This window comes from Varanus komodoensis, unplaced genomic scaffold, assembly GCF_004798865.1.
Source record: "Varanus komodoensis strain SLA01 unplaced genomic scaffold, ASM479886v1 scaffold27, whole genome shotgun sequence".
Classification (NCBI taxonomy): domain Eukaryota; kingdom Metazoa; phylum Chordata; class Lepidosauria; order Squamata; family Varanidae; genus Varanus; species Varanus komodoensis.
In genome coordinates, this window is record NW_025335701.1 from 4,142,101 (window position 1) to 4,430,458 (window position 288,358).

Genomic DNA, 288,358 nt, shown 5'->3' on the forward strand with positions numbered 1-288,358 from the left:
CTCATGTAATCTCTACTATTTTCCTTTCCCTCATATTTGATTTTACAAAACCAATAATAATGAAATGCCTTCTGAAAAGCAGCCTTGAATTATCCTTTTTTATTATTTTATTTTGTTAAAGGTTTCATTTTCCTTTGCCATGTCCAAAATCAAGAGAGAGCAAAAATGCAGCAAGGTTGAAACATGTGGAAACTTGCAAAGTCAAAAGCCATGTGCTTGATGCTTTTCAGTTTACCAAAGAATTGTTATCTGTGGGGAGAGGAAACATATTGGACAAGTATGGATCCCATTGAGAAGGTAGATAGAAAAGTTTTTCTCCCTCTCACATTACAATAGAAAGCAGAGAGATGAACAGCGGCTACTAGTCCCTGCGGCTGGATTACCACCTCCAGTGGGAGAGGCCATAGGACCATCAATTCCACAACAGCCCCTATGTCCTTTTTGCAGGCCTTGGTCTTCTTAAAGCTTTATGAAATTCAGTGGCAGGGCAGACAAAAGGAAGGATGCTTTCTCTACATGCATGCACTTTAAATTAAGTGTTATCATATGTGGAAATATTGAACAGCAGGTAATGGTCAAAACACTAAAATAAAGATCAACCCATAAATAGGCAAAAATCTGTCAAAATCATATAAGGAACATCCATATTGCAGTGCATTGAATGTTTTGGTTTCTATTCACAAGATCTAGCAAAACCTACTAGTTTAGAAACATGAAAGGGGGAATAGAAATATGACTCAAAATAGCTTTCCTCAGGGCTGTTTTTAGCCCTGATGTGTGTAGAGAGCTTCCACACAGGTCACCGAGTGCCAGTCGCTGAGGAATGGCAGTGAAGCAGAGTTGGCAGCTCCGGTTTTCCAAAAGCATCTGGTTAGCCATTGCAGGATCTCAGACAGATTGCCTCTTTGTTCTCTCTGTGAGGACTCTTCTGTTCTCAACTGACCCCCTTTCTTTATTGTGCTCCTCTGCCAGATAAAGCAAGCAACTGGTTCTTCATTATTTCATCTCATACATACATATTAATAAGCTGAAACAATGGTACACTATTATAACACAGCTTAATAGATCTCATCTTTTATTGGCCTCTAGTGCAACCTGAAAATATATGAGAAAGATGGTCTTTAAAAAGGTACCTAGCAAAAGAAGGTTGTAAAGGACCAAGTCTTTATAATGCCAAGTGGAGGGAGTTGTAATCCGCATCTTTTGCTGTTCAGCAGATCACGTTTATTGTAAGTTATGCATACTTTAATTTAAACTGAGATCAGGTGCAAGATCATTGAAGTAGTAGAGATTGCACAGAATCTTAGAATAGCAGAGTTGGAAGGGGCCAAGTTCTGTAGGACACCAATTTACCCCATTCCACCATCCTAGCCAGATAGTTGTCCAGATGCTTTCTGAAGGTCTCCAGTGTGAGTGAGCCCACCACCTCTTAGGCAGCTGGTTTCACTGTCGTATTGTTCTGATAAAGAGAACTTTTCCTGATAGCTAGCCTGAATCTGGGTTGTCACAACTTGAGCTGATTATTCCATGTCCTATGGAATATAAAGCATATGGAGAACTGAGCCCCAGGTTTGTAACGTGAGGAGACATTCTCAGGTCAAGCTTGGATTTGACCAGATGTTTATTTTTAAGAAGTCGTGGAAATGTGTAAAGAAAAATCTTTCTCTCTTCTCATAATTGAACTCTGGGTAACAAAATTGAGGCTGTAGTCCTGTGCACATTGAGATTTAAGTAAACATGCATCAGCTTTCATTGAAAGTTAACTGGAAGTAGATTCAGAACAGGCAAAAGGAGGGGCCTTTTTAAATCCATACAAAACCCAGTTAAGTTGTAGAAATACTCTCCAAAAATGTGGTGATCCTGGGAGGTCCTGGGGAGAAGAGGACAGAGAACAGTCACAGAGCTACCTGCTCAAGAGCTGGAGATGTATCTGCATCTCCACCTTCATATACATCTCTAGCGAGGTAGATTCTTAACCAACTGCCTGGCTTGAAGCCCTGGAGAGATGCTGCCAGTTGGTGATGACAATATTCAGGTGGATGTAGGGATGTCTGGAATCTGGAAGAAATTCAATTGAGTTCTTATTATATAAATCTGACCTGTGCATTCCAGAACAGACCAGATTTTTCTGAGTCATGCATCTTCTGCAGACTAGGGAACCGGTTCATCACTGCTAGATGGGACTTGTACAAATCTGCACCTTCACTAAGGCACTTTAATGCAAAAGGGAATCAGCATTAACTGGCATTAGCACAGGTGGAATGAAATCCTCTTCTATCCCTAAAAAATCCAATTCAATCAATGAATGGGACAATGGAACAAAAGATGCTTGGCCATCTGCAAAACACAGATGAAACGTATGTCTGTGAAATTCATACATCCCTAGCTACAGTATAAATGGTTTGGCTTCATTCAAGGCAGCTCACCATGTTCTTGTTTTATTTCTCTCCATGGAAATGTTCAGAGCAATGTGAACAAAATAGTAAACACTTCCCGTAAGGCTCATCCTTTGAGCTGGTGAGTATATGCATAGCAAGGGAGAAGGATAGTATAACAAGGACACCCAGTGCCTTCTGAAGGTAAGTCACAGTGTCTTATTGAATTTCTGCCCACACATTTTTAAAAATAAATTTGAAGCAAGGAAAGTTTCTCCTTTTCGCATTGGTTGAATCGATGTTCCACACAGTAGTGCTGGTCTTAGATGCTTTATTCTGCATTTGTAAGCTTCAGGTTCAAGAGCAGAAGACTTTGCTAGCCAACGGCTTATGGAAAAGAAGACTCCCAGCAGTAGTGTCAATTCACAAAGGGTTTGGGCAAACCCTGTGGAATATCTTCATCTAGTATTTTCTCAGTCTGGCCTTGCAGAGTGAGCTGAGCCCAAAGAAAGTCTCTGGCTGTTCACAGAAAGAAGGCTGTGCAACTGGCAACCACATTCTGCATCAGCTGGAGCAGCCCGCATCTGCTGCAGGAAGAGTGGGAGAGGGATGCCCAGAGATCATACCGGGTCCGTTCCTAGCGAGCCCCATGTCACCAACCTTCTGGGTCAGGTGCAGCAGCCCAAAAGCTGCTGCACCTGGTGCAGAAGAGGGATACTAGTGTGGGGCTTGATGGCTGGTGAGCTACCTGAGAATGTGTATGTCCAGCTCGAGAAATGAGTGGAGTGGTCCATGGCGCATGAAGGAAAAATGGCAGAGAATTTCTTTCCTCCTTCACCCAGAGCTCTGGAACTGGGGCTCACTTAATGATACGGATGGGCAGTACATTTGAAACAAGCAGAAGAAACTGCCTCACTCAAGGGAGATGCCTTCATGCATAGCAGGCTGTTCAGATGGCCACTTCCTTTGATGACTTTAGGGGTAAAAAAAGCCGGATTCATGAGCAGTGGGTCTCCTGGCAGTTCTTGTTAGCCATCATGGGCATATGGAATCCTGGTGTTTCTGCAAACAACTTCTGGACACTTTGTGCAACAGGATTCTGCACTGGATGACCATTTGTTTGATTTTGTTTCTATATTATCCAGTAAGCAAAGCTTTCCTGGCAGTTCACAAACATTACTATCCAAAAACACAGCATCATGCAAAAGAAATGAAAATTTTAAGAGGCTAACAAACAGTTACATTAAGACAATGGAACCTGTGGACTGACTTTAAGAGTCACATCATAGGTTGTCAATTGGCCCAGATCCAAGCAGGGTGAGGGGACTGTTCCCCCATCAACCATTTTTTTGGGTTTTTTACAGCTGTAAATTGTCAACTGGGGTGGGGGGGGCTACCCCCACCCCCACTCACCCCCTGTGAAGCTGGGTTGGTTGTCAAGCGCCTGGAAGTAAAGAAAAGTCTTAAAGTGGTCCTGAAGAAGTGACGGGCGAGTGCCAAGCAGAACTCCATGGGGCATAATCAGGGGGCTACCACTGAGAAGACCCCTTCCTTTGCTGCCATTCTCTGAGCCTCTCTCAGGTGAGAGCCAGAAGGGCCCTTCTTAAGTTCTTAATTTTTTGTTTTTTATAATACTTAGCATATAAAAGTTGGGATGCTACAACCACTAGGAATCTATTTTCCCCACCCCTTCCTGGGATCCCATTTCTGCTCTGTAGAAGATACCTGTTCTACAGCAGGAGCCAGCCTGATGGCTCATCATCTCAGATCCATTCATCCTGCAGATGACAGGCCTGATGTGTAAGCAAAATGCTGGGACTATGCATAATAGGCTCTTGATGCCTATCTGTAATAGCAGCACCAATAGTTTCCCCAACTGTCCACTACAGCAGTAAAGGGACACAGGCAAGCAGGTGTGTTACAAACGTCTTCATCTGGGATTTGTGTTCTTTATACTCAAAATTGCACTGAGAGCCCCCTGGGTAATCTGTTATTATTGAATCCAAAGTCAGCTTTGCTCTGGACTTTCCACTGCTCTTAAATTACGAAAGAAAGGAACAAGAGCGACACACACCAAGCTTTCCCCACAGCATGAGCTCAAACTATTTTGCTGCCCTAAAGCCAATCTCGAGGGCTAGGTTAGCCCCAAAATCTCTTTGAAGACCCTTGCTGCTCTCTTTAGACATCAGCTTCTGCCTCGCTGGTCCACTCCCCACTGGCAGTTTTGCCCAGGCAGCACCTGCTGGGGCCCACTCCCTTGGATCTGCTAGGAGCGCTCTGCGGGGCCTCCCCCTTGCTGTGGCCACCGCCTAGCCTCCTGCTGTCCTTGAGCACGCCAGCAATAACAAGGAGGAGGAGAGCTCCCAGCTGCAGCTCCCTCCAGGCAGTGGCACTGCTCTGGGCAGAAGACGAGGGCAACAGAATGAGACTAGTGGGGAAGGCGCCCCAGAGAGTCTCTTGCCCACAGTCCCGAGCCAGACACACTATTCTTAGCCCTCAGAACTGTACTGTGACTCTTGTAAGGAGAAGCGGCACACTCTGCAACAATGTGCTGGCTGTGTCGTGTCGTACTCATCCATCTGTTCAGTCCCAGTGTATCATGCAAGCAGAACCCTAAACTGCTTTGTTTTCATTGAGTCAGAAATCACTGCATCAGTCATTGTAATGCAGATTTGGAGAAAGCTCCTGAAGAAGTCAGAGGACAAATAGGATCTGCACTTCACAAATGTAAAAATGGGCTTCCTTCCCACTAGGTCAGCTTGTACAAAAGGGCCTTTTGTTACTGTTAAACAAAACCTGAAGGGTATAAAGCAGCATCATATCACGTGGTTTACATCAACAGTGTCTTAAAACTATGATGGGATTTACCAAATCGCTGGATTTGCAACTGCGTAACATCATATTTGGTTGGCTTGCATCAAGGCAGGGCATCAGTCATCTGACTCAGTGCTGCCTATTCTGACTGGGAGCAACTCTCACGTTTTCTCTTCTCCTGCTTACCTGGTCCTTCTGACAGATGCACTGGCTGCTGCCAGGTGACAGTTCATGGCAGGGAGAAATCCAATGAAATTTTGTTCGACTGTTTGCAACTTTATGTCAAGTGCTACAAGTGACACATCCACAACAAGTACAGCCCCAAAATGCTGGCTCTTTGGTCCAGCTGTCATCTTCAGAGTGGTCTCGCTGTGCTTTTCTGTCTCACGCACAGGAAGCCCCCGCTTCAGGCAGCCCATGGAGAAAAGCTATGGAAGACAGAACTGTCTGTGCCACTCGACCTTCCTGTGTCCCTGCCCTCAAGCACAACCGAGGAGTTCAAAGATGCTCAGATGACTGTTGAACATCCCACTGCCGGCCCAGTCAGCCTCTGTACTGGAATGCGGATGCCACCTGGCACTTCATATCAGGCAACAAAATACCTTGGGCCAGTTCTCGCTCCCCCTCCCACACACACACACACACACGCATTAGCTCCAGGTGTAAAATTAAAGCTGTGGATCAAGATATACAGGAGAAGGAAAATACTTCCAGGAAGATTAAGAAAATCCACTCCAGCTTTTAATCAGAACTTTAAAGGAGCTCTCCTTGGTGCAGAACACAATCCCCCAAACAGGTTTAGTACCATAAAAGTCAATAAGTATCTGCATGGTTAAAGAACCCTTAGAAGGGCTGTCCATAGAAACACCGTCCCATCGCTTGCTACAGAGTAGGTAAGCTTTAGGCTGCAGCAGAAGGGTAAAAGCATTCAGATTTTATTCCTGTGTTGTCCCTCTTAAAACCCTGTGGAACTGGTTTAAATGCAAATATGAGCCAACACTCCAGCGTTCTGGCAGCCTGTTTTTGTCAAGACCGGGACTGCTCTGGCACCTAGAAGCAGAGCACCCACTGCCATGTCTGCAGGATTGGTCCCAGGCTCTGCTGGAGCACTCAGCCTACTGACAAGCGGCAGCTAGGACTCCTGGGGCACAGCTGACCAGAGCAGCAGGTCCTCCTGCGCCTGCTTGGCCTTTCCTGCACACTGCCTTGCTGTGTCGCTGCCTTTTTCCTGACCTGCGTCCTGCCTCGCTGTTTGCATCTTGCCCTCCTCAGCAATGCAGGGCTGCCTGCTCACTGTGGTTCAGCTTGGGCACTGTGCTGCTGTCCACCGCACCTTGCTGTGTGTCTACTCGTGCCGTGGACCCTGCCGGGCCATGTACCCTGCCCTGTTATCCTGCTCAAGGTGCCTGCTCTCCCGATTGTCTTCCTGGTCCCTGACCATGACCATGAGCTGCACTTGCATTGAAGCTCCTGCCCGGATGCTGCCTCACCTCACGCTCTGTCACCACGGTCCTGGCGCCCCTGTCTTGCCTCTGGCCACCCACAGGTCAGGCCTGGGACCTGACAATTTGAGCCACTTTGCGGAATATACATTTCACGGCTAAATCAGTGTAACAGTTATTATCGATTACTGTATTACACTCCCTGTGTACCTCCCCCTTCTTCCTTTTGTAAGAAACCCAGGTTGTCCTCTTTGCTGTTTTATCCTCACAACAGCAACCCCAGGAGGTAGGTGAGGCTGACAGTCTGTGACTGGCCCAAGCTCACCCAGCAGACTTCATGCCTGGATAGGGATTAGAACTCAGAGCTTCCAAGCCTCAGTCCGGTACTCTCCCCATTGTGCCATGCGGGCTCACATGATGTGAAGCATTTCATTTCCACACCACCAACTTTGGTATTTCAGGTACTGTGGGTCAGCTGGTGCTGACAGGCTCTTTGCCTGGTTTGCATTGAACCATTGCACTGGGGCTTTGAGGGTGAGCCCAAGACATTTGGTGGCCTGGGGCAAAGGGCAGAGTCTCCTTCCCCTCTGTTATAGGTGCATGGCCTCATTTCGGCCGTGGCAATGGCCCACCATCACGCCCAAGAACAGCAGAAGCACACTGAGCTGCTGACAAGATGGATCTGCTCCCCAAGCCCACTCCCTGAGCATTGGTAGCTGCCTCACTTGCCTCGATGGCATGCCCACCCCTGGGGGGCTCTAAGCTGATACATGCCTGAATGCCAGGAAATGTGGGTGGGGCCATCACAAGCACTGCAAAAAAAAGAGGGGGGGGCTCCAGTTGCTCCAACTCAGCAAAATCCCCCACTTCAGTTCAAAGGTCAGTTCAGCAAATCTGGGATGGGGGATGCTGCATTTTCAAATGTGAGCTTTTTACTAACTCACAAGAATTCAGCTTATAAAGGAATTCATTTTCCTCCATCCACTAACCCTTAATTTCAAAAGTGTGCATTTTGTAAACACAAATTTGGGAATTTCTGCGCATTTTCGGGTTGCATGTGCTTGCATTCAGATTTAGGTTTGTCAGACAGGTTATTTTCAAGTGATTCATGAAGTGAAACAAAATGCTCTTCCAGCCCCACAGGGGTCCCTGCTACCGAAGCTTCAGAAGGAGAGACAATGACTGGGTGGGGAGGGATGCAGGCACATGGCTTGGCACCCAACCATTGGCCGGAAGTCTGCTTAAGGGCTCGAAGTACACCTGGGGGAGTCCCCCTGCCCCTCGCCAGTCCAGATCTAGAGAGCACGTGCGGATGGGATGCTACTGTGGCAGTGTGTTGTCAGGGGGAAATGAAGGCTTGCCTGGAACTGTCTAGGGTGAACGACGTGGGAAGGGGGTCTCTCGTCAGGGGCTGCTGCTGACTGGCTAGCAGACCTCAGCATGGATAGAGCCCGGCGACATTCAGCCGCTGAGATGAACCCTGCTTTGTCCACCTCAGGGAGCCTCATGGCTGATGCAGCATGGAGATTATCCAGTCCCCCCAACAGGATCCTTTGCCCCTTCTCCATGCTTGAGGACCATGAGTTTTGAAAGGAGATTGAGGAGCCTCACCTAGGCCCTTCCTTCCCTGAGTGGGATACTGGTGAGTTGGCTGTGGATGCTGCAAGGTGTGGAAGGACTGGCGAGAGACTGTGCACTCAGTGCCAGGTGAGCCTCCTGAGATACCTTGGACTCCAGGGGCCAATAGAAGCACTCCAATCCAATCAGGAATGTGTGTGCTTTCTCTGTGTGTGTGGTAAAGCAAGCAATCATGCATAGTTCAGCTGTGCACAATGACAATAATGATTAGCTTTGCCCTAGGCTCATAAGCTTTTAGAGCAGTATTAATTTCAGCCAAGCAGTTAAGAAATGCCTTAGTAATCCATGGTTCTGCTGCATTTTCAGTTACATTTCATTTCACTTTAATAAAATATTTCATTTATTAAGTTCTTTGCCTGGAGGAGATCAGGTGTGCACCATGTCTCATCCAACAGACTTTCAGAATTGGTTGGTGACAGACCTTCTTAGAAAGACCTGGACCTTCTTAGATCCAGAAGAGCAAGTGGCCCCAGGACTCTTGGCTGGACAGCCAGGCCAATCCCAGTTGAAGGGTCAGACAAAATGGCTACCTCCAGTTCATTGCTCCACTTGAAGGTGGCCACCTGGGTTGCCTGGTGTGGTTCTGTTCTAAGAGAACAATCGCAATCTGATCCCTGAAGCAATGTTCCAAATGGTGAGGGAGGGAGGGAGGGAGGGGGCCCACCTTGCCGGCAGGTGGCTTTTTACCCTTTTCTTCATAAAAATGCTCTTTCTTCTAAAACCTCCAGCTTCACTGGCACAGTGTGTTATTCCTTCCTAAAGTGCCTTTGGGAGTACACTAATCAGGAGAGGCACCCTGCAGTGGAGAAATGACAGCAGCCAGAGTAGCAGTGCTGCCGCAATCCATTGGCAGCCAGCCGCTTTTGCTGGGAAGGGAAGGGAAGGGAAGGGAAGGGAAGGGAAGGGAAGGGAAGGGAAGAGCACCAGCATCAAAATAAATAAATGAATAAAAGTGGTGTATTTTCAAAGGGAGGAAAGTTTGCTGAAAAACCAGAAAGAAGAGGGAAGTGAAGAATCCCCCCACCCCATCCCCAGTCCACACGCCCAGACAATTAAGCAGCAGAGGAAGTCAGACCAGCTCACAGCTGTGTTTGTTTCAGGGTAGCTCTCCGGTGTGTCTACATAACTCTGGTGGTGGCAGCACTTGAAGAAATGCTCCAAACTTTTTAACATATTATATGGCTGAACAGGCTTGGCAAGCATTTATTTAAAGGCAGATGCATAAGATAGAGGGATGTAAAAATCATTGAAGTTCACTGAAGTTCTCCAAATTCCATCTCAAAGCTCTTTCTAGCTTGAGTCTGTTTCAGATGGAGAGCTGAGTTTTGTTTTTCTTCTTTTCTTGAAAATCTGTACGTACTTGAGGGCATATTTTCCCCAAATGTATGCATCAGTTGGGCACATCTTTGCAATGCATGCCTTCTTCTCCACTGATTAAAGTATATTTATGCAGTTTTCAAAAGTATGCATTTAATGCACATTTTTCAAATGCACACCTGCTGTTAAATGCATTATTTTTGGTCTGCAGATGTACACCTTTCACCCACAAACTTTGTGCTCAATCCAGAGAGTGCAGACTGGGGGAATTCTGATCAAAAGCAAATGAAAACAAATTTCACAGGCATCCTATGATGTTGGAGGACAGGGAGCTGCAGCAGTTCTGGAAAACAGGAGGGTGTGTCACACAGCTGGCCCAGCAGCCCCCTTTGCCAAGCTGCTACCCTCAGATCCTGTGGAGGATGCTGTTCCATCGCCAGGGCTGACTGTGATTGACCTGCCGGTTGCATTGGCTCCATCCATGCGGTGAGGAAATGCCATCTTTCCCTTTTCCCTGGCAGCAGAAGAGTGGCTCTGGCTTTCTTTCTGAACAAGGGGAAAGCTGCTGGGATGGGGAGGGATTGTCTTTCACTCCTCTGTCAAGCGCATTGCAAGGACATTGCAGGTAAATTTATGAAATGCCCTTATTATTTTGCCTCCACCGAGTAGGAGGTTGTTCACCTTGCCTGGCGCTTTTCTGGTAACTGAGCACTGAGGACAGTGCTGATTAAGTTACAATTTGGCATCGAGGCATTGCAGCAGATGGGCACAGGTAGCCAGAGGGGGACAATCAGGAATATGCACGATCATTGCGCTGCTTTGGAGGCTGCATTTCCCATATGAGAAAAGGGAAGCAGCTGTCTGGCTCCTGTGGGCCCTAAGAGGAAATGCCACCTCTAATCCTGATCTGCTTCACGTTCGCTTGTCTCAGAAAAATGGAAAATAGCATCTGCCACAACTTAAGACAGGTTATTTGCCCCTGCTGAGCCAAAGAGTGAATGGAATAAATAAAGAGAATAGACATTCTGGTGGAGTTTAGCACTCTGGGCTTGATGGATTGCACGCGAAAAGGAAGGCTGGGGCTGATAAACAACACTCTACAGCTTTTTGGCAAGAAAACAGCAAATATTTATTAAAAATGAAGGCACAAGGCAGCGATAATCTTTTTACAGCCTGATTGTGACAGACTTTCTTTTCTTCCGCGAGAGCTGGTTATTAATGCCTCAAACACTTTCCACAAAGCTCAGAGGTATGTGCTAAGTTGTGATAACAGGCCCAGACTGACCATTTTCAAGGACCAAAAATCAGCCTCGGTCACGAGAATGTAGGGGCCATGGCCAGGACAGGGCCTGGTTCCACAGAGCCTGGTTCTTGCCTCATCCTGTTTATCTCCAAGACCTTTTCTAGGCCTTTGTGGTGCCAAACCAGGCAATGACAAGAGCAAGAAGAAGGCGCTCATGCCCTGCTCATCCTGCCCTTTGCTCTGGGCAGTGGTGCAGATGGCGTGCAGAGAAGCGCCAACAAAGAAGCGGCGGTGGGCCATGAGGGCCCTGTGGAGAGCCCATGGAGGGAGGGGAGCCATGGCTCCTCCCTGCAGCCACAAGCCCTGCCATGGCCCCAGGAGGTGACCTGCCCCTCCTGGAAGGGAGATTCACCCTAGCACCGCACTGTTGTGGTGCGACACGGCAGGTCAGAGCAGCCTCTTCCACTCGGTGCCTTCAAACTCCCGTCATGGCCAGCCTGGAGAATCGCACGGCTGACAAAGGTTGGAGCTGCAGTCCAACGCAGCTAGATCACATTAGACAGGACTGGTTAGATGGTGAGGAGGAGCAAGAGCGGCTTATGCCAATGGCGGTGGGAAGGAAGAGTCGCTGAGGAAAGGGCCCATTTAGGTTGCCTTGCCAAGGGTCCTCAGAATCCTGGGGCCAGGAGCGAATGAGGGGAGGCCCTGCTTGAGCACCTCACAGATCGGGCTGCTTGTAACTACTTCTTAGCAAAATTAGTATCAGTGATTAACATTTATGGACACAGCTTTCTGCACTGCTTGCCTAGTCCTTTAAGCCCAGCAGGAGGCTTCTATAATAGAGCACTTTCCTTCAGGAATAAAAGCTGCTCAACAAGATCAATGGAGAGAGTTGTCCCACATGAAGAATCTAAAATATGAAAGGTAATAAGCAAAGTGCCCTTTTATGTTCTGGAAGCACTGTGGGGTGTTTTCACCCGCTCTGAAGTTTCAAAAGCTATGCAATTTAAATCACCTAAATTGATAAGGTGGTGCTTGCTTTCTGTTTTACCACCAATGTTCTCCTTTCCCTGGTTGAGGGGCTTAAAGATATGCAGCAATGATAACGAAGGACACGGATACACTCCAAGTGCCCCCATATAACTATAGTTCAGACTGCAGCCCACTCAGACCTTCAGAACATGTTCACTGAGCAACTGGGGGAGGGAGCATCACCCCCCCCCCCCCGCCCTGTCTCTATAGAAGCTGGGAGAGGAATATGGTCAAGGATCTCAATTTATGTCATTTTAGTTAAGGCTTTTCTATACCTTCAATTTTTCAAAAAATGTTGAGACAGTTTACAAAAATTCTAAATTCAAAGGATTTCCCAGGCTCCCAATCAGGGGAAAGAGCTGGTATTTTATAGGTTCTGTACAGACAGTTCTTCTCCCTCTCACTTCTTCAGTGAACTTTAAGAGCTAAGCAGAAGATCTCTCTCCACATTTTTTGTGCCTCAGTCCATCCATCCATGGATCTATTATAGGTGTGCATCTAATTCCTAGGAAGCTCAGGTTCTGAACAACTATGGAATACTTGGATCAACTTGAAGCAAAGTGGCTCTGGCTTTAGGAAGTCCAAGGTCATGCAAGCAGGTCCTGCATCTTTGGACATCTTTGGTATGCTTTAGTTTCAGTTTTAATTTCAGTTTTGCAAGCCCCAAATCAATACAGTTCTGAGCAAGCTCTCTATGAACAGAAAGGGTAGGAGAGCAATGTAGTTTTGTAACACACAGCTAGAACGTTCAGTTCAAGAATTTAACAGGCTAACTTTGTTACTTCCCATCACACTGGTCTGGGAGTAAGGTTGTTGAGAAAATTTATCACAAGCTGTGCTAGTGTTTTCACTGCTTTTTCAGATTCTTTTCTGGAGCAGTACCTGCTTCCAAAGTCCATCTTTCCAAGTTATCAGCTTTCTTTGTACTGAATCTTAGTGAAAATATAGGACTATTCTGAGCCACATCCTTATCATATCTCCTCGGTATAGGAGCTCCAGAGAGAACAAGAAAGAGAGAGAATTCTGTAAGGGAAGGGTAGAACACACTGGAGATATACGGTTGTTGTATAATCCATTTTCTCAATATGTCATGTATCAGCAGGGGACTTTGGTTCCACATACAGACCAATCAGATTTTGTGCAAGTGCACTCACACAAATTCATGCTCCTGAAAGTGCACAGATCCTCCCAAAATAGGCCACCCCTGAAAATGCATGTTTTCACACTTCCACCGGGGGGTTGGGGGGAATAAGCAGTTTGGGCTGAACCCATGTGACTTAGAAAAAGAGAGACTACTGCAGATTCAGTGGGTCAGATTCCCAGAAATCCAAGTCATCTGGGTCTGTTGCATATTTCTCTGACATTCCAGCATAACAAGCATGTGAGGCAGCTTAGACTGAAAGGTCGTAAGCTGCCTGGCCAGCCTTCTGTTCTGTAGAGTTTCCAGCCCTTTTCTGGCCCCTGACCAGATGGTGTTGCTAGAGAATTGTCTAGTTTGACTTCCTGACCATTGGCCTGGGAAAGTTCTGTCTCATGTCCCTACCCATGTTATTTAATGTTTACATGACACCTCTGGAAGAGGTTATCCAAAGCTTTGAAATCAGATGCTACCAATAGGCCGATAATGATTGCCAAGGAATGTTGCAGCTGCAACATTTGAATGTTGTCTGGATTTGATGTTGGGCAGGTGAACATGTGCAAACTGAGGTGGGACCAAAGTGAGAGAGAGTCAATAAAACTCTGGGACTGCAGCTGAATCTGTTCTAGAAGTGGTTGTGCTCTCCTTGGAGGATAAACTGCTATAGCTTGGAAGTTCACCCTAACCTGTTCCAGGATTTACTTTCTGGATCAGGGATCCTCACACTTTTTAAACAGGGACCAGTTCACTGTCCCTCAGACTGTTGAGGGGCTGGACTATAGTTTGAAAAATTACAATAAAATTAATTTAAAAATTAATTACAGTTAAAATAAATTTTAAAATTAAGTAAAATTAATCAAAATTAAGACATTAATAAAAAATTAAAAAAGTTTGCTCCACTTGCTCGGGCTGCAGCAGAAGCCCAAGATGATGCCGTGCTACCCACCAAAAGGGAGAGCACAACACAAGGGGGAGCCATGAGGGTGCACTGGCCTCGGTCGAGGCCTTTCCAGCTCCTCACCACCACCCACTTCTGAGCCAGAGGAAGGTCCTGTCGCAGGCACTCGCCTGGCTCCGGGAAGGGGAGTGGGAGGCTGGAGAGGCGTGTGTGGGGCGGCTCCCCCAGCCAGGAGAGGGCTGCAAGGAGGGAGGTAAGGGCTGCTTTTGGTACAGGGATGTGGCTAGCTGAACAGGGCACCTCCCACCTCTCCCCACCACGGTGTGAAGAAGCATGGCGGCCGCTCAACAGTGGCAGCAGCTTGCCCATTGAAGGCCGCAGCACCCGCGCCTCCACTGCAAGCTACAGCTGCCTTTTCGAGCCCGCAGCCCAGAGACATGGCTCACATAATTAAAATAGATTTAAAAAAATATTTGTCTTACTTTCAATCCTTTTTTAGTGTCTTCATCTCTCTCTCTCTTCCACCCTCTTCTCTTCTGTTTCCCGCTTCATATTCCCACTCTGTATATGCATGCAATGGGGGGGGGGGGGAGCTGGTGCATGCGCAATTGAGCTGTTACAATTTGGCACATGTGCTGGCTCTCTGCTCAGTTTCAAAGAATGCCTGCACCAGCTCAGAGCTTTCGGACCCGCTCATTTAAATGAGAGAGTTAAGATAAATGAGCATGGTGGGCTGGGTCCAGCCCACGGGCCATAGTTTGAGGACCCATGGATCATTAGAAATATGTGAAGATGACTCTTTCCATTTAGCCTTTTAAAGTATGGCATTTTAACATCATAACATTTTACTGTTTTCACTGTTCATCTCATTGGCCTAAGGTTTCACTGTGCTGAACTGTAGTTTACCGTCTCATAAATAGTGATGCATTTGCCCTTCACATGAATCTTGATAATTAGTGCGTACTTCCTTCCTTGTGGGAAGAGAGAATGGGGTTAAACTTGAATCACTAATTTCATTTTAGCCTTTCCCCTTTTCCTTCTTCTGTACATGGAGACTCAGCAGTTGCCCAGGGGGATAGTTTGCCAGCAGGGGAGGCTGGTGACTCCTATGTTACTGGGTTTTCTTAGCCATTGCAACTTTTATTCTAAGCTTCATAGGTGCTATGCATGGTTCCCCATCATGGTAAGCAAGAATATACTCTGTGCTGAGTCCCAAAAAGATTAATTGTAATCCTTCTTCAACCAAAAGGTATACCTGAGTCCCAAGTTTAAAAGATAAGGATGTTGCCTCAAGCCCTCTACATTCTCCCCTAATCAGGTGCAAGCTTGCAGTAACCAATTTGCTATCTGGGAACTATGGACTATGGTACGTCCATGTTAATTACTCGTTCTAAGTTTGTTAGGACTAGGGCCTGGTCAATTTGATACTAAACTGTAAGGAGGAATTTATGCAAAATAGAACTACAATTTCAAGATTCTTAGAAAATAACACACTCCCACTAGTTATAGTAAGCCAGGCATCAAAATATTCAGGATATTGTGAGTGCAACAGTGCTTATAGGTCATATTATCTGATTAATTTAATGGAAAAGAGAGGTTCATGAAATAGCTAGCACTGATTTGATACATACATCAACATCAACATCAAAATTCACCCTGCTCAAAAGTCATTTGGGAATGAAACAAATGAGATACAAGACCAGTAATAAGGAGAAAGCCTTTTCATGTATTATCTTTACTGCCATAAACTGATATTCTGATGCAATTGCATCCTCAGTTGAGCATCTGACAGACAGGTAGAGCAGGGTTTAAAAGGATGTTGCTAGGATAAAAAATGAAGGTGATGAAATATAACAGAAATATGCTTCAACAGGTGGATGTTGGTGAGGCTCATATTGAAAATGAGGAGGAGCTATTGCAAGTACCAGTAACAACAGAGATCCTGCCACCAAACAACAATGAGCTTCATGATTGCTTAGATTTTCCAAATCCAATCCCAAACATAACTAAAACCCCCTTACCTGGAACAACATGTAATAGTTGGAGGAAGATCTAATGTCTGCAGGATCAGCCCACAGATGAAGCAGACTGAAGAGCTGTGGTCCAGGGAAACACAAAAAAACAGCATCTACTTCTAGAAAGAGGGACTGCTATTACTTCTCCCAAAAGGAATACACAAAGTGAAAGCATACTACAAGAAAGCTCTCTAGAGATCTGACATGATAATAATACTCAGTAAATAAATCCATTACTAACATGTTTGATAGCTTAGTTTTCCAAGAGACTTTGGCTAGGGAAGATGCTGCTAATGATGGATATGCATCACATTGTCTGGAAACAACTCCAAGCAGGTTGGGTGGGTAGCCCAAAGGCAGTTTGAGTATTTGGCGGAATACAAGTGTTAGGACTGTTTTTGTCAGACTGAACCTCTTGATCCCTCTAGCTGCCACCTTGACCATTGAAAGTAACCTGTTTCACCTCACGTTAATTAAGGTTTATATGTCTCCACAAAGACATAAACACATGATAATGGAAAATTATATGGTAGACACATGTCTGGAAACCATGGTGATCTTGGTTGATGATCAATGCTCAAAATGGAAAGGGCAATGGAACCTTATATGACCACTTCCATGCTCAATCATCCTTTGCCCAAAAGGTTCTTGAAGGATGAGAGTTGGAATCTACAGGGCTATATCTTATGAAAATGATGAATAGCTTGGATATAGCTGGAGAACCAGTGTGGTGTAGTGGTGAAGAGCATGGGACTGGGACTCAGACGATCTGGGTTCTAGTCCCCACTCAGCCATGGAGCCAACTGGGTGACTTTGGGCCAGTCACAGACTCAGCCCAGCCTACCTCATAGAGTTGTTGTGGGGATAAGATGGAGGAGAAGGAAGAGGAGGATGTAAGCTGCCTTGACCCATTGGTAGGAAAAAGGCAGGATATAAATCGAAAGATAGATAGATAGATAGATAGATAGATAGATAGATAGATAGATAGATAGAGCAATTTGAATGGGATGGTTGAGGGTAATATGATGGTTGAGGGCCAGGGGAATTCCCTCATATATTTGTCTCAGGTGCATCAACAATAGATTTGTTGAGCAGGATCATTGGTGATAAGGTAGGTAATTGAGATGTACATGATCATCTTCCCTTATTCTTATTTTTGAATTTGGAAAACATTGTGCAAGCTGACCATGGTCCCAAGTTAAACATTAGTGTAGAAATGCACACCCAGTTCATCAGGTGATTGGCTAAATTAGACAAAATATTATCAGAGCTTTCATATTTGGAGCAAAGTCTCTTTTTTCTGAGATGCTTTGCTAAATGCAAATTCTGCTGGGCTTTATTTCAACCTGGACTCTCACCTTTCAAAAGAGCCTGAAGCCCCCAAAAGAGTAGCACACAATTCCCTCTATCTAATAGGTCTAATACTTGGTATTAGAGTATATGAGTATAGATTCTCTTTGGCAGAAAAAAATGGCCTTTATATATATATAAAGATTGGATATATCAAATAGATCACATTATAGGGCTATTAAGTCTAATTAGTAAACTGCACACCTCCCACCTCCATAAAAAGCTAATTTGTTGGATGGAACAAGAAAATATTATAGCTGATGAAAATATTGTAGCTGCTGAGGGTTGAGAGACTATCTATAGATCAGAGCTTGGTCCTCCACCATCTTGTTGAAAAATAAGCATCTGGAGGGGCTCTCCTTGCAGCCTCTATGGACTTGATTTCAAGATTAATCTGACATGATTTCAAGATTTAGTTTATGGGTCAATTCGAAGGAACACACATTGATAGATGCCTTCTAACTCTGATATGCAGCTTCAGCAGTGGTTTGCAGATAAGATGTAACAGAATCTAACTGATCAGATCCTGACTTAAAGAAAGACTGCATACTTGTTCCCATGCTATTTACCTTTTACGTTAGTTAATTAACTATGCTCCCACACCCCCAAATTAGCAAATAATAATGATGAAAACAACAACCCTTTGCCTATGCTTCCATATGCAGATGATACAGTGCTGCTTTACCGACAAGGGCAGGTTTACAACATATCCTAAGATATCCTGTGGAGGCCTGAGTATGGATCCTTAAGACCCATTACTGGTTAATTCTTGGGGTCCTCACAAGTGGAAGAAAGGGAGGATATAAATGAAATGCCATGCTGCTGATGCTGATGCTGTTTTCCCAGTGGACTTAAATGAAAAATATGCTTTGTACGAAATGAAAAAATCTTGAATTTACACTCAGCAGCTAAATAGCATTAGGGCATGACTGAGGTGAAATAATAATTGAACAATGTGTGCAGGATGTTGTACTGCAACTTGAGGTATGTAGGGCCTTAATGCATCCCAAATAGAGTGATCATGGGCCACCATTTTTATGTGCAAAGTACATGCAAATGGTTTGCATTTCCCTAAATTTAGAAAAGCTATTGCCAAGGCAAGATGTAATGTATTTCCTTCAGCCTGACTTGGATGGAATACTTAGAAGGGGCATGGACTAGAAACAGGCGTGCCTTTGAAGCAGGGGGGAAGTAGAAACAATGGGGAGTGTTTTAGTATACTGCCCTTTTCGTAAGGACCTGTGGCATCCAGTTATAATGCCCATTATGCCGCCATTCCCACGGAGGGCAGATGGACAACACCCAATGTGTTTACTGTCGGATCATGACCTAAAGTGGCAAGTTTTTGTGCATCTGCCCTAAATCACTGTCCATTGAGAGTGGCAGGGAACCAGTGAATTACAATCACGTAATTATAAGTTAGACTTTTCAGTACACTTAGTATATATTAAGACCCTGAGTGTTTTAATGACTTGTTTGTATTGGTTTTGTACTTTTACATAATTAGTTTTGTTATACTTGTGCTGTATTTTACTAGCCTATGACCAAAATAAATCATCCATCCATCCATTCATGGTGCAGTTCAGCACTATGGATAGCTTCTGGAAAGCTGAGAATAAAAGCTGCAATGGATAAGGAGCCCTAATGATACAGCATTCAGAGGTGCCCCCGTTTACTGGGCAGCATGGCTGGCCTCCCCTGCAGAGGGCTCCAGCTGAAGAAGCAAGTTCGTCCTTTGCAAATCAGGCCAAGGGGCAGCACTGAGGACAGAGATCACCTTGGAGAGCCATGTGCATGGTCCCTGTACGGCTAGCAGTCCTGATGCTAGGACCAGCCCATGGAAATTGCTCTGCTCACTTAGCACCAAAGTCCTAAGAAGTGTCATAGGACAGGAGTACATGAAGGAGGGTGAGCAGACTGTGGCAAAGTCAGAAGGGCTTGAACATCCAGCACCATCCAAGAGAAGCCCCAACTTTATACCCACCCCATTAGCACAGCCCCTACCAAGATCCTGTGATTTTCCTGCTCCTGCAACAGGGAACTTGCAAAGCACTTTGGACACTGGATCAGTCCTGTGATATATTACCCCAGTGTTATTTTCCCAAAAGCACTAGGGTTGGAAAGCCCTGCAGAAACCGCTCCCTCTGATCAAAGCTGCCATTCAGAGCCCTCCCTCCACTCCTTCCTCACTCGGGTGCTCTCTTGGAATGGCTTTCTTGGAAGAAACTTCCAGAGTGTCATTGCACCTCTTTCTCAACCCTGAATCTTCAGGATAGTCCTCATTTGAATTTCCTGCTCTTCAGGGGAGTCCAGTCTCTCTGAATCAGGCCAATTAGGTCCAGGGGTTGGCAAACTTCGAAGAAGAGCCTAACTTCCAAAATAGAATAAAATACCAGCCTGCCATGTAGGTCTTAAGGATCAGGAGCCTTAATAAGGTTGGGGGAACCATGGTAAAACCTACAGCATCACCAGCATGGCTGAATTCATATCTAGACTCTTAAGAGCCAAGCAGTCTGAGTCCTCTGCCTAGATTCACAAATCAGTCAGCTTCAGCTTCTTCCACATCCCTTTTATCTAAATACGGGAGACAGAGTCAGTGACAAAGCCCCTGTCTGGCAAGCAGAAGGTCCCAGTGCCAGGGTCAGTCCCACCATCCCCAGGGTTGGAACAGAGGTCTATCTGAAACCCCAGAGAGCCCCTGCAGCTTGTCACTGCCATGGCTGCCAGGATCTACTGAGCTAGATGGACCCAACAAGTATTTTGGTCTTCTTCTATCCTGGATGCTTTCCATCCTGTTTGTGCAACTATTGCTGAATTTAGGTGAGGTCCTTTCCAAAAGTGAAAGAAGCAAAATTCTCAGGAGGGTTCCCTGCAGGACTAGATGGCCAGAGAGAAGACGATCATTGTGGTGGCTGAGATGTGGGACACCCAGACCACAAACCATAGACATAGTAAAGGTGTGCAAAGAAAGAACTAGACCGTTGTGATGTTGCAGGTGACTGCTTTTTTCTGTAGGGAAGCACCTCAGATGAAGGCAAAGCTTCATGCTTGGTCAACTGGATAATTGTGAAAATGATGATGAGACTGTTAATGAATGATGAAGTTGTCAATGGATACAGAGAGTAATGGAGGACAAAACAGATTTGGAGAGAAGATGATCCATTCAGTTTATGAGCATTACATGGCTGAGGAAGAGAAGTCACCATTGTGTCTGTGCATGAGCGAGAGATGCAAAGAGAATATGACATTCTGGGTTGAGTTTTCTTTATCTTTTATTTATTCTCCTTGTAGCCCACCTTCTTCCTTCAAGGAACCCAGTGTGTCTTATATTGTTTTCCCTTTCTCCTCATAAAACCCTGTGAGTTACCGTAGGCTGAGAGTCAGTGATTTGCCCAAAGTCACCTGAGGAACTTCATGAAGGCCTAGTAAGGACTAGAACTTAGTTCTCTCAAGTCCCAGTGCAACACTCTAACCACTTCACCAAACTATGCCAATCCTGTGACTCCTGGGCATTGCTACATGCTCAGTCTTCCTTATTCTCCAATGCATTTGCTCATGAAAGATGCTTGTCTTGTAATTATGGAATACGGCCACATGGCAGCACTACAGGAACAGTTATGTACATCTTGGGCTGGAAATAAAAACTCAAAATGTTCACCCATGTTGTTTTCCGAGCATGCAGTAGGGGTCAGCAAAACATGGTGTGGGTATTATGAATAACAACAGTGAGATTAAATGCACTGGGGAAAATAATTTGCATAAATAATAACCATGCTTTCAGCTGTACACACAGGAATAGTTTAGGGCTGGTTCTGAAACAAATTTGTTCCCAGTATATTTTGCTCAAAGACTCAGCATAGATTTTAATGCCTAGTCTCTGGTGGCTATTCGGCATCCATTTAACTGACACTTGTGTCACAAGGTGAATCTGTCTCAAATAAACATAACAGTATCAAATCGTTTTTGCCCTTGTTCCTTCTATCAGGCTACCCCAGCTACAGTACAGAAATATTAATGTTATGTTACGTTAGTCGTGAAGTTGTGTCTGACCAATTACGACCCCATGGACACCATTCCTCCAGGCCCTCCTGTCCTCCACCATCCCCCAGAGTCCACTTAAGCTCACACCGACTGCTCCAGTGACTCCATCTAGCCACTTCATCCTCTGCCGTCCCCTTCTCCTTTTGCCATCAATTGTTTCCAGCATTAGGCTCTTCTCCAGGGAGTCCTTCCTTCTCATTAGGTGGCCAAAGTATTTGAGTTTCATCTTCAGTATGTAGCCTTCTAAAGAGCAGTCAGGCTTGATCTCCTCTAAGACCGACTGGTTTGATCTTCTTGCGGTCCAAGGGACTTGCAGGAGTCTTCTCCAGCACTACAATTCAAAGGCCTCAATTCTTTGGCACTCAGCCTTCCTTATGGTCCATCTTTCACAGCCATACATTGCAACCGGGAAAACCATAGCCTTGAATATACGCACTTTTGTTGGCAGGATGATGTCTCTTCTTTTTAGTATGCTGTCTAGATTTGCCATAGCTTTTCTCCCAAGGAGCAAGTGTCTTTTAATTTCTTGGCTGCAGTCACTGTCTGCAGTGATCTTGGAGCCCAGGAAAATAAAATCTGTCACTACCTCCATTTCTTCCCCATGTATTTGCCAGGAAGTGAGAGGACCGGATGTCATGATCTTAGTTTTCTTAATGTTGAGTATCAAGCCAACTTTTGCACTCTCCTCCTTCACCCGCATCAAGAGGCTCTTTAGTTCCTCTTCACTTTCTGCCATGAGAGTTGCATCGTCTGCATATCTGAGGTTGTTGATCTTTCTCCCAGGGATTTTAATTCCACTTGGTGATTCATCCAGCCCTGCCTTTCTCATGATGTGCTCTGCATATAAGTTAAATCGGCAGGGCAACAATATACAGCTTTGCTGTACTCCTTTCCCAATTTTGAACCAATCAGTGGTTCCATGTCATTACAAGGATATTGCAACAATATTTGAGATAATGTATATGGAGTTCTGTGAATACAGGAAATGCGCAATATGAATACAATACTCTGTTGTTTTGAAAAGTACTGTCTGGTGTCCAATGGCATCCCACATTCACTATCAGACTATGTTATTGTAGACATTCCTGTGCAGATCCTGAGGTGACAAATTATGGAGCCAGGTATGGCAGAGAAGGGTACATTTGGTGAAGGAATAGTTTCCCCTCCCACTGAAACAGCCTGAAGGAGCAACTGTGCAAACCTAGGCATGTGCATACTAGCAAAGCACGAGATTGTCAAAATTCTCTAAATTCTACTTCGAAGCTTATTGTGGGCTTCCAAATACACACACCTCTAAAATGTGCACAATCTTCGCCCATTGTCTCAAAAGGAGCTTGTGCATATTTTTCAAAAATATGCATTCTCCATGTGCATTTCCCAGGCAGTGGTAGGGTCAGGGGGTGGTTTCCAAGAATTACATTGGCAGCTTGGAAGTATACAGAGCTTGGTTGCAGATTATGTTTGAGTCCTGAAGGGGCAAACTGGGTAAATCCTCACCAAAACAAGGGGAGTGCGTCCAGGGGGAGTGCATCCCTGTTGGTTCTCCTGGACCTCTCAGCGGCTTTCGATACCATCAACAATGGTATCCTTCTGAACAGGCTTGCGGGATTGGGGGTTGGAGGCACTGCTTTGCAGTGGTTCCGCTCCTATCTCGATGGCCGGTTCCAGAAGGTGGTGCTGGGGGACTATGGCTCTGCGCCATGGCAGTTATGCCATGGAGTGCCGCAGGGGTCCATTTTGTCCCCATTGCTGTTCAACATTTACATGAAACCGCTGGGAGAGGTCATCAGGAGGTGTGGGCTGCGGAACCATCAGTACGCTGATGATACCCAGCTCTACCTCTCGTTTTCCACCAATCCAGGTGAGGCAGTGGCTGTACTGAACCGGTGCCTGGCCGAGGTAATGGGCTGAATGAGGGCCAATAAACTGAAGCTCAAGCCAGACAAGACGGAGGTCCTGTTGGTTGGTGGTTCTGGCTTTGGAGAGGGTGAACTGAACCTTGTTCTGAATGGGGTTGCACTCCCTCTTAGGGACAAGGTTCGCAGCTTGGGAGTGCTCATCGACCCGGAGCTTTCACTAGAAGCTCAGGTGACAGCAGTGGCGAGGAGCGCTTTCCTCCAGCTTCGGCTGATCCACCAGCTGCGCCCCTATCTGGAGTATGACTGCCTCGTGACAGTGACACATGCATTGGTGACTTCCCGTCTCGACTTCTGTAACGCGCTCTACGTGGGGCTACCCTTGAAGACGGTCCGGATACTTCAACTGGTTCAAAATAGAGCTGCCAGGCTGCTGACGGGGACTGGGCGTTGTGTTCACATGACTCCAGTTCTCCGTCAGCTTCACTGGCTTCCCATTGAAGTCCGGGCCCAATTCAAGGTGTTGGTGATGACCTATAAAGCCCTAAACGGCTTGGGTCCTGGTTACCTGAAGGAGCGCTTGCATCCATATATGCCCAGCCGCCCCTTGAGATCGGCGGGGGAGGCCCTTCTCCGGGAACCCTCCATGAAAGAAATTAGGAGGGTGGGTACTCGGAGGAGGGCTTTCTCTGCGGTGGCGCCTAAGTTATGGAATGCGCTCCCCAGAGAGGTCCGCCTGGCGCCGTCGTTATTTGTTTTTCGACGCCAGGCGAAGACCTTTTAATTCAAGTGGCATTTTAACTGTTAATATTATTGGTTTTATCTGGCCAGGGCGGCTTATTTTATACTGTATTGTGGTATTTTAATTTAATATTTATATTTTTAATTTATATTATAATTATTGTGAGCCGCCCCGAGGCTTCGGCGAATGGGGCGGCATAAAAATGTTTTAATAAATAAATAAATAATAAAACAAGATGAAATGAATTTCTCATACATCCCAACCTGCCTGGATTTGGAGGATATTCAGGGTGGCTCTTATTCCTGTGCTCTCAGGATGACATGCACATCTGGGACGTCTTTCAGAGGCAGTGTCCTCAGTAGCCATGCCAGGTTCCCATGAAGTGCCCATCCAGAGGAAGCCATTGACCCCATTCAGTCATGTCCATTTGTCCATCCATCCATCCTCCCTCCCTCCCTCCCTCCCTCCCTCCCTCCCTCCCTCCCTTCCTTTTCATTCAAACAGGTTTTGGGCCTCCCAGGCTAACTGGCTTTCTTTCTGCTGCTCTTTAGAAACAGAGAAACAGAGCGAGTCAGAGGGGTCTCTTGGGCCATCTAGTCTGACCCCCGGCTCCAGCTGGCTCCGCTCACCACATGCCCACTATGTGCATGTCCAGCCTATCCTTGAACACCCACACTGATGGGGCCTCAACCACCTCCCGTGGAAGCCCATTCCATACCCTCAGGGTCCTAACTGTCAGGAAGTACTTCCTGGCATCTAACTGGAACCTTGGTTCCCTGAGCTTTGCTCCATTGGAGCACGTCCTGCTCTCCTCTGCAGGTCTCACAATATATTTTGAAGAGGGTGTTTGCTTTATTTTATTTTTAATCTGCTCTGATTTGATGGCAATGCCTTATATCATTCTAATGACTCTCTCTTTTTATTATCATTGTCCTTACCTACCTTGGGCATTCTTCATGGAAAATAGTGGTATACATTTAACAAGCAAAGACAAAATTAATCAATGGCCGGTATGCCTTTTCTCAGACTTCCAAGGCTGGGGGTGGGGGGCAGCAACTAGCTCCTAACTTCTATCCTGGGTGTAGGAAACCCTTTTTCCTTTCCCTTTCCCATTTTTCTTTCCCTTCTCCTTCTCCTTCTCCTTTTTCTTGAGCACTATATTCTTTTAGGGATTCTGTCTTTGAAGGCACATGTGGGGCTGAAGCCAGTGATAGCAGAACCAGATCCAAACGTGAACAGGGCCAGCCCTTTCCTATCATTGTATTGTTGCCCCCTTCTTGAGGATGGAATGAACTTGTGCATGCATGTATGCAAATAACCCAGCCATACACTGAACTTGGTGTCTACTATCAAGGGCGTCTACTACCCACGGACCTTCAGAAGTTTGGAGCTGACATGAAAAGGCAAGAAGATTCCTGGTATGCCTTCATGCAGACAGCATACTTAGAGCACATTCTCTAAAAAGAAATGCCCCCCCCCCCACCAGGAAGCTGGAGAACTACAAGAATTGCAGCACACAATGGAAGACCACCACTGAAGCAAAGAGACCCAGCTTTTGAGATGGCTGCAACCTTCTGCTCCTTCTCGAGACAAATAGACCACTAGGCCCAGAATGCAGACATGAGACTCATATGGAGCTGAAAGAGCAACATCTTTATTAAAATTTATGTGATTCTGCAATGGGCACAGCATTTTTCTATCATGTAATGAAATATGATGATACAGTTTCCTGTACTTTAAGAAACACTGGGGCTTCCTGGGCATCAGGTGAGAATGGGTGAGGCGCTCTCCTACAGTCTACCTTAATGAGGAGTGAGAGCATCTTGTTTCTGAGTGTCACATCTATCTGATAGCTACTATGATCTTTTATTTCCCATGTTCACCTATAAGGTATGTGCTCAGGAGACACCTAATGCCTTCTCTCTATCCTGACAACCTATGAAGGCCAACAATGGTGGTCCAGGGTGCTTGGGCAAGACTCCCTCACAGAGACCCCCTCCTTGCATGATTCCACTTTCTCACTACTATTATCACCAGGTGCTATTTCTCTTCTTTCCACCATGACCAAGTAGGTAGTGGCATCTATTGCTGCTGCTTCTCCCAGCGGTATGATCAGGGCCAGAATGAAGGCCAGTGCCTATCATTATGTTTGCCCTGGATAGAATGAAGCTGTCAAAGCACCAAGGTAACTCCCTTCCCCAGTTTCATTTTATGGAATAGCTGTGAGAAGTGACCATCTAAGGAAGGGAACTTGTACTGGCCAAGCTTCCTTGGGGTACTCACCAGCCTAATGGGCACTTAATTCCTTGCTGACTGGCACTGAATCAGCCTCCTGCAGTCAATGTTCTAAACCAAAGCAGCCCAGTTGCACATCCATTGTGCTCCCTGCAATACAGAGTAGGAAAATAAATGAAGGTTTCCTTCTACCGCTGGGGCAAGTGCTCCCCAAGGTCTGCTCAGCCCCTGCTGGTGAGTCTGCTCAGCCCCTGCTGGAGAAAAGTGGGCAGGGCGGCCAGTGGCCAACGCTGAACTGAGGGGCTGGAGTTGACCTTTCAAGGAGGATGCCAGCTCCTTCCTGATGAGTACCCTGACCATGAAGTGCTACAGACCTGCTAGAACTGGCCCTTCCACCCAGAAGGGCTGGGGAGTGACTGTTCCACATTGGATGTCACAAATATTTGGTGCAGATCTAATAAAAACCATGATTCTTGGCTTGAAAGCCTCCTGGATTAATATGAAAATTAAACAATGATACTGGAGTTGATTAAACCAGTCTAGAGTCCTCACCTGAGGGGAATTTTTTTCTCAAAGGAATCTCCAAGCGTGCGCTCCATCTCGCTTCTCCTCCTCCTTCTTCATTAGAGATAAACTGGAAGGATGTCGGTGCCGAGCAGTTCAGAAGGCAGTGGCAGAGCCATTGTTTGGAAGCTATACATTTTAATCAGTGGAGTTTGCATGTCAGAGTGGATTACTGCAGGATTGTTTGGTTAAAAAAAAAGTCTCCCCAAGCAGAATGTCCAAGAATGGGTGGGGGGCAGGGGAACTAAAGGAAGAAAGAAAAGAAGAGCACAAGAAATGGGTCAAAGGATCTTCCCCCATCACTTAATGTACAAAGAAATCCTCCATTCATCATCAGTCAGAGCTTATTATAGCACAGAGCCCCAGCTCAAAGGAGTGCTATGAAAGTTGTGTGTTTTATCAGGAAAAATTCTCACTTGAGAGAGATTTTTTTTTTCTGGTTGTCAGAGAAAGCTGGCAAGGGTCCAACTGACAATTGGATCAAATCATTTTATGACAAATTCAAGAAGAGACACGCATAAAAGCCAGCCCCTAAGAATAACAAACTCCCTGCGCTGCTCCCAACCAGCCCCGCGAAAGAGAAGCCGCGTGGTCTCAAAGGTATATATTGTTCTGGTGCAAATTGCCTTACTTAGACAACTGCAGGCAAAATTTTATCTGTATCAGCCACAGACAGGAAATACACCTATGTTTTCGCCCAGTTGTTTTATGGAAATTGCACAGCAAGCCAGTGCGGTGTAGTGGTTAAAGTGCTGCATCGGGACTGGAGATACCCGGGTTCTGTTCCCCACTCAACCATCAAGCACTTTGGGTGACTCTGAGGCAGTCAGTTTAGCCCTCATCTCACATCATTGCCATGAGAATAAAATGGAGAAAGGGGGACCCATGAACCATCTTGTTTCCCTTACAAGAAGGGAAAAGGCAGGAAACCAATGCAGCAGCAACATCATTTTATTTCAAAATATGCTTTTTTAAGTGTAATTTGATATGGGCAGGGCTTTTGATGTGGGTTGAATATATTGGAGTCATTGTTGTTGTTCCTGTGAGGATTAGGTGGGAAGGGTCTGTGTTGAGGAACCACCACAGCTGAGCCCTGTGGAATTTTGTTCCCGCAAGGCAGGGGATTGGAGTGGGTTTTTTCACCTTCAGCACCAGAAGTAAAATAGTTGCCAGTTTCGTGGTGCACCCAGGAAACAAGGCATTTGCATCACATGTGAGTCCAAGGCCTCCTCCTCTGGCACTTCTCTAGCATGCCACTTTTCTCTCTGCAGAGGGCAATGGCAACTGCACCAAGGATACCTGGCCAGGTAGACTTCCTCTTCCCTCTCCTCCTTGGACTGCAGGCCGCCCTGATCCTCCCAGGAATGATGGAATGCTGACCTAAGTGCTCCATTGCATTCCAAAGTAAACAAAAAGAAGCATCAGAAATACTTGTAGTTTTTTGCTCCACTTTTCTTTTTTGAAGCACCAGGTGCTGACCATGATTTTGTTCTCACAACCCAGTTCGGCTGTGAGGAGATGACTGTAGCAAGGTCACCTAGTGGACTTCATCACTATGTGAGAACTGGAGCTTTCTGATCCTTGTGCAACATTCTACCACTACACTTCTCCAAGAGCTGGGAGAGCGCTAGACTCCTGGGAGGAAGATTGTTCTGCTAATTAGACATGCGGCTCATCCTACTTCCTAGTGAGTAGAAATGCAGTAGGATTGTGAAAGGGGATAGGATTGTCCTCCTTACTTCTGAGCAGACGTGAAGTGATTCATTCTGAGTACTGGAGAACAGGCTTACACTGAGCAAGAATAATATTTTGGTGCTGCCCACCCCTACTTTGTCACCCCCTCCCTCATACACACACATGCAATACAATCCCTGAGACATGCCCTAGCTGAATTCAGCCCCGGGACTGAAAGGGGCTCCTTGGCCATGCTGTAAAGTAACGAGGAAGACTCACATGACATTATCACTGCATAAGGCCATGGCCAAGAATCCACTGGGAACCAACTTCAAAGACAGAGCCTCTTGCACCCCAAGATCCAAAACCCATTTTGAGGAAGCTTTCAGGAACCAGTACACCAGTGAGTTCTGGGGAAGGCTCAAATGCCAATGAAATGTAGGTGAACTCTCTTCCTACCAGTAACTAAACCGTAGGAAAAGCATGTTGACCTTTTAGAATGGGGAGGATGAACAAAGCTGGAAAGGCTCCAAACAACAGGTGGGCAGAGGAAGGGGCAGAGTCACTGGGAAAACTGCAGAGCGGGACCCTTGGCAACCTGTATTTGCAGGCTCCACACCCCTGGGCTAGAGGGTCCAATGACAGGGGCTGGGGAGCTTTGGAGAGAAGACTGACATCCCAGATCAGGACACAGGAGCCTAGGACAGGAGAATGCAACTGGCACAAGCAAGGAAGCTGCCTCCAGCTTTTATACCAGATGGATATTGGGCTCTTCAAATTGTCACCATCACCATCATCTCTATACTACCCAAAGCTCTCTGGGCAATTTATAACAGCACCTTTACATTTCACCCTTGGACAGGCAGGGCGACAGCCGCCAGGATCCAAGGTTATGTTGGGTAGCCTCCATATGGTGAGAGGCCACCTGGGCTGACTAATTATTTCTACCTAAAACTCAGGATGTGATTGCTGCATTTACCCAGTGCAGAAGATGGAGATAGAAGTCATCAGGCTGATCTTTACACCTCTCAGGCAGAACCAGTTGGGCAGAAAGTGCTTTATTGAAGCCGGAGAGCTTGGAAACTTTAAAAATAGCTCACCACATTGGCAGATATGTAATTTTGGTCTGATTGCCTTTTTAAAAAAGTAGCTTTTTCAGAATGGACAGAAAAAAGCCAACTACAACAAAGTGGTGAAAGAAGCTTTTTGAGCATGCCTATATTTAAGAAATCTGAGTTTCTGGCATGGTTTTATATATATCAGTGGCACTTCCACTAAACACTGGTGGATTTCTATAATAATACCAGTTGGGCTTGGAGAAAAGCAATGTGACAATTTGTTTTTAAAAATACCAGTCACTGTCTCTCTGTGTGTTTGCAGTGTCAGCTGCTGAAAATAAGGACACAGCGTAATCCTTTGCAACTGAAGGAGAGACACTCCCTTTTGAGGGATGCCTGACCACTGTGCGGCTCCTGTGCGGCCTTGAACATTAAATGCCAACAAACAAATGGCAAACCTGAAGGGCTGTCAAAGGGGTGATGGAGCAAACTTGTTTTCTCTTTCTTCAGAGGATGCGGCACGACCAAGGGATCAAACTAGAGGTGTGTACTGACCCCAAACTCCATTCTTTAGAAAATGGCCCGATTCAGTGCTAACCAATTCACTGTCCACTTTAGGTGAAAAGATAGTCTTCAGATCTGGGGGGCGGGGGGCATCGTAATTGGCTTAAGCTTCCATTTACTCCCAGTGGAACACCGAAACCTCATTCTGACAGACTTTTTACACAAATCGGGCAGTGGAGGAGATGGCTGTGAAATTGCTTAAATGTCTGCATAAATTTGGGGCCAAAAACTGTATCAGTAGGCAAGCCAACTCATCCGATTCAAGTCATGCCTGTTGTTGTTGTAGTGCTTTCCATGAGAATTTTGGAGGCATCCTTTTTTTTTAAGTGCAAATGCACCTTGGCTACCTCAAATGTTTCAACAATTGAAAATTTGTTCAACATTCAGGCCTCCATTCCACAATTTGAACAACTCTTGGCTTAAACATGATAGATTGTGGTCCATACATTTGTGACCTATGCAGTCTGCATGAAGACTTGTGTGAGACTGAGTCTGCACAAGCACAGGGCTGATAGATCGGAATCTGTGGGGTCAAGTTGGCAAAATCCACCAGATTTTCACCTTTCAATCAGATTCCTTGCACATCCCTAGCTGGGCCCGACAATAGTTGGAGTGCAATACCTGGAGAGTCACCTCTGGAGCATAAGCTTCTGGCATATGTTATGGTGGTAAGAAGTGGGGAACTTTAAATAGTGACAACTGGTTTGAGTGAGCATCAAGGTATCAAAATCATGCTTCCATTATTACCTATAAATATTGGTGGCTATGCATACACCTCTTCCATTGTTTTAGTTATGTGCTGTCAAGTTGCTCCTGACTCATGACAATGGTATGAGTGAATGGTCTCCAAAGTTCTCATCCCGACAGCCCTGCTCTTCTAGGCATTTTCTGCATTCACCATACTTTTAGATATAAGTTGCCAAGAGCACTCCTCCTATGAAGTCCCTCCTTTCATTGTTTATATATTCCGACAAGTCTTCTGGTTGTATTTTCCCCCTAGTGTCACAGAGTTAAGTTCCTTAGTGATTGTTGTGAGCTGTTATCTCCGTCCCACAATCGCCTCCTCTTCCCTTCCCAGCAGATCCCAACAGGAGGCTTCCAACTGCAGTCTTTTATTGTGACAAGGCAGGCCAGTCAGAGCTGACTTTGTGATACTGAGTAATAGAAAGGTTATTAACAAGAGGCAACCACCAAGTTAATGATCCACATAATTGAATATTTCATTTACCTCATTCCAGAGAGTTGGTTCCAAACCAAATTCCTCTCCTTCCTTCCTCACCAAATGAAGCTGGCTCCACCCTGAGGGAGGTTCATGCTGCTTGTCCTCTCATTTGACCTGGCATCAGCCACTGGGCTAGTTGAGTGTAACTCCTCTCCCGGTCTGAGCCCCAAGCCATTCCACAGTATCTCCCCACAAGCAAGAGACTGTCTGGTTCTCACCAGCTGCTTGACTTACCTTCCAGCTCATTGGCCTTGGAAATTCAGCCAAGCAATCCATCCCTGCCTCTTTTTCCAGTTCAGATTCAGAGTCTTGGAATGTTGCATTTTGGGAAGTGGGGGGAGTACCTATTTTAACTACTTAATATATTGTACCGTTCACCTGCTGGTGTATTAAAAACAAAAGCAAAACAGAACTGTCCAGAGTGGCTTTTTTATTATCCTGAAAATGTAATTTGATCTTTGGTCTCTTTCATGCAAGTTATTCATCTATCCTTTGACATTTAACTCTTCCATCAAGGGAAGGGAAAGGAGAGGAGGGGAGGGGATTATGCATCTTTAGAATTCATCCTAAATTACTAACAATTTACTGCAAGATACTTTCTTATTTTTACTGATGGTTGAGCACTGATGGCTATTCTCTCTCTCTCTGAAATAAAAATGAAATACATAAATTATTAACTAGAAATGTGCAACCTTTGTGCTTTAGTGAAGTCAGTATATTGCATTCAGGAAATTCAATCCACCATAAAGAAATGTGCATTTAGGACAATTGTGATTCTTTTCTTCAATATTTCTAGTGTTCCAGGAAAGAAATAGGATTCCTACAAGAGTGGCAAAGATTAGCTTCAGCACTATTAAGAACAGCAAATAAACTTTTCTTTCATTTTGTGATGAACTTAAATACTTATAAAAGGTATTCTGAAAATGAAACTTTTCCAGCAGAACTTTTTAGTGTTGGGAAAATCACTGGTCATGGTGAGTAAAACTAAAAACAAATTATTGTGTGTTTTTCATTACATCACATAACCCCCAAGACTTTGTTGTCTTATGAATTCTTTTCATTTTTTTTCACAAACTAGTGTAACAACAGATACCTACATGGAAAAATGTGGAACTCTCGAAAAATACACAGGGAAGAATAAACTTAGTGTCTCCTGGCAAGATCACAATTTTTGATGTCTGGCTAGTTGGGAGAAAAAAATTCCACTGAAATCCATGTGAAATGGAATTGAATGCTTCTGTTCAGAAAAAACAGAAAGGCAGAGTTCATGTTTTATCAATATGATGAAGGATGAAGTAATGTTGATGAAGTGAAATGAGTTTTCTGTAAGCAAGAACAATTTCTTAAGGAGACTGGCTCTAGACGTTGCCACTGCATTCTACCTAAGGTGAAATTAAATATTCATTTCTGACAAACACCAAAGAGGTTTTGAGAGAAGCTGAGCATGTTTCAGTCAGATGAACGTGATTTCTCAGATGCATCACACAACCCAAAGTCATGAATGACCTTGACACCATAGGCTCAGTTCAATTAAGCTCAAACATCTGCTTCCTCATAATTAGAGAGAACAAGGGAGCAAACTGCTTTGGAAGGTAGTGGGTCTCTCCACTAATAGTCTTTAAATGGAGGGCAGGGGTGGTAATTGCCAGGCTATTCTGTAGCAACATGACTTATGGATCCTGCTTTCAACCAGGGATTGGAGTGGAAGCTCTCCTACATCCATTCCAATACTTGTGTGAAAGAAGAGGGGGAGATGCCATGCACATAATTTCAACACAATTTGCAGAGAGAGATCCACATGTATATGATATGCTGATCACATACATTATGTATGGTCTGTGAATGAAAGAGAAACTCACACATACAAGAATTCTCCACCGCACTCTGGAGTGGTCTCCTGATCATAAAAGAGAATGGAACACTTTTTGGTTGTGTAGCAGCTGCTGGAGGAATAGCTAGATCATGGCAGATGCATTGAATTGGTAGACACGAGTGATGCTCAAATGCTAAAGCAAGAATTCACAGAAGCATGACGCTAGTCCTGTGAGTGTCAGGCAAGTTAAACTAGTATTTCCCAAAGTGGGCCCCTTTCCATACCTTGCAAATTGCTTCCACAACTGAGCAGTCTTTCAAAAGTAGTTTGCAATACCACTTTGAGGCCAGCTGTCCAAAAGAAAGATAATCACCCTGCAAGATTCTTGGCAGCTCTCTATTTTATTACATTTTATCTCACTGTACTCCAAGGACCTCAGGGCAGATTGTGGCTCTCCCCGTTTTATCATCACAACAACCTTGTGTTGTAGGGGAGGTTGCTTGGATGAGCTTCATGGCTAAATGCGTTTCTTAACCAGAGCTTCTTGTACATTGAACTCAGTTTTATTCAGTATTTTGTGTGCTTTTTATAACCATGTATCATTCGCGTTGCAAGGCCTTCAGTGCAGACTCGGTTATATAGCCACTTGTATGGACAAGGAGACATAGTCCAAGTCCAGCAGAGGACTGGAGTCCAGAGATCAGCAGGAGGAAGCCAAGGCATGGGAGTTGATGTGGCTACCTGAACAGGGGGGTGCTCAGCCATGGGAGTCAAACCTGGGACAGCTCTCGCGCATGGTCTACAGGGCTCTTGGGGGCTCCCATAAATCACTTGCAGGAGGCTGGCCATGACTCCATGGAGGAAAGCAGGCTTGGCTGTGCCTTCCATGCAGCAAGGCCCAGAGGACCTCCTGCCTGAAGCCCTGAAAAGCCATAGCCGGCCACTGTCAGCAATCGTGAGGCAGGACTGAGCAGCTGCTTACGTTCCCACCCAGTTTCTCTTTAGCCTCTGACTGGCTACAGCCCCTCTTCCTGCTTCTAGCAGTGTGATGCTGTCGGGCAGAAAAGCCCAGGACATCAGCTCTTTCTCTCTGAAGTGCATCCTGGTGGCTCAGAGCATAAGATGCCACCTGAAAGTGCCAGGCACTACCTGCCAGGTAACATACAAAGACATGACCTCATGAGGATGCAGGTGACATTACTCTGAAATATTTATTCAAGATTTGTATGAGTACCAAACATAATGAAAACAGAATATTTTATTATAAAACGTATAAAATAATTAAATAGTACACTTTATATTTTGCAGGATGCAGAAGGTCCTTTTACACCTGAATTCATACTTTTTTGCAAAACTTATTTGCTCTGTTGCTTACCTGGGAAGCAAGTGATGAAATAAAAAGAAGGGAAGGTACATGTTAATAAATTAATATTTTTTACATCAAACAATAAAAACACAATTCTAGGACAAATGTTGGCAAATACCAACTGGGGAGGAAAATAGCCCCAGTTCACTGTTCAAGAAATTGAGTACTTAAAAGCTGAGATATGATTCTCACAACAATTTCTTAAAGCAATCAGAGTTTATTACTATTTCAGTGGCTGCAGAGGCAACCGCTAAACTGCCCACTGTCTCCTATTAGTGCCTGTGTGGCTACTTTTAGTTTAGAAATTTTACTTCAGCAAACAGCAGAGAGGAACTACATTGATCAAATGAAGCTGTGGTACTAGACAGATTTTTTTAAAATGTCCTTTTCAGTCATTCCCCAGAAAATTACATTACAAAGACATACTTGAGGGTTCTTTCCTCTCACCTAACTTAACAGTTTTAGCTTTCAGGATATTGTGTCCTGATTCCACTGCACTCAGAATTGCAAAACTCAACAGCACTGCAAAAATGATTAGTTGCAGCATGTACATGCTAATGAAGCCTATTCAATTGGATCAGGGGTTTTCATGCACGCACGCACAGCACACGCATGCATGCACAAACATGCACACAAAACAGTCAGCCTGGTATTGCTTGTAGTGCGCTGGAACATTGTTGCCTGGTTCTGAACTGAATCTGGACACTCTCACAAACAGCACGGATCCTAACCCTGGATCCAAAGCTCTGACCGCAGCAAGCAAAAGCTCTTCCATGTCGGCACAGAATATTACTGGTTTCCCCATTTGCAGCCCTCTGCAATCTGTCTCCAGGTGGGCAGCAGACCTTTCAGAGTAGCCTTTTTAGGCAAGGGAAGGCAACTGGGATGGTTGGGGAGAAACTGGGAACCATTCCTACATTACAAGAAGTACTCTCTGTTTCCCCAGTGGAATTACTGGATCCAAAGGACTGAATATACTGGAGCAGCAATCACCAAACTAAATCATATTATTTAAAATATTGATAATATAGGTGTGTGCAATTTCTCCTTTGGGGAAACAGCTGAGTTTTGTATTTTTTAAAAAAGAAATCATGAGTATTCGCAAACAACATACACATTTTGCAAGAACTGTGAGTTTTCAAAACCAGACATAGCATTAAAATATGGGGTGTTCATGGCAATTTGGAATACTGTCACTCCTTCGTTTCAGCATTAGTGACAAGGAGGCATGATGGCCAGTGGGTGAGTGCTATAAATTATCCCAAGTATGAAATTCTAGTTTGTTCGTGCTACACAGCAAGGCTACAAAGAAAGACCCCACAGAGTTCTGCTGGATGGGCAGCTTGAGTACTGCCTGCCTGTCATGTGGCTAGTGAGCCATGCCTGAGTTTCTGTTCAACAGAATAAAATCCCATGTGTTACAACTCTTGCTTTCCCAAGAGTGAAGCAGAGAATCACCTTCTATCTCAGCCATGCACCACAGATAGCACCATGCACCATGGACAGCATGGCCACACATCATCCCAAAAGTACTTCGTCCTTGTGTCAAGGGAATGTGCTTAACAGCCACTGAAACAGCCAAGAGACCTCTTCGCGGTTGTCATGTTCTGTGCACATGGCTGAGAAGAGCACCACGCAAAATGAGCCCTGCAATTTAAGGAACTAGCTTCTGACACCAGCAGAGGGGTTTTCCCCTCTGCCTTCAATAGCAGACACCAGACAAGGCAATTCAAAAGAAGGCTAAACATCTTCTAGTGTTCAATAATACCCTGCATGTTTGGTAAAGATCCAGACTTGTATATTCACTGTTCATCGAAAGTTGTACCTAGCAAATGTTGTTCTGCAATGTCCAGCCTTCTTCCATTGGCACATCATGAGATGCTTTGTTTTGAAAGGCCTTACAGTAAAGTTCACTGGAAGTGAGGGACACACCACTCGAGTGTCAGAAATGAAACAAAACCATTGGCATCAATTCTTCCATGTGCATGACTTGCAGCATTGCTTGCCATAAAACTTGTGGTTGCAGACACCATGCTGGGGAACCAGGTGGCACCAGCTGAAGAAGTCCACACAGGAAGGATCATCTGCAGTGGCAAGATTCCAGACAAACATATTTATTGCACAATATATCTCAAGAACATTGAAGCTGGTTGATGATGTGCATGTTTAATCATGGTTGCTCATTTGTGTACTTCTGCCAGGCTTTTCCCTCCAGAATTTCCCTCAGAACTTATGCAGTTATTCGCAAGATCCACTAATCACTCATATTCACTGATCAGTTTAATGCAGGAGTGACAAAACTTATTTTCTTTGAGTCTGCTTTACCACAGCCAAAACCAGTTGAGGTCCATATTTGAACAGTGGGTGTGGCCAGAGCCAAAACTGAGTAGATCCAAATTGCAGAGAAGCAGAAATAAAATGAATGATTTTTTGGAAAGGGCTCACCAAGGTCTACATGTGGTCCTCAGGCTAAAAGATCCTTACCCCTGGTGGGATGGTATGAACCAGCTCTCTGAATTTAATGTTTTATGTTGTGTTGTGTTTTGTCAAGTGCCACTATACTGCTGCAACTCAAAGAGCCGTAGGATGGGCCCAGGGCAGTGAGGGGACAAGGAAAGTTTATTTATGTGAAGGTCTGGAAAAAGTCTACAAAAAGAATATAAGAAATCAGGTAATGCATTTATCCCCCTGAGATTTCTGTTTGCTAACTCTGAAATATTGAACAATTTTGGATTATGGAATGAAATGATGACTAACATGTTTAAGGCAACGTGTTCATATACTGTTACCTGGTCTTTATATCCCCAAAATGATTCAAAAAATGTAGGGTCTAAAGATTCTTATAGACTAAAGATTTAAAAATGTCTCTAAATGTAGAAGCCATGAAGGAGTTTTTTAATCCTCTCTGTAAAGATTCCCAGCACAGCTCTTTCTTCCATTACTTATTAGAACTATTGACCAAATGTAACTTTTACTAGCAGATATTTAGGGATGTCCCAGTCATGCTTAGAGGCAGCCATCACAACACGTGTGGAGCAAGCCTGTGTTTGCTTTGCCAAGGCCATAACAGCAACCTCAGAGAAGAGGTGCAGCACTGCCCCCGGGAGCAGGTGGCCCAGGGCGGCACCTATCCTGCTGGTGCTCCAGCCTGCTTCCCTTCGCAACCAGGGGGCTGCAGGCAGGGGGCCAAGCCTGGCCACTGAGCTGACTGCAGGGCTGGAGGAGCACTGCCACACTCCTGTCTTGCATGGGATGCCAGGAATCCTCTCACTTTGAGGCTTGCCCATTAGATTGCCAAGTTTACTTTTATATTTTTAGTTTAATTTATGTTATGTTATGTCGCGAAGTTGTGCCTAACCCATCGCGACCCCATGGATAACATTCCTCCAGGCTCTCCTGTCCTCCACCATCCCCCGGAGTCCACCTAAGCTCACACAAACTGCTTCACTGATTCCATCTAGCCACCTAATCCTCTGCCTTCCCCTTCTCCTTTTGCCATCAATTGTTCCCAGCATTAGGCTCTTCTCCAGGGAGTCCTTCCTTCTCATTAGGTGGCCAAAGTATTTGAGTTTCATCTTCAGGATCTGGCCTTCTAAAGAGCAGTCAGGCTTGATCTCCTCTAGGACTGACCGGTTTGATTGCCTTGTGGTCCAAGGGACTCGCAGGAGTCTCCTCCAGCACCACAATTCAAAGGCCTCAATCCTTTGGCACTCAGCCTTCCTTATGGTCCAACTTGCACAGCCATACATTGCAACTGGGAAAACCATAGCCTTGACTATACGCACTTTTTTTGACAGTGTGATGCCTCTGCTTTTTAGTATGCTGTCTACATTTGCCATAGCTTTCCTCCCAAGGAGCAAGAGTCTTTGAATTTCTTGGCTGCAGTGCTACTTGTCCACTTTTCCCCAGTAGCACACTGGACAACCGACCTGAGGGGCTCATCTTCTGGTGTCATATCTTTTTGCCTTTTGGTACTATTCATGGGGTTTTCATGGCAAGGATACTGGAGTGGGTTGCATTTCCTTCTCCAGTGGATCACCTTTTGTCAGAGCTCTCTGCCATGATCTGACTGTCTTGGTTGCCCTTGCACAGCATAACTCATAGCGTCATCGTGCCACACAAGTCCCTTCACCACAGCAAGGCATGAAGGGGTTAATTTAATTACAATTCTGTATAATTTTATAAGGAAACCCAGTTATGCATGATCTATTCTATGTTTCTAGAATAATCAATGACTTAAATCTGGAAATGCATTACTGTAAGTATTATAAATTTCCCAATTTTCCCAAATTCTCCAATTTTCCTTGGGAAAAAAAGCAAGAAAGAAATGCTTTTTTCATGACTTGAATGTTTCTGGAAATTTCACATGTTGAGTATTAATGAATATTATCTCTTACACAGAAGTGTGAAAATGCAGTTTCATGAAAGCCCCCTTAAGGACTCCCCTGTTCAGCTATATCATGTACCTATAAAGAAACCTTTTCAGATCTGGTTGAATAACCAAACCTTTCGGTAATAACAGCTGTTTTTAACAATTACTTGAAAAATAAATGAACATTAAAAAAACCCCCAACAATATCATGATCCTCCTCCTTTTGGCCCATGTGGAAAGAAAGTCATGTTCTAGAGACCTCCTTCCACTTCTCCATGCTGGCTTTCCTTCTCAAATGCTGGACACAAGTTCACATCTGGTTATGTGGAACCTGCCTGCACATCCCAGCAAGCAATCCATGTTGGCTTGCTGTTCTCTCAGTGCAGAATACGCAGCATTTTCTGAGAAAGCAGCTAACATGTCCCAGGGAACAAGAAAGAACCTCCTGGGGAAATACTGTTGGAGAAGTAGAGCAGGAGACTATGTTACTGGGAATAGCTGGGTGCATGGAACAGCATACAGCAAAACTTTAGTGTGGCTGGGAAGAGGGCTGGTGAAAGGGAGGCCATCTATGTGCCTTCTATGATGAATGTTCTAAATTCTATTTATTTCTGTAGAATATCTGTTTTTGTGCAGATCTCATTTTGGTATAAAATATTCACATGACCAAATCATTCTAGTTTGGTCCGAACTGTTTTATGCTTTATAGTTTGTTCTTAGCCAAATAGTAATGAATAATGTGGATGTTTTATAAGTACACTGAGATCCTATAGGAGCATTTAAGCCCAGACATAAAGCTGGGAAAGATTTACAGTCAGGTACACCTCGTAGGCCAGGGGAAAGCCTTTTGCTTACCCTCAGAACTACTGCAGTAGTCCCTAGCAGAGGGAACGGACCTATATTTAAATATGCATTTATTCACATGCACGCACACATGGACTGCCATTCCCTTGTGCTTTCAGGTCCAGAGCTTGAAATTGATGGTACAGAAGAAACATTACTCATTTGTAAAACTCACATGTTGACATAGCGCAGTTTGCCAGCTTTTGGCCGAAGGCTGCATGATCTCTTGTGTCTTTAATAGCTCCCTGGCAAAAGGAAGCATGGCTGTTATGGCTTCCCCTTGACAGCTGTGCAGTGGCAAGAGAACTTACATGTTCTGAAGTTTTTCAAGCCATAGATCCACATAGGAACACCATACAAGGCAGAGTGCTGACGACTCAGACAATTCTCGGGCCCTCAAACTGTTTCTATCCAGTTGCAATGACAACTCTGAGATCTGTTGGTTGCTCTTCCATTTCTGGGTCAGCCACGGTATGCATGACCTTCCTTAAGTAATATTTGCTTTTCCCTTCCAAGGGAACCATGCTGACCTATAAGCTATGAGTAACAGTACCTAGTAGAGTGATGGAAAAGAGGAAAAACTGAGCAGAGGAGCAGGCCCAGCGTGTCTAGGGAAAAATATTAACTCTCCCTGAAAGGCCTGTTTCTTTCCCGCGATCTTTCCCCAGGGCCTAGCTGGGCTGGAGCTCTGCGGTGGGTAATTGAGAGTGATTGGCTTCCATACAGTTCAGCACAGCTGGCTGTGCTTGCTGGTGGAGACAGAGACTTCGAGCACAGTGAAGAGATAATTGATCTCTAGGGCCCAAAGACCCAGTTTCAATAAAATCAAAAGGACTTCCACAGCTGCAGGAGTGGGAGGGGACAAGGCTGAAGCAAAATGAAAAACAGACATTGGCTACGAAATCCAGTTAGAGGAAGAGAAGTAGAAAAATTACAGCATTGAGACAGAAGGTGCAATATTTTTTCAGGGAGAAAGATTAAGGATAGGTGAAACCAGTCCGAAGAATTCCTTAAAGCAACCCATTACTGGAGATTCAGAGGCAGTAGTATTTTGCATGGATTTTGCAGAAACAGTGAGTTCTTAGGCTCAAAACAATAATTTAGAGAGAACTAGGAAGTCAGGAACTAAAAGCCACCCTATCAGTTAATCCAGCCAGGATTCCACTGATTCTGGTAGCTTAGGACTAGGTTTTGACATTCTCCTCCATACCCCCAAATATATGGCTTTGGCAATGTTTTGTGTTCATTTGCCCACAGTTTTAGTAGAATTCCCTTGCCTGAGAATTCGAGCATTCCATTATCTTTTCTTTTTCTTTTCTGTATCAGCTCTGGGGAACAAGGGAAAATTCTGCTATACATTTGCTTTAAGAGACAGATGTTTTTACCTTTCTTCTCGGGAGCAAGGCAGAAGTTGGTATTGCAGGCTCTTGACATTGCAGGCTTCTGATGAGAGGGGCAGCCCACAGCTGGCTGACCCTGGCGAAGACACTGCACTGTCCGTGTTTGCACTCCACCACCACAGGTAACCGTACACTGACAATGGAGAGAAATAAGTGGTTTTAGGCCTATGGTCATTTCATGTTCTTTCAATGAGATCTTCTCCATGAAGGTCTCACAATGGATACTGCACACAGAGAGAGATGATGACAAGGACACTGATTCCTTTTTGTTTCATTGATTCTACCTGTGCTGTCAAACTATCTGTGAACTTCTAGAGGGTTGTGGCAGCTTATAAGGCTCAATCCCATACAGTGGACATCTACAGACACTTGTGCAATATCCAAATCAGACCCACGTTTGCCATGCATGAAGAAGTAATCTCTTTGTTTCCTGGGGGTCTGTAAGTGCTTAATGGTGCAACCATGGATGAGCCTCAAATGCCCTTTACTTCTCAACCGTAGCTACTGGGAAACGTGAGTGGGAGCATGTGATGGCCTCACAAACTTCCTGTGGGTTTTTCCTAGGCACCTGGTTGACCATTGTGAACACAGAATGCTGGACTCAGGAGACCCTTGGTGTGCTCCAGTATGGTTCTTTTTATCCCCTGCATTGAGATTGAACAAATGTCAGCATATGTGCAAAGAGGTATGTGTGGATATCTGTTTGCCAAGTTTTAATGATCCTCCCCTGCCTTTTTATGAATCACAACAAGTAAAGCATCTATCCTCATTAGCAGTAAATCCTGTAATACTTTATTTCTAAATAAATGCAGTTAGGATTGGGGAGTGAATCAAATTTTCCCCCTTGGCAGTCTTATTTCGGAGAAGATTCACTGATTCATTACTTTATACTACCTATTGTTATAGATCTCAATAAAGTTGAGGTTTTGAGGAATGGAGTGTGAAACATTCTTTCAAGTGCTCTACCATTCAGAGGTTTTCATGTGCAACCACTCAGAGCTAAACCTTAAAATCTGTTAACCCGCCCTATGCCGAGTATATATTTAAGTGCTGAAAGATAAGTGCTTAAGAATGTTGTTTGTTTATTTCTGGAGTTGTATTCCCCCAGAGTAGCTTGAACGTTTTAGGCACTGCTCGTATATTATATGCAGAGATGAGAGAGAACTGAGTTATTACAAGTGAGAGAAACTTCCTGACATTATTTTCAAGAGACTTCTGAAGCAGCAGCAATGTGCATGAATTTATCGGTGGCATCTGATTATGAAGCTTAAGCATTCAAAGTTGCATGTATGTACTACTGAATAAACACTTAGGGTGTGTGACTCACACAGTAAGCAAGGCCCAACTAGAGAGGCTTGTGTATAAGACTTTAGAGAAAAATGCAGACTTATCCAGTAATCAATCACACTATTTAAGGAATTCCAGACAGTCTCTGCAGTTCCCTAAGGACATTGTGCATAAAGATTTGTAATGGTTCAACCACAGTGCAAAGAATGACATAGAAAGGACCATGGAATGTAGCAGAACTACAAGAGCAGAAACACAGGGACTTCCATGAGTTTCCAAACAAATGAATAGGTCACAAAGATAATGCTGCTGATATTGTTCCTTCTCAATGCTTGCTCTTTCTGCAAGTGATAAACACGCCACGGCATTGGTTCAAGGAGCTTTCAGATGAAGCTTGTATTGTACAATCACCCTCCTTCAAAAACAATGTTCCATGAGGGCTCCAGACATATTTTTTTTTCACATTTGTAACCCTTCTGCATTTTCCTACTGCTTCAGTCATAATTATTTCTTATTCCCAAATATCCGTAAGTAAAATATTTGCACAATGCCCTTTGATTGGGAGCACTAGGAGTGGAACCCACTCTCAATGGACAGGAAAACAAGGAAGGAAATACCTGATGTGACTCCATAGGAAATGGAATATAGTTTCTTACTGAAATTGCCAATTTTGGAGGGGATAATAATCTGGGAGGGGGCATACAGCAAAACTGCAGCAGATGATCAGGGCTGATTTAACTCATGGTGAAAACCTTTCTGAACTCAATCATTTTAGAATGCAGGTGAGAGGAAATTGAACATCCGCACATTGGCCTGGTCATCTGCAGTGAAGATTCCCAGCTGCTTGTATGTAGGATTCCATATTCTCAGGACCTGTCTACAGTTACATTCCCCAATAATCATAAGAGCTACCATCACGGGAGTTATATGCTCATGAACAATGGCATTGGAAGAACATGAGTGCTGGGAAAGAAAATGTCTCCAAAATGGCTATTTTGGATTTCCATGTGAATGCCCTTCCTTACCTGCCCCCACGGTGAAGAATACCATCCTGACACCCTGTTGTACAAAGGCTGCAGAGGACATGCACCTATATTGCATACATCTTCTAGGTCAATGTTCGGTCTCTTAAGATTTCGACATCGTCGCTGTGGGAAAGTGATCAGTTTGCCACTGACACTCTTCTCACTGCATTGCATTTCTCTCTGCTTCACCCCTGGGCCACAGGTGGCAGAACACTGTGGACATCAGAGAATGGGAATGAAATTCACTTAAAGATATTGCATAACTGATCTCCAAATAGGAATTAAGAAGCAGGCATGGCGGCGGGGCAGGGAGGGTGGGCAGGCATGCAAATGCTCCAGTGGGTGAGAGAATGTATGTAGAATTGACTTAAGGATACTGAAAAAGTTTGATATGCTTGAACATATATTTTAAAAGTCAAATAGGGAAACAGTGACTGCCCTTTAACTTGTTAAAGAAGGGAAAATGTGCTGCTCACAAACTATTGTAATGATTTATGAATGATTTATCAACAGTAGTGAATGCAAAGATCACAACAAACAGAAGTAAAATGTGCTACATGCAAAGATTACAGTGAAAATACAGTCGTACCTATGAACTACAAAGCTGTGTGACAGTTACTTGCCAAAATTACACCATGTGAAGTAAACTGTTACTGAGCCCTATCAGAAACAGTATTATGAAAACTGTATTATACCATCAAGTGGAATACTTTTGACATACCAAAATTATAGTAGGTCCAAACTAACAGCAGTTTGAAGTGTTACTTAGCTCCATTTAAACTTTCTCCAGACCAAATCAGTTAAACATAATTATTTGAAGCTTTAAAGTATATAGCAGTACTAATATTTATAAAATATGAATATGTATTAGAAAAAATGTACTTGTCCCAAGAGAGTTCTGAAGAGCAGACCTTTGCGAACCAAGAACATAACTCAAAGTCCACATAGGAAATTTGATCCAAGGAAGAGAGAGAATATTTACAATGGAAAACGGTGAGCTTCACCATTGAGTAAAACAAAATACTGATGAAAAATTGACTCAAACTGTTTATGAGCTAGCCATATAGACCAAAAAAAACTAGTTCAGAAATGATGGCTAGCTACAGCTTTAAAAACAAAAGAGACATGGACAAAGGAAGATGTTCCCATATCTTCTCAAAAAGAAGACAAGTTATGACCCCATCAGCCTCAAAACTAGCAAAAATTGGTTAACCAAAACTAAAAAAGCCTGGCAATAGACTACAATTTTCTACATTGAAAATCTTGGTATACATTAGAAGGTCTGTATAGAGAAAACTGTATGAAAAGCACACAAGCTAAATCTGATGTTTTTGGCACTCCTGGCATGCCCTGGCCAGCTATTAACATGCATAGGATTGCACCCTTTGCCGTGCGATCCAGAAGAAACGGGAGAGGATTTGTCAGAGTTTTCTAAGTGTCCCCTGGCATGTCCTTGAGATTTTCAGTGAGCAGAACCTGCACCAGTGGCCCCAAGAGAGCTCCAAGTGAGAAAACGAACACCTGCTCAAAAATCCTGGCTGTAAAGCGGGGCAACATGATCACCAAACAAGTAACAGCAGATGCCGAATCCCCATGAAATCATGCCCCTCCTTTGAATCTATTATAAAATAATGCCGCTACCTCACCTCACTCCACGCAGAAATAACCCATTGGAGCCGGTCATTTTTCGGGCATCGTCCCAACACACAAGTCTGCTGCGTTTCTGGCTTTGCCTCACTGTTGCACATAACGTCCGGCAGGATTTTCAGGGAGGAAGGCCCCCCACTTTGGCAGGAAACATCACGTTTTGCAGTGCCTCTTCCACACGTCTTGGAACACTTTATAGGAATGGGGAAAAGGCTGAGGTTAGAGAATTCATGTTGACACTTAACGTCACGGAAGGACAATGAACTGGATAGGCCTCCATTCCCCCCTGGGTCATTCATACCCCCCTTCTCTGAATCGAACACGAAGCAATGCATAAGGGATTCCTGGGGACTTTGCTTCTGGTCTTGCTTAGCTTCAGCATGTTGGTTGCATCGTGTCCCACTGCACCATGCTCAGGCCATGTTTAGGTGTCATTTTCAGGATGCATGTGACCATCTTGCATCCTTGGCCATCAGCCGAGACTGGCAAATGCCTTAGGCTCAGTTGAAAACCTCTCTTCTTGACTATGCTAACTCCCTGGGTAGGTTATGACACTGTGTCATACTTTGGAAGATGGCTCAGCAAAGAGATTTGCTTGGTTCCTTTTCCATGTCCAAGGCTTCTGTCTCCAGGCACTTGCTGGAATACCTTCCCGAAAGAAGGGCATGTGCCCGTGTGCACTGAGATTTTTCCAAAGCCTTGGTGCTGCCAACTATACCTCTGACTGCAGTTTTTGGCTATACCATGACACTGGGGTGCCTGGAATTATCGAAAAAGAAGACGATGCCTGTCATTTGTCTCCATAAATGCTTGCTTTGGAAAATGAATTTAGGTGTACTGATGCTAATAATACCTTTCTTTGTCTATTGTAATCACACTTTCCTTCTTTAGTCCACTACTACTGAATAGTTTACTTCATAATCCGGTGTACCACCAGTTCCTTTCAGAAGTGTATTTCTATTTGTCTACCGAGTATATAAAATGGGCTATATGTAATGGCCCCATCTTCAACATTAATGTTCCTTCTGGGTCTTCCTCGCATGGGGAGCCAGGTTGCACACACTTCTACATTGGCGAGGCAGAACCAACAGGCAGGCAGACATTAGGCAAATTATCTGCAAGCTTGCCTACCTCCTTCCCATGTGGCCAGGCACTTCTAAATAGGCGCCCTTAAAGCCATCCCAGTAGTGGCTTCATTGTTCAACGGTGAAAACATGCATTATGCTGTCATTCAGGCGAGTTTGTATTCAGGCGAGTTTGCATTCTCTGAATGCAATCCCTATCATGCCCCTGCAGCTTAGCCAATATGATCCATTAGGGATCTTCATATGTCCCTCTCTGTGCAAGGCCGTGACAGCTGTTTCTGTTAATTACCTGAGACCATGGGCCAGGACTCCATTCGGGTGGGCAGTCTTGGCTATTGCATGCCTGTATTTGTGCCGGAGTAGTTACTGGGCAAAGAGCATGGGCTACAATCTCCTCCTCCCGAAAAGCCTTTTTCTGGACGCACTGGATCTGACGGCTTTGCTGTCCTCCACCACAGGGCTGGCTGCAAACACTCCATTCACCTGCTAACCAACTTCAAGAAAACCTGCACTTACTGGCTACAGCCACCCAAGAAGTAGACAATGAATTCCAAACAGGTGAAGTCTATACATCAACTATGGTTATAGTTAGTGAAATATTCCATTAAGTACTCATAAAGTGGGAGCAGTTTGCTAGACACAACTTGGTTTGAAGTACATATTCTCTCCTGGTTACTATAACCTAAAAGGATGTAAAGGATGTAGACATAAGCACTGAAAGAAAAGCTATCAGAACAGGACAGGCAAACCGACAGATGTTTGATTGTCATTCTCTAGCCATTCAGACCTATGCCCATGTAGTTTATACCAGCTTCCTCCAATCTGGTGCCCCTCATGTGTCATCAAACTGAGCCAACATAGCCAATAGTCAGGAATGACAGGAGGTGGGAGGCATTGAGATTGGAACAGCTGCTTTATCCAAAGCAGGTCAAGTATTTGTTGTTTCCAATTTAAATAGTTATGTATCCATCTATGCTGGGGATCATCTCTCTCGTGTGGCTTGATATTGGTGCTTTTCCCACAGCACAGATACACATACACCCCACACATGTGTACACACACACACATTTATTCTTTTCCCTAGTTTGTTCTGAATTGTGTAAAAATTGCAAGGCTTGAATACAACTTTGGGTTCTGTACATTGTTTGGGTTTCAGGCTCTGCAAATTAAGTTCAAAGGGCTGATTCTTAATACTGCTGCGAGGGTGTCTCCTACAGCAACACTCTGCCTACTAGAAATGATACTGCAGTCTACATGACTCAGTTTACCTGCCATGTGCTGCAGTCACATTTGCTGTGAATCCAAAAGACTAGCTGGATGTCTTTTGGTGACCTCCTTGGTTTACCTCTGGCAACCTGCCCTCTAATCCCCAGGCCCAGTGGCTACCAGCTGCCGTTGGTTTAGAGTGCCACCCAATGATGTTCCCAGACTTAACTATCTCTGGTTCTCAATCCAACACCACATCTCTCCACATCTTTGGCTCAAGTTTCAAACAGAGGAAGAAAAAATAGCTTGCTAAATTCAGCAACCCTGTTATTACTGTATGGAAAATGTAGGAGCTGCCCACTGGCAGATGATTAGAAAACATCTGCATGAAGAAGGGCAGTGAATTAATCAACTGACCGCTGGCAGACAAACATTACCCTCAGGACATGCCAGAGACTTCAGAGATTTGGCAGAACCCTTTGCCATCCCCCAAGCAAATGCGCTTGTTAACCTAAGAATGTCAGGCTGCACATCAAGCAGATTCCTTTGCCCAGGCCCTGTTGATTCTCGATGGGCAGTTATTTCTTGTACACATGAACTCACTAAACTGTGACTTGCACACTTACTGAAGAATCGCATTACTTAGTTATGCAGGCAGCTATAGGCACAAATCCCCCCCTAAATAGAGATATACAAAATCCCTCTTGAAACGTGTCCCCCTTTTCACACACATGCTAACTAAGGTGACTGCCAACATTTTGCCCACGAGAAAAGTTCACAGCTAATTTAGGGGATTCTACCTTGTTGAAACATCTGAGAGATTTCATGGAAGCTAAAAGAGTTTCACTAACTAGCACTGCTTCTATTCCCAGTGGGAGAAAAACTTCCATGTGTACCAATGGGGCCCTTCCTGCCATCATGAAGAGCAGAGACCCCACACTCAAATTCCAATAGGCACAATCACCACATGGCAGCAAACTATAGATTGGCCCGAATCTTGAAACTGTGGGGAACATGAGTTCCTCTTGTGCATTAATCGTGTGATTAATAGCACTCCTGCTTCAGTTCCCCATAAACTGCTGCACAGAGATACACTGCTTCTGATAACAGAGCTGGCATTTAGCCACCAGGACTAGAAGCCATTGATAGCCTTCTCCCCTATGCTTTCGTCCAATCTCCTTTTAATCTCCAAGCTGATAGCCATCACTATTTCACAGAACTCAAGTCCACAGTTTAACTATGAGCTGCATGAAGAAGTACCTCCTTTTATCTGTCCTGAATCTTCCTGCAATCAGCTTCATGAGACAATCGTGAGTTCTACTATTATGGGAGAGGAAGAAAAATGTCTCCTTCTCAACATTCTCCACACCATGAATGTCTCTCCTCATTTCCTTCTTTTCTCTTAAGCTCAACAGCCTCAGCTTTTATAGCCTTTCCCCAAATGAGTCGCTCCAACCCCTTTCAGTCACCTCTTTGTACTTCTTCCAACTCTACAATCATTTGGAGGAGGTGCCCCTGTCATCAGGCTCCACCAGGCAGGCAGCTGAAAATGCAGAGCCATCTTATTCCGTGTCGTCCTCACTGAATTTCCAGTGGAGTGGGCATGTTGAAGCAAAGCTACAGAACAAGTCCCCCAATGCTTATCGTGCCATAATAAAACTTTCCTGAAGATTGTAAAGCCTTTAAAGTGTCTCAGGATTTTTGCTGTTGTTGTTGTTCTTGCTTATTTGTTCTGTTTTTCATACTGAACAGGAAGTGAAGAAGAGACATTGGTACGCTTTTGTTCCTTGGTGCCAAAACTGATTGGCGTCGGGGACTAATGTAAACCTCATTTACTCAGGCTGTGGGAGAGGGTGGAGGGAAAAGGGTGTCACTTCGGACCTGGGTGCCTTGACTCTGCCCCTTGAGCATCTATGTGCTGAAGGGGGGAGCAGAACTTCCCAAAGAAAACCTTGGGCATGTACAGGGTCCTGATGCAAACAGGAGAGGGTTTCTGCTGGAGGGGGTCCTAGTAAAAGACTTCAGATGGAACCTTTCGCATCTACACACTCAGCATCAAAGTGCAGGCAGAGCTTCCACACCCCAGCAAACACGGCAACTTGTGTGGCTTTTCACCAATTAAAATAAATGCTATGTTTTAGAAGCTGCCAGCCACAATTAAAAGACAAATACAAATAACCTGCAGAAAGCTGAAAAAAACATAAAGGAAGGCTTTTCTGTCTGCAAGTACCAGAGCCCATGGGTACAGAAATAAATGTCTGGCAGAAGATTAATCACATGCAAATAGATTATTTGGCTAGGGAAATTACTTCAAATTAGTTAGCAGACAATGGCGTGGCTCAAGGCAATGCAATGAAATTGCCGAAACTGTCACATGATATGTTACCCCAATTAAACCTTATCTCTGCCTTCCTGTGGTTCCATTATGATTTCCTTCTGGATTTAGGCACTACGTGTGTGTGCATGTGGTGTGTTTGTACAAGTGATACTTGTATATACAGAGACAAGGAGATAAACGCAGGGAGCCAGACACTTTTGCATAAAACTCTGGGCTATTGGTGAAATCTACTCGGATACGTCAAGTGCGCTGCCTGCTGTGGACTGCGTGCCTGCACAGAGGGATCTGGGTCTTTCCCCTCCATTTAAGGCCGGCACTAACCATGGTTTGTGCATAAGTTTGCTCCCAGAACATGGCAGACTTGAAATGGTGGCACAAGTCTTTCTATCTCCTTTTTAATTTCTGGTCTTACAGCCTGGTCCTATTATTCAGCTGGGCTTATTCCCCGGACACATGAGCTTTTTCAGGAAGAAGCCATCAAAGCCCTTGGAGTGAAGAGCCATGTTTCAGAGGGCCCTTGTAAAACATCCTCAACAAGTTTCATGCCTTAGTGAGTCCACCTGCTTTCCACCATTCCCGCCAGTTGCTATTGTTCCTCCGGAGACCCCTGCTCAATGGCTTTTGCATGACTGCCAGTGTGGTGAAGTGCTTAAGAACACTGCACTGAGATTCAGGCAATCTGGTCCAGTCCCTGCTCAGCCATGGAGCTCACTGGGCGACTTTGGGCTGGTCACAGACTCTCAGCCCAACAGACCTTGCAGGGCTGTTGCTGTGGAGAGTTTGAGAGCAGGAGGAAGAGAACGATGTAAGCTGCTTTGAGTTCTTAAAAAAGAAAAAAAGATGGGATATAAATCTCATTAATAAAATATAATTAGAAGAAAAATGCTAAAAGAAAGCACCAACATCCTATCTCCAACCTTTAAGAAGGAGTAGCAGAGAAGGGGACCCACACTGTTATCTCTAGCCACAGATCCCGGCCCAGCCCCCTAGGAGAATCCAAAAATGCTTCGCAGTCCACAGCTGCAATAGTCCATGATTCCCTGTCCCTGAAAACCTATGGAAACATGGCCTCCCTCATTTTATCTGAATGGGCTTCACCCAGCTTAATGGTTCTGCTGCCCTTTGGCTCTGTTGCAAACACTTGAGCATGGAGACGCTCACTCTGTGCTTAGTCCATCCATATTTCACATTTGAGCTCTTCAGAGTTTCTTACTGGGTATCCAGAAACAGGAGTCCTAGCAGGGGAGGGGAAACTTCGTTCTCCATAGTTGTGCATGTAGAACACAACAGAACAGCGGCTCAGAAAGAGAGAGAGAGGCAGGACTAAATCTGCCACACTTACTAGGCTGGGCAAGGGCTCGTATTGCATATCTTTGTTTCTGTTAAGGGCTTTGTCCTTGGGCCACAGAAAGAGGAATTGACTTGGGTACGATGATCTTGTAAACATACAGCTTTTGCTATCAGGTGTCCTGCAAGAAATAAAATAAACAGCTCTTAAAAGGTGCTATTAGGGAAGTTCAATATCTATCACAGAACTGTAAAAAGTGACTGACATGGTCTTGCGGGGCATCATCCACCTTCGTCTGGCGGTCCTCCACCATCCCTGCCAAGACCATCTGGGAGAAGCAGAATGCTTCACCTCATGCTGAAACATAAAGGAAGGGGACATTGCCCAGCTAGACGCAGCTGGCTACTGTGCTCCAGGCCTGCGGATCTAATTTTGGCAGCAGCCAAAAGCAACCGCAGCAGTTCTCTGACATTTCCAGCCTTTTCCTACAGAATGAATGTGAATGGTTGGGGGCGTAGGGTGTTTGGTGAGCTGTCTCTAATATCACAAGTCTTTTATGATTCCAGTATATGCTGAGATCCTCTGATAGTTAGGTTGCATCTAAATTTAACAAACAAACAAACTATCCAGAAAATTCTGCCATGTTTTAGCAGCAATATATATTTGAGATATATTATAGAGGGGGAAAACTTGGCCGATAAAATCACTTTTTTTCAAAAGGAATTCAGAAACAGAGGACTGATATAAGCAAAATAAAAGATTGGGCTCTATTGTCCAGACCTTTGTACATTCTTAATGGAATGTTTGTGACAGACTTTGAATCTTAGGAGTTCTTCAGTGGGTTTTATATTGTAGCATAAGTTAGCAACTTATGGCCAGTTGTATGGCTGAATATTACTATATTCACTTTATTCTATCTCAGTTGTTTCTGTAACTATTGATGTTACATTCACATGCCTGCAATAAAAGTATGTTTTTTAGTATGTATGTCTTTTTTCAGTTTTGTAATCAATTTTGCAAATCCCCAATTTTAAAAAAAGAGAATGAATTAGTTCAAAATCTATACCAATGAGTTAATTGCTCATTAGTGGTTAACATGAGAAGGATAAAAATCAGTATGACAATATTGATAAAATATTAAATTGGAAAATACAAGTTCATTGCCAGAAATCTTCATGTCATTAATGGAAGATTTATAATTTTCAGGTTTCTCCAAAGTTCAACTTTACTATTAAGCAAATTGAGTTAGTTGCCTCCAACAGCTAATTTTTGGTATCATGAAAAGGCAGGAAATTTTTATTAATTATTTTATTGTTGTTGTATTTTTTCTGCCAAAGAAGGGGAGAATTAGTGCAAGGCTTTCTGCCAAAATGATTTTATCCAGCTACAAGTACCATGAATTATACCGTGACTTGAAGGCAGGCAGGGAAACAGTCCCTGCGAAACACCTTGGGCCACCCCGACTCCCTCTCAGGAATCAATTACTTATGGCCATTAATGATTGGCTGTAAATTTTCATTGCTTCTACAGCATGATTTACAGTAACTCTCACAAAAAAAATTTTTTTTGGCAATTCAGAGCAAATTTGTGCAGTCTGAACAATTCATATAGATATACACAATTTATATGAACCGGAAGCTAGAAACTTGTTATTTTTTGTTATGATTTGATTATGTAAACTGTCCAGAAAGCCATGAAGCTATTGCAAAGGTATGCAAGAGTGTTAAGTAAATAAATAAATTACATAGCTGTAGTGTAATTTATGCAATTTTTTCTTTATGCAATTTTTTGCAAATTATGCCGTTTTCAGCTTCCAGATAGCACAATTTTTGAAGCTGTCAAGAGACTTTTAGTATTGGGATGGCATATAAAAACTTTAAGTAAATAAATACAATTATTTCTGAACATTTTCTCAGTATTTGAAAAAGTATGCCAAGCACCTTCTGTCTTGCAGGAGTAACAGTCAGGGTTATGATTAGAGTGGATATCTATGATGATGTTGATGGGGCAGAGACACTCCTAAAGGTCAACTACTAGAAGCAGCAGCAGCTCAAGGTGACACTGGTGGAAGATCTTTCACAGACAACAGCAATGATGATGCTCAAGGGAACTCTTGCTAGTGTTCCATATAAAGCAGCAATGGTAAATTTGAATTTTCTTGTCTTGAAAATCCTATGATGGAACAATCCAAAAACAGGAGATAGTGCCAGATGATGAGACTCCCAGGTCAGAAGGCACTCAACTGGCTATTGCAAAAGACCAAAGGAAAAATACGAATAGCACAGTCGTTGATGGCATAGATCAAAGATCAATGTATAAAGGGAGTCTTATGGCCGACAAGCACAGTACTTGGTCTGAAAGAATCAAAGTGGACTGGAATGAGACATGTTTAGTCAGAAAAACACCAAGTGCTTATTCTAGAAATGACAGACGCAAAAGAAACGTGTGCAAGATGTAGCATGGGCAGGAAGGAACTATAATGCAAAGTCTGACTAAATTTTACCAATCAGAGTTCTTAGGAAACCTATCAATATGACCAACATTCAAGTCTGCACTTCAATAACTTATTCTGTATTTTTTCTGCTGTAACCTGGCCAGATAGCCTTATGGCTAATGGGACAGGCTAGAAATTTAATAAATGAATGCTGAAAAAGCAGTTTTATATGGGCATTCAAGAGAAAATTGATAACACATCAAAACAGAACATGCTGATAATCACAGGTGACTGGAACACAAAGCAGGAAACAAAGCAAAAACAAATGGTGTGGGAAAACCTAGGGGTCAGAACAATCTGTTTATCATAAATAAGCACTTCGGATGTCTTCAACTGATCAGATATCTCTACACATGGACATAAGAAATTTGTGCAGAATCTCCGTTGGGAGTGGAAGTGGGAATCTGTCAGATTCCCTGGGTTTGGCTTCCTGGTTTCTGGACTGCTTTTCTTGCAGCTGTGAGTCCAACTTCTTGACAAGCACACCAAGAGTTTGTATGGTGCTCACCAGAAATGAAGGCCCAAGTGAAAGTTGTACAAGCAGGATCCTTCTTCCATGTGCATGACTTTGTTTGTGTTGCACATAACACAGAGGAAGATTGCCAGTTGTAGAACCAGAGTTTTGCAAGCTTTTGCAGACTTCCTCAGATCAGCTCACCTTCTGAGACAGGGCTGTTCATGACAGGAAGTCTGTGAACTGAGGAGGGATGGATTCCAGGGAGCTTTGTCACAACACTAGTAGACATCACCAGGTGGCCAACACAAAAATCAAACAGATTGTGTAATTGGAAATAAGAGATGGAGAAGTCATATTCTCACAGCCAAAACAACACCAGAGACATATTGTGGTAGTTACCATGAACTCTTATATCAAAAATCAGAAAAGATCACTAGCAGAAATATAGTGCCAAAAGGAGGGGGAAAGAAAATGTTAGCATTCCTGAGGAATTTGAAATCCACATAAAGGACATATTTGTTTTATTTGTATATTTGTATTAATTAGCCATGACCCAGAAGTCTGGAAGCAGAGACATTATCAGGGAAGAATGCCAACAGACAAGTCATGCAATGAAAGACTTGGATGGAAGACAGAAGATGCACAATTGCTAAGGACAGGTGAGGAGCAAAAGCAAATGGTGAAGGGAAAAGGGTCTGAATCCTAAAAGCGACTTTTCAGCAGAGCAAAAAGAAATATTGCAATGGTCACTGCAAAGAGATAAAAGAAAACAAGAAAAGAGAAAAAAAGAAGAGGCCTGTTCCAGAAGACCAAGAAATTAAAGCGAGATTCAAACCTTGATTAGGAAGGCTGAAAGACCAACAGAAGGAAATACTAGACTAGATAAAATAGAGAAGGTGGAAAGAATTGTGGAAGAGATAAAAGGATGAAAAACTCCTTCAAAGAGGAATTGAATGAGGAAGAATCTGCAATATTAGAAAGCAAGTGAGAGCTGTTCTGAAAGCACTTGGAAGGCATAAATCATCCAGAGTAGATAAGGTAGCGATAAACCAATTCCAAGCAGCAGAGACTGAATCAGTAATAATCCTAACAAGAATATGCCAACAAATATGGAAAATATGGAAAACATAACAGTGACTCACAAATTAGAAACCATCAATATACATTCTAATAATCAAGAAAGGATTTACAAAGTGCAGCAACCGTAGGACCATTGCATCAATCTCCCATGCAAACAAAGTGAGGCTCAAGATATTGCAACAAAGAAATTTACCATATATGATATGAAGCAAGAAATGCCTGAAGGTCAAACTGGATTTAAAGAAGGAAGAAGTACTTGAGGTCATATTGCAAATATACACTAGTACCTAGAGTGCACTGAAGCATTTCAGTAAAAGATCGGTCTATGCTTTATAAGCTACAGCAAAACCTTTCACTGTGTGAATCATGAGAATTTATGGATGGATCTGAAAGAGACAGGAATCCCACAGGCATTTGATATAGCCTATATTGTGGTCAAGAACCTAGACATGAGGAAACAAAATGGTTTCTTACAGGCAAAGGTGTCAGACAAGGATCTATTTCCTCTAACTTCTGTTCAATCCATTTGCAGAACACATCATAAAGCAAGCTGGATCAGGATCAGAGAAAGAAAAGAAAGTGGAAGACACACCAGTAATATAAGAAATGCAGGGGATACCTTATTGTTTTTGTTATTATTAAATTGCATTTATTACTCACCTTTATTCTCTTTTGCAAGGAATCCAAGATAGCCTACTCTACCCTCTACTTGATGTTAATCTTCACAACAAGAACCCTGTGAGGTCTATTAAGCTGGGACTCTATGACTGGCCCAAAGTCACCAGAGATCTTCACTGCTGAATACAGACAAGAACCCAGATCTCCTATATTACTGGCAGAAAGCAGAAATGAATTGAAATGGTTCCTGATGAGAGAAGAAAGTAGAAAAGCAGGACTTCAGCTGAACATTAAGAAAACCAAAATCATGACTACAGAAGAATTACTGAACTTTAATACCAACAGGGAAGAAATTGAAATTGTGAAAGATTTTGCATCCCTTGGCTCAATTATCCCTTGGGAGATTTGAATAAAAAAGACAATTTGAAGATACATCAAAAGAATGGGGTAAAGAAAAAGATAGTAAAATAAATAAAATGATGGAAATTTTTTAACACTGTGAGGGAAAATATATTATACTGGGAAATTAAGCACTAACACTGAAGGGAAATGAAGGAAAATTCAAGGAAGATATCAAGAAAAGTCTACCCTAAAAATAGGGTAGAAAATAAAGCATTAATAATTGAGGAAAATGCTTGAGGAAGTGGGCTTCAAGTTTACATATAGTGTAAAACTGGGAGTAAGAGTACCAAAGGGGAGAAGAAAAGGAGTATTTATGTTATATCTGCAGCTGAAGGAAGTTTGTGGAGTTGGTACTGAATGTACACACAGGATAAATTCTAGTATTTCAAAGCGTGAAAATAATCTCAGGATTATTCCATGAGTTAGTGATGCCACAAAAAAAGGATTGAAAGTGATAAAAATAGAGAGGGAGGGTATTATTTCCAGCTGGATAAACTATCTGGATGAACTAATCCCAAACAAAACAAAATGTGAAATTCTCATTAATAATTTCTCATATATGCACTTATTTATTTCTATACTGCCATGCAGTAGAAGCTCTCTAGGCAGTTTACCCAGTCCATGAAACAGATGATAAAAGTACAATAATATCAGAAAAAATAAATGTTTAAAACAGCTAAAAACAGATTTAAAAACAGACAATAAAAAGGAATACTAAGAGACTTATACATTAACTACAAATATTTTAAGTTGAATATTTGTGTGAGCACTTATTGTAATGGGATATTATAAGGAGAGCAGTAGAAGCCCGACAATTCATGGGCTGCATGGTGAAAACACTATCAACGGTCATCAGCAAAGCCACCTTTGACAAATGCTTGCCACCAAGGACTTCCAAACATCATCTGTTCTACCATGTGGTGAAGTCTTTAAAAGACATTTCAGGACATTGATGTCTGGGCGAGTGATACATCCGCCTGTCTTCTTGGACCATCTGCTTTTTGCCGTGCCATCAGAGGCCTTTGTAAAAGTAAGCAGGAAAGTCTACATGGCTTATACAGATAAAAGGAAATGGATGTAACATTTCATTATATATTAGCAATATTGGTTAAATATTGTTGGAATATGATAAATAAACGAAGTGAGGTTTTTAGCTGAAACATGAATGAGGCTTAAACCAAAATATTGAAATTAAATATATAGGTGAAAATTGAAATAGTTAGAGTGGGACTTTTAATACTCCTTTTAATATTGAGGAATCAAACTCACTTGCAAGCATTCTAAAACAGTAGACCATGCCTATTTCAAACGTGAGCCATTATTTTTTTATGAGCAGGGTAATACTCAGCATGTAGAAATAATGGAGTTGGAGAGAAAGTTTCTTGTCTGCCTTGCACAACTCCACGCCCACTGCTGGAAATTGAGCATAGCCTCTCCAACAGAAGACCCCCACCCCTGTGAGAAAGGACATTCCATCATCCAACGGATCTTGTCCTCCAGAACTTGGAGGGACGGGTATGTCAGGATCCACAGTCCTCAGACAGCTCCAGCGGCTGGCATGATGCTGAAGACCACTGCAGCCCACCCACAAGGCCAGGAGCAACCTGAGGGGAACTTGCCAGGAACAGAGCAGGTGCAACCACGCCACACAGCTGAGAATCTTGGAAGGCTCTCTGAAAGGTTCTCCTGCAGCACCGGTCGCATTGGATATACGTACTGTGCTTTTGATCCTATTTCTAGCCTCCCCCTCAATCACATCTCTCTTCTACCGGCTCTTGCTTCCACCCTTGTCTTCAGCTTGACGGTGCATAGGCAGGTACCTGTCTCTTGCCCTCCCTGACCCCACCCTGCCCCTGTCCCTGCTTTGCCTTTCTGGCATCTGCCCCCAGTTTGCCCCTGGACCTCGCCTTGGCCTCTGGCTCTGCTCTGCCTTCTTGGTACCTGCTCCTGCCTGCTCCTGACCTTCTCTTCACTTCTGGTTCTGCCACACGTCATGAGTATCGGGTCTATCCTTGACTCTGCCTTTGCTTCCAGCCCTGCCATACCTTCTTGGTATTTGGCCTTGCTTGCTCCTGGTTCTGCCCGTGCCTTTGGACTTGCCTTGCTCAGTCTCTGACCTCACCCTGTGTTGGGACTTGACTTTGCCTCCCACCCATTAGCCCTTGCAAAGAACTGATGAAGCACCCTGGTTCTAGCCAGGGCTGCCTGGACCTGGCAGTGTGCGTGCAAATAAAAAATGGAACAGCACGTTTGTGAAAGACCAGCACTTCTGAGCAGGAGACTCACCCCCTCCACATGAGACGGAACAATCTGACTGGACTGTTACCCAGGAGTAGCTGTGTCTTTTTGTGAATATCTTGTTCTCATTGTTCATCTTAGAGAAGGTATACTGCCAGGCGATGCCCGGGTTTTTTCCTTGCAGCAGGATCTAAACGGCATGGAGAGGAAATAGTGTTATTAAGCCAGGGGCAAAACACTTATGTGATTAAAGGTCTCACAAAAGCCCTGAGTTGTTCCGGAAATCTAAACTGGAGCAGGTGATCCTGAAAAATAAGCAGTGTCATGACATGACAAAAAGAACATTTAATCAACACATTTAAGGGCAGAGATTTTCACGATTCAGGAAAAAGTACATATTGAGGGGCAAAAAGAAGAAAACAAGTCATGAAAATGCTTAACAGAAAATTGCATAAACTCCCCCCCCCCAAAAAAAAGAGTCATGGATCATTCCCTATTCACTATTGCATAGAAGAGTGTGTTGGTTGCAGTCTTAGGCTTGGAGGATTGGGAAGGATGATATATTGTCCGCTCCCATGAGCCAGATTCTATTTCAGTCCACAGATTCTGGTAAAGATCCAACCCGGAAATATATGACCTAGTCCAGCAATATATATCCCATCCAGCAGAATTAATAGCTTGGCTTTCTGTTTTATTGCAAGACCCAGGTCTGAGAAACACCTAATAGCAGGCAAATGTAAAATAATGTGTGGGATTTTATGGAGAACAGAGGTGTAATCAGCTCCTCTTTTGCACCCACACACAGACAGCAAGCACATGCATCCCGTGTGCATGCGAGAGACAGAAAAAATAAGAATATTTAATAATGCATTGTAAAGGAATTCAACGCTTATTTCATTACCATCCCTGCTTGAAGAATATTTATTGGATCCAGCAAGTGAAGTACCTGATTGCACACAACATGATCACGTCCTTGCTTCCGTTCCTTATTGGACTAAGTTTTGACAATAGTTTACCAGAGTGTTTATTTATTTATAAATAACAAGCACTGAAGCTCTCTGGACAGTGCACAAAAATTGCAGACTACAAATACAAGATAGTAAAGCCCACAGAACCTTCCTTACCTTGTTCAAATAAAAAAAGAAAGAAAGCAAAAGAAAAAGGTTCTGAAAAGTATCAACATGCTAAATATGTAAACCCAAAGAACTGTCCATGATGTGCTGGCAACTCCTGATCTACCCCTTTGAAACTGCAAAACTTGCTTAGCATTGGGTTTGCAACTGGCATGCATTCATGGTTACTGATGAATTTATGAAATGGAAAAATGTCTGCGGAATTAAGCAATGGAAAATTTTCTGCTTCACAATGCTATGAAGGAGAGGGGCATTTCTGGGGTGGCATTCAGTCTTTGGAAAACCCTCCCAAAATTAGGCAAGGCTAGAGTCAACATTGTTTTTCTTTTGACACCAGGTCAAATTGTTTTTATTTGCCAAGGCATTTAAATGTATCGCATTGTTTCAGCTGGTTAAACTTCTTTTGTATGTTACCTCTTGAGTTCTGTACTTTGCTTGGGTTTTAAATTCATCCTTTAATTTTTTTGATATGTGGAATACTTGCACATTCCACCCTGGACCAATATCTGCATCAGGCATTTTTAAATAAATGAATTGCCCTTCCTTCAGATTTTCCTTTCACATCCATTGTACTCTTCCTTCAACTTTCTAACTCTCAACACCCTTAGCTTTCCCACAGTCCAGTGTGACTTTCCATTTCCAGTCAAACTGACAATTTTCCCTTCTCTCACAGAAGCTGGATGGGAATCTGTGATGACCTCAAGACAGGCTAGAACCACAGGTGATGCATAAACCTGGTCACTGTGCAGATATAGAACTTAACTACAGAACTTAAACCATTATCTCTTCCTACAGTAGGAATTGTTTGGTTAAAAATAGTATCTAATATCTGATGGTGAATATTACTGTGTTATTAGAAGTATGCATTTGGAAGGACCTCCAGTGCATCAGTGTACTTAACTGGACATATTCCAGGGCCTTCCAATCCAATTGGCATTTGTTCCCAAATCTACAGCTGGCAAACAACCACTTTAAACATTTCCCGGTCTTCCACAGAACTGTTTAATGTCTACCTTTAACACACACAGCACCTGACTTCAGACACAACACTCAGCAGCTTTGACCACAGGCCGCAGAGTTATAAAATTTACAGCTTTGCGTCTTCAAAAACCACAGGCTAAATGGGTAAGTTTGGCCAGATCTATTTGAAATAATGAGACTTTTGCTTAGGGCAAAAGAAAGTTAAAACAATGGGAAAATTGATCTCTCTTGAGTAAATAGTTATTTTCTATTCCTTCAACTTTTGATTTAAAAGTTAAACCAATAAATATTCTTATCCAGCTATGCATCTATTCTGTTTTGATTCCCCCTCTTCCTTAGGTATTATAGATATGCGTGCAACTTTGTAGGTCGCTTAAGCAATTCCTTTTAAATGTACATCAACAGTTTCTTTAGACCCTCAACTTCCAATGAAGGCCTTAGGTAGTTATTACACATCTGACTATTAGTGGTAATTTGCGATTGATTGCATTGAATAATGATAAACAACTGATAGGTGTTATCCTTGCTACACTAGCAAATATGGAATTCTTCATACCAACGGATTGTGCCCATACTGAACAACATGGTTGTTCTTGCTACCTTTCTGAGGAATGAGATTCCAGCACAAGGTAAGGATGCTGCAGATCTCAGGAAGCCCCTAAAGGACAATTTACCACAAGGCCCTTCACACTTGGAGCAAACCCTACATAGAACAGTAGAAGCCTATAGACTGCATTTTCAACTATTAGATATGGAGCAATGGGGTGGGGGGAGATGCCCCTCCCTTCTTACCAGAAATGCTGATTTATTTCCAGGGGGTGCAGGTATTTATTCAGCAGACAAAAGAGCCAAGGGCAGAAGAATCTTTCACAATGATTATGGGCCATGCTCTGAAAACTAGGCTCAGATGCTTCACTTGACAGGAGAATACTAATCATTACTTGCACGTACAGAATGGTTTCTTGAACTTCAGGACAGGAAAGGCTTATATGCATTGCATTTTCTCAAAGGTATTTTAAAAGCAACCCTTTAAATTGAGATGAAAAACAGGGAGTTCACAGGACCCTTCTAAAAGCCTTGACAAGAAAAGGTAGCCCTTGAAAGGTCCTCCCATGATCTCATCCTTTCTTCAGAAGGCTTATATTTGTCATTAGATGTAGTTTTCACTGTCTCCTTTGTAAACAGCATATGCTAAATGCACCCATTTAAGGGTTCCAGCACATCTAATCTCTTTCACTTAAGCGAAACTCTTTTATCCCTTGCATTAAATTTACATCTGTATCCCATAAGCAAAGCTTTGCTCTGTCCAACACTCACTCCTTTCAGGGGAAATCAGAGCTAATTTATCATCTAGTAGCTAATAATAAAAATAAAGCTTTCGAACTCCATGCCGGCTGTTACTCAGTGGCTGCTAAATGATAGGTAAAGTCCTTCCACCTGGCTTCCTTCCTCTATTTTCCCCGTCAACAAAGAGTAGAGGAAATGATTTATCAATTTCAATTAACCACCTTTTTCTGCTTTGAAGAAAGGCACCTTTTTGTGAGTGACGGTGGGTGTTAAGCGTCTCATCAATCTCTTACTAGCTGTAGTGGCGCTTTAGGGGGATTTCATAATTCCCTTGTTCAGCATGTGTCAGTTTTGTGGAAGGCTGTAATATTTCCATTAATTTTGTCCTGGGACTCACAGAAGCATACAACCCAAGAGTGTCTAAAGATTTAAAGTCTTGGTATTTACAAGTCGGTGTTATTGCTGTGGATGATAATGATTCCTAGAGTCAAGCCATCAAGCCGATATAACAGGTTTAAAATACGTATTGGGTGGGTTCATACAACACTCAATGGCTGAGTGCAGGTTGAAAGTTGGTTAGTGTTGAACCATGGGTTGCTGTTGAAACATGAGTTACCATGTTTTCTGAAATGAGCTGTGCTTTCAAGCCATGCCTTGAACAACCCGTGAAAAGAACCCTGGTTTGTTGTTGAGATGTGAATTGTGGGTTGTTCACCATCATTCATCATCTCCTCGAATGTGGGTTATCATGCTGTCTGAACCCAGCCATTAAGATGACTACCAATATTCTTTCCTTTGCATTTGATTTTACCCATGTTGAACAGGCTGCATTTCTGCAAAGGAAGCAGACATGGGAAAGAGCTTGCTTAAACCTCTCCGCACTGTCATTTCTTGTGCCAAGCTTTTTGTTTAACCACAGGGGAATGATTCTGGGTCTTCACTTCCTCAGCTGAGTAGGCTCTCCCAGACCACACTTCTCCTTTTTGGATGCAGCCTCCCCAAGTTCAGGCAATGATGAACCCACAATAAGGTCTTCCTTGCCCAAACTGATCACCACTCCACAGATCATGGAACAAGTTCTGTAAATTAAGACCAGATGACCTTAAATCACCTATGCCAGAATCCCAACAAAATGTTAGTGTTAAGCATTTAACTGGATTACCTTTTTAAAAAGTTTCCTGCATGTCTCCACTTATGTCCACACAAATGCATTACCAAAACCATATGGTAAAAACTGATACTGATTTACAGTGGCAGATAATCATTGTCCTTTCACATAGCTGTTATTTTGGTCTATTTTCCCCTACAGACACAATCTTCCTTCCTTCCTTCCTTCCTTCCTTCCTTCCTTCCTTCCTTCCTTCCTTCTCAAACTTTGGATCCACTAGAGAAATGCTGTGTTTTGCTTACTTTAGCTTTCACAGACTTTTATAAACTCACAGCAAAGCTTACATAGTGTATGCTTTTGACCTCAGGAAGCATTCACAAACAAAAAGATCCCCATGATTATTGGCTACTTATATTGTTTGCTTATTTGTTTGTTTATATCTGTTCAGTCCCACAGTTGAAGCTCCCTAAACAGCCACTGACTAATTTGCAATTATGGTGGCAGTAATAAAGAAGAGAAATAAATAATCGAAGCCTAAAAGCAGTATCTTATGCATATCTGTTCAGACTTGGGCCTCACTGAAGTCAATGGGATTTGTGCCCAGGTAAGCATGCCTGGGCAGCCTGCATCACCATACCAGTGCTATTGCTGCTGTTGACGGAGCTGTGATTGCCATCATTACCATGGGAGTAAGCCACACTGAAAGCAGTTGAACTCACTCCAGTTAAACTTGTATCAGACTATTCCTTCTAGTGCTGAATTACAATACAGTAATATTTAAGGGAACCAAATAGTGTTATGTGCCTAGATAACAGAGATCATTGCGATAGCTGTTAGCTAAGACAGCACAGGGTTTGAAGAACTGAGAGTTCCAGTTCCTTCCCTTACTTCTCATGTTTTCTCCACCTACCAAGAACCAAACAAGCCTACACAATCCTACCTGGTTTTTGTTTCACGGCAACACTACAAGTGCAACTTAAAGTTGGGCACGTGGGACAGAATGCTGAGGAACGGCCATGCCAGAGAAGCTGAAAGGATACCAGCTGTGCAAGCATCAGCATCGCCATGCTATCAGAAACTCTGTGTGATCACAAGCTGCAGGCAACTGTGTGGAAGCATTTGTGTACAATTGGAGATGTGCACTCTAGCTAACATGTGGAGGTATGTAGTGGTCTACAGAAGCCAGTGATGTAAGACAGGCCTGGCAGATACAATATTACTTCTCTCTCCATGCATTTTCTCTACTGTCAGAACTGATCCACCTCCTGCTTCGCTGTTATAGTACACCTACTTCCTGTCCAGAGACTTGGTGAACCAAAGCAGCTCTGCATGGGGCTAAGATGCTGCTTCTCAGTTTCTCACTTTGTCCACTAGGCTTTTTCTGTTGGCTAGTATCGAGTCAAGGATAGTCATTCCTCTTGTTACTTCCTCTACTTTTGGTTGGAGGAAGTTACCAGCAACGTATGTTAGGAATCTCTTGGAGGGACTGTGTTTGGCAGAATTTCTCTCCAGACAAATATCGGGGAAATTGAAGTCCCCCACAATGATGACATCATGCTTCCCTGAAACACGGGCCATTTGCTTTTCAAAAGTTTCATCCTCATCTTTTCTTTGACTGGGTGGTCAGTAACACAGTCCATCCATTGTGTTGCTTTTACTCCTTCTGCCATTTATATTAATCAAGATGCTCACAACAGAACAGTTAAACTTGTCCTCCTGTATTTCTGTGCAAAGATATGTATCTTTAACATATAGTGCGGCTCCATCCCCCTTTCTGTTCTTCTTGAACAGGTAATAATCTTCAATTGTTGAATTCCTATCATGTGAATCATCCCACTTTGTTTCAGTTATACCTATCAAGTTGCATTTACCCTCCTGTATTAAGAATTCAGGTTCATGCTGTTTGTTTCTCATATTCCAGGCACTAGGATCAAGTTGAAGACTACATTGAAGACCACATGCTTTATACTCTAGTTTTCTTCCTGCATTTTTTGGAAGACCAGTGGGCACTGTTAGAGGTGTTTGCGCTGTTGTGGTGCATCGACCTTTGTTGTGATGCCCAGCTGTACTTCTCCCTCCCCTGCTGGATTCAGTTTAAAGTCCTCCTGATAAATTTCTTCATGCTGTGGCCAAACACATTCTTTCCAGTCCTTGTAAGGTGCAACCCATCCTTGCCAACAGACCATCTTCCAAGAAGTGTGGTCCAAGGTTCCAAAATCCAAATCTCTCATGTCAGCAGCACCTTCATAGCTAGGCATTCACTTGGAGTATTTTTCTTTCCCCGTCTATTCCTCTTCTATGAACTGGAAGGATCGACAATAAAGCTATCTGGGCCCCAAAGTTCTTGACTTTCCTCCATATAGCTTTGAAGTCTGACATGATTTCTTCAAAGATCCAGTTAGCAATGCCATTTGTTCCCACATGTGTAATAAGGAAGCCCACATGTCAGTGGTCTGCAAGAGCCTTGGCAATCTTTCAGTTTATATCTGTACTCCAGGGAAACATCATACCTGAGAAGTCCATGGGTCTTCCTGACATGCATGTGTTTCTACTCCAGGCAACACTAACTCTCTTCTCCGCTTGTTCTTGTTCTTGCATGCTTTGCTAGGATTGCGGGCACTTGGTTGACCTTTCGCCTCTTGTTCAGGGTTGCATGGGCTGACTTGCAGTCCTTCCACAGCAGGCTGCCCTCCAGTCTCCTCCTCAAGCGATGGAAAGCAGTCCAAGAGTTCCAGCGCTTCCACTGGTGCAGAATGTCTTCTGGTTCTTTCGTGCCTAACCGTCCCTCTTTTTCAGGGAGTTTCCTCCTCATTTTCCCTTTCTTCAGGATTGTCTTCTTCTGCCTTAGCTTGCTTTTGCACTTCTTTGCTTCTGTACTGCTCTTAGCTGCTGCAGTTCCACCATTCTGTCTAAAAACTCTTCATCTTCTTTTATTCCCTTGACGGTGGACACTTACTGCTCTGATACTCTCACCTTTTCCTCTAGCAGGACTACTAGCTTGCTCCATGTATAGGCCATGTTGCCTTCAGGCAAGAAAACAAACATTGCACAGATGCTGCAGGTCACCACCACTTTGGAGTCTCCTCGGTCCATTCTTTTTGCTCTTTCACACATGTTTAGAAGTTAAGAATTCAGCACGTGGAGGTTCACGACAAACTATACTTGTGGCTTTGCTTTAAATGGAGATGCTTCTAAGTAGTAAAAGCCTTTTCATGCAGGAGCTGCACATTCAATGCTCGATTCTCCAGTCCCTGCATCATTAATATAACTTAACAGTGCCCTGTGGACTTGAAACATAACTTGGAAGATGAGACTATAGTTCTACATCTTAAAATGCAAAACTTATGCTTTCCTTTCCCTATGTGGTTATCTCATTGTATCTTATGTCCCATGCATATTCCCCAGTAATTAGTACCCTACTCTGAAATCAGAGGTAGCATATAGCCATGAGGACCAGTAGAAATTGATAGCCTTCTTCTCCATGAATTTCTCTAATCCTTTTTTACAGCCTTCCAAATTGGTGACCACCACTTCTTGTGGTAGCAAATTCCATAGATAAACTATGCCCAGCTTTTAGTGAATGGTTGACAAGATGAATTTTTGGCAAGAATTTGGAGGAGTTCAGTATCTTGAGGTTGTGTGATTCTGGAGAATTAATGCTGAATAGTGGCTGAAGTGCCAAAAAGGTCCACGAACATTTTCCCGCCTTTGTCATAGTCAGGAAAGGGAGGCATATTTTTCAGTCTTACCTTGGAGAACAAGGATTGGTTGGAGATTGTGTTGATTATATTCCACAAGATGTGCTGTCTGGGTGGAGATGATAACGATTTTACTGATCCCCAAGGTGAAATAATGACAGACATGCAACAAGAACTCATCAAAAATAGCCTTGTGCTCTCTGTGGGATATCTCACTTAGGATATCAATGTGAAGGTAAAATGGTGCTCCCTGGGGATCATAATCCTAAAAAAAAAACATTATTGTATCCCTACCAGACCCTCGAGACCTTTGATGGATGCCCTTCTATGAGACCTTCCCATGAAGTAAAGGAAGAAACAAGAAGGAAAAGGGCTTTTTCTGTTATTGTGCCTTGCCTTTAGAATGCCCTTCCGAAGGTGGCATGACTGGAACCCTCGCTGTTTAGTTTTCATTCCCAGGTGAAGACATTTTAATTTCATACCTGTTCTTAATATAATTATGATTTAATTGTTCTTACTGCTTGTTTGTATTTGTTTTGTGCATCGTCTCCTGTTTCCACATTAATTATTGCTTTTAATGATGTTGGAGCATTACTTTTAAAATGGATTATTACTTTTAAAATACTTTTCTGTATGGCATTGTTTTTGTGAGCTGCCCTGAGATCCCTAGGGCTATGGGTTGGCATACAAACATCATAAGTAAATGAACTTAATGGCAACTAGATTCAGCTCAAAAGAATTGTGAATTGGGTGTATAGAGCACATCCCACTTATCAAGTCTTCATGATTACTAATCGCATTCAAGTCCTGGCTTTCTCTCAGTAAGTCAGAGTGATGCATCTAAAAAAGCCCTGACTGAAGCACACAGCCTTATAAAACAGTACTGCTAAGAGGTATTGACTTGTCCACAGCCATTCAGTGAGTTTCGTGGCTCTGAGCACCTATTTCAACTTGACTCCCTTTTCCAAGTCAAGCGTTTCATCCAAGTTCCACAGATGTTGAAGCTAGCACAGGTGGGGCAAGGCAGCGGGGCTCCTTGATAAGCTATCTTCCTCAGCCAGCCTTTCCCAACCTGGTGCATTCCAGATGTTTTGGATTTCAGTTCTCATCAGCCCCAGCCAGCATGGCTTCTGGTCATGGTTCGTCATTCAGTTCTGCCAATCCACTACACTGCACTGAGATGACAGAGATATGTATGTTCTGTATCTGAAATAAAATGCTGCAACATTCTCATTAGATTTATCTGAGATTGTTGAAAGCCATCCTGCATATGTCAGTGAAATAGAAGAAGGATGGATGGTTGGATGGAACAATGGAAAGCACACCTGACTGGAAATATGAAACACAACATGATCTCAGAAAATGCTGCAGGTCTGCAGAGGTAAGTAACCAAAAGTAAGCTAAGCCAGTCCATGAACATGAAAGGTAAGTATATGACTACAGAGCTGCTGCAACATCAGGCTGCATTTCTCTCTCTCTGCTCCACATCACTGGCTGTTGTTGGGAAAAGCACAGAAACACCTTGTGCTGCGTTCAGGGATGTGCCAATGAATGTAATTACACAATACAGATAGGGTGGGGGAAAGTATGGCATAGAATCACCAATTTTAGCACCTTGAAAATATCCCCTCTCCTCACCCCAAGTATATCTGAAAGGAAACCTTACAGATATTCTTTTCATCATGCCAAATCAGTTGTGACTAGGGACAGATAAACTCATGTTTGATACCATATAGTTTCTCTTTTCATGCATTTTAAGCTTGTTCTGTTCCATTTCCACTTCAGAGTGTGAATTTGCTTTTTAAAGTCTCCATGGAAATCAATACATTTTCCCATGTGTGTTTATCTAAAGGTGTGCAACTTTTTGCCAGTATATAATTTTTGCTTAATATAGTACAATTTTGTGCTCAATTTTCGTAGCCCATCATTTCTGAGTGCATGTTTGTACATATTTCCTCCAAATATTTACATTTTTGTGGATTCACAAATTCCATTGTAAAACTAGGGAAGGTGTCACTGCATTCTATTTCATACACAGATTTGGAAAGGGTGAAATTTACTGTAGAATGCAAACCTTAATCATTATGCATCCATACCGATTTGTACCTGGCTCCTTGAAGTGGCAAGACATGAAGATCTTGATCAGTGTTCATATCACTGACCTAGATATGTTTCACACACTCCACTTAAGTCTGTTTTCCAGACATGGTCCTCCTTTCGGGACACTGATAATGTGTAGCTCTGCCTTCTGAAGCTTACTTGATGCAATCGATATCTCTCTGCGAACCTGAGTTGAATTAATAGATCTCAAGCCACTGTAAGCTAGTATTAAAACTCCTCCAGGATTGCAAATAATCCTAAAGAGGACCACGACTCATTCTTCTTCCATACACAGCTTAGCCTATGGGACAGATGCTGCACTGGTAATGGGAAAATCTGCCATCAGTAAGTTTAAAGTAGTTATTAAGGACAGAACAAACAAAGTAAGCTTACTTCAAAGACAAGTGTCTCATTAGTCGGCCCAGCTGAAGAAAGCCTCTCTGGATGATTAAAAGAACGCTGATAGTCAAACATTGTCCCAGCAAAATAGAATTTTCCAGGCCAGTCAATCATCCAGTCTTTTGTTAGGTAATACTTCATGTTCAAGTTGCGCACTGCAAGGTAGCTGCTTGATGTTTGCAGTTCCTGGATTTCAATACTGTGAGTTCCTGCTGGAACTGTAACTATTGGGTAATAATCTAAATGGAGATAAAAGAGAATACGTTGCTCAGTTTTTAAAATGAATTTATATGGCTCTGCAATAGCCCATATCTGGGCTCTCTGAACAGCTCACAATATAAAGATAAGCATTCATTCAAAGTACCACAGGATCCTATTTGTTATAAATATTTATTCGCAACCCAAAATCTTGGGAGCAATTTAGTGAAGGATGCTGTTGGAAGCAGGTGTGCTTCAGACTACCTAGTAGGTTCATGGCAAAGGCAAGAGCAGAACCAAGGACCTCTCAAACCAGAGTTCCGTCTCCTGTGGGGATTCTGGCAACCTTCTGAACATGAAGGACCACAGGCATCCGATGGAGAGCAGCAGCAGGCAACGTCGTCTCCCTCTCCCTCTTGCAGATACTGTAGTGCAGTGCTTCAGGCTCCAACAGAGGCATCCTGGCTTGCCAGCATCAGTCTTCTCCTCTCCCTATCCCTGGAACTCTCCCACACAAGAAAGCCCTTCTCCAAAGGAGCTCTTAGGACATAAAGGAGCGGTTGGGCTGGGAGTGGGGAGAGACACCTGAATGCAAATCTCCACCTATAAGGTCACAGGCATTCTCCAGCCTCATGCCTGGGGATCCAAAAAGCCCTGTGGGCTCTAGATGCTGTCTAGTGGTCACGGGATCGTGCTGCCAACCTCTTTGCTATAGCTGTTGTCAAGTGTCACAGAATCTGTCATAGAAACATAGAAAACAGAGCGAGGCGGAAGGGGCTCCCAGGCCATCTAGTCTGACCTCCGGCACCTGCCGGCTCCACTCACAACATGCCCACCATGTGGACGTCCAGCCTATCCTTGAACACCCACACCAATGGGGCCTCAACCACCTCCCGGGGAAGCCCATTCCACACCCTCAGGGTCCTAACTGTCAGGAAGGACTTCCTGGCATCTAAATGGAACCAGATTGTAGGCAGTGACCTAAGCCAAATGCCAAACGGAACAATATCATCTTGGCTTTGTACCTAATAGAGCACTAGGTGAGCAGGCTGAAGCAGTGAGTTCCTAAGACAGGGCACTCCTACCAGTAAGTCCACTGCTGCGTCCTTGTCCAGTGCGCTACCAATGTGCCGGCACAAGAGGCAGGTCCACTTCCAACAGTCAGTTGCCGGGTAATTCATGAGAATGGAGGCAGTGGGCCTTTTCCTCAAACTGGTTTACACTGGAAATAGATCACTGAACACTGGAAGAGGGTCAGCAAGTGGGCGGGGGGGTGTTACCTTCCTGCCCCACTGGGCTTCCTATAAGCACCTGGCTGGCCACTCCGGGAAGCAGGATGCTGGAGCAGGTGGGTCTCTGAGGCCCCATCAGTGAGGGGGTTCAAGGATAGGCTGGACATGCACATAGCGGGCATGTTGTAAGCGGAGCTGGCTGGAGCTGGGGTCAGACTACATGGCCTGGGACACCCCTTCTGACTCGCTCTGTTTCTGTTTCTATGTTTCTGTATTTGGAACTATATTATAATATCAGCATCTATAAGTGATATAGCCTGTTTTGTTGCTGTCTTATTAATTTCTGCTAATTATTGACTTCCTTTTTTGTTGCTGTCGTTTTTATTGAGAGATTGCTTTGCATAATATTAATGTGCTGTATTACATATTTTGTATAAGATTCATGATGTACTGCATGATCATTGTGCTTCTTAGCCACCTTGGCAGGCCCATTGGGTCAAGGGAAAATGAGATAAAATTATCTTAATAAAGAAACAAATTAAATGCTGGATCTAATTCCTACATCAATCTCTACTCTTACCTTGGTTTTTTGCAGCTGAAACCTTGGACTGCTAGCAGCCATATAGGAAGAAAATACCAAGAATGCTGGGTTAATTGTCACGCAGAATGGATTTCTTACCATTAGCTTTATGCTGGGTCAAATAATGGCCCGAGAAGAACAAGCATGTAGAATTGTCGCCTTTGCAAACTCCACAAGCATCCAAAGCTGCTTTGGATCCAAGCCGATGGTCACAACCTACTCGCTGCAGCAAAGAAAGCACGAATGAAAGACTGAAAGGAGCACAGAGTAACTGCTGCCTATCGCTCCCCCCGCAAAAAAAGAAAAGAAAAAAAAAAAGACTCGAGTGATGTCAGAGGTCTGGTGGTCATTTTGCCCACCCTAATCTGCCCACGTGTGTACTCAGGCCACATACGGAATGAAAAAGAAAGCCAGCTGGTTTGCCAACTATTTTTGGCGGCAAGCTGCTAAGCGAGCCTAAAGTGGGCAAATTCCACATGTTTTAAGTGAAGTTTGGCCATTTAAGGCTTCCACAGCAATAGCAAACAGCTACAAAAGCCTAGTATGAAAATTTGGTTTGCCATTGAAATTGGTAGTAAATGGGCCCTGTTTCTCCTGCCACCACTGAGCAGTTAAGCAGTTTGGCACTATCCATGCCTGTCTTATCCTGGCAGTGCGGACTCCATTGAGCCCATCTTTGCTAACTCAGTCTAATGGTCTGCATAGGTCAGGCTGTACTTGCCAGCAGTTCTCCGAGACCAGACACCTGCCCCAGCTCTCCCTGAGCTAAGACTCAGTAACTAGGATTCTTTAGCAAGGATTGAGCCTTCGATGGTCTTCATGCAAAAGTGTGGGCTCTGCTGCTGAGCTGCTTCAGTGCTTTGCAATGGAGAGAACTGACAGTTTAATCTTACTTCACAGATCCCATCAATGCAGACATCATCTGTGTATGGGGAACATGGGGTTCCATCTTTCACTCGGTTGGACATTGCAAAGAAAAAGTCAAAATCTTCTGCTGTGCAATAGAGTTTGCAGCGATCTTCCTCTGAAAAGACATTTTTAAACAGTGTTGATGTTCCATTCGGAAGGATGCAACACAAGGAACAACATCAGAAGAAAATTCTTCGCATAACCATGCTGTGTGGAATAAGCTCCACAGTGGGCAACTTTGTCCCACAGGAATATTCCCAGTAGGACCCTCCTGTGTGTCAGTTCTGTCTCAGAAGGTTGGGGATATGCTAACCAGGAGGGGGCCTTTTCTGCAGTAGCATCTTAACTGTGAAACACTCTTTCTCAAACAATGCTGCTATTTAATATTTAGGGTTTGAATGATGGTTTCAAGTATTATGTGCACCTTTATGGCAATTCTGTATTATAGCCCATACTGCAGATCAGGTTACTGAGTGAGCAAGAGGCTCCCTTATGGCACCTAATGAGTTCATGACAGAGGTGAGATTCCAGTGGGGAAAGTCACGATTTGCGGTTCAGTTTCCCGGACACTCCACCACACCAGTTCTGCTTTAATATCTCCTTTTGGCCTTTAGATGGCCATTTAAAACACATCTGTTTGCATGAGCTTTTCATGAAAAACATTTCCCTTCACTGCTGTCAACTTTCTGTTTTTGCTTATTTCCATGTGGATTTTTTAAAATATTGCAGGACATACAAGAAATTAGCCTGAAGTTGTTACTGGGTTACCTTCTACTTTTGTGTAGGGTTTCCATTTGTAGTACCATCCGCGGAAAGGCTTGCTGTTGTACTCTGCACACTGCTGGGCCCGGAAGTCAGGGCTGTTAGATGCACAACGCTGAATATTGCAAAGCTGATAAATGCGACTTGAGCCCTGACAGAACTTGCCACCATACTGAGGCCTACAGGAAAGAATACACTTTTTTCCTTTCTACGTAATGGCAAATCATCCATGGAATGTGTAATCATCATTTCAGCTTCTAGAATTCAAAAAAAGCACTAAAAAAACTTCCTTAATGAAAAAACTTTGCATCAGAGCCTGATTTCATTTCATTCACCAAAACAAAGAATTAGTCGATACCAGTGGTGGCCAAACGGAGGCTTGGGAGCCACTCGCAACTTTTGCAGTTTATTTGGCAGCTGGCCACTGCGGTGCCCATGGGTGCCCACTTGCAGCTGGCCACCCCACCGCATCACCTGCCACCCACTCCTGCTCCCTGCAGGCACCCACTTACTGCTCACGGCCCGCTGCTCACGGCCACCCGTGGCACCCGCTGCAGCTCGCAGACATCTGACATTTACCATATGTAGCTCTTCTACTGAGCAGGCCTGGCCACCCCTGGTATATGCCATCCAGTAAAACCCTATGGAGAAGCTGAGGAGAACAGAATAGAACTGGGAAGTCTATCTGTTCCTGAACCTCATAGGGATTGCTTGTGGAATAAAACCCTTCATCATCCAGAAAATACTCCCTTACATTGCATGTGTGCTGAATTAGTTTGCCTTATCTTCCATGGATAGGATCCCAGGTGCCCTTGAATGCATGGGCAAACATACACACTTAGGAATTCAGTCATGATTCCATGATCCAGTCTCAAATATCTGAATATTTTACTTCAAAGCAGCCCAGAGAGAGATGGGCCTCAGTTTCTCAGTATGATAAGGTCAGTGATGCTGCAAAAGGAGAGGTACTCCCATTTCTTTGATCTAAATCACTTTTCAGTGCTGCTATTTGTCACACTAAGGAAAACATGTTTTCTGCAGCACAGCAAATCCAAGTTTCAATGGGGCACAATTTAGAACAGTGAGGGATCACACCTCCCCCAGTGCCTCTGCTCAATCAACTTCAGAGATCCCATTGCTCTTACTCTTAAAATGTCAGAAGAACCTATCATTGATTTCATATATCTCATAGATTTTGAATTTTAAAATGCAAAACATTTTAAAAATGGATGGGAATTATGCAATTGGAAGTGGCCAACTATAGTTTGCCCTGGACGGGGCATTGTTCTTCTGCATAGCATGTGACTGGTTTCCACTGTTTCATGTCTGCTAACATGCCCTTGTACAAATGCACATTTGTTCGTGTAATTCAATGTGAATGAACTCAAACCCCTGTCAAAGGTGAAAATGTGAATCACAAATCTGCAGAATCTGGATGAACCAGAAAAGCCAGTCCACTCCAAATTCCACAGGCTGGACTCATAAAAATCTAACTTACTTGAATCTGCGGCAGATTTCTCTGACATCCCTAATTACATGACGCACATAGTCAGCAAAGAAGATGGATCTTGTACCAGATTTCTGAGCACATGTCATCACTACCCAAGCATGTCTCCTAGGGACATAAGTCATAAGTCACCCCTTGGGAATGCTTTGTTGGGCTGATCCAGGACCACTAATCGGGCAAGAAATAACCCTGATGCATCACAGGGAAACTGTTTCCAGATTAGTGTTCCATGTTTACCTGACAATGATGTGCAAATCCCTGTATGGTTCATTATCTCTGGACGTGAAGTCCATTCCATGCAACTTCCTACCATCCTTTAATATTCTATTTAGCTGAATCCATAGAGGAAAGAGCTTGTTAACATATGGTCAGGAATCCGGGTGCAATTCACACAGACTTGGCATTTTAACATGTGTTTACAAAACAAGCTGGGATGTGTTTCTGTGGTTTGTATGCTTCTAAAAAGCTCATGTCAATACAAACCCCGCTGGATTTGTGACTGGTACCCACATGCACAGTTTTTTGTTCAGCTGCAAATGGTAGCACGGAAAACCCAAGGCTTTCTGAATCTGAGGGCTAAGATACAACTAGCAGCTACTTCTTTTTGTCTCTATTGACTCTAAGGTAAATCCAGTGGCCCCTGTCTGGATTCAGATCCTAGCATGAGGGACTTTAATGCTTTGGCAATGGAATTTAATCATGTGGGGCCTATTCTGGGTTTGGACGGAACAGGGCCCACTTTTCTGCTCCCATGCTAAGATCCCCATCTCTACTGGACCCCTATGTCAGGTCCAGGGCACAGGCAGCAGGTGCCTATGGCTGGAACAGTGGTGATGGCGGTGGATGGGGATCTCAGCATGATACAACAGAGCCAAAGGCAAGGGTCCGATGCTGACACGGCATGGCAAAACCAGAGGCAACCCAAGCTGCAGGTACCTGGCCAGGTGGGGTCAGGCCAGAGGCAATGGCAGAGTTGGGGGAGTCAGGAGTCAAGGCAAGATCCCATGTGTGCACAAACAGAAGACTTGCAAAGCTGACGGAGACTGGGAAGAGACAACCCAGCTGTCCTCTCTTCTTTGGGAGGAGAGCCAGGCTGGGCCCACTGCACATGTGGGAATGCCAGTTCCTAATCAAGAGACAGAGGAGGTGGGAGCGCACCGCACGAAAAAAGAGGACAATGCAGGGTCATGCAGTGCTCAGAGAAACTTTTATCCAAGGAAGCAACCCTCACTGGAGCCCAGGAAAAGGCACAGTAGACCTTGACATGGTGCTCCAGTACAGGGAACTAACAGAAGCGTACAAGGTACTGAGTTATATGTAGCTTGCCTGGAACATTTGTATCTTTAGGCTATGTGAGGATGCTGCTTGTAGCCTGAGAAAATGCTTGCTTCTTTCCATTTGCATAATGAAGCTTTGGACTGAAAATACAGTTCGACCATTTGATTACAAGAGAGCTGAGCCAGACACCCAACAGAAGTTACCTTGGACCACTGGTCTGAAATGGCAGAGTATTCTCCTTCCACGCTGCTTGCCCATGATGGGGATTGCTCTTTCCACTTGTTTTGTCTGCTCACCTTTTCCCTTGTGGGGAAAGTGTGGGGCAGGTGAAGTTGCCCCAACTGAGGAACTGCTGGTGGAGTGTTGGCTTCACTATGCATCAGTTTTTCCCAGCCAGGCAGAACCTCATGCAGCAAAGCTGGCTCCCCAGCCAAAAGGCTGCCGGTAGGACCTCCAGGCAGCACTTGAGCAGGGGACTGAAAGGCATCAGAGTGTCCCTCTGATGTCAAGGGCTGCAGCCCCACACTGGGTCTGGCCCTGTTCCCCTGTGTCACCTGGCCAAAAGCAGTTGCCCACCCCTGCTCTTCCCCAGCTCATGCCAGCAGGGAGGAAGTGAAGCCTCCCTCTTCTCCAGGCTGAAAAGGCCCAGTTCCCTCACTTTTGCCTCATATGGCTTTCCCTGCGCTAAACTGACTCTAACCTAGCTATATCCTTCCTGTAATAAGAGGCCCAAAACTGAACACAATACTGCAGTTGCGGGCGCACCAGAGTCATATAGAGTGGTAGTAATACCTCTCTCGAACTAGAAGCCACACATCTGGCTATGCAACCAAGGGTGGTGTTCGCCCTCTTGACCACCGCATCACACTGCTGGCTCATGTTCAGCCTGCAGTCAACCAGCACCCCGAGGTCCCTTTCACAAGTGCTGCTCTCCAGCCACTTGTCACCTAACCTGTACTTATGACAGCTATTCCTATGCCCCAAGTGCAAGACCTTGCACTTATCCACATTGAACGCCATCCTCTTGTCTCCTGCCCACTTCCATAGTCTGCCCTGATCCTTTTGGATCTGGAGTACCTGCTCCTCAGTTGTGGCCACTGCTCCAGTTTTACTGTCATCTGTGAATTTGATCAGCGGACTGTTCACCCCTTCTTCCATGTCATTGATGAAAAGATTAAACAGGATCGGCCCCAGAACAGAGTCCTGGGGGACGCTGCTTGTCACTGGCAGACCCCACTTGTCATAAGGAAAATTGGATTAGGCTTAGAGGAAGGGATGAAAGCTGGTGGAAGATGCATCTGCAATTTAAGATATGCAGGCAATACCATTTGATTACATTATTATTAAATGCCATTTATATCCATCCTTCTTTCCTTTTTCAAGGAATCCAAGGCAGCTTAGACACTTATCATCTACTTGATGTTTATCCTCACAATAACAACCCTGTGAGGTAGGCTAGGCTGGGATGCCTACACTGGCCCCAAGTCACCAGAGAGCTTCATTGCTGAATGCAGATCAGAACCCAGATCTCCCAGGAACTCAAGGTGGTTTACACAATTCTTTTCCACCTCTTAACCTTGTTCCCCCAACAACAACCCTGTGAGGTAGGTTGGGCTAAGAGTCTGTGGGGACTGTGGGAAGTCCCAGGCCTGTACTCTTAACCATAACACTACACTGGCTCTCATATTACTGGCAGAAAGCAGGAATGAACTGAAATGGCTCCTGATGAAAGAAGAAAATACAAAAGCAAGACTGCAGATGAATGTTAAGAGAATAAAAATCATGATTACAGAAAAATTACATAACCTCCCTGTCAACAGGGAAGAAATTGAAATTGTGAAGGATTTTGCAATCCTTGGCTCAGTTATCAATTGAGATGGAGACTGCTGCCAAGAAAATAGAAGACTGAGACTTGGAAGAGCAGCAATGAAGGAACTAGCAAAAGTCATTGAGTGTGAGGACAGATCACTGGAGGCCAGTCCAAGATCATCCACATTAGTGTACACCCAATCACTATGTATGGGAGTGAAAGAGCAGAGAGGAATGCTACACAGAGAAGAAAGCTGATGGGAAAAAACAATGCCTTTGATACATGGTGCTCCCTGGACTGACAGAAAGACCAACAAGTATGTCCTACATCAAATCAAGCCAGAACTCTCCCTGAAAGCAAAATGACAAAAGCTGTCAAACAGAGGCTGTTGTACTTCAGGCGCATTACAGAACAGTAGAGTTGGAAGGGGCCAATAAAGCCATTGGGTCCAAACCCTGCTGTTGCAGGTCAGCGGTTTACCCCACCAGCGTGAGAATGCAAGACTCACTGGGGAAGGCCATATTGCTAAGGGTGGCTGAAAGCAGCAGCAGAAGACCAAGTATGAGGTGGAGTGGTTCCAAAAGGAAGCCGCAGCTTTGCGTTTACAAAAACGGAGCAGGGCTGTCATGGCTAGGCCATTTTGGAGCACATTGGGCCCACGCGACCTTAAAGGACACCTTCTCTCACATGAACCCATCATATGGGAGAAGACCGTCAGGAGAGGCCCTTCTTGTCATGCATCCACACTCTGAGGCAGACCAGGTGGCAACCCAGGCAAGGGCCCTCTTGATGGCCAGTCCCCGACAGTGTTGCTCCTTGATGTGGGAGGTGAGATTTCTTCCCTTCCTGCTCTCCTTCTGCCCACTGACAAAAACATCATTTAATCCATGCCTGCATTTGACACGTGCATCTGTTGGTTTGGGTGATGTTTTAATTATATTCCTGTTGTGTTTTAATGTCTTTTTCTTACCATTTTAATCTAGTTCTATTTATGAGTGCAAGCTGCCTTGAGTGCCATTTTACCTGGCCAACAGTCAGAGGACAAATAATATTAAACAAAATAAGCAATTAAAAAGGGATCCTACATTGCAGCTTTGGACAGAATGCCCAGTGAAAACAGGACAAATGCATGAATGGCGGCCCCGGTGAACTCTGCTAGTGGCACTCGTTGAAGGATAGACTCTGTGTGCCACTGAAAAGCCGCTTCTGAGGGCCACCGTGGGTGAAAGCTCCTGCTCCCCTTGCAGCCTTCTCAGAAGCACTTCACTGACTGCTGTGTTAGTCTGGCGTTGGGCTAGAAGGACCACTGAGTGGATCCACCAGGGGCTTGCTTCCTTTCTCTCTTACGCAAGTCTATTAAATTCACATGACCTCGAAGTGAGCATAGCTGGCATCAGGCTATTAAAGATGTGCATATACACAAAGGTTTATAGTATTCCATGCTTGACCTCCAGTATTAAACTAATTACCATTTTATTTGTGCTCCCCCTTTTCATTTGAAGTCCACATGTTAATGTATCTAGAGGCAGCATGCAACAAATAAAGAGGTACATATGTTGAAGCCATTTTGTCGCTTTGGTGTTTTTTTAAAGCGCATGTACATCTAAAATTGCATTCTAATGTTCTAGTGAACAATGCACTATTATGAAGCAGGTAAGACTCAATCCCAGAGATATGAGTAACTATGAGCTATGTCTCCTGGGCACTCTTCATATTCTTTACAGCCAAGCTATTAAATTATGTAATCTGTTTCTTTCACGGGGAAAAAAATCTAGATTGTAAAATGTTGCGATGTATGGAGAACAGATCCGCAAATTTATGTTGCAGCAGCTTGAACAAACATAATGAATTTAACAAATCTACATCACTCTGCTGTACTGTGGATGACCTCAAAAGGTGTTTGGTGCTGTAAGAACATATCTAATGATGAGAAATATTCAGAATACCATAGCCAATTTTCTTACAACCTCAATACATTCCAGTTGTATTGTACATACTTATTATAAAAATATGCTTCATGCCCAGGAGAAAGTTGGAATCACAACTTGACATGAGAAGGTAATGAAAAATGGAGACTTCAGCTACACATTTTCCATCCATGAGAAGACATGCAGTGGCTATGCGGCAGAAGTCAAAAAGAACAGGGACTGTCTGAACTATCTAATATTTTACTTGACAAACTTCAGCAACAAATGATTATGACATCTATTAGTGATGAAAAACTCCCTACCAAAGTATTGAGACATCGTGATTTAAGTGACATCAGTTTCTATGACCAACGTAACTGGATAGAGCAATGACTCAGTCATATTGAATTGTTTTGGATTTCTGCAGCCTATCTATCTTGAACTCAAGTAGTATAATTTGAAGGATAAAATGCAACCATTCAAAATGTGAGTGGAGGTCATTCTCACAACCAATATTTCTACCATGCACTGACGTTTTACAACTATTTCATAAGAGGGATTCGTAAGAAACTTGATTTTGTAAAAAGGTCCACCACACATTTAACTGGCCAATTCAGATTCATGACACACACGTAGGTTAAGAGACAGACAAATTGTCGGGGGCATTCACAAGCTTGAGCTGCAAGTGGAGCTCACCTGACACTAACTGCCAAGAAAAATTATGATGTGGTAGGAAAACAGATTGCAGGAAAACCTCCCTGTCAGTGGATGGTCAACAGCACAGATGCAAAGGATAGTCGTGCCGTGAGCCATGGCAAGAGGAACACGTGTGCTCTCTCTGCCACTCTCTCATCTCCATGTTCTCTTTACCCAGGGGCAGGCCCTTCACGGACTTCTGAGTTCACCTAAAGTCTGTGGAGATCACATTGACACTCATTTCAGCTCACTTTCATTTTAGTTCCTCTCCTCTTTTCCAGCTGGCTTGAATGGGAAAAGCATTCCCTAAGAAAAGTTCGTTTCTATAAGTATTGCCCAAAACAGTGTGTGCTTCCCTCCGGCAGACTGACTAATGCATGAAATGGATTTCATTAAAAACCCATTCTATTTCCATGTTTTAAACTACACATTTTTCAAGTGCAATCACAAATTCTGGAATTAGATAAGATTTCTGGGGGGCAAGGAAAACCTTCCCCTTTTTTGTATCCAGGATGGTATGATTTGTGAAGAGGAATGTTTTTTCTCCCATTCATTGCCTTTATAGACAAAATGTACCATGCAGCAAGACATGCTGAGGAATAGTAAACAGTCCCAGCATATGCATAAATTTATCCCCATAGGTGTGCAAGAGGACAGGGTGTAATTTTGTGACCGGTAGTGCTAGGTTCTAAACACAATGGTTTTATCAGGACTCTCCAATCCTAATGCTTTGTGGGAATCATAGAACAGTAGAGTTGGAAGGGGCCAAGAGGACCACCAGTTCCAACCCCCTGCTCCATGCAAGATTCCAAATTAAACCATCCCTCTCCAGGGGACTGCCCAGCTGCACCTTGAATGCCTCCAGTGTGGGAGAGCCCTAGGCCATTGGTTCCACTGTGGTACTGCTCTAACAGTCAGGAATTTTTTCCTGATATCTTGTCAGAATCTGGCTTCCTTGTAACATGAGCCCATTATTCCATGTCCTGTACTCTGGGATGATCAAGAAAAGATCCTGGCCTTCCTCTTTGTGACAGCCTTTCAATTACTTTAGGAGTGCTCCTATGTCCCCTTTCACTCTTCTCTTCCTGAGACTAAACATGCCCAGTTCTTTTAATGTCTCCCCACATAACTCTTTTCCAGCCCCTGGATCATCTTGGTTGTCCTCTGAATGCTTTCCAGCTTATCTGCAACTTAAACCGTGGTGCCCAGATTCAAATGAGGCTTAACCAGTGCTGAGTAAAGGGGAACTAATATTTCACAGGATTTGGAATTGATTCTTCTATTAAGGCAGCCCAGAATAGCCTTTGCTCCTTTTTGCAGGCACATCACACTGTTCACTCATATTCAGCTTGTGATCTACAACAATTCCAAGATGCTTCTCACTGGCAGTGTTGCTCAGCCAAGCGCCTCCCATCTTGTTCTTGTGCATTTGGTTCCCGTTTCTTAGGTGTAGAACTTGGCATTTCTCCCTACTAAATTTAATTCTGTTGCTTTCAGCCCAGCACTCCAGCATATCAAGATCACTTTGAATTTTGTTTCTGTCTTACAGAGTAGCAGCTATCCCATTCAGTCTTGTGTCCTCGGCAAATCTGGAAAGCATTCCTGGCACTTCCTTATCTAAATCATTAATAAAAATGTTGAAAAGCACTGGGCCCAGGACCAAACCCTGCGGCACCCACATTTTACCTCTCCCATTTTACAGGACTGAGCCTATGAACTGGGCACTTTGTTAATTTTCCTTTGCAGAAGCAGGAATGTTAGAAGAGGCTTGGTAAATGAGGTCATTCATCACATTCTAAATAAATAAGCCATATCTTGTTCTAAATAAGCCTTATCTCACATTCTGTTTTAAAAATGACACAAACCATCCCCAAACTGAATTTTCCTGCACTGCCAACTTTCAGTGTCGACAATTCACTAGGACATTTTCTCAGTACAAGCCAAAGAACCTACTGCCCTTTCACTTCTGGTTATTCCTCAGCTCACGAACTTGATCAGTTCCACGACTCTGGTCGCAACCCAAATTGGTCGTGAGCCAAGTCAAATTTCCCCATAAGGGTCAATGTAAATAAGGTTAATCCATTCTGTAACCATCTTTTTATCACAAAAATTTGAAATAAAGTGACAAAGAACAGCAAAGATCACGGCCATCTCCCCCTCCCACCACCCTAGAACGATTGTGGCCATCTTCCTCCCACCAGCACGACCACGCTCACACCCGTCTTCCCTGCACGAGCGTGACTGTTGATCGCAGCCATAGACAGACGGGACAGTGGGCGTGCTGGGGGGTGAGATGGGGGCGATCACAGGGGTGCTTGGGGTAGGAGATGGTGTGATCACAGGCACCTCGGGGGGAGAGAAGGGGGCGCGAATGCGGGTGGCTCGGGGGGAGATGGGCGTGATCGTGGGTGCACTCGGGGGGAGAGACAATTGTGCCCATCTCCCCCCCCCCCCCGAGCACAACTGCGATGGTCACCTGATGTGGAGTTTGCAACCTGAGGCAATTTTTTTTGAAATTTCTGTTTGTGATTCGATTTGGTCGTGAACTGAAGCGTTCGTGAGCCAAGGTGCCACTGTAATTGCAGGGCGTGATTAATCTGTCTTACCTGTAACATAAGATCACAGCCTTGACTCTGCATGTCTGATATAACAAGCACAACTGCAGCATTAGAAAGATCAGCTGGGTTCTCCTTAACTGGTTAAGGAGAACTTAGAGTCCAAGATGACAGGGAGAGTGTTAAAAGGTTAGAGAGTTCCTAAGAAAACTTTTGGAGTGATTTGGCCTCAGGAATCTGGGTTCTAATTTCTACTAGGCTGTGAAGTTCCCTGGGTGTTTTGGGACCAGCCACTGACCTTCAGCCCAACCCACCCCACAGGCTTCTCCTGAAGATAAAATGGACAGGAGGAGGGGAATTCGGTAAGTTGCCTTGGATTCAGTGCAAGAACAATGTTGCATTTTAAATAAATAAATAAATAAATGCTTTTGTAAGTGTTTTTATTGAAACTATAGGAATGGTACAGCAACGATTATTTGGGCACAGCATCCTTCCCTCTGTCAGCAAACTCAGGCGGCAACATGGAGCCACTGTGAAACCAGGAGCAGGCATCTGTGTGGCCGAGAGGACCCCGTGTTTTGCAGAAGCATAACAAAACATTTCAAATGAGAACACGCACAGGAGGCAATCCCCTGCCCACCCACGTCACATCCTCCAACAAAAACTGAGCGTGCATGATGGTAGCAGAATGTTGCACTGGTTGGAAGAGAAACTGGAAAAGGAGGAAGAGGGGCGACAGGCAGAAAGACAGAATAAAATGCCTCACTCAAGCCCCTTTCAACTTAAAGTTTCCTGGAGACTGCCTAGCTAGGATCTTGAAGAAGATAAGAAGAAATGAGGATGCATTGCAACATTTCTGGCATGCTCCACTTCTATTATATGTTCTGCAATCCTCCTACGAAACATACACACACACAAGGCACAAACATACACTGCGCTGATGATCTTGTTAGGATAACAAATAATGAGAAAATAATATCTTTTCATAGCAATGCCTTACTTTGGATTATTGCAGTGCCTTTCCTGGTGCCTAACTCCAGCTCCGCAGGTTCTGGAGCAGTCAGACCACTCGGACCATATGGACCATTGGCCGTTAACCGGCTTGGGACCGTGGTCTCCGTATTGCACACACTGGCCTCTTCGACACCACTGTAGGAAAGAATGGAGAAAACCGGTGCTTTTGTCAGTGCTTGCCAGGATGGCTGGGCAAGATAAAAGAAGAACCAGATGTAAGCAATTAGGTACCATTCGAGTGGAATGGCAGATAAGAGCTGGAGGAGGTAGGAAGGCAAAGAAGCAATAAGCATGATTCAAATGAGAACCTAATGTTTGAGAAGGAAGAGATATGGAGCCAGAGAATGTGGGTCTTGCCGTGTGGATCACGAGACCCTGCTCATCCTTACAAAACAGGTAAGCAATGAGAAGTTCAGTCAGGCCAGTTCTGGCTTATTTCCCTCTCTCCTCTCTCAGTTGACGTTCTCAGCATCTTTTACATCCAAGTGGGCAGAAGGCCTTCTTGGGCCTCATCAGGCGTGGTTTTCTTGCAGGCAGAGCCTTTGCTTTTGAAAAAAATATAAATGGAAATGGAAATCACTCCACCTTTTGCCTGATTGTTCCGGATGATGCTTCAATGATAAAGTAATTTTTTATATTAAGGCAAGACAAGACCAAATGTTTGAAAATAAATTTACTGAGAGATGGAGTGTCCTTGCTGCATTTCGGAATAATAAATTGAGGGGAAGGAAACTTCCTTGTTCTTCGTTGTCACAAACTGAATCATTGTCAAGAGAAAATATGCATTTGATTATCTATATGTAATGCAAATAAATAAGGTGGGGGAGCAAGAGGGGAATAAAGGGCTGAACTTAAATGTCCCCCGGTTTCCCTGTCTCATGTGGGGGCAGCCAAAGTGCAGTGTCTTATATGCACATTTTTGTGCAATGAATTTAGTGGGCAGGCAAGGCAGACATGTACCCAGCTTCTCTGCCAGCCACTGCCTCCACTTCCTCATAAAGGAGCTGCATTGCATTGTATTGCATTCTGAAGGGGAGGTTTTTTTGGGGGGGTGGGGGGGAACTGATGTCAGTGCTAGCCAAGAATGGCAGGCACCAGAGTTGCACACCATTTTCCCCAGAACACCATCTTACACCATACAGGGAAATAAAGAAAGCGAGGAACAGCACTGCAAAGCTGGGAGAAGTGCCCGTAGGATTTCCCCCCTGCCCTTCTAACTTACCTTTCCCCCCAGTGCAAAAGAGAGCAAGGAGCTTCACCCCTCCCAGTTCAGACCAGCACTTCAGAAATTTGCCAGCCCAGGGCTTGGTTTCTGGCATTTGTGTTTTGCTCCCCTTGGGAACCTCCCGAGTGTGAGGAAGCTGCTGCACTGTCTGTGGCTGGCCCTGTTCAAGCACTCACAGAGAAAGCGGGCCAGGCACAGAGGTCTCCTGCGGAGGGAGAATTTTCCAGGCTCTGCCTTGACGCTCAATGCCTCCCTTTCCTTTCATTCCAAGAAGAAAAATACTGAATGTGAAAATTCCCCCATCGACTAACATATGAAAATGCGTAGTAATGGGCATTCTTCAAAGGCAGGTGTTTTAAAACTGCCAGTTTGTGACTACAATATTGAGTGGTGCCATGTTTAAGTGCGTGGGACTGGGACTCCGGTGACCTGGGTTCTAGGCCCACTCAGCCACAGAGCTCACTGGGAGACTTTGGGCCAGTCACAGGCTCCCTGCCCAAACTACCTCACAGGGTTGTTGTTGTGCAGATATGTTGGAGAGGAGCAGGGTGATTATGTAAGCCACCTTGAGTTCCCTGAAAAGAAAAATGGTAGGATATATATAAATATAATAATAAATAAGAGTGGGCATGTGAAAATCTCCCGAAGACTGCATTCCCATTTGCATTTGGAGTTGTGAATAGGGCAAATTCAAGCTGAAAATGATTCAAGCCACAATTTGTTTACATTCCTGAGTTGAGGTGGAGGACCAAGCATTGAAGTACTGCTAGAAGGCCATTGCCTTAAAAGCAGAAATACAGAATCAGAAAAAACAGGTGAATGTTGTCTCCCACTCAGAACTATTTCAGCCACAAGTGGGAGTGATCATGAACTGCTCCACATAAAAAGGAGAGGAGAGCAAGTTCGGGAGCAAGCAGGGCTGGGGTCTTTCTCCTTGGCATTCCAATGTAATGTTGGGGTGGGGGTGGCAGGGGGTACGCAGGGGATGCCTGCAGGCCAAGTCCATGAGGGTGTACAAGAGCCATGTTGTGCTGTTCTGCTCATCACATTTCCCTTCCAACAACAGGACAGCCTGCTTATCGGGAAGGGAGCCCCAGCTTGATCAGTGGAGCTTCACCCCAGGAACTTCTGCCATGGGTGCAGCCTTAGCAACTTACCATGCTTATTCCACAAGGGGTCCCTTCTGCCGCGGGCATAAACTTTGTCTCACATCGATGACCTACTTTATGGCACCACAGCGATTTGCATATATCCTGAATTTTTTGAAAGAGAAGAAGCTCCTATTAATCTTAGTCATTCATGTCTGGAACTACCTAATATTTTTATGGCCAGCATCTTGAACACAATGAATCCAGTGAAACAAAAATAATCCTGAGATTTGTGGTATACTGGTCATACTACCTTTGAAATCTTCCCCGTTCGCTTTTCAACATGTAGTATCCAAGGCAACACTCAAAATATTTTTTGAGAAAACACCAATCAGTGTTAAGTGTTTGGAAAACCACAGGATAAGTCTATGCACACTGGTACTCCTATCCTTCTTTCTCTCATTACTTGAGGACTTGCAGCCAGCAGTGTGGTCTGACTCTGCTGAAAGCGCTGTGCCGCATGGAAGTTGAGTCTCAGAACTATGGTAGCTCTTTTGCCTCATGTGACGTTGCTCCCAGTGAATGAGAATATACATGCACGCAAAACAACCCATGTTCCAAGTTAATCTAGTTAATCTATCTTTTCTAAACACATGTCTCTAACCCTTTCCTACGTACACGTCTTATATTTCAGGAAAAGCCTGATGGAATGGCCAAAGAGCTACAACTTTGAAAGTTTATAGGCCAAGCTCCAATGGTGCCACTAGTATGCCTCTGCAAAGGCATGATGGCAACTCACATAGTGGAAACCCACAGTGTTGTGCGGCTCTGTAACTACAAGGGCACTCACAACTGTGTGAACTTTTCCTGCCTATTTGCCACCACCCTTCTCTACTGGGAGATGACTGAGTAAATCATTCCTCCAGCCTTCAGCCAAAAAAGAAGTTGCCCTCGTTCCCAACACAGAGATTTGCAAGAATTTTGTTCCTGTTCACAAATTATACAATCATCTCCTGTTCACAACCACAATTACAAATCAAGCAATAACACCATTCTTGGGAACCTGGACTTGCATGTGGCATACTTTCACAAATTCCCCCAAATTTGCATTTTTATACTTTACCCTATTGAAGAAAATGCAAAAATATGCATTTTAAAATTATATATTTAATATAAAAACAAAATATAATATACATATAATATACATATAATAATATACATTTTTCAATTAGTAAAATGCATTTTTCATGATTAAAAAATAGACACATTCAAGTCAAAACGAGCTTTTTGCAAGAACTTGGGAAATCCACAATCACAGTTGTGGACATGTATGAAAATATATATACACGTAGAACAAGATCATTCTGCTATGTGCTTGGCTGCCAACTGGGCACTCTAGAGTCATTTACCAACCTAAATGGAATCCTCATATATGCCTATTCCAGCCTATTCATGCTGCTGGGAGATGAGCTTGAGCTGTCAGATACTCCGTCCTTCTGCTTGCCTTCATGGAAGGCGGGTGATGGAATGCCCAGACCAGCCTCTGGCTAATCTGGTGATTGAGCCAGGATGGGATCCTGCAGAGGGCATCTATGGGATTCAACTTGCATCCTCTGCGGTCCTGTCTTTATTTGTATGTTTACTTCCTAACATAGATCTTTGCTAACCCTAATTTATTAATTGTTAATAAATGTGTGGCTTTGTTACCCAAAGATAATGCTTAGTATCTTCATTCCTGGGTGTGTGTGTACACACAAACACATGCAAGAACCATAGGATCATACCACTCATGCCACTAAGGGTCCTTTTCTGAAGTTGTCCAGTCTTGCATTCATATCTGAACTTTCTGAAATCACCATCCCCAACGTTTCCACTTTGATGGGTCATGCTGATCTAGATCACCACATATCTTCATGTTGTAACCAGAGATATTGCTCTTCTTCCTTTTTTATCAACATCAGTGTTTGCTTCCCAGACAAGAAATTATATCTGATTCTTTTGTCCAGCCTGCTTCTTAGTAACTCAAGCTGCCAGTTTCTGCTTTCCTTTTTTAACATAAACAAAACCCATCCACTCCTCTCTACTACAGCTGCAAAATGTTGCTCATATTCTTGTTGGATCTTGCCACAAATTCAGTGACCCCTGTCTCCAGCCTTCTTCTATCATACTATTTCCTTTCATCTCTCTACTACAGTAGTGGTGAACTTGTGGCCCTCCAGAAGTGGTTGGACTCCAGCGTCCATTGTCTCCCATAGCCAGATATGATGGAAATTGTAGTCCAACAGCATCTAGAGCACCACAGGTTCCCCACCCCTGGTCTGAATTGTGGAACTGTAACCAATTCCCCCTTGATTTCTTGTGTTCTCTCCAGTCTCTTCCACAGATTTATCCACTCTTTCTTGTCAGTATATTTATATTCCTCTTGCAAAGAACACAAGGTGCTTTATATAGTCCTCTTCCATTCCATTTTATCCTCATAATCCTGGAAGAGGAGTTAAATCAAGAATAAGTGACATGCCCACAGTCACCCAATGAGTAGGGACTAGAACCCTGATCTTTCAGGTCCCCAGTTCAACAGTCTAACCACTAGCTCTCTTACTTTGCCATGAACATGGCCGGGTAATGTCAGTAAGAACACAACCAATTTTATCTTCCTCTCAACACACCAGGGCCACATTTCTCCAGAGAACTGCCAATGCCCAAAATCTTCAGCTATGAATTTTCAGGTTGTAGCCTTTTCTGATCTCCCCATATTGGCAAAACTGTGGAAGACTTTCTCATTAGTAGTACTATATTATTACTTAATTATTTAATTAAATATTATTAAATTAAAGAGATGGGGTAAGCCCATAATTTCTTCACTTATGTTCTGAAATATGGACTTTCAACAGACTAGCTCAGTGGTGGCGAACCTATGGCATGCGTGCCACAGCGGGCACGCAGAGCCCTCCCTGTCAGCACGTGAGCCAAATTGCCCAGCATCACCCCAGGAGCCAAGCATCGGATAACAGCTCACATAGGGGCTATGCGCATGCTTGGAAAGGAGTAGCGGCACCAGGTGATGACATCATGAGCTGCGACTCATTAGTCGAGACTCGTCCGAACTTTCACATGGCCGTTCAGTGTGCTGCCAAGGATAAATATATATTTTCTTGGACTGGCTGTGAGTTTTAATACATTCATTTTTATTAACACAAGATTTCAGCTCTGAGCTTTCTTATGAAAAACTGAAATTTAATATCTAAGATTTAGGAAAGAGAATAAAAAGCTGGTCGTGTCATTGAAAGCTCTGTTATTGTGTTCTTTTAAGACAAAAGATGTTAATGTATGAGTTGCTTTTTCTAAACTAAAACCTCAGTATTCAGGCTTTATTGCAGTGTTGGCACTTTGCAATACTTAAGTGGGTTCTGGGTGCCAACCAGGAGGGTGCGTCCACCACCAGGTATGGCTCAGAGCCTGGTTCAGCGCTTCAGTCCTACTTGATTCAGAGGGCCACCCACTTCAACCCTCCCCTGCATCCAAATGTAATTTCAGAAACCTAACTCTTCATGCCTTCCATTCACTGTCACTGGAAGCCAACAAAAGGCAGCAATGTCTGCATGTTTCTTTGGATGTCTGCTTGCTTTTTGCCAGAATTGCCAGCAGAGGTTTGGGATTCACAGGCTCCAAAGGCTTCCTAGACTAGGATCATTATTTAAACCAGTCCTGGAACTAGCATAAGAAATTTCCCTCCCATTGGTTGCAATGGGAAGCAAATCGTTCAAAACAACAACAACAAAATTGGAATGGAACCGGAGGAAGCTGTTCCTCCTTTACTTTGTTCCTGCTGGCATAAGACTGGCAGGAGTTTGGATGGGGTGAGCCATTCATCTTCAGATCTGCTATTCACTAAACAGTCACAGTGAAATCAGAAATTGGTTGTAGACATGCAGCTTGAAACCTTCTTAATGAGCACAGAATTGTGGGCACCCGCTACTCCTCCCTTATGCCAGCTCCCCATGCTCCCTGCAATTAGATTTTGCATCCTGTAAGCACACCGCTTTCCTGCAGCTATGCTTAGACCACCTTGACTTCCATCCAAGTTAACACCTTCAAAGCAAGCACTGGCTTTGCCAAACAATTTGAGGTTTAGAAATAGTGCAGACCCTGAAGCTCATTGGAACCCCTCCACTCATTCATGGGCTCTTTCTTCATAGCTCATTGTTACTGCAAGTTCTAACGTTGTCAGGAAGTTGCAAGAATAGAAGAAGAAGAAGAAGAAGAAGAAGAAGAAGAAGAAGAAGAAGAAGAAGAAAAGCACCTTCACGAAACTCAGGTTGCAGAGTTTTGCTTTTGCTCCAAATTGCCATTTGCACTGTGTGTCAGCATCATAGATCTGTCCTGGGAGTTTGTCAGGGTATTTGTACTGTCCAACTTGCTTGGGTTCATCTATCAGGCAAGCTGCTTGAGCAGTGCTGAAAGAAAGAAATGTGTCTGTTAATGTCCAATGTGATCATAGGGTGACATGCAGCTCAGACTGTATTAATCAAATGCCAGATAGGGATGTATCAGAATTCTGGTTCTGCTCATGAACATGTGTCAGCCAAAAATATTTGCAAATTGTTGAACCCATGCTCACGTTCATCACATTCCTGATTCCCAGTTTGATTTGTGCAGATTTCCTAATTTTTGCAATTTTGACCACAGAGAGAATCAGCCACATGACTCTGATGAAGGCTACATTTTGGATAATTTTGTATTCAAAATTTGTATAATTTTGGAAAATTGCATCAATTTCCACTACATTTGAGCAATTTTCAATGCACACGAGGTGAATGGGAACAGGGATCAGGCAAGATCTGAGCAGTGTGATGATGTTAGCAGAATCACGGTGGTCTCAAACATCACTTATTCCTCATCCCTATCGTCAGTTGACAGATGGGGTCAAACAGATGCAGGTTGTCCTGAAAAGATTCAGAACATTTTGTGGCTTTCTTTCACAACTCCATGCTCTTCAACTGTGACAAGGTATACATTTTTACAGGAGCAATTCAGAATGAGCTCTTAAATTTACTTTAAAAATCTGTCTGTTTTTCTTATAGCTTTAAAGGTTAATTGCACACTGATAGGAATGACCAGGATAACTTAAAAACTATGTAGTAGTGTGGGACAAAGACAGCCCATTAAATCCTGCTTGGAGTTTTGAAATAGTTGTCCTGTCTACAGATGTTTAACATTTCAAATTAGAAAGGTGTATATTTGATTTTTAAAAGCCATGATATTTTGTGTGTTTTCATAGTAGACAAATTAGGGAGTTTAAATTACCCCACAAGTTCAGGAAATCCCTGTACAAATCTGAATTTTAAAACAGTTATTTGCTAGAACCTTTCTTTGATCCAGCAAAGCTGCCAGACCCACTCCCATTTGGGCAAAAACGTCTGATTTAGCATTTATTTATTTATTTATTTATTTATTTATTTATTTATTTATTTATTTATTAATTAAAACATTTTTATGCCGCCCCATTCACCGAAGCCTCGGGGCGGCTTACAACAATTTTGGTAATTTTGGTCCCAGCTGTAAGATAATGTCTCAGTTAGGCTCAGAAGTATTTCCTCCTTGTCCTGTTGTCAAAACTCTGTTAACACTGTGGGCTCAAAGGCTCCAGGGTACCAGTTACCCCACTTTTCTGAAATCATGCACCAAAATCATGCACCGAAATCATGCACCGAAATCATGCAGGGCTTGCCCTCCTGACAAAATGGCAGAACACTGGTGCATGTAAACAAAAGTTTTGGGGTCACATCTTCTGAGATATGCATTTTTATTTGCACGTTGCCTTCTATACACATTTCAAGCAAATTTCCTAATATAATGCATTTTAGTATCCTATTTTCAATAATACAGGCATTCTTGCGCACTTTTCTGTTGGACGAGTCCAAAGAAGTGCCAACTTTGAAGGAAAGCAGAGCTTCAGTTCACACAGTAGTTTGAAAGTATGAAATCAGGTAACTGGGTGAATTTCTCACCTTTGCACCAATGTCTGTGACACACTCAGACAACATAACTTGGTGACACAAGCCCGGCCAGCCACAGCAAACACCACCAGGAAAGGTGGCGGGGGGGGGGGTGTTATGCCACCTGAAGCAGATGGCACACTCTGCCCAATGACTGGGCCTTTCAACTGAAAGCATATACAGAAACATGCCATTTTTAGTGGTGACACGTGGGCAGGTTTGTGTGCATGTGTAAGAGTGGGGAGGGCAGGTTGGAAGGTTCTGCTCCCACTCATAACCTTCACCCTTACGGATAAAGAGTCTCTATTTTTTCCCACTGAGTGGAAGAACAAAGGAAAAGGAAAAACTGCAGGGGGGGAAATGGTTAAGCAATGTTCACCAGCGCCCTTCACTTGTGATCACAGCCCTGATAGTATTTCCAATTTATAAAAGCGAGGAGGCCAACCAGGCATCTCCTGTGCATCAACTACATAGTTTCAGCCCAGAGAAACTGTGCCCTTTGAGGCTTGTTACGAGCCCAGCAATCTGACTCCTTCGGAAAAATGTAATGCGCTCCTAAAGGATAGTTACAGCTCCACAGTCTTAGTCCCATGTTTTTGAAGCCCTTGAGCAAGAAGGCCTCACTCTTGCAGCTGTTAATTTCCTTGCCATGTCCTTGCAGCCCACTTTGCACCACCAGCCAAAGGGGGGGGGGGGCAAGGCAACTGGAGGCTGCCATGCCCTCTTGTCCCTGTCGCTGCTCACCAGGCTGGGGAAGGGCAGTGGACAATGGGATCCGGAGTTTACTCAATTCACATCTTCCGGAATGTACATGGGCTCCAGTCGAAGTCTATATATCTCTGAGTTTGCAATGTGATAGTCAGACCCCACATACAGAAACAAACTATGCTTGACAGCATATGTATATTTCAAAATGTATATATTTCAAAAATGCACACAACAGATGCATACATTTTGGGAAGGTATGCATAAAATATATACAGATTTATGCAAAAATGAAAGAGGGGGAAGCTTGCAAGTCAGAACAAGCTTCAAGGTGAAATTCAAAGAACTCCAGGGAATTCAAGTCTGCTGATCTGCACATCCCAAGCCAGCTGCAAAAAAGAAGTATCAGTTCCTGGAGATCAGCAGTTGAATCCTTGCTTGGATATGGGCACTGAATGATGTCAGCCCCTGACACTCAACTAACAGGGTATACATAATAATAGGGAGGAGGAGGAGGAATAGTTTAATGATATTCTACAAAAATACATTAAGTCAACGTAAAGCATTACCATGATAAATTTCTCTTAATTTATGATGAACACACAGATTACCATTCTGCTTTCAAAATGGTCAATACACAGTGCAAGAAAACAGAAGCCTAGTAGCAGGCATGCAAGATGTGTTACTAACATAGTGTACTCATAAATCTTCAGTAGTAATCATTTTGTTATCTTCGTTGAAACACTTTAGTTATGGTAAGCCACCTAGGAAGGCCTCAGCAGTTATAGGCATCCTACAAACACATGTAAATACATAAATCCATCCATCCATTCACTGATTTTAGTTGCATATATTTTATGCAAATTCACCAAGCCAGTCCAACCTTTAGAAACCATGCATTGGGAGGAGGCAAACTCTTGGCGCTGCTGTTGCATCTAGCAATTTGACAGACTGTCCTGGGAGCCACCACAACATCACTGCCACGTGACGCAGGGAAAGCAACATGAAATGTGCCCAAAAGGCTGAACATAAGGCAGAGGCAGGACTGGAAACCCCAAATACTACGCAATCCGTTTGATCCCTATTTTACAGGAACCCCACCTCCGTTTGATCCCTATTTTACAGGAACCCCACCTGCCAGCAGGAGAGAGTTTGTGTGTGAGCAGGTGGGCATGTGCGTGTAATCAGGATGGTGGCCAATGACAAGTGGGGTCCCCCAGGGCTCTGTCCTGGGGCCGGTCCTGTTTAATCTTTTCATCAACAACATGGAAGAAGGGGTGAACAGGCTGCTGATCAAATTCGCAGACGACACTAAAACGGGGACAGTGGCCACAACTGAGGAGCAGGTACTCCAGGTCCAAAAGGATCTGGACAGACTATGGAAACGGGCAGGAGACAACAGGATGGCGTTCAATGTGGATAAGTGCAAGGTCCTGCACTTGGGGCATAGGAATAGCTGTCACAAGTACAGGTTAGGTGATAAGTGGCTGGAGAGCAGCACTTGTGAAAGGGACCTCAGGGTGCTGGTTGACTGCAGGCTGAACATGAACCAGCAGTGTGATGCGGTGGTCAAGAGGGCGAACGCCACCCTTGGTTGCATAGCCAGAAGTGTGGCTTCTAGATCGAGAGAGGTATTACTACCACTCTACACGACTCTGGTGCGCCCGCAATTGGAGTGTTGTGTTCAGTTTTGGGCCCCTCATTACAGAAAGGATATAGCCAGGTTGGAGTCAGTGCAGCATAGGGCCACAAGGCTGGTGGCCGGTTTGCAGGGGATGGGGTATGAGGTGAGACTGAGGGAACTGGGTCTCTTCAGCCTGGAGAAGAGGAGACTCAGAGGGGATATGTTGGCAACATACAGGTATGTGAGGGGATGTCACATGGAGATGGGTAGAGACCTGTTCTCCCCTGCAGAGGAAGGCAGGACACGCTCCAACGGAGCAAAGCTCAGGGAGCCAAGGTTCCATTTGGATGCCAGGAAGCACCTCCTGACAGTCAGGACCCCGAGGGTGTGGAATGGGCTTCCATGGGAGGTGGCTGAGGCCCCATCAGTGCGGGTGTTCAAGGAGAGGCTGGACGTGCACATGGTGGGCATGTCGTGAGCGGAGCCGGCTGTTGCCGGAGGTCAGACTAGATGGCCCGGGAGTCCCCTTCCGCCTCGCTCTGCTTCTGTGTCAGAGTGCATGGGCATCTGTGCATGTGCACATGCTTTAAAGCAGGAGGGCCAGATGAAATGATTTTTATTTCAGCACTTTTGTTGGAAGAAGAGCTTTCTATCCATCGTCACAAAACATGCTTCCTTCTGTTTCTCAATAAACGTAAGTCCTATTTGGGTGTTCAGAATCATGTGATTGGTTTCACAGGGCCAGGCCCACTAGCCCCAGAGCCCCGTGTTCCACTGCCCACGTGTTGGCAGGGAATGCCTGAAGAGCAGAGGTGGCTTCTGTGGTGGGAAACCCTGCAAGACCCGCATTCTGCATTGCAGAAGCTTCCCCACGCTGGACCTTCCCCCTCAAAATGTAGATGGGGCTGGAGCCATGCCTAGCCACACTGCAAAATGCAGGCCTTGTGATCTGGAAAATCCCAAGAATCCAAAGGAAAAACCTTCAATCTGAAACCTACCTGAGAAATTTGTTAAGATACTGACGGCTGCACACAGACCACGAAAACACTCCATTGTTCCCCGTGAGAGTGGGCGACATAATGTTGCCTTCAGCTTTTCTGCAGGGGTTCCCTTCTCCATCATGAATCATGCCAAAACTGGGGAAAAAAGAAAAAGGGAAAAGAAATTGAATACATCAAGTCAAAAAAGACAGGAGGAGAATCGTGCCAATAAATGATTGTAACTGGAACCTGCTGAACATGGAATGGTATTTGGAAATGACACGTGGTCCAGAACACAGCCGCAAGTGTGCTAACAGTGGGATCAGCTGAGGCAGGCGACACAGAGCATGCCTCTCCAGCTTTTACACACTACAGCTACTTTCCCAGCTCAATTCAAAGCACTGCTTTTTACTTGAAATGGGCTGGGCTGTCAGGAGCTGAGGTCCCCCCTTCAAACAATCACCAGCCACAGACCGTCTTCCTTGCAACTGTCTCTATTGCTCCCAAGTACAAATTACGCAGAACAGGTCTTTGAGCATGCACAGAGGGGTTTGTTGCACCCAATCTAGTGTTTATTTACAGGAATTCTCCTTTTGAACATGCTGGGGCCCCTTCTCTGTGCATGCTGTAAACAAACCTCCTCTCCACAAACAGCTCATTCAGTCAGGCCTCCCACCTCACCATGGAGTGGAACACAAGGGGGCGAGGGGCTGGTCCGCATGTGAGGATTCCTCCTTCTCAGGGACACCTCCACTGGTTGTTCATCTTGAAATGCTTGGCTCAGTGAAGCACCAGACACTGAGATAATCTCCTCCTCCTCCCTCTCAGAATCTTTAGCTAGCCTGAGCTTCCCAATCTCACTGAAATGTGCTTCACTTTCTAATTCTGAATCATTCTCTGGAATGCAGCCAGCGGTCCCTGGGAATGACTGCCCAAGCCCGCTATTCTTCTTACTCCCAACATGGGGCCAGAATGTTACAGGCAGGTTCTTCCATATGAATTAATTCACTCGCTGACATGGAGTGCCCACATCTATGGTGGCTTGCGTGTTGGACTACAACTAGGAATAACAAGATTCAAACCTCCACTCAGCCATGAAGCTTACTGGGTGACTTTGGGCCGGTCACTATCTTTCAAACAGGTCTGATAGGCAAATAGCATAGCAGGAAAGAACTGTGTATATTTTCCTGAACTCATTGAAAGAGAAACAAGGAATAAAGGTAACCAGTCAATCAATCTTCATTTTATTGATGGAAGATCAATCTTCAATTGATAGATTGAAGACTCTATTTTCCTCTACCGAGAGAATGCAGGTGGGCTTTTAACACAAAACAGGAATTTTTCAGAGGCGGTATCTGGAGTTCAGAACTTCCTTTTCAACGTAGACTTGTTTGCACATTACACTAAGATGGCCAGCTAAGACCTTGATGTTTTAGGGGTTGAAAATTTGTGACCGTCCAGATGTTTTGATCATCAGCCTCTCACCATTGGCTATACTGTCTTGAGATGGTGGGGGTCATAGGCCCAAACATTGGGAAGGCTATATATTACCCAGATCTCATTTATTCCTTTGCTTAGCTGCAGGGGGGAGGGGGGTTAATTGCCGCTCATGGTGTGTGTCTATTGTGTTTTTTTACATCTTTATTTTCCCCAACTTCCTTGCAGATACTTGGAGATGGGAAGATAGGAAATAAATACATTAGATAAATATAATTAAATAATGTATTAGTATAAACTTTGGGCCTAATATTTTAAAGTAATGACCTGGAATTCAGTCTTTCCTCTCCAAGACCTACTCTAACCCAAATGTATGAAATAGAAGCCAGTGTTAACATTTTCTTCAATCATACGTATTATTTTGCACTTTGCCTGATTATCTAGCACCCTCAAATCCATGCACTTCATGACTTCCTAAGGTAAGTTGCCTATTCTTCCATACTATCTTATATGTAATGTAAAGTGCAAGCTCCAGCTAACAGACAGAGGCACTCATGCCCCAATTGTAAATAGAAACATAGAAACAGAGTGAGTCAGAAGGAGCCTCCTGGGCCACCTAGTCTGACCTCTGGCACCAGCCGGCTCCGCTCACGACATGCCCACCATGTGCACGTCCAGCCTATCCTTGAACACCCACACCAATGGGGCCTCAACCACCTCCCGGGGAAGCCCATTCCACACCCTCGGGGTCTTGACTGTCAGGAAGTGCTTCCTGGTATCTAAATGGAACCTTGGTTCCCTGAAATACAATTTGAAGTACAATTTGTCTGCCCCAGGAAAAAAAAACAGGAAACTCACATCTCTCAAGACCACACAGGATGCAAATTAGGGTTATTTCTGGGAGAACTTTTGCATGGGTAATTAAGGGACCAAGCCCTGAGTCTGTAACTCTGTTCATCACTGTACCACAAAGGGGCAAACTAGGTGTTAAGTACCATGGATTTAATGCAAAGGTTCCCTTCTTCTGATAGGAATATTTGCCTAATGGAAGGACTCTGTGCAACAGAAGAGCTCCTTCCATGTGAAGAAGATTTCTTCTTTTAGAGGATGAGAACCTTGGAGCCAGCTCCATGTATGTAAGTATGAAACTGCTCGATTCATTCAAAAGAGAGCATGTGACCTGAACTGAGAAGCAAAATTGTTACTTAGACCACAACCACCTCATCTCTTTTCTATATGACTTGGGAAGTTCCATGCTTAAATAACAGCAGACTGAAATTTCTGAGATTTTTATTCTTGTATATAAAATGGTGCATATTTTCCACCATTATTTTGTGGGGGTTGCTTTACTTTTCCCCACAGTGTTCCTAAAAGCACAGTGTGAAAGATCATAAATACTGCCCAGGAAGGGGAAGAAAGACACTGCATCACTGCCATTGCTAATGGCGAGCCCCAGCCTGAAAGTATTATTAGGTAATTCCAAGTTCCCCAGAGAACATTCGGCAAGTGCCCCTCCCCATGTTGTCACCCACAAAAAGGGTGGAGAATCTGGGGAAATGATTTTCTTTCAGCTCCAGTATGAATGCATGAGATTGATGCTATTGAATTGTGCTTGCCCCCAAACCTCCAACCAGAAAGCCTCTCATGTTTCTCATGAAACTTGAGCTGATCAATGGAATGGAATGCGAATGTCCTGCATTTCATAGAGAAGGAAGTTCTATCAAAGCTTAAGAGATTTATTGGATTTTAAAAATCATATAATAATTGCAACGGTTCCCTCCCATCTATAATTATTATCTGACTGCTAATAGGCTCATTAGGCAACACTTCTAAGGAACACCTGCCTCCAGGCAACTCAAGGCCAAAGCTGCCAATTTCCCATATTATACAGCTGAAAAGGCACATACTTGGACAAATGACAGTGAGGGAAATTTCTAGTAATTGTTGCCAAATGAAAGAATTGCTGTCTTTCCAAGATACTTTTTTTGGAAGACATTTCGTAAATCCTTCCTGTCCGGATATCAGCATTTCTATGCCAAGCTGAAAAAAGGGAGATTATAACAGAAATAGAAGACAAAAACCCCAGGAAAGAACAACAATCATTGGATTATATTACTGAAAATAGGAAAACAGAAGAAGAAGAAGAATATAGGGCTGTGATGCAAAATAGTATGTTTTTTGCACAGCTCTACACATGTGCTTTCACAGGACACAAATCTGCTGGGAAACCTTTTGGTGTCATCCACTTGTTCGGCTCCCAGTAATTCCAGTGAGGTTTCTGCAGAACATACTTGCTTCCCTTTCTAATTAAACTCCCATTTTAGTTTCACTGTCCCTTGAGCAGGGCAGCTTCCCAGTCTTGCACTCTTGTTCGGCTGTCAAATGTGTGACTGGAGCTTTCACCAGCAGTTATGCTTACTGTAAAGACACTTCCAGAAATCCACGCAACTGAATTCTGTGGTAGCTTCCATGGGCCCTCTCCATCTTTTCTGTGACAGAGGGGCTTGAAGAGGTCTTAACCTTCCACCAAAATTGCCCAACAAAACATATCTATTAGGACTTTAAAAGCCAGACTGTTCTGAAAAGCAAATGTTAGGGTCAGACTGTTATTTTTAATGTCTGAATACATTTAACATATCTTTTAAAATAGCAGCTGCCTGTAGGGTGTTGTGCCTTCCCTCCTGATCCTATGCACTTCTGTAGTGCAGGATCTTATTATAAATCATGCTTCAAAAAGGAGCCTTGAATAAAGAAATGCAAGATAGAAATAATAAACCCCCTCCACCATAACTCTTTATGGCATTTCTGCATCAGTTTTCATATTAGACCCCAGATAGGAGGCATATTAAAATACACAGGCATGGCGGGGTGAGGATTTTGCTTTGATTCATTTTTATAAGTATTTGGCAAAATAAGCATTTTGGTCATATATGGGAAGGGAAAAAACATGAATGCAGGAACAAGTAAAACTAACAGAATCACCCATCCCCATGCTGTCCTATGTACCTGCCTCCAGTTTGAAAACTGCGTTCGCCTTCCCGTGTGCTTCGGGTGAGCAGTCCGCACTGGTTTGTCTTGTGTTTTCAACTCTACACAGTCATCTGCTCGAGATACTGTTTGGCATGTAGTTATTGCCATTTTAAGAAATTCCATCCCTGCTCCACATTCTTTTTTACACATTGAAATCTTCTGGGGAGCAAGAAATCTACTGGGGAGCAAGAAATCTACTGGGAAGAACCCATTCGTAACTGATGGAAAGGCCAGGCAACCAGGGATGTGCACTGCTCTGTTCTGAATGGATGTGCTTTCTGTCCGGAACTAAGGCAGTGCTGATGCCAGTTTTCTGGGGGTCTGTGAGCGAAATGCTCTGAATGATTCCCCTCCCTGATGAACCTGCCTTCCGCTGCCCATTTTCCTCCTTTGTCTCATCACTGGAATGGTGCGTGTCCTTGATCAGCAGACTGCTAGTGAACAGCTAATCGGCAGTGGCATCTGCTCAGAGCAAATGAGCAGGTTGCAATGGTGAAGAGGCAGAGAATCTCTGGGGAGTTTTTCTCAGTGGGACCCCTGCTGGGGTGGTGGCCTTCAGCAGGTGTCCAGCCATGCCTACCCTTGAGGCTGGTGCTGCATAACAGCCAAGCAATTGGTGCTGGACTAAACAAAATTATCCTCAAAGAAGACAATCTCACCCTGGAAAGAAGGATATACCCATGTCACAACTGTTGTGAGTGCGCACTCCATCACTGCAGTTATGTATGGCTATAAAAGGCCTAAGAGGTATATTTCTGAATTCCACTATTTCTTTGTATTTGCTTTGTTCCCCCTCTTCCCCACTGAAATCCCTGGCAATGTTGCCACTGAATTCAGAATTAATCTTTGTAATCCCTCATTTCCTTTCAGATGGACAGAAACCTGCAAAAGGACCACTCATGCAGACACGAGGTCACAGCCAATGCTCTACAGTGTCTTTACACAATGAGAATTAAATAGCTCCGAGCAGCCATGCAAAAGCTGGGATTTATGTAGCAAGTGACTGGGATGACAGCAGCATGGCCATTGACAAAAGGCGAAGAGCTGAATGGAGCTGTCAGCCAACAAAAGGGAGCTTCTGTGTGGGATATATTTTCATACAGTTTCCTGAACAAAGAAAATTCTGGATTTAATCTTGCCTTCATGCTCAGTGCCATGGTTAGTCTATGATGGATACCTTGGGAACGCAATGGCACAGCGGGGGTTAATTTATTCAAAGGCATCACTAGGAAGGAAATGATAAATGTAAAAGAGCATCACTATCAAAGAGTAAATGCAAACCCTAACAAAATAGCTAGACCATCCCACATGTACGATTCTCCAGCCTTCCAGTAGCAATCACAGTGGCCATTGGAAAGTTGTTCATTCCTGTGAAGACAGGAATATAAAAATGCAACAGAAGAACAGTTCCATTGGATCACATAAAAGATCCATCCAGCCCACTCTTCTCTTTCACATGGTGACCAGCCATAGGCTTCCAAAACGCCCACAAGTAAGAAATCTCCCTCTTGCTGCCTCCCAACAGCCTCTCATGGTGCCTCTGTAATCGGAGTGGCCTTTCACAACTAATTGCTGTTGACAGACCTACCCTCCATGCATCTTCCTATAGGCGCCCCTTGAAGATAAGTGCCCTAAGCACACACAGGGGAAAGGTGTAAAAGAGAGGAAATGGACTGGTGTTCTCCATGACCTTTACATCTTCTTGTCTAGTGGGCTCATGTATAGTAGCTCAAGGGGGTGCTCATTTTTAGCCTGCTCGAGGCCTCTATGGCCCACGGTATTACCCCAAATCCAGGACAAATTTACAGATGTATTTACAATGGTCCCCAAAATTACTCAGTTTCTGCTGTTTAGCAAGCCTCCAGGGGAAGGAGATGCTACAGGAAAGTGAGAAAGAGAGTGTCTGAGTGCTACAGAGATCAAATAATCCACATGGTAAGAATAATAAGAGGTCTCTCCAGTATGCGGTTCCCAAGTTTTCCTTGACTTTGGACATGCTCAAAAGGTCCCAAGCACTGCAATCAGGTGCCTTGTTTCAGCCCTTTGGGTCAATGATGTCCAGATGCAGCGTGACTTCGGTCATGATGGTCGGCCTGCAGTCCACACAACTGCCATAGATACACAGAGAACCAGTGGAGGCTCCAGTGGGCACTAACCAGCAAAAAGCCAATGGCTTTCCATATGTAGGGAATGGGGCCCAAACTCTGTTCAGTCCTGGATTTTGGGAGGTATAGAAAGTTTCTCTCTTTCTCTATAATATAGAGAATGCTGAGTGTAAAATCAGAGGGGAAGAGGTCTGCCCATTTTTTAAGAATTCAGAATTATACCATGCCACTATGTAGCATGATAAAGCATCATTTTGGGGTAGAAAGATTAATGTTACCACAAGCAGCACTATAGCCCACTTATACTATAATATATACTATAATTTTATACTATATATACAAACTTTATACTATAATACCCACTTTATACTATAATAAATGCATTGTTCTTTCAGATGCCACATAACCCTTTGTTCTTTGGCTGGAACGAACTGATTTCCCACCCCTCTATACATTGTTACAAGTAGCAAGGAGGCTATGCAGGAGTTGTGGTAAGTGTTCTTCTCACACACTGCGAAATCTGCCTGCCCCCAGTCCAGCCCATAAAAAGAGAAGACACTCTTTTGCTTCAAAGCTCGGGCCCCCAATTCAGGCAAAACATTTTGAATTTTGAAAATTTGGTCCAGCACTATTGCTAAGAGAAACTCAGAAAGGGCCCTAGGAAAACCAACCCAAGTATTGTATCTGGCAATACTGTATAGATAAAGCAGTACATAGATAAATTCAAATCCTATAAAACAAAACCCTATTTCTTTCAAAGTGGATTATCTCCTCTGCAATTCACCATCCCTTTCTAAGCAAATTATAGACAAAACTTAGCAGCACAAGCTTCAAATTATGCAGAGCTACAAAGTAGTCTGTACCTGACAACAGTTTACAGTGTGAAGGCCAACCCGGCACGCCTGTGAGAAATGTCTCCGGAAAAGACCTAGACAAAGCCAATAAGAGCCTTTACGTAACTGCAGATACCTTCCCATTGCCAGACCTGCATGGACAAGCCGTCATCAAACGAAGCATTAACATAACAGCCAAAGCACAGTATAAAAATGTGCCTATCACCATCACCATCATGGTCTTTTCATTAGCTTGTAGGGAGAAAGACTCACGAGAAATAGCTTACTTGTGTCCAGATTCATGAGCAATAGTAAATGCCAAACCGAGGCCAGTGTCTTCATTGATGGTACAACTACGGTATTTACTGCACATTCCACTGATTGGAGCAAAACCTGTCAGGAAAAATGGGTAATGATGAATTGATGGAAGAAAGGAATGACATTGTGTGTATATCTTTATTCTGCTGCATTAATTCAAAGAGATTCAGCACATATTTTGTGTGAAGACGATTCAGGGCACATTTAGTTTTGTCATGTAGAAGGAATACACAAGACAAACTCGTGTACACATGGCAAGGCTGGGCCCAACCCAAGAAAAATGCATTCTGTCTGCAGCAGCTGGCCCACAAAACTAACACAGGCTCATTTTCTCTGCTGACTCAACATCAGCTCAGTCAGCTGGGAAAGCTATTTTAAATGGGGGCGCCAACTCTATTATGAAGGTCAGCCAGAAAGAAGAAGGCTGCTGTTGGCCAGAGATATTTTCAAGATCTATAACAACATGACTGAATGGAAGATTCCCCAAGCAAGAGCGGCCAGCCAAAGTGAGGGCCCCAGAAGACCTCTCCTTTTGGCTCAGTCTTGCTGGGACCAAAATCCTGACTGGGTAACATTGAAGGGAACTGTGAGGCTGACACCTGACTGCTACCTTCTAATTCAATTTCTCCCCTTGGGCCGCCTTAGGGGGATAATTGACCATGACAGTAAGCATGCTGATGAATGGAGGCCCTGTCTAAAAGGAGCTACTCCTATGTAGTGCGGTAACTGGATGGCTTAGGCAAAATTCTGACCCTTCATAGCATGGTCACAGTAGACCTCATCTTCCCAGATATTCCTCTCATGCTGCCCTCATTGCTTCAGTGATTTTTTAAAAAGAGGTCCTATTTCAGAAACAGAACATTCATAGCAATCTAGTTCTCAGTGCTACAAAATGAGGCATAACTTTGCAGCTGGATTAGGTCCTTCACAAGCTGAGGCATATTCTGATCACAGCTGTGATATGCTGTATTACTTCCTAGCAAAGGGCAGCATATCCAGCAACTTCCAAAAGAGAGAGAGAGAGAGAGAGAGAGAGAGAGAGAGAGAGAGAGAGAGAGAGAGAGAGAGAGAATATAAATTTAGGCTGTAACCTTATCAATGGCATTCTCTGCACTTGTTTGCCTCCAAACATGGAGGCTTCTGAGCATCTGGTAGGAAAAGTGGTAGAGGTGATCTCTGCCCGGCCACCCTTCCCGCTCTGCAATTCAGCTAGATGGCTGGTGTCCAGCTACAGTGCTCTGGCAGTTGGAGCACTGTCAGGAGTTGGCCACAGTCTTCTCCATTCCCCTCCCACCCCAGTGTGGCTCTCCTGACCTCAGAGGAGCAGCCAGTGTAGCACTTTCTGCACTGGCTGCGAGGCAGGGGAGGAAGGCAGAGCATGGATCCCCAGCTCCAAGGCTGGGGCTCTGGGAATCCATGGACTCCTAGTCACTTTCCAGGGGCCATAGGATCACCCTTTTATTCATGTACTGCATCTGAACACAAACATGTGCACTAAAATGTAAATCTAAGCAAGAATACGTGCATTTTAAAAGTTCTTATAAAATGGCTTGTTTATACATACTGCCAAGCAGATTCAACAAATTCATGGAGAACAGAGCTATTAATGGCTCCTGGTCATGATTCACCCAGTATCTGAGGCAGGACCTCTGTGTGTCAGTTGCAGAGTAATATGCGCAGGGAGAAGCTACAGCTTTGTGCGCCAGTCATGGGCCTCCACAGGTCTTATTTGCTACTGTGCAAGCAGAATGCTGGGCTAACCAGGTCTCTGATCTGATCCAGCATAGTTCTTATTATAGTCAGTGATTTTCTTTCTCTCCAAGCCAATGTGCATGCCTGGACTCTACCTGCTAGCAATCATAATAAATACAAAATCAAGCAACCAGGTACATTGTAATGCTCCATAATACACTATTTAGGCTGATAAATCCCGATGGATTACACTGTTTACATTGCTGCATTGCCATCGCCTCCCCATGCAGTATTTCCTTTGCCTTACCCAAAGTGTCACATGGTTCATTCTTCCAGGAGCAGATATCAAAGCCAGTCAGCAAGATGGCATGGTCGTGCCTCTTCCCGTTCTTTCCGACCAGAGCAGATTGCCACTGACAGAAACTGTTTAATGACTGGTCTGCATGATGGTTGATCACAAGTCCACCCTATAGACAATGCACAGACAGGCACAGAAATTCTACCACCAGTATTTTAAAATGGAGCAAACCTTGGAAAGCAGCACGAAGCACTTGGGGACCAAACAGAGTACTTTGCTCATCTCTTTAGAGCAATGGGCTCTAGTGCATCTGCACTGGATGCAAGTAAGTCTGGATTTCTATGGCTCCAACCTGCAGATTGTTCAGTAAACTGGTTTTTTCTAAGTTATGCAGATTGCACAGTCCTGCAAACCAGTTTTTCCACATTGTTTTGGTTTAAGTTACATATGGGTACCCTAATGTACACTAAGTAGGGATGTATGGATTTCAAGGATATACAGATTAGAGCTAATAGGTATGAGTGCTCATCTGAATTAATAAGAGTAGAGTGAAATTTTGTTAAAAGAAAAAATGATCCCATCATGGGCAAAACAACAGAGTGAAAGCTGACTGCCAATCTACAAACACAGGCAAAATGGATTTCACAAAATCCAAGCATCCTCGATGGAGAGCCATTCCTTTGATTTGTTTCATTCTTGCAGACCCAAGTATCTTAACTGATAGGCACTGCATGCTAAACAATTATTGGAAGTTTTTCAAATTAAAACTCAATTGCTGTTTTTGCCATCTATGGCCACTCCCTCATAAAAGTTTGTGTGTTTGACTGATTATTTGACTTCTCTATTGCCCAATAGCCGAAGCTGCCTGGGTGCTTCACACCAAATGCATACATAAGGGATTCTCAAGCATACTGCTAGAGACATGTGCATTTTTAGGTATTAGCACTGTTGAAGATGTAGGGCAAGCCGGGGGAGAGGAGATTTTCCAGCTTTACTGGTAACTGTGAGAGGCAGTGGTGGAGACAGTGGGAAGCTCAGTTAACACCACAAAAGGCCACCTGGTTAGCTGACTTCACTGACATTAGCAGTTGCACAGGGCTGACAGACGTGCTCACTGCCTTCATCCCAGCATCCCTGTTTCTTCTGAGAAGGACAGGTCATCCCCTCCCAGCTCCTTTGCTCCTCAGGGGCAGCTGCTGACCTCCATTAGCAAACGGCTTCATCAGCCACCCCAGTCAAGTGATCTAGGATGATTCAAGCAGTTCATGCATCTTTTGTGAAATCGTATGTTCAAAGCAGGACTTTGAGTCTGTCTTTAATGGGCTCAAGTCCACCACAGAACTTCTCCAGGACAAAAATTGCTGAAACCAAGGAGCTGCATGAACAAACATGGATTCAAGTTTGCATTTGTGCTCCCATTCCAGGAAGAATTCTCAGAAAGTGCTTCCAAGAAGATATCTGTTTGGAGAACTATTGCGCATCATCACATTATGACCTTATAGTTCATCTTAGTGTACATTTTTTCAAAGTTGCATATTCTGTGAATGCAAGCTCAGGAACTTTGAGAGAACATGCATGCCCACTGGCATTTGAGTTTACATGTGTGCCCTGCAAATGTGAGGGAGAGGCTGGCAAAGTGATACAGAAATGTCATATAGCTCCAGCTAGAAGATCATAACCTGCAGCAATGAGATGACCAAAGTTTAAAAGGAGACTTCACATAGCAACATGACTGTACCGTTATGCAACCTCCTTCTGAACCCTGGTCGCCTCATCTCTGCAGGTACTGTTAATCCTCCATGACTCCACAGCCTCCGTCTGTGCTGCACAGACATGCTAAGCCCCCATGCACTTTAGATAAGATAGCAGGTCTTGCAGCACCGGATCCCCTACCCTCCCAGCCCAAGTGTGAGTAAAATCACAGTACTCAAAAGGTTAAAATATATAGTTTACGATGACATGAGAATCTTTTCTCTGGGATGGGGGGGTTATATTATCTGTCTCCGAATTCAGTGCAAAATATATTTGGACACATAAAGACGGCACAGCACTTACAGGTTCCTGCTCCAAAAGAAGAAGGCTCACAACTATGATATTGATGTCACTTCCAATTGTACCATCCTTGAAAAGACTGGATACCTTTGTGAAGGTTAATGTAGACAAGGGAGTAAAGAAAAGAACAGGTTGTAAGCATATCCAATAATAAAAACATAATCTGCTACTGCTGCAGCTCCACTCGATGTTGCATTCATTTCAAAGGTGCAATCCATCAAGTTTTCCTATGGAGCACTCCACTGAAATGGATGGAAGTACAAGTCTTACACCCACTCCCAGGGCTGAGCATTGCCCTCTCCTTCTCCCACACAGCTTCAAGGAGAAGCTGCTTCTTCTTCCTTTTTTTCTTCTTCCTTTGCTTGAGTTTGTACCTCAACAGGGAATTCTTCTCTAACACTATTTAGGTTTCATTTCAACAGGGCAGCTTCATATAACTTGGTCTGAAGTGGACTTATTTTGAAAGAAACCATAGTTCATGTTAAACCACGATCAGTAGTTCAGATGCGACAACTAGCCAAGTTTGAAGGAAATTAGAAATAAAAGTTTCCCAAATTATTCTCCTAACAGTTGGTGGAGAACAGGTACAGGAGTACAAAAGAGTCACTTAGTACAGCATCCAAAAACACACAGCTATTACACATCAGTCGTTCTCAAGTATGCAAATGTTGTGGCTATCACAGAAGCATCAGGGTTAACTACAGTATAAGCCGAGCACTACTGGAGTGCTAGCATTTGACCTAAGCCCCATACAAGCCCAAGATGGATGTGTTTCCTTGTTTGTTTATGGATATGACCCACTTTTGCACTTTCACAAATGTTCAAGGAACTGATGATAAAAATTAAAGATACACAATGAATAGAACCCAACAGTCACAGCTCTGTGCAGCATCTACTACTGAAAATATAAAATAAATTATACAAATGTGCTGTCGTTGTTGTTGTTAGTCACGAAGTCGTGTCCGACCCATCGTGACCCCATGGACAACATTCCTCCAGGCCTTCCTGTCCTCCACCATCCCCCAGAGTCCACTTCTAATGCAACACCAATAGTGCATTACAGCTTGTTTATATTCACAGAGCAAAATTTGTGTTCGCAGTGGTGTCAGACTGGATATTGTCCAATATTAAACAGACAAAACTTCAAATATTCGCAGTCAGAAAGCCAAATGCTACAAAGCAACTTGTTATAGCAGATAGAGTTCAAAGTGCTGTCTATAAACACCAACCTCCCTGACTGCTACTGTTTCCTTGGTAAAGAAGACATATTTTTCTGGCACCTAAAAGATGCTATGTTAGAAAAAAGCCCTGAACCATGGGAAACCCACTGAATTTCCAGAATAAGATGCAACAGCAGCAGGGCTTCGGAAGACAAGTTTACTAAACAGGCACAACCACAGAGAAGGCAGTCCTTCATAGAGACAGGTCCCAGGCCTAGAGGGTCTCGAAGACCACTTTGAACTGTGCCTGGAAGACAACTGGGGACCCAATTCCCTTTAGATCTCACGCTGCCTTCCCCCCTTCCCTTAGCTTCAGGTTCAGCTGCCTTCTTGTTAAGGATGGGTGACTGAACCCATTCCCAGAGAAGCAGGCATTCCAACTTCTGAGCAGCACTCTGGCCAGCAAAAGCGAGGAGAGAGGTCAGGAGGGGAAACAGGGAGCAAGTTCATAACCTCATTTCCTTCCTCACACTGGAGCAAGTCTTAATCACTTGAACAAGGCCTTGGGACTGATTGCATTGTGCTGCTTAATTTAGAATGACACAGCTTCTTGCAAGTACAAAAGCTACACACAAACCAGGCCAAGCACTGCTGAGAAAAGGAAATGGTTTATGAAAGAAAAACATGTCCTTGTACATAAATTTCATTCTATGTTCACTGTGCAAGACCATCAGGCAGCTTTTTAACAGGCCTCTGCCAAGGATTCTCTCATTTCCATCTTTACTTTGGAAGCTGCACATTCGGCAAAGCCAAACAAATTACTGGGGAAAAAGATATTCCCATTGTTGAAGTTTCAATCTGTTTCCAGCACTGTTCAGTACCCTCTTTCTTGGTTCCATCATGTTTCCTTTTCCCTCACTCTGTGCAGCCTCACTTGCCCACTCCACTATTGCATTTATGTATGAATGTGTATTTGTTATATTTTTAATTTAAAAGCTTTGTTCCCACTTTTTTAGCAACAACAAAAAGTGCCTGCCAAAGTGGCTTTCAGCTAAAAATGCAATGGACCCCACCGAATAGCCAGGAGAGAATTCTGCCTGTGAACACATTAGCCAAAACCCACCGAATGTCTGGGCAGCTCCACCAAGGGGACAGCCATCGGCAGACCATGGCCTGTCAGATGAGGCAGGGCTCCCACTGCGCTTCTCCTACTGGCCCCTCAACAGATTCTTGGAGGACATTTTCAGCGACGGTTGGATTCTGGGAGGCTTCCCCCTCCCACCAATGCCATCATCCTTTCAGCACCAGGTTTAGCTTTCCCTCTACTCCTGGGCAGGGGTGGCACACAATGATCATGTCAGTGTTTGAGCAGGTTCTGATATTTCCATGCTTATATATCTCGAAAGCAAGATTTCATGGCATGGGCTGTATTCTTCAGACATAAAGTATACACGTGAGATTGCAAAATGTAAGCTAAAGACAATTTCTGGGAAACTCATCTCAAAATGCACATTATGCGCTAGGGAAATGTGTACGTACAGTCTAGATGCCGCTGAACTTCACTGCCTCACTACAGTTAATGACAAATAACGTTAGCAGATGTGGAGCCTTACCCATCAGCCACACAAGGCTGTCTTACCATGTTCATCACTGTTAAGATATATGTGGTCACATTCTCCTTGCTGTGCTTCTCAAGCATTTTTTTGTCTGCCACAACCAGGGTTTCCACGTTCAGACTTCCACCCTTCTGACTTTTAATGGGGGATCTCCTGGACCTTGCAGAGCTCCCATACTCATCAGATAGGATGAGCAGATCTTCTGCGGGTGGCTTAGGTGCGTCTAGAGGAAACAGAGCAGAGATTTGGAAAAAGTTCGGGAGTTATTTTCTCTTCTTTTTTAATGAGCAGTCTGATTCTGCCCTAAAGTACTGAGGGACTAGAAGTTCGAATGAAAGTGCAATATTCTAAAGGATCCCGAATGCTGATTAAAATGGGCTGCTAAATGTAGAGTGCTCTTAAAGGCATTATTAAAGCTTGATTCACCTTCCTTCATGAAAAAATGAAAGAAAATATTCTTAATATACATTCTGTAGACAGAAAATATTCTGTAGACAGCATAATACTAAAAGAATTTTACATTCTTGGAGGAAAAACACTGCTATCTTCTGCTAAATACCTTTCTATCCACCTGTGGCACCAGCCCACCCACACATGTCCCCCACACAGACTTTTCTTTCTACCCCCTGCAATATCTGGGGACCCATTCAAGTGACTTCTCTGAGTGTGTGGCCTGACTTAATTGGACACCCATTTTCTGATGTGCAGCACTCCCAAAAGCACAAATGGAACAGTGTTCAGACTGTCAGGATGGCAAATAAAATACTGGGTTCTGTTCGGAAGAAAGATGCAGAATGATGCTTGGGCTAAGCAAAAAAAGATTTCCGTGGTTCATACAGATTGACTCCAACATTCCACAAACCAGTTGTCAATTCCTCCATCAGACAATGGGTTCCAAATTAGTGCTAAAAACCGCACACACTGTTGAAACTAAAAATCTCAATAACTCCCATTTTGCCAGTGATATATTTCCATGTCACACACACTAATTTCCTTGCCTCACCTACATCTCTGCATACAGGTTTACAAAAGGTTGCAAAACCTATTTAAGAGAATCCAAACACATGACATTTTAGGTGAATACCTGTTTCAACTGTCCCTCTAAAAATGTGAAGTGTGAATGTGATAAACATTCAAAGACACTCATTCAAAGCAATAGGTTGCTGCAGCTCCCACACCTCTGCATAATATGTCAAGAGTAGGACTTATGTACACACCAGAGAAAACAATGCCTTTTCTACATCATCTTGCCCCTTCAACTCTACTATTCTAAAGCCTATGATTCTACAAACTTATTTGCTCTCTCCAGACAATGTATATTCTGTGCAGATACTTCATGGAGACTATTCCTGTTTATTATGTAAGGATAGGTGGATAGCAACTTTTGTTGCTGAGTTAAGGAAAGTGTGCATATTATGCTACTTTGTTGTGTAAGTGGGAGCATGGTCTGTTTACTGTTTTCTTTCCCACCCTCCATCTGTCCTTTCAGCTTGGCTCTGTTTCTTGAGACATCAAATGCTACCTGCTCCAAAAGAACAGTAACTCTGCTCTCTCTTTATGATAACATCTTGCAGCAGATAGTTCAACTTTTGGTTCCTTCAGATGCTGAGATGTGAGCATCTTTCTTCCTGGGTCTGGCATCTTACGGAAGGAAATCAGTCTTGATTAGAAATGAAGACAGAATACAAATGAAGAAGTGCAGCAATGCATTTGCAGCTTATATAAATGGACTTCAACTTCTGTTCCAATTTATTCCACAGAGTCCCATAAAATTAGCTTCCAATGGGATTTCACAAAGCCAGATGTTGAAGTGAAATATTCTGATGTCTTCTACTTTGCTCACAGCCCTGAAGTGCATGCAAATCAAATAGCATTTATTCCATGGAAATGTTATAGAATTACAGCCAGCCATCCAAAACTTCTTGCCTTCTGTGGCATTAGGTAGATATGAAATATTTTCCAGAGTCTTAACCCTTTGGTCTGTTGAAGGAAGAATAATGAGGCACCTTATAGAATTAAATCAGTGCCTACTTCTTCCCAGAACATACACAACTAATTTTTGAATAAAAAGAATAGGAAACTGCCTTCTGCAGAGTCAGACTTTTAATCTGCTTAGTTCAATACACTGACTGATAGTGGTTCTCTAACTATCAGTTGGATGGTCGTCTCTTCCACCTTTACCTGCATATACTGGAGACTAAACTTGGGATCCTTTGTTTGCAAAGCATGTGCTCGACTGCTGAATTGCAGTCCCACATCAAGGAAATGTTGGATTTGTTTGTTTGTTTGTTTGTTTGTTTTTATAGTTCCACTTCCATGCTGCCAATTACTTAAAAAGTCCCTAGGTAAATTTGCATGTATAGAGTAATGCATCTGATTTCAGTGGTGGATCAGTTGACAATGTACTAATCTTTAAAATCACTGGAACTTAAATGTGCTTAGGATTTGCTCTACTGGACACAAGGTCTTCTATAGGGGGAAAATTCCAGGTCCTTCCTAGATATCTGTAGTCTCAAATCATGGCCAGCAGATGCTTGTGCCTTTTGAATTCAAAGCTCTTCTATCTATGGTGAGCTATATGATCAGCCAATCCAGGTGCATCAGTTCCTGCTGATCTATTTCGACCAAGTCAAAGATTCTCACTGTGATCCTTTTGCTGGACTACATTATTTCAGAGTGGAAACTGCTTAGGGATTTGCCAAATATGTAGTGATATATGAATGGTAAATAAATAAAAACTGCATGACTAAATGCCCACACACATATAAAACTTCAGCACATCACAGTGGGCAGCTACTGTTTAATGGAGCTTTGTCTGGCTAAATTAGCTCAAGAGCCCATTCATGAAACCCATGATTGGGCAAGATTAGAAAGGTGGGGGGAAGGGTCTTGTGGGTTTTATCAGGACCTGTAACCTTCCATCCCAAATTTCAGCACTGATCTTTGGCTTGGCCTCCTTGGAACATGCATTTCACCAGATGGTGCAAATTTCACCACCTACACTCTCCCACATGTGAAAGGAAATACAGGAAATGCTGTCTCAAGCACCATGGAGCACCCACAAAGTCACTTTTGGCATGCTTGCAAATTGGGTTCGGCTCTTTGAGGAGACTGGGGCTGCTATGGATGCCATTTTTGTGCAATTAAAAAAATATTTTTTCAGGTGTAGGAAACTGCCGTTTGAACAGAGGGTCTTCTTCACACACAGGGTCCCCTCTTGTAGTCTGAAGCATCATAGCCTAGGTGTTGCTCACCTCAAATGACTGATTTAGGAGCCTTTTCTAAAAGCTTATTTTGCATGTATGATAACTTTCTTTTTCTGACAGCCCAGATTGTGGATGTGGTATACCGAGAAGTTTGACTGCTGAGCCAAAATCCCAGTTTCCTGTGCATTGTACCACTGTAAATACATGTAAAATGTTTGCACTCTCTCCATATCGTAGGTCGCAGTGCTCCAACGGCTTAACATTATCTCAACATTGTCAGCCAGCCTTGAAATCTAGAAGGCACCATCTTGGGAAGGCTGCTCTAAAGACCTATGTGAGGTCTTCCTTCCCAATCATCCCACCAAGCTGAAAATGAGGGTCAAGATGAGTTAAGAAAGGCCCTGTAAGAGGCCTTCTGTGCATGGGTCCAGTATTCAAAATGATGCAGGAGCATGCCAGATGGAAAACACTGCTGTACCACTATGAAATGTACCATGTATATTTTAATTTCTCCATCCACCTTTTCCTCTGAAAAACATGGGGCATGTCTCTAAGGAAATACTGAATCCAAGTATGGTACAGCCCAGTTAATTTGTTATCTCCCTTCAATAAAGGGAACAGACAGGACTGTATGCACAGTACTCACACATGCAGAATGGGATTTTTCCAGCAACATAATATCCAAAAATAAGGCTTGAATATATTGCAAATTCACTGGAGAAGATCCTAATGCCGGGACGATTGAAGACAAAAGGAGAAGGGTATGGCAGAGGTTGAGATGGCTAGATGGGGTCACTGGGGTGATGGGTGTGGGCTTGGGTGGACTCTGGGGGATGGTGGAGGACAGGAGAGCCTGGAGGAATGTTGTCCATGGGGTCGCGATGAGTTGGGCATGACTTGGCAACTAAATTATATATGTATGCATGGAATTTAAATGCATTGAACAAGAGTCTTCTCTGACAGATCAATGCCTTCTGCTGATGGAGCGCCCCTTTCCATCAAAGGGCACCTCTCCCATTGCTGAAAGGGAAGCTCTGGATTCAAGCCAATGTGTTTAGGCTTGAGACACCATCCTACAACTGGGGCTCAGACCCTGAGAATCCCAGTGCATAGCTGGCTCATACTATTACGAAGGTAAGCAGCAGAGGCAAGTATTGCCAATTCACATGGGCACTTCTGTGCCTTTGGCTTGGCTCAACTCTGTTTCAGTGCATCAACAAGTATCTGTGGTTCTTGATATTCAGCAACAAGATCTGTGACCTGGAATGCACAGGGGTGGACCAAAAGGCTACAACCACTCACAGAGTTGCTCTGCCTGTTTTGAGTGATGCTGTCCTCACATTACAGCCACCACATTACATGGCCCATGGTGTTCACAGGCTTCCTGTCCTGTGAGAGAGGCTTTTGGGATCACACAGTGGACAAAGGTGAGGAGAAGGGAGGGGAAAGAGCTGTGCTTGGAGTAACCTTCTGCACCACAACCTTTAGATTGAACCCTTTGCTTGTTGAAGTCAAACCAGCAAAAACACAGCACACATTTCAGTGTGCTTAAAAATATGTTTTGCTAGGAATGTGTATTGTGCATGTGTCACAAAATATATAGCTTTACAGCATGCAGCAGATAGCTTTCCCAAGCCACCTGATTTCTGGGTTAGTCTGGTATTTGCTTTTGCTTTGAAAGAAGGAAAAGTTATTAAAAAGTGGCTGGGGGCACCAAATTACTAAACCGTGACTTGTTAAACATGAACTGCTTGCCCGGACTGTTCTGTAATGTATATACCGTGGGATGAGTAGCTTTATAAACTACTGATTAATGCAGAATTTCTAGAAACTCCAAGATGAGTGCAATTATTAAAGAATATTGGAAGCACCAAATGTTAGTTCTATGCCGTAATGTTAAATATTTTATTCTCATTTTAAAATATCTATTTGAAGATCAATCTTTTGCCTGCAACTAGAGCAAGGTCACCTTTCAGAACGAATCAGCCAAATAATAATCATTTTAAAACATTTAGCTGCACTTGCACTGAGGAACTCTAAGCATCCAGGTAGAAAAAAAACCCATGGCAACCTTTCACAGTTCCTTTTAGTAGTAAGCCAGCTCTCCTGAGCACATTCAACAAGCATTTGAGTTTGATATTCATAAAGGCCACCAGCAAGCAACTTAGCTACCCTAAAGGAAGCGCTGAAGTCCTGTTCCAATAGTCATTTGAAATAAACGTGTGATTGGCGTCATCCTGTTGATGCAGCCTTTACTGTGAGACACTGAGGGACCCATGAGCCCAGTGCCGGTGAGCATCCTCATGACTGATGCCTTCCGTTTATCAAGAGCTATGGCTTGTGTAGGAGGCTTTGATATCCAGAGGTTGGGGCAGGGCGAACCTGACCATGGATCTATTTCTGTTTCAATGAATACATAAACAGAGCTACAGGTATCAGAATTTTGTGAGATTTTTCTTAGAGCCAATGCATAGGAAGCAGCAATCATGTGAAGGTTACCATTTTGCATAGTGATTGCTATATAATGAACATGACGGCTTAATGTGCAGAGGAAGATTTTCTCCACACACTGCAAACCTCCTCCAGAAAAAGTTTCTGACAGCTCACAGAAAAACCTGCTGTAGATGGTAAGTGTCTACATTTTCAGTTTTTCCACCCAAAATAGTCATATTGCGAATATGTTGCAAATTGACCTTAGGAAAGCTGAGGCTATAGCAGCATTGCTTTCTGCTCACAAAACGTGAGCATGCCCCATGTGAAGGACCAAATGCAAGCATGTGTCTACCAAAGATATTTGTGATTTGTTTTAATTGAATCATAGAATCATACAACTGGAAGGGGCCCAGAGGGTCATCGGATCCAACCGTCTGCTCAGTGCTGGTCTCAAGTCTCCCATCCACATTCTAACCAGGCCTAACCCTGCTTAGTTTCCAAGCTTAGGCAGAATCAGGCACTGCAGGCTGTTGAAAACATGCTCATGATTGTCTCCTTCCCAGTTTCCTTATTTGTAGAAATTTCTTTAACAGCCTCACTTTAGTTTATGAAGAAAACTGTGCAAATTTGGAGAGATTTATTCAAATTTTCTGCTCCATTGCTATTTGATTTACACAGGTTTCTCATTTCCAGAAAGGGTGTAATTAATTGGATGTGAGAAAAGCAACAAGGTGATGTTCATAGAAGCCTTGCAATCACAAACATCACTCATTTACTCACCCCTAATTAAAAAAACTTCTGAATTTTGGCTGGGAGAACATGCATTTAGCACAATTGAAAATGCAAGCGTATGAAAATGGTGAATGTCACTGCAGCTCCCCCCACAATCTGGTTTCACATGTAGAGGCTCTACAGATGGGGCTGAGATAGAAACGAATAATTGAACTGGACCTCAGCTCCCTTATCACTAAAATGGGAAAGCAAAGGGCATGCAATGGCTCTAGAGAGTGTCTAGAGATCCACAGGAATTTTTGGAGTCCCAGCTCTGGCGTTAAAAAAAACAGCTGACTTGTAGAGCTGCCGCTCTGCATTTGGAGTGCCCTCCTCTCCCCTCATGTCCAGTGCAGAAAGAGCCAGGCAGACTGCTTCTCCGAGGCTGCAAAAGGGAAGGGGTATTGGAGACAGGGCTTAGGGGGCTTTCCGGAGGGCAAGGATTGGTCCTACATAGATACGACATAACCTGGTGGTGTCTCAGCCTTCCCCCACTCCCGCCCTGGCTGCTGTGCCACAGTTTGATAGCTACCGTCAGCCCTGCAGGACAACCTTCCCCTCTGCTCTCCTCCTGCCTCACATAGGGTGCCCATAATCTCCAAGTTCAGAGGGTTCCCAGCATCCCCATAGGATTGCACCCTGACCGTAGTGAAGCAGAATGAGATGATGCTCCCACCCAAAGTTCGGGAATGCTCTCGAGCCCATCCGTCTCTCCACATGAGCAGAGTCTTCCCTGCTTGCTCTGGGCTCCACAGTCTCTTTGCACGAGTGGCAGAAACAAAGAGCTATTGCTCCCTTTCAAGCGGACAGAAAAGTCCCTCTTCATATAGTTCTCCATGTACTTGTTCAATACCTGCGTGGATCTGCAGCACTACCAGACTGGGACTCACAGAAACAAATCCTGATCATTTAAAAATGCTCTTGCTATTTGGGCAATTTGTAACATGCAGCCACCATCACAGCCATGACTGCAAACCGGCTCAAAACTAAGCACCTAATAATCTAAGAACTACTATGTCAAAAAGAGAGAGAAAGTTTCCTTACATACATTTCTTGCGACGTCCACAAAAATGCTGCTTTTGAAACCTTCCGTGATGGTAACCATTAGCTTGAGCGTGATACTTGTGGGCAGTGTGAGCTCTGTGATGGCCAGGGGGAAAGTGATGGGGATTGGAATGTACTTTGTACCGGTGAACCTTCTCTTCGGCTGTCCGTTTGTACAATACGTGAGGGTGGTGTCCAGCAGGTGGCATGTAGTGGTGTTCCTGTGCTAGGTGTTGAGGTAATGGAGATATAAGGAAGTCATTCTCCTGTGTCCTTATCAAACCTGACTAAAAAGATAAATATAAAGAAAAATGAAGGTTATACATATGTTCACTAGGCAAATATTTCTCAAATGCAGCCTGCAAGAGATGGTACTGCAGGCCACCACGGTATCCCTTTGATCGTTTCCTTGTGTGGGATTTGACTGTACTATGGCCCACGGCTAGGTAGCAGCACCCTTGGGCCATCAAAGGGTCCCGTCAGTGCAGATGCTTGGCCTACCCTCCAGTTCCCTTGGCCATCCCGCCCCGCCCCGCCCCACCTCAGCACCAGCTTTAAATAAGAGGGACCCCTTGGCAAAGTGTTCCAGTGGGCCCCTCTCTGCTCATCCCCTTGGCCACATGCTTGCTCTTCTAGCAATGGGCTATTCTGGATGAGCCTGGAAGCTGCCTGCCATTTTAAATTCCCCACAAGGCCTGAGTGTGTCCATCACTGTGTGCCTGAGTGTGTCCACTCTGGAGGCATCACAGAAAATTAAAGTGGCAGTCAGCCTCCCCAGACTCAGTCACTGTTGCCAGGCAAGTGCGTGGGTGGGTGGGGGACCAAGCTGGCACCTAGCGGCATGAAATGTAAATGGGGGCACGCCAGAGAGACTTTGCCAGGACCCTCCAGCCTGGAGCTGAACCCATTCCATGGCTTCAGCTTCTAAGTCTACAGCTAATGCCAGTTTAAGAGATACCACGTTCTGTTGCCAGGTTCTCAAATGGCTTCCTCTGCAACACTTTTGCAGCTGAAAGCTTGATGAATACACCTGGGCATTGCTGAGAAGACATGAAGAAGAGCAGCAGCTGTGTCTCCTGTCTCACCAGGATCATCATCAAAACTAAATCTGATAAGCTGGTAACTGCAGGATGTTAACACTGAAGGACATCCAGATCAGAAGGTTCAAATACAGATGTGGATGTGTCATAGCTTAAGAGAATCCCAGACATAATTTAGTACACATGGCACTTTAACTGGCAGCTAAATTTAGATACGATCAAAAATCAATGAATAATCATAGATATTCCACAGAGGCAGGGCAGCCTGAAATAACTCAGTACATGCCAATATACATAAACAGAGAATTACTGATAAAGTATCTATTTAAGCATACTTAACCTTTCATTGAAATGAAGGGCATTTGACTATACTATTAAGCATGATGATTGCAATGAAACATGTGTACTGCTTATTTTCCTTGAGTCTGCATTTTTGAGGTATATACACACACTACTAGGCATTTCCTTGGATCTCATGGAAGCTCCCAGGGAGATGCATGTTCCCAGAATGAGCCTAGGCCTTTTTTGTATTCCTTGAAACTTTGCAAAAAAGACATACTGCATGTATTCAGAACAGCTTTGCTGGATAAATACCCTTTTTCAACCATAATTAACAGAGGGATGTATGGGCCAGTCAACTCATAACATTGTTCTTGCTCCTATGGAATTCAGTGCTGGCTCCTAGAGACATCAGGGCTGATGGCCTAAGAACCAGAGGTGTGTGCACTCTTCGGCTTCCTTCTGACACACGCAGAGAATTTCCTTCTGGTCTGATCAACAGCCCCCTGTGTAAGGTGGGAAAGACCCATAACTGGTCCTACACACATGGTGCTCGGCTCTACCAGGGAGAATCAGCTTCAGTGTGTGTGCAAAAGGTTTCTCATGCATCCTACCATTTTATACAGAACAGTCTTAAATCTGGAAAGCTTCAGGCTCCTGCTGGAAAGGCCTGCCAGTCTGTGGCTAAAAGTACACTGAGAAATGTCAATAGCAGGAGCCTGAAGCTGCCCACCAACATTCAGCATCTGCACAGCTGACTGAGCAGGCACTTGGGGTACCTGGTCACAGTCCTCTTATTTCTATTGAAATATTCGCCATCACTTCTAAATCTGCATCTGTGCCTATAAATTCGCACAAATTGCAAATCCTTGCCCTCTGCTATCCTTCTTTGGTGATGGCTTGCTTTTTTTTTTTTTTTTCTTTTCCTTTTATGATGGTCAAGAGATCACCTTACTTGTATGAGAGGGTGAGAAAGGGGAGACGGGGCAAAGCTTGCACTTGTCTTATTCTTGGGACATCCAGACCAAAAGGTTTAGCTGCCTTGAAAATAAATCCACAAAATACATTAGTCCACCTTCTTGTGTGTACCTATTTGTAGAGATTTATGGGACCCCCGTTCCCTCAGTTTGCACATACCCATGTGCAAATATTTGCTCCTGTAATGCAGAGGTGGGCAACTCATCGCCCTCCAGGCGATCTGGCCTACAGGTCTCTTAAGGCAAGCCAGCCCAGCCACTGATGAGCCCCAATGGGAGCTGCAGCCTTCCAGGTCTTTTGGCCAGCAAATTTTCCACGCTGAGGCCTAATAGGATCTCACACAGTAATCCTGAATGGTGTAGGGGGTGGAGTGGTAGATCTCCAAATTCTCTCCAATAGCAGAAGGGGATCTCTGACTCCTGGAAGGCAGTTCAGGGACGTTAAGGTTGCTCTGCTAACCCTCTTCAGCATGAAGGTATCTAGACAGCTTCTGATCCAAATCACAAGGTCAGAAACATTTGCACAGTTGTAAAGATTCTCTCTGTCTTTCTCTCTCTTGTACATACCCTCTCATCACCAGCCATAGCAATTAAAGGCGAATATTCTTGCTTTTACAGCATCCTTATTTCTGGACAATTTTTGTTTCAAGGGCTGACAAGCTTTATTGAGGTCACCACTCCTGTGAACCTTGTTAACCACTTGTCAGCTTCTGTTTATGCTCACCTGGTTCATCAAAACCAGATGTACCAAGAGCTTTGAGTATTCAACTGCTGTCTGCTCAGTGGAAGGGTACCACATTGTTAACCATATTGTGAACTTCCCTCTCCTGGAAAAAGCCTTTAAAATCTATTGAATGAATGGATGTGATTCTCTTAAATGGTGAGTTAGACATTCAGCAAACGCCAAGTGCGTTCTTTTCCATACCAGCTCAAAGGAAGCCCAATGTGTTAATTTCAATTCCCAGTACACTGTATATTGGATTCTACAGGATTTAGCTGAATAATGCATATGGGATTATGTCTAAAACTTGTAGCAGAGATTGATGTGCTATACCTTTCTCTCCCCACCACCATCCCCCAACCATACACTGCCATGTTGTGAGCTGAGAGTTGCTTTGGAGAATCACAGTACCATATATCGGGGATGGTGGAGTTGATGTGCCCACAGAAGATCCATTCACACCATGCATCTCCTGTTAAAGGGGTGCCAGATCTAGGAGCACTCCCCTCCCTCCCTCCCTCACCCTTGGCTATACGCACCCCCACACTGAATGGGCAAAGCTGGCTTTCTGCCCGTGGAGACACTTTGGCAGGGACCCAGCTGCACTGCACACAGGCATCCCCAGCCGAAGAAAACCCACCTGCAGCAAAGCACAGGAGGCAGGGAGGCAGGGAGGGAGGTGCTCATCCACCTGTTGTCCCAGCCAGGGTGGCTCCGCCTGTACTGCATCCTTCCACGTCAGGATAGCGAGCACCATGCTCAGGGAATTACCGCTGTTCTCTTCGAGCAGTGATCAGAGGCAGCAGCGGGCATTTCCCCTAACCCCCCACAGGCCCCTCCAATGGGGAGGGTGAGCACCAAGCAGGGAGAATGCCATGGACCATGAAGGGGCAGGGCTGGGGTGAAGAGGCGCCCTGTCAAGGCACTGAGGGCGGGGTGGGCCAGCCTAATGGCTCCAATTTAGCCCAGAGCCCAAAGCCCCCCACTCCATCTCTGGCCTACATCCAGGCACCCAGAATTAGTGAAGATAAAGCAGTCAAAATCCAAGCAGTCCAGAGAAGAGCTTCATCCTGTGGGAAAATGCAAGGCTGTGGTACCCCACTCTGTGCCTGAAAATGGAGGTTGTTGAGCACAACCTACAGGGCCCCATCCAGAGTACATCTGCAAATGCTGCTTGAGAATGGTTCACTCGGAGTAGCCCTTCTCCACTAGGTGCAGACATCATCTGGCCTTCAGCCACACCTGCACCTTTGGGGCTGGGATTCTGGGAGGTGCACAGCCCGAGGGGAAAGAGGCTGGTGCCCCCGCAAGGGCCCGGGAGCACCTCGTCTGCCTCAAAGTCCTTTGGCAGGTGGTGCTCCTGCACAGTGACTGGCTCAAGAGGCTGCTGGCCATCCTCTGAACAGAATCCCTCCAGGGGGCACAAGTTCAGGCAAATCAGCAACATTCAAGCTGTCTGAATCTTCCAAAGCCTTTTATGTGAAAAGCCATGTATATTTTAGTGTAAAATTTCCCAAGTGTACACTTTAACTGGGCACATCTCTGAAGTGTGCACATTCTTCTTCCATTGCTTAAAGCACATTTGTGTGCATTTTTCAACTTTTCATGCACATTTTTCAAATTTATGCACGCCGTCAAATGTGCTTTGGCTGTAAATTGCAGTGCAAGCTCAGACAATGGCCTGATTCAGCAAGAGGCTGTTTAATGTATTACAACTGTGGGTAGTTGGTTTCACACCCTACTTAGGTCTTCTCTGAACACTCCAGACAAAAGTTTCAGTTCACACTGGACAAGATGGTTTCTTAGGTGCATCCAGAAGGGGTCCTTTGCAAAAGACCTCTCGAAATTCTCTGCCCTACTGAGTTTCTCCAACTTCTTCCCATGAGAAAGTTTCCAACAGTTTCAGAGACCTGAAAGTTTCTTTCTTTCTTCCCTGCACCCCACCAGGCTTGTACATTTGTTTATTTCCACTGCCGGTATCAGGGGCAACAGCAACACACATGCTGGCAGCCTGGCCCCCATTTTTATAATTCATGTTCAATCATATGCCCAATATTCTGTGTATGTCCAAACTGATTCATATTTAATCATATGTCCAATATTGGAAGATACTAGTTTCATCTTAAGATAGTCGGGATAAACCTTTGAGTTCTTTCAAGCACCCCAGGAATTTGAAAGATATGCCAGTTAACCGTGATGGTGTGCAGTCTGGGTGTGTGAGAGAGGGCAGGGCAAGCAAATGGCTTTGGGTCATTCTTCTCTGAGCATTAGCACCCATGTGGGCTCGGTGTGTGCTACAAGCACACATGAAAGGCTGAACGGTTTTTGTTAATCACCAAAAACATGAAGAGAGTATATTTTACAGAAGGAAGAAAAGGAAAAATAATAAAAAGTTCCAAGTGCCAATGGAAAAAAAAGGTTGCCCTTTATGTTTTGGAAACATCCTTCTTCAGGAGCTAAAAATCCCTGAAGGGTATTATTTCCACAACACATGGGGAAACAATAACACCTTTTTTCAGTGGCATTTGGGACTTTTTATTATTTCGTTCCTCTTTGTTGCTTTTTTTTGACATTTGTGCCTCTCCTCATCTGATCCTGGGAGTGTATTTAAAACTATTTCACAACCTGCAATCAAATGAGTGTTTGTTATGCTCTTGAGAGACCATGGAAGAAAATGTATGGGGGCAGGGGAACCTCTCAGGCCCTTAAAGAAAGACTGGGTGAGCAAAATTCCTTGTTTCCTTATTCCTTACTAACATTTAAGACTGAAGGTGGTGTCTTGGAAGAGAAGCAAGAGCACTCTGGGTTTTGATTTTTCAAGATGAACCAAAATATTTGCATCTGTGTTGTTAAATGAACATATCTTGCAGCTACTGAGGATAGAACCAGAAACATTTAGCAGTCCTGCCAGCCTTGCAGTTCGAAAGCATGCAAATGCAAGTAGATATAAAGGTACCACTTTGGTGGGCCGGTAACAGCGTTCCGTGCACTTTGGTGTTTAGTCATGCTGGCCACATGACCACAGAGACTGTCTGCGGACAAACGCTGGCTCCCTCGGCTAGGAAACGGAGATGAGCACCGCCCCCTAGAGTCAGGCATGACTGGACGTAACGTCAAGGGGAAACCTTTACTTTACCTTTATATTTGAAAATACTCTGTCACTAGTCTACATACCTATCTTTCATACATACAGTAGTTCAAACAAATGTGTAGCAACAATGAGTTTTTATTTGGCACAGGTAAAGGAGCTTGTTTTAGTGAGTGGTTGAGTTTAATTTATTTGCCATATACATTTTAAGCAATTTACTTTTTAAATTGCCCATAGGATACTTTTCTAGAGAACATTAGCTTGTACTGAGAGCTTATATTGTATCTACAAATGCATATGGTTGATAAGTCCATGGCTCTTCTTAATATCTTACATTTACCAGTAAAAGTCAACTCGCCATGTGTGGAAAACCCTAACCCATCCCAAACCTGGAGCAGCCCTGGCTAAGAAGGGCTATCCTGCAAGTGCCCTGAAGTAGATTTCAAATCTCCCTCCCCCCTTCCCTCCCTCCCCTTCCCCTTCCCTTCCCTTCCCTTTTCTTCCAATGAAAATAGAGAGGATCCTATTTGCCAAGATTTTGCTCCTCCTCCTCCTCCTCCTCCTCCTCCAAACTAAGCCTACTTCTATTCGCTCTCTCTCCTCCTTCCTCTGTGTATGGGTGTATGTGCAGCACAAGACTGCCTTGTCCATGAAAGAATAAGTAGAGCTCATCTCTGGCAAGGGCTTAATTCACTTGCTCAACGAACTAGTAATCTTCAAACTGGCAAGTCACACTGGGGCATGGAGAAGTATATCCCTGCAGGAGACAGGACTGATATTTTAATCCTTACTATTTATGTCATCAGTTATTAAGAAATGACACCATTCATGTGCATTTCTGAGTAAGAGAGGGAAGGGAAACTAATAATCATGTGGTATCCTGGACCAGTAACACGGCATCTGTTAACTGATTTTTCTCTGGCCTATTGAGAGAGAGAGAGAGAGAGAGAGAATCTGTTTTTTATTTGGGCATTTTAAAGGTTTCCAACATCTGAAATTATTCCTAGGAGATTCATTTTATCAATGATTCAAACCATATGGAACAGAATTGTCTGTGTTTCTCTGTTAAGGACCTGCCCATGATGTGCACTGCATTGTAGTCTGAATTGGAATCGCACCATTTCAACCCTAACCCTAATCCCAAACTACCGAGGTAATCAGCTCATTCTGCCAGCGAGAGAGAAACCTGGGGGAAGAGCTTAGACCCAGCTCCCCACCACCCTGCCGTCCAAGAAAAGCCACGCTGGCCTAGCAGGGGTCCACACTGTTGCGTCACCGTGTGTCTGTGCCTTGAAGTCAAGACAATAGTGTGGGACACCCAGGATCAGATATATTCCCAGTTCCAGAGAGCCGGTCCTCCCTCCGCTCTCTACCCAAAACTCATGGAGTTGCCAAGGGGAATGCTGCAGACTCTGGTTGCCGCATCACAAAAAGCGTGGCGAAGGGATGTTCCCGTGGCCTGGCGTTTGGGGTGTGGGGCACAGGATGCTTAAGACCCCAGAACACAGAGCTCCAGCCTCAGCACTAAGAATCTGTGCTCTCCTGGATGCACCTGGCTGGGAAACTAGATGCTAGATGAGTGAGGCCCTCGCTCTGACCCAGCTTTGCTTCTGCCTTGAGCTCCTTGGAGGGCAGAATCTCAACAGATATAAAAAGAAGGCAAAGAATCACTAATGTGCTGAGTCACTAATGAGGTGAATGGGGAGTGGATTTGGGTTAAAGAGAAAATTAAAAGATAAGCGTGTGCTTATGGGCACAGTTCTTTAGCAAAACCAAATGAAACAACTTGGCAAACTATAAATGATAAGTGCTTTATAAATGGCTGGCTCTGGAGGTATAATGACATGGCCCTCTTGCACACTATATATTTTTAACCTTCAAATGTTCGGCTGTCTTACACAACATAACATTTTAGTTTCCCCACAAATTAAAGGATCTTCAGCAAGACTGACCTTCAAGCAGCCATTAGCTCCTCTGGCTACCAGGCTATTCAGTTCAATTTAGTGCCACAAGAATGAGCGCTATTTTTGAACATTCAGCTATGGTTAAAAAAAAGGTAACAAAAGTATCCTTCCTTCTAATTATTCAGATATGAACAGAGAGATGAGGTTGGGTTGAATGGTGTCTTTGTGCTTTGGCAGTTGACTGAATCTTTTAAAAACATCTCCGGAACATCCGTTTCAACATTGTGTGGCTAAAATGCAGTATTTTAATCCATTTCCTGGGTTAGGGTTGGGGTTTTGGTTTTTTGTAAAGCATGCATTGTTTCCATAGTTTTAAGATTATATGTAGAATATTTCACCCAAATGCTTTGGGTTTTCATGCAATGTGAAATACAGAGATACAAAATGCAGCTTCCCCATCTCCCATATTACAAGCTGCGAGAAATTCCCTTCCCCTTTGGGGGGTTTCAATAAATCCACTGAGAAGGCAGCCTGAAGGGAAGATCACTGAGAGCAGAAGGTGCTCCTTGTACCTTTTCTGCACTCTGTCCCTTGAAAAGCACCTTTCAGCTGCTTTTATACCCCACGGGGAGGAGCAGAACTGGACCCAGGCCATGATGAGCCCTGGATACAGTAGCCTGTAGTGGCCCATATATATGACTGATCTTGCACCCAATATCTGTGTGTGGACACAAACGGGCAGTCCGGGAAAGCTGGTTTATTTACAAAAACAACACAGCACCTTTTTTGCTGCTTATTGAGGAGGAAATCATCTTCCGTGGTTCCCTTGGAGCAGAAGCCTAATACCACGCAAGTACAAACATAAGCTTCCCCTGAAAAGCATATAGCACTTCAATGCAGAAAGTGGCAACACATGCAGGGTGGGCTCAGGGGACAAGGGAAGCCATGGTGGAATCCCACCCATACAGGTCTGCAGTGTCCTCCGGACCCAGTGCCAGAGTTCCTGCATAGGGTTAAGGTTTTGAAATGGCAGAGCGAAATCAATGGGCTTTCCTACAGTCTCCACACTTCAGTGCAGCTTCTCAGGTCATCAGGACCTGGAACCACCTTTGTCAATACCGACACGCCACAGGGTCCCCTGGCAACAGAGCCTTTGATCTCTGTTGCCCTCAGCTACTTAGCAACAGAGGCATCATCACTCCTATTGCTGTTGTCAGGCCTTCCTTCCTTCCAAGGAATTCGAGGTGATTTGCATAATCCTCCTCCTCTCTGTCTTATCCTCACAACAGCGACCCTGTGAGGTAGGTTGGGCAGTGAGTCTGTGCCTGGCCCAAAGTCAACCAGGCAGCTCCGTGGCTGAGCGGGGACCAGAACCCAGGTCACCGGAGTCCCAGACCTGTGCGCTCCATCACTCTGCCACACTGGCTTGCTTTATTCCCACTGGCCGAATGATGTGTCCATCTCCCCCTCTACCTTTGAAAAATACACAAAAGGAGAAGGGAGGAAACCCGGTGAAGCTACTAATTTCATATCAAAGAGTCTTTGTGGTGGCTGGAGCAACTGGGCAGCTCTGCAGGCAGGCAGGTCTCCGTGGGAGCAGGGAGGGGGAATCTCACCTCAGGACTGTCGTGAACCAGTCAGGAGGAGGCTGCTGCCGTCCACAGGCAGGAACGGGGCAAGGATGGGGATCTCACACAGGGGGCAGCTGGGAGGTGTGGCGAGGCTGGAGGGACAGAGTGGGGGTGCCGAGGGGCACTGCCTGGGCCTGATCCATGGTCTGTGGAAGCAGCCCAGGGCTGCTTGCTGTCTCACAGGAACCCAGTCATAGAAATGCTCTCAGAACATGAATGGCAAATCCCTGCCTTGTTCAGACCTGGCAGCCAAACACGCACCACACACGGCTTTTGAGGGCCTTGTCAAGACGGCCTCCTTGCAAGCAAGGGGTGGCTAAGTGGGGCCACAGCCAGGTTTCACAAGCCCCAGTCCAGCACCCCAGCAACTATGCCACACTGGGGGTTGTCAGTAATGGAAGGAGGCAGCAGATTATCCGGAGCGCGCTCTTACGGAGGGTCAATTAAAGGGGAGCTGCTGAACTGTGCTCAGGGGCAACAGACAGCAGCAAATTTCTGCGTGTCTGCTCAGAGCAGCCCTTGAGCTAAATTAGGCTTGCTCCCAGGAAAGAGGGTGCAGTATGTCATTTACCCAGTCTAACTGGATAAGCAGCCTATTCAGCTCACCGGGATTTAATTCTCTGAGTGGGTACCAGAAAGGCTGCACCGGTACAAAGCTTTATGTGACCGTTCTCCTAACCCACAACTTCACAGCCCACAAAACCCGGCAGAAGACTAGAGAACAACAGGCATGTCATTCAGACACGCCAACCCTCCCAGCAGTGTTCACTTAGCGGCAGTGGACCACCTTGCAGTGCTGACACAACATGCCCTCAGGCACAGTATGCCCCCTCACACTCACACACACGCACACACACAATATGGCAGACTTTATTCTGCTTCACAGGGTTGTTGTTTTTTAATGCCCAAACAAGTTTAAAATATCCTCTTCCACCCACCCCTATTTGGCTGAGTTGAGCTGCCAGTGTTTTTGGCTGTGTAGCCTGAGGCTGATAGGAGGTATAGTCCTCCGTTATAGTCAGGAAATGCCTCCCTAATGGATGTCAGACTTTATCTTCCTTCACGTGTACCCCCCAAGTCTCCACATGTTGACGCTCCAAACTTGACCCAGCCGAGGCCACCAACTTCATCAGTGCACTAATTTCTACTCTAGTTGTGAACCACGGAGCACATCAGAGAAAGGGATATGCACAATCCTCCTCTGCAGCTACACACACACATTAAAGGTGTGTGTGAATAGAGTTCCGGAACATGACCTGTGAAGGGAGCACTTCAAACTGAAATCTAGTTGCAAGTCCAGCTGAAACCTCGCTTCCCTACAGTCCGAACAGTTCCACTTAGCTCTACAAAAGTCTCAATGGTTATATGGAGAGGATTTGTTTAAGTATGGCTCCTGTGTGTGCAGGATAAAAGTCTAAGTTTTTTATTAGCAATGACAGTTCCAAAATGCATTGCAAAGCAAACAGGAAGCCATGAGATTATGATATGAATTCCCTAATGCTTCACCTGTTCATTGTAGAAGAGACAATGCAGTGCTTTTCATATGTCTGAACAGTTTCTCATGCACCAACAAGATCTGATGATGAAAAGTTAAAATGCAGGTGAGAGATACATAATAGGTTGTCATAAAGAGGACAGAGATAAACCCATCCTTAGAACCATAACCACCACTGCAAATCAAAAGAGAACTCACATGTGCAAAATAAATTTAAGGTAAGTGCAACTATCAGGAAATAGCTCTGAAACTTTAATCTAGGGTAATATTACTCCCTCTGATAATGAGCCCAAGAGGTTACTGCTAAAATGGGTCCACTAAGAAACAAAGGGCAACACCCTGGATCCCATCTGGAGAGAGGTATGTATGAAGGCTCTGTCAGCAGAAGAGGTTCACTGGGCAGAGCCATGAGCAGCCCTGCCTGGAGAGCCAAGGGGAAAGAAACGCCTGCCTAGCATCCGCTCACCTCCACTCCTTCCTACATTGCAAAATATGGGAACGTTCAGGGCATCCCAGGCATCATTTTTCCATTGAATCAAACCAGTTTGTTTGGCACATCTGTGAGTATCAACAGAGAAAGGACAGCAAATATCAACCTTTTCCAACAATTGCCTGTACAAATGAAAGACAGATTCTTGGCTCATCTGAATCCTGTTCTGGTATTAAACAGTGATAAAGCCATACATTTCATTTACATTTCACTGTATTTTAAGCTGTGTTAAATTTGAATTCCAGAACAGCAGCATTTCTGTTGAAGATCAACAGCTTTAAGAATTCCATCTCTTCCCTGAATTACTTTCCTTAAGTCTTTCCATAGCACTTAAAAGCCTGGACAACAACAACGGTATCTTTTAGCTATACAGTAAACCAGATAGACATTCCCTAACTTCCAGGTTTTAATAGCAAACAGATATGAGAGTGTAAAGCCCTGTTAAACTACAACTGAATCATCATCATGTTGTCTGTTAAAAATGACACATTCTTGAGCCAAAAGCTCGCAGAGATAAAATCAGCTTTATGGAGTTCTGCTCCACGGTCATCTGTTGCTGTACAGGGGAACAAATGGAGAGCAGAACAAATGTGATTAGCAACGCACAGAAGTGAACACACTGACAAATTCACATACCTCTCATGAAGTATTTATTGTGCCTGTGCAAGTGTAGTGTGGGTATTATAGCACTGGGACACAAATGAGCATGCATGACGCCTCAGGATAAATTCCTGGCATTGCCAGTTTAGAGGAAGGGGAAGGAGCAGGTGATAGGGAAAATAGACGTGCTGGTAGAAAGGTGCTTTTCAGGAACTAGAAATGTTGGCTGAGATGTACAAACAGTTTGACCCAGATGTTTCCTATGACTTCACAGGTGGCTCTGAATTTCTAGCAAATAAATTCTGAAGTGTAGAAATACTACCCTCAACTCTGCAAGCACCTTTAACCTTTCCCAAAAAATTGAGGGAGTTCCTGCAGCCAAGTCTCTCTCTAGAGAGGGAAATTCACTCTGCGCCAGCTCTGAGACACTCAGCTTCTTTAGGTCTGTACGGTTCGAGTGCTGAAGTAAATGAAGGGAATCACCAGTGAGCTGTAGGATCATTTCAGCACAGCTTGTTTGAGGACAACAGCCTGAGATGGCTTTTCAAAGATGTTCTGCTTAATATAGCACAGTGAGCACCTCTGGCCTCGCAGCCCCATTTAAATCATTACTTGCTATAACATGGCAAACACATGCAGGGTTTTCTTGTTCCCTAGGACAGTTGCCATGCAAAGTTGTGCCATCAGCTGCACCGTGACCATTTGTATATGAAGAAGATCAGGCACACAGTACTCTGCAGAAATTCACAGATGAGAGTGACAGGGGGACATGCATCCCCGTCCTTTGTTTTTCAGATGTGTGTAAACAAAGCTGGGAGGAAGGAGGGAGGGAGGGAGGGACTTGTTCACAGACCATGCTCTTCCCATATGGCAGGCATGTATTAGATTATTATTTGTTTCAAGCTTGTGAATACCATTTCTTGAGGAAAACCTTTGCAGAGTGGAGAGTTTCCAAAATTTACTGTCTGGAACAGCATGTTCTCAAATGATGATCTCTGAGACCACCAGTAAACTAGGGCAGTTCCTGGGTTAGCCAAGAAAGGACCATGAAGCAGGACCAAGAGGAGATGGTTCAGGTTGGGGTGCAGTGGGGTGGGGTGGTTTCACATGGGCATACAGTAATCCATCAGAGGGGGCTGTCCTGCTCTAAGCAGGGATGGATGCATGCAATACAATAGGTAAACGAGGACCAGCTTCACCAGGCACATCAGGGGTTTGGGTAAAAGCAGCCCCAAATAGAACTGGGCCCAAGTCCAGAGATCAGCGATGTGGAGGTCCAGCACGTGGCACACTGAGAGTGAAAGCAAGATACAAGGCTGCCACTTAAGTCCAGGCGGCGGCTGGGTTCACCCCTCCTGGCAAGTGGCCCTGTGTGGTCCTGAAGGTTGGTGGGGTTTCCGCCGGACAGGCAGTTTGGGGCACGGTGGTGAGTATCCTCTCTCGCACCACCTCCTTCCCTTTCAGTCCTCTGCGGTAGCACAGGAGACCCCAGAGGGAGGAGAGAGGTTTTTCTCTTCTGCAGCCACGTTCACAAGCCACCTTGAGCTTGCTGGCTGCCCAGAAGTCTCTGCTGCACAAACAGGGCTCAAGCCCTGAAGCTCGTCAGAAGGGACAACGCACCTAACCAGGCACTCTGCCCTCCTGGTCCAGAGGGCGCTGCTGCTGCAGCGGGGCTGCCTGAGCCACACGCGGGCAAGAGCCAGGGGGATCCCTTGGGCCATGCTTGGAAAGGTGCAGAGCCACTGAGCTGATTCCCCTACCACCCCCACCCCATGCAAGCACAGGAGGGGCTTCCCGCAAGGGCATGGGCAGAGGGGAGCAGGGGCATCAGCTGCACAGCGCGGCACCAACTGGGCACCACCCCACCAGCTGCGCCTTGGCCCCCCGGCGTGCTTGCAGGTGAGCCAGCAGGGGAGTCAGCTGAGTGGGGCTGCTCCTTTCCACTGTGCCGCCCAGTAGGACAATCTTTAGGGCGGGGGGCAGGCAGACAGGGATGCCTCTGACTGCCACGCCAGCTGGCAGCTGTTGGCAGCGCTTTCCGGCTGTCACTGCCCTTGCCAAGCACCTCTCCGTCTCTAGCTTTCGCACCACGATGCGTGGTGTGTTCTGGGTTCGGATGCCGTAACAACATTGGAAGGGTAAATAGTCATCTCCTACAAGACAATGAACCTGTAACATTTTCAGCAATGGAATAAGTAGTGTATAATGAATGGATGTACTGAAACTGATATGTTAAAATGTGTGTAGCCACATCTTTCTTTCATTGAATGTATTTTATGTATAAAAAATTGTATCTCTGGAGCCTCTAAAATTAGGTGCATCACCAAAACAAGATAATCTTTTGCATATGCATAGACGCACAATAGAAAATAATACTACAATAGTAGTAGTAGAAGAAGAACAAGAAATAGAAATATAGTACATCTTATCATAGCATGGAAGACCAGTTGATGGGCCCCTTTCCTGTTATATTTTTGTTATTACTTAGAAACACAGAAACGGAGCGAGTCAGAAGGGGCCTCCCAGGCCACCTAGTCTGACCCCTGGCTCTAGCCAGCTCCTAATGAAATACCTTTCTGAAATTTCTCTACTGTCTGATTGTGGCCGTTCTCTGGGCAGCTAGCAAGGGAACACTGGCTGTGCTGTCAGAGTGTAGTACTTGCAAATTAACAACAAATAACACACACACACCCATGCTTGACTGCTGGACTATTCATTACTCCAGTGCTGACTATGAGACCAGGGATGGCCCTAGATCAAACAAGAGCAGCATCTTTGGGATGTTTCCCCTCACTTCTTGTTGTCCTTTAACCTTAAACTGGATGGACTGGGCAGCCCTTTCAAGCAGAAGCATGTACTCTGCAAAGGAGAATGCTTGGTCCACCCAGGATAAATTCCTGGCATTGCCAGCTTAAAAGATGGGGAAGGAGCAGAGGTCCTAGTAGAAAAGTGTTCCATTTTCAGCAATGGCACAAGTGGTGCATAATGTACAGATGCACGGAAACTGATATGTTAAAATGTGTGTAGCCACATCTTTTTTCCCTACTTGCCCACCCCTACACCCAAACCTGTAGGTAGCACTCCACCACAAGACCCTAAAAGCTGATGGTTCTGCTAGCAATGGGTGAGTCTTACCATTCAGTTACCCACAGTTGCACATTACTCAAGATCAGTTCCTTCTTCAGGTAGTGACATAACTTTCTGCATCCCACATCCCCCAACCAGACCACCCCCCACATGCATACCTGCTTTATATATGAACGCGACTTCATACGTGAACGAACGAATAGCAGTGGCCATGGCTAACCCCAGTGAAATCTCATTTGGCTCTGAGTGGGTTCCTGCTCCCTGGACTGAGGGGCAGATGACCAGGGAAGCACTTGGCCAGGCAATGTACTTGGGATGCACCTAACTTTGGGCAATCTACTGGGCTCTCCGTTCAGCAGCTGAAACAGCTAATGCAAATAGCTCATCTTTGTCTACAGAGCCGGCAAGACTGACCCAGACCTATATCCAGCGCGGTTTTAATGTCAGTGTGGGCATCCAGGCCCATTCAACAAGCTGTGCCTGTGTGTAAACGCGTATTCGTAAGTGTCCCTGATCAGGTCCAGATGTCTGAATAGATTGTCTCATATGAAAGGAATAAATCACAGATGCAAATCACACAGCAAACAGGTTACAAATTAGGTGCTGAACAAATAGAGGGAATGCAGCAAAGCTGTCCCCCTTTGAGGAACTATTTAATCTACAGTCAAGCCTAGACTGATAGTCCAACAGTGGAGCCACTTGAGTTCACCTTATTTCTTTTCTTCATTTTATTCTCTGACAGCAGAACCAATGCACCCCAACAAGGGAGTTGATCTGGCAGCTGTTTGTGGCAGCATCCACACCTCGAAACACAGGACAGACAAGTGACTTCCCATTTACTTTCTCTGCTTAGTGAGAGCCCTTCATGAGAAGTTCTCTGCTTACTGCAGCATCTTCACACCGCTTTTCAGTGAATCACTGAGTTGACACATCAGTGCAGTTCACTATTGCAACACAAAAACAAGGCAGAAATGGGTGGATGGCGATAATAACCACAGCAAAGGACAAGATTATCCACTTCCCCTTGTGGTTAAAAAAAATCCTTTAAACTGCAGAAGTAGAACCTCATTCAATCAGATCTATTTAAATATTAATATTAAATTTAATTTGTTTAAATTAAAAATTAACACAATGCCCTGTTTCCCTACAGCGACCCACCAAATACATCTGGGAACCCTACTCCAATAAAGAGCACCATTGTCTCTATGAACTGCCACAGATGAGTTTTATCTTCTCACATCCGGAAAACTTAATAGCTGGACTTCAAACTGCCCTGAAATGTTCCAGTCCAGTAACTCTAATGAAAGTAAACATAAATCATCATCATAACAAAGAGGAATGGAGACCAGGTTCACACTGGGATGGAAGGAAAAACAGCATACCATTGCCTTCTCCATTCCCTGAAACATAACGATCGGGCAGTCATGAAAGCTTGGATTATCTACTAGGTGTGTGTGGCTGGTGCTTTCTAGAATGATTTAATTAACTTGGGATGGGCCATTTTCAGGGAGCCGAGAAATTAGTTCAAAGGCCCATACAGGCTTGTGATTTGAAAATGACGACATCAAAGCTGCCTCCAAAGTGGCCTCCATGCTTTGTCCACATGTCTGGGCAAAGAAGGACATTGTGTGTCGAGGGGGACAGAGAGAGAGAGAGGCCTTGGTGTGCAAAGTTTGCACTTGAGACAGGTGGTGGCTAGGACTTGTGGGGGTGATTTTGGTTTGGAAGAGCCCCTCCCACATTCTTTAGTTTGCTGTTTCCCTCTCTGCTCCCTTCTTGCATCCAGCGTGGGCTTGCCTGGTCACTTTCATGGGGCCCAGTTGGAATTTTTGGCAGGCTGGCGGACTGCCCAAGGGCTGTCTGTCTGTTGCAGTAAGAGGGGATGGGCAGCGGTAGGCTAACGGGTTGATATATGTTGATTTAGTCACATTTAGGCAGATAAAGCTAATTTAATTGGAGTTAGAGTTGTATGTATCCATAGACACCTTTACGACACCTTTAAACTTCCATGTAGCCTGAAGTGATTGCTCCTGCCCAACCTATGCAAGGACGAACGCCACCCTTGGTCGCATTGCCAGAAGCATGGTTTCTATATCGAGAGGTATTACTACCACTCTGTATGACTCTGGTGCACCCACAGCTGGAGTGTTGTGTTCAGTTTTGGGCCCCTCATTACAAGAAGGATAGAGCCAGGTAGAGTCAGTGCAGCTAGGGCCACAAGGATGGTGGCCGGTTTGCAGGGGATGCTGTATGAGGCGAGACTGAGGGAACTGGGTCTCTTCAGCCTAGAGGAGACTCAGGGGGGATCTGTTGGCGACATACAGGTATGTGAGGGGGTGTCACATGGAGGTGGGTAGAGACCTGTTCTCCCCTGCAGAGGAGGGCAGGATGCGCTCTAACAGTGAGGTTGTTCAAGGATAGGCTAGACATGCACATGGTGGGCATGTCGTGAGCGGAGCCAGCTGGAGTCAGGGGCCAGACGAGATGGGCCAGGAGGCCCCTTCTGACTTGCTCTGTTTCTATATTTCTATCTTGGAAACTAAACAGGGTCTGGTCTGGTTGAAATCTGGATGAGTGACTTAAATGTTGTGAATTGCCCAGAGAGCTTTGGTTACAGGTGGCATAGAAATGTAACGCAATAATAAGAATGATGGTGATTAGCCAAGCCAGAGATATCACACTCAGGGTTTTGTGGACCAGCATAGTGATATGGCGTGCCTTGAGGCTAACTCATCCCACCCACTCAGAGTTCTTCATCCCTGAGAGATGGCTTTGGAAATCCTCCCTAAACTATGATGGCCATAGACCTGACAGGTGGCACACAGGCAGGACTGCTTTCCTGACCAGTCTAGGATGTCTCACCCAATGCAGCTACAAGTTAGCTGCCTGCAGGAAGTAGAAGCCCACACTATCCCCATCCCTTGCAGATATTTAAAATAAATGTGTCCCAAGTTTATGTGAAGTTACGTGCCTGTCTCAGTACTTCTCCCAGTCTTCACTCTCAAAGGACCCTCATAAGAACATAAGAGGCCAGGCTAGATCAGGCCAAGGGTCCATCTAACCCAACATTGCTTTATTTTAAACCCAGTGACCAGCCAGGTACCTGTGGGAAAGCAACTAGTAGGACATGAGGGCCACAGTCCTGGCCTGAGTAGATGTCTCTATCAGTAGGTATTCAGTGGCATATTGCCTCTGATACTGAAGGTTGTGTTTAGTCATGAGAACTAGTAGCAATTGGTAGCCTTCTTAATGAATTTTTCCAGTCCCAAGTCCAGTTATCCAAAGTGATGGTCATAATTACATTTAAGGGAACTAAATTCTATAGTTCAACTATGTGCTGTGAAGAGGCCCACCCCTGCAATATCCCCTAACATCCTGGGCCTTCCTCCAACATCCGCGCCTTGTGTATGGGCAGATGAACACAATGCAGTGGTGTGTGCAGCCGAAGGCAAAACAGGCAGCAGCAAAATAGCCGCACATTTCAACTTAAATCTCTTCCTGTGAGGCATTTCCAGCTTTTAGAAGGGAAAAATTAAGCTGCACAAAAGCTAGCAAGTCACCTAACAAACAAGAACCCAACTGGAAACTCCGAAGGGACAGATTTGGCCCCAGGGCTTTGGTTCTGCACCCGGGTTCAAATAAGCAACACACAAATGCTGTTTCCCCAGTTGGAGGAGAAAGTTTGCACACCACAAAACTGGTTTCTTTCTGGTAAATTTCTGGAAGTTTTGCAATGTCAAGGCCCAACACAGCTTGGGAGCTCTTTGGTATCTTCTCAGAGGCTTCTGACACAGGTCTCTTCCCCAGCCTGAGAATCTCAGTGCTGCTGTTTGAGCTGGGGCAACTTTGCATCTAGCCTAGGAGAGAAGGTAGTTCCCACATGAAGGCCAAATACATCCTCTGTTCTGATGCCAGTGGGGGATGGAGCCTGGCTTTGTTTGCCACTGGCTAGCCTTCTTTCACTGTCGTTCGGACAGTACACATTTCCATTCCAAGCTTACACTCTAGGATCTGTTCATCTTTGGGGGACTGAGTGGACACGTTTTGCTTGTTTACCAGACTGACACACAGTGGCAGATGGATGTTCCTCTTCACACCACTGCACTGTTGGCCCAGCAGAGAGTGATAATTAGCAGCAGTGTAGTGATACCGTCTGGAGAGCAGGCAGTGGGCACTCATCATGGCAGGCTCTATAAGCGAATCCAAAATCGGATGCAACTGCCTAGAGTTGTAGCAATAAACCAGTTCTAGAAGCATTCATCTGGTGTAAGCATGTCCTCTGCAAAGCTTGTCCAAGATATTCTGTGTGTAAACTCACTCCAAATACTTTATTTTGCAGCAAGGAATAATTCATTGTTGCTTGGAAAATCCATTTCCCCCACAGCTGCTCCAAGGATTTGCTGCTAAAGTCAGAGAAAGCAGCAAGTTTTGAGGATGAGGAGATGATAACATAATGCCTGCTAATTAAAGGGTGCTGGTGCTGCGTCCCCATGAGTCCTGGATTCACTGCTCCACTGGCAATAAATATCTATACAATGCACTGTGCACCCTCAATAAGGGTTTTCAATATCAGAGGAATTTATGAAGTTATAAAAATGATTCTGACAAACTTTGCAATGCAAATATTGCCAATCAACAGCAATAGGCAAATCATAATTGACATCCAAATCCAAAAGCAGTCCAAAGTAAAAAATCAACTTATCCATTCAGTTTGCTACAAAAACACTTTCTTACCCATTCTTAAATTTGGATTTCAGCACATGACTATAGAGCATGCAAAAATAGATCAAAAAATGTAACTGACACACTATAATCTTCCACAGCTCTTTGGACAGCATTCCTCCCACAGTCGTAACTAGTTTTATGCGGCACATATGAAGCCAAGTGCTGAATTTTGTGCCTATAAATTGTGGCTCCACTGTTCTAACTGATAGCGATGGGTCTAAATTTTTCAGGCAGATTATTCTATCTGAATGGCAGGGCTGTACCGGGGAAGTACCCGAGAGGTCAGTGAGAACTTTGAGGCACTTGAGGGTTATGATATCCGAAAGGATATGATGGAACTCCTTTGGGGTCAACCAGTTTTACCCACTCATGAGCTGGCCATGGGGAATGTCTCACTAAGGACTCCCTCAGTTGCCAGATAAGGCTGGGTGGCCATGGGTGGGACTCCTGCTTGAATCCATGAAACCATTGTTGCCAGTCAGTGACAATCATATTGGGCAAGACGGACCAATGTTCTGAGTCCATATAAGTCAGCTTCCTGGCTCCAGAAGAAGAGTGTCCAGTGGAGAGGGGGGATCTCCAGCTCATGGCTATCTCTGCAGTGGCACTCCAACTGTGGAATGCGCTCCCCAAAGAGGTTTGCCTGACACCGTCACTTTATTCTTTTCAGAGCCAGGCTAAAAGCTTTTTATTTTCCCAGTGTTTTAAGGTTTGACTGTTTTTGATATGAGTTTTATTGTTGATTGGTTAAGAATTTGACTAGGATGCTGTGCTTTATTCTATTTTGTTTTATTGTTAAACCATCCTGAGACTATGGTAAAGAATAGTCTTAAAAAGCTTTAAATAAATAAATCTATAACACATGCTAATTCACAGTTCAGGCAAGCATTAAGCAGTTCAGATTGTAGATGTATCTTTCATAGTGTTACAATGGTTGCTGCTCCAATTAAGTTAAATAAAGTCATGGCCCTAATTCACACAGTGATTCCTGTGACATCTCTTTATCTCTGATTTGGGCAGGATAGGAAATCCAGCACTCCTAAGAAACAGCCAAGCAATCAGCATGATTGCTTTCTGTGCAGAATTCAACTGAAGAGTTCTGACAGATTTAGCAATGTTCTCCAGATGTCTCTAAATAGTAAATTTCATTTCACTTTGATAGTTCACCCTCAGCCTTGTGGGCCTGACATTTTGAAGAAAGGTCTATGGTTCAGTAGCATAGAGAAGAGGTTGTAGCTCAGCAAGAGAGCACATGCTTTGCCCAAGGTCCCAGTTTCAATCCTTAGCATCTCCAGGATGGGAAAACTGCCCAAAACCTTGGATAGCCACTTCCAGCCAGTGTCAACCACACTGGGCTAGATGAACCAGTGGTGTGACAGTTTAGGGTAGTCCAGGAACACATTGGGTATGGAATGGGCTTCCACAGGGGGGTGGTTGAGGCCCCACTGGTGAGGGCATTCAAGGATAGGCTGGACATGCACATGGTAGGAATGTAGGCCTGTCATGAGCGGAGCCGGCTGGAGCCAGGGGTCAGACTAGATGGCTCAGGAGGCCCCTTCTGACTCACTCTATTTTTCTATGCCTTGCACACACAAATCTTCAGTAGAATATATAATTCCTCTCTGATGTCCCTAGGTAAAATCAGGTCAGGTAAGGGGAAAGGCATCTTCCTGGTACCTTGAAGAGTTGCTGCCTCAGAGAGTAGACAACCCTGAGCTAGCTGAAACATTTTACTGCTATGAGGCACCTTTCTGTGTCTGTACAGTAGGCAGAGAAAGAGGACTCTTTGGCTCTTGTGGAGGCTCCTCCTCTGCCAGCAGAAACACACAGCACATCTTCCGCTACAGCTGTGGCTGAATCTATCCATGCAGGATCAGGCTGTGACTTGCAAAATACTTAGTCTATTTCCATTCATATTTGTAGTACCTTAAAAAAAAACCCTGTGAATTGTACCTGTGTTTGTTCCAAACATATGAAATGCTGCAATGACATATTGGAAAGACTTATTTCAGATGTAATTCATCTCCCTGATATTTCAAGATTACTCCCTGTAGTTGACCCTAGAGTAAATTCGGTATTTTCATATTCGCACTTCCATAGTTATGATTTATTCCTGACAGAACAAAATGTGTTCTGCTATGTTTAACTATGCCTGAAATTGTAACATAACCTAACTGGTTTGTCAGATATTTCAGAAATTCTTCCTTACTAGATATATCCACCAAAATATCAATCCAAAATGGGGGCTGGGCTGGGCCTGACTCTACACCTTCCCCCTCTGACTCAGAATCAGTGTTTCAGGCTAGAGTTCCCCCAAGACTGGGGCAAGTCCACGCTGGCATTGCATGATAGCAAGCAGCTGAGGCGGGCACCATCATTCAGAACTGGAGGTGCTAGAAACATCATCTGACAAAGGCGAATTTTATGTCAGCTTCAGTGGCTCAGGTCAGGTATTAACACTGGGCTCAAGTTTTCAGAGTAGCTCATGGTATAAGTAGAGGCAAACTTTTCAGTACAAATCTGTTGGATAGCACCAACATGATGATTGCTGAAATGGAAAAGGAAGGAGGTGATGGAAATAAGCATGAGTATATTAACTGCTTTAATACATTTTAAAGATGGTTTGGGGAATAATGAGACCCTATTAGAGTAGCGGTATCCAATATGTAAGCAAAGAATGATTGGAAAGACCCTTTGCTTAGGAATGTATAAGAAATTCTCTTCAGTTTGTTTTTGAATAGGATGTATACAGCTCGCAACTTCCAGAGTAAATCTCTTCAGAATTGGAAACAACTTGTGGCCAAAGTCCATCAAATGCTGAACTTCCTATGTGATTTGCTTATGAAGTTGTCTGGTATAATTTTTTTCCTAATTAAAACTTCAATTTAAAATAATTAAATTGTTTTAGTCATTGTTGATTAAAAATGCTGAAACAGCATGTCCCAACCTGCGGTCTTTGATTACAGCGACAATCATTTCCAGCTGGCATGGTCAACAGTGAAGGAAATAAAGCCTGTACAGATATTACCACCAAACATGCACACTGTGAGATCAAGAGCCCACCCTGAGGATTTGGGCACATTCTCACCACACCTTGCTGCCGGGGTGGGCAATCGGGCAGCACTGTGCTTCAGACTTCTTTCTTAGCACTCCTTAAGGTATCGTACACTTATTATATATTTTAGTTTAGTTTACTTTTAGACTGTAATGATTTACTGATTGATAGCACCACTTCAAAGCTAACGGAGGGCCTCCAGATGCTCCCATTTTATTCTACCATGAACACATCTGGGCTGCATGTGGGGCTCAGAGATATGCTTCAGAAATGAAGATGGCAGGTGGCCAATACTGATAGGTTCCCTAGAGCAGGCCTGTTTTGTGGTGGTACCCAAGGCAGTTTCTCAAATTGCTAGATGCACCCATGGAGCCAAAGAGCCTGGCTACCTGCCCCTTGCTGCATTTAGAAGGTGACCCCTAAACCACATGAAGTGGAATGAAGACTCTCCTGACCCTGAAATCCAAAGCTTGCTGTTAATAAAAATAGTCCATCCCATTTCACGGCTAACGTATTAGTGTGGGTGGAGTGAAGGCAAGTTCCAAGATTGAAAATGCTTTGAAATTTGAACATGCCAACTTGAATGTGTGAAAGATCTATTCAGACTTCCAGGCAAATGTACCAGGATCAGGAAAAGGACCCCTGGGAGCAACCCCAATTTCTCTCCCGTGCTTGCATTCATTGCACACCTGCAGCGATACCTCTAGGGAGGTCTCTCAGGGGGCTTTCCAAGCAGACCACACTGGCCTTCAACAACTCACTTTTTTCAGCCTGGGTTAGAAGTCTGCAGAAAATACAGAAGAGACAAAAAAGCATCTGCCCAATATTATTTCTCAACCATGACATCATCCAAAAAGCCTATATATCAAGTTTTTTTTGTTTGTTTGTTTTCCCCAAGAGCTGATGAGTTGTTCTTACACTGGAGGCAACATTTGGAACAGGAGGAGAGATTTCACTCTCTTGTCACTGAGTGTAGTTTGACATTTGTTGTTATCAGTTCAAAAGCAGAACAAAATCCCCATTGGCATGTTCCGTGACAATATGATTTCCACCTTTATGAAACTGCTTTTCTGCCTTTTTGATAGATATACAGTTTTATGCACGCACACACGCACTCACAATACATATTCTAGCCTATTCTCTACTGTGTGAAACCAAAACTAATTTAGCTTTCAGCAGTCCATAGCATAGCTAGTCAAATCAATGTCAGAGCATATCAGCACAGAATGCCTGCTGTGTGCTTTAAACTGCCAAAAAGGAATTTGGCAAGAAAAAAGCAAAACTTCTTTCCCTGCTGATAGAATCAGAAAGGCAGACAGTAACGTAATCGGTGGTTTCTTATCCATGGAATCTGTGCTCAGCCCACGTCTACGTGAACCATTCCTTCACCTTAACAAGTTCTTGGTCCCTGCTATCCAGGAACCTCTCTGTGCCAGTGCTGGTGTATCAGATCCTTAGTGCCAGTGTGTGAGATCTACCCTGTGGGAATAAATGGGATATCGTCCTCATCCGTCTTGTCCCCCTTGAGGATGGGGTAGTGGATACCTGGCCCATGAGTCAAATGTAGACCTCCAGGTCTCTCTCTGTATCTGGACTCTTCCCTCACCATGCATCTTCATCTTTCCTGACCGATATTGAGTTGGTTAGTTGAAACATTTATATCACTTCCTAGATCCAAACAGGATCTGTAGATGGCTTACCTAGGATTGCCAATGCCATTTACTGTTCTGCTCTGTCCCAAGTACAAAATTGATGGAGGGAAGCAGGAGGATGATGGTGACAATGACCATATCTATTATTATTGCATACTGAATGGAGGTAAGAGTCACAACTGCAACTCCACCCATAGCTGGCTCTGGCTATGTCCGCTGCTGGAATGTGGACTCTGGCAGGTTTCAACCAAAGCCTTGCAGTCCTCAACCGAAAAGAAAAACACAATCCCATCACTGCCATCAGGGATCTTGGCTGCAAGATCCAACCCATCCCAGATCAAAGGCTTCATGCCCAGGCTGCAGGAGCTGCCATAGTGAACATGGACCTCCAGCCACTTCCCATGATCTTGCGCGTGGCCCACAGGGATGACAGAATACTTAGGCTACCTCAGATTCCGTGGCTGAGACTTGGGGCCTGGTCTACATGCTCCTCGGCCTATCCATGCTCACTCTGGGCTGTGGGCACAAACACGCCTTCACATTTTTAGGCGCGCAGCCCAGTGGGGATGCTTGTAAGCCTCCAAACTCAGAGGATTACTAGCATCCTGTGCGCAAGGGAAGGAGCTCAGAGGTGATCATTGCTGCTCTGATGTCCTGCTCTGCCTTTTCGCCGGATGGGCTGTTTCACCCTCCAAGCTGGAGCGCCTTATTGGAGAGGGGAAGGTAGCTGTGCATTGGATTCTGGAGAACTTCGTCTCCTTCCCTTGCTCTCCCCTTTACCCTTCTCTGAAATCACTCTTGGAGAAGAAGCCAATGCAGCCCCCTTTTGGGCCCACTGCAAAGGGGATCCAAATGAGGCTCTCCCAGCTCCAAGGTGAGAGTTCCATTTCTGATCTGCGGTCCGGGAACCCAAAGAATCCTTACATAGAAAAACATGGGTCTGACCACAAAATCAAAAAGGTCAAATAAGGGCTGTCAGTGCTCTGTGGCTGTGCCATACGAACTGATTTTTGGGCGAGGGGAACAGGCAGCCTGGAAGGAAGAAGAGAGTAACGAAGAGTGGAGGCTTCCATCCAAGGAGAGCACTGTCCACAGGATTATTCCCTAAGAAATGTTTCTGATGGAGTAGAGCAGGACTTCCTTGAAAATAGACCGAATGCATGTTGCACAGCACTAGCGTCAATTTTTAGGTCTTCGAATGATGAAGACAACGGGATTATGCAGATACCACAAGGGCAGTTACTGAACACATGAAAAGAAGAGAGGGAATAGATGCCTTCCCCACACACATTCTGCATGGCCAGGTGGAGCAACGCTGCGCTGCGCCTCAGGATAAGGCCAGGCCGCTTCTCATACCTCTGTTTTAAAAAGTCCATTTGTATTCACAGCTACGAACTTCCAGAGTTCAATGCCAAATCCGTAAGGAAGCAATGAAGTAAATTATCTGTCCTCCCCCCCCCCGCCCCACCCCCAGTGAGACCCTCTCTTCTTTCTCTTCTCTTCTCTTATGCAGGCAATAGCAGCACGCGGGCAGCAGAATGGCTGAATGCTCTAGCTGCTCTCTCACACAGCCCCCCCGCCCCCCACAAGCAAGTGAGATCAAAGCCGCTTGCAGTCTATTGAAACACAATTGCTCCCAAATCTCATTGTGGCATTTCAGGCTTGGAAGACTGGGTCCCTGTGGTTTTATTGTGGAGAGGCAGCCACTAATGAAAAGAACAATGAAAAGATTAGTGCTACGAACCATGTAGAAGCAACACCACTTTCCATTTAATTGCAGCAGACAAAGCAAATAGGGAAGACGGAGCAAGCAAGTGACAAACACCATTGAGCGAGCCGAGGGATACAGCTGGTGGCGGCCCACAAGGGTCCCCCGACCACAGTGCAGCATCCGCACCGAGGGCCTGATGACAGAAACGTGTTCAAGATCACAGATTACATTGCCGCAGTGTATTGTTACTCTTGGCTGAATTGTTGGCTGAAAATAATAAAAAGCTGGTCAGCTATTGCGATTTCCCCTTTGATTGATATGCAATCCACCACATGCACGCACGCTCCACTCCTCATCGCCATACTCTAACTCCCATTACCCTCATCCCAACACTCACTAGCACCAGCTTCCAAGTGTTTCACAGAAGGTCCAGAAAGGGTGCTGGGGCATGTGAAGCTGCTGCATGAGGGCTCCCCATTCAGACAGTGACACTGTGCACTCTTAGGCATTCCACTTAGTTTCTGCTGAATGTTCAGGGATCAGGGCCAGCCAGGAGGAGGACCAGCAGGTGCAGTTCCTTTCTCCTACCAGGATTCAATGCAGATGTCAAAGTGCAAAGAGAAACATGGGGGATGTGCAAAGAATCCTTAGTCAAGCCACTGGACCCATATTTTCTACTCTGACTGGCACAAGCAGTCTGAATGGATGGGTCATTCAGACTGCTTGGGTGTATTTCCCCAGTCCTAATATCTGAGACCCTTGTAGGCAGAGATGCAGCAACCGAAAGCAACCTTTCCCAATTTGGTCTCCTCCAAATGTGCTCCATCGTACTTCCCAGCAAGACCACTGTGACTGTTCCAGGTTTGTGAGGGCCCTTGGAGAAGTTAGAAACACAGAAACAGAGGGAGTCAGAAGGGGTCTCCTGGGCCATCTGGTCTGACCTCCGGCACCAGCCGGCTCTGCTCACGACATGCCCACCATGTGCATGTCCGGCCTATCCTTGAACACCCGCACCGATGGGGCCTCAACGACCTCTCATGGAAGCCCATTCCACACCCTCGGGGTCCTGACTGTCAGGAAGTGCTTCCTAGCATCCAGATGGAACCTTGGCTCCCTGAGCTTTGCTCCACTGGAGCACATCCTGCCTTCCTCTGCAGGGGAGAACAGGTCTCTACCCATCTCCATGTGGCATCCCCTCACATACCTGTATGTCGCCAACATATCCCCTCGGAGTCTCCTCTTCTCCAGGCTGAAGAGACCCAGTTCCATCAGTCTCACCTCATACGGCATTCCCTGCAATCCGGCCACCATCCTTGTGGCCCTGCACTGCACTGACTCCAACTTGGGTAGAAGTTACCCTCCCTCAGCCAGTCTGCCTTCTCACTGCCATTGGAACCAGCCAACAAATGTACAAATGAATCTACATCAGTAATTGTGAGGAACTGGACAAAGATATTTGCTAAAGGAAAAAAATGTGCCAGGTATTTTGCAATTAATTTTCTCCTTTTCTCATGGTAGAGAAGCACAATCACTTCAGCACAAATGTGGAAATTCGGTCAGTATCTCATTCTCATCTGCACTTCTGAGCTCAGCCTCAAGAGCTATTTTAAAAACTTAATCATTCATTACAGTCTTTTCTGAAACCGCAAACCACTTAAATCCACTTTCCAGCCAGGGCTGCACATCAGGGGACTCGGCTCTGACTGAGAACAGTCCAGAGTGACATCATGAGCCAAGAAGTCCCACACCTCATTTGCATATTAAGTTGCATATAGGTAATATAATAGCATCCATATTTAGTTGCAGGAAAGTTACATAAAAACATATCATCCTGAAATGGTGGTGACACTGAAAGGCAAAAAGCCCCATACCTGAATCTTTCTTAAAGAATGGATTTTGGCTTCTGTAATAATTTGGATTTTTTAAAAAAAAACCCAGCTTTTTCAAAAAATCAAATCCCAGTTATTAAAAACTGGCTGGAGTCCTGTACACACTTCTGGAAGTGAGCTCTGCTGAAAGCAGTGAGACTTTCTTCTAAATAGATGTGGAGAAGATTGAACTAGTAGTTGCAAAATCATAAGATGAGAAACCCACTTTTTAACGTTCCCTGTTGGATTCTGCATGCCAGGATACTTTGAGAACTGTGTGTGGCCCATTGGCTGCTTATTTTTTATTTACTCGTGAACAGGTTCTGTATTGGCCTGGGCTTCGAAACAGGAGTAGACAACTGCATGGAGGAGAAGGCACTCAATGGCTGCACTCATGACCTCCAGACATTTCCCCCAGTGTGAGGGCAGCACGCCTGGCCATGCCAGCTGCAGGAGAGACCTGTTTTTGTCCTGCTTGTGGGATCCTCATGGGCTGGCCTGGGAGCAATCAGAACAGGCCCAGACAGACCTTTGTTCCGATCAAGCACAGCCCTTTTTCTGTTCTGTGTAACACACAATATTGCACACTGGTGCACAGAACCCAAGGCTCCACGGATCCCCGGGTCACGCAACACTCCACCCATGCAGTGTGACCCTGCGCATGTTTTCTCAGAAGAAAACCCCACAGAGTTTACTTCCAAGGGACTGTATGAGGCATTGAGTTCAACTTGACTTGTATCTGAATTAATCTGTCGGTTTCAGTTTCTATAATTTTCACTGTTTTTCCATCTTAAATTCATCTCATGACATTTCTGCACCAATCTGCATTTTTAAATAAGTCTTCATAAATGTCCATATATGTTTTATACAGTTATGTATACTTACTTCTAATGTGTACATTTCTACAATCAACTTTGTTAATTTGTTTGTTTTAAAGCTTTTATATCCTGCCCTTCACAATGTCTCAGGGTGGTACAATTCCTCCTGCACATCCACACATGCACGTGCGCACGTGCGCGCGCGCACACACACACACACACACACAGTGTATAGTGATTCTCTAATATTATGGCTCAGAGAAACATGTGTGCATGCATGCACACATTCACATGCATGCACTTCTGTGCACAATTCCCATTATAGATATTTTTGAACACAGCACAAAATTCGGAGAAATGCAAATATCAAAGGCTAACTATGTTTCAGTTTCCATATTGGTTCTGCAAGCACCAAATATGTATATTGGTATTAAAATGTCAACCAAACAAATTTCTTCCCAATTTATATTTCAAAGCAGGCATGTTCAGAATTGCATTGTAAGTCTCTTCACAAGGGGAGGGAGAAAGTTCCACCACAAACTAGACAAAGCATTCCAAAGCTCAGTAAAGAGAACGGCCCCCTCCATGGACCTCTATCAGCATTTGGAAACATCGGCAGCTAGTCAGTTCCTTGCATTTCTGCTTAAAGGGTTCTCAGATAGCAGGTTGGAAAAGCTCATGTGACCCATCTGTTTGGAGAACTGCTTCCAGCCTGAGCAGAATACTGAGCAGTGGCACCACTGGGAAAATCAAATTTCCATGGAAGAGCTTTTGCAGTGTTCATTTATTCTGCACTAGTGGCTGAGAGATAATAGCATACACCCACCAAAGTGATTCTTTCTTAAGGTGACAGAACGTATTTCCTCTGCATTTGAAGGGCCCTGAGGTCAACAGACCTGACCTGCAGAGTTGGTCTAGAGAATAAATTAAGTTTCCAAACTGAGGCCAGATCCACCATAGCCAATTCCTCTAGCAGGAAAATTAAGTCATATTGCAGCTACCTGGAGTACGACTGCCTGGCGACGGTGACACACGCGCTGGTGACTTCCCGCCCAGACTTCTGCAACGCGCTTTACGTGGGGCTTCCCCTGAAGACGGTCCGAACACTTCAATTGGTGCAAAATAGAGCTGCCAGGTTGCTGACGGGGACGGGGTTATGCTCACATGACTCCAGTCCTCCATCAGCTTCACTGGCTTCCCATTGAAGCCCGGGCCCAATTCAAGGTGTTGATTATGACCTACAAAGCCCTAAACGGCTTGGGTCCTGGCTACCTGAACGAGCGCTTACGTCCGTATATGCCCGACCGCCCTTTGAGATCTGCGGGAGAGTCCCTTCTCCGGGAACCCTCCATGAAAGAAATTAGGAGAGTAAGTACCTGGAGGAGGGCTTTCTCTGCGGTGGCGCCCAACCTATGGAATTCACTCCCCAAAGAGGTCCGCCTGGCACCGTCGTTACTGGTTTTTCGGCGCCAGGTAAAGACCTTTTTATTTAAACATCATTTCAATTGTTAAAACCTATGATCTGGCCTGGGCAACTTCTTCTTCCTTCTCTTTCTCCTCCTATATTTTTATTTTATACTGATAATTTTAATTTTGTATTTGTAAATCAATGTATTTTTTTGTATTTTTATATTTAATGGTAATTTATTATGTACTATTGTATTTCAATGTATTTTATCATGTTGTAAGCCGCCCCGAGGTTTCGGCAAGGGGCGGCATAGAAATGTTATAATAATAATAATAATAATAATAATAATTTTGTACCTCATTGGCAAGGAAATTGTTGACAAGCAAAATTATACAGACCATTTGGTGTGTGTGTAAGTCCACTGCCCAAATACCCAGGGCTTATATCCAGAAGGAGCAAGAGTTAAGACACTTATGCAGGGAATTTCCAGGAGTGGCTCTCATTGTTTGAGGTCTCTCCTGTATGGGACCCTCCCTTGATGAATTCATCATCGTGCCACAGGGCCAGCTGCCCTTGCTCCTCCTCCCCTTCCTCATCTTTGCTACAACTGGCTTGCCTGAGAGTCAGTGAGCGCAGGGGCCATAGCAGCTCCTTCTCCTCCATCCCATCTCCCCCAGGGTCTGGCCCAGAGAGAGGCTAGTGTGCTCCCGGTGGCTATCCATGGCCTCAGGCTTTGAGCTGCAAGGACACTGTCATGCAAACGCATGTATATTGGCCTGCATGAGTCCAAGGGACCAGAGGGATCCACTGCTCCACCCCACTGAGCAATTTAACTCTCCCAGTACTGGGCATCTTTGCGCTAATGGTTCATACAGCCAAGGACAAATAATGATTTAGCAGGAATAGGTAGCATACAAGAGAAATTATTGAAATGTATGGGAGATTGTAAAGAATAAGGATAGAGACCAAGCTAGGTGGTGGGCACAAGCACAGTGTTGAGGGAACAGCAGCCGTGGGGCAGATTAAGGATTTACTGGAGCTCCTCTCCTAATCAGCAGGAAACACTGCTGCCTCACTCTGCTCTGTCCTTTTGCCAGACAGAGTCCACAAATGCACTTGTGAACAAAACTAAGAATCATGGTATCCGGAAATCCAATACTACTTCCATGCTTCCACAGCAGAAAGCAGAAGTACTAAAGAGACACAATCATGACAGATCAGGCCTGAATGCACAGCAACGTATAAGATGGGTACCAAAAAGGAAGAAAGGCTGGAGGCCTTGCATCATGAAGCACTCTTGGGTAACCTCATTTTCCATACAATTTTCAGGAATCATTCTACAAATCCGGTTCCTATGAGCAAATGGATGGCGATGAGAGAAATGTGAATGAAGGCTAGGTTTACATTATACACACATATCCAGGCAGGATCGTGGACTTTCCCGTCACTCACTCATTGCTGCATACATATAGCTGTGAATACATTGTGCAGAAAAGGAATTCCCATGGATTAGCATCTGCCCTCAAAGTACTACATTGGGCCTGTCTTTCCAAGAATGGTTGAAAAGATGGACACTGGTTTTCACATAGAATGATATTCTTTGTAAGTAACATCCTCTTGTTGAACATGATTCCAGTTGGAAAGCCAGGCTAACGGGGAATAAGGTTGCAGCATCTCATTCATTGTGTCAAAACGAGTTTATCCCACCTGTGTTGTCTGTTGAGCTTTAACCATGGGTTCAGAATTTCACAAAGACATGGGTGACTTTGCTGATTTATAAACCAGGTTTGATGTAGCCCCCAAGCAGGACCCTTAATACAGACCTGCAGCACTGGGGATTCTCCTAAGCTAAAGAGGAAGGGAGAGGGAGAGGGAAGAGGCTGGGTCATTCTTAAGTGGAAAAGCACACTTACCAAGCCTACGCATGTAGATATGGCAACCGAAGAAGAGCTATAGTTCCTTATAAATCCCTGATAGAAACACTGTTCAACTTCATGTTCCTGAGAGTCTGTGATACCATCTTTCCCAAGCACCTGGACAGTCAAATGGTTGCCAAGGAAGACAGAAGGCTTGAGCTCCAAGTGCAGTTCCTGTCCAAATGCTGAAAATCTGTAGTGCAAGGAACTCTTCAGGCTTGGGGTTGATCTCTTCCTCCTAGCACTGTGCAAAACATTGTGCGAAATGTATGCTCCAGTGGAGTCTACCTCGATGGGAGTGACAAAGATGTAATCTGGAAGGATAAAGTGTTGTTAGCCATCAGCCTTGATCACCCAAGGGCATGTCGCTTTCTTTGTGTGCTTTTTAAAAGCCACCCTCTGTGAGACACACTATAAAATTCAGGAATTCAGTAGGACATGGTCATTATCACCATTTGCAGAGCGTCACTGGGAGCCTACAGTCTGTGTTGACACAGCCATGCATGCATAAATACTTCTAAAGCAATTTAAGCAAGCCCCATGTAAATCACAAGGATTATAAACCAGCACTCGCTTCCTTTCTGCCCTCTGAACATTCCCGCTAGAACAGACAGAGTGGCGTAGCTGTGAAGTTTCCCACAGTCACTTCGGTGAAGACATTTGTCATCACTGAGATGTATGTTCTTCTTTCCTCATCCCTTCTATTAACTGATGACAAATGGGAAAGTGTTTTGTCCCCTCTCCCTGTCCCTCAAAAGCAGAGCAAAGAATTCTGCGGTTTGCACAATTTGTTCAGTTAGATCAAAAGATTACACTACTCCCAGCCCCAGAGTGGTTTGCTCAAACTCTGTAACGGATCATCAGCTGAGGAAGATATCCCCATGCCTGAAAAGCGTCTGTTTCTAGCAGTGCCCATTTGCAATCAAACAGGTGTGGCTCCTAGTTCCAAATCACCAAAGTACAACGAAGGGCCATGTGCCAATACACCTGGAGCAGATTCGTATCCCTGCTCTGTATGGCCAATTGTTGACTACTCTAACACAACATAAATACGGACCAGTGCTCTCAAAAGCAGACACAGTGCATACAAAATGCTCAAAGTCTGTGGCCCGTGTCAAGTATAATCCTGAAAGAAGCAACAGCTAGGCATGCTTCTCTCTACTGGTGTTAATTCAGGGGCAGCGTGTCTGTTGGTACCAGTTGTTTGGAAGCTACAGTGGGGGAGAGCTGTTGCCTCTGTGGATGCCCAGGGACACCTGGATGGCTGCATTGGAAGCAGGATGCTGCCCTGATCTAACATGGGTCTTCTTGTGCCCTTATGCTGCCTGGAGCTCCTAGAAGCTGGGTAGGACCTTAGAACAGAAGGATAGCATAGATTTAAATAAGACACAAGCAATGGGGGAAATTCTTAAACATCAGATTCAACTGGACGAGTGAGATGGAGGGAAACGTATGTGCAGGTTAAGAAATGCAGCTCAGTGACTCAGACCTACAGGAATGCACAGCCTTGCCTGGCATACTGTTCCTTTGATCCAGAGCAGGTATCCAGATTGCCCACCCTTGAAACACACGCCTTGGTTCCTGAGGAAACAAGGGAGCAGGCACTGGCACACTTGGTTTTGGTAACCAGACAAAGTCTCTGCTGGCCACTGACTGGGCCTTCGCCCAAAGAAGAGGGGCAGAGTGCTGCATCGCAGCTCAGCACTTCCAAGCCCCAGCACAGCTCCCCACCTCCCTAGCTGAGCCACTCTCCAGTGAAGCAGATGGTGGCTGGGGAAGGGCCTTTTCAGGGCTTCCTGAAGGTCACTCCCAAACAGTTCACTCTACCTTTGCAGCATCAGGTGCAGACCTTCTATCTGCCCAGGCCTCAGCATGCTAACAGAGCAATGGCTGCTGTTACCACTGCCGTCATCGTCAACACCATCAGTCATCCTTATGCTGGTGCCGCAGGCCAATGTCCAGCTGGGACTGTACGCTTTCCAACAGTGCAATGGTGCACTGGTACGCACCACTTACAGTACGACTAACAGGCAAGGATCCATGCCTTGCATGCTTGGGGACATGCGCCTGGGAGCAGCACTTGCCCGAGGCAGCTGCGCATGGTTTAAAAGACACATGTGCCAGTTACACACTGACAAACACCCATGTAAGACTGGTGTAACATAATTACCTTGTAGAATGTGATGCTGCTTTCACGTGAATGGCGCTAGAAGATGGAGGAAGTGTTCTACTGGGCTGCACTCCAACAGCACTGCCACTTTAATGCAAACTGTGCGACCCACTCAACACCCTCATTGGCCATGTGAGCACACAGGGACTTCCAGTCCCAGGCCATGAGGCTGCTGAGTCTTGGACCCACCCAGGACCGTGGGCAGGGTCTCCTTCAGTTGCCCCCCTCCTGCATCAGGGAGCCACAGCAGGCATGCCTGGCTGTGGCAGCAGTGCTCAAAACCACCCAGGAGCAGGCTGTTATGGGGAAGAAAAAGATTGCTAAATGCATCTGCTGCTTGGAGTGTCAGGACAGGAGAAATGGGGCAGGGGAAGGGACAGGCATCAAAACTGGGCCTGCCCACGTGCCGGCATCCCAAGGACACTATCACCAAGAACTAGCTCTGGATTCAGTCCATGAGTGGACCCTCTTACCAAAAGAATGAAAAAGAGAAAGAAAGAAAAGAAAGAAACGCCATAGGGAGCACAGAGAATGTCACCAATTACTCCTGCACATGCATAATACAATTGCAAGCTGTATGCATAAACCGACCCATTCAATGGACAACCTTTCAAATGTGTTTTGATTTTCGAACTTCTTGGAACTAAGCCTAACCTTATAAAGGCCTCTATCTTCCCCGCCCTCCATTGTTTCCCCTAGATCTATTTCAGAATGTAAGCCCTTTGGAGTAGGACTTATTGTAGCTGCTCTTTGTATGCTGTACAGTTGCTGCTGTACAAATAAGACAAGAAACTGTATTTGAGCAACAGCTTCTTTATGCAGTTCGTACTGTTTCCTCTGCTCAAACAGCTTTTTGGGTGCATATCCGGTTGCAAATGTAAGCAGTGAGGGCTTGCTTTTGCTGTAGACAGTGGAAATGATACATCAACAGCCTTTCACTTTCCTCCAAAGGTGCTAATCAGTGGCAGAAGTTCAGAACGCTAAGCAGGCTGGTAGCCAAAAATGCAAGCGGCTGCGAGAGGGAGGAATTCCCCAGCGAACAGGCACATGCACCAAGGTCCGCCTTTCCCATTCTGTCGATGTGTTGCACATGTTAGCATTCCCAGTAAGCACATCATGCATCACTCCTGCCAAGCTGCAGAACATGCACAGCTGTACATCCTGATGTATTTGTAGGTATGTGCATACCAGCGCAGAACCTGACTGCGGTGGCTCGACGTTCCTCGTTGCCATATGCGCTGGACTGCGAAGCACTCTTTGCAATTGTTCGAACATTAACAATCACTTCCGAATTTGGAATCGGCCTTCCACCAGTTATCATCCCCCTTCTTCTGTCCTTTTTGAAATCTAGGAATCACCGCCTGCCTGTTCACATGTGTTTTCCTAGACTGCTACATCTCATCTGCCTTCTCTATTTTTCCAAAGAGGAGACAGAAGTGGTTTTCAAGGACTTTGTTCTGTTCAAAAATCCAGACTGGTGCTATTCCATACAAATCATTATAAACCTAATCATTCATTCCTACCCTTTCCTCTTTCCTTATGAGTTTCTTTTCACCATGGTAAGAGCTTTGCAAAGGCATGGCTGATTGTTGCCACAGACTAGCAACAATATCCGTCTCTGTTTCATTGACATGGAAGTAAGTCATGCTGCTGCCAGTAGAACTTGTTCTGGTGTAGCATCACGTTCTCCTACCTCTCCCCCACCCCTGGATCTTCAGTGCTTAAACAAATGGAACAGATTTCCAAGTAAATAGCTTTTAAGATTAAGGTGCAAGTTTGTAATCCTCATAGCAGCATCACCACAGTATTCCCACAGTTATGAATAACATACCAAATATTTTGCTAGGACAGACTGAAGGCCCAGCTAGTCCAGTGCTGCTGCTTCTGTCAGGAGCCTGACAGATGCCTTGGGTAAATTCAACATTATACTAACAACTACTATTTATATAGTTGCATCAATGCACATGGCATTGTAAAGAATGTAAGAAAATAGGGTAAAACACCAAGGGACTCACAATAAAGGAAGGGGGAGGAAATGAAGGGAAGGGGAAACAGGTGAAGAATGTGTGTATATTTCATTTAAACGAGTGTAGACTTCGTTTCAGTGGAGGAGAGGGTTAGGGTGTTGTGCCTGGTGCTTATCTTCAGGATCTAATAAGCAGAGGTACAAGTGCTACAACTTTTAACTTGAAATAAGATTACTGGCCTAGGTAGAGTCATTCTCCACCAAAGCGAGTGAATGAAACACTCATGCCACCAGCTATAGCGATGTGGACGCTTGATCCATCACAATTCAAGTGCAGCCTTCTGTCTCAGGACATTCGCACAGCCCCACAGCGAGGCGGTTCACCTGCCCCCAGGCCGCTCTGGCAATGAACGCGTCCAGGTGGAGAAGTCCTAGAACGTGCAGTGCAGCTATTCTGACGTGTCCTTCCCCAGGCATGATCCAAGGCATATTCCAGCAGAAAAAGGCCCTGTAACTCCTAGCATCCCCAGCTAGCCAGGCTGCCTAGGGAACGCCGGGAACTACAGCCCTTTTCCCTGTCTAAATAGGCACCCGTGACGGACTGGCTGCAGCGAGCACAACGGTGGAAGCAGTGGCGGGGAAAGAGGGGCGGCAGCTCCCATCCCAGGCTGGCCCCCTGCGATCCCCGAAGCGGGAGGTGCCGGCGCGCCCAGAGCCTTGCCTGAGAGCACCCCAGCTTGCAAGGAAAGGAGCGGGGAGCCCCACGGCGGGCTCCAGCGGCGCTCCTCCAGGGCCAGGCAGACCCGGAGGCGGCGGAGCCCCCTCACACGTGCACGCACACTCGCCTTCTGCTCGCACTCGCGTGCTGCTGCTCACCCCCACGACACGCAGGACAGGGCACTCATTCGCGCGCGCTCGGAAAGGGCTACGAACCGTGGCTGGATCCGCGGATGCTGCTGCCGTCGCCGGTTAGGGCCGCCGCCAGGGAGACGCAGCAGAGGCAGCACAGCTGCAGGCTCTGCAAAAGAGCGGAGAAGAGAGCGGAGGAGGGCGCGCACGGCCGCGAGAGGGACCCGCGGGGCGGCCGGGCCGCCCGGGCGCCGCGAGCGGGCACCGAGCGCCGCCGCCGCCGCCGCTCGCCTCCCTGCGCTTACCTTGGCGAGGCTGCCCAGCCAGGGGAGGCCGAGGGGGCGCCGGGCGCCGCCGCCGCTGCCAGCCAGCGCGGGCGCGGTCCCCAGGAAGAGCAGCAGGCAATCCATGGGCTCCCTTCGGCTCCGCGCATTGGGGCGGGCTGGCGAGGGGCGCTTCACCTGCCGCCGCTGCCGCCGCCGCCGCCGGCCGCGGACACGTGCCGCGGGAGAGCCTGTCCCCGCCACATGCTCACCGGGCGCGGGGCAGCGCCGCTCGGCATCCCCCGGCCACACCGTCCCCCGCGGGCTCCGCCGCCGCCCGGCCGCGCACGCGGGCAGTCGCCTTCTCCGCCGCCGCCGCCAGCGCGCAGCCTTTTGTACGGCCGCCGCCGCCGCCGCCGCCGCCGCCACAGCCCGGCCGCAGCGACGCGGGCGCAGCTCCCCCGTCCGCCCGGTGCGCGCCGCCGCCCCGGGAGCGGCAGCCCCAGCAGCTGCGGGGGCGGCGGGGAGGCGAGCTGCAGAGCGCCAATCAGGAGGCAGCGGGAGCGAGCCGCGTGGCGGGGGCTCCGGCTCCCGGCAGACGCGCGCGCTTGGATTTGGGGGGGCAGACGAAGGATTGCCCCTTCCGCGGCTCCCCTTGCCCCGGGACAGGCGGGGAGGGGCCGCCCTGCGGCGCAGCTCGCGGCGGCCCTTGCGGGAGGCGTCCGCCTCGTCCCCCGGCGCCCCCGCAGCCCGCCGCTGCCTCCCCGCCAGCGACCACCCAGAGCGAGGAAGGTGGTGCAGGAGCGAACTCCGCTGCACTCCGGCATTCGCGAGCCGCCCGTGCGAAGCTGCACGTGGTCAGCGCGGCGCGCTTTGCTTTCCCGGAAAGGAGAAGGAAAAAGAAGGCAGTGGAACTGAGCGTCACTTTCCTTGGAGAGCGGGCGAGCGGAATGCCGGCAGCGCTGCTGTTATTCCAGCTGATCGGGAATGGAGCCGATTTGCGCGCGGGAGGCGGCAGTGGGGAGGGGCGGGGGGACAGCAAAGTGGCGGCTGCGCCACGACGCACCTGGCCATCGGCACGCACCGTCCAGCAGAGCGCTGGATCCAGCCTCTAAGTTCACCTGGGCGTGATGCTCTGGTGGCCTCCAGCCATGGAAACGGAGGAGGAGGGAAGCAGCAACAGGTGCAATGTTGCGCGTAAGCTCAGGGTGAGGCGCTTACTCCCAGGGAAACCATGCACAGGATGCCCGAGTTGGTGGCCGGTAAACCAGGAATGTGCGGGTTACCTGTGTCCTTTACCTGCTCTCCATCTACTTATTGTACAGGCAGATAACAAAAGGCAAGAGAAGCTCAAAGAAGTAGCAGGAGGTGGGTATCTAAAGAGTCATTACAGGAGAGAGTGTGGGGCACCGAACAACACTGACGCGCCTTGTCCATCGTCTTCTTTTGCTTGATCATGGAGGGGGCAATCAGTGGCCAGCCTTGGGGAGGGGCTCTTTAGTCCATCCCTTTTGCCCTCCTTCTGTGACCCAGGAGCCCGAGAGTATTGTGGGATCCCAGAGCTGAACATCTTTACAGAGCACGTCCATGTACACATTGATGTCAGTCTCCTGCTGATTCTCTCTCAGGACCTCCCTTCATTTCAGGAACAAAATTCTAGAAGGCAGTCGAAATGATCAGCGCCTGGAGCAAGGAAAGGTCATTGGTGCGTTTCAGTTTAGTTTAAAGGAGAAAAGAAAGACAGGTAGCCAGAGTTGTGATACAAGTGATGCCTGTTATAGAAAGAATCTATTACCTTCATCATCATCTTGGAGTACATCAACTCCAAGATCACAGAACATGATGCAAGCTTGCAATTTCTTCAGCATGTGAGATGTGACGAAAACATCTGAAGATCCTGCAAGCTTGCATATCTTTTGTGATCATTGACTTTGCCTTAGGTTTTACACTGTATGGGCTTTGAAATTTTTCTGATGGTCAACATGACTGCTTTTTCATAGAGAGAGGACTACATCTCACATTCTGATAAATGCTGGAACTGGTAATCTGAATGGTGGGAGATTCAGGAACTTCAAGAGAACTTTGTGAATAACTTCAAAGGAAGATTGGACAGATTCATGGAGGAGAAGGCCATCAATGGCTACTAGTTCAGATGGCTACAATGCCTCCAGAGCAAGCCTATGAAATGCCCTTGCAGAGAAGCATTAGTGGGAAAGGTCTATTGGCCACATGTGCTGCCTGAGGGCTTCCCTTAGGCATGAAGTTGACTGCTATGAAACAGGATGGCCTTCAAGACAGGCCTTTGGTCTGCTCCATGTTTTTCTTGGTTTGTATGAATCCTTCTGCAGGGATAACAGTGGACTCCTCTTGTTCTTGGGTCCCTGCAATGCTATTTAAAGTGGTTAAGTCTCACTTCCACTGTTGTCATTTATACGTGAAAGACAGAAATGTAGTTTCAAATTAGTTTGCATCAAGGTTTTTTTTTAAATGGGTGTCCATGCAAATAAGGCAGGTATTTCAACCTTTCTGCACTGTTTGCATCATCTCTGTGTAATCGATGATTCTGCCTGAAGCATGAACGACTGCCTTGTTCTGTCTAATGGCTAAGCTGGCATCTTTTTAAACTCCACGGCCACCATTTTCCACAAGCAGCTGTATATTTTGACAAAGTCTTCTTTCACTTTTAACTCTTCTTCTGGAAGCATATCTTTGTTCAAACATTAACAGGTGCAGTGTGGTACCTTTACCATGGGAAAAACCTTACCCAACAGGAAATCCTACCACACAAGAAAGTGCAGCAATGATAAGGCTTCTCACATTGTCCTTCTGCGTTCAAAAAGTCAGCACATGAGCCTCAGTCCCAATATTTCCTTTATCTACCATATGAAAAGAAAGAGCAGAGACTGAGGCTCCTGTACTGCATTTCTTCTTTCAAAAAAAGTGGCAGGGTGCCATAATCCTTCTTTTTACACTACCGTGTATTACGTTCCCCTCCTCAGTTCCCTAAGGCACCAACTAACAACAATGGGAGAACAGGAATATTCTGAAGCCTGTAAAAAGAGGGTACCAGAGGAATCCGTAAAGGGTACAATTCTTTTTAACCTGTTCATAAATAAGGTGAAATTAGGAGTGATCAATGAGGTGACAGAGTTTGCTAATGACACCAAATTAATTGGGGAGAGGGAGGTTTAAACAAAATGATTACAAAGGGCTCCAAAACATAAAAACATAGAAAGAGATCAAGTCAGAAGGGGTCTCCTGGGCCATCTAGTCTGACCCTGGCTCCAGCTGGCTTTGCTCATGTCATGTTTACCATGGTTATCTTTGAACTGTAAGAATGGGCCTTGAAATGGCAAAGATGATTCAGTGAAAGCAAGTGTAAAGTGATGCATGAAGTGACAAAACACATAACTTTTCATGTGCATTGATGGCACCTGAAGTAGTGCCAGCAGAACAGAAAAGAGAACTTGGGTTTGTTGAGGAAAATGTTGACCCCATGTATGGCTGCTGTAAAAAAGGCAAATTCCCTGCTGGGTATAATTAGAAAAGGAAGGAAAGACAAAACATTTGTTGTTATGCCCTTGCACAACTCTGGTGTGACAGCACTTGAAAGACAGCAAAGACTTCAGGTCCCCAAACCCAAAATGGAAAAAGTACAGAGTAGGGCAACTGATACAAGGAAGTGCTTCTTTTCACAGTGTGGCATTCACTATCACAAGGTGTAGTGCTGGCCACCAGTCCAGAGGACTTTAAATTTGGAGGGCTATACAGGTTCTTATTTGATACAGCTGTCAATGGCTATTAGTCCTGGTGGCTTTTTGCTGCCTCCGGTATCAGAGTCATGGCAACCCAATGTGATGCATCGCCAGTGATGAGCCTTGCAGCCGGTCAAGCGGAGGAGAACTCTGGTGCAGGACGGGGAGGGTTGGCCCAGTCTGGAAGTGGGGCCCTGTCAGCCAGGTGGCACCATGGAAAGGAGCTGTTCTGCAGAGCGGATTCCCCCACTCCTGCCTGAGAGACTCCCTTCTGGGTGGCTCTCCACCAAGCCCAGGTCCTCCACACACACGCCCCCCCACCCCATCTGGTGAAAAGAAAGCCACTTGGCAGCGGCGCGGGAGGAGGAGCCTGGGTTAGGCTCTGCTTAGGAGAAAGGCTCTGGTAGGCGCTGGGAGGGTGGGCTTGCCTCCCTTTTTCATTCCTGCTTATTCTCTCAAACTGTGAGACTTCCTACATGGCACATTTATTTTGCACTCGTGAGTCCGACATTGTGGCAGTTGTCAGTGCTTTACACACCACGAGCCTCCTCTGGGGCCTCTCCTCTTCTTTGCCACCATGTCCTCAGCCTTTTCTTAGGCTGAAGGAAATGGCGAGGTGCAAGCCACCGGTGTTCGCACAGGAACGCTATCCTGCAGCACCACCTTGCGATAGTTTCGTGAAATATAGAGGGTGGTGGATAAAGAAAGACCCTGTGCAAATACGTATAAGGAATCCCACCTCAGTTCTGCAGAGAAGCAGAAAAGGAGTGGGAAAGGACTTCAGCCTTTGGCCCAGTGCCTCCCACTTTCATTTCAACTGGATGCCTTCTGTTGAGGTAAATTGAAGGCCTGGGGTTGGGGCCAGGCAGAGCACCCAACAGGTTAAGGTCTTCCTACTTCCCCACCCCTCCTCCTTGAGGGTCTACCTCCAAGTAGTGAATATAGTTGAAAGTTCTGAAGCCACACCCCATAACAGTAAAGGCTTAACTAAAGGAATACACTTTACGCATTGAACCTGCTAGATTCTCTCTATAAAATAGGATTCCCCCAAAAACTTTGGACTACTGGCAGCATCCTAGCTTCAAACTGAAACTGAGCATGTGCAACATAGCTCTGCCAGGAGATGCTGGCGCAGGCTTTAATGAGGCAGAAGAAACTTCATAATTTTTGAACCGCTGATCAGAATCCCACCGAACCAATTAAAGACATGTCTTCATAACAAGCCTAAATGAACTACATAAGTAGCTCACATCACAATAAGAAAGAAATATACACATGCCATGCCACAGTGTGGAGCAAATAGACCATATGTCAGTTTTCACCACTTAGTACACCGGTGAAAATAATGTGATACAGAATTGTACACAATTGTATTCACCACTCCATTTGGCCACGTGTAGTTACACTTTTGCTATTCATTTACAAGCTAGTAAAAACATAACTTTATCCCAAGGTTGCCCACTATTTGGCTCATTTGTTTATTTTCTTCTGTCTATTTTGCTTTATTGTGGGGAAGTGTCAGGTTGTAGTTTATACGGAAGTTGCTTTGACTGCTGATTTGTAGAAAGGGGGCTAATGAAGGAAAGTCATCATTAGAAGCTAGATGTGGCAATGTTATTATGAAAGTCAATAACTTTTGGTCCCTGGATACTATCTGGAGAATGAAATGACCTCTGAGAATGCACACATTCACAGAATTATTTCGTTTAAATCAGACCGTCTAATCCAGCCCCTGCTCCATGCAAGGATCCAGCAACTACTGCATCCCCTCTGGATCAAGCTTCCTGAGCAGGCTTGTGCTTTTCCATATGTCCACCAAAAGGACTATCTACTTAAATATCAGAGAGATAGCTAGAAAAGTCTTCATCTAAGACTGGTCCTTTTCATGGCTAATCAATAAATATAAAAATAAAGAAGGAACAAAAGAGGACAGAAATGTGCGCAGGATTTGCCTATGCTGATTTATAGAAAGAGGTACCAATTGCGAAATGCATGTCCCTTGTTCGAATGGAAAGGCAGTGCCTCAGCATCAGGGGGGAGAGGGAGCAGTTATGGCTGCACACTGGCTCCCGGGCCTGCTGTCCCGGGGCTCCTCCTGAGCAGCAGCATCAAGGACAGGCCGTTTCCCCTTCTTGTTGCCGTTGGCATTTTACCCAGAGCGAGACTGGGCAGCCTCTGGAGCACAGAATGACTCCAAGACAGGCAGGGAGCCTGGCCACCCTGTCCTACCTGGGAAGAATCCAGACTGAACCCCTGCTGCTCTATCTACAGACATCTCCAGCAAAGGTCAGAGCGCCCAGGATGGGGAGAGGCTCAGGTTAATTGGACTGCCATGAAAGTCATTGCAGCTTCTGCCTGAGGTCTTCCCATCATCCCTAGCAGCCCATCTGCATGCCATTTCCCCAGAATAAAGCCCTCAGGAAAATGGGTGTGCGGCAGAATGGCACATTTCCAAATAATGAACAGTTGCTCATCAACCATCAATGATCATGGACATGTTCGTAATATACATTAGGTTTAAACAATACCGATTATACTAAGCTCCAAGGGAACAATAAGGAAATCCAGAAAGTATTAATAACCACAAAGCCACCAGCCTTTGCAGCTGAAGTCAGTCAAGGTCTGGTGGAACAAGCAAGAGAAGTGGGAGCCAAAGCTTGAGGAGCAACCAGCTAGGTGGCCTCTTTCTGGCTTCCCAGGCAAAGTTGGGAAGTTACATGTGGAGGGCGACGTTTGGATCACAAAGCAGCAACCTCCCCAGTTCAGTTTGTGACAGCCTAAAAGAGACTCCTTAAAACCTGGGGTGGGGGGGAGTCATTCTCCTCACAACTGCTTTCGGGAGGAGGCAGGAGGGGGGTGTTTGCTGGCAACTCCACACAGCTGTGAAAAAAGACACCTACCCGAAATGATGCCCATTTGTCTTTCCCAACAAGACGTTTATTTGAATTTGGTTTGAAGTGGGAAATGATGGACACAGCCCAAGCAGTCTTCTGTATGCTCTTTCATCTGCATAAACGTTAAATGAAGCCCAAGCTGGGAAGGTAATTTCCTTCATGCCCTCAATAAATCCAGGCCAAGTGTGCTACACAAGCATCTCCTCTGCCCCTGATATGCAGGAAGGAGTGCTTTTGCGTGCGTAGCCAGAATCCAGCATCCACATGCACCAGAGAGGTGCCAGTAGATTTGGGGCATCTCTAAGTTTGTTGAAGAACAAATAACTTCTAGGGGAAAAAACCTAAGGAAGCAAAATTCGCCCAGGGGTCCAATGAGTGCTGGGAGTGATTATGAAATGCTTACTGTTGGAGGTGAGATGGAAAACTAAGTAGGAGAGGGAAGGAAATAGAGTATCCTGGGAAAGTACATGGTTGCCGGAACACTAAAGAAGAGCATTCATGCTGTAGTATTTTGTTGCAAGCCTCATTCATCACAACCCAATTTAGTTCACTAGCACCCCCACTTTGTGTGGTATTTCTTCCCCTTCTTTGGCACTTCATAACCCCCCACTCTTTTTTTTTTTTTTTGCTTTCTTCCAACAACCCAAACCATGGGGTTAACTTGCAAGTCAAGTGCTCCTCTGGTCTTCCTTGTTCTTCCCTTATGCTAAATTCTTATTAACATCAGCAGGACTGACAGGTCTACAGAACAAATAAGCCCTCCGTCTAAATGCCCACTTATTTGCTCGGGCTTCTTTGTTAGAGCAAATTCCTCCCTGCAGAACACACTGGCAATCACCAAGTACATCGAAGCAAACAGCTCGGGAGCACTCAATCGAGTGACAGACCTGCCCTCATTTCCTGACACCAGTGCTTGCAGGCCAGTGCCGGGATTCAGGCCACCTCATTTTCTTCAGTCTGAGTTGTTTGTGTGAATTTCTCCCATGAATCTGCAATGTTCTTTGCGGAGCATGTAGGACTGTGAAAATGTCCACGATTAGGCAATACATTCCTACAGATTAATAGGATGCAGCAATCAGGGGTAAGTAGACTTCAGATTCACAGATCCACTTTATTTTATAAGAGTCCCAAGATTCACCAACTACAGTCTGGTGCATACATAGAAACATAGAAACAAAGTGAGTCAGAAGGGGCCCCATCTAGTCTCACCCCCGACTCCAGCTGGTTCTGCTCATGTAATCCTCAACATATGAGAGCAGGGGTGCCCTTGGGTTTGGCCCATCATGGCCTGGTGCCTTTATAACATCTTGGGCCCTGAGAAGTTCCTAGGAAAGTGACTCCAATCTGTTCCCCCATATCTGCAACCTCATCTAGCCCCCCCCCCCCCCGATAGCTCCCCCCTAACACACTTTGGGGAGAACACTGAAGCAAAATCTTCATTCAACATAGAAACACAGAAACAAAACGAGTCAGAAGGGGTCACCCAAGTCATCTAGTCTGACCCCTGGCTTCAGCTGGCTCTGCTCATGAGATGCCTTCCATGTGCATGTCCAGCCTATCCTTGAACACCCTCACTGATGGGGCTTCAACCACTTCCCATGGAAGACCATTCCATACCCTTGGGGTCCTAAGTGTCAGGAAGAGCTTCCTGGCATCCAAATTGAACCTTGGTTCCCTGAGCTTTGCTCCGTTGGAGCACGTCCCCCCATTCTCCACAGGGGAAAACAGGTCTCTACCCACCTCCACGTGACACCCCTGCATGTACCTATGTGTCTGCAGCAGATCCCTTCGGAGTCTCCTCTTCTCCAGGCTGAAAAGACCCAGTTCCCTCAGTGTCCCCTCATACGGCTTTCCCTGCAATCTAGCCACCATTCTTGTGGTCCTACATGGCACTGACTCTAACTTGGCTATATCTTTCTTGTAATGTGGAGCCCAGAACTGACCACAATACTCCAGCTGTCATATAGAATGATAGTAATACCTCTCTCAGTCTAGAAGCCATGCTTCTGATTATGCATCCAAGGGTGGCGTTTGCCCACCCTTGGATACATAGTCAGTGTGATTGCCACGTCACACTGCTGACTCATGTTTAGCCTGCAGTCAACCAGCACCCCAAGGTCCCTTTCACAAGTGCTGCTCTCCAGCCACTTGTCACCTAACCTGTACTTATGACACCCATTCCTATGCCCCAAGTGCAAGACCTTGCACTTATTCGCATTGAATGCCATCCTGTTGTCTCCTGCCCACTTCCATAGTCTGTCCAGCCCTTTCTGAATCCAGAGTACCTGCTCCTCGGTTGTGGCCACTGTCCCCATTTTAGTATCGTCTGTGAATTTGATCAGCAGACTGGCCACCCTTTCTTTCGGGTCATTGATGAAAAGACTGAACAGGATCAGTCCCAGGACAGAGTCCTGGGGGAGCTCACTCATCATCCCAATGATTCCCCACTAATGGTAACCCTCTGCTTTCAGTCCATCAGACAGCGCATTGGTCTCTCCCAAAACTCCCCGATTTCTCAACCAACATCTGTGTCTGTTTCCTTACATCAGTTACCAGGTCCCCTCCCTCCCTTTTCATAGAAACATAGAAGAGTTGGAAGGGGCCATGAAGGCCATTGAGTCCAAGCCCCTGCTGTTGCAGGACACCATGTTACACCATCCCACTCACATGGCTGTCCAGTTTCTTTTTGAGTGTCTCCAGTGTGGGAGAGCCCCCCACCTCCCCGGCAACTGGTTCCACTGTCGCATTGCTCTGACAGTGAGGAAGCTTTTCCTGATGTCCAGCCTGAATCTGGGTTACCTCAACTTTTAAGTTGTCCCATCACCTGTCTCCCCTTCCTCTTCCTGTTTACATGAAGGTAGAAGCCCTTTTTGTTGCTCTTGACATTCTTCACAAGTTTCCGCTAATAATTAGCCTTGCAAAGAGTCCTTGCCGATCTGATCCAAATCACCCAGAGATCAGACTACAGATCTTTGTTATCACATTATTGTCGTCGTCCTCCTCCTCCTCTTCCTGCCTCTCCATCTTTTCTACCTTTTGATTCAAAATGTTTCTTAGGGAACAGTCCTATCTATCATTGTTACTGTTATTACATCATTATCTTTATTGCATGCACACCCACTTTTCTTCCTCTTGCATCTTCCGTCCTTCACCAGTTCATTTATCCTCACAGCTGCCCTGGGCGGTAGTGAGGCTGAGAGTCAGCCAGTGAACTTCCTGGCTGAGTGAGAACTAGAACCCAAGCCTCAAGTCCCAGTCCAACAGTTTATCTGCTGCCCCATGCTGGCTCCCCACTCTGCCTTGGTGCTTGTAAGCCCCCAAGCCCAGAGCCTTAGCAGCATGCAGCAGAGAGTGGGGGAGCAGTAGGGGTGATCTCTGCTTCCCCGTGCCTCCTGCTCTGCACTTCAGCTGGATATTTCCAGCCCTGCCGCTGTGGCACCACTGAGGAAAAGAGAAGGGGCAGGAGCCCTGCCAGGAGTCCTCATTGCCTGGTGGCCTGGCACTTCAACTGCTTGCACCTCCCAGCACCTCCCTGCCTCTCTGAAGTTGACTGGCCATGGGAGAGGGGGACCGGAGCATGGAGGGTGGCTGATTGAGGGGCCCATGCGTGCCCAGCATAACGACACATGCAGGCAGGAGAAGCCAGCCAGGCACCGACAGTTTGCCTGCAGGGTGTTGCTTGGGCTGCTCCTGCCTTCTGCCATCATATGCCGATTGCAGAGGATAAGAGGGTGAATTGCACCCTCCCTTCATTGTGCCATAGAAACAGCTGGCTGTCTTCTGAGGAAATCACATTATAGAGTGCACCTGAATCTGTATCAGCTCCTGGGAGGCTTCCAGAACCTCCTCTAAGTTACAGGAAATACAGCAAAGATTCTTCTGACATTTTAAAGACAAAAGCACTTCCTACACCCTGAAGCTCTTGCAGGCCAGTGGCCCTTCCAGAGGCATGTGGAAGACCACCCTGAGCTGAAGCTCATGTATCCTAGTGAATGGCAGGGACAGAAAACCTCATTCAGCCTGAAGGCCCAGGTCCATTTCAGAGAAGCTCTTGGGAGCCATGATCCTTCCATGAGTGAGGCCGGAGACCAAAATACACAAATCACACTTTCAGGGAGTAAGTGTAAGGGAGGCCTTTCCACCTTTTGAAATGGGGGGAAACTGTGAATGTCAGAAAATCACCAAAGAAGCAGTGGCTGGAGGAAGGTTGGAGGGCTCAGGGACAGGAATTGGCTCCAGAGGGAGAGGAGGGTCTTTTGGGAACCTCGGAGGGCTTCACTGGAACCCTGGGAAGGCTGGATCTGACCTTTCAGCCTGAGGTGCCCCATCCCTGGTTTTGGGAGAGTAAGAAAAAAGATTAGGGAGGATAAAATGGAAGAATACAGGTAATTATGTTAAGACTGAAATGTACAAATGACTGTAGTGACCATTCATGAAGTAGCCCTGGAAATAACCTGGCATTGGTAAAGTAACACCTGTAGGTTAATAAAAATGGAGGCCATAGGATTCCCTGGATTCTCAGAGCTGAGGTCAGAGACAGCACTCCAGCCTCCGAGCTGTGGATCCATGCTCAGGTCCCCTTCCTGTGCCACATTGTGGCTGGCACAGAAGAACCACATCAGCTGCCCCTCTGATGTCAGAAAAAACCAACCTCGGAGTGGGAATAAAAGGGACGTTCCAGTGGCAGAAGGGGAGGAGACTGGGACCACCATGGCATTTCCTGATGATATGCTCGCTTCCTTCATCCCTCGTCCAAAGTGCTCCAGCTGGACAGCCACAACTGTGACCTGCACTGTGGCAGCAGCAGAGATCATCTCCACCACTCCTTCTGCTCTGCACAGGGTGCTTGCAAGCTCCTGTCTTCAGAGGGCGCAGCTCATTAGATCATACCCTTAGAAAGTCCTCAAGTGAGACAATGGCTATGCTCACGCACGCAAACAAGCAGCCTGGGTGGTTACCATGTCTGCAGTTTTTTACCGTGATCTACCTGACAGACGATAAGTGATTGTTTACTTCAGTGCAGCTTCCATCCTTCCTGTTCATTCCTTCCAGTGCTGGCATGTATCCCCTCAGCTGAAATTCAATGCCAAGGGGCATCACAACCTGCCTACCTTACCTGCCTCTTCCTCATTGGTCCACATAGAGAGGCTGAATGGCTGAAGCAGTTCCTGCAGTCACCACTCGTTTAAGAGGACTTTGTGGTAGTTGCATACCAAGATTGCGGAAGCCATGGTTCTGGGTTCATACAGCAGGACAAGCCATGGTGGTGCAGAGAACCCATAGAACAAACCATTGTTTCTTATCATGGTTTCTACAAACAAAACTTACCATGATAAGATACCATGACTGGGTTCAGACCACACAGACCAACAACAATAAAATGCCACCAGGGCTTATTATGTTCTCTGAACCAACTCAGTTTATTTATTTTGTTGCTGCTTCCTCTGTCTTGCACACAGATCTTGACTTAGTTTTTGGTTTAGGATACCTATGTATTGCTGAAACTGGGCAAAATATTCCAAGTACAAAATGTGAACAAAAATTTTGTTAATAGCAGAAGCATTTCAATTCATGCCACAAGGGAAATGTACTTGGGTACTGCTATTAAAGGAGATGGTTTGACAAAGGTAACTTAATTCTCTTCCTCCTCTCTAGGTATACATTCTTCCTTACAAGATGGAGGATACTTAGCTCAACAATCCTGCAAGTGAGAAGAAACTTGGAATTGTTGTAGATAAGAAGCTGAATATGAGTCAACCATGTGATTATGCTGCAAAAGAAGCCGATGCTGATGGCTCTTTATCTTTAAACCAGACGTGGACTACAGAGCCCTTCGAAGAGAGGGTTAGGGTTAACCCTAAGCCCAGCCCTCAAACAAACAACCATCCTTTTTAAATTATGATGCTTGGACATCCTAGTGTGATCGACCATCTGTTTTCCCATCCCTAGACATAAGCATGGACACAGCCCATGGCCAAGTCTTTCCCACTGGCTCCTCTCCTTTCTGGTTGCACTGTCCATTCTGTGGCCAGCATCCACACAATTGCTTCTCCCAACACACTCATGGTTTGGTCATTTACACCAAATTTATAGGAGTTGCTCACAGAAAAGCAGCTCCTACATAACTAGGTTAAAGCTGGAAGTGCCTCATAATTCGGTTTGATTTTTTATGGCTACTTTTCCTTGACACAAACTGTGGTCTCTGGTATGCCATACTGACAATCCTTTTAAAAAGGTAACTGTATTTCAGCTGACATGGAAACAGACTATGTAACAAAAACATCTACATCTTGAAATGGTATGGTTCCTCCATTAGTTTGTGTTTCTTATGAGCCAGGAAAGCTCCTAGAATAAAATTCCAACCCGTTCCCCAGCCTCTGTATTAAATTCTGCAGAAGCCTCAAAACATAGTGTTAGAAGTGGAGCTATTTCCCCTGAAGAGCTCTAAAACTAACCATTTCTGGGATCAAGAATGATACATTTTGGCAAGCAATGAGCAATAAAGAAGTGTCTCTGTGGAACTAGTTTTCACATCATCATCATCATCATCATTATTATTATTCTAATCATGTTAGCTGGAACAAAGGTCTTAAACTGACATTCCATTTTATACACTAAACTCCCAGCAAAATCAAAAGGGATCCATGTTTACTTTGCTATTTGGGTCCAGCTTCTCTAGTCTCAAATAGATGCTTTTGATTATTAATATTAAATAGCAATTTTCTGCTCACATGAATTGCTCTGTATTGCACAGCATGGCCACCCTAATTTGATTAGTTCTACACATTTATTTATGTTTGCTGGATATCCTCTCTCCTGGCACCACGAATGAAGTTCCAGCTATCCTGCTGACATCCCTATATTGTGTTTTCCATGCTCTGCTGCCTGATCCGGATTCCGGGACAGAACTGAGACTGCACCTCCATGCTGAGCGCTTGAGGGCTAACATGCAGAGTCTCCTCCAAGATGCTGTTCCTGTTCAGTGATTGCTAAAGGCTAATGCTTGGATTTGAAACAAGATTAACTGATTTACTTTTCCAGTGTCACCCCAGCAAGGGGGGGGGGGAATTCCAAGCCCGGAAAGCAAAGGAGACATCCTAGAAAGTGGGCGAATACCACTGCTTTGGACGGGTTCCAAATATCACGAGTTTCTGTCTTAATGCACCAAACACTCTGGTGGCTGAAAAATGAACAAGGGAGAGGGTGTGATTTAGGCCATGGATCTCTTTCTTTAGCTCACAAAGAAAAATAAAATAAAAATATCCATCAATTAGCAGAGAAGTGTGGAGAAGGCAAAGGGGTGTCATTGTGGGTGGCCCAAATTATTTTTTTTTCTTTGAGTGCTCTATTTTAAAGGAGTTTCCTGGAAGTTTGCCCAGAGTAATTAAAGAACAGGTAACTCTGAATGTACAAAACTCTAATAAAAACAATTTTGTGCTTTACAGTGGCGTGGGCATGCCACAGTGTTTCTTTTCCTCCTTATGGTACAACAGAGTGGAATGGCACAGACTGAACTGGGCCACTAGACAGACATAAAAGAATCATCTATGTTTACTGATTTATATGCTACACAAAAGATTTCAGAGTAAATGCACATTGCAATATTTACAGATGTTTGTGAATGCAACAATTTTTTTAATACAATGGGATGAAAAGGTGCAGATAAGCTGTGCATTTCAACAGATCTAAGATCATATTTGTACATATACATTTCCTGATACGTATTTTTGTAAACTAATATATACAGCTAATGTGCTAAGTTTTGTCTTTTAACTTAGAAAAAAGCTGCGTAAGGGGTACATTAGAGGTGTACAAAATTATGTAGACATTGGAAAGTGGAAAGCAAGACATTTCCCTCCTTTTTCTTAATATTGGAAACCAGGTTTGTCCAATGAAGCTGAACTAGGGGACAGATAAAAGAAACTAAACCTTCACACACTGCATAGCTAAAGAGTGTGGTTCACAGAAGCTGTGGTGGCTGCCACTTTGCAGGGCAGTAAGGAGATGGCTAAAATTTGTGGACAATAAAGCTATCAAAGGCTGGAGTTTACAAGAGCCAAGCGGGTCTGCCAAGGACAGGCTGTTTGGAGGGCTTTCATTTATAGGGTCACCATAAGTCAGAGCTGACTTGACGGCATGTGACAACACCAAAATTGTCAATAGCTGCTAACTGTGATGGCTGCATGTACATTGGATATCCCAAGCAGTGTGCCTCCCAGTACTAGCAGCAGGGGACCACAGATGGAAGGTTGCTGTTGTGCTTGGCCTTGGCTGTCCAACCACAATAGCCAAGAAACCTTTCTAAACATGGCTGCAACGCGACCAGAAGTTGTGGGTCCTAAAGGTTGAGGCCTCTGGCTTCTAGGACCTAGTCAGGGTCTGCTGGATGCTTGCCATACCTTCCACTACACAGATGCCTCAGGAGACTCAGATTACACTTGCCCACACAAACAAGGTCCTGTTGCTCTTCCTCACAGAGCACTTGGCCCCATGGCTGGTGTGATGGGGAGAAGTGACCACGGTAGGAAATCAGCATCCAGAAAAGGCAGCTCCTTATTTGTTCTCACAACCCACACCGTGTCTTTTAGAATTCATTGCTTAAGGATGCGCAGATCAGCACTAGCTTTAAATGTCTTTGGGAAAGGCTTAGAAAAATTCATGGGGGATATGCCTAGCAAATGATATGAGACAGGATAAGTAACTGGAACCCCAGTCCTGAAACAGTTCACCTCAAGCAAGCTTCCTCCTTCTGGACTTCCAGAAGTACCTTGCCAATTACTTGGGGCCCTTGGTCCAATCTATTTCTTCAAACATCCCAAATTTGTCTGAATTTTTGCTCTGTTGTATTAGTTAATATTTCAACTGCCCTTCCCAATTAAGAATTAAATTTGATTGACCCATTTAGTAGCTAGTACTAGCAGTGGCCTTCATATTTCCCTAAAATGGGAGATGATGGAGACAGGAAGTAGGACTTGGAGGGAGTCTTGACTGTGACCCGCACTCATTCTGCAGAGGTTCATTCTTAAATATCAGCCATTTCATCTCGGCCAATAGAAAGTGATGGTAAAGTCTTCATTCCTTTCAAACAGTCTCTGAGAATTCTTTAAGTTGTCATAATCTCCTATAGGACCCCAAAGTGGCATTACTGGGAAGAATGGACTTTTTACCCCACAAAATCTAAAGCTTTGCTCCTTCTGCTTCACTCAATGGACAGGCTCACTACACAATGGATTCCTTTCTTTTTCTTCAAGTAGCCGCTGCAGGTGGGGTGACCACAGAACACAAGGAGCAGGGTCCATCTTTTGGCCACAAGACCATCAACACGATGTTTTCCAGTGGCACAGTTTGCTTATTTTTCAAACTCCAGGATAACAGCTGACAACCGATTCCTCAAGCCACTCTGTGGGGCTCCCATGGCTCGTCAGTTTGCCACTTGACCATGCGACTCGTAGTGCCGGCCCCGCACATGGGCATTGTTAGCACCACCATCTTAGTTTCATCAGCCCTTCCACACACACAGGGCTTGTGCTCAGCCACGAACACAGGGGACAGCCCAGCAGCCGCAGGGAGCTGAGCTGAGCACCTGGACTCGCCTGCTCCACCATTTTAATTGCATCTTCCCCTGCTGACATAATGAAGTTGATTGCTATGCATTGCATGTGGGGCTGCTGCTGAAAACAGTCTGGACAAAGGGGGGCAGGAAGACAGCTGACAATGCCTAGCCAATACAATCATATCGTGCAACTCCTTTATTCTCTGCTCTCATTGACAGCCCATATCCAGGCCCAAGGCAAGGTGCCAGTACGATCTGGAAAACCCTTAAATGGCTGGAGCTGAGGCTGAGGAACCGTTTCCTTCCATACTGCCTTTCAGAATCCCAAGACCCCGCTCAGGCACCCTTTCCGGGGGCCCTGCTGAACGAAGCCTGGTCTCAGCAATCCAGGAGAAGCCCCTTTCAGGGGCAGCACCCACGGCCTGGGATGATTTCCCCAGAGATGCCTTCCGTTGTGGGCTTCTCTTGCCCAGGGAAAACCATTTCATGGTCACAAGATTCTTCACATTTCCATTTTTTTTAAAAAGTGACCATGTGTTTTTTAATCTTTGCACTGCTGCTGACTTTGACTTTGGTCGCCACTTCAATTCTATTCTGATTTAAACATTTTTTGGTGGGGAGAGGGGTATTATGCTTTGTATTATGTATCATGCTTTATACATTATTGTACTTTATAGTTTAAAGGAGCCGGTGAACCACCAAAAGAGCCATAAATGAAGTCCAGTATAGAAATGTAAATAAGAGGAGTGATGAATAGAGATGTCGACATGAGCAAGGTTTGGCATCCAGGGCCAGGGTCTGCTCAGCAGTCCTTCCAAGGCCACTGCCATGAGCAGGCGATCAGCCAGCAGGTCCATGAGACAAGCAGCATCAGCAGCCCTGAAGAGGGGCATTTGGAGCTGCCAGGAAGGGAGCCAGCACCCCACGTGCCCAGGGGGCTGCCCTGCATGGTGAACAACAGCTGAGATGGAACCCTGCCTGGGCTTCCCACAGCCCCACTCAGTTACACTTGCGGTGGGCCCCCTGTGGCCTGGGAAGTCTATGAAGGACAGGCCAGGCTGGGATTCACTCTGTGCTCAGTGACGGTGCAGGGGTCCATCCTGAGAACAGGCTGCTGGGGACCAGTAAGACACCATACAAATAATGGTGTCAAATATCTGTTTGGATCTGGACTTCACCCTACTTAGGGGAGACCCACTGAAGTGAGCCAAGGTAGCAGGCTGGTGTGAAAGGCAGGTGTAGGTGGGCTCCTGCCGAGAGCCCAGACCCCAGTGGGGTGCACGGGCATGAGCCCCTGGACCTGCTCTTCACCTTTCCCACGACACCCTGCTCACGCACTTGCTCGCTCTGGCAAGCACATGAGTGGCCTCGCTCCGGGAGCCCACGGTCAGGCAGCAGGCGCCTCTCCCTGCCTGGTTGTGGCCTCCCCGCCTGCCGGGCTGGGGAAGGGGTGGCTGAGTGACGGCAATGAGTGCAACTGTGGTCAGGAGGGAGGCGCACCGGGAGCAGCCCACTCAGGTGCCTCCCCTGAGGCTGGCGGGGCTCGCCACAGTCCCGCCCGTCCCCACAGCGCTGCTCCGTGGCGAATGAGCCCCATCCAAGCAGCTGAGCAAGTAGCACATGAGCCCCCTCGGGCCCAGGCAAGGGCTTGCAAGAGGCGGCGTGGAGAAGCCATCCAGGCTCTTGCCCCCACTGCCCCTGAGCGCATGCAGCAAAGAAATGGTGCTGTGGCTTGGCGCACTGCTCAGGCCGCCCGGGACTGCTGACTGACGACCGACCGTGTGACTGGAGCGGCACACAAACACGGCCGTCACACCTCACCCAGTGTCAAGTCGCGCCTCCCAAGGAGACAGACGTGCGGCGGCAGCGTTCTGCCTCCACAGCTCCTAGTTCCACCTCTAGCAATGCTATCCTTGAGCTGTGAGAAAGCAATGGCTAAGGAGCACTCGGTTCCGTTCATGGACCAGTCCTTCCAAATCTTGTTTGCAAGAGATAGTGTCTGTCAGTAATTTGCAATTCCTAATTTCTCATGCATCTTTAAAAATAAATACAAAAAATTCCTAATTTGCAAAGAAAACTGACAATTGATGGTCTGGTGTCAAATCCCACAGAGAAACCTCCCAGCACTCTGAGGACTCCAAAGTTATTTTATAAACTTTTATTTTATATATTGTTTCCACTGATTGCTGTGACAGCACTCATCTAATTGCTTATTGTGTCTGCATTCAGTGGAATGTGTTTGGTTTTGCCTGCCTCAGCAACTGCAAGATCTGAAGTTTCACGAGAGCAGAATGAACAGGAAATGAAATTACACTGGTGCTCTGATAACAGCCCATTCCTATAACACTGGAATCAACAGCAGTTCTCCAGCTGTATTCAGTGGCAGCAGAACCAAGGGCTTAAAATTGGTTTTAAAATGGATCGTTAACATGATCTAGGACCGTGTAAGGCACACAATCAGCAAGTGCAGAGCTAATTTCGGCACCGCGCAAACACTTTTTGTTATTTTCCCAGTATTTTAAATGTTAGTATTGTTTTTAACATTGATTTTATATATTGTTGTGATGCTATGTCTTATTTATGCTATCACCACCCTGAGACACTGTGAAGGGTAGGATACAACAATTTTAAATAAATAAAAATAACTATGATGTCTCAGGATGGTGTCCACCTGGCACTCACCATGATGTTCTGATCTTTCCCACTTCAAAAAAAGTAAAGAAAATAAAAGCATGGGTGGAATAGGTTTCTGTCAGTGGTGACAAGGGTGGGTTTAAAGGGGATGTTTAGTGTACTGGGACACAGGCCCTCTCTGTCGGGTAGTGAGCCCTGGGACAATGTCCTGGCCCTTTGCTGCACCTCCCATGGCCACCATGTTGTGCTTGCACCCAGGAGAGGTTCTCAAATTGCAGAGACCAAAACGGTTGTCTTGCCCTCCTGTATGAGAGTTTATTGTCCATGTTATCTTAGGAGGTCTCTTGAGAAGCAGCCTGGCAGCATTTTCCATGATGGAATACCTGAGGAAAGGAGAACGGGCCTGCCCCCGCCCCCTCCCCCCCGTCCTCTCTGCTGCGATGCCGGCTCCATCTGGCTCCTTCGACTCTCGTCTGTCAGCAGCAGGCGCCAGGTGGCAGTGAGAAAGGTGGGCTTGTGAGACTTCCTTTGCGGCCATGCTGAGGCACCGGCTCTGTGGCTCCATGCTCTGCTGCGCCGGTTTCCATGCAAGGTGGTCATCATAGCAGCCATCCAGTTCGAAAAACTCACACCCACATTTGCTTATTCTCCCCATCCCCTGTCCCTTTTTTCTTTTTCGCATATTTCGAGCGCATGTCTGAAGACTGACTTGATTGATGGTGTTTTACTGGTCTTCTGTAAGTTGTTCTTGGAGCCTTTTCAGTGGAAGAGCAAGTTGAAGAGCTTTAATTAACAAATGACTGCAAGGTGTGTGGGCATGGGGAGGTAAAACGCAACGTCTCCGAAGCATCAGTGGATGGCAGCAGATGCAGCATGAAAGAAATGGGTTGGATCCAGCCTACATTAGCTGCACTTCGACCCCACTGAAAAACCAGTGAAACCTGACACTCATGACTATCTTAGTGTCAGAGACTGGAGGGGCCAAGATGCATTTACTCCAAGGTGTCTCCAGCCTCCTTCACTCCAAGGCACCCCAGCTACACTGACAAAAGAGACTGCTAGCAAACAATGCACTGGGAAGATGGGAAAGCTCAGTATATGATAACCAGAAGCTTCCAAGCTTGCGGGCCACTTCAAGGACCAGTGAGAACAATTAGGAATACGACTGGCCATTTTTACTCCCACACTATTAAATAGCAGCAGCAACAAAATTACCCCCCTCCACACACACACACAACCCACCTAAATTAGGCTGCTGAAATGGAGACAGCCTGAGGTAAGCAGAAGGGGAGTTATGTGTGAAAGAACTCTGAATTCAGTTCTGTTTTGGTGCCAAATACGAATTCCTGGCTCAGAATGTGCTCAGAGGCATCCTGCTCTTTCATTTGAAGCACACGCCTTGTACACTGGTTCTAGTAAGGCAAAATCCAAGGTAGATCCGACATGCCTGGAACCTGCCCACCCCTGTCCTGCTGCATCCAAGCACGGAGGGAGTGATCCATCTGCCCTCTGTGATTTGTCTTGCTCCCTCAAAAAGTGTAAGCTTGCAAAGTTCACAGAAACAAAGATGTGGAAGTATAAAAAAGTATTGCACATTTTTCAAGAACAGGCAGCCTAATCTGGAAGTCAGGGAGTATGGAGGGTTTCATTGTCCCAGCTAGGATGAAAGCTGACATCAAAATGGAGTAAGAAACACACTTCATCAGAGGTGCATTTCCGCAGCCACCTTTCCCTATCAAAGCCTGGAAGCCTTCTCTGCCCTTCTTCCTCTTGGGTTTTTGTTTCATTGTTTGCACCCCCTGGTCAGTCTGCATGGCCCCCGTGCAGCCCCCACATGTTTGGCATCAAGCATGAGAAGTGATCGATGCAGCAATCATGTGTGAAGGACACCATCCCTAGCTATGCGCTCTGCTGAAGGAATACAGCGGCTCGTATTTACCAGATGCACTCTTTCCCCATGCTGCCTGCCTCATCACGGTGCAGAGTTGATGCGATCTGAAAGCATATTATTTTGGATGCAAGCCAGCCATCTGGGACCCCTTTGCATGTACCTGAAATAGAACCAAAGCAGGGCATGCTGAGGTGAACAGCTTCCCGGTTCTACCTGAAAGCTCTGTAGGTGGCCGTAGGCCACTTGAATCAAAGCCAAATCAAGCACCTGGCTCAGGGTTGGATGCCTGCCAGTTTTATATCATATTCTGTTCCTTGAATTATGGTGTCTGGGGACCCCTTTCATGGCTATTGTTGTACATCTTTTTCAAACTAATTCCTCACTGAAAGATGATTGAAATCCGAAGGGTTGCTCTCCTAGCTCCCCTCCCACCTTCCTTCCATAGTCGTCCTCTTAGGTCAAAAGAAAAATCTTTTTGATGATTTCACATCACATGGCTTTTAAAAAATTAACTCTTTGACAGCCCTTGCACAAGGATACATTTGCCACATGTGTTATAAAGTACACAGAAGGATGAATCCAACCTAAGCTGGTTGACACTGACACGTTAGCCACAATTTTCCTTTTACGTATTCCCATTGATTTCAGCTAACTTAATTTGGCTCTAATCCATTGTGGGCTTTTTATTTACCAAAGTTAAAGCAATCTCATGTCAACATAAGTCAGGGAAACGAAGACGGGTACCTTAACGATGTTGTACAATGTGACAAAATGTGTTGCTTCCAACTTACCTTCAATGCAGCCCCACGTCTCCTTGTCTTTCTAGACCCATATCCTGATGGGAAGGATGAGGCCTGCAAAGATGAGGCACTAGTCCTGCACCTTATAAAGCACCTGAGACTTACTGTCTTTCTAGAAAAGTCTTCCTGTGTGGTGACCCATGCATTATGTTGCTTGCATTGGTAGTAGCTGGCTTCTCACAACCATTCAAACAAATAAACAGAGTGCACACACATTCAGCGTAATGTGTGAATACTGTTACTATGAGGTCTAATAGCTGCACCACTTTTTCCAATCCTACAGAAGAGAACATCAGGGATCAAGCATCTTGCCCTATAATACTGCATACACAAGGAAAAGATGAGGCCACCAGTTGCCAGATTTTCTTTCTGCCTAGCGAGGAAAGCGGAGTTTTGGGTCCTTGTGCTCCATTTTCACTTCCAGAAATGGAGTATAAAGTCCTGATCCTTCAAGTTTCCTCACCTGTGCATTTTATGATCCATTCCAGTTTCCAAGGGTCCAATCACATGATACACGAAGGATGCATCTAGAAGGTCCCCTTTTTTCTTTCTTACTCAAAAGCAAGACTGGTGACCTGACAGGGATGAGGACCCTTGCATATGATGTATTGCTGAAAAGTATGGATCAACTTATAGCCAGAACCCTCCAGGAAAGATTCATAACACAACTTACAATTTATTTTTTAGACACTTGTAAGGCTGAAATAATTTAAAACAATTTGAGAAGTGATCGATATGGAAGCAATGCCAGCACGGACAAGCATTTTAAGCACAGCATTAAGCATGAAACAGCATTGCACATGACCTGGAATAATAAAAGAGGAAGTGTGTCTTTCCCTGCCAAGAATATGAAATGTGGCAAAGGGCCTAGGAGCACACTAACGGGGTGCACCTCAGTGTTTTTCAAACACTTTAATTTAAAATAATTCAATTGTGTCCCATCTAATGATATGGTTAAAACCTGCAGTAGATCTTCAACCACTAGGGGCAGACTGCCATTACCAACATGTCAGATTTGCAGTTGATGCACTTTGAAGCCAGAGAAGATTAGAAGGCCAAGTTGCAGGCCCTTCTGTGGGTCAGCCCCATCTGAGGAATATGGAGCAAAGAACCCTCCAGGGGCTGTTGCAATGCTGAGCGGAGCCTGTAGGGGGCACTCTTCTTCCAGCATTCTTACAGCTGTGCAAGTGGGCTTGCAGCCTTCCCTGTAAAGGCTATTTACGTCTGTGCCAAGCTGGGTCCAAGCAAGAGTTTAAAATTTAAAAAGCATCAGTTAAAAAAAGCCTGGGAAAAAACAGCAGGAGTTTGCATGGTGCTAAAGGCCAACAAGTATTTGCCTAGCAGGCCTATTTATGGAACGCCACCACAGGAAAGGTGCAGGAAAGGCTCCAGTCCTTTGTGTCCCACTGGAAGGACCTGCCCGAAAATTATACCGCAACTCCATTCCTTTTGGGCAATATAAACTGGAGGGTGTGCGGTCCGGTCAGGGTCTGGATCACAGGGATAGGCAAAAAGGGAAAGCCCCAGATCCCCTTCCCAAGTCCCAAGCCAGTTAACAATCCACAGTGTGTCCCCAAGAGATTGCATTTAGGGTAGGTGTTGGACGCAGGCTCGGCCAGACGCTTTCTGCAACACAGAATCCCTCCAGAAGCACCAGGATAATGGCAGCATCCCTGCTTCAGCACGAGGCGATTTCTCCTGCACTTGCAGCCGTAGGCTTTCACAGGGCAAGAAACCCTTAATAACTTTTGAACCTTAGCACAGAATTTTACCCAACTACTAAAGGATCACCTTCCTCAACAAGCCTAAATATATTATGGTAATAGTTTTCAAAAGAATTTGAGGGAACCCAATAACATACGTGTTTAAAAACTGGAACAAAACAGGTATATAGGTCAATTTTTGCGTTTTTTTAACTTGCTGTACCTGAGGCAATTTCTAGCAGATCAGTTTGACCATGAAATGGACATGGAACTCATCACTATTGCTAAGTTGTTTTTTTTTAAGGGCAGCTATTATTTCTATGAACAATAGCATTTGGGTGTTCATGATAGTGGAATATTCCTTCTCTTTTCCTCTCACTTTGAGTGAAAGGGACACTCCAGTGCCCCTCTAATTTGTCCCAAGCCATGGAAGTTCATGCTGATAGTTCCAAACAGAGAAGAAAAGCACTCTGTTATTAATGGCTTGATTGTTCTGGGTTTAAAATGAAAGAGGTCAGTCTGGTCCCTTCACTTTTTCCTAGCAGTCCCCATGTGATTTGACTCATGAGTCATGGGCCTGCAGAATTTATTAAGGGCTCCCCTAACATTCTTGCCTCCAGCCCAGAATCCAAGCACTATTGGTAGTAATTCAGAAATACGGCCTGTTTCAGCTATGAATGTAAGAATTTCGATTCTCTTTGCAGATCACAAAAGCCTGTATTGTTTCTGCAACGGCATATATGAATGCAAGTAGAACTTTGGTTTGGTTTTTTAAACAAACACTTGCAAACCCCTGAGTCTTTGATTGCATTGGAAAAAGCATTGCAAATACATACATTGCAAATGAAGTTTAATTGGACATTTCAAAAATTATTCTCATGCTGTAGTCGATAAGGGAAAGTGCATGCTTTCAAAAAATGCACACAGAAATGCATGCACTTTTCCCATTCAAATGAGCCCAAGTCTAGACCAAAAACAAGAGCAGGAAGAGGTCAAAGCAAGCTTCCCGGTGATGTCCAGAGAATTTTAGTAAACTCAAAAACCACTGCTTCCCCATTCATAGTTTCAGCTAGTGTCTGGGTTAGTTATTTCAGTCCTTTGTTTATGTACCTTCCAACAACTTAAGAAGTTGTCATGAGCTGAGCCGGCTGGTGCCAGAGGTCAGACTAGATGGCCTGGGAGACCCCTTCTGACTCACTCTGTTTCTATGTTTCTAAGTGATCTAAGGTGACAATAAGGAGACTCTTGAGTATACAGAACAACTCTGGGCTCCAACTAAATATTCTATTATACATTGTGGAAGTCTTTTCTCACCCTGCCATATGTTGAACTCACCATCACAGTCTGTTATACAGCACAAGCATTGAACAGAATTTTAAATTGCATCATAGATCTGGTTGCACGTCCAGAAACCTGACCATGGGAAGTTGGGTGACTACATCAAGTCCAAGGCGTTACAACCTGAGCATCTCACTCCATGGACCTGATATGACCACCTAACTCTCTACACTGTTCATGATCAGCAATCTTACTTCAAGTTTTTAAAGTAAAATGCCATGTGCTGGTGGGATTGTGACTGAACCTGCAATGGGCAGGAAGGGCAAGGGCAGCTAAGCCTGCTCAGAGGCAAAGGAAACTTACTATTAGGAAGAACATCCGGTGGGGTTGTTTTCCCAGAATGTTAAGTGCCACACAGTAAGGCAAGTTTCATCAGGATCACAGCAAAGAAGAAAAGGCTCAAACATCTTTATCATATGAGCAGAGGTTCTGCTACCAATCCCACCACAGAGAAGGTCCTCTTTCTTGTTGCCACCAGCTCAGCCTCCTTCAGAGGCAGCATTCAGAAGATGGTCTCCAGTACTGAGCTTCTTGACCAGGTAGGTTGGGGTTGGGAGAGGCATCCCATCAAGGTCTAAATCCTAGTAGGACTTCACACCTCAACAGAAGAGAGAAAACTCCCCACAACCATTTATCTGGTTAAAGGTCTGACTTAGAGAAACTTTCACTAATGGGGAGGTTTCTTTATGAAGGCAGTTCTTTGTGAGCCAAAATTTAATGGCCTGTTCTGCCACCCAATGCTAGTCCAGGGATACACCCAGCCTACAGTTTGGGATTCAATCCTATCATGTTTAGACAGAGAGAAAGGTTTTTTAATTCCCAGCGTTTGCCATCCCACCATGCTTGGAGTAGTGAAACTTTTTTTTCTTTTTCTTTTTTTGGTCTAAGCATGCATATGATTATGTCCTTAATCTTTCATCCACTAAGGCTACATCCAATTTTCTATAGCTTGTAGCTTCCTTTTCTGATTCAGTGATACCCAGCTCTTGTGCCATGTTAGTCAATGTGATGAACCTTTGGCGACAGAATGAGCCTCAGAAGGGACTTGCCGTGATGAATCGCCTCAGTGTGTGTCAGGACCGACCGCACGCAAAGAAGAACCTTTGGCTCGATGTGCAGCTGCCCCCAAGTGGTGAGCCACTGAACTGCGCATTGCAGCATCTGTCTAGACCAGGAGTGCAAAACTTTTTGGCCCGGGGGGCCATGGTGGTACCTGTTAGGTAGTCAGGAGCCACAGATGTGAATATGTGCACTCAGACACATGGTCACTCCTAGATAGGCATATAATATCTACAGATGTTCACATATACAGGGCCCTGGAATCACTCATAGGTATGTATATTTCTCATTCCTAGAACTTCTTCTATGACTTCTATATGGTTCCTGCCATAGGACTCCTGTTTGTAGAGTGTCCAGGAAGTGGGAACATGCTGAACATGAGGACAGCAGTTTTGGAAACGACATGCGGGGCAGGGGAGGTGGTCATGGCAGCAGCAATGACAGCGTTGCTGCAGGGTCTGGAACAGTATTTAGCACAGCAACACAGCATTTGCTGGCGGCTTTTCTGCATTATTTTCATGCTGCAGCCTCAGCTTTGCTGGGAGCCTGAGGTTAATCAGGGCTTGCCTAGGCTCAGCAGCTTAGTAATCGCAGGCCAAAGAGTGACCCTACTTCCTAGGTGGTCATTGCTGGTCCACCTAGGAAGAAAGGACTATTCAAGAACATCCTGTTCCACCTGACTGTTGCATGGCCAATAAAGTCTCCTTAGTGCTCGGGCATGATCCTGTATCCTTTGCTTTGCCCTTCTGTCCTGACATCTGGCTTGCCCTTGGTCCTGCCTGCTGGTTTACTTATTGGACCTGGCTATTGACTTGGCCTGATGTTTCCCAGTTCCCCTACTTCGTACTCCTGCCCATGACCAAGCCCTGACAATATAAGGGCAGGAGGGGTCCCAAGGCAGCTTACACATTAAGATAACCTCTCCTTGGAGGCCTGGCTTGTGCCAACTTCATCATTCTTTCAGAATCAAGTTAAGACACCTCTCTATGCTGCAGCCTTTCAAGACATCTAAAGCTTATTTCATGGCTTGATAAAGTTCCCCTTGTCAGGTGTTTTAACAGGTCGATTCTGCTGCTAAATGGTTTGTAAATTCTTAAACTGTTGTTAAATTTTGCAGTGTGGAAACTTTTAATATATTGTATTAAATTTTTTATGTGTTATTGTATTGTAGTAACAGAGCAAAGCTCAGGGAGCCAAGGTTCCATTTGGATGCCAGGAAGTACTTCCTGACAGTCAGGACCCCGAGGGTGTGGAATGGGCTTCCATGAGTGGTCACTGAGGTGCCATCGGTATGGGTGTTCAAGGATAGGCTGGACATGCACATGATGGACATGTTGTGAGCGGAGCCGGCTGGGGTCGGAGGTCAGACTAGATGGCCCGGGAGGCCCCTTCTGACTCACTCTGTTCCTCTGTTTCTAGGAACAATCCTAAACCACACAGGGACCTTCAGGTATTGGGCAGTACAGGCAGTCTCCAAGTTACAAACATTTGAGTTATGAAAAACCAGGACTTATGAATAAACTGCCATAGAACCTATTAACTAAAAAAAAAAAAAACCTGCAGAAAATTGTCATCACCATCGAGAGAGGGGAAGCAAAAGGGGAGTGAGGGAGGTCCTCCAAAGTATGCCTTCCTGTCCCACCCATTTGGAGAAGGAACGCTCTCCAGCTTTTGCTTGCTGCAAAGAGGAGGCACGGGTGAGTTTGGGACAGGTAGAGATATTTGCGATTTTTCCCTTTCATGGGGTTCCTGCCCCTCTAACCCCCGCAAACATGGAGGGCTCAATATACGAGATCTGGCTTACATACAAATTTGACTTAAAGACAAATTCGTTTTTTAAGGAACAGAACCTGTTCATAACCAGTTGTATACAATGCAATGAATCAATTAAATAAAGCCCCATACTGTAAAACCTATTACAATTATTAAATAGACAAATTAACAAAATCAACCAAGACTGTCAGTAAAATGTCCAGTTAAGAAACTGAAGCACAATTGCAGCTAAAGTCCTCAAAATAGTCCAGGGAAACATACTCAGGTAAAGTCCAGAGAAAACATGTAAGTCTTAATAGCATTCCTGAACGTTTGTGGTGCCCAATGGGCCCCTGAGGGCAACCCATTCCAGGAGTATGGCGCCACTGAGAACAAGACCTCCACTCATGGCCTACTTCACTGCCGTTGGGGAGGGAGCAAATATGAAGAGCCTCTATTTCTGATCTTAGAGTATGTGCAGACTGACAGAGTTGGCCTTTCCAATAATTGCTCCCACGTGTCAAAGGCTTTATAGGTCAAATCCAGCTCTTTAAATTGGGATTGGAAGCACACCAGACACCCGTGCATCATGTGTAATACAGGTGCCCCATGATCTGACTGCTTTGGCTTTACGGAGACACAGGTGGCTGCGCGTGACACCTGCTGAAGTCTCTGAAGCATCTTGCAAAAAGGTCCCAGGCACAGCGCATTTTAGCCCAGACTTCTTAACGTCAGTGGTTTCATATAGATATGAAAAAGGACAGAACCGAGCATGGGAGAAATCGGATGGGAGAGAAATACGTATAACTCACTTTTTAATGTGCACTTACCTATTTCCGCACTTTTAAACCAACACGAGAAGCAAAGCTACTTCAGTCCTCAAAATTAGGGATGTATGGGTTGACGCTATCTGCATTTCATGGAATGTCAGGGACTTTTTGTTCCATTGTGCTCTCATGACAGAATCAGGTTTTGCATGCGTGCATTAGTACACATTTAGGCAAATTTGCACTTGTTAAAATCCCCGTCCCTGGCACAGTTTCATGTTTTCGTTGGGGTGTATACAGGGGGTATATGCATTTTTAGTTGGCTATTTTTTGTACTAGTCTGCAACTATATTTGCATAACATTAGAGAAAAGCAGACAAACCACAAGTCTGTGGAGTCTGTGCAACTTGGGAAGATTTGCTGTGGGATCTGTGGGTCAGACTGATAGGCATTCAAACTCATTTATATCTATCATAGATATCTGTGACATCCCTATACCACAGCTATTTGAATTGTTTGGTGAAGTTCTTCATTAAAAATGAGTACAGAACACATACACTAGGGGAAGGTACACACAAAAGCAAGCACAAATTTTAACACCTGTGAACTTTAACCCCTGCAGGATGAGCTGAACTTAAGAATGGAGAAGTGAGAAACCGCAAGAAATCCAAAGTGTTAGATTCCTCCATCCCTACTGTGAACATCTGCAGCATCCCCTCTTTTGGCACTGTTTTTGATGTTAGTCATGGATGCCTTTACCTGTGGGCATCCGTTTGCTGCCAACTCTTCTCCTCAGATGTCTTCCAAAGTGCATGGGCACTCTGTGCATTTAATCTGCACACCTGACGGCTTTCACATAAGCCTTTCATATTCCCGTCACCCTTCAACAAAGATGTTCCTAGTAGTGCGGAGTGTCAGGTGACAGAATCATCATGGAGTTTATACTCCTTGCTGGGAGCATGAGCCATACGCTGTGCTGGTGTGAACTGACATTTCAACATGGCTGTCAGTCTGGCGAGATAGAATTTCAGCTCAGGACATGAGTCTATCAAGTAAAAGCAGCTGCAGCAACCGACCGACTGACTGGATGGTTAACTCTGAGACAGGGCCAATCCCATTCAGTTGAACTTATCACTGAGGCAGGATCCCTTCCAAATGGGTTCTTGTGAACGGCCCGGGGAGCTGTGGCCGTTGGGTGGTATAGAAATTAATTAAACTAATAAATAAGTAAATTATCAGTAGGCCTACTTAGTCTAGCACTGTGCCCCACTGCAGTCCTTCAAGGACCTCTGGGAAGCCCAGACCATGGCACAAGTGAAATGACCCTTCCCTGGTCATGTTTCCTACCAGCAGGAACAAGGCGGTTGACTGCCTCAGGTACCACATCTGGCAGATGACCATCAGTGATAGCCTTATCCTCCATAAATTTGTTTAATTCTCTAAGGATGCATGAGATATTCATTTCAACCCACTTTTGATCAGGATTTGCTTAGTTAATACTTCGCAGAACCAAGCATTTGTTGTTGTTAGTCATGAAGTCGTGTCCGACCATCGCGACCCCATGGACAACATTCCTCCAGGCCTTCTTGTCCTCCACCATCCCCCGGAGTCCACCTAAGCTCACACCGACTGCTTCAGTGACTCCATCCAGCCACCTCATCCTCTGCCATCCCCTTCTTCTTTTGCCATCAATTGTTCCCAGCATTAGGCTCTTCTCCAGGGAGTCCTTCCTTCTCATTAGGTTGCCAAAGTATATGAGTTTCATCTTCAGTACCATGCCTAGCATAAAGGCATTCTGATACTGGCAATTTTATTTTCAGGTCTTCTTTCAGATCTTCAGCCTGGAAGCGGCACACTGGGTTGATGAGGCCATGAAGCTACCCACTACAACTGCAAGATCTGTATCCCAGTGAGCCGTTACTGGCCGAGAACCATCAGTGTGCACAGGAGACTGGATTTATTTATTTTTGTCCCAGTGTTCATCACTTTAAACCTGCTTATACTGAACAACATTTGCTATTTTGGTGTCCATTGCACACAATATGTCCATTCATTGACTGGGTTCAGACAACCTGATAACGCTGCACTCAGGGGCTGAGTGTGGATTGCCACTGAATGGTAATTGTTGCAACATGGGCTATCATGTTGCCTGAACCCAGTCAAGAGACTAAACTGTGCTGAACAGCCACCAGAGTCCTTCTCTCATGACAGTGCCAAACATGGCTGTGAAGCTAGGAGTACTGGGAGTCCTGAGACCTGGCCAGGCTTGTGTATTACACCCATTTAGTTTTGGCTGCACCAAGAAATCAAGCCAAAAACAAGAAATGGAGGTACCAAAAGAGCAAGAACGAAGTGACAATAGTCAGACTGGACTGGGAAAAAATGCTATCATATTCTAACCTAGGACGATCAATTATTGTCAAAGCATTTCAGTCTGCAAAAAATTATCACTGGCCTCCTTTCTTATCACATTTATACAGTAATCTATTATGCATCTAAAAATGCTCGGCAGTTAATTCCTTTCAAGTCTCTTTCCTGCGCACCCTTCCCCCCAACCTTTTAGAACAGTGACCTGTAATTAGTTGCTACAACTTCTGATACTAAACTTGTAATTTAAAATGGAGAGAATCTCAAACTGTCTGGACAAATGAGATATGTACTTAACAGTCTAGTCTGGCAATTGTCCAACAAAAAGAAAGTCTGTTATTATCTTTTGTTGCCACTATTACCAGAATAACGAGGGAGCTTTGCAAATCAGCATGACAAATTAGGAAAGAAAAACAATTCTGCAAAGGCAGGAAGGTTTTAGCACTTACTTTAAATTAAACCTTCCTGGTTCAATTTATTTTCCTAAAAATACAATTGTTGCAATTAGCTACTGGGACAATGAGGGCATAATGATTTTTTTTCTTTTTTAGTAAATACTTTAGAAGCTGCTAATAGATGGAAAAGTTACTGTGACAGAGAGCTTGGTTCTGCTCACCTTCATTCCAGATATGAATGACAGGGTCAGTGTAATATTTCACACCAATAAGGATAAATACTCCCCTGATCTCCAGCATAATTATTGGGAAATGGATTTAACACACACAAGAGTCTTGTTCACACATTTGGTGACCATGCGAACCTAGTTTAGAGGTCTCATCTCTCTTCCTCTCTCATGCACAAACACACACGCGCGCGTGTGCGCTTGTACAAGAGGAAATGAGAGAGGCAAAATGGAACATGGGTCCTCTCTATCTTAGCCAGGGGTCAGACTAGATGGCCCAGGAGACCCCTTCTGACTCACTCTGTTTCTATGTTTCTATAGAAGCCCCAATTCTATGTGTGTCAGTTTGCCGCTTAATTTAGAATCAATTGGCACCAGAATTTTAAACCAAGAGGAGAGCCTGCTTGCTTCCTATTTCCCCTGCCTCCAATGGGTACAGCTGGGGGAGGCAGGCAGTCAAAATCTGGCAGCTGGGCAAGGCCAGCAGATGCAGGACTGGTCTCCCCCCACCCCCCAAAAATGGCAATCTTGTTTAGGATGTGTGTTCCCCACCTCCAACCTCCATGACATCCATTGAAGGGCTGTGACAGGCCTATGCGATGTAGTCAGCCAATGTGGCGGGGGGGGGGGGATACAGCCTGGGACTGGGACTCAGGCAGTCTGGGTTCTACTCCCTGCTGAGCCCTGCAGCTCCCTGGGTGACTCTGGACCACTCAGACTCTCAGCCCAACCTACTTCACAGGGTTGTTGTTGTGAGGATAAGGTTGAGAGGAGGGGGAGAATTTTGTAAGCCACCTTGAGCTCCTTATAAGGAAAAAAGGCAGGATATAAATATAATAAAAATATGTGTATAAGTTAAGGCTGCCAGTCATATTTACAGGGCCTGTATATATAGGCATTCTTTTGGTATCCTCCTGCAAACTGAAATAGAGTTGAATCTGCTGAATCTTTTTCATGCAGAGGCGCTTTGCTCATTAAGCTTGCATAAGTGGTCACAGAACTGCTGCACATCCACACGTGTGCAAGCAGGATGGCTGTTCCTTTGCGCATAATTCAGGATCAAGGTTCTACTAGTGCAAAGTCATTTGGGCTAATGGAAGGGCAAGGTTGGGTGCTGCCCTTCATGTCCATTGTGGCCAGATAATGCGATGCAGGCCAAGTGGGCAAGATCCCAGTTCTGCATGCCCCCACATACAGATATACCCTCCATGCATTCATTAGCCATGGGTAACCATAGATGGCAAAAGGAGGAGGGGGCGGCAGAGGATGAGGCGGCTGGACGGAGTCACTGGAGCAGTCGGTGTGAGCTTGTGTGGACTCCGGGGGATGGTGGAGCACAGGAAGGCCTGGAGGAATGTGGTCCATGGGGTCGCGAGGGTCGGACACGACTTCATGACTAACAACAACAACAACAATGTCCTGTGAAGAGGGCTAGGGCAAGCAGTAAGCACCATGAAACACTAACAGTCAAATGAGGTCCAGTTCCTACTATACCTCCTTTCTGGAAAAGAAAGATGGTCACCTCTGTCCAAAGATCTTCCTTGATTAACTTAATGAACCATTCAATTACATGTGCATCTATTTGCTTGCGGGTAAAATAGGAGCAGAAAGCCTTTTCTTAATTCACAGATACTGCTCACATGTGTTGTAATTGGTGTTCTTGCAGAAGAGGTCAACAGATTGCAGAGAGAATGCATGAGAAGTGTTGTTCACACTTGTGAGGTTGAACATTAGCATTCCTGGGTTAGAGCAGTCGCACAATGGAGCCCACTGCCAAGAGAAGTAGTGGGTTCTCCGTGACTGGAGACATTCAAAAGACTGGGCAGCTGTTCGTCAGGGATGCCTTACACTAGATTCCTGCAGTGAGAGGGGGGTTGCCCCTTCCAAGAACACATTTCTGTGGCAATCCTTTGGCTCCCCACTGTTTTAGCATGGCTTTTAATTGCAGCTTCTGATTGTTTTCATGCTGCTTTTGCTAAAGATAAATGTTTTATGCTGTATTTGTATTTTGGTTTTTCTGGCTTTCAGTTCCTTTGATTAAATAGCCCAAGATGATGTACATGATTGCACTGATAAAACAGTGCTAAAATCAATCTCAGTGTAATATTACCAACATTGACATCTAAACCCTGCTAATGCAGGTGTCACAGATGTTCACATTCTCTCCCGCTCACTGATGAACCTGCATGTACGACCACTTAAGTATTTCAGTAAAGGTCAGGAGAAAGACTGAAGCCAAAAGGAACAAGAGTCACTTCTTGTACTCTGCACTCTGTACAAACTCTGCAATTTTTTTCACTGTCAAAATCAAATTTGTGAAGAAATTTACAAGGAGAATTTCAGAAGCATCCTTAAATGTAGCACATGAGTTTTGCCCTGTTAAGTCAAAATCAAAAGCAGGAGGTGCTTGCTTGGCTCAGCCCCCATTAGGCAGAGTGAGCGGCTGCCTCCGCAATGGATGCCGTGAGTGGCATAAGGCATGGAAGATGAAGCCACATGTTTCCTACAGTTTGGCCTGTGCCCCCTGATCTCCCCGCTACTCTGTGGTGTTAGAAGACGCTTTTCCATTGACAAAGCAGAGGTAAATTTCAATGGCCAGTCAAGTTGGCTTCTGGCTCTGAAAAGGGACAGTGGGTGGGCTTCTTCACCAACACATCAGGGAACAAAATGTCTCAGGCCAGCCCTATTACTCTCTCTCTCTCTCTCACTCTGGAAAGGAAATGAAGTATCACTTGAAATACAGGTTCATGAAAAGAACTTCCAAGAAAGAAAGCTAATCAGAACCATATTTGATTTTTTTCCTTTAAAAAAAATCAAAGCACATGAAAATATAATCTTTTGTGCTCACACAGAAGAATGTGGTGGTCTCAAAGAGCATGTTTATTTTTAAAACAAAAGAGAGACAAGCCACCAGTGCAGCTTTATTCCTTCCAATGTCTTCATTGTGGTCTAATTAATCAAGTCAAAATGAATAAAAAACTGCAACCTTTTGCTAAACACATAAAAGAGATGTCTGCTGTTGACATTTAAATAAACAATGCTTCTAAAGAAAGTTTCATACTTGAAGGGCAAAAAATTAGATTGTGCCGATTCAGTGCTTTCTACACTTTTTCCCACACATTGTTGTTTTATGAAGACTAAATATAAAAGTACCCACCCATCCATCACAATCACTGCCACCCAGGAACCCAAAATTTGGGAGATGCTTTTGACTGTGGGCATTTGCATTATGGCTTGCATTACGGCATATTCATTCCCATTGAGTGGCGTGGATGCATTGAGCACATGCATTTTGGGAACTGTCAACATTTATATGCAAATATTGACAATCCAGGACAAGTTTTGGAAATCTCTGAAAACTTATTCATGAATTCTGATGGGTACTCAATCCTATATACTTCTACTCATTTTAAGACCCAATGTGTTCAATGAACCTTGCCTCCACATAATTGTGTATAGAATTGCAACGTAAATGAGCTTGACAGTCAGCATTTGTTCCTGATGTGTCTTTGCTTAATGAACTGGCTGTACCTTAGCAGGAAGGCAATTCTGCTCCCTGTGCCTTGTTGATCTCAGAATTCGATTGCTGCTTGTGCTCTGCATGGAGTTACCCGAGAAATAGTGTGAAAGTTTTAGTTGATTTAAAATGCCGCTGCCTTTGTTAAAATAGTTGCAAGCTGTTTTCCTGGAAATGACATCCTGGCCACTGCTCCTCACGTATTAATAACATGTAGATTGCCTCTGAAGACACAGAAACTTCAGCACATTACTATAAAGTGCAGCAGTTACATTACTCACGAGGATTAGTTATGCTGAACATATGCCATCAGTTCTGAAACAACTACACTGGTTGGCTGTTTCTGGTAACAATAGATCCATCTGTCTGTTGGGATGCCCTTATTTTCTCAAAGTTCCAATCCGAAGTTCATAATGTCACATTCTCCTGTAGAATGTTGTGAACCTCCGTCCATAGTTCTTCAGGCACTCTTTCTTTCAGATCTATTTCCTTAAATCTATTTGTCACCTCTACTGTATATGAATCAGGAATATGATTTAGGTCATACCTGAGTGGCCTAGTGCTTTTCCCTACTTTCCCTACTTTCTTCAATTTAAGCCTAAATTTTGCAACAAGAAGCTCATGATCTGAGCCACAGTCAGCTCCTGGTCTTGTTTTTACTGACTGTATAGAGCTTCTCCATCTTTGGCTGCAGAGCACATAGTCAATCTGATTTCTGTGTTGACCGTCTGGTGATGTCCACGTGTAGAGTTGTCTCTTGGATTGTTGGAAAAGAGTGTTTTCTATGACCATCGTATTCTCTTGAAAAAATTCTACCAGCCTGTGCCCTGCTTCATTTTGTACTCCAAGGCCAAACTTGCCTGTTATTCCGGTTATCTTTTGGCTTCCTACTTTAGCATTCCAATCCCCCATGATGATAAGGATATCAATTTTTGGTGTTAATTCTAGAAGGTGTTGTAGGCCTTCATAGAACTGGTCAACTTCCACCTCTTCAGCACCAGTGGTTGGGGCATAGACTTGGACTACTGTGATGTTGAATGGTTTGCCTTGGATTCGAACTGAGATCATTCTGTCATTTTGGAGATTGTATCCCAGTACTGCTTTTCCTACTCTTTTATTGACTATGAAGGCTACTCCATTTCTTCTGAGGGATTCTTGCCCACAGTACTATACCTGACGGTTATCTGAATTAAATTCACCCATTCCTGTCCATTTTAGTTCACTGATTCTTAAGATGTCGATGTTCAGTCTTGCCATCTCTTGCTTGACCATGTCCAACTTGCCTTGATTCATGGATCTTACATTCCAGGTTCCTATGGAGTATAGATCTTTGCAGCATCGGACTTTCCTTTCACCACCAGATACATCCACAACTGAGTGTCCTTTCAGCTTTGACCCACTCACTTCATTCTTTCTGGCACTACTAGTACTAGCCCTCTGCTCTTCCTCAGTAGCACATTGGACACCTTCCGACCTGAGGGGCTCATCTTCTGGTGTCATATCTCTTTGCCTTTTGGTACTGTCCATGGGGTTTTCATGGCAAGGATACTGGAGTGGGTTGCCATTTTCTTCTCCAGTGGATCGCCTTTTGTCAGAGCTCTCTGCTATGACCTGTCCATCTTGGGTGACCCTGCACGGCATAGCTCATAGCTTCATTGAGCTACACAAGACCCTTCACCATGACAAGACAGTGATCCATGAAGAGGGTTCTGTTGTATAGGCTAGGTTTTCTTTTGCTTATTCATTTTTCGTAATGGAAAGAGTGACTGCAGCAGGGACTGAGCTGAGTAAAGAAGAACATGACCGAACTTTATAGAGCTATGTAAAATTTGAAGAAGATGGAGAAATGAAGGACAAGTTGCCTCCCTCACTGACCTCCATCCCCCTTTCACATACACAGGTAGAGAGGGCTGGCAGCTGACTCTTACTTCAATGCTAGAGATGTGACAACATCTTCCATAGCACATGAAGGCCATTCGAATCTGTTTTTGGCCTGGAAGGAGTAAGCTGGATCCATCCTGATCAAAGACAAGCTGGAACACGTTTCTCATATATCTTAGCACCAAGCTTCTGAATATCAGTTGCAGGGAATCCACTAAACGGGCTTAGTTATTGCCATCATGTCCTGTCTGTGACATTGCCATGGACCTCTGGTTGGCCTTTCTGGGAAATGGAGCACTGGACTGACAGGCCTTCTGTCTGCTTTGGGACGGCTCGTCTGGTGTTCTTATAACTGGGTTTGTTCATTTGTTTTGCACCTATTTAGGACCTGAGACAGGAAGATCACTTAGAAATTGGAAAAAATATTTTGGAGCTGCAAACCAGAAGATATTTTCAGTCATTCTTCCAATTTAATATGTCATCACAGTGGAACATGACCATGAAGTTTGATATGTTTCTTATTTCTATAAGAAACAGAATTTAAGGGACTATATTAATTGTATATGATCCATGAAACCTTCAAAATATGTCCACCACTTGAATCAATTGTATCAAGTGTGATATTCCATTTAGTACTTCATCCTTATCACAGTGGTATAGGATCCTTTTTCTGTGGTATCATATTAAAAAGTTTGGAAGAATGGGATCACACAAGTGGGGTCAGTCCTGTGGGTTTCCCCCCACTAAGTGTCCTCCAGAAACGCAATACTGGAGTTGAGTAACCACTTACAAATCAACACCTTCTTATGCCTATGCCACATATTACTTAAAGGCACGGAAGCTGCTGATCCTAATCTCCTACTCATTCCTCCTTGCAAAGCTTGGTTAAAGCAGAAGTGTAATGTGATATCACTGCTTTTGCATTTCCTCGCCCTCTGCAAGAAGCAGCTGGTACATACCTCAGCCAGAGCATGCAATGTTCAGCAGAGCCTGTATCTTGCAATCCTTGGCAGCTCCATATAAAAAGTGTCTGTTCTGGATGGAGCTTTTCTTAGGAAGTGTCTTAAAAAGTGGAGCGGCTATGGGAGAAGGCTGACTCCCCTCTCCAAGATGAGACTTCCTGAGTTCAGTAGAAGCCCTTTTCTACATTGCACCAGCATCAAAGGCACATTGAAGAGGACTTGAGAAAAGAGAGCTTCTCTGTGGTTGTGCCTTTGGAAATCCCTTCCTGGGTAGGCTCGCCCATCCCTTTCTTTTATGCTGTAGACTTGTTATGCAGTCCATTGGACTGCTGCTGGGCCATTCCAGATGCTTATAAGTTAACCGTCGTTCCAGCCTGCTTCTGCTTTTTGGCTGTTGGTTCTATATTTAGTGGTAGTTGTTAGTGTGCATTTAGCTATTTTTATGTTTTTTGAATCTTTGCTCACTGTCTTGACTACTTAACAGGGGCAAGCGAAGGCCAATGATTAAATAGTAAATAAACTGTATTGGGTGGCAGCCATGTGTGAATGGAAACACGTGCTCTGAGCCCTGCAAGAATGGACTGTGAATCGAGGTCAAGTCTCTCCTTAGGCTTCTTAAGCAGGTGGGTGGGAGAGTAATCAATGACTGGAAAACCAGTGTTTTTGACTCACTACAGGCACACAAGAGTTTTCCCCAAAGAAAACTCCAGGAATTACTTCTGGTCAGTCAATACTAACTAGTGAGATCCCAGTGGTGCATACGTTGTCCTTTCAGGCAAAGGAAGAATGCAGCCTGCATTCTAGTATTCCTGCCTTGGATATTTGGGCAGCCAGAAGAAGAAGAGAAAAGGAAAGGAGCAATTTTCAAACAGGATCTGAAAGAGCAATATGTGAGCAAAGGCATCTTTCCCACGCTGGGTCGCTGCTCAGAGGACAAACAGGCTTTGGGACATTATAGTTTCATCCCTGTCCCTTTCCCATAATGCTGTGTAAATCCCGCAGGGGGGGGGGGGGGGGGGGTTGGTCCTATCTTTCAACATGGAGATGGCCTCCAGGATGCAATTGTATTCATGCTTAAACAGAAACAAGGACCACAACTCCCAGCATTCCCCAGGCAGACATAAAATATCAGACATAACTACCTGCACAAAAGAACCCTTGGACACTTTAGGTGTGCATTCCAACAGTTAAACTTGTAGACAGTCGATGCACCTTTGCAGCATGTACGTTCCTAAAGGGTGCAATCCAGAGAAATGACCTCTCACTCTCCAGGCCCAAATGGCTCTGTAAGCAAAAGCTGAGGACCCATATTGCTGTTGAATACTGCATTCCCTCAGGCAGTCTCTGTTGGAGGTGACCTGCCTGCACTGGGCAGGGCTGAAGCCAGAATGAGGCTGGATAACCCAGACAGGCATCTTGAGAGGCAGGGAACAGGTCTATGTAAGGGCCCTCCCTGTCCTGAAGGGCTTCATTTGAACCAGCCAGCCAGGAAGGGGTATTGCAGATGTCCAGGATGGTCGTATGTTGTGAGGGATCTGCCTTCCACTCGCCACCTGGACGTGGGCTTAGACATTTGCCTAAGGGTAGGGAAATGAGGCAGGATATTTGTGGCAGGAGACTACAGCACCTCCCATGTGTGATGGCCCTGGTTGTTTTGGGGATAAGGTTATTTATTTTTAAATAAATAAATAAAATGGCGATTAAATAAATAAAGTGATGATTTATTTGAATCCAAGCTGTGTGTCTCCTGTGTTTCCATGTTCAGTGGCTTAACCCTTTCCTAAAAACACACTTTCACATGATCTCTGACTTATGGATGAAAGTAACTGTCAGAAATGTGGTGATGACCTTTGGCTTAACTGTTCCTAAAACGGGACTAAACAGATCCATGGAAGGGAGATCTATCAACGGCTGTTAGCCATGGTAGCTACACAGAACCCTCCAGGCAGAGCGGCAGCATTACACTGCACGCCTCTTGCTGGGAGACCATGATCTAGGGAGACAATTGTCTTCAAGCCTTGCTTGTTTGCCTCCATGCTGGGAAAAGTGGGTGCTGGATCAGGCTTTAGACTGATCTAGACTTATGCTTCTTGTGGGTGCCATATTTTGATGAGAAAGCAGGAGGTAAATCAGTTGTTTCTTTGCTCACCTAAATTCTCTGAAAATTTCTTTAAAGATCGTTTCAATTCACTCTTGTTTTTATTTATGGCTGTTCTTCAACTTGTTCAAAAGGGAAAGGTGTGCATTTCTGCTTGTATTTTTTCCAAAAGCATGAAAATTCATTTTAAATGCAAATTTCACAATGTGTATTTTTAAAATATGCATATTTTGCACACAATTTTCAAATATTTATTGGGAAAAAGCCCTCCCACTGTTGCCTGCGTTCATGTTCAGGATTGCAAATGTAATGCATTCTCATGATTTGCACAGAGAAGTGGAATTATCACACGTCCTTATTCTTTGCCATAGTACTAAAAGAATAAAGGGAGAAAGGGCATGAGAGTCTGAAGCTATAGGAACATAAGCACCTGCTTTGTATTAACTAAGTTAGGCTGTTGCCCATTCTATCTTACCTAGTCTGTTTAGGGGCAGTGCTACTGAGGTTCAGAAAGAATACTGAAAACCTGGGAAAATTTACATGTGTATTATGCTTTCTGTTGCTGTTAAGTCCATCAAGTCATCACTGACTTGTGGTGACCCTGCGGACGAAAGCCCTCCAAAATGTCCCATCCCTGCCCAGCTGCTCTAAATTCAAGGCTGGGGGCTTCCATTAGGCTTTCTACCTCTGCACTAGAGCACTTCCCTTCCTTTCCATCCCCTCCAAAAGTGTCAGGGGTCACATCAAGCTTTCTGGGGAAAGAATCTGCACTGAGAAAAGAGAGGCGACTTTGTTTTTTCAAGTATGTGGTCTTGCTAAAGCAACAGCTCCACAGAAGGAACTCAGTCCACTGTCTAATGCCGTGTCTCAGTGTTTACATGTCCTTTCTGAACTGTAGGTGGGTTGCTTTGTCATAATATTACACAATTCACAGTAGCCTCACTAGCGCTGGGGCCCACGGATACACTCCGACACTGGAATTTGCTTCTTAACTGAGACCAGGTTTTCCTACCGGTTTTTGACTTGCATGGGCCTGCATGCTGTTGTTTTCGTTCATTCAGGAGAAGCAGGACTGCGTTTCAGAGGGGAAATGTAAGACGTTCTCAAGAATCTTTGGTTTCAAAGCTATATGAGCAGGGCAGTTCTCTTGAATTTTTGGGTGGCTCCACTCAAAGCCCTCCTGTCGTGGGCACCCTCTGGTAGGCTGTTAGTTGCTTCAATAGACATGAGAAGGCAATTTGTTTTTGTAGTATGATACAAATAAAGATTTTTATTAAAGAAAATAAAAGTATAGGCACTGAGGGTCTTGTCCTCTGCACATCAGCAAACAGAGGAATCTGTTTAACTTGTACTGTGCTGAGAAAAAGCTGTTGCTGCACCTCCTGCAAAAGCACATAACTCTCTCCCACTTTCAGCTTGTCCACAGCCCTGTCCCAGTTAGACAGAGTGAAGTACAGGATTCCAAACACATGATTGACAGACTATTGTTGTCATATGATCCAGCTGCTGAAAGCTTTGGGGGATGTGTTTGGACCACAAATCCCGTAAATCTTCATTAGTGAATGTGGCAATCCCTCTCCCCAACCCTTGCTAGTGGGGAAAGTGGCCAAGGGCTTGGAGAGTTCTACTTTTTTCTGATCCCCTGGATGACACTAAGGGACAGAACTGGGGAACATGGGAACTAAGGGGAACATGGGTTCAGAAGAACACTGTGCTGGCTCATGGGAGCAAGCAGGTGAGATCTAGTGAAAAATGGGTGGATGCAGGGCAAATGGCGCGTAAGCCAAGAGTGGGGCTGATCGGTAATTGTTTTCCTCCTCACCAAATCACAGATGGTGGATTGGAATGCATATTTCTGCACTTCAGGGTGAGGTGAAAAGTGTATTTCATTATTGCTGGGGGAGGGATCCTCTATGGGCACAAACTGCCCACAAAAAGATTTTAAAACATGCCTTTCTGCACAATGCCTCTAAAAATGATCTCAGGCAGAGGAACTGCAGAAAGGAAGGGGGAATGGCACCCAGAGGAGAGCCCCAGCTGCTGCTGAAAGTATGGGGTGGGGGAAAGAAGGTGGCAGTGCTAGCAAAATAGGTGAAATGGTTCACCCAACCCCCTGCTGAAAAAATTGTCATCCCATTTCAGGAGGGGCCAAGATTCCCCACTCTACCCCCACTACCAATCCAGGCAAGAAGACAACTTGGACATAGGTTGTCCCAGCCCTAGCCAAGAATTAGCAGCATGTCATAATACCCATAAGAGCTTGGCGGATCTGGGGGTACAACTACAACATACTCTTTCTGTAGTGGGAAGACTTGTTTTTTAATGAAATGTGCATTTCCTTCCCCATATATAAATTCACAAATTAGTGAATGATCGGAAATGTGTGTTTTTACCATTTGAATGAACCAAAATTTGATCAAAAGAAAAATAGAGGCTGGCTGAAATGAACTCCAAAGAGAACTTCAGGGAATTACGGAAATTTCCAAAATCGCTGGTTCAACTACCCCCGCCTCCAAGCCGCAGGAAGGACTGTTGCAAAGCTGGTGAAGACAAAAGGGCTTGGTTTTGAGGCAGGGGTATTCAGCTGGCCATAAGCAATGCCAGCACCAGCAATTCCATCTGTCACTCTGTCTCTGGCCATAGAATTGGTTTGCCCACAGCACAAAGTGGCTTAATATTTGAATGCATTGCAAAACACACAAATGCACTGTGTGTATCTGTATGCACTAAAGCAAGCCAGAAAAGGACACACAACACAGGCATGCCAGGCCACAGACAAGGCAGCACACTGCTGTGTTAATACGAGAAAGAATAGTAGAATGAAAGAATACGACTGCGGGGAATGAAACAGTTGGAATAAAAACCTGGTACTAAAGGTAAGGAGCAAGAGGCTTTGTTGAGATGGGGGCGGCATAGAAGTGTTTTAAAGAAAGAGAGAGAGAGAGAGAGAGAGAGAGAGAGAGAGAGAGAGAGAGAGAGAGTAGATTAGATTAGACTGGGCCAGTAGTGTTCTGCACATTAAGAAGACACAGAAAACCAACTGACAAATTGGGTGTTTGCACACATAACAATCACAGCAAGCAACAAGTAGCAAAACTTTGAAAACTAGAGGTTAAGGATTGGAAGGTTATACAGGATAATTACAAGGTGAGATGGAGGAAAAAAAATACTTAGGAAACAAAACAAAATGCGACGCAATGTGATGCAATGCAGGTTTTAAGGAAAACCTGAAGAAAAATGAAACTGAATTCAAAGCTGGGGGAGAAACTTTCCCCCAATACTAGAAGTAAGTTACTTAGTATTAAGAAAGTAAAACTCATTCAGCTAGGAAGATAGTATGAATAAGGCCAAGACCTTTTTATTCAAACATTATTTTAATTGTTAATATTATTTATTTATTTTATTTTTCGGGCCAGGTCAACTCAAATTATATTATATTGTTTTATAATGTGCTTATTTATTTATTATTGTGAGCCACCCGAGGCTTTGGCGAATGGGGCAGCATAGAAGCCTTCTAAATAAATAAATAAATAATCTGAATGACTCACAGAACAAAGACTGATTTGGGAACAAGAAAGGAATCAGGAAGGAGAAAAGAAGAAGTCCCCCAACAAAGTTCTCTCAGTGTTGAGGCACCTAACAAAATGCACAGGAATCTGAGAAGCAGCCATGTTTGTTCAACTCAGAATACCTCCTGCGGTGATTGGAGGGGCCAGCAAAATGTTTCTTTCAATTTGATAGTGGACCAGTCAATCCCACTCTTTTCCATCCTCCACCATTTCTCCCATCCTGGGCATTTACAGATGAACAAAATGTTCAGAGATTCCATTTTATGGCTAGGCAGACTGGCTGCTCGCTAAAGCACTGAAGCACACAGGAAGGTTCACAAGCATTTCGATTTGGTTCTTGGCATTCCAAGGGAAGCCCACTTTACTTGGAGAAACACCAAAGCTGGTCTATAGCAACTTCATTTGTCTCAGGGGTCATGACTTGGCTGCACCTCTCCCTAGAATCGGCACCCGAAGCCTCACCAACCACTTGAACTGGGCCCTGAAGTTATGTTGAACAAATCAAGACAATTGACTCATCAGCACAAAATTCTGTGCACAAAACCCATGACACCATCCTTTGGTCTTCCAGCGCCGCCTTCCCAAATACCTATCAGGTCGGAGCAGAACTGCCAAAGAACAGTATCCCCAGTAATAAGGACAGGATAGTGGAGGCCTTTACTATGGAAGCAGGATTTATTAAAGTACATTGAAGCCTCTGAACCGATCTGCCATGACGACATGAGTTTCCCTCAAGTGCTTTGCATGATTTTTAGACACATTAAACAATTACACACAAGGCTGCGTAAGGTGACCATACCGCTGGAGAAAGCTGACAAGCATGATCTATGTGTATCTGGTGGGGTTCCACTTAATGGCAGTCTATCTGATAATTATTTTGTGAAGACAACAAAGAGATAATTTATAGTGTGATGTAGATCCAGTGTGGTGCAGTGGTTAAGAGCATGGGACGAGGACTCAGACGATCTGGGTTCGAGTTCCCGCTCACCCATGGAGCCAACTGGGTGACTTTGGGCCTGTCATAGACTCTCAGCCCAACCTACCTCACAGGGTTGTTGTTGTGGGGATAAGATGGAGGAGGAGAATGATGTAAGCTGCCCTTTGTAGGAAAAAGGCAGAATATAAATAGAAAAATAAATAAATAATAATAAAATAAAATAAAATAAAATATAAAATAAAATAGCATGGGTCTGAAGGATTTCTGTCTATAAACACTGAAAACCATAAGTACAAATCAGGTGACACTGTCCTCATTAAATAAGTGCCAGCATAAGCATGAAGGTTTCCTCGTTCAGACATTGGTTAATCGAATATTTACCTCTGCCCTTTGATGCAGAAAGATGTCTCAGTTCTGCACAATAATTTTGTTTTTAAAAGTAGGGATAGGGAAAGCGAAAAAGTGGATGATGTTATGCAATGCATTCCAATGTTAAGAATTACGAGTAAAGGACTCCCCCTGCCCCATGAAATCTTAACATTATGAAATAGTTTTTTTTCTCTTTTTTCAGCCTAGTGCTTGACTTACTGCTTTAGAATGTTCTACATGTTCTGAACATGGTGCTTATCTATCCAGTTCAGCAATTTGTTTTATCAGTTAATGAATGCAGACTATCCTTCATAGTGAAGCGATTTATATGCTCATAACTATTAATGCCAGGAGGACACCCTGACAGCAGATGAGGCCTGGGGGTTATACTGAAAGCCATCTCAAATACAGCACAGTTCTGATTTTAATGGAAACATGGCATGCCATTATCAGGGTTATCAGGCAGGTCTGTCCTGATTTCTTCTGGCATGGTACGCAAGGCGGCCACCTGTTCTGAGTCTGCATGCAGTGAACTCCCTGCAACAGCCATGCACTGGGCATGCTCCAGCTCTGTGGTCGCACTAGATGCCCACACAGCCCCCTCCACCAGTGCTGTTACATTAGGCAGACAGAAAGGACCGGAATCCAAGAAACAGCCTCATGACACGACAGAGCTGGTCTTCACTCTCTACCCAGCAGCTCCTTTGCTTTAAAGTTTCAAAGAAACATGGGAAGCGCCCACAAATGGCTTCCCCATTTTGCATCTAAGAGGGAGCGTGCAAAGAGCGAGATGGAGGCCAATGTGTGGCATGTTATTCACTAATAACATCTGGAAAAAAATGGATTTCGCTGAATTCACAAGCCCTATCCAGGCATTTGTCTGAATGTGCGAAGGCGTAAAGTGGGCAGAGGGTTTGGCCAGGCACCCTGACCCGCCCCTGCACTCCACCAGCCCCTAGTTCTGACCTTGTTGTGTTGACTTAGCAAGGTCTAAAAGGAAGTCCCACTCCCATTCACAAAAATGTGAGTAGAATTCTTCATGCCATCAAAACCCCCGATGAGGCCGAGGGTTCTGCTCATGAACCAAACTCTATTCACACCATGCTGAGTCTTCCGGCGAGATCCAGATGGGAGTGGGCATGGCCCTGACACAGTCCCCACTTCACGCCCTCCTATGAGGGCCACAGAGAGGGAAGGAAAAGGCATCCAGCCACTGTCCCGGTTGACAGCTAATGCTTCAGTAGGCCTGAAGAAGGCCTGTGCAGAGATGACTGTCTGTGCACTGTGGGGGCTGTTCCCTTTGCCTAGTCCTCAAATGTGCCAGCTGGAGAATCCGTGCATGAACAACCTCTGGATGGGATGTTTGGAAGTCTGGAACAAGGACAGTAGGCCCGCTCCAAGCCTGCTCCCCAAAGCGTTTATTGTCTACCCATTCTGACCGTCTGTACAGGCAGTGTATTTCTCTCACAAGGGAACAGCTGCAAGACAAAATTTAACCATATCTTTATTAAAATTTGTCAGTGCTTCCTAGAGCCCCATAAAATGACTTCACAGGCTGGACCAGAGGACACCAGTTAACTATCTACATGCTAGAAAGAATTCTGTTCTGTTCATTTCTAACACCTCCAACCTATTAAATTATATTAAACTTTTTTTCTGTGGATAGTAAAATGACTTCTGGCTGGGTCATTAAAATATCTGATTCTGATTTTTTTTCTGGTATAGGAATTAATATTGCTCATATTAAGATCAAGGTCTTTTTGAATAGGAGTTGAAGCAAAACTTCTCAAAGTAATTGTTTCCTTTATGTTTTAAGAGAATAAAATCCAAACGTGAGAGTCATTAGAAGTAAAGAATAGGTAGCTGTCATTGATGCAAACAGAGCACTAAAATTCCAAATCAGCCACAATGTTCAAAGAAAGCCACTGGGAGCTGTAGATCTCTAAAGCCTTTCTGGTTGTTTCTGGCTAAATGTTTAAAAAGCCAGGGATGCTGTTTGATTGCATATTACATTATTCTTTCTCTCCCGTGTCAACCCATCAATTAGCAGATAAAGCAGTGCTTAAAGGTAAGTTGGTGGATGCATTTTTAAAAGATCCAGATGGCTCTCATATGGACCAAGATGTGAGAAGGAGAAAACGTACAGGGCTGATTTGAGGCCGTGAGCCAAATTCTCAAAATGGGCTTTGAAAGCTACAAGGTGCACATTCCGTTGCTAGGCAATAAACATTTGAGAAGGATGTTTTACAGATTGTTGCATTTCATGGGAACAACCTGGAACTTTCATCAAAACTCTGGTCAATGTCTAAGGGTGAGCAACAGGTATTTCTGGAATCATTATAATGATTTCAACCAAATTAGCCTGTCTCCATTTTCTCATAAGCTACCATGGTGTATGTTTTCAGGAAGATATTAAGATCCTGGCAAAATAATAGCAGGAGATGCTCAAGGCCTCTTCCAAACCAGGGAGCAATAAATGAAAAATTAAGAGCCAATGCACACATTGAAATGAACGTGCTTTTTAGAAAGTGTGCTTGAACTGGATGCTTCCATTCTGAAGCAAAAGCAACCACAGAGCTCTGCTCCGGAGCATGCATCCAATCTGGTCCCGGGCTCTTCTTAGATTCCTGCTGAAAGTTGCCCTCTCCCTATATTCTGTGTGCCCCAAAATCTGCAGTCTACAATGATCAGCTTCTTCAGGGGTAGGAAGAGTGATGTTTAGCCTGAAGACAATAAAATAAAGGCAGTAATAGATTACAGCCAACTACAAATATTCAAAGGGCTATCATGGAGAAGACGGAGCAAGTTTGTTTTCTGAAGTCATGTCAATGTTTATTCTGACTTGTGTCTGTATCAGATTATTATCTTTTTCATTTGTTTACAGATGAAAATGTGTGCACATTTCCATGGATATTTTTCATGCTTAAATTGTGCACATTTTAAATTTATACATTCTTTTATTGAATAAAGCATGTTTGCATACACTTTTAAAAATATACATCTTATGTGCAGTTTATCAAATTCATTTTGGGGAAGGGGTGTTTTCACATCACATGAGAGGGCTTTATATACGTTTGGACCTTGTGGTTCCTGTTATCAGTCTGGCTGCCTCATCTTGCAGAAGTTGCAGCTTCTGAATAGTGTTCAAGGGAACCTCTGTGTAGAGTACATTGCAGAGGCCAAGCTTAGAGGTTACCTGACAATAGATTACTGCAACGAGGCTCTCCTTGTGCAGATGGGGTATAGTAGGCCAACAACTGAAGCTGGTAGAAGGCACTCAGACACTGAGGTCACCTCACCCTCAAGCGGCAGAAATGGCACCAGGAGCACCTCCAGGCTGCACATGCCTACCTTCAAGGTCTCTGTCCATAATAGGTTGAGCACACTCCATCCAGTCTCCTACAGACAGTGTCTTAGTCTTACTAGATTGAGCTTCACTTTGTTAGCCTCCATCTATTCTACTGGCACTGTCAAGCACTATTTAGCATCACCTCCATAGCCTCACCTGCAGAAGATGAAAAAGAAAAATAGAGCTGTGTGTCGTTAGCATACTGATGGCAATGCACTCCACACACGAGATAATCCCAATCACATACTAGAGAATCCACGAAGCAGAGCAATACTCCCCAGACACCATCAAAGTAGAAGTGGAACCACTGCAAAGCAGTATCTCCCACTCCCACTTCAGACAGTGACCCCAGAAGGACGCCATGGTTGATGGAACTGAAAGTTGCTGAGGAGTATCAACACGGTCTCTCTCTCTCTCTCTCTCTCCCCCCCCACCCCAGGACAGGCCATCATATGAGGTGCCACAGCCCAACATGAACCCTGACTGAAATGGATCTAAATAATCAATCACATCCAAGAATAGGCAGAGCTGCTTGGCTACCTCTTGATCAGGAATCCTGCTCAGGAAAGGAACATTCATCTATTAAGACCTCCCAGCTCATGAGAGGGTTTCTTGAGAAGTGGTTTCATCACTGCCTGATTAAGGTGACCTGGGGCCACCCCCTTCCATAAAGCCAGTTGTTCCCTCCCTGCCAGCTTTGATAGTCCAAGAATGGCAAGGAATCGGTAGAGATGTGGTTGCATGAACCTGACCAAGCATCCTATCCACATCCTCAAGCTCAGCCAACTGAAATTTGCCCAATGAAACATGGCCAGGCTGAGCACTGGGTGCTGCCCGGTGGAACTGCTAAGAAAAATAGGGAATCTAAGTCTTGGCAGATGCCAGAGATTTAGTCCTGGAAGGGATTTACAGATCTAACACAGCAGGCCTGAAATGGGTGTCCTTGAAGCCAGTATCAAATAGGACCCAGCCAAAAAGTGCTGCCACTTCCCATTGGCAGATTCCTGTCATTGTTTTCTGTGTCAGGTAACCCCCCTGGAACGTTAGGGTCATGGGAATTCGAGACAGGGTGGGAGAACCGAATTCAATCTTGACCGTGTGGTCAAACACTTGGTGTTGGCTTTGGGCTTCTATGAGCAGCCAAGTGCAACTTCAGGAAAGCCCTTTATAAAGCCATCCCTGTTGTGGACAGGTGGCAGCTGTGTTGCAGAGTCCTTTCTTGAGGATGAGAAATGGCAGCATATATTCAACATTTTAAAATGTCTTTCCCCACCCTCCCCCACACCCGGCCCATGTTTAGCAGAGTCTGTCTGAAGCAACAGCTGCTCAAATTGAGCTGCTGCGCTCAAAGCATACAGCATAGCAGCAGATGTATTTCAAAACATTATGAGTGCATCTCTGGGGAAATGTTACTGGTCTTTTGCTGCCAAAATCCACAGATATTAGTGAAAACACTGATGATATGCAAATTTTAACTGCTTTGTTTGGTGTAATGATTTCTTCTTGTCTTGTTTTCCCTGCCTTTCTTCCTTTCTTTCCTTTGTTGCCTTATGAATGGATTCATTATATGAATATAAAATGCAATGGTTCTTTTAGCTGCATACTCAAGTTCATTAAAATAATTTCAGAATTATAAGACAAAGATAAAAAGTCATGTAGCTGATTATTTCAGACCATCTCTAAAACACAACCACCGCTTCCTTAGTCTCTCCCTTAGACTCTAGTCAGTGATTACGGTGCTGGACTGGGACTCAAGGAATCTGAGCTCTAATCCCAATACAGTCATGAAGTCCACTGGGTGGCTTTCACCTTGCTACTGACTCTCACCCTAACATCTTCATAGGGCTGTGCTGAGAATAAAATGGAGGGACAGCAAGTTGTACATGAAACATAAATACATACGTTTGGACCTCCACCCTAGAGCCTTCTCAGTTTCTTTGCCTGCAGACCTTCTCTGGTACACAGAAAATCTTATAGCAATATGTGTTAAAGATTCTGGAAACAAAGCCCTGTGAGAAGAGATTGAAAGAACTGGGCATTTTAAGCCTGGAGTAGAGAAGAATGAGGGAGAAGGGGTAGCACTCTTCAAGTACTTGAAAGCTTGTCGCAAAGAGGAAGGCCTGGATCTTTTCTTGATCATCCTAAAGTGTAGGGAAAAGAATAATGGGCTCAAGTTACAGGAAGACAGATTCCAGATGAATATCAGGAAGACGTTCCTCACCATTAGAGGAGTATGACAATGGAACCGATGGCATAGAACATAGAAGCACAGACAAAGAGCAAGTCAGAAGGGACCTCCTGGGCCATCTAGTCTGACCCTGGGCTCCAGCCAGCTCTACTCATGACATACCTACCATGACCTAGGGAGATTGGAGGCATTCAGGATGCCGCTGGGTAGCCATTTGAGAGGGATGCTTTAAGTTGGAGTCTGGCATTGAGCAGGGGTTGGTCCTGATGGCCTTATTGGCCCCTTCCAATTCCACTATTCTATGATTCCTAAGTACAAATTTCAGCTTAAGAAATCTTTCGTGTACTAAGCTTCCCTATATGTGAGATGCTGCTAGCAATGATCTTTCAATAAGTCTCCTTGATGGTATTGCCAAGGCCTGTTCTGAGGTTCCCATCCAAGCCAACCTTACTTGTTATTGAACAACTACTATTGCAACCAACTGAATGTGCCTGGATGTACAAATATTAGAGGGACAGATTCATCTAGGATTCATCCAATCCCCCCTAGGGTTATGCATCTTCTCTCTCTCTCTCTCCATAAGTCACCATATAGGATGACCAAAGCTGTTTCTGTGCTAAAACCTGGCCTGACTCCTGACTGAAATAGATCCATCTGATCTTCAGCTGGTTGGCTACTTCTGACTCAAGGACCTGGCCCAGGAAAGGAATATTCCACACTTACCTAAGAATGTTGAGAGTTCCTGGGTCCAGAGGGATTTTTTCCAGGCGATCATTCCTTGTCACAAGGAAGCATTGATGCTTTTCCTGGCCCAACTAATTCTTCTCTCCCTGCTGATTTTTTTCTAAGCCAAAAGGGACAAGGGTCCAGGATAGATGTGGTTGCACCAACTTTGTCCCAGTCTTCAAACTCCACCAGTAGAAATTTGGGGTTGTTGTTATCTTCAAGTATGTATCTTCAAGTCATCTCCATTCTACAGCAACCCTATGAATGAAAGCCCCTCAAAGTGGCCTGCCCTTCACAGCAATGCACACCTCTTTTAAATTCAAGGCTGCGGCATCCTTTATGCAATTGATCCATCTCATAGTTCGTCTTCTTCCCTTTCCTCTTCTTTTTCAATTTTCCCTAGCATGATCACCTTTTCCAGTGAGTCTTTCCTTCTCATGACGTGCCTGAGACACAATAGCCTCAGTTTCATCATTTTTGCTTCTGGGGAAAAGATCGTGCTTGATTTCACTTGTTCGTCTTTACATTATTCCAGGGTGATGGCTAAGTTCATTTCCAGCACCATGTTTCAAAGGCATCAATATTCTTCTTGTCAGTTTTCTTCACTGTCCACCATTCACATCCATACATAATGGTCAGGAAAATGGTACTGCGGGCGGCCTTGGCCTTTTTCTCCAGCTTTACACGCGATAGGTTCCTCCATGGCTGCCCTTTCAAGTCTCGGTCTTCTTCAAATTTCTTGACTGCAGCCTCTCCCGGAACTGGTGACTGAGCCAAGTTATACAAAATGTTTCAATTTCTACCCTGTTGACATTAAAGCCGTGCGATTTTTTCCATCTTCTTGATTTTTGTTTTGTTTCTTTTCAGCTGCAGTCCTGCTATTGCACTTTCTTCTTTTGCTTTCATCAGAAGTCATTTCAATTCATTGTTGCTTTCTGCCAGTAATATGGTGTCGTCCATATATCTTAAATTACTGGTGTGTTTCCACCAATTTTCTCTCTTGCTTCTTCTGGTCCTAGTCCAGCTTTTCTTCTACATTCTGCCCACAAATGGAACAGATAGGAAGAGAAAATGCACCCTTGTCTGATGCCTTTGCTTTCGGTCTTCACAGCAGCTTCTTGGCCACAATACAGATGGACAATCAGGACAATCAAGTGCTGAGGCACACCGGGGGTTTTTTCAGAACCTTACATAGAAACAGAGAGAGAAACAGAGCAAGTCAGAAGGGGTCTCCGGGGCCATCTAGTCTGACCCCCAGCTCCAGCCAGCTCTACTCATGACATGCCTACCATGTGCCTTCTCTATACATGAACGTAACAGTAGTCTATAAAATATTAAGTATGGTCCAAAACCTTTGGAGCAATCATTTAATAGGCCCTAGACGACACTAGGGATGCAGGTAGTGCAGTGGTTTAAACTGCTGTGCTGCTGGACTGGTTGATTGAAAGGTCACCAGTTCGAATCTGCACAAAGGGGTGAGTCCCCGTGGCTCCGTCCCAGCTCCTGCCAACCTTGCAGTTCGAAAGCCTATAAATGCAAGTAGGTAAATAGGTACCACTTTGGTGGGAAGGTAGCAGTGTTCCGTGCACTTCGGTGTTTAGCCATGCCGGCCACATGACCATGGAGACTGTCTGCGGACAAACGCTGGCTCCCTCGGCCAGGAAACGGAGATGAGCACTGCCCCCTAGAGTCAGGCATGATTGGGCTTAACGTCAAGGGGAAACCTTTACCTTTACCTTTTAGACAACACTGACAGCCACACCTGGTGGCAAAGAGGACACTGAGTAGGGCAGTGAGTGTCGTCTCCTTGCTGCTCTCACTCCTTCCAAATGCAGACCCATTGAAGGGCTCAGCTGCATCTCCTAGGAGGGCTTCGTCTTAGTTTGTTTCTTTCTCTCTCTATTTGCACTCCAGCTGCCTTCCGTATAGCTATAGCACACTCAGTGCCAGGGTATTTCAGAGCTCTTTGAACTCTGTGACAGAGTGGGAACTGAGGAGCGATCGTTTCAGTCACTCGGGCCATCTCCTTATTCCAGAGATGGCCTAGGTGTTCAATAGGACCACCCGCCATATTGGCCAGAAACCCTGCAAGTCCCCACCTTGAGGCTACTATCACAGCTGACAACAGCATCCACCACAGCAAAAGCCTGACAAGAAGATAAGGAAGCTGGCAAGTTGGCAAACCCAACATTTTATTTATTCATCCCTTTATTTAAAATATTTATACTCCACCCTATATACAAAAGCATCTCAGGGTGGCTTACAAAAATTAAAGCAAACAATAACAGGTTAACAAAAAACAGGTTAACAGGTTAACATTCTCACCTTCCCTTAAGAGTCTCCAGGTCTGTGCCTTTGCAACTGCAGATCTAGAATGAATCTCTTCCTTGTAGCTCCATTGCTGTGCAGCCTCTGAACTTCCTATGCTTTCTGGTCAGGAAAAGCAATCCTCATACTGTTTTTACTCTGGACTTGACCTGAAATGTGGGAAGCCATGGAGGCTGGTGGAAAAAATGCTCCAGAACAGAAAGCACCCTCTCCAGCCACCTTCCAAGTAAAATAATCAAAGGGAACCTGAACCTAATCCAAGATAATTTATCTGAAATTATACTCAAAAACTATTTCTGTTCTACCAAACTGAATGAGAGTAGTGAGAAAATGAGAAAAATTTTCAGCTCATCACAGCTATGTAGTTAGACAACTCATAGCTATTGATAGCCTGTTTTCCCATGAATTAATCTAATCCCATCATTTTTAATAGAAAATTCTGCAGTTTAACAATGAACTGTGGGAGGAAGCCTTTCCTTTTACCTGTCTTGGATCTCCCACCACTTGCCTTCATTGGTTGACCACAAGTTTTAAGAATTGCATCCAAAATTAAGAAATGCAGACCACCAAAAGCCCATATTGAAAAGAAAGAACCCTTTAGCAGTCACCAGTGTTTTGAGTCAGAAAAGCAGTTCATAAAGTCCTCACTGCTGGCATATGTGAAGCTGCCCTTTAGTTAAAGAAGCCATCTGCATCGGCCAGCCACCATCTAATTTTAAAATTGCCATGTTGACCTTCTGAAAGGCTCTGAAATGAAAGGAAAATCTATACCTAGGTTTGTTATATAAAGGGCAATACAAAATGAAAGGCACACGGTCTTCATTCTGACCCAGTCTGCAGACAGAAGGACTGTCATCTGCTGCAACACACCCTTTGGAAGCGGTGCTCTCAGACAGAATGTGGGGTGGGGTGGAAGGCAACACAACGCTAAAGCAACAAGGTGGCTCTCGACCCACTTTGGATGCTGCTGGTCTTCAGGTAAAATACAGAAGACAGATGCACTAGCAACACAGTGATTTTGAAATATTTTTAGAGCTACATGTTTCTGCTTCTGTCTTCATCAGGAGCTCTTGATACTCGTACATTTTGAACCTTCCTGGCCCAAAGCTCCAGTTCAGGTTTTGGCACACACGTCCAGGTTGCTTTGGGGAGAGGAACCCTATTGCAAACTGGAGCTACTTCGGCAGGAGCTGATGAGATAAATAATACTAAGGCTGCAACCAACCACATTGGAGGACATTCCAACTGGTATTATTTTGCATTCCTCGGAACCAACAGACTCTGTATTATGTGGAAGGATTGAGAATGGTTTTATGAGAGATGCCTGGCCAATAAAATTTAATTTGGTTCCAAAACTGTTAGTACCTGACTGGTAACTATGATGCTTCTATTCACACTGACAACATTATACCAGCTCCTGAGATGACTTTTTCATCAGAACAGCTTCACCCCAGTATATTGATCAGGCTATCATCCTAGATGATACCTTGACACCTGATTTATCTGAAGCTTTTTCAGATGATCCTTAATGTGAAATTATATCCACAGATAGCACCATTACATTTCTCTCTTGGAATATTGCCATTTGGGCATCCAAGAGATACAATACTCAGTTCATAAACTATCTGCATTTGTATGATATCATCTTACTTCAAGAAGCATGGTTCCATGACTCAGTGTCGGTGGGCAGATTTATTACATATGATCTTCTGGCCCCTGCTGGGGAGACGAAGGGCAGAGCTAAGGCAGGATTAGCTCTGCTTCTTTCCACAAGGCTACAAGTGACAAGTGATAAACTAGATCCTTGTAGCCAAGGATGTAACTGTGCCTACCCTGCTAATTTTAATTATTGCAGCTTTTTGATTGTTACTTTTTCTCTCTCCTCTCAAGGTACTCCATCTAAGACATAAGAAAGACCACAGAGCCAGTCTTGTCCTGAGGTTTCCTGATGCGTCTAGACTGGTGGCAGAAAAATTTAATGCTAGAATTTGCCCTACTGGTGATTCCTTGGACTTTCCATAGAAACATAGAAAGGCCACGCTGGATCAGGCCAAAAGTCCATCTAGTCCAGAATTCTGTACACACGGTAGCAACCAATTGATTGCAAGTTTGCTCAAGCAGAACGGGTGCAAGACAGTTGTCTGCCCAAGCTCCTAATCCGCTGGTGTATGCAGGCATGCCGCCTCTGGTGAAGGGGGTGGCACATAACCAGTAATGCAGGAAGCCACAGATACTGCCATGAACCCATCCAATCCCTTTTTAAGGCTTTCTAGATTTGTGGCCATCACTACTTCCCATGGCAATGCATTCCATAAACTAACTATACGTTGTATAAAGAAGTACTTTCTCATGTGTGTCCTAAACCTTCCTCCTATCAGCTTCATAGGATGACCCTGTTGTGGGAGAGAGAGCGAAATGTCTCCTTCTCAGTTTCCTGCACTCTGCATAATTTTAAACACCTCTGTCATATCTCCCCTCACTCACCGTTTTTCTCAGTTGCAGCTGAATATTCCACTGCAGTTCCGCCTGTCTATGAGGCAGCACATCTCATCCCTGGCAGCCTAGAGATACAAAAGCTTCTGTCTGGTTGCATCTGTGAACAAACTAGATTTCTTCACTTTGAAGTTAGTTTTGAATGAATGTATTACTGATGCATATTCTACATTTTTAAGTCAAATCCTTATATTTAGCCGATTTTATACTTTTGTTTTGGCTGATCTATGACTAAAATTCAAATATATAACCAATATATATTGAAATTACTTCATTAGTCTACCTTTCATGCACACACACACATCTATATATGTATATATGGAGGGTATAGCATTGTTATTTATACATATACATGAATATGTATAAACCAACCTCACCAACCACAAGTTTCAGTGATCTAAAATGTAGCCCAATTCTGCTTGAACTGATTCAGAGGACAACCTGGGCTTGGCTCAGATCTCCATTCTGGAAGCTAAATCTTCACACTTTCCATTGACTATCATTGCCTATCAACAGACAGTATTGTATAAATGAAATATCCTCCCAACAGAGATGATACATTTTTAAAAAGTTTTCCTGTCATTTCTTGTTTTCTAGATAGCAGAAGCATAATTCCCATTGCTGTGCACATGCCATTTTTCTGGCACAACCAAATGCCAAAACAACAACAGACCTTCAAAACTATCCACCGATTTGGATGAAATTTGCAGTTCGAGGGATAATTTTCCCATTTGGGTTGATTTACTATGCCAAAGACAATTAAGTAAGTGTAAGAAATTGTGTGGAAGAGCAGCCTTCACAGTCTGAAAGTTTAGAAAAAGAAAAAGATTGTTACAAAAACCATTGTTACAAAGTCTCTCAGGTTAAGAAACTTGAGAAATCTCAACTTGAGAAGTACAGTGCTTTTTGCAGAATAAAGGTAAAGGTTTCCCCTTGACGTTACATCCAGTCATGCCTGACTCTAGGGGGCACTGCTCATCTCTGTTTCCTAGCTGAGGGAGCCAGCGCTTGTCCGCAGACAGTCTCCGTGATCATGTGGCCGACATGGCTAAACACCGAAGTGCACAGAACGCTGTTACCTTCCCACCAAAGTGGTACCTATTTATCTACTTGCATTTGCATGCTTTCAAACTGCAAGGTTGGCAGGAGCTGGGACGGAGCCACGGGAACTCACCCCATTGTGCAGATTCGAACAGGCGACCTTTCGATCAACCAGCCCAGCAGCTCAGCACTTTAAACCGCTGTGCCACCTGCATCCCTTTTTGCAAAATAGGAGAGCTCCAATTTGGAGGGGGGGTTCTGTGATTCACTTCACTGGAATCACCTCAGTGGTTGCTGGGTTGGGGTAGTAATTTGAACTGAAATGGCACGTGACACAGGTGTTGCTATGGAAATTTTAGCCACATAGGTTCAGAGGCTAGAGAGTTGTTGTTGTTGTTGTTTTAAAAAAAAAATATTAAGATTTTAAAACTAACACTAAAGACATCAATCATCAAATACTTCGGACGTACTGGGTCAGCCCCCTACTCATATTTTTTTACATTCTATAGTCATATTCAAATCCATTTATAATAACTGAAAAACATCTTTAAATCTAAGCCAAGTCCCATTTCTCTAGCCAATAATAAAAAAATCCCAAGTTTGATAGAAGTCGATATCTTCTTTCTCCTTCAGTGATAAAGTCAATCTATCCATTTCTGCACAGTCCAGAATCTTTTTTAGAATCAGTTCATCGGTGGGTAATTCCTCACCTTTCCAGTGTTGAGCAAATGCAATCCTCACCGCGGTGATTACATGTAACATCAAATACATTTCTTGTTTACTAATATCTTCAGGTATAATGCCTAATAAAAAAACTTCAGGTTTAAAAGCTAAGGGTTTTTGTAACATTTCCTCAAGCCATTTATGTATATTAATCCAACACTTTTTCACATTGTCACAAGTCCACCACATATGGTAAAAAGTACCTAATTTATGTTTACATTTCCAACATCCATTTGACATATTTGGAAACATCTTAGCTAATCAATTTGGCGACAGATACCATCTATAAAACATTTTATATAAGTTTTCTTTATACAAAATTGCTAATGTTACCTTAATATTTCCCATAGCTTTTGCCCCTTTTCTAATTCAATATTATATCCAAAATTTTGTGCCCATGTTATCATAGTTTTCTTAACCTGTTCATCTTCCATTTTTCTGTCAAGTAAGAAATCATATAATCTTTTAATCATTTTCTCATCTGATTTAAGCATCACTTGATCAAACGATGTTAAGTCCTTATAAAACCCCCATGCTTTACAGTCTTTAGCATATCTCAATTGCATCTGTGCCTTATGCCACCAAGAGATATTAGATCCCTGTTCTTGTGTTTCTTGATCTAATTTCAGGCCTCCATCCTTATCCAAAATATCATCGTATCTTATGATCCCTTCAAAGTTCAATGCATTTGGATACACAAAAGCTTCCATAGGTGAAAGCCATCTTGGTAGTTTATTATACAATTTTAGCTTTTAACTTTTCCCACACCGACATTAATGATCTTCTAATAAAGTGACTTTAAAAAGACCCATGTGACTTAGCCTTCTCATGCCACATATAAGCATGCCAACCTATTTGCAAATCATGACCTTCAAGATACAAAATTCTCTTATTTTGCAACGTTATCCATTCTTTTAGCCAAGTTAAAACAGACACTTGATAATACAACATCCAATCAGGAAGACCAAAACCACCGTTCTTTTTAGCTTCCTGAAGCATTTTTAATTTAATCCTTGGTTTCTTCTTTCTCCAAATAAATCTTGAAATTTGAAAGTTTAAATCATCAAAAAAATATTATCAATTTTTACGGGAATCATTTGAAATAAAAACAAAAGCTTTGGTAGTATATTCATTTTAACCAGTGCTATTCTTCCCATTAAAGATAATTGTAAATTGGCCCATTTTTCCAGATCACCCTTAATATCCTTCAATAGTTTATCGTAATTGTCTTCTTTCAAAATAGTACGCTTGGGGAAGCAATGTGTATTTTCATGTTTCCAAAAGGAAACTGAGGGATGGACATATTGCTTCCCCAGTGAGAATACAGAGGATGACAGTGTGTCTGTTGCTAGGGAACTGAGGACCGTAGAAATCCCTGGCCACTCTTGCCAGGAGACTCTATGGTGTTTCCATTCCAACGATTGTCGGATGGTGGTCCTGGGTCCAGATGACTTCAATGATGCATGGAATCCTTGGAACAGACCATTGAGTCTCTCCATGGTATCAGAAAACTAAATCTAACCACACAGAAACTCCAGAAGTGGATCAGGATGACGCAACAGACCCACAATGGTAGGATTTCACCATGGCTTCTCATTTTGTTTTTACCTTCCCAAAGAGTTTGGCTACAATTCTGTAGCAGATAAAGCATCTGAGGAACTGTGAAATACAGCTGGCTGTGCCACCTTGGGCATCACTTTTTGTATTCGCCCATTCTCTCTGAAAATACCAAAATTCAGTTCTAAGTAGTAGTCTTAGAACAGACAGAAGAAAATACCTCTTCACACAGTGCCTGCTTCATGTACAGAACCCACAACTAAATATTTAATGAATGTCACTAAATGCCTTTAAGCAAATACTGAAAGATTTTATGACAGGTTGGCCTTCCTGGTTAAAAAATGTATCTCCCTGTTCATGTTCACATTCTCTGTGGACTAACAGCTGGAGCCAAACAGGGACATTAAAGCCACCATGTCCTGTTGCTAAGCTTCTCCTAGGCATCATACAGGTCTCTGGTGTAGAAAAAATACTGGCCTTGATCACACTTGGACTGATCCAGTTGTTATTTCCGGGCCTGGGTCCACTGAAACAAACAGTAAGCATATGAGTGACCTGAGTCAGCAGAACTGTTGGTTTGAATTGTGCTTTAAATCAAAACCAATATTTTCTCCCCCCACATACAATTATTGACCTGCCCTCCCTGGGAAAAAAAATCACTCCTGCCTTTTAAGCAGATTGGATTTCAGTTCTTCTAAATAATCCTTCAGAGAGATGCCCTTTGGAAAAACAAGGAAAGGAGATTTCAGTTCACAAGAAATCCCATCATTATTTCAGCTAATAACAAGCAGTTGTTAAAGCAAAGATGAGCCCTTAGTGGAAATGTGATTTTCAAATTATCTGGGATAAATGTATTGTGCAATGAAATAACCTCCCAAAAGAGAAGATACATTTTTACAGTGTTTTCCTGTCATTTCTTGTTTTCTAGATAGCAGAAGCATAATTCCCATTGCTGCGCACATGCCATTTCCTTGGCACAGCCAAATGCCAAACAGCCCAACTGCTGATACAGCAGATTGCAAGAACAACCTGCCCCCCCCCCACATGGCCCCTTCCCCGGCAATTTACTGCTGCAGGGCAGGACAGGACAGCGCTGGGTGTGCAGCAGGATGCATTCTAAGTCCAGATGCAGAAGGCTTTTTATTACATTTTCCATTTTGCATCTTATCTTATTATTTAAGACATTTAAAGTATTTTGTACTACTTTTTGACCTATGTACAGTTCCACAAGTAACTTCCAAAATAACAGTAATGTGGCAGTAGAGTTATCTGATTGGTCAGTGAGAAAGTTTCAATCAGTTGGCAGCCCTCCTAAGATGCCCTCGTGGAAAAGTGAAAACAGAAAGAATACATCACAGGTGGACGGATAAATGGTGGGAAGTCCGAGCATGAGGGTCACAGCACCGTCACAGAAACACCCAGCCAGGTCTTCTGCCCAGCTGAGATGTCTTATGGATGCAGCTGTGCCAGCATCAGTTCTCCTTGGGGCTCACAGGACTTGCGAGGTCTTTCCTACCCATGCATGCTGCGTCCAGTAACCATATTGGTCTGCAGAAGGCCAGGGCAGGGAGTGCAGGACTGTTTGGCAACCGGAGCAGATTTTAATTGCCCTCTTAAGTCTTGTGCTATTCTCAAAGCCCCCTCCCAAATGTTGTCTCCAGCTGAGTCAACTGTACATGTCGACCCTTCAGGCTCAGCTTAAGGAGCACCTGACCCTTGGCAAAACTGGGCATATGGTTGCAGCTGAAATGTGCTGTAGTTGCTGGAAGGAAGGGGGCTATCCCTGAAGGCCACGTCATGTCACTGCCAGTCACTTCACACCTGCCTGTGAATAAGGGTGACCTGCATTTCAGAATGCACCTCCACACATCAGCATTTCATGTCTCCTGCAGCACAGTGTTCACACATTCAAATGCAAGTCACCAAATCTAGAAGCTGGGGCGAAGAGGAATCAAGTCGCATGTGCATCTGAGGCACCCTGACAATTTTGCCATCTCCGAGTTGCTCAATGCATTGATGTAAATCATTTTGGGCTTCAAATGTCCATTCCTGGGAATTTGTACATATTCCTGGAACACGTCAGCCATGCTTCTATTCAGAAATTTCCTGGTGGTTTTATGTTTCTTACATTATGTTCTCATGCAGACACACTAATGAATAAATCATGTACTGAGAAATCAACCCCATAAAGTTCAAAAGGTACTTCACATTTTGGTTTACCCCCTCTATTTCATATTATATTTGACTATTCTTTGGAATGAGAAAGAACATTTTCTGCATGTATCTGATCCTGGTTTAAAATATGGCACTCCATTTGTTGTTGAACTGTAACTTAACAGTTTCAGCTACAAATGGTTCTTTAAGTTTAATTCCACCAGCACCACCACTTATGTCCTGAGGACACATTTCAAAGGTTGCTTTTTTCTCAGCATAGTATTTTAAACTGAGCCTGTATTGCTGACACCATAAAGATGTAAACACTCCGGATAAAGACATACAGAGCAGAACCCCATCAAGAAAAAGATTTCTCCCAGAAGGCCTATAAAGTGGCTTTTGGGTGTTGCGACATTAAAAGCATTCTTCAGGTTGTTGAACTTGTTCTGACAAGGACCCAAAACACATTTTAAGTATTTACTGTACAACTTGTCCCCACAAAAAACACACTGTCTGCACTAGATATTGTTATAAAATCCCTACAGCAGAACGACAGCAGAAAATGCAGATGGAACCATATGGTGCTTATTGTCTGTGCCCAAATTAAGGAAAGCAGAGGGACCCTGCTCTCGCTTGCCTTTTACAATGGGCTGCTAGCTACTTTTACACCCTCCAGGGGGACAGGATTTGACTGGGGGAAAGAGGGTGAGTCTTGTGGATGCTCACTTTCCCTGTGTTCTACGCCATAATTTGAGCATAATTTCCCTGACCTTTTCCTGACCTTATTCCTGTGCTGTCTCCAGGGGCCTCTTAAATCCTGCCCCACAAAGGTCACTGGGTAAGTCACGCAGCTGGTCCACCGAGTCTAAACCCTCTGAAATTGCCTGCTGCCAATACTTGCTGATTTACTGAGTGCATCAGAATCCCCCCTTGCACGCACTTAGCATAGCTGTATGCATCAAAAGGCCAGCTTGTGGGGCGAGAGGCACGAACCTGAGAATCCACCCAGGTTTAGTGCTACCACCAGGTCCACACCAGGGGGCTCCGTCCAGGGCCCTGCAGTCCAGGGGAGAGCTGCAGCCAGGCAACTCCCTTAGAGTGGCTGTGGTGGCTGCTAGGCACAGGGTACAGCAGGGGTTCCTGCCCCTGCTCTTGCTCCTTGTAGCCTGGCCCCACTGGCTACAGAAGTCTGGCAAGAGTCGAGCCCCCATGAATGAAGCAGGCTGCGCAGCTCCTGGGCCACTGAAGAAACCCTTTGGGTCTTTTGCGCTAATTGCACCTGATGCTGGCCCCATCCCTCTTCCAAAGCTCAGGACGCCACAAATAGCAGAAAGGTGTGAGCTCTGAATACCAAGGCTAGAAGAGAGAAGCTTCTGCTAATATAAAGAGTTTAACCCGAACTAGAAACCTTCCCATGATCCATCCCTTTCAGTAAAACATCTGGCTCCATCCTCAGGAAGGCCCTCACTGCTTGATGGCAAGATGGCACAAAGGGCAAATCCCTCCAGTTGGGCAGCTCATTTCTCCCCTGATCCATGCTGGGTCAAGGACTGGGCCTCCCCTCCAGAAAACCCTTCCTTCCATTCCACAACAGCTCGATTTTTGCACTCAGCCTGAGAAACAAAACTAGGCACAATCAAAGGTGCTTCCCTGGCTCAGGGCCCCCTTGCTCTTTCTCCTCCTCCCCAGAATCCTCCAGTGGCTTCCCCTGAAAAGTCTGCTCTGTAGGAGAGACTGGCCCACTCTCTGCACTGCTGCTCCTTCCCATACATGCTGCTGAGCCTCATGGGTGGCCCCCTGTACCCCACCTGGCTAGCAGGACCAGTCCAAGACATTTCACTACCTATGGGGAATGCAGCGAAGCACATTCCATTCCATTCCATGTTCAGAAGCTGACCAAGAAGTTGAAAGAGCCTGGCAGCAGGATGGCAGCCTCCGCTTCACCAAAGGGTGGTAGAGGAGCTTCGGGGGCGATGGGACATACAGCCGTGGCCTCCAACAGCTTGCCTTGCTTTGCCCACTGGTAAGGTTGGCCCTGCCCTTACCCAAGTCATCTGGGCTGGTGGTCAAACCCAAGCTCAGCTGGTGATAAGATGGCATTCTCCATCATTCTGGAGGGGAGCAGGCTGGTTTAGGGGGCAAATGGCTGGCCTACAGCGCATGGCCCTGCCCTCCAGCTGATAGCTGCTGCAAGCGCACCCCTCTGCTCCCTCCTCACTCCACTCAAGCAAGGGCTGCAGTACAGGGGCAGAGACAGCCGTGAGCTTATCACGGGCTCAGCAAGGCACCCTTGCACCTGGTTCAGAGCTGCAGGTAGGCCTCCAGCAGTGTCCACTCAAGCTGTGCTAAAGGGACTGCACTGGCTGCCTAGTGGCTACCAAGCTGTGTTCCAGGCTCTCAATGACCAACAGAATGTTGCCTCTCAGTGGGGGCCCCCACCCTCTGGGGACCCCCCCCCCCACACAAATGGGAGGCAGAAGACACAGCATGCTTCAAATGCCTCCTAAAAATCCACCAACTCATTCAGGCTTCCCTGGCTTGTAATAAATCATGTTTCACCATAATGAATGAATCCTCCCATCTTTGCTTTGTAGTGTCATTGCAGTTGGAATGGTTCTTGAGAGTTATGTAAATGAGATGTTCATTGTTATATGTGGACAGCTTAGAACTTTTATTATGTTAACTGGTGTTTGACAAGAAGCCCCCTGGATGTGCCCCTCCTCTTTCCCACAGCAACCTGCTTGTTCACCTGTCTCCCACTCTCGCCCAACCCATGATGGCAGTGATGAGGGGCAGCAGGAGATGCTAATTTATTCATCCATCCATCCATCCATTCAACTTGCATCCCATTATTAACTAGCCCAAGGACTGCTACTACCTGCTTGCTCTCCAGCTCTGTGCTGTCCAGAGAGAGAGAGAAGAAGAGGAGCAAAGTAGCAGCTGATGACAACGGTGGTGAGAAGGTGGACTCTCTGAGGAAGGAAGCCCATGAGGATGTCCTAACCAACATCCTTCCAAAGAATGGATCCAACACTGCAAGTGAATGGAAAAATAAACTCTGCACAGCCCATCCATGCAACCTCTTTGAAAGAGGTGGGCTTTATTGTAAGAGTAATGCTTTCCATTCCAAACCACAGTGATGATTTACATGGGAGATGTTTCTTGTGGTTTGGGACCATGTTTATATACATGAGAATAGGAACTGTTGTTCCTGAAAAGGTTTTGCATGATGTGCTGCTAAAGCTCAGGTCCAGGATTCTTTCCCTCAGTGGCGTGACCGCAGCTTCCCACCCAGGACAAGCTTTATAAAATCCATGCGCCAGCCTGTGCAGAGCATCACTGCATCAGTATTTAGAAGCCTTCTTTCAGCAACCTCCACATTCGCATTCTGCTGCACATAATAGATTCCTTTCAGTTTTATGGTTTATAATCTTATAATATTTAGTCATCACAATATAACAGAAAGAAAATATCAAGAATATGGTAAAGCTAGAAATGGATAATTTTAAACAAAGTTTCCCCCCGTAAATGACTAAGAATTCAGAACCAGAATCTTAAAATTTATGATAAAATTCCCAATAATAATTTCCAGCGATCTGTTGACCTAAGAATAAAACTATTTGCTAACTAGGCTTATAAAAATAAACCTACAAGGCTAAAATTAACCATTTTAGAGTGCAATCCTCTAATATGGGGGATTGGGCATAGGATACTTCTGATTCTCAGATCCAAGGTCAGAAACAAAGTTCTGACCCCAGAGCTTGGAATATGTGCTCTGATTCCATCTCTCCTGCCCTTGCAGCCAATATGGGGAGGAAAGACATGGCAGCTTCCACCCTGCTCCCCGCCCCAAGGCCAAGAACTCAACCTCGGAGAGGAGGTATTCTCTGGTAGACAAGGAGGGGAGGAGATTGCAGTGGCCGGGAGAACAGATATTCTGCACCCTCTGTGACCTTCCCTCAGCACCCTCAAAAGCACTCTAGGTGGGTGGCTGAAAATAGCCGTCTCGCAAAAATGCAGAGTTCAGGAGTGGGCAGGTTCGTCCTGCTCTCTGTAGGATGCTCCTAAGTTTGGGGGCTTAGCATCAAGTGCACAACCCCTCCAAGATGCCCTTGAGAAGGTGGTGACTTATCTTTAGTTCTTTATGTCCTTGATGGAAGCAAGTACAGTAAAACCTTGGATTGCGAGCATAATTCCTTTCAGAAACATGCTTGTAATCCAAAGCACTCATATATCAAAGCGAATTTCCCCATAAGGTTCAATGTAAATAAGGCCAATCTGTTCTGTAACTTTTTCTTTAATCACAAAAAATTGAAGCGGACATGCTCGGGGGTGCGGGGAGACGAACGCGATCACAGGTATGCTCGGGGTGGGGAGGCGGGCGCACTCAATGGGGAGGCAAGCATGATCATGGGCATGCTGGGGAAGAGACGGGTGCAATTGCAGGCGCGCTGGGGGTGGGGAGAGGATGCTGTCCTCACCCCCGCAGCGAAAGAGAGAAGAACCGGCATTCAGTTGTGACGTGACGCTCAGCAGCCAAAGCGCACGTAATACTCATACTGCAAGACATCGCTCGTTCATCAAGTTAAAATTTAGAAAAACTTTTTGCTCGTCTTGCAAAACACTCGCAGACCAAGTTACTCGCAATCCAAGGTTTTACTGTATTTCTAGTTTCTGGAAAACTGGCCACTTTGTTTCAAGAAGTTTTTCCAGAGCGCCTTGCATCAAAGAACATCTCATTCATAGCTAAAGGAAATAATTGAAACAGTGGTCTGGATCCTAGTTTCAAGCTGGTCTTCCACCAAGTGGAGGACCTTCTTGTCACTCCTTTACTGAGACAGTGTCCTGTGCGCAGGGAAAAGCAGAAGAGACCATCCGAAGCCCGCGGGATTCTGTGTCTCTGTGGCTGCTCTGGAAGGCACTGCTGAGCTGGCACAGAAGGGAAAAGGTGTGGTCACAGGTCCAGGGGACATTCAGGTGACTGCTCACCCTTTTTAGGGCTGCTGTACCTGAGGGATTAATCCTGCTGCTCTACTGAGATGTCATTTTCTTTGCAGAAGGAAAATGTGTCTTTTGCATGCCTTTTTTTTTGGGGGGGGGGATTAAATTTCTCTGCCTTTTGATGTGTTTTATTAGCTAGGCACCAAGGTGTACTGTGGTGTAGCTGCAGTGTGGCACAATTTGTGATTTTTCAGGGGAAGGGGCTGTTCCAGTTGGTGGTGATTTGTGGCAATAGCTGACTTCCCATGTTCTAACCCTGCCCCCCCCTGCCCCACATCCCTGAAGGATGTGAACATGCTGAAGAAACCCTGCAAACTTTAATGCATAAGGAGTCACACGTACACAATTAATGCCTCCTCTCTGGATGTTTCCTCTTAAGCCCTAGCAAAAATGTGGGACACACAAAAAGGTGTGGAGGGGGAGGGGTGGAGTTTGACCGGCATTGCTGTACAACAGACTATCCATTACATCACATAAATCTACGCAGGTTTCAAACCCAAGCAAATGTAGTACAAAATCTGAAGAGGGTGCTGCTTTCACGGAGGGTGTGGGGGCTGCCCTTCAACCTTCTTCAGCACCAGTTGCAGCCGCTCAAACAGTGACTGATCCTGGCAGGCAGGAGGTCTGCTGCTAGCAGCCATGGGGGCTGCTTTCCTGGCAGCCCCCTTGCAACCAGCCTTCATCCACGTCAGAGGCAGCCCTCCGGGGGTAGCTGCTCCTGGAGTGCAAGAGGGGCACTTGGTGGGTGCCGGGCAAACTCAGGGCATGCCTCCTAGGAGGACTCTGACCCCAGGGAGTCCAAGGGATTCCCACCCCCAGGTGGATGCTCACACATCCCTACCACATGCCTTTTATTATGTTAAAGCCAGCCAGCCAAAGAGAGCAATGCAGAGGTTGGTCACAAGAACCACCCATCAGGTTAAGGAGCCAGCCAATTGGGGAACTGAGTGCTATGCCTACTAAGAGTTGATTCCACACTGAATCCCCTTCCTCCGTGCCTCACCACAAGGAAGTTAAGCACCATCTTCCAGGAGATTTCCACTACCTGTAGGCCAGAAGACTGGGGCACCAGACATTACTCAATTGGCTGATTCTCTAGGCCTGGCATTGACCGATAGGACTGATTAGGTTACATTCCTCCCCATCTGGCCCTCCCTTTCCTACCGTGCCTCCATCCAAACCAGAAATGGCCTGGTTCTCACCAGCTGCTTGGCTCGCTGGCCTTCAAATTCCATCCCATCCCATTCTAAGCATTCCAACCCCATCTCTGCTTCCGGTTCACACTCAGAGTCTGAGGTCACTACCTTGGAATGCTGCATGGAGGGGAAGCACCATCGTCCCTCTTCGCACATGATCAATGAGGCATGAAGGACATACATGTGGTGCTGCCCCAAGCAAAGTTATCATGTGCAACACTGAACATGTAGCAGATGTGGACAAAAACTGGTAAAGATGATGTTGCTGCACTTAGTTGGGGCTTGGCTGCTGTCTCTGAGATTACTACGTGCATCATGTCAACCATATGCTGTAGTCATACCAGCAATGTGTGAGGAATCTGCTTTGGGCATGGAAGTCCATTGGATTCCCACTTTCTCATGACCCTGAGTCTATTTGGCACTGGATTTTCACATGGGCTCCCACAAGGAATCAAGCCCACGTGAGAGATGAGCAATTGGCACCCCTCTCCTGCTCATATGACTTGCAGGCTTTGTGGAGGAAGGTTGCCAGGTTATGCAGGAAGAGTTCTGCTAGAGTTTGCAGACTCTCTCCCAGTTCAACCCATTTCCTAACCCCAGACTGAGCATGAGAAAGCAGTCTGGCAAACAGAAGCAGCTGGATGCAGTGGGTCATCGCCACCCTAAGTCTTCGCTCCGTTGTTCCTGCAGAGAGTTGCATCTTGGGAACCCCGCACAGGGGGGCAGGAGGAGAACTGAGGGTGCCACTGGGCTCACTGGCTTCAACCAGTGGGGCGGGAGGGCAAGCAGCACCCTTTTCCTTCTCCATGTTTTGCGCAGAGGAGGAGGAGCTGTCAGCCTCCTCCTTTCTAAAAATACCTTTGCTCTTTGCTCCTTTGCTCTGCACAGCTTACTGAGCTAAAGGCAAAGGGAACCTCATGGGCCGTTTCCCCACACCCATCTCCTTTCCAGCTCTCCTGACTCATTCTCAATGGCAAATTTGCAGTGTGTAGATGGCCACTAGCACATATCAGTAGCGGACATGTGTGCAATGCGGGGAAATGGCCTACAAACTGTGGATATTCCACAAGTCTTGCCATGCCCACTGTGAGTGAGGAAGGCAGAGTACGGACACAGCGGCACCATCATGAGATTTTAAGAAAATGAGGCCTCAGATGAAGACATAATGCAATATATTGTAGCATAATGATAACTAAAGAAGCGAACTAAATATTTGGTTACTATATCCTTAAAAACATGAAAATAGTGTGTACATCAGTGATGAAACGAGACGCAGCTTATTGCTGCCCATCGACACGCTGCAGAAAATCTGCGATTGCTTCTTGCCCATCTCCCCACTCCCCAGGGGAGAACGTGCTTGCTGGAACTGCACCATCACCAGAAGGCTAGGCCCTGCTCTTCCACAAGGCCAGTTACATGCTTCTTCTCCCAGCCACTGGAAAAGTCATGTCGGTCTGGCTGATCAGCAGCTCCTCCAGCCAGTATTCCTTTTAAAGGCCTGACCAGAGAGATGTGCCAGTGTGCCAGGTCCTGTCATTCCCAGTCTTTTTGACTTCTGTCAGAGAGGGCCAGGCCAAGGAGGGGTCAGATCAGTTAGCAAAGGTATATTGACTTGTCCCATGTCAGCCAGTAAACATAATGGCTAACTGGTCCCAAGTGTTCCTGTTCTAGTTCCAAGCATCCAGGTGGTGCACATAAAGTGTGAGGTCAGATAAGTCCTAGGGTATGGAATGGGCTTCCATGGGAGGTGGTTGAGGCCCCATTGGTGAGGGTGTTCAAGGACAGACAGAACATGCACATGGTAGGCATGTCATGAGTGCAGCCGGCTGGAGCCAGGGGTCAGACTAGATGGCCCAGGAGACCCCTTCTGACTTGCTCTGTTTCTGTGTTTCTAAGTCAAGATGTCAATGATGCAGAACCATATCTGCCTTCTTTCAAGGTAAATTGAGTAACTTCCTGGAGTAATTCACATACTTAAATAATTTGTACATATTTAAAGACACTGGATTTGATCTAGATTAAATTGTTCACACTGAGCTCCTATTGATAGCAACAGGATTTAACTAATGGCTCATTTCATATTGATTTCAACATGCTATAGTGGAGAAATTGTAGCATACTGGTAGATCACATGTTTTACATGCAAAAGGTCTCTGCTTCTCTAGCCTCAGCTAGGGAGAAATCCTTCCCAAAGCCCTGCTATTGCTGCCAATCTGTATCAACAATCTGTACTGGGCTGGATAGACAAGGGCCCAGAAGGTAGTGTAAGGTAGCTTCCTAGTTTTCTAATTAACTGATTCTAGCACCAACCCATTATTGTCGTTGTTGTTGTTTTCACAAATTAAAAGCTGCAACCTCAGCTGGGATGAAGCCTTGTTCAAATTAAACCCTATGCCCACTGTGCGGACAGGCAGGAGACCAGATGCTCCAGCCTCTCTTCGGCTTCCTGCTGCCCTAGAAGGGCATTCCGTCCACAGAGCTTCTTTAGCACTCCGGGTCTGGAACGTGCCTTGTATGTGGTTTCCTTTTAATGATCTGCTTGTAGATTTATTTGACCTAGTAGCATCTGCTATGTGTCAAAACACACAAAGGGAACAAAAACACAAGCCACCCAAACACTGTAATTTAAAGGCGATGCCTCATGTGGTGTGATAGTAGCCGATGGCACATGTCTGACAAATCCATTGTGGCACATATGAGAGACAGCCCGAAGTTCACATTTGATGTAAAGTGGTATTGTGGGCTAAATTCTGTTCATTCAAACAATCTGCAGACTTGTCTAGACACTTAAAACTGTAATGAATATTCTTAAATTCCTATTCTGGGGTAGGAAAAAGCAATTTCTGTGGCATAGATAATTTTTTCTTGAAAAACACTAAGGATATGTGAGTTTGCTTGCTTGCTTGTTTGTTTGCTCATAATTGTATCTCCTGACTGCCCCTCTTTCCTCTTTCCACTATTGTCACAATGCTACATAGCCAATCAGATGTGAACATAGTATTGTAACCCTGAAAGCAAGTAACTAAACACACATTTTCACAAGAATGCTAGAAATCATCAAAGACGAAGGGTTTGGTGTTTGTTTTTTACAATGCTCAAAACGTAGTATTTGAAAGCAGGGAAGCCATTTTTGGTTGAGTTCAGTGGTGGCGAACCTACGGCACGTGTGCCACAGTGGGCATTCAGAGCCCTCTCTGTCGGCATGTGAGCCAAGTCGCCCCGGCATCGCCCCAGCAGCTGAGCATTGGATAACAGAGCACATAGGGGCCATGTGCATGCTCAGAAAGGAGTAGCAGCACCAGGCAATGACATCACGAGACGTGACTCATTAGCCGCGATTCGTCCGAGCTTTTGCATGGCCAGTCAGTGCGCTGCCAAGGAAATATATATTTTTTTTTTCTTGGACAGGCTGTGAGTTGTTTTTTCTAAACTAAAACCTCAGTATTCAGGTTTTAATTCAGTGTTGGCACTTTGCGATAAATAAGTGAGTTTTGGGTTGCAGTTTGGGCACTCGGTCTCTAAAAGGTTTGCCATCACTGGTCTAGCTGTATGGAAAAGCTGTATGGGGTACCTAGAGTTAACTACCTGGCCTTTTCCCCTCGTTAGCAGAATGTTGTTGTTCAGCTCTTCAGTCATGTCCGACAATAAGCAATGCTATGGACCAAATCTCATCACACTTTTCGATTCAGTGCCACCTCTTTCAGCTGAACAATTCTCTGGCCCGGGTCCTCTTGGATGGCGTCTAACCCCCTTGCTCTTTGGCCACCTGGTTTCCTCTTGCCAGTGAGCATTCCAAGCATAACATCTTTTTCTAATGAGCTTGATGGCATGGCATGGCATGGCCAAAATAAGTGAGTCCCAGCTTTGTTATCCTGCTGACCAGGGATGTGTCTGGATTAATATTCCATTAGTGGAATACCAGTGTCCAAATCAGCACTACATGTAATTTGAGCCTTGTCCAGACTTTCTCTACATGTGTGCTAGAAAGAGCTCCATCCCTGGGGCTGTCCTTCCAGCATGCACTTGCAGATGTCACCCTGGGGAGTTGTATACTGAGGGGGTGAGGCCAGGGATGCACATGCCTCAACCTCTTCTATATGGGCTTTGAGTATGCAGGGAGGAGAAAGGAAAAGTCCAAGGTAGAACTGGAAATTAGAGGTATATCAGAGTCTGTCAGACAGGAGCAAGATTTGATTATTAACTTGCAATGTTGAAGGGGATTCCTCACTGGGAGATGTTCTCGGTAGGCTGGACACCCTGGCAGATTTAGCCTTGTGATTAATCCTCTCCCTCCCTCTGCCTTTCATACTACAAATGATCAAAAATGGTTCAGTTGCCCTCTGCCTCACTGGCAAGATTAATCCTACTAAGTGCATTTTAGCTTGTCTATCAAGACAATCCCCATGAAACCCCAACATTGTATTTTCCCATCAATATCAGTGACATGATCACATCTTTTCTGGCACTTCCCAGGTTATCATTCTTGAAATGTCTGCCATACTTTCCCACAACAAAGACAATCAGCAAAGAAATCCAGCACCCTTCACATCCGCTGTTCAGTGTGTACCAATCCCCTCCATCTTTTAAAGTTAGCTTATCCGTGAAAGCTGTAATTAGTACTTATAGATGATTATGTCTCCTCCCCTGCTGCCCCCTTGGATTCCTGCTTAAAGCCAAATCTAGGCAATAGGACTAGCCACATGGAAAATCCTGCAGTTCTCTAAGTGAAAAGTATCAGGATTACACACCTAATTCCTTAACAGGGAATTCAACAAATTATACTGATTTGCCCCCTATAAAAACCTTAATAAGTATATAATCTGGCTTAAAATGTAATGTGTATTGCAGGTGAGTTAATGATGCTGCATTGCTAGAATGCTATAGGTAATCTTTGTGCATTTTTCTTATATTCTGAGCACTATTATCAACTCAGGCTGCAGTCGACTACACCAGTGTGCTAGGGCAATACATTCCACACAGCTTCCATAATTTTGGTTAAATATTGCTGTTCTCTCACTTCATATCTTGGTCCAAAAATTTTCCAAAATCCACCACATACTCTGATGTGAGTGAGGATAGTATACTCATATAAGAATTCAGCTTTGTCATACCAGGCCTCTATATTGATCGTGCTATCATGATCACAGAACTTAACTTTAAAGCTCCTCATGTGGCCCACCATGAGGCTGAGAGTGGATCATTCTTTCAAAAAGCCGAAGCAAAATATTCAGGGCCTTTAACAGAACTGAGAAGATAACATTCAAGGAACTGCATCACAGACAGAACTCAACAAAATCCAAACAGATGAAGGGATGTCCATGAAAAATCTACCTCTTGGGCCTGAAAAACAAAACTAAAAATAAAATTCTACCTAGGTGTTTTGTATATGCCTGCCAATGGAGCCACTGTCCATTAAGCATATGAGATCATGATGAGCAGGATAGTCTTCCTGACACCTTCAGTGAAATGGGCTTTTCTCCTGAGATTTGTTGAGACATCTCATTTGTGGTTCAAATTCAGTCTTTCAGCAGTATGGAAAGCCATAAACCTTAGCCTGGTTATTCATAGCCCTTCTTCATGCCTCTTTCATTTGCACTGCAGAAATAAGAAAACCTGGAAGACTGAAGGTTGATGAAGTCCACACATACAGAAAGACAACATGTTTGTCCAGGAAACTCTGAACCACAATGAATGTGTCTTACCCTTATGGGTATATTCTGCTTGTTTGTTGGTTGGTTGGTTTTTATTCAATAGAGTCAAATATCCCTACCGATATTTTAAAACATCTATAAGCAGTGTACAAGAAATTGACAATTAGTAAAATACATCACAACATGCATTAAAATCATGCCTGAGAGCCGGTGTGGTATAGTGGTTAAGACTGTATAAGATCTGGGTTCTAGCTCCCACTCAGCCATGGAGCTCACTGGGTGAGTTTCAGCCAGGCACAGACTCTCTCCCAACCCACCTCACAAGGTTGTTGCTATGAGAATAAGACTAGGGGGGATGTTATTTTATTACATTTATAATCCCTCTTTTTTTCTTTCAAGCAATTCAAGGTGGGTTACATAATCCTTCTCCTCTTAATTATGTAAGTCTCCTTGAGTTCCTTGAAAGGAAAAAGGTGGAATAAAAATATTAAATAAATCGGATTAAAATACATAATGCAAAACATGTATAAAATTAAACTGTTTAAGATGATTTAAAACCACTACAATGCGAAGTTACAGAGAAATTGACAGGGAGTTCCAAGAGGGTTTTTTCAGGAGCAGCCTCCGTAAGGACAGCAGGAACCGTTGCTTCATGTGGCGATGCATCTAGCATTCCCAGGACCCCCCCCAAGTTAAGCCCACAGTGTCATATTTGTTGCAGAGATAAGCAATTCTCTTCTCAAAGCGTGACAGTGATACGAGAAGGGCAATGTTGCTTTTAGAGGGGGGCAGCCCTGCCGCATACAATGGGGAGAGTGTTAACAGCTTCCAGACCATTTGAAAGAGCTTCACTCAGTGGCTACTGGAGGTTGCACTGGAGATCACAAAGCAATGCTTCCCTGCTGCCTGCACCACCATGCAATAAGCAGGATGGGTTCTACAGTGCTGGAGTCAGTGTGACCAAAACAAAGGCCCTCTGCATCTTATTGTTCCACAGAAAGACTGGGGCCTCAGTTGGATCACCAGATTTGTCCACTGGCAAATCCCCAAGAGCATTTGGAAATCCATTGCATTCCATCAGTCTCATGGGGTGGACAATCCAAATGGGTGCCTCATCTTTGCAGGAGGGAAGTCATATTGCAATTTCAGCAGTCATCAGGAAATGATCAGACCATAAGGGCTTACTTTGACACACATACCCCTCCAGTTTTCAGGCTACTCATCTCCCAACTTGGAGTGAAGACCAGGTCAAAGTCTTCATGTTCTGGGCTTCGAGCGTTGAGCTGATGGAAATCTGAAGCATGGATGGCATGAGAGGCAGACCCAACACTGAAATTGAAGGAGTCCAGGACCACCGCCCCAGGTTCCTGCACTTGAGACTACCTCTGCCAGCTCAGGCAGGTAGTCTCTGAGCTTTGAACTGTCTGCCTTCGGGTTTTCCTAGAGAGAGAGAAAAATTACTAAAGCCCATCAGTCAGAAAACAGTGGTGCAGGAGCAGAGCAACTCACAGAATGGCAGCAGATGAAGGCTTGAGTTAGGCACCCCTTTATACTGATACCTAATGCCCCTGTGGACATTGGTACATTCTTGGTCCAAGAAATTTCCTTGAGGCAGGAAGTTCCATAGCTCAGTTTTCCCGATGTCATATGGTCATTCTTACCTCCTGAATGGTGCGTGATATACGGTGATATTTCTCCCTCTTGTTTTCCAATGGGTTTCTTGTTTTTGGTGTCAATGGCCTCTTCTCATGCAACACATGCTGCCATTTTTCTTGGTTTTGGGGCTTTTGGTGGGATGAGGGTTTGTGTTTTGGGATTTTTGTTGCTGCTCATGTTCTCAGATTTAGAAATTGTCAGTTTTCGTGTCTATATGCTATGACATTATTTTTAAGTTCAGTCGCACTTTGGGGCAAAGTTCGAAGTCTTACTGAGCAGAATGAAGAGAAAGATTGCTAAATGTTGTGAGGTAGCTTGCTGTTGAAGTAAGTGACATATTACACACTACTATCTAAAATAGGGAGCCCTGTACGATTATTAACTCCAGAGTCTGAAATAATTAAACTGCACCACTGGTTATGCTTCATCAGTATATTTTGTAGACATGGAGGATATAAATTTATTATTATGGTTGTTGTTGTTATTCAGTCAGTCTGAATATTCACAAAGGCTTTGTTCTCTTGAAACTGAATGTAAGAACTATCTGAATCCACTTTATACAACTCAGAGAAAACCTTTTTTGTAAGGGTTTTTTCATGAGCATAAATTTAGCAGACATTCTTAGACTATTTTAGTGAACTAAAGTAGTAATCATGAACTCTGAAAGCTTCTTTTAAAAAATATTCAAAGGGTATAGGAGAAAAAAAATAAACTTTTACCAAGACAGCAGCAAGGCCAGGAGAAGCCTCTGCCAGATCCCTTGTCTCCAATTTTCTGCCCTGATTAATGACAAAGAATACTAATTGCATGTTTAAAAGCATTTGGCATTTCTGTCTGGTCATGATGTCAGAATTTAAAAGATTCTGCACAAAGGTCAGGTTGAGGGGGTACAACTATGTTGTATTTTCATCCCTTTTCTCTCAAATTTCTTCTTCCCTCCCTCCCTCCCTCCCTCCTTCCTTTTTCCTTTCTCATGTTTGTTAACTTCTGTATGTTTTACATTAATTATATGATAGCTTGGTAATTCACTGGCCTTTGCATACTTCTAAGCATGAAATTCTGACATGAAATCTTCAATAAAACTCCTCAATATTATGCAACATAATCTGGGGTTAATCAAACTATCTTCCAAATTCCAATGTTGTTGTTAGTCACGAAGTTGTGTCCGACCCATCGCGACCCCATGAACAACACTCCTCCAGGCCTTCCTGTCCTCCACCATCCCCTGGAGTCCACCTAAGCTCACGCCGACTGCTTCCGTGACTCCATCCAGCCATCTCATCCTCTGCCGTGCCCCAAATCCCAATACCAATCAATAATTTATATTAATGAAGGGGAAGCAGCCAAGATGATTAATTTAGTTGCTTGTATACCACACTCTCTCCAAAGACTTCAGGAAGATGGACATGGGGTCAATTTTATCCCCACTGTGGTCCTGCTAAGTAGGGAAGGCTGAGGATCGGTTAACATCATGGCTGAGGATTCCATGTTCCCTCCGAGTCAAACATTCTACCACCTATTTGATGAAGGAGGTTTACTATCTCCAGTATTAAGGTGGCCATCCAAACTACTAGCAAAATCAAGTCTGTGTTAAATTCTTCTGAGCCCATTAGTTAATGATATAGGTATGTGCTCAGCACACTCCAGTTGAATCAATTGAGAGTAAAAGAGCTCAGCTATTGCTTGATGGTATTCTAGGTTCAATTTAAATCAACAACAGAAAGAAGATGTGAACTGAAACAAATATTGTTATTTCAGGAATTAGTAAAATGCTCGTCATCCTAAAACTGACATTTCCTTTCCAGAAAAATGTGGGACTTCACTTTTTTAATGAAATTGGCATATTATGTGAGGCTCCAGAAGGGACCACTAACATACTAAGCTGTACGTAAAAGAATAAGCTACGAGGGATCACTTGTTCCCGCATATGATTCATATGGGGGTCACTCTTGGCCATGGAAAATCCCATTGCCACTGACCCCAAAATGGATAACCGCCATGTTGCTTGGCTCACCATTCACTTCTGCTGCCATTATAAACCTGTATTCCCTTATTTAATATACCACATTTACCTAGGCACTGAGACAAACAGATCAGAGGCACTGGTGAAATAAGTAAAGATATTGAATATTGTATTAAGAAGTAATAGAACAAGAAACATGATACTGGTTACTTTGAAAAGGATGTGTATGTTACCTTTAAAATCAATCAAGCTATAGAAGCTGCAGTTGCTACCGTAATCAAGCTTAAGCCAGATCTCCAAAGAGAAATGCCCAAGTCAACAGTCAGTCCAAACCGTTCTGTGTTCTGATGTACACAGAAATGTGGTCTGACTTTAAGATAAGCAGACAAGGTGTTACAAAAATGAGGTTGATGGGGCTGGAGAAGGGGCTGTGGAGAAAGCTGGCTCTGATGTCCGCATGCAGAGGATCTTGCAGAAGAACACACAGATACAAACAAATTGAACTCTACTGTGTGGTAGGCATTTTTCAGGATATTTCTAGAACTACGTGGATAAACATATGTGTAATGCTGATAACCTCATTTTGTGAACAAGGTCCATTCAGCCCAGTTTTCTATTTTAAATAGTAGCTAGTCTGATGCCCTTTAGAAGCATACAAGTGAAGTAACCACCAGCTGTCTGTGTTTTGCATTTTGTTCCATTATCCATTCTTAATGGAGTCAGATTTTGTGCAAATTTGTACTCCTGAAAATGTTCATATTCTCCCAGAACACAAACTGGGGAAAAACACAATTTTCTGGTTTTTAAAATTAAATGTATGTAATATTATCAAGACAGCAAAAGGAGAAGGGGACAGCAGAGGATGAGATGGCTGGATGGAGTCACTGAAGCAGTTGGTGTGAGCTTGAGTGGACTCCGGGGGATGGTGGAGGACAGGAAGGCCTGGAGGAGTGTTGTCCATGGGGTCGCGATGGGTCAGACGCAACTTCGGGACTAACATAACATTATCAAAAAAATATAAACACTAGTATGCATGTCTGTGGAATCTGTGCAACTCAGAAAAGCAGCCCACTTTAGAATCTACCAGTCAGATTCATAGAAATGTGACCTCGTGTGAGTTCTTTACAGATTTCTCCAACATCCCTACTCCCAGCCATCAAAGAATATTAAGTGAATACTTTCTACCAGCTGTTAAGTCTATGAACGCTTGAAACAGTATAAACAGTAGTTTATCCTTAGTATGCTACTAGATAGAAAGAGCCTCTGTGCAATGGAGTATTCATTTCAACTCTTCACATAGAGAAGTTGCAGTCTGCAGAAGCAACATTTCCTTCTTTGAACGATGTTATTGCAGTATTACTCAAAAACAATATACACAGGGATTTACCATTTGTCCAAAGCCTACATATCTACAAATCTTTTTTTCTGTTCATACTTGCTGATGGGCTTTTAGTGGGTTTAAGGGAAACTATTACCCTTAATGCAGATGTACACGCAGTGATACCACTTGAGACAAGAGGGTTCATTGTTCTAAATGAAGCCATGTTAATTGAATAAAAGGATTTGGATTATATTTCATGCCTTACCAAGGTGCAGATAATGGAAACCTTTTCCTTACAAATTCCAAACACACATCCCTCAAAGAAATGAAGAAGAAAGGAGAAATGGTTTAAGAGGCCGGATTATCTTTTATAAGTGTAGACTTCAATATGGAAAGCAGAGAAGAAAAATAGAAAATGTAACAAATGAAGGGGAGATCTGAATCAGTTCCGGATGATGGTAAACAGACACTCTGTTCCCAAGTACTGCCACACAGTGACCAATAAATAATCCAGTGCAGATCAGAGTTATGCATACATGGGTGGGATTAGAGGGGGGAATCAATTCATTCCCAGTGAAATTTCACAGGAGCAAGAATGTATTTTAGAGGGAGTTGAACAGGAAGGACCCTTCCTCTTTCAATTTGCTTTATCATTTCCACTTTGCATGCCCTGTATCTCATCCTCCCTACTCTTGTTCCATCATGTTCCACCAGAGAATTTCTTCTGTTCCCTTCTCCAGTGCCAAAGACAAAGAATCTTCTGGTCCTGATGACATTACCTTCCATGGCCTAGAGTCCACTTCATCAGATGTATGAAGGGTACATTTCAGTCTGCAGCAACCACATTATTGTATATGTTTATACAGAGAAAGAGAGAGAGAGAGATGTTGGCAATGGGGTAGAAAAATTACAATTATTAATTGATTATTGATTATTTAATTTGAATTTGAATGCATGCAAAATAAATTAAGTGACCCATCAAACCACTAATATTTATGATAACAGTATCATCTTAACAATGCAGATTTCATTAATAATTCTACTCTGATAGGAACCCATTGTCTGTATTTCGACTCAAGATAACAGAACTTAATTCTTGATAAGTTATAATTCAGTACTTTCATGCTGTGGTTCCCTTTGAAGTTCCTTTGTTCAAGAATGAACTCAGAATTCTTTATCTCAATATCCATCACTTTATACTTCCTTACATTGAACTTAATCTGCCATTTTGTTGCCCACTCACCCCAGTGTTGAAAAGACCCTGAATACTTTGATATCATCAGCAAACTTGGTCACGTCACTCCTACCTCCAGCCCATTTATTAATATCTATGAGGGTGTTTGTCACAGCAAGAAAACATACAATGCTCTAACTCATTTTGTAACCATGCTGTATTAATTTAACTGACATTTTTTCTGAAATTCTAAATTACAGTGAAAATGTCACAATAAATTGAGTGCTTATTTGCTGTTAATGCTTTTCCATATGTTCCACCAATACCACACAGTGAACAGTATAAATAATTTTGGTTGGTGTGATTGCATTCCTGTTTCCAACTCAGACTGTGGTGGAAAGTCTGTTTAATTGTTTAAATGGAATGGAGAAACCTTTGCTGACTGTTCAGGCACATTATTTTCAAAGATAATATCAGTGACTGACATTTAGACAGGATTTGGGGCTGAATTGATACTCCTGTTGATTAACCGAGAGACACCAGAGTGACTCAAGCTTCATTTCAGAATGCTTGTCTAGCTTCTTACTCAAGACCAGACATGAAGTATTCCTTCTGCGGTACCACAGTCCTCCCCCAGTCTATTCTCATTGTGCAGGGAGGAAAAGATTTGTCAGGCAAGCTTCTGGGGGATGATGGGAGTTGTAGTCCAACCCATCTCAAGGGAGGCAAGTTGGGGAAGGCTGCCAAAGCATCTCTTGCAGAACTGTTCTTGGAGGCCCTGTTACTGGTGACTTTCTTGGGATGATAGTCTGGTATTGTGGATGAATTCTTCTAGATGTAGTTCCATCACATACTGCAAGCACAGATCCTTCCAGACAAAAGTGAGGTCATTTTTAACATCCTTATTTTTTAAAGCAATATTCCATCTGGCACCAGACAGAATGCACACAAAGGCCACAACAAGCAACGGTGGGTTTTTAACCTATTTTGGTCTGTCATGTCATCCAAACCCTGTCATGATATTTTAGCATGGTATGTTTGATTTTGAGAAAACACAGACAGACACAATGCTCTGTTCTATGGTTTCTCAGTGCCATGGTTGCTGTTGCATCATCCAAACCAGAAGACACACTTCATCGTGGTTCCAAGGCCAGAGCCATAGGACCACTTGGCAAGTGCACCCGTTGCTGCTCCTAGGGAAGTCCCTAACAGCTGCCATTTGGTGTAAGACCAGAGGAGTCCCCACTCTTCTGGCCTGCTGCCCTAAAGGTAGAAACATAGAAACAGAGTGAGTCAGAAGGGGCCTCCTGGGCCATCCAGTCTGACCCCCAGCTCCACTCATGACATGCCTACCATGTGCATGTCCAGCCTATCCTTCAACACCCTCACCAATGGGGCTTCAACCACCTCCTGTGGAAGCCCATTCCACACCCTCGGGGTCCTAACCATCAGAAAGTACTTCCTGGCATTTACCCTTAATCTTGGTTCCCTGAGCTTTGCTCCAAGGTACTTCCTTCGGGCAGCAGTAAATGATTGCTGCTGCTCCCAGCAAGCTTCCACCAGGAGGCATTGCCTGGTTGCACCTCCCGTGGGAGCAGCAGGCCAGAGGCAGGGGTGCCAGCACGGCTGTGCCTGGTCGGGGGCTGTGTGCCGCAGTGTGTCTTCCCATGGCACCTCTCACGTAAGCAGCCAGGCAGCAATGGCTGCCACCCTTCTCACTCTGGCTTGACTAAGAGACGTTCCCAAGATGGTGCTTGTGTAACCCCTATGGAATAGTGGTCCTGCCCAAGGGGGTGGGACTAAGAAAGAGTGGGGCTGTAAGGAATTCCAATCAACAAGAGCGGAGACGCTGAAGAGGCAGGAGCTGCTGCTGCCATTAAGGCCCTTGCCAACTTGGTTTATGTCAGATTCTACATGTTTGTGTTGAGGGGTGAATCCACAGGGTTTTGAGGATTCTGCGCATGCAGTGAACTCTTCCATGTTCCGGCATTTTGAATTCCTTTGCTGAGTTGAATTCAAAGGACCTTTTGGACTTTGCAGCTCTACAGCCAGTTTTATTTGTTGTTGTTGTTGTTGTTGTTATATATTATAATTGTCCATGCTGTGCTGCTTTAAAATGGTTGATCAAAAGAGGCTCATTTGTATGTTAGGCTGTGTTTTGCAATGTTCTTTAGGAAACCAATAGCCCCATGGAGTCTCCGACTGTTACACCTGCAAAGCAAGAATGGAGCTGCATGGAGAATCTGACATGTTGCACAGGCTTCGACCAGGCATTGCTGCTGCTGCTCAGTGGCTTCTTGCCCTGTTGCTCCCACCCCGGACAGGCTTCCCTTGGGCACCCACAGCCCCTTTCCGCAGCACAGCCTACCTGCTGTCTTCCTCCTCTTTGCTTAAGCGTGGAGTGGACACCCTGCTCCTGTTCAAGCAATTCCCGCTGAGGCAGGAGGGGAGGGTGCCTGACCAGCTCCTTGCCCCTCTGCAAGGACTGGGGTGTGGGTGGCAGCCATGGACAGGCAGAATGCTGGCATGAGGGCACTGGTGCGAGGCAGAGTTCAGAGGCAAGAATGGGATGACAGTCCAAGGTCGATGCAGAGGGGAACTGCACAGTCTGGTATTGCACAGAAAGGTAGCTCAGTCCATGAAAACGGCTCAGGAGATGAGTACCAGGTCATGTTCAGGAGTAGGCAAGGTCAAGGCAGAAGGGCGTGGGTACCTGGGGCAGCAGGGGCTTCTGGCAGCAGGGGCAGGCACAGGACCAGGTAGCAGCAAGCAGGAGCAGGCAGGAGCAGGCAGGAATGGTTCAGGGTGTGGTGATGCAGCAGGCCAGAGCACGAGAGAATTATGGAGGCAAATTGTGTTGCTGTAGCAAGAGCAGCAATAGGGAGAGACCTTTTATTTATATATGCATGCACGCATACACTCATACATGTATTTATAGGCTACCTATAACTGCCGAGGCCTTCCTAGATGGCTTACAATACATAAAACATATTAACAAAATTAAACACATTAAAACCAATTGAAACACAACAAATTAAAGAATCTATGAAAGGAATATAAAAAAGGCCAGAGCAGTCAGACTAAGTGTTAAAACATTTCCTAAAATGGTATGTTTTTGCCTGGCACCGAAAGGAAAAGAAAGACAGTGCCAGGCGAATTTCCCCAGGGAGGGAGTTCCAAAGATGGGGAGCAGCAGTGGAAAAGGCCCTTCATCTGGTTGCCACCCTTCTCGTCTCCCTGAGGGGTGGTTGTCATTGAAGGGCCTCCTGAGCTGATCTAAGGGGGCAAGTAGGTATATATGGGTGCAGATGGTCCTTCAGCTAGCCAGGCCCCAAGCCATTTAGGACTTTATATGTCAGTACAAGCACCTGGAATTGGGCCAGGACTGGTAGCCAGTGAAGTTCTTTCAGAACTGGTGTTCTATGGGCCTCTCTAGAAGTACCAGTCACCAACTGAGCAGCCCAATTCTGCACCAGTTGCAATTGCCAGACCGTCTTCAAGGGCAGCCCCACGTAGAGTGCATTGTAATAATATATTTTGGAAGTTACCAGAGTATGGGGAACTATCTTTAGGTTCCCACTGTCTAGGTAGGGATGGAGCTGGAAAATTTGCCATAGCTGGAAAAAGGCACTCCTAGATATTGAGTTCACCTGATATTCCAGGGACAGACTGGGACCCAGGAGCACCCCCAGAGTGCAAGACTGCTTTTGTGATGGTTTCCCGGGCCTCCATTGCATCACATAGTTGCCTCTCAGCTGGGTGTTCCCAGTTCTGCAGACACTTGCAGGGTTAGCCATATCCTGTCCTAATACTCTCTGTCGCAATCCATGTTTGAAAGCCAGGGGAGCAGAGCCATCACGTCTGTCAAAGCGAGAAGCCCCCTTTCTCCCCATGGGGTCTCCAGGATCCTTCCACTAGAGGACTGAGAGGGAAGCAAATGGCATCTGGGAGGAGAGGTTCCACGATGTCCCAGATCATCTTTAATACATTTGAATTACTCCATTGAAGTCTCTGTTCTGCCTATTGTATTCATTGCTTCTGTGATGGCTTGCAGGAGATATGAATACGGTACAAATTGGTGAACAAATTGGACCAGAAAATATAAAACAACAAGTCAACAGTTCAATTGCAAAACTTTTTTTCTTTTTCCTTAAATTGCAGTAAGATGCATTAGAGCATGTTGAACCTTTTGGCACAGGTATTCTTCTACTGCATATGTGGTAAGTTTTGTTCAAGGACCTTTTACTCAGTAGCATCCATCATCTTTTGGAATTCCTTGTTTCTCTTGCTGTTTCTGTGAGAGTTGATAAAGATTTTAGATGCTTGCTCTGTAAGAGAACATTGCCACGACCAGGCATTTCATTTGTTGTTGTTTTTGTCTGTTTGTTGTTGTTTGTTTGCTTACTGTGAGTAGAATTTATAATAAGAACACATAGTGAGGAAATAGGAAAATGATCTATTTTCCTTATCAAAACATTAAAGGTACTGTGTTAAAACCATGGTATAGGGAGATAATTTTAGATTTTGAATTATTGGATAATTAGGTAAAATTTAGGTAATTTTAGATTCTGACCGTCATAATCTTGTTTCAAATGAGAAGCAGTATGTAAATATTACTAATAATATTATTAAATAAATAATTTTATGGACATACCATGAAATGAAGGATCACAAAGAAAAGGAGTTTCTATTTCTTTGTAGGCATGTTTCAATTTGTATTTCTTTGTAAAAAAGAAAAGAAGGGTTTTTAGGGGGGAGTTAATACGGCATCCTTTGGCAGATGAGCTATGCTTTACTTTTTTTCAAATCAATGCATAAATAAGCCCCTTTTAAAAATGTTGTCTTGGATCATGTCCATTCAGTCTGCAATGAAACTGGACAACTTCATTTGCTTCCTGACCATCTGTAAATCAGAAACCATTCTTTTCTTCATTTTATTACAACGAAACTATAGACGAGAAGATATAAATGTCCCTGCTGCTGAGGAGGCTTGATCAGTAAGTTCAGCTCCCACCCCAGACATCTGCCTTCCCGTCGCTGAAAATAATCAGGGAAGATAGACAGTGTTAATCACTTGCTGGTGCTATTCTCCTCTGTGGCTTGGCAAGTGCAAAAGAGGCAACTTTACATGGTTTCAGAAAGAAAGGAATATATTTTAGAAGACAAACCGTATTTTGCTACACAGCCCTGATACTTAATGTTCTCTGCTGGCACAAGCCCTGCTTGTTAAGGACAGGCTGCAGCTCAGTGGCAGAGAGGCAGAAAGCCACTTCGGGGCAGGACTGGATGTCCCTGAGCTGGATGGGCCAATTATCTGCCTCTGGTAAGGAAGCATCCCTGCTGTGGCTTTGGCCCTGCCTTTGGACCAGGCAGCAAGCGCCCATGTGACTTGTAGGCAGGAGTATGTTTCAAAATATAGGTTCACAGCACTCTGTCTTCAGCTGGAAAATATATTTACGAGGGCTTATCCAGCCTTATCTATTTTCACAGTACATTTTCTGAGTCCGGAGGAGAACTGGAGGTACTGCAGGAGGGCAGAAAAATAAACTCTGTTGCTTTAACACAAACTTCACTTGACTTTACTCTGTTTTTTATGTCCATGTCCAGCTCTAGAGCTAATAAATGGCTTTGCAGACAAGGGTCTCTTCAACGGCTAGATTTAAGCAACTGTTCTTGGGAGGTTTGTGCACTAGTACTAAAAGAAGAAACAGCCTGGAAGATAAAGCTCAAAAAAAAAAAAAAAAGGGAAATATTGTCATCTTATTAAAGCTTTCCTTATATGAGGATTTTAATCATAATTTGTATACATCCAGTTTGTTAATGGAACATTCATTTCAAAAACTCAGTCTAACAATGGAAATAGTTTGTGTTTTGCTTTCACCTAGAGCTCAAAAAAGTATCTTACAGATAACATTTTGCAGATAATTATCTCCAGTTTTTACAAAATCCAGCAAAAGCTTGAAGTTAGTCACTATAACATGTGCTGATTTTTCCTTTTTCTACATTTGACCTTTGCAAAAGCTGCCAAAGAGGATAGTGTTCTATGCGGGACACTGTACGAAAGGGTGTGCATGATTCAGTCAGAAAGATTAGGGGCTGCTACTTTCCCAGATGCATCAGAGATACAACCAGGAGACACTCCCCCACCCTTGAGCATGTGTTCTCCAGGGGTCGTACAGTGCACTTAATCTTTGCATCTGGTTCAGTTTGTGAGTGGTATGTTTTTGTCCCCTTGCGATCTCATGGGATCATTCTGAGACAATAGCAAACGATAAATGGTAACGTATGTGAGGAACAATTAAATTTAGCATCCCAGACAGCTTCCTGTGGGAGATGAATTGACAAACTTCAAGATCAATTGGTTCAATTACTGCTGCTGGAATGGCACATGAAGACATGTTATTAATTGTGAGGTTCTCATAAGTGGCAAAAAAAGAAATGTTTGTGTCTGCACCATGATACTCAATGTACTTTATAGAATTATTGGATTTGCTTTTGTACTTCACAAAGAGTCTTGAGGTTACATTTAACTGGTGAGCTCTGCTTTGTCTTCTTTTTAAAATCTGTATTTAACAATGTTAGTAAAATTTTCTAATGACTGGAGAATACTCTGTGCGTGCGTGCGTGTGTGTGTGTGTGTGTGTGTGGATAGCCATGTGGAAGTATTCCACCCTTCCCCTCCATTTGACTTTTCCACATATGCCATTGTTACCACTTGATGTATTGAAATATTCAACACTGTGAAGGTGCAAAATATTGTTATCGTGACACAGAAATTAAGTAAACAAAAAATAACTGACACTCGCTGGTTGCATGAGGAGTCACTGTTCACCTAAGTCAATCCTTGGTAGAAGCAGCAGTTACAGCTGCAGATCTCGGCGCTCCATGTGGTGTCCAGAGTTGCTTCAGCAGCATGTTTAGATACACAAGCAGCATCTATCAGCTTTGGGCAGCTTTGGGCAATGATGCGCCTCTTCCCAGGCAAAGCTCGGTCAGGCTGGATCGGGACTGCTGGGGAAGAGCAGCCTTTAAATCTTGCCACAGATTCTCAGCTCTCTTCTGGCCTGGGATTGGCTTGGACCTTTCTAAGGCAATTGGGTCCTTGTTTTGGAACCACTCTAGCGCTACCTTGGCTGTATGTTTGGGGACATTGTCCTGCAAGAAGATGAACCTCTGTCTGATTCCCAAGTTCCAGACTGAAACAGTTTTTTTCTCTCTCTAGAACTGTACTGTAGTTGGCTGCTTCCATCATACTTCAGATGTGAAATCCACTGCCACTATTAGTGAGCAACAGAAACTGCTTCCACTGGGGAAGGAGTCGTTGTGGAGGTGGTGTGGTTTGGGAGTTTTGGTTTTGTTTTGCTGTGTCCCCCTGAAAAGCTCATTCCACTTCCCTTTAAAGCTGTTCCTGAGGACTGTGGACCCATCGGCACGGTATGTGATATGGTGTCGAAAAACCAGAAGCCATTTACACCACAGCTGGATGAGGTTACAGTCATGTCTGCCCTTACCCTAGTTGTTTAGTTGCAACGTTTTCCTCTGCTTGACTTAGAAGACAAGCATAAGATTTGGTTTCCTGACTGTAGCATATGCATGTAGTAAACCACAGATGTGAGCATATTATGAAGAAATATCACTTATTTTGGTGTGTTCTACCAAAATTAATACCACTCAGATTTCAGCAGCCCATGACGCTGAGTCTGTTGCAATGATGCATTGACATCTGTTGGGTAGGAATTATTAAAAGTATAAAATGAATCCTGAGGCAGGTGAATGCATGCACGCACATACACACCCCACATGTTGTTAGATATGTGAAACAAAGTGACCTCCCACACACAGACACTCACACACATACAGTACAAATGCTGACTGATAATCTGCAGTCTAAAAGTATGACCCAGATAAGATCTTATTCGTCTAGAGTAGCAAAAACATCCAGTGAAAACCACCGCCACCGAGAATGGCTGCCTGCATGCTTATTTTAAAGTATACAGTAAAAACCACATATCAGAAAACCTCATTTTCTTAAAATGGCTTCCACTAAAATGCAGAGTTGTAACTGGCATGTGCTTATTGCCATGATAAAGAACTTTACTCTTTAGAGCAAAGAACTTCAACTTTCAAGAGTATGCAGTCAATGAAAACACACACAACACGTAATGAAAGTGAGTGCACTCACTGCCTGTTCTAACTCCTGCCAGTTCCAAGCCAAGCGACTCACCATCTTCCTTTTTCATCAGAAGTCCCACGTGCCTTGTGAAAAGTGTGCCCATTTGCCCACACATGTTGCACATGCCTGATAGTTCTGCATATGATAACCAGGCTGTTGAGGTGCAAGTGCTTCCATCAAACTACATGGCCCTTGAAGCAACTGGACTTCATTAAATAACCAGAATGCAAAGGGGTGACCTGCTGAGCAGTCCGTCTTGAGTCTGCTTTTTAGCAGCAAACCCAGAGGAGTTTGCCCAAGAAAGCACTTTCTACACATCTGAAGGGATGCGGAGAAATTCTGGTGACTTTCTCAGGCCCTGAACTCACCTGTGCAGCCGTCAGACACAGCTGCATCATCCCAGGCAACTATTTCCAATAAACAACCATTTCAAATGTTGTCATTTGCTTACTTCGTTTATTTATTTGATTGATTTCTGGGTTTATAAATTGCACCCAATAGTCCCACGCAGGGACTGTTTACTTCTGAAACAAGCTTTGCTTCCATCTTCCCATGTGGTCTCAGCAGCCCTATTCCACATCAGATGAGAGACTACATTTTTAGCTGTCGGACATAGTAGCTGCACAGTCCCCTCCCTTTTTAAATCCCCCATCCTGCTTTTTAAGAAACAGACTGCATGTACCATGGCTTCCCTGTGGTGGCAGGGATTCCTCTTTGTCAGAAGTTGTCATGCCTCACATAGGATCTGCCACCCACCTCCACATGGGAGTCGTATCCATCACTCTCCAGAACAGGTGAAACAAGGGTGGAAGCTCCTTTGACAGAAGATGCCTCTGGCTGTGCGGCTGTTTGCTAAAGTACGGGAATGCAAGCCACCCCCCACCCCCCGCAAAGGAGCTCTCCAAAGTCCTCAGAAGTTCTCTTCTCTCCAGCCTCATTTTGGCCTCCCATTCACTCCTGCGAATGTGTCGAGAAGGATGGAATCTCCTGAAAATGGCCCATGCAACACCACAGTACGGATGAAGGACGACAATGTTTCAGCTCTCCAAGAGCCTCCAACTCCGCTATGGAGCTCAGTTCTCGTTACTCTCATTCTCACTTGCTACTTGTTTTGATTTCATTCAGAAGTGCACCTTTTCATATACTTTTTTTTGACATGTGCACTTTCTGCTCATTGACTAAAACCTGACAACATGCATTTCATCACCATCATCATCATCAACAACAACAAAGCGTTTGAAATTGCTCCTTTTTCCAAATATGCATTTTTCTGCCATGATCCTAAGTTCAGAAATTCATTATTTTTGTTCTGAAAGAATATACTTCCATTCATTTTCAGGACTGACAGCAGCACAACTCTGAATTATTTGCAAAATGAAAAGTAATACTCTGACACACCTAGACTAAAAAACTTTTCTTTTGGAATGGTAGATTTTTTCCCCTTTTCAGTATTTCTTCTCTTGCATGAAGGGAGGAAAAAGGGAAACTCTCTTAATGCAACCCAAACTATTCTGGACATTACACCATTCAGCCTGGAAAGTTTTCATATTTACAAACTTTGTATATTTGTGTGCATATTTATATATAGATATGTATGGGAGATCCTTCACATCACTTTAGGAGATATAATTTAAAGCATCTGACTTTATTTATAACCCATCTTTTTCCCTTTCATGGAACTCAGTATAACTTCCTCCTCCACTCAGTTTTATCCTCACAACAACAATAGCAACATAGAAACAGAGAAAGTCAGAAGGGGCCTGTCAGGCCATCTAGTCTGACCTCCGGCTCCAGCTGGCTCTGTTCATGACATGCCCACCATTTGCATGTCTAGCCTGTCCTTGAACACCCGCACCGATGGGGCCTCAACCACCTCCCATGGAAGCCCATTCCACACCCTCGGGGTCCTGACTGTCAGGAAGTGCTTCCTGGCATCCAAATGTAACCTTGGCTCCCTGAGCTTTGCTCCACTGGAACGCATCCTGCCTTCCTCTGCAGGGGAGAACAGGCCTCTACCCATCTCCATGTGACATCCCCTCACATACCTGTATGTCGCCAACATACCCCCTCTGAGTCTCCTCTTCTCCAGGCTGGAGAGACCCAGTTCCCTCAGTCTCGCCTCATACGGCATCCCCTGCAAACCAATCTGTGATGTGGGTTAGGCTGCATGTCTGTAACCTCCATGGTGTGGGTGGACACTAGAACCTGGAGCTCCTAGATCCTCAGTCCTACTTTCTAATCATTCATACGCACTGGAAGTTCCCCAAACACCAGAATTTTACCATAAAGATACTTCAGAAAAACTCAGAAAACAAATGGATGGATCCATCTCCTCTCTCAAGTAACAGTGGTCAGATGCCATTCATATACTCCATTTGCAGTTTTTGGCATATTCTGTGTTTATGTCTCTTTACTAGTTACATTACACTTTAAAAAAATTAGCAGGGGTTTGTTTTAGGAATGTGTTTTAAATTATTGCGGTGTGTGCTGTAAAATATCTGAACCTGAATTAAGCTAACAAGCTCCCAGGGAAAGGAAAAAAACCCTCTCTATATTTAGTTCATGTTAAATATTTCCCAGCTTTCATGCATTAGGTAGAGGACTCGGATGAAAAGTACATTTTCTGTACACTGAGACATTCTAAATGGTTTGGCAGAAATCTGTACAGAAGCTGATGTGCAGATTCTGAATGCAAGGGCTCCCCAGAGGCAGAGAAAAGGTAAGATTCCCCACTCTGGACTGAAATCATGGTAGCATTTGAGGCTATATTTCGCAATTAAAGGCCAGAGGGCTGTTTGAAGAAGGGCAGCTCCAAGCATCTGTACTATCATGACTCTCTTCTGCATTACAATTGTATGAAGAAGGTTAAGTTGATCCTGTTGTCATGAGGCATCGATCCTGGTACTGTCCAAATAAAGTTTTTGCTTGAGGGATCTAGTAGAGATGGATCAAACTCACTAACAATATTTTGTTTGTTTGTTTGTTTGTTTGTTTGTTCATTCAAATTAAGTGTCCATAGTCACTTAACTGGGCTGATATGCTGTACCCAAAAGAAATAGAAAACTCACTCCTAACATTACCAGGCCAACATTTAGAATTCCTTGGCTTAGAGGAATTTTGCTAAACTTGTACTGGAACCTTTGGTAAGTAGGATATAAAATGAGAAAAGAAGGAAGGCAGGCAGGCAGGCAGGCAGGCTGCTTACCGCCAATGTCAGGCAAGCATTATTCTGATCCCCAGAGGTTTTCTGTAGCCCAGACTGGAAAGTGAGCCAGGAAGAGCACCCCACCCCCACCACCAGTCCTGCTATTAGGCAGAGGGAGGCACCTGCCTGGGACTCCCACTTCAGAGACTGGGCGGCAGCAGCAGCCCCCCTGCCATTCCCCTCGAACCTCTTGGGATGTTTCCCTCTCTTGGGGGATGGAGCAATGCATGTTCGCCCCCACCCCTGCCCCAAAGAGAGCCCACTGCCCTCAGGGGTGGTGAAGGACACAATCTCATTGCAAAATTTCCTCCGCCAACCCTGCTGGCTTCTGCATATGGGGTGAAGTGGGGTGTAGATGTTTCTTTATTTCTATTTCTTTATTTATTCCTATTCCTATTTATTCTTTATCTATTCCAACCCTCCTCCATCTATCAGGGATGAAGGAGGGAACCCACCTGCTGCCAGAGCAACTGTGCCCAGCAAAAGGGATCAAGAGACAGTGGCTGCAAGTGCGGCGTGGCTCAGAGCTTGCGAGGGGATTCGCGAAACTTTCAGACCTCCCAGTGGAGTTGCCGAGAGCACTGACCCCCCATAATTGGTCACAGAAGTAGCCAGCCTGTAAGAACCACTTAGCTGGACCATTCCCTATACAAATCATCCTTAATCATGAGCCCTAGACAAAGCACACTGTGAGAAAACACTATTGACATTTGTAAATCAGATGAAAGGAAAGCAGGCGGGAGGAGAGAGAGAATGGGGTGTAGTGCTTAGGGTATTGGACTAGGAGATCTGGGTTCTAGTCCCCTTGTGGCCATGAATCTCCCTGGTTGATTTTGGACCAGTTGCTAACTCTCAGCCCAACCTACCTCACAGGGTTATTGTGAGGGTAAACTGAAGAGGAGGACATGTAAGTTGCCTTGGGTTTCTTGAAAAAAGAAAAAAGTGGACTATAAATATCCTAAAGTACATGCTAAACAAATACATATGCTAAATAAAATAATAAAAGTATATACGACCCTTTTTCCAGTGTTCCTAGGCCTGTTAGTTTTGGTGGTGGAGCAAATAGAACAGAATCTCCTTGATCTACCACTGAGGCACCGATCCTGGTACTGTCCAAATAAAGTTTTTGCTTGAGGGATCTAGTAGAGATGGATTAAACCGAAAGGCTGCCCTGCATTCTCCCAGGCGCCCGCTTAGATTCTGCCCCAGTCCCTAGTTCCTCATCTCTCCTCTCCGCCCAGCCAAATGGCTGCCTGGGAGTCTCAATCAATGGTTGGGTGGACACATCATGCCAAGCAAGCCCGCACTTCTTCCATAGCACATGGATTTTGTCTGAGCTTACTGGTCAGGTGATCACTTGGTGGCTACCCAGGGAGTACAGTTTCTGAGCTCCCCACACCATCTTGCCCTGTATTCCAGCAGCCCCCATGCACTACTTTCCTGTCATTTTGGAATGCAGCTTCCTCTTCCTGATTGGCCCACTCTGGTCCTGAGGTGGCTACCCCTCCCCAAATGTGTGTAGCTGCACATCTGCAGCACTTCCCAGACACTCTGGACCCAGCAGAGGTTCATCTTACATGAACAGCAGCAGGGTCACCATAATTCCACCTATTTTCCTGCTGTTCCCCTGCTTCCAAGAGTAAATGGAGAGACTTTGTCCAATGGGAGTAAAGCAAGTAATGATGCATATGTTGCTAGGGGATCCAGGGCAGTAGAGACTGAGACTCAAAGTGGCCACTTCTTCTGGGGACTCAAAGGTGTTTCCATACAAACAATGGTAAAACGGCAAATGTGGATCTAAAAAACTGGGGAAACATAAACAGAGAGAGTCAGAAGAGGTCTCATCTGACTATAACCTTCTATAATATGTAGCCCAGAACAACACAATACTCCACCTGTGGGCACACCAGAGTCGTATAGAGTGGTAGTAATACCTCTCTCGATCTAGAAGCCACACTTCTGGCTATGCAACCAAGGGTGGCGTTCGCCCTCTTGACCACCGCATCACACTGCTGACTCATGTTCAGCCTGCAGTCAACCGGCACCCCAAGGTCCCTTTCACAAGTGCTGCTCTCCAGCCACTTGTCACCTAACCTGTACTTATGACACCCAATCCTATGCCCCAAGTGCAAGACCTTGCACTTATCCACATTGAACGCCATCCTGTTGTCTCCTGCCCACTTCCACAGTCTGTCCAGATCCTTTTGGATCTGGAGTACCTGCTCCTCAGTTGTGGCCACTGCCCGCGTTTTAGTGTCATCTGCGAATTTGATCAGCAGACTGTTCACTCCTTCTTCCATGTTGTTGATGAAAAGACTGAATAGGATCGGCCCCAGGACAGAGCCCTGGGGGACCCCACTTGTCACTGAGCGCCATACTGATGGTTCCCCACTAATGGTTACCCTCTGCTTTCGGACAGTCAACCATGCCCTAATCCACCGGACAGTGCTTTGGTGTATCCCAAAACTCCTCAGTTTCTCCACCAGGATATCATGGGGCACTTTGTCAAAGGCCTTGCTGAAATCCAGGTATACCACATCCACTGCATCCCCTCCATTTAGCCATCTCGAAACCTTGTCATAGAATTCCACAAGGTTCATCTGGCAGAAGACGCTGCAGTGAAGCATGGGCACCTTAGAACAGACCCTTGATTCTCTTCATAGTGTCAGAAAACTAATCCTATGGGAGAAGCTCTAGAACCTGGCCTGGATAGCAAAGAAACTCACATGGTAGGGTTTTGCCATGGCTTCTCATGTTGTGTGAACCTGCCCAACATAAAGTGCTCCAGGATTATGTGAATCTTCAGAGAAAACAAGCCACAGAATCCAACAAATGAGGAACAAATAATGTGCAGTGTGAATTATGCAAAGCGAAGCTCCATGCATAGTTTTCCTTTTCTTGAAAGTGAGCATGTCATAGATCTAATATTAAGGAAAGGTAAAGGGGTGAGGAGCTTGATTTCATTTCCAGAGCTCTTGGTCATTTCACACAAAACTACAATCCCCATGTTTTTGTTCATTGCAGCACTGAGAGTTGTCGCCATTGTTAAACAACGGAAGTTAGAAAGTTTGCTCTTCTGCTGTCAGTCGCTCAGAGATCTGTGCTCCTTCATGACAGGGTTAGATTTGGCATTGAGGCTGCTATTTGCATAGGATGACCCTATAGTGAAAACTTAATCACCATCCACATAATATATCTCAGAACATCAACTCAGTGACTCTTACAACAGCTTATTGATCATTTTCTCTAAGCCCAATTTCCACCACATTGATTTTCATGGGAGCAGGTGGCGTTGCATGCCCAGAAAGATCCATTTCAGCATGTTCCATTTTTATTGTTGGTCTGAGCATTTACAGAATGTCAGCATTGCAGATTCTTAAGCATCAAACACCCAGAAAATAGCCTTTTTCTGGGCTATATCACAGAAGAACTGCACTCTGCCCCTACCCATTCTTTCTATTCTGGAACTAAACACAGAGTATTTTCACTTCTAGACTTAAACGAGCAACTCTTGCTGTTTGAGGGCCATGGCAGTAGATTTCAAATGTCTGAAGGCACCTCACAGAGGAGGAAACTTGCTGTCTGTTGCTCCCCATGTCAGGATTGCAACTAACTAGTGGAAACTGCAGGGAAACAGATTTCAGCTAAACATTAGGAGATACTTCCCAGTGGTGAGAGCAGCTTAGCCATGGAGTAAATGGTCTCAGATGGGGCTGAACTCCCATTCACTGGAGGTATTTAAGCAAGAGATTTGCTTGCTTGCTTGCTTGTTATGGCATTGGTACAGTTAGCCAGGAAGTCTATAGCGCTGATGGCTCTTCAGTTCATGCTTGCTTGCTAGCTCTTCAGCATCCACGGTGCACCATAGGGGGCGAGCTAGAAAGGGATGGTTGGCCATTTGTAGTCGCATCCTGATCATGCATTTTGCAGGGGGTCAGGCTAGCTGATCTTCAAGATCCCTTCCAACTCAAATTATTTTATGACAATGTGGACACTAGAAATGTGAACTCCCTTGGTGCTGGAATAAACACATCTGTTATTTCAGAGCACGGGTAAGAAAAATGCCAGGACTGAACACACAGATTCTGAGAATGATGATCCTTATTTCGGGTGAACCTCGGACTATTGTGAAAGGCCATATATAAGGATATAGGAATCTGGGCAGAAAGTCGCACTGTCACGTTTCACAAGGCACTTGCAGGAATATCTCCTATTCTGGACTAAGCTGTAAGGAGGAAACCCCCACATTGAGCTGCAACTGGAGAAGACAGCCCAGTTTTAACACAGCCACCTGTCTACTTAAATATTTCAGTGGATGGCACAGGGCATATTTAAATGTTTACTGAGGTGTTCTCTATAGAATCTGCTTTCTGTTCCATTCACTGCATGCTTAACTTGTGTCCAAAGAAAATTTCCCCTAGCTAGATAGTTAATGAATACTTTGGCTTACTGACAAAGGCTATATGTTATTTATTAAAGCTGGGATCATCAAACTGCCTTTGATACAATTTTAACTGAATGCAGCAATGTGTAATGGTGTATTAGGGTTATGCAGGGATTGTGTTGTCAGAGGAAAGCAGGCTTATTTTGTGGAATATAGACTCCGTTTAGAACAAATTTCAGACATCTTAAAAAAAGAAGGGGCTGTTTTATATTATGTCCATTTGAAAGTAATTAAAAATCCCAAACCAAGAACAAAACAGTAGTTGATGGAAATGGAAACAGACTGTAGATGCCCCTTGGCCGCTAATGACTTAACATGCTGATATCTTTGAGTGCCAAAATAATCATTTTCCATGAATCAGACCATTTACATAACTAAAATAAAGAGAGATGGAAGCAGGCATGTCTTGGGTCTAGAATTCCAAGCTATCCCCAGGCCTGAATTCTTTAACCTGGAATCTGCCAATTGCAGGGTTCATCCAATCTGTCCAAAACGATAGGCTCACACAATCTGATCCATGAAATCAGCCATATTTCATGCCATAACAGCTAGCAAAGCTGGTGAACTCCAGGGGGCAAGTGGCCTCAGAGAGAACTCCCTCTGCTTGTATGCACCAGCCCTTAAGTCAACAGCGGCTCTCCTCCAAAGCAAGCTGGGCTGGTGACTGCAAGAGAGAAAGCATTCCCATTGGTGGCACCCCAGTTATAACATAACCTTCCCAAAGCAGTTCCTATGCCACCGACAGTATTATCGTCCTGGTGCAAGGCAGACCCTTTCCTGCCAGGTGTTTGAGAGAGCAGATTCCAGGTTACTGTGGCTGCATTAGCAATTCTTGTGCTGTTTATTGTTCTGCATTATATTGTATACCAGCTCTTAAAATATCTGTACTGCATTTTCAATTGTTACCTGGCATTTAGCTATTAACTGGCAAGGGGAGGGCCTCACATGGGAACTATTGGTGCTTTGCAAGGATTTGCTGGTTATTTTCAAGATGAGCTACATACAAATGGTGCCTTGTCAATCTACTGCAATGAATTTTGCAGTGTATGGTAGGCAGGCTTCATAAAGCCCCTTGTGCAATACAGCACGTGGCCTGGCATGCGACATTTGTTCTGTGACTTACAAGATGTCCAAGCCTGCCCTGCTGTATTCAAGACTTCTTTTTCATGGACCTTCCTGGCACACTTTCTACCTCTTGCATATCAGCTTCTGACTCCTCAGATAAGGCCTTCCGGGCATGTTCACAAATCATGGAATTGACATGAAGCCCCTTGCGTTGAATTGATTCGTTTGGCAATTTATAAACACGCAAGCTAGCTGAACCACGCAGATGGATGTCACTGCCTTTATTCTGGCAGCAAGAGGAATTACAGAATCACAGGACAGTAGAGGTGGAAGGGGTCCATAAAGTCTTTGGGCCTAACCCCCTGCTCCAATGTAGGACTCCAAGCAGGCATTAAACACAGTGAGTCCTTTCTTTTTTCCATCCATACACATCCATATCAGCATGGACTTCTGTTTCTTAGCTCTTACCCCTTGGCTATCTGCCTACACCACTGAGCCGATATTATAGGAAAGGGTAAGAATTTCTCTTGGTTCGTTTTTTAAATAAATGCTTAATAAAATTTTCAGGTTTGTCCATGCACTGGATGAAGAAAAAAGGAAGATTAAAAAGCAAAACTGACAGATTCATCCTCTTTGAGAAGGGGCTTTAAGACTCTAAGGTTTGAAGCCCTGTAGATTCAGCTGTGCTTGTGGTCCAGAGTCAGGAATTCCATTTTACTGGCCCACCAAGATCTTTGCTAAACATCTGAAATTGCACTTTAGTTGTTGTTAGTTGCGAAGTTGTATCCGACCCATCGCGACCCCATAGACAACAGTCCTCCAGGCCTCCCTGTCCTCCACCATCCCCCAGAGTCCACCTAAGCTCACACTGACTGCCTCAGTGACTCCATCCAGCCACCTTGTTCTCTGCCGTCCCCTTCTCCTTTTGCCATCAATCATTCCCAGCATCAGCATCTTCTCCAGGGAGTCCTTCCTTCTCACTCAGTGGCCAAAGTATTTGAGTTTCTGGCCTTCTAAAGAGCAGTCAGTGCCCTCTAAATATGCAAAGCTTGGGCAGCAACTACCTAAGGCTGCAGCAACTATCCAAGGTTGGAACTCTCCAAAACTCTAGCATGGCACAAGCCTCAGCCTTTTCTAGAAACATGCAAGGTTTCCTTGTGTGCATGACAAACACTTTTGCTCAGGGACAAGCATGGCATTCTTCTGACAGGTTTTGTTAGGGCTAAGCCAAGTCTACTCATGGTTGTTCTCACTGTCATACCTCTCAAAGAAAGGCCTTGTTTTGAGCCTGCTTTTCAGCCCTCCCCTGAAAGGACCTGGCAGAGGAAGGCTGCACGGGCTTTCCTCTGAAACCAGGGGCCTCCTCCCCACACAGCGATGGCACATAACGGCAGAACAGTGTCAACATGCATTCTGTGTGCATTTTACAGTAACACTTAAATGTGGACAGCCAAGCAAGGAAAACGCATGCAAGAAGGACGGCATCACAGAACAGCGGTCCTGTGTGCAGCCCATGAGGAGAATTCAATCAGCTTCAGGGCTGGCTTCAAGGGTAGGTGGGGCTGTCCAGCAAAAGGCCCCCCGAGATGGCCCTCCTCTTTGCTGCCGCAGCCGGCACATCCCTCTGCCTCTCATTGTGGCTCGACAGAGATGAGAACAGGCACCAGCAGGTGCCACTGCGGCCTTCCCTGTCCAGCACAGAGTGGCAGAGGTGACAAGAAAGGGGATGAGGAGGAGCAGCTGCTGGTGCCCATGAAAGCGGGAAGGCAGACTCGACTCCCTGCGGCGGAGGGACCCACTGAGGGTGCCTTGCTCCACAGTCCGGAAGCTGCGCTGGCCCACTTATTCTCTGGGTGTATATAAGTGGCCCATAACACAAGGTCTCCGGGTGGCTCAGAAAACCAATACCACATTAAAATATATCAATAATGATGACTACTCAGACTCTGATTTTAAAGCCTCGATGGCCAAACCATGAATGATGAGCAATTTAAAGACCTAGGCAAATGGCGCAGTCTCCTCCTGGGGCCAAAATCAGCACAAGGATGGTGCTGATCTCCTCCGGAAGATGACCCATCTCACGTCACTGGCAATGGCAGTAGAAGTAGCAATGTTCCCATGTTTTGGGATGCTGGGGGGGGGGGGCAGTGCCAAAATGAATTTGCATGGTTCTTGGTACTTAAAGGGCTGCCTTTTGCCACATGTGGCTGTCTTCATTTGAGGCCATTCTTTGAGTATCCCTGCACATACAAGTGGCCATGTGCCCATTAAAACCAGAGGATGCCATGCTGGGGAAAGCTGGAAGCCTCACCTCAGCTATATGCTGCTAGCTCTGGCATAGCCAAAAACGAAACACAGAATGCTTCTTAGCACAGGCAATTCACACATTCCATTATGGGTTGCACACCTGTGCTTGCTCACTTGGAAGATAAGCCCTATTGCTCTAAGAGATTTACTTCTAAATAGACGTGTACAGGGTCATTAATTGATAAATTAAAAGGCATACAATTAAACAGCTAAGATTTCTTTACTTGTGTGACAACCTTAATTTTTGGCACCTGCTTTTGGTTTCTTTGCTTTAAGAACACGGTATTAACTTTGAATGCATTGTTGCCATCTCTGAAAATGCATGACATTAATTTTAAAAAAAAAACAGGTAGCAACATTTGAGGCAAAAATCTATCTGGATCATGCCATGGTCAGTTATGTTGAGACAGACATACTAACCATAAAAAGGTATACTGCAAAAGTACATGGATTTGGTTTTGTTTTTCTGGAAGGACTTTGTCATTTCTAGGATGTAGCATTCTTTCCCTGTGCTGCAAGCTTAGATTTCTACAAAAGAAGATACCCTAGAAGAGTGGGAATAGCCAGAAGGTCTTAGATACTGAAGACAGGATAGAGAAAAGTTATACCTCAGTGCTAGCCTACACACTAACTGTCAAGTCTCACGCAACCTGGCCACACGTAAGTTTGTACAAGAATTTTGTTTCGGTTCATTAAACATCAGAACCTGCCACTTCACACCCCCATAACCCCCTCCCCCAAATCACTACTACAGAAGAATTAACGCTTTTATGTCAACAATGAAGAAATCGAAATTGTGAAAGAGTTTGCAATCCTCGGCTCAGTCAGAAATTCACAGGAAGACTGCACCCCAGAAATTAGAAGACTGAGACTTGGAAGGGCAGCAATGAAGAAATTTACAAAGATCACCAGTGTACAGGTATTCCACTGGAGACCAAGGCCAAAATAATCCACACAAACATATTCCTGATCATTTGCATGGGTGTGAAGGCTGGAAAATGACGAAGGCTGACAGAAGAAATCGATGTGTTCAAAGCATTGTGCTCGAGGGTCTTTGAATACCCTGGACTGGCAGACTGGTAAACAAGAGGGTCAGAGGCCAATCCAGAGGTTTCCCCGGAAGTAAATTGAGGAAACTGAGGCTACTGTGCTTTGGATGCATAATGAGAAGGCAAGATTCACTGGAGAAAACAACAGTGCTATGGAAAGTCACTGGGGTGGGGGGAGGGGACGATGACCAAATATGAGATGGGCTGATTCTATAAACAAAGCCAGAGCCTTGAGTTTAGAAAAGCAGAGCAGGGATGACAAGGAAAGGACTTTTTAGAGACCACTTACTCACCGGGCTGCCATAAGTCTGGGATGACTTGCCAGCAATGGAATGCAGTGGAGACGATTTGCTGGCACTTAATAACAATGGGAATGCAAGCGCGTTTTGCAGGGAAAGTGTCATATTCCACAGCATATAGTCATTTTCTCAAAATGCAACTGTTAGAATAGTGTGCACGTTTAAAATTATTTTATTGCTTTAGTGAAAAGGGATGGGGAAAGTACACATTTGGGTTTGTGCTTTAGAAGAACATGCACTTCAGGAATAGGAATGAGGCTGACTGAGTTTCCAGGTGGAACATGGAAGCCTTAGCAAGCTCCACCCTTGCTGATTTTCTCATCCCTGCTCACAGGTCATTTGCTGCTGGGTGGATGAAAAATGTACATGCACACTCCCTAGCTATGAGAGGGCTTTGAGGACAGGGTCTTTTTGCTGTGGCACCCGCCCTTTAAAGCATCTCCACATGCACACACAGCAGGCACCCAAGGAACAAGCAACACATTGCATTGAGCGCGTCATTGCATTTTGCAGGAAAGGTCTGCTCGGGATGGGGGCTCCAGTGAATGAGCAGTGGGCGTTTGATCCTGCCTCCCCACCCTATTCCTGATCAGGATCACGAAAGGCAGAGAGCAGTGGGTTCATAGAGTGGGCATGACATGCACATGTCATGAGCGGAGCCGGCTGGAGCCGGGGTCAGACTAGATGGCCCGGGAGACCCCTTCTTACTCTGTTTCTGTGTTTCTCTCCCTGCCCACTTCCACGGCCCTGATCCTGACTCCTTAAATCCCACTCTGATACAGTAACATTGAATGCAGGCACAGATTACAAGTAATCTGGTCTGCAGCACTTGGGCCTATACGTTACCTTTTTCAAAATGCCAGTTAATTTTTAAAACTCCAAGCCTTCTGTAGCAGCAGCAGCTGCTACTGATTAATATTGAGGAATTCTAACCATTTTTGTCCCTGCACTCAGACCAGTGTTCACAGGCTGCCTTGCTTATTTTACCCTCACATCAGCCATAGAAAGTAGGCTGAGTGTACGATGGACTAAATATCATCTAATTAGCTTTCGTGGATGAATGAGGATTTCGTCCATCCTCCTTTCCCTTCCAAACTGTTTGGGGACCAATGTTGGTGGGAAGGCAGGATGCAGTAATGTTGTGAATAAAAGAATCGCACAATTGCTTTTAAGTCAGTGAGGCTTACTTGCAAGAAAATATACACTGAATCAGCATGTATGGCTACTAGCCTTGCTGGCTAAGTGCTCTCTCCATTAGCCGAGGTGGCATGCCTGTGTACACCAGCTGCTGAAGAGCTTGGGCAAGTGGAACTCTTGCACTCATCCTGCTGGAGGAACCTGTGGGTAGCTGGTTCGTCACCATGTGAACTGATCCAACATGGTTTTTCTTATTTATTTATGTATTTATTTATTTTTCGATTTATATCCTGCCTTTTTCCTACAAAGGGCTCAAGGCAGATTACATCATCTCTTCTCCTCCATGTTATCCCCACAACAACAACCCTGTGAGGTAGGTTGGGCTGAGAGTCTGTGACTGGCCCAAAGTCACCCAGTGGGCTCCATGGCTGAGCGGGGACTCGAACCCAGATCGCCTGAGTCTTAAGTTCATATGTCCTTAAGTAGCCACTCACAGGACTTCAGTTCTCACTACAGACATGCTTACTGGGAGCACCCACTCTTTGGCAGTGCAGGGAAGAGCCAGCCCAAAATAGTCTGTTGCCTGAGTCAGGGGGCGACATGGTGGCCTCCCCAACCTTCCCTCGTTCTACCTACACACAACAACTGACTGGATTGGTTGCAGAATTTTCCTTCAAAACTTGTGATGGGGCCCCATCCTCCTCCACTGGATTTGAGGGCAGAAGGTTAACTAAGAGGGCTGTCACCTGATTAACTCAATGACTGAGTTCAAACAACTTGGTAACCCACACACAGGGGATGTGTCAGGGTTGCGAATGAGCCATGGAAATAGTTGGTGTGCCATGTCACATGAGAGGATCACAGCATTGGTTCCCCAGCCCTGTGGGCTGCATCCCAGCATCAGTCAGCCCATGCAATTTGCACGTAACAGTCAGGGTTTTGAATAGGATGGATGTGCAGAGCAGCACAGTAAAAAAAGGAAGAAAAGAAAGCAAATTAGAAACACGGCTGGGAACGCATAATCAGATCCACTTCTGCTGCCAATATATCTAACAGAACAGCTACACGCAATTGTCTCACACAAATCTAGAAATGTTTGGTAAAGAATGTTGAAATGAACCATATCTGCAGCCTCCCGTTAATCATGTTCTGTGTGTGTGTGTGTGTGTGTGTGTGTGTGTAGCAGTGTCTGCCTTCAGTGTTGCTTGACTGATAGGCAGGACAATTCATAACTTTTCCATACCAGCATAACACTGCCTTGGCTATCAATTTCATACATCCTGAATGGCAATTTCATTAATCTGACTTTCCCATGGATACTCTCTCCCTACAAATCAAATGCATCTCAGCGATAACAGAAAGAGCTTCACGAATGGCGTGGCTCATTGCTGAAGCCCATCCACCAACCCCCTCCACACACAGGGACATTTTAAGTCTGCAGTCTTGTACGCGCTGACTTAAGAATCAATACAGTGGGGATGATGATGAGGATGAGGATGATGATGATGACAACCTCTTCCCTTCCCCTCCATTCCCTCCTTACAACAACACTCTGAGGTAGGTTGGGCTGAGAGGCCCAAAGTCACCAGTGAGCTTCATGGCCATGTAGGAACTAGAACCAGCCCTCCCAAATCCCAGTCTGACACTCTGGCCATTACACCACACTGCTCCTTTACTTCCAAGTGAGCATGCCCAGGAGCACATTGTAACCCTTCCAATCACCTGTCCTCTTCATCCAGGGACCTGCTTTCACCTGGGCCATGTCCTCCCCAGCTGGGGATGCAGCACAAAGGTCCCCGACTAAGACAGCAGAGTTGTCCACCTAGCAGCCTCCCCCGGACACACCAGGGAGAAGCCCAGCATCTCCACACAGGGGCTTTCTTCAGCCAGGAAACACTTGCAAGCAATCACACACACACAATGGGGCAGCTAGATGGAGAAACCTTCCCCACGGTGTGCCTTCCCACTCTGCAGAGGCATACAGGGCAAACCAAGCGCCACTGGGATGGTGAAGGGCTTGCTAAGGGCACCCCTGCTGCAGGCTCCGGGCTGTGACCAGCAGCAGTGGTAGGAATGCCTCTCGGTGTGTGACTTTAATGCCGAAAGGGGAGGGGCATGCAGGGGGAACCCTGACCTTGCTGATCATGGATTCCTCTGCCTGCTGGCCCCAAAGGGGTTGGGGGAGAGGCCAGGTGGTCAGGTCTGGAAGCCAAGTCTGGTTTCAGTGCGACTTGCTCACTGAGATGCATGCACAGATTTGGACTTCTACTGCAAGTTACTCCCGTTGAAAGCACCACAACAGTCCGGGTGCAGATGGTGAAGATGCTGTGCCAAGCACTTCTCTTGGTGAAGCCAAGCCATCCTTGTGCCCAGGCTCTTTGATAGTTCCACTGGTCTGCCACGTAACAAATTAATTTCAGTTCATTCTGGGTCAGCTTGCACCATCTAGACACAGGTGCAGCCTGCAGTTGAAATTCATACATTTCCAAGCTTACAACAACATTCACCGAACAACAAGCATTCAACAGCATCTGTACATTTCAAAAATGTACATGACAAATGTGTACTTTTGAAAAATGTACAGTTTTGGAAAATGCCCACAAATACAATTCAAATATAATTTAAGCAATGGGAGACAATTCATGCATTTCAAATATGCACACATTCAATGCATACATAAGCAAAAAAATATCGACAGATTTTCATGTGAAAAGAAAAAAACAAAGTTTATAATCTGATACGAATTCAAATTGGAATACGTTCAAGGTGGAATTTGGAGAACTTTGGCAAGATCAAGTTTAGCTGATTTGGACATCCTCATTCCAATGTGATGGATCACTGTGCTTTCCTGTTCCCAGAGACCTTCCCCTTCTTGTCAGTGGAACAGCCTTGTCAACACATGCATCGAAATGAGGTGGTAGCATTGTGAGGTGGTATACTATAGTCTGCAGGTGGTGGACGCTGTTTTTGAATGCCCCGTTCCATGAAGCAAATCTTGCAAGTAGAAAATTAGCATGGCAGAAAATCAGGTGAGCAAGAATCCTTCTCCTTCATTGCTCCCCTCCCCTTGCATGATATTTTTCCCTTCATGGTACTGGTACATTTTGAAGTGCAGTCAGTCATGGTGACAGTCTCAAAAACCACACCCCGAGAAAAGCCCCCAAACGCAGGCACTTGTATTTATCCTTATCCATAAACCATTCACAGGAGTTTTCATGTGCTAGGAGCAGATCTTCTGTAAAGTGAATGCCCCTTAGTCACCCAGACAAAACCAGGCCACAACAAAATACTTTGCATTACAACAAGGAACAATACAAAATAATCTTCCTACCCCCAGATGCCGCAAGCATTGCAATTAAACATAGGCAGTACAGGGAATTCAGAAGGGGTGGCAGGTGATGTCTGTACTCTTTCCTTGATAAAGCAAGTTCTGGTACCAGGCCTCTGTCAGCCCCGGCTGTACTACACCCCCAGATTTTACTTGAAGGAAATGGCTTCCCCCCATGTGCAGCCTGAAGCTTTCCCATCCACTCTATCACTTCAAAGGTCAACCACATTATTGCTCTGCCTACCTAAGCCAGGACTTCCTCCGTTCACCAAAGCCCCTGCTCACGGATTGCATGCTGATACCCGTTGCCCTTCCTTGGACACCATGACTTTCCCCCTGAAGTACACATTTCACTTGCCGCACTTCCTGCTCCATTTTGTACTGCCGCTGTACCAGTCCAAACTGCCTCTGGGGACAGATTCGGATGAACCCTTTTGTAGACTGGTGGGTCAAATTGCCCTATGGTAAAATGTAGCAGTCTGGTTTTTCAAAACAAAATTAACCCCCCCACCCCCAAGAAGAATGGAATTGTTATTCTAATAAAGTTGATGCCATAGAACTGTGGTCTTCTGCACTTCCAGATCTGGGGCTGAGATTTAGTCCAAAACTGAGGCTGTTGTTGCTGTTGGTGGTGGTGTTGGTGCTGTTGCTAGGGGATGCAACCTTATGCAGACTTAATTAGAAATATATAGCACTGCAAACTGTGAGATCTATTTTTCATAAAATGACAACTATACATTTTGTTGAATAGGATTGTGCTCCTAATTCGTGCATTTTTAGCTTCTGTCTCTCTTTCTCCAGTTCTCAGGATAGCTCTATACTGACCACATATTCCTTACATGCCTTCCTCCACAAGGAGACGGAGGTTGTAGGTTTTCCCCAGTGCAATGCAATGTACTGCACTAGTCTTCCCGGCATTTAGTGGGGACCTGTAGTGCAGCCAGACTTTTTCTCTTCCTCACCCCACCCCCCCACCCCACCCTCTTTCTACTTCTCCTTTCAAAAGTAAGTCCACAAACAAAGGCTGTCATGCCACAGTGAGGATGGCAAGTGGCCTCTTGTACACCTTCTCCTCTAGTGCCCATGTCCTCCTTCATGTCTGTGCTTGTCTAGCAAACGAGGCCAGCAATGTCCTCATCCATCAGTAGTGGTGGCATTTCTTGCCCTGTTGTCTCTATCCCTTGGGAGAGCTGCTTAAAAAGCGTGGCCACAGAAACATAAAGTGGGTACTTTTTATCATATGTGGTGGACTTGTGAAAACGCACAAAAGTACTGGATTAAAATACATAGATGGATGGAGGAAATATTACAAAAACCCTTTGCTTTTAAACCCGAAGTTTTCTCGTTAGGCATTATACCGGAAGATGTTAACAGACAGGAAATCTATTTGATGCTGCATCTAATTACAGCGGCGAGGCTTGCATTTGCTCAATATTGGAAAAGTGAGGAGCTGCCCACCGATGGATTGATCGTAAGAAAGAACTTGGACTGTGCAGAAATGGATAGACTGACTTTATCGTTGGGGGAGAAAGAGGATACTGATTTCTATCGAACTTGGGACTCTTTATAATTTGCTGGAGAAACGGGACTTGGCGTAAATTTAGAGATGTTTTTCAAACTATGATAAATTAATTGGAATTTGTTATTAGAATGTTAAAAAATATGTAGTAGGAGGTTGACCCAGTGAATCCAATGTTTGTGATGTTTGATGTTCCTTTTTTAGTGTTAGTTTAAAAATTTTAATAAAAGAGTGCCAAGACAAATGTTTTATGTAAGAAGAGCCCAGATACCGTCCCAAACTTCTTTAGTTAAGCAGCAGAATTGGGTAGCAGTTTGTGTGTAAAATCACCATCTGAGACCCTGTGGGGGCAGACAGTCTTTTGGGACCATCTGCCTATTTGGAAAATGGAGACATGCTCCCAGAAACAGCCATGAAATGGCTGCTGTGGGAAACCCAAAGGACATGTGACCAGCCCAAAAGCATTCCTGGGAAATTTAGAGAGCAGCAGCCAGAAGATTCTCATGTCTCTGCGCAGCAGCCCCAGCTGACAGCAAGAGCCAATGCTTTCAAATTAAAACTGGGGGTGGGGGTGCCACAATGGGCAGCAAGCAAGGTGACTGGGGACACACCGGTGCCTGCGGACGCCATCCTGTACCCCTGCCGCAGATAACACTGGGCTAGGTGGGCAAGGACGAATAAGCGGATCTGGCGTAATGTGGAAAGTTTCCAGCGAACTCCCATTTCCTACCATTTGACTTTAGACTGTCCACACCCAACACTGCAGTACTGCCCAAGGGCGAGGGTACGTAGCGAGGGTAGGACGTCACAGGGTGGGGAAGACAAAGACGCAGGAAGAGGTCAAATCTGGTGGAAACCGTAAGCGCAATCACAAGATCCCAAATTTGTGCGTCACAGTGTGCCTTCCTTCGAGTCCATTGCAAGCAGGAACCCAGTAGAGCAGAGGCTGCAGTCTGACCTCCTCTTCCACAAAGGGGAAAGCAGTTAATTTGAAATGAAACAGGATACAAACACACAAATTAAGTGGCTCACTGGGGGAAATTACAGTTCATCGTGCTATATCATTTCATTGATTGAAGCAGATACTCCCCACTTTGTTTGGAGCTATGAGATATATAATATCCTGTGGAACCGTTTCCAGGCCGATACATGCACTTCCCCTTTCCGAAAATACTATTGTCAAATTAACCAGATATACTTTTACATCCATTCATTTTTATTAGATTACAGTTCATTTATCCCAGCCATATTGATATGTATCAAGTCGGGAAACAAGCAGCTCCATTGGTTGCCTCAAGCTCACTTAATTGGCCTTATCGCAGTTTTCATGGCAGTTCCATCTGACAGCAAGCCTGCTGGGCCAAGAGGAATATGGAATGCAGTCTTATTTATGCCAGTGGCAACAGTCCCACTGATCTCCAGCGGACTCAAATTTGTCTTCCTGCATTTATCAGTTTGATCTATATAACTGCAAGCATCCTTGGCAGCTTATGGTTATCTGGATCCCTCCTTCGCCTCACTTTGAGAAACCTCTCATTTTGTCTCTGCAAATATACTTCTGATTTTCAGAATTCAGATGCCACAGATAGTTGTCCCAACCTATAGCTTCAGGCATCCCAACACTGACAAGGAATTCCATGTGAACAGTAACTACATCATTTCTTTCAGAAAAATGCTTCATGAGTGCCTATTTTGGGATAGGCCCATCAGTCATATTTAATTTCGGAGTTTCTCATTTCTCCACCACTCCATTCTGGTTCCATGTGAGTTCTCGATTCATGCACACACATACACTCAAATGTGTGTGTATTTTTGTGCACTTTTTCCATTTCTTCACAATGTTGGATACATGCAGCCATTGACTGAAACATATGCACATTTTAGAAATGTGTGTATTTTTCTTTGCACATTTTTAAATATGTGAAATTGTTGAATGTCGTTTTTCTTTGTAGAGTGCACCATAAGTTTAGAACTATATTGATTTCTCGCCACAATTTTGTTCAGGTTTATATTCAGTTTCAGGAAGTGTGAACTGGGCAAATCCACAAGAAAGAGCGAGAGAGAGAGAGAACAAACGAACGAATGAATCATAACCGAGCAATTTCTTATCTATCCCTAGTATATATGCAGAGCACTTCATATGACTTCCTTCAATGCCAAAAAAGGAAGATATTCCATGTGCAGGCTGATACCTTCTGGACTTGGATATAGAATTTAATAATTCCTTGATGTTATTACAGATACCTAAATTTAAAAATAGAGCAATTTCTGAAAGAAAATGGGTAAGGTCGCAGATTCTGCATCAAACTTGTTATTTTTCTATGAGAAAGCCACTAAAAGTTAGTAGTAGTGTCTAATTTACCTAACATTTTATTATTGTTATCCCTTCATCACTTACTTGTGAATCTGGTATTTCCATTTGTTTATTTTTGTAATAATTTTATAATAAAATGATGCATGAGGTATCTACAATCTGTTCATTATATTATCATATGATACTGTGCTTCTGGTGTATATATGCCCTAAAAACCTAAGTTAACCATAGGGAAGGGTTCTAATTCAGTGGCAGTTTCTGAATTTTTCATAATTCTGAATTTCTGCAGGTTCTTTATGCAGAATACTTGGGTTTAGTCCAGGTAGGTCTAAGAGATGACCTTGGATTCTTAGAAATGGATGAATCTGACAAAGTCAGTTCTTTTGCTTCTCATTTTCCCTACATTAAGTTCATTCTTCCCTGTTTCTGCATCATGTTATGGAGTTCCTTAAAGTCTGTACCCAAAAATATGTATTTTTATAAATGTAGCCACTTTTCTAAATATGTGTTGTATTGCAAGTTATTCCTGCTTATATTGTGTGATCTTGCAAGCTTAATATATGCATCTTTGTGTTTATTTTGAAATTTACAGACTGCATTGTACATAAAACTCAGGAAAATGTTGTTAATGTTAATGGCTTCTCAGTTACTGAAGAGAAGGAAGGGTTTTTATACCCTTTTAAACCTGGATGAGTTTTTCTTACCACCTAAGCTGAGCTTAGAACTGGCAGAGAAAACTTACATCTGGGTACTTGAAAACAGGGAGAGAAGATTCTCAAACAGAGCCTGAGAACCAGGAAAGGGAGGGAGTCATTTCAGAGCTGAGAAGAGGTGATGGAGCAGGAGTTCCTGAGAAGAGGTGATGGAGCAGGAGTCACCAAGAGAAGCAAGCGACCAGGTACGGAGCATCCAGTGTTGCCACTGCCATGCTCTGAAGAAGCAGGGGCCATCCTGACAGAAGCTTTGCTGAAAGGCAGGGAGAAAACTGCTTTGATTTATGCTGTTCTCTAACCTGCTAAGTTTTTCTAATAGAACTGTGCTTCCGAAGCGCCATTTGAGTCTGCTGGAGAGGAAATCAGGGAGGGGGTAACCTGTTCACAACAATGCTCCCTTTTTGCAATAAGTGAAACAAGTAGACATGCTGCCATGCAGAAATTAAGATCTGGAATAACCGAGCAGAACAGAACGAATGTGGCTGCGCCTTTGCGGTAAACCTGGCCCGTGTGCCAGGGAGGTTCCGATGACTCCCTCAAAGCCAGGATAGGCTGGCTGCGTGGAGCAAGGAGGGCCTCTGCTGGCGGATCGGCAGCTCTTCTCCTTCCATGCCCAAAGGGAAGGGCTGCTCAGGCTGATCCCAAGGCCTGTGTTCAGCATGTGGGCGACGGAAGGAAGTTCTAGCCCACCAAGCACACCTCTGCCTCATGTTGCATGAAGCCACTCGACAGTAATCACTCCATTCTATCAATCATCAGCTCCGACTACTGTGGCCAAATGTGAAGGATACCAGGGGTCATCATTAGAGGTGTGTGATGCTGGGAAGTCTATTCCATTTAACCCCGGTAGAATCCTGCCGTGTTTCCATTCTAGCAGGTGGGGGTGGACCGTAGCCAGTGGGGGCTCTTAACCATTCAGGAAATGCTTTGCACCTTTGCAGGGAGGATTCTATGATTTATGCAAATAGTAGTCACTTGGATCTTTTGGGGTGGTAGATTTCCCAAAATTTGCACAAATAGTGTACACACACGTGTGTGCATGTATATACTGCACATGTGCAAGTCCACCTGTCTGCTTTGTAACCCAAGAGGTATATTCCACTCTTGCAAACATCCTTGCCAGTTTCATCCTCTCCACACATTACTCCACTTAGCCCAGCAGAGTCAGATTCTGTCAGTGTTACAGAATTTGCCTGTTTACCTCTTGCCCATCCAACCCACTTTGATCAAAGTGAAGGATGAAATAATGCATTTCCGATGCCTTCCCACTGAATGTTTGCATTTCAGAACATCCACATCCTCCCCCTCCTCCACCTGTTTCGGTTAGGTGGGTTGGGGGAGTTTTTTCCTATTTATAAGTTTTGAAGGAAAGTGTGAGACCATGTTTAGCCTTCTGTATCTTCCTGTTGGGATGCTCACTTCTGGGGTCATTGAAATACCCTTTCAGTATTGAGGTGTTGTCAGAAATGTGGCAGTGATTGAAACAGCCGACTCTTTTCCATGCTCCTGCACATTTGATCTTGTGCTAGTTCAACATTCTTCACAGCATGGTTCTCATAAAACATTTATGCCTGAGATAATTTGGCTGTAACTCCTTTGCTCTTCTTTCTACCTGTTCCTTGATCTTAAGCTTTTGTTTTGCCTGTTTTTTGCAACTGCTGTAATATTCTACACAGAAATCTTCTGTGCTTCCAAAATATTGTTTTTCTCCCTCTTTCCAAGCTGATGGTACTTCAAAGGAATTTATCTGGCATTAGTTTCTTCTGGAAAAAAGAGAGTACTGAAGAATGTATTTATTTATGTATTTGAGGTCTGCTCAATGAATGCCGGAGGTGATTTACAGCTAAACCCTAACAAACTCAACTATTTCAACAATTAAAAAACAACAGTATTAAAAATCAACAGATAAAATCAGTTGGCTTGGATCTCAGATTACTTATGGTAAGAGCAAACCTGCTGAAATCGGGGGGGGGGGGGGGAATTAGTAATCCCTAACGGAAATCTCACTGATTTCAGCAGGACTATGCCTGGGTCCAGTGATATAGCACAATAACACAAGGGCATCCTCTAAAACAAAGAAGCAGAATCAATGGCTGAAAGGCTGATGTGACAGGATACTCTAAAGGTTTATCGCATCCCAGCATCCCAAGAATGGAAGAGGCACCATTTATGTTCACGCAACAGAAAAAGCTCTGCCACAGGCCCCCACCAAACTTATCTTTCTAGGAAGTGGAACACATAACATGACGTCAGGTGATTAGTGCAGGCTCTGGACAGGTTCCTAAGGGAGAGTGTGATCCTACAGATACTCCTGCCCTATACTTTGTGCTGCCTTACAATCAAACTCGGTGTAGCGCTGCTCACTTGCACACTTGTGTTTGGCACATTTGGCACTTGCACACTTGTGTTTGGCCACATTTGAACATTGCTGAAGCAACTGCTCACTCCTGACTTGCGTCCCATCCTCTCAAAGCAAATAGCAATGGTTAACGTTTCCACACACACCCACACTACCGCCCCGATCATTTGCCTTTTTGCTGGCAGTCCCGAAATCTCAGGGAACTCCGACAGGATTCCACCTATCCAGACACATCACGTCAGAAGAGCTCCTTGCTCAGCTGGGTAGCCCTGAGGACCAGAAACAATTCCCAACGCTCCCAGGGATTGACATTCTGCGTGAAATTCTGCATATTGTAGCTGATTAGCATGGTGGATTCATTTGTGTTCCAGTAGACGTGATTGTGCAACATCACCACAATCCTGAAGAAAGGCTGCCCTGTTGTGCCAGGTGATGAGATTACCTGTGGGCCATGGGAGGAACCCACACCGGAATTCACACCATGGCTGAATTGGGAGCTCTTTCCAGGCACTTGCATCTGTTCACTCCAGGCTACAGTCTCCCACACCAGGGTTTTGTGGAGCAGGCATCTGTTATCAGCAGCCTTTTCCCTTTGAAGTGAAATTTCCAAATGAGCTCTTTTCCAGTGTTCTGCATGAACTTGCCAAACAAGAAATTCTTGAAGAGCAAAGTGTGTAAACATTTCACACAGGCATGACTGGAAAGACACTAATTACAATAAACTCTGCCCCAGGTGTGTGTACAGCTAAGGGGATTAGAGAAAAGTTTTCAATAAAAGGAATCTGTAATAGTGTTGATAACCTGCATAATGGAGTAGAACACAATTTGAGTCTTCGAGATTACACTGGTGAGATCAAATAAAGGGTAAGCCCTTTATCTAGGGAATGATACAGCTCGGGCAGCACTCGCTGGCTGTGCACTGAGCCGCAGTCAGTTGTCACTGGCTGCTCTTCAGTCACCAAATTTGCAGGCTCTCCCCAGCCGGATGCCCTCCGGATAGTCTCAACTTAGACTCCCATCAGCTGCAGCTAAAGTGGCCAGTGCTCAGCAATGTTGGGAGTTGTAGTCCAAAACATCTGGAGGGGAACAAGGCTGGAGGAAGACCTTTTGCCTGGAAATGCTCCAGATCCTGAGGCCCAGGGCTGATCAGTCGCAACCAGGCTGGCGGAGCTACCTGTTCCTCCCTGAGGCCCTGGAAAAGCTACTAGGAGCAGCCTGGGCAGCACGATGGCCTAGCGCTCTCAATGCTGTCACCTGAGTGGGGAAATCTTGTTAAGAGGCAGCCCCTGTCAAAAGGGAGCGCTCCCAGGAAGCTCCACGCCCAGTCAGCACCTAGGGGCTCAGCCGGTTACACCTTTTGCAGAAGCTCTGCTTTCACTCCAACGAGAAATGAGCGGTGTGACTCCACGGGAGCAGATGGCTTTCATAATGCCCGGCTCTTGCACAGGATTGCCACGGGACTCGGTTGTGGCTCTGGGCGGAATGGCTGGGGCAGCCAACAGATTGAGAAGGTGAGGCAGCCAGTCTGGGGCAGCATGACAGGGCAGTGAATTGTTGGTGGTTTAGTGAATTATTACTATAGTTTTGTGGCTGTGGAGGGGAAGAGACCCTTGGGAGTGTCAGTCTGAGTTGCCAGAGTAACTCTGCGGCAGGTATCTGCCTTCACGGGGCCGGTGACCACATCAGCCAGGGCTACACTGGCCAGGAAGCCTGTAAGCCCCAAAGCAGCCCCGCTGCGCTCAGGCGTGGTGGAGGATGCAGTCCTTCCCCTGGGCCGAAGGCAGGGTCCACTGCCACGCCAGTCCATCTTTGCACAGTCCATCCCTGCCACGCCAGTCCATCTCTGCCATATGGCAAGCGCTATTCCAGACTGTACAGGAGGCCTCTGTGGGCCAAGTAATGCATCACTGCTTAAATTAATCTTTCCTGCAGGTGAAGCACATGAGTCCTGATGCCGATCAGGAGCCCAGCGTGCAGGTAGGAAGCTTTAACTCATTCCCTCAGGGTCCCACACCTGTCCTTTCCATTGCAAAATAGTGGCCCATTTGCTTTACAGATTATTCTTTTGGTATAGCGGGACTCATTTCCTAACCAGCTTGGGCCTGTAAGAAGGGGGTGGATTAACATCTCCCAACTCTCCACACTAGCATTCTGATCGAGACGGTGGTTCTGTGCCTACTCTAGAGTAAAAATGTAAAAAAGATGCAGCTGTTATCCACATCATTAAAGTCATGTGTGTTTTGGCCCTTGGTATATGGCCAGTCCCATTCTGGGAAATCTAAAATAGTAGCTACAGGTCAGGTAAAGGTATGAAAACATTCAGTAAATTCAGTACCTCCCACCCCAAAAAATCAGGCCCTCAACTCTTAAAAACATTTAAATGAGGGGAAGTGGTTTCTTTCACTTTTTGTTCCTCCAAAACTTAGCACAAACATCACAGATTTTATCCCTATATTACTGCCACCTGACTTTCTTAAATGGCCCACCTGTGGGAATGAACAGGCTCCAAAATGCTACCTGCAAAGTTATAGCCCTTTCCCACCTAAGAGACTGGTCCTTGCTGGGCCAACTCAGAGCCATTCCGTTCCTTTCGGCTCTGATTCTTAGCTGTGTGTAGTTGCCCAAGATTGGGAACAGTGGCTCTCACAATCTGAGCAGATTCCCAAGGCTCTATGACAGTGAGTTCTTTTGCCAGAGTTCCCACATGGTGAACACATGTACCGTGCTTCTGGCTCATGATGCTGTCCCTTATTATCACCTTCTGAGATCACATTTGCTAATTATTGTCTGACTCTGCCATTAGATTTGCCTCTGGCTTTGTGGAAAACAGCCTTAAGCTTCAGACAAACCAAAGGGATGAAGTGATACCTTGAAAACCAGACCAGGAATGAATGCTTCTGTGTCTTGCAGCAATCACTGCATGTGCTCTGGAAATAGATCACTGTGCAGGGTTCTTTGCATAATGCTGTACCTGGGAGCTATCAGGCTATCAAGTTGTTCTGTGTGTCATCGAATCGACAGACTATCTACAGACAAAGAGTGGCTTGCCTCAGGCCAGCCAGGCAACGCCACGGCTCTCCTAGACTCTTCTTTCTCTCAAACAGGACAGCCAAACTGATCGAGGGGCTGGAGCAGGTTCCCTATGAGGAAAAGGGTTGCTGTTATGTGTATTTTGCAATGCTGTGCATGCCTTCCTGCAGGTAAGCACCTTTAAGCTCCGTCTGGCTTCCTTCCGAGTAAGCTTGCTTGGAATGGCTCTGCGCAGAACTACTCCTCACCTGTGCGCACATGTGGCAGACGCGTCACAGTGGCCTTGCCTTTTGAGATACAGGAGCAAAGGAAACAGCCTTCTGCTGAGTCGGACCACTGGTCTGCCTAGCCCAGTGTTGCTGACAGCAACTGGAAGCAGCTCCCCGGGGTCTTTATTTTATTTTATTTATTTTATTTTATTTTATTTTTCGATTTATATCCTGCCTTCCTCCTACAAAGGTCTCAAGGCAGCTTACATCAGTCTCCTCCTCCATCTTATCCCCACAACGACCCTGTGAGGTAGGTTGGCCTGAGAGTCTGTGACTGGCCCAAAGTCACCCAGTTGGCCCCATGGCTGAGCAGGGACTAGAGCCCAGGTCGTCTGAGTCCCAGTCCCACGCTCTTCACCTCTATACCACACTGGTCTGAGGCAGGGCTCTGGCCCAGGCCCACCACCCAGGAATGCCAGCAACTGAGAGTGGCCCTTCTGCATCCCACGCACATGTCCTATTGCTGAGCAACGGCCCTTTCAGGGATGCATGTCTGAGGCCCTCCAGAAAGCCAGTGTGGCCTTGTACTTCAAGCACTGGACGGTGAGTCGGAAGACCTGGACTGCAGTCCCCGTTTGGTGATGAAGTTCACCGGGTGACTTTCAGCCAGTTACTGCATTTCAGCCTGATCTACCTTGCAGGGGGATAACATGGGTAGGGGGGATCACATATGCTGCCTTGGGTTCTTTGGAGGAAGGGAAGAGTATAAATATAACAAAAAAGAAAATAAATGTTTGGGGCTACAGTTTCCACAGCCATGCTGGATGTGGCTCATGGGAGTTAGAATCCAAAATAGCCAGAATGGACACATGAAGGAGGAAGGTGGTGCTTAATCCTACATGGCTTTCTGTCCCAGATCCCTCCCAGATCAGTTCCACCCTGCAGACCGGCAGCAACATGCAGCACCCTCAGCCAGCAATCTGGGCACCAGCACGAGCGCCTGCCCTGGCCCCTCCCAAGTCTACTAGAGGACCACCCTGAGACCTCCGTAAGGTGAGCAGGGCCATCCCTGAAATTGTGGAAAGCAGCCACTTCATGGTGGCAGAGGAGGGAAGCTTTGGCATCATAGAAAGAAAACACAGAAAACAAAGAAACAGTCAGAAGGGGTCTCCCAGGCCATCTAGTCTGACCCCCAGCTCCAGCTGGCTCTGCTCATGTAACCCCCAACATGTGGCTGTCCAGTCTTTCCTTGAACACCCTCCCTGATGGAGCCTTGGCCACTTCCCTGGGAAGTGCATTCTATATCCTAGGGTTCCTAACTGTCAGGAAGTACTTCCTGACATCCAACCTGTAGCCCGGTTCCTTGAGCTTTGCCCCATTGGAATGCATCCTGCTCTCCACTGCAGGGAAGAACAGCTGAGGGCCCTCCTCCACATGACATCCCCTCACATACCTATAAGTTGCTAAAAGATCCCCTCCGAGTCTCCCCTTCTTCAGGCTGAAAAGACCCAGTTCCCTCAATCTCTCCTCATATGTCATCCCTCCCAAACCGGCTACCATTCTTGTGACCCTGCGCTGAACCAATTCCATTCTAGCAATGTTTCTCCTATAATGTGGAGCCCAGAACGCAATGCTGTATTCCAGTTGTGGGCACACCAGAGTCGTGTAGAGTGGTATCAACACTTCCCTAGATCTGGAAGCCATGCTTCTGGCTATACTTCCAAGGGTGGCATTTGTCCTCTTAACTGCCGTGTCACACTGCTGGCTCATGTTCAGTCTGCTGCCAACAAGCACCCCGAGATCCCTTTCACAAGTGCTGCTCTCCAGCCACTTGTCCCCCATCCTTCTTCCAAAGTTACTGCGTATGTTTAGCTTCTATAGGTTGGCCACTTTGCTGTAGCATCCAAAGTAACTTACAAAATTTCAGACGCAGATATAAAAGAGTAAAATGCAATAAAATCTATAATGAGAAAAAAGAAAGAAAGAAAAGCCTGGGAGGAGGGCACTAGTTTGATCTCCAGAACCAAGTAAAATGTCTCCAAGGAAGCTCCTTTGAGGGCCATGAAAATGTCTTTGCTCAAAAAGTGAGCACAGAAGGGCGCCGTGTTTTTCGCCCTTTCGTGACTTATGTGGAAATGCTCAAGCTGCCAGATCAGTTCCCTTGCTTTTTATTTCTTCAAGGAATTTTATTTTTGCATGCTTTCTTTCACTGGCACCATCTAGTGGGTCTTAGGCATGACTGCAAGGGAGCATAATTCACAGTGCCAACTCTCCACACGTCCAGGATGTGAAGAATGCAGCACATACAGAGCTGGGTCCAGTCCATGGAGGAGCTGCCTTCTTGGAGAAGCCCTTTGCCCCACTTTTAGCTATGTGGCAATTCCCCAGCTCTTGTATGACCACATCCAGCTTGCCTTGATTCATGGATCTTACATTCCAGGTTCCTATGGAGTATAGATCTTTGCAGCATCGGACTTTCCTTTCACCACCAGATACATCTGCAACTGAGTGTCCTTTCGGCTTTGACCCAGTCACTTCATTCTTTCTGGTGCAATTAATTATATGCTGCTTCATTTTACTGTTCTTTGCACTGCTCCTGCAATTGCATCTATTATTAACAGTATATCTTTAAATAATATTTTGTTCTTTACTGGAGATGGGATTCTTTTAAATAGTGTTTTAATTGTATTTGTAACTATATATTAAAGAATCACTTAGAAATGTGATTATATTTAGCAGAGTATAAGCATTACCATTACTACTAGAAATAGTGCATACACAGCTTCAATCAGGAAGACATGTTCCCAGCAACGTGCAAGGAGTCATTTTCAGATACAGCCGGGAATTGAGCTGTGCAACATTAGTCACTGCATTTGGCAATTGGCCTGAAGCTCCTGGATGGGACAGGCCCACACTGCCTGAGCCGCTCTGACTGTTCGAAGGAGTTGTACTTGCTTCCTGTTGCATGTCAGGTTCCAGCAGAAGCCTTTTGCTTGGACCTGCTCCTACATAAAACAAAGGTCCTCTTGGTTGGCATACACAATCCAAGTCTGAGCTTTAGTACAACCACCATAGCAAACCTTACGCAAACCTGGTGTCCTTCATATGCTTTGGATAGCAGCTCCCATCCCATGGGCCGTGATTGGTTGGGCTGATGGCAGCTGCCATCCAAAACGTCTGTAGGGAACCAGGTTGACTCCAATATGGTACGTATTTGAGCAAGAACAGAATAATAATTAGATTGTCCTATTCTGACTCATTAATAGAATTAGCATCTGTTTTGGCAGTACCATTCAATCTTAGACTACTTCTTACTGAGCAATAGTTTCATGTTATACTGGGAACCACGATGTCATCTCAATAAAGGCTTGACTGAGTCATATAAATGTTGGAGATGTAATATTGCTCACGTGTTCTTCACCCATTTCTTCTGGCGGTGTCCAACAGGTGTCACTTTTGGGGAAAAGGTTATAATACAGATAAATATTATACTGGAAAACTCTTCAGTATAATTATAGATGTACATGTTTTACTTAACCACTTGCTTTTTGGAATCTAATGCAAGGTCAACATAGACCAACTTTCTGTGCCCTTATGACAGCTAAATTGCAATTATTATAAAACTGAAAGGATAAATGGCCATCCTCAATTATGCAATGGATTGTGGATTAATTGACTCTTTCAGTCTTCGAACAGGTGCTGCTTAGACACCACTTCGACATGCATAAACACAGGGATGCTTTGTTGAAACCTACGCATAACTATTTCTACTGACAGCAGTCTATAGCTTTATGCACATGTAACAAACAGGTGTACAACCTCCATATGAATACATAGCAACTGGTATATTAAACTTCTGTGCAACTATTTTTATTTTATTTTTCTTGGTTTTGGTTCTGTTCTAGCCTTTTTGAACTTGACAATAAACAATTACCATAAACAAATAAATGCATACATACATAAATACACAAAAATTGGAGTAAAGTGAGAAACTGAGAGCAGCCATATATAACAGATTCATACATCTGTCTTAATGATGAGCTGGATGTGCTTTGCCCAACAGAAAATTTTTAAGGGACGGACAGCTCTGAAGAATTTCCAGAAAGGCAGCTGTCTTAGTCTGTTGCAACATGATCATGGTGTCCTGTGACAACTTGAAACTAACAAATTTAATCTAATTTAGTTTGCCATAAGCAGACTGTTGTTGTTTTCTTTGAAGAAGACTCTTTCGCTTTGAAGAACTAATGGAAGGTAGCAAATCTTCTTCCACCCAGCTGGCTGACAGTATCCTCCATACACATGCTGTTGCCTGCTCACTGGGAGAAGTGAGCACATCTGGCCCCAAGTTTGCCAGTTGCTGATCCATGTAAAACACTTCAGACTAGGGGGATATTGTACTCAGTGGTGGATCATGTGCTTCACAAATAGAAGGTTTCAGGTACATTCCCTCCCTGCTATCCTCATCTAAAAGGATCAGGTAGGAGATGTTCAGGAACCCTCTGCCTGAGGCCCGGAGGAATTGCAGACAGCCAATCAGACAACACAAGAACCCACTCCCAGTAGGGGTTGAGTAGGGGCTGAACCATGGGTGGAAACATGAGTTGTTGTGTCTGAAATCAGCAGAAATAACAAACCATGTCACACAACCCATAGTTGGCAACACAAAAGCAAAACATGGATTTTCTTTAAGAAGTATTTGGGGTTATACGCCTTATCTTGTAAGAGCAGGTGGGTGCATGCAGGACAGTAATTCACAATGATAAGCCATACTCAGTCCTAGGCATGTGCTGATGCTGGGAAGTCTGTGCTGTCTGAGATTAATGGAAATCCTGCTTAGTTTCAATTCAATGATCAGAAGTGGGCCAAGTCAGAGGGTTTTCTTTGAACTTCCATCTCTAAGACAGACTGCAGTTGCACATTTTAAAGAAGTAAAATTTTGCAATTTGTGCAAATGTATGAAAATGGTGTAACTTCGTGAAATTATGGAAGCTGGAAGCTAGAAACTACATAGTAGTAGCATGATTTGTGCAAAGGAATTTGCAAACACCAACCCTTCACAGATATAGAAATCTGCAAATTGGATTCCTGACACATCCCTACTTAACAACCTCACGGGTGAGTCCTTGTGTTGTCTGAACACAGCCAGCGCTTACATAGATGGGCAAATAGTCTGGCCTTGCATACAGTCATCTCTCAAGTTCTTCACTATGTTCACCAAAAGTTGCATAAAGGGTATAATGACTAGTTTTTGTCTACTTCAGTTGCTCTATGGCTGCGAACGGTTGTGGAGGAATCCTCCATGGAACAATTGTGGTTTTTAGTTTATTTTTCTGCTGGATCACATGAAACCCAATACATGCCCTAACATATGTTGGGTTTCCTTACTGCTGAAGCTATGTGCAGCTTTCCTACAGCTGCACCAACCACATAAAAAGATTCAGCATTCACCCATAGCCATGTTTCACTGAGTATTCATTTGGTGAGTACTCATTAGATGCTAGGCATCAATATCCATAGTAATGAAAGGTTTTACTTCCCACCTCAAGATGCCCTTAACTTTCAATTCCTTGAATGACGTCATCCTTGTTGCAGAATACAAAGAAGGGAAAACACAGTTTCCCTTCTGTTCTTGCTGGTACAATTAACTCACAATAGTTCGGGGGAGGCAGGGTGGGTTGGATGCAAGAATACAGCTGGAGAAGCAGAGACCCTTCTTCCGAGATGGTACAGGAATGCCTTTCCTCTGCAGTTAGAGAAGGTGTGTAGTGACTGGGCTACAGTTCCTCCTTGCAGGGCCTTCTTAACAGCATTGTGGGCCCTGGGCAAATCAGTGTACTGGCGCCCCTACAACAACTACAACTACTGTTAATTTTGGAAGTTTTCTAATTTTCCAAGGGTTAACATACACAGATTAGTATGGGGCCACAGGCAAGTGCCCATCAGGCCCATGCGTTCAGACGGCCCTGCCTCCTTGAAGTCAGCTTCTGGTCTCTGGGCACTGGAGCAGCTCGCACCTGCGTGGTCCTGCAGGTCTGTGCCTCAGACAACTCTGAGCAGGTGAAATGCCCCCGCTGGCTGTGCGGTGCTTTTGCACTGCCAGATCTACCACTGGCTCCCTCTGGCCTACACGCACGATGAAGAGCCTGGCCACTGAAGCACATGCACTGGTAACATCTGGGCTAGGTGACTACAGTGCACTTTATGTGGGGCGGGCTTTGAAGATGGTCCTGTGAATCCAACTGGTTCAAAATCAGGCGGCTAATGGCAGGTGTCAGCTCACGCGCCCACATTAACACCAATTGTATACAAACTGCACTGGGGGTCATTTGTAAGCCAGGCACAATTTACTGTGCTTAGCTTGACATATAAAGCCCTAAACAAGTTAGGACCTGGCTACCTAAAGGCCTGTCTGCTCCCATACATACCTGGGTTAAGGTAGGAGGTCCTTCTGGGTAGATCTGGGTAGGAGGTCCTTCTGAAAAAGCTATCCAGTAAGGAGGCAAAAGAGATGGCAAATAGAAGAAGGGTCTTCTCCGTGGCTGCCCCTTAATTATGCAACAGGCTCTCCAAAGAAATTCCCTCGAACCAACTTTGTTCTCATTTTGGCACCAGGCAAAGGCATTTCTCTTTTCTGAGTATTTTAATTGACGTAAGATCTGTTATTTGTGGTGGTATATTGTTGTCCTGCTTACTCAATATAATTATAATGTTCAGTGTTTCAAACTCTTGTGATTTTATTTGATTTACTGTTGTTGTTCTTTACTATTTGTGACTATCAATTTTATTGGAAGCCACATAGAGAATCCTTTTGGACTAGTGAGCAGCCTATAAATTTATAAATAAATAAATAAAGTCTCTTAGGTCGGACTGCATTTCAGTTCGACACCAAGTGCTCAGTCGGCAGGTGCCCATGGCAGAACACTGTTTTTCCAGCTTTTCTTCTCCTTCGTTGTGATGATAACTCAGACTTCAAGACCTGTTCTGCATTTTCTTGTCTTTGACATCTTTTCTGATCTCCATTAAAACAGGTGCAGAGGCCAAGCTGGGGTCTTAGAATATTGTCTGAATGAGCACACAAATTTTCGCTCCAATGCCTCATTCTTTAAGGGAAATAATACACTTTTTGCATTTTTTTTTTCTTTCCGGGCCCTCTTGGAAACAGTTGATCTGATCTTTGAAAAGCAGGACATTTCCCTCAAAATGGCACTCACTCATCCTGCTATTTCCATGGGCAATGGATTTATTACATTATACACCAGACAACAACAAAACCCCTTAAATGCATGCAAAACCAGAATGCCAATTGACAACAAACCTTGTCCTTGTTTTTGTTGCCTCAACAAACTAGAACTCACTAAAAATGTGAGAAAATCCCTGTCTTAATTAGGGCAGTAAAATTCACCTTCTGGGTAACATCTGAGGCATAATGACTACGGATTTTGCATTCATTGTTCACCCTGGCGATTGTCACCCTCCAGATTTTATTCCCTACCCTGCCTCATCTCAGATCTTCCCAGGGATTGGTCTAAGGGCATGTGATGTATGTCTGTTGCCAAAGCCAAGCAGGCCTGAACCTGTACATAACATGAATAAGGGGCCATCTGGGACCCATGTGTAAATACGCTTGAGTAATTTGGAGAAAGATCAGTTATAAATGTGATAAATTAAAACAACAAACTCGCAATCAAGGGTTTACATTGTCTGTAAACTATGCAGGACCAAACCACAAATATATGTTCATCATTTGCTGACTGCCATTTGAAGAGATGGCTTTGCTTGTGAATGAAAAATTAGAGATCAAATACCTGACAGTCGGTGCTGCTTACTCATGATAACCGGAATGCAGTGTCCATGCATGCCATATCCTATTCACCCTAATCATGGAGTCAGGATTGGTTGTGCTTCCCTTGTCATAGATTGCTATGTGGCAAAGATCCCAATTGAACTATTGGACTTAGAAACATAGAAACAGAGCGAGTCAGAAGGGGTCTCCTGGGCCATCTAGTCTGACCTCCGGCACCAGCCAGCTCCGTTCACGCAATGCCCACCATGTGGACGCCCAGCCTATCCTTGAACACCCGCACCAATGGGGCCTCAACGTCCGCTCATGGAAGCCCATTCCACACCCTCGGGGTCCTGACTGTCAGGAAGTGCTTCCTGGCATCCAAATGGAACCTTGGCACCCTCAGCTTTGCTCCACTGGAGCGTGTCCTGCCTTCCTCTGCAGGGGAGAACAGGTCTCTACCCATCTCCATGTGGCATCCCCTCACATACCTGTATGTCACCAACATATCCCCTCGGAGTCTCCTCTTCTCCAGGCTGAAGAGACTCAGTTCCCTCAGTCTCGCCTCATACCCCATCCCCTGCAAACCAGCCACCAACCTTGTGGCCCTACGCTGCACTGACTCTAACCTGGCTATATCCTTTCTGTAATGAGGGTCCCAAAACTGAGCACAATACTCCAGTTGTGGGTGCACCAGAGTCGTATAGAGTGGTAGTAATACCTCTCTCGATCTAGAAGCCACACTTCTGGCTATGCAACCAAGGGTGGCGTTCGCCCTCTTGACCATTTCATCACACTGCTGACTCATGTTCAGCCTGCAGTCAACCAGCACCCCAAGGTCCCTTTCACAAGTGCTGCTCTCCAGCCACTTGTCACCTAACCTGTACTTATGACAGCTATTCCTATGCCCCAAGTGCAGGACCTTGCACTTATCCACATTGAACGCCATCCTGTTGTCTCCTGCCCATTTCCACAGTCTGTCCAGATCCTTTTGGACCTGGAGTACCTGCTCCTCAGTTGTGGCCACTGCTCCAGTTTTAGTGTCGTCTGCGAATTTGATCAGCGGCCTGTTCACCCCTTCTTCCATGTTGTTAATGAAAAGATTAAACAGGATATCATGGGGCACTTTGTCAAAGGCCTTGCTGAAATCCAGGTATACCACATCCACTGCATCCCCTCCATCTAGCCATCTCGAAACCTTGTCATAGAATTCCACAAGGTTTGTCTGGCAGGACCTGTTTTTCAGAAGCCGTGTTGTGTGGCTGTCAGCCTCCCTTCCCTATCTAGCATCACTAGATCTCTCTCTATTATGAGCCTTTCTATTGTTTTTCCTACAATGGACGTAAGGCTAACCGGTCTATAATTCCCCATGTCCCTTCTACTGCCCTTTTTGAAAATTGGGACCACTGATGCCACCCTCCAGTGCTCTGGAACTTCACCCGTTCTCCACGAGGTCTCAAAAATGGAGGCCAGAGGGCGTGAGAGAACCCCAGCCAACTCTCTAAGTACTCTCGGGTGTAACCCGTCAGGACCTGGCGCCTTTGTAACGCCCAATGCCCTGAGGAGCCCCTCGACTTCAAGGGGGGTGACTCTAATTAGTGCTCCTAAGTCCCCAGCCTCATCTAATCTCCTATGCGGATAGCCCCCATCCTTCTTTGGGGAGAACACAGAGGCAAAATAGTCATTTAGCATCTGTGCCTGTTCCCTCATATCAGTCACTGGATCTCCTTCCTCCTTATTTAGTGGTCCCACCACTTGTCTCCCCTTCCTCTTCCTATTTCCATGCTGAAAGAAGCCCTCTTTGTTGCTCTTGATATTCTTGGCAAGTCTCAGCTCGTAATCAGCCTTAGCCTTGCGAAGAATCCTTCTGCAATGGGCCTCCTCCTCCCGGAATACACTTCTGTCTATTTCCTCCAGTACCCATTTCCTACGGAGGTTCCTCATTCATCTAATCCCTCTAACCACCTCCTTTCCCATCCATGGAGGCACTCTCCTCTGCCTCCACACCTTACTGACTAGAGGTACCCTCAAGGCTTGCGCCTCCAAAACCTTCCTTTTGAGTGCCATCCACCCCTCCTCAACTCGCTTACCTTCCAGTAACCTATCCCAGGAGATCTTCCCCAGTCTGGCCTTCAGTTGGCCAAAGTTGGCCCTCTTGAAGTCCCAGCTTCTAGTGCTCGACCTGCTGCACGTCCCCAGGCCCCTGATCTCAAAGCAAAGGATGGAGTGATCACTCGCATCCAGAGCTCCCCTAATCTGTACTTCATCTATCACTTGTAGCTCAACACATTTGGAACTGGCAAGGGACCTGGCAAGGGAGTTATTTAAGATTTAATTTTCTTATCAGTGTCTAGGGCCACCTTTCCAGTCAATGACCACCCTCATTTGATTTGTTATTCAGACCACATTTCCATTAAGATCAAAGTGATATGCAGCAAGTGATATGTGATTAAGGCCACAGACTCAAACAAACAGTAAAAAGGAATAAGATCTATAAATGGAAAAAAAAACTGACAGTGGTGAGATCTACTATGCTTCAGCCACCATCATAAAGAAACTTTTATTTTATTTAGATTTATATTCTGCTTTTTTCCCAACAAACTCAAAGAGGCTTACATCACTCTCTTCCTCCTGCTTTCAGTCTTATTTCCACAACAACCCTGGGAAGCAGGTTGAGCTGAGAGTCCGTGACTGGCCCAAACTCACCCAGTTGGCTGCATAGCTGAGTAGCGACAGAATCCAGGTTACCTGTCTCAGTCCCACATTCTTAACCACTATACCACACTCTCTTTTGGGAGTTAGAGCTCTAATTGCTCACAGAGATGGGGAGAGGTGAGAGCAGGCTGGGAAAACATGTCCCAGTTTAATTGCCAGCATTTCCAAATGTGGCTGGAAAATCTCGTGCTTGCAATCTGCTGCCAGTTTGTGTTGACAATGCTGAACTGGGCTCATCATGAGAAGGCAAGACGCACTGAAGAAGACAGTAGTGCTTGGGAAAGTCAGGGGAAGAGAAGAGGAAGTCCAAAGATGAGACTTTCAGTCCATTCCATAAAGCAAGCTACAGCCTTGAGCTTGGAAATGCTGAGCATGGTTATCAAGTTCAGGACATTCTGAAGGGCCTTCATTCACACAGTTGCCAGAATTTGGAGATGACTTGATGGCACACAACAACAACAACAAAGCAGCAGGTGGCATTGCAGTTTTTCTATCTCTGTTCTAAATCCATAAGAATATTCACTCTTCCCCAATTTTTCTATTTGAACCCAACTATTATGATCAAATAATTGAAATTTAAATTCCTGAAACTAATTTTTGGAACACGTTTTCTGAAAGATCTGCAGCCAGAATTTTTATGTATTCAAAGCAAAAATTCAGAGAAGTTGGCAGGGACCACAGGGGTCACCAGGTGCCCCACTGTGGAGGAAGGGGACCTGTGAAGTCACTGCTTACAATGGAGGACAACATACTACTTTCTGAACTAGAGTGTTCCATTTTAAAATGCTGTGGGTTGTTTCTTTTTGAAAGGAACTCAAAGTACAGCAGCTTCAATTATGTCATGTTTATTTCCATTCCCAAAATTACAGTCCTAAAACACAACATATTTCAGGAGCATTCTTTTCAAGAGCTTCACAAAAGTTGACCCTTTTCTCCATACACATGGATTACATTTATAATTTAAGCTGAGCAATACAAAGAGACTTCAAAATAGGTCTGGAGCTCTTGTGCATTCAAACAATTCAAACAAAACAGAGAAATATATCTAAGGTATCTTGATTATTTTCCTATTACATTCATTGTTTTCTTTTACATATTGTATTGTTCTTTTGTGCACCATCAAAATAAGAGAATCTGTCTTAGCAAAGCATGACTTCAAGCAAATTGTTCCTTTGTTAGCATTTTCCTTGAGACAGGACATTACACAGAATATGTAATTACCTATTTTATCTGCCCGAGCTGTCAAAAGCAGCAGGTGGTAAAAGAAGAACCACCCAGAAAAGAACAAACAATACCAACGAAAATGATACAGTATTTATGACCATTAAAAGATAGCAATGTTTTCCAGGATGGATCATTGAAACATCTGAGTTGCTGCCAAACGACATTAAAAAAGATACGAAAAACAGAATTATTGATATGGAACTCCTAGAGTGGGAATACAACAACCTCAGCTTTAGAACAGGATGATTTGGTGGAATACAAATAAATGGATTCTGCCCTGTATTAGAACAAGAATTTGTTTCCAAGTTTCTGTGGAAAGGAATGTTCTAACACAGGAAAAGTGTAAGGACTTTTCCAGTGAGAGATAATTCACAGAATACACTGTGTGTCTGTGTGCGTGTAATAAAGTGATGATTCTACAGTGATTGTATCATCCTGCAGTAGCCTCTCATCTGTGCTTGAGCTGGAATGGCTCCCGGATCCTTTGTCATTCTGGCTGAGCCCTTCAGAAAAGTCCCTTCTTCTCTGCCTCTGCCGCCAGCACTGCCAGTCCTACCCAAGGAAAAAGACTTAATGGAAGATGGATTGTGTGATGAATGAGCAATACATAAAGATCAGCAACCTCCAGTGTTTCAAAATCCATATATAATACTAACCAGGCCTGACCCTGCTTAGCTTCTAAGATCAGGCAAGATCGGATGTGCCCTGAGTGGGGTGACCAGAGGTACAACTGGACCTGCAAGAAAAATGTGTGGAGTGGATTCCTCCTCTTCAGAATCCTCCTTGCCAGCCCACTCCCATCTTCATTCTCCCCTGCCCCAAAAAGTTGGCATTCCACATCTACAGAGCATGTGCACTGTACGGGGTAGGGGACAGGTTCCCTCTGTAGGTTTTTTCCCCAACATCTACAAATCTTGCCCTCCCCGCAAGCCTACTGAGGCCTCCCTCTTGTGCATGAGTGGTACAATCCTGGCTACACAAAGAACCGGGGGAACTCAGAGAACTGAGGTGGCTCTTCATATGTGGATGCAGCCTAGCAAGCATTACACTTGGAAGGGCTTGCCATGCACGATCCCTTGAAGCTCCCAGTGGATCCAGGATGACTCAAGCCACCACTCTGTCTGCACATGGGCACTTGCACATTAGGAAATGGAAGAACCCCGTGTGAATCCGTTCCTGCACAGGAAGAGGTGCGCACATAAAAAATAGTTGTGCTATAACATAGCTTTCTACTCGTGGCAAGGTAACCTTCTGGGCACCACCAAGAAATGGTTGTCATAAGAGGCATGGCAAAGCTTGAGCGACCTGCCCAAAGCCTGCAGAAGGCAGAGGGCGAGTCTGAAGTCACTCCTGTGAGCCCACATCTTCAGCAGGAACCTATTTCATGACAATCCTGCAGCATGTAGAAAATGGGTGGAAAGGGATAGAAAAATAGGGGGGGGGGGGCTGCTGGCCACCAAAGAAGGTTTTGGGGTGCAGGGGTGCCTGTGGACACCACATGGTTACCCTGCCCTATGTTAAACACTCACATGGCAAGACAGGAAAAAGTGTATTTGCCTCAGAGTGTAAATATTAGCACTGAATGAGGTCCTGTTTGCACAACACCCTTCTCCGTGTGTGTGTGATGGGGACAAGGGGGTTGTGCAGCTCGTCAGATGCTGGTGAACAGGCTCCAGGCCCATGAACCCCATCGCACTCCTCATATCTCACTGGAGGAGAAGCAAATGAGATTCCATTTCAGATTTTTATCACTTGAATGCAGACAGGAATGAGAAAAGTGGTTAAGAAATTGACAGGTTTCTTAGTCCAAAAACTGCAGCTAGTGCATAATATGTAGAGCACGAGAGGGCGTGCTTGGATTTCAAACATACTGTTTCAATGCTGAGATGCCATTTTGTTACCAGTTACCAAAATTTAAGGCAAATCAGGAATTCAGCATCCTACATATTAATAGTGAAATCATTCTTTGCCTTCTGAAGCCAAAACAACATCAAGCACCAGAGGCAGATATTAAGCTTAGAGAAACCACAAGGTTTGCAGAATATTTTTTTTAAGAAAGAAAATAATTAAGGAGGAAAAAAGGGTTGGGTTCGGGACTCAGCAGAACCCAGTGAAGACTAAGAATGCTCCACAGGCACAGCGCAGGAATGGATTCTTGGGAATGAAAACTGGACGGATGGGAGAGGGGGCAGAGTCTCCAGAAAGATCTGGAACAAAAATATTTGCAGTACTGAAAATTGTGGTTGCAGGTCCCCCTTGCAAAGGACTGAATTTTACAGGATCAGACCAAGGTCCATATAGACTAATATCCCATTTCCAAAAATAATGAGAGAGACACCTCCAGAAGATACACATGAAGGTTTTTTCTCATTCTTTGTTTCCAGCATCTGATGGTCACTCAGTTCATCAGTTCAGTGAAGGGTCCATTTCATGATAATTCTGCCTCCTTCATTTCTGAAATTTTCATGTAAGAAGTATTGGAAGAGAATATTTCCTCTATGGCTTGAAAAGTCTTCTGTGCGATTTTAAGCATTTCACTAGAATAAATAACACTTCCTTTGTCCTTTCATTTACAATACTCTCGCTATCCATTTACCCCATACACAAATATTATTGCATAGAAGTATGACAGGTGGGCCTTATTTGGGGTTCACTTCAAGGGTTTGTTTTAGGGAGGACTTTGCTAGCTTTTTCATTTTTGAGGCAAAGCATATGCCTCCTGCAGCTCAGATTCCCCACTGGCCCTTGAAGCTAAAAAGCACAGCTTGCGATCCCGAATGTTTAAATACATTTAAGCATAACAATGTGTAATGCCTATGAACGCAAGGCAGATTTTACTGCCTGGCAGGGCCATGGATGAAGCTGTGTCAGAGTGCCATTATCTGACGCTGTGGGCAAACTGCATGTGGGCATGTGCACTTGTTGCCCATGTGCAGGCACAGGCAGACTGACCAGCTCCCTGGGGTTGGCAGAAACAGGTTTCTCTCAACAAAGAGGCAAAGCACAGTACTGCAGATGGACTGGCAACCACTCTCCAGAGACTCCGAGTCTTTTAAATGGCAGGCTACATCAATTCCCCACCCACCATGGTGCACTCCAAGCTCCTGCAAGGCCACATTTGCAACCTCAGTTGGTATGGTCCTCTCTGCAGCAGCTTCAGGACCCTGCAGGATTGGTGGCAGGGATGGGATGCCAAGGTCCCCTTCTGAGATCACACCAAAGAATCCTATGGTCCCTGGGACATTCTCCCAGAACTTGCTCCTTGGCTTGCTCTCCTTAAATAGCATCAGTCCTGCAGGGGAGTTTGTAGAAAAGGCAGAAACCAAGTTCTCCTCTGTGCATGGTTTATTTTAAACATTTATGTCCCACATCTAAGACCGATGGACCTTCTAAGGGGAGATCTAACTAGGATCACCCAGTGCAAGGCTGGCTTAAAGATAAAGAAGAGTGAAGATGGAGAGCAGGCAGAGCCCTTGAAATGGCCCATCAGAAATTAGTACAGCAGACAGGGCAGGGCCCACGCTGCTCCCCTGAACTCCCTTCCATCTCGGAGGGAGCGCAGGCACAGTGTTTACACAAAATGCATTTGCCACAGTTGGGGCACACGCTGATGAAGGCAGAGCTTCTTATTACCGACAACTTCTTTTGTCACAAGTAAATGCAATTGCAGGGGAAGTAGGAAGAGCCGGGAAGGGCATTTGTGCAAGGAAATGGCCCTGCACTTGTTTTTTTTAGCTCAATTAGTCATGCAATTAGCAATTAGATTTCTGGAGTGCAGGAGTGGAGATTGCTTTTTGAAAATAGGGAAATTGACAGTTCCTCCTACCCTTTTATTACAAAAAATAAAGTCAAGGAGAAGGAGAAAGTGTGGGAGGGGAGGGGGTTTCATGCTGCTTTCTGCTGCTCCCCACCTCCCATGGAGTGAAGCCAGAAGGAGCAGATCCTCCAACCCTTCCACCAAAAGCAATTTTCTGAAAGCGAAAGCAGCCTGTTACTGTGCTGCCTTTCCCCTAAGTTAGCACCCTGAAATCAGTTTCCTGGTGAATAAGCCCATAGACAATAATGTGATTTACTTCTGAGTAGACATGCATTTTCAGGCTTTAAGAGGCATTGCAAAAAAAAATTTTCAATGGGTGGGGAGGGGAGAGCATGGTGTTTCATCTCCAGTTTACTGAGCATGTAGGAGAGAGGAGCCCTGGGGGTGGGGGGATTCAAGCGAGGTGGGAAAGTGCCTGGCAGACCTTCTCTGAGTTGCCGAAGCCCTGCCAGGGCACTTTCTCTTCCCAACCGTCTCCAGCACACGAAACAGTGCTGCCTGTTCAGCACATGCTGGTACATACATAAACCAGGACAACATATGAAAAAGTCATGATTTAATTGGTCTGAAGAAATCCAGCAGGTAGTGGCAGCAATCGAATGAGGAGGACAGCTTGGGTTGAGCATCATTGGCGCGCCAGTGCATCAGGTGTGCCAATGCGGGCAGGAATACCTAATGCGGAGTGTCCCTAAGTGATGCTCAGAACAATAAAACAACACCCCCCTGCCCGAAACCATCCAAGAGCACTGATCCACCTGCTGCACTCGGTTAAGTGGATGCTCCTTCACAGCCCAGGTCACCGACTTAGATTTCCTAGACCACTGCGATGGTTTCAGCCCTGAAATGCCTCAGATGAGCTGGCCATGTATGTCTTGAAAAACAGCTACTGCAGTAATATTAATTCAGAAATGCATAGAAATTTGTGAACAATGACAAGAAATGGTAACTCTTTTGGGGGTACCACTGTTTCAAAGGGAGGCAGAGGCACATAAACTCTCCCAATGGCACCAGTGGGACTGAAAATGCCCAATTCTCAGGTACAGTCTGCAAGGAGTGTAAGTATAAAGGCAAAAGTGTTGACTGCATCACAAACAGAAATTTGAGGGATGGAAACATCTGGCACAAGTTCTGTTATTTATCCTACAGCAGCTTTGGGCTGCAGAAGCAGGAAGAGAGAAAGTGGAGCCCTTGATCAGCTCAGCTGAGAGAGGAGCCATTCTGCCCCCACCCCACCCCACCCCGCTCGGTGTTTGAACTGTTTTCTGCCTAGTCATGTTACAAACACTGTAACTAAGAACAATGGCCTGCATCTGATGTTTCCATGCTTGCTCCCGATCTGTTTTCCTCTTGTATTGCATCTTTGAGACTGGAAGCCTGAGTGAGGAGACTTTCTCATTGGCCCTGTTTGTATGTAACAGCAACAACTGCCAGGTTGCACACCATTGTCATTTTGACTACACAACCTCTCATCAGCCCAAGCAGGGTTAAGTCCTTAATACACAGGGCCAGACACTGAGTTTATCCCGGGTTAAACAACCCACACTTAACCTAAGTTAGTAGGATGCTACTCATTTCCTCCTAGGATACCACAGAATGTGTGACGAGTGAAGAGTGGCATGCAGTGTCATGGTGAGAAAAAGAGCACAGTGCTGCGGAGAATTCTTCTGTATTCTGGAGGAAGAGACAAGGGACTCAGGCATCTGCCCAAGGTGCTGGGTCTGGGCTTGCCTGTCATGGACTATCCACTCAGCCATCCACTCATCAGCTGAAGCCAAACAGCACCCAGGTCAACTTCACTTGCAAAAATGGCAGTGCTGACCTATGTGGTTGGCGAGGGGCGAGCTGGGGTGTTATGTTTTTAATGTTCAGAAATTTATAGTTCTGGTGACAATTCAGCACTTCTGTTTTTTCTGCATAAGGCACTTATTGTGCACTTGTGCTTCCTGTGTGTGTGTGTGTGTGTTTGGCTCTTTACACAAACCTCCAGTTTTGCTTTTCCTGCTTTGTTTTGCTTTGATGGGGAGGGGGCACCTAAGGGTGTTTTTAAAAAAATAGGAAAAACAAGCTATTAAATTACACAGGAGAAAATGATACCTTTGCTCTTCGTGTATTTCTGCTATTCCTTTATAGCACAGCGCTACCTAGAGGTTGTGTAGTGGAGAATCTGTAAAAGAAGAGTTCTTTGTGTGGAACTTGAATTTCAGTGCTGTGATGAAGCCGAAAGCAAATACAGTAATCAACAAGTTTTTGTTGCATGATTTTGAATGATTATGACCTTGGCAAGCAAAGTAATCACTGCATATGACAGAGCTAAGGCAGACATATAAATCATAAATCAAAGTTGTGAAATGAGCAAAAAAAGGGTGTGGAGAGGGGAGGAATATCCAATGCCAGACACGTGTCCTGCGGTGTATGAGTCTGAACAGGGTATTACCTTGGGTATTGTGCTAATTTCATGAAATGAGAGTGTGACCTACAACTTATGCAACCACTCCTTGGAGATGCTATTTCCCAGAGGCCAAAAATGGGGTGCTCTGGTGAGAGGGGAGGGCAGGGTTGGGCAGAGCAGGGCAGGGGAGAGGGTTGGAGTGGCCAGGATATGGGAAATTCTGTGGTTCTTCCAGCCATGGGGCCACACACCCCAGTGCGCCACTGCTAGGCAGACCCAGATGCCCTGCTAGAAGAAAACACAGAAAGGTCAGAGGCATGGAAAATCACCATTTCAAATGGGCATCCAACTCAAATATGGACCTGGGATTGCTTTACTGCCGGGTGGATGGCCTATGCCAGGAACTGGATGGGTGGAAAGGGAGAATGCTGCCCTATTAGTTCATTCAGACATGTTTTGATATCCTTCTGGGTGGGTGTTTTGGGTGATGTTGGAGTTTGGAGTGATTTGGGTCCTTTCCGTCAAGCATTGTCCAGAAAGGGTGCTGGGAGATTACTGCCCAGTGCCCTGGCCTTTTGGCCTGTGGTATGTCACTGCCGCCACTGCCCCGCAGGAGACCAATGGGAGAGGTCGTTCATCGCTTTGGAGCCAGGTGCTACTGGTATGCTGATGCAATACGCATGTGAAGGTTGCCCTCGTACGGTGCACTGGCTAGCAGCCCAGCTGCCACCTCTTGCAGATTCACCAGCTAACGCTCCAGCCACTCTTTGGTATCCCCAAAGGCTGGTGTGGGATGCCAGGAGGGCTGGCCTTGGTTCCCAGGCTTGAATCCCCCCATCCCTGCTGGAGCAATGCAGGCTGAGTGTTCCTGGGGAGGCAGCTGCTCAGCTGAGGCACCACCAGTGGTGATGAGGCCCCTTCATGTTCTCTGTTGCCGCAGCTCAGATGCTGGATGCAGCCAGACCATGGGCTATGATAGGAGCTCAAGTATTAAACAGGTGTCCAACACCCAGGAGATGTCAGGATACCACCAGCACTGTGGAAGTGTTGGGAATCAAACTGGAAGCCAGTGGGGATGTATTAACACTGGCAAGATATTTTCCCACCAGGCTATTCTAGTTAATAATCTGGCCAACATATGCCGAACCAGCGACAGTTACATGCAAAGGTAGGAGTCACACATGATCTGAGTTCTTGTAGGCTCTTCCTGATTCAGGTGAAACTTGGCCACAGTCTTTCCAAATGGTCACCTGGGCATGCAGGACAGAAGTCACACTGCACCCTGCTCAGCTTACTCCAGAGGAGGCTGAGACAAGCACTGCTTGTCCAATGCCACTGCCAATCGCAACAGCAACAGGCTTCCAAGCAAGTTCTCTTTGTCGGAACTGGCATCAGCCACCCATTTCAGGCCAGTGGGGAGGGGAGGGGAGGGGAGGAAGACTCTGCCCACCGGCCCTACCTGCTGCTTTAGGCAGTGCCACGAACTGTCCTTGCCACAGTTCGTGAGGTCTATGTGTGAGTTGGCAAGAAGGATGTCAGCATCCCTGACACCCACCCCTCCCCTCCCCTCCATGCTCCCAAAGTGCTCCCTGGACTGCTTGCAGGAATACTGAGGCAGGGAGGGGTTCCCCTG

General features: G+C 44.9%; 1 protein-coding gene across 1 annotated transcript; it reads right to left on the reverse strand.

Annotated features, from left to right (window-relative positions):
• Nucleotides 1–36,365: 36,365 nt before the first annotated feature.
• On the reverse strand, nt 36,366–154,804 carry ADAMTS18 (ADAM metallopeptidase with thrombospondin type 1 motif 18). The gene is made up of 23 exons (XM_044433901.1): nt 154,700–154,804; nt 154,479–154,563; nt 149,407–149,723; nt 116,949–117,231; nt 109,514–109,713; nt 106,718–106,801; nt 104,672–104,831; nt 102,642–102,747; nt 94,968–95,105; nt 89,945–90,098; nt 85,714–85,809; nt 83,318–83,466; nt 72,571–72,743; nt 71,787–71,917; nt 70,993–71,116; nt 68,878–69,122; nt 58,226–58,367; nt 50,943–51,069; nt 46,346–46,550; nt 44,971–45,162; nt 43,325–43,537; nt 40,998–41,145; nt 36,366–36,481 (listed from the first exon to the last, which is right to left on the reverse strand). Exons 1-23 carry the CDS (start codon nt 154,802–154,804, stop codon nt 36,366–36,368), a joined length of 3,693 nt encoding a protein of 1,230 aa, XP_044289836.1.
• Nucleotides 154,805–288,358: the final 133,554 nt, after the last annotated feature.

What these genes read in the sequence shown, in the direction of transcription:
- ADAMTS18 (XM_044433901.1), bottom strand. Translation starts at nt 154,804, where the DNA reads ATGGATTGCCTGCTGCTCTTCCTGGGGACCGCGCCCGCGCTGGCTGGC. An exon ending in GTCCTGGCCCATGGTCTCAG is followed by an intron (nt 45,163 to 46,345) that starts GTAATTAACAGA and finishes ATTCCTATAAAG; the next exon opens with TGTTCCAAGACGTGTGGAAG. An exon ending in CCTTGCTCCCGAGAAGAAAG is followed by an intron (nt 36,482 to 40,997) that starts GTAAAAACATCT and finishes TTGCCACTGCAG; the next exon opens with ATGATCCTTCCTGTGTGGAC.